At 42.4% G+C, this 288,358-nt stretch overlaps 8 protein-coding genes across 22 annotated transcripts; 2 read left to right on the top strand and 6 right to left on the bottom strand.

Annotated features, from left to right (window-relative positions):
- Positions 1-16,220: 16,220 nt before the first annotated feature.
- Positions 16,221-20,390, bottom strand: VGLL1 (vestigial like family member 1; the record flags this gene model as incomplete). The annotated part of the gene is made up of 4 exons (XM_084293969.1): positions 16,221-16,261; positions 17,107-17,172; positions 19,176-19,595; positions 20,180-20,390. 4 exons carry the CDS (start codon positions 20,388-20,390, stop codon positions 16,221-16,223), a joined length of 738 nt encoding a protein of 245 aa, XP_084150095.1.
- Positions 20,391-25,789: 5,399 nt separating this feature from the next.
- HTATSF1 (HIV-1 Tat specific factor 1) lies at positions 25,790-39,157 on the bottom strand. Its single transcript, XM_084293903.1, has 9 exons — positions 38,893-39,157; positions 36,048-36,252; positions 35,668-35,715; positions 34,793-34,947; positions 33,507-33,670; positions 31,774-31,873; positions 31,416-31,505; positions 30,768-30,905; positions 25,790-30,357 (listed from the first exon to the last, which is right to left on the bottom strand). The coding sequence occupies exons 1-9, from the start codon at positions 39,079-39,081 to the stop codon at positions 30,073-30,075; spliced, it is 1,374 nt and encodes a 457-aa protein (XP_084150029.1). The 5' UTR covers positions 39,082-39,157; the 3' UTR covers positions 25,790-30,072.
- Positions 39,158-45,484: 6,327 nt separating this feature from the next.
- Positions 45,485-49,967, bottom strand: BRS3 (bombesin receptor subtype 3; the record flags this gene model as incomplete). The annotated part of the gene is made up of 3 exons (XM_084294063.1): positions 45,485-45,892; positions 46,522-46,873; positions 49,537-49,967. 3 exons carry the CDS (start codon positions 49,965-49,967, stop codon positions 45,485-45,487), a joined length of 1,191 nt encoding a protein of 396 aa, XP_084150189.1.
- Positions 49,968-110,086: 60,119 nt separating this feature from the next.
- MAP7D3 (MAP7 domain containing 3) lies at positions 110,087-154,331 on the top strand. Of its 7 annotated transcripts, XM_084294131.1 has the most exons (21): positions 110,087-110,234; positions 123,477-123,578; positions 124,387-124,467; positions 125,874-126,037; positions 128,976-129,090; positions 129,584-129,616; positions 134,703-134,804; positions 137,268-137,366; positions 137,788-137,886; positions 138,973-139,098; positions 141,191-141,336; positions 141,698-141,828; positions 142,397-142,644; positions 147,327-147,462; positions 148,532-148,712; positions 149,903-150,007; positions 150,269-150,322; positions 150,746-150,839; positions 151,376-151,574; positions 152,528-152,823; positions 154,192-154,331. In XM_084294131.1, exons 1-21 carry the CDS (start codon positions 110,129-110,131, stop codon positions 154,197-154,199), a joined length of 2,625 nt encoding a protein of 874 aa, XP_084150257.1. In that variant the 5' UTR covers positions 110,087-110,128; the 3' UTR covers positions 154,200-154,331. The 7 variants fall into 7 exon arrangements, with proteins under 7 accessions (XP_084150257.1, XP_084150256.1, XP_084150258.1 ...); XM_084294130.1 differs by lacking the exon at positions 154,192-154,331 and having other exon boundaries at positions 142,400-142,644; positions 152,528-153,840; XM_084294132.1 differs by lacking the exon at positions 154,192-154,331 and having other exon boundaries at positions 141,215-141,336; positions 152,528-153,839.
- Positions 154,332-156,479: 2,148 nt separating this feature from the next.
- Positions 156,480-185,203, bottom strand: FHL1 (four and a half LIM domains 1). 4 transcript variants are annotated; one of them, XM_084294139.1, is made up of 6 exons: positions 185,073-185,203; positions 160,306-160,487; positions 159,708-159,885; positions 159,037-159,206; positions 158,270-158,456; positions 156,480-157,499 (listed from the first exon to the last, which is right to left on the bottom strand). In XM_084294139.1, the coding sequence occupies exons 2-6, from the start codon at positions 160,459-160,461 to the stop codon at positions 157,342-157,344; spliced, it is 849 nt and encodes a 282-aa protein (XP_084150265.1). In that variant the 5' UTR covers positions 160,462-160,487; positions 185,073-185,203; the 3' UTR covers positions 156,480-157,341. The 4 variants fall into 4 exon arrangements, with proteins under 4 accessions (XP_084150265.1, XP_084150263.1, XP_084150264.1 ...); XM_084294137.1 differs by lacking the exon at positions 185,073-185,203 and adding an exon at positions 167,324-167,420; XM_084294138.1 differs by lacking the exon at positions 185,073-185,203 and adding an exon at positions 167,324-167,420 and having other exon boundaries at positions 156,480-157,496.
- Positions 185,204-198,161: 12,958 nt separating this feature from the next.
- Positions 198,162-216,840, bottom strand: SLC9A6 (solute carrier family 9 member A6; the record flags this gene model as incomplete). The annotated part of the gene is made up of 16 exons (XM_084294275.1): positions 198,162-201,438; positions 201,631-201,736; positions 202,361-202,440; positions 203,618-203,648; positions 203,966-204,119; positions 204,363-204,474; positions 206,012-206,125; positions 206,343-206,431; positions 206,656-206,752; positions 206,963-207,128; positions 210,109-210,214; positions 210,372-210,484; positions 211,381-211,457; positions 212,097-212,174; positions 212,537-212,736; positions 216,462-216,840. Coding segments are annotated over 16 exons (2,178 nt in total), but the record flags the coding sequence as incomplete, so codon positions are not given.
- Positions 216,824-221,304, top strand: MMGT1 (membrane magnesium transporter 1). Its single transcript, XM_084294018.1, has 4 exons — positions 216,824-216,982; positions 217,111-217,163; positions 217,979-218,082; positions 219,050-221,304. Exons 1-4 carry the CDS (start codon positions 216,901-216,903, stop codon positions 219,210-219,212), a joined length of 402 nt encoding a protein of 133 aa, XP_084150144.1. The 5' UTR covers positions 216,824-216,900; the 3' UTR covers positions 219,213-221,304.
- Positions 221,305-230,031: 8,727 nt separating this feature from the next.
- Positions 230,032-267,363, bottom strand: LOC311214015 (integrator complex subunit 6-like). 6 transcript variants are annotated; one of them, XR_014618815.1, is made up of 19 exons: positions 267,027-267,363; positions 266,826-266,903; positions 250,441-250,590; positions 249,651-249,740; positions 249,153-249,336; positions 248,193-248,321; positions 246,155-246,318; positions 244,940-245,092; positions 243,020-243,152; positions 237,575-237,669; positions 236,716-236,826; positions 234,917-235,132; positions 234,318-234,441; positions 233,759-233,901; positions 233,400-233,631; positions 232,319-232,711; positions 231,430-231,523; positions 230,646-231,023; positions 230,032-230,279 (listed from the first exon to the last, which is right to left on the bottom strand). XR_014618815.1 is itself a non-coding variant. In XM_084294386.1 (18 exons), the coding sequence occupies exons 1-18, from the start codon at positions 267,135-267,137 to the stop codon at positions 230,924-230,926; spliced, it is 2,700 nt and encodes an 899-aa protein (XP_084150512.1). In that variant the 5' UTR covers positions 267,138-267,363; the 3' UTR covers positions 230,032-230,923. The 6 variants fall into 6 exon arrangements, 4 of the variants coding, with proteins under 4 accessions (XP_084150512.1, XP_084150513.1, XP_084150514.1 ...); XR_014618816.1 differs by having other exon boundaries at positions 230,722-231,023; XM_084294386.1 differs by having other exon boundaries at positions 230,032-231,023.
- Positions 267,364-288,358: the final 20,995 nt, after the last annotated feature.

The raw sequence follows: 288,358 nt of genomic DNA, 5'->3' as shown, positions 1-288,358 counted from the left end.
CCCTTACCTCTGCTGGGCAATGCCAGGAAGCCTGGTAGGTGCTCTGTCACTGTTTCACACAGATGGTAGGGATGGGGCAAGAGGCTCCGAATCCTCAAAGCTCATGTCATCTCTTGCCAGGGTCAGGTTGTGTCATGGCTGCACAACCTTGGCCACTTGGCTGCTGTAGGAGCTTGGGGGAGTGTTGCAGAGAGGTAAAAGAGGGTCATGGTCCAAAGGGCTGATAGGCAACAGAGGAGGACCCAGTGCTTGAGGGAAGAGCCTGCCTATGTGAGACTTCCCCAGGGCAGGTGAAGTTCACCCGCACCTGGTGACAAGCCCGGCACTGAGCAACCAAAAGGGTTTTCTTTCACCCCAAACTCTCCGAACATAACCATAACCATCTGCTTGCGCACCCAAACGGGCACGGTTCCTCCAGCCAGATAACGCCTGTGTGAGACGATGGGAAAATGTGATCCATCGCTTGCATTCCTATTGACCTAGTTGCGGTATTTCCGCTGATCAGCAAATTGTCTCCACTGCACTCGGCACTCGGCTTTGTTTACCGAGAAAATATCCGGTTGCCTGCCACAGTGATCTGTCAAAGGCTGGGAGCAGTTCTGAATGCAGTAAGGTGAAAGCTAACGAAAAGAGAGTGATTTTTTTGGGTGCCTGCTGTGGTTTCGTATAACTAGCTCTATAAATTGTGCTGCTCACCCCACATACTCTTTACAATTAACAAAAGCCAGGTGCTGTGAAGTACTAAGAACAATAGATTCAGAAAGAGGATTTTATTCTGAGTCACAAAAGGAGTTTGCTTGCAATGTCGTGGGAGGGATGCAAAAGGGAACCTGTAAGAGAAACCTGAATTTGTCCCTTCAGTGCAGGGCTATGGTTAGAAGGGAAATTTGAGCTTGTCCATGATTTGTTTTGCCATTTCTTTAGATTTTCCTTCTGCCATATCTCCCAAGTCTTCAGGATTACGCCTGTCACCAGAGAGACGGGACAGACGGGGCCAGAACGTCACAGAAAACATCACCAGCATCCGGAGAAAGAAAGGTTACATTGCAGTTTCCGTTCATTTCTTTAACTGTATGAATTAGAGAATGCTCCAGAGTGAAGAGCAGCAAGAGGCAGGCTCAAGGATAGGAGGCGAGGTCAATACTCGTGGTGGTCACATCTCCCTGTGGAAGGGAACAGCAGACGTTGGCTGTAGCCACTACTGCGATAATGGCAGGCTGCAGCCTGGTTGTTCGTGGTGTCCTTCACCCATGAAGTCCCATGTGGAGGTCAGCAACCTTGTGAGGCTCCAGCAGGTGTGAACACAAGCCGTCCTGGGCTGTGACACAGCCTGGCTGCTGGGGAGCACCTGGGCTAAGGAGCCAGGGGCCAATGCCCAGACAGGTGAGGGGACATCTGCCCCTTCTCTACCACCTTGCAGAGCAGCAAAGAGCAACAGGGAAAGGCTGCAGGGGACAGCACCAGGTGCTGCTCTCCCTCTGAGCAGCCCTGCTCCAAGGGCTGTCATCTCCTGTGCCCTTCCCACTGTCTGTCCTCTCCCCCAGCCCCTTGGATGCACTCCAAGCTGGTCTTTCCCAATGGGATCAGGGGGGTGCAGGGCCAGGTAAGGCAGAGGAGCCAGCCCCCCTGGAGGATGGAGAGCACGGAGGGGCAGGTGGCTCTCGCCACATCTGGGCAGTGATGCCAGCCCTGCCGTACTGAGCCACTGAGAGCGCGCATCTCCAAACTGCTGATGCAGAGCCTCGCTGCAGCCGTGAAACCACAAATGGCACTAGAAACTTCTTGCAGTGACAGCTGCACCTACCTCTCCTGGCTTCCTAAAAATAGAGCTTGGCACAGGGCAGGCTGCAGCCCTGGCCCTGCCAAACAAGCGTGAGTCACCACGGAAGCAGGCAGGAGCACCCCGCACATCCCGGGGTGCAGCTCTGCCCGGCACAGGGTGCAGAGACCCGGAGCCATCAAAGCCGAAGCGAAACGCGCTGGGGATGAGCAAAGCACACGGGAGGTTTTGCACCCAGCGGCCGCCTCCCACGGCAGGGTGCCATTGGGTGGGTGGGGGGGGGCCCAGCTTTATCTGTGCGTCGCCCCCGGCTCCCCAGCCCAGGACAGGACCAAAACAGCCACGGCATCTTCATCTGTGTGGGACTGGTGAGCAAAACAAAAGTCTCAGGGAGGAGAGGAGGAATGCGGCTGCTGTGGGGGTCAGCAGTGCCCACCAGGACAGGGCCACCCACCCTTCAGCTCCCACTTCCCCACAGGGGTCCCTGCCACCTGGGAGGGAAATGCCCCTAGGTCAGGGTCTCTACCTAAGGATGGGGTCACAGCCCGTGGCCAAATTTCAGGATGTGAAATTATCAGACAATGGGGAATCATCCAAAGCTGATTTGGCAGCCTTTAATTTAAACTTCTGCCTTGCTCTCCCACTCTGAGCATTCCTCCAGCGCCACCCCAACCCTCCAAAGCAGTACTTGTGCAGGGAAGGTGGCAGAGGTTCAGGCTTCTGGAGCCATTTGAGCTTCTGTCCACCTATGCCGCATGGTTTGTGTCACCAGGCAAGCTGGAAAGCAAAGGCACGTTGTGTTGTGCTCCTGTCTCATCACTCCATGTGAGATTGGCCACACTCTGAGTGGTGACAGCAGGGGCTGAAAAGGCTGGTTGCTAAATCTTATTAATGTTTCCTCTTGCATTAACGTAGGATTTAGACACTGTGGAGAAGATGGTGACCAAATCTACTTGAAGGGGTCCCCCTAGAAGTGCTGGACAGTGGGAGAAGTGGTGTCTGCTTGGGAGACACCCAGCGTGCATCCTCTTGGGTCACTGGGATCCTGCACAGCCCCTAGGTGAGAACGGGAGTCATGCTGCTGAAAATGACAGGAGGCAGGATGGCAAGGGTGAGCTGCCGAGTGGACAAGCCTTGAGAGTGGCAGACAAGGAGAAAAGCCTTAGCCCCTGGCTGGGACTGACCATACCTTGGAGAAGGCAGCACCTGCACATAAATCCACACACTGCCACGCTCCCTAATAGATGCTCAGTCTGAGAGCCCAAGCACCATGATGCACACATGTCCTGAGCCAGCAAAACCAATCCTGAATCTCTCACAGAGCAACACAAAGGCAGGGTAGCATTGCCTTCAGTCGTGTGCAACAGACGCCGCAATGGTAACCCACAGCGCTTCGGTCTCAGCGCTGGCAGCAGCGAAGCTTTGAGCTGGGCTCGTGGATGCTGCTGTGCCTGCCGGGAGCCCTCTGGCCATGCCCTGTCCTGGCCATGCTGCAGCACCACAGCCTTGGCTGGTTTGCAGCAGGCCTGGCCACAGCTCACTCCTTGGCCACGCTGCAATGGCCCGAGCCTTGGGACGCAATCTGGCTAACAAATCCAACACAAAATCCCTGTGAGCTTGCGAGAGATGCAGCAGAGAGTGGATGCTAAAACAACTCTGCCATCTACTGACTCCTCGGCTCCCCTCCCTCCCCTGCCCATCCCTGCTGCAGCCACGCTGAGGCTAAACCAAAGCATCTGGCCGGATCAGAGCACCATTGCCTCTCTAGTGAAATTAAAAGGAAATGACACAGGCAGAGGTTGAAATAGAAGAAAAACAGCCCTGACAGCCTCAGGCCTGGTGTCATGTACCCGTCACCCTGCCAGCATGGGAGGGCATCTCTCGGGCTGAGCCCTAGTTGCAGGGTCAGCTCTCTCCTTCCAGCACGGCAAGGCAAAGGAGCCACTGCTGCAGAAAGTATCAGTGGGAGGCACCAGCCACGAGGACGAGGACGTCACCTCAGGGTGCTTCTGCAGAGGAAAATGTCAGCAGCATGGTGACAAATGTCAGACCTGCATCTCAGGGGCCACGCACAGCCTCTCCCCGTAGCCCTCTGGGGCAGACGAGGACATTTCCACGGCCGTGTGGCAGCAGGATGATGCATTGATGTGAGGGTGTGTAGGATGTTTCTCTTTCTAAAGAGGAATGCACAGAGGAGCTGTGGCATGGCCATGGGCTCTCAGCTGGATGCACTGGAGGCTCTGGGTCCTGAGCTCTGTGCCACTGCAGGCTCTGAGGTCCCTTATGCCCTCTCTTAGGGCCTTGGGTGAGAGAAGCAAAGCTGAGCACCCTGCTGAGCTATCTGGGCTACGCATCCTTTCTGCAAAGGGTGCTTCACACTTGAAAATGAGTAATGAGGTCAACAGACGTGGCCTCACACAACACCATGCAAAGGCACGGCAGCAGGTAGCCCACCTCCACTGCTCCTTTCTGCCCTTTTCAGCCAGCCCCTGCACTTCTGATGGCACAGGCAGCTGCAGTGCCGAGATCCTGCTCCCACCCCCAGCCAAGCCCACCCCTCTCAGGCAGCTCCACTTCTCCTCGGGTGTCTGCCTTCAGCTAGAAGGCACAAGGCTCCAGGAAAAGCTTGGAGATGCTGGCTCTGCCCACCGAAATGCCTGTGCAATGGATGGGAGCTGGCACTGGCTCTGCAGACAGCAGGTTGGAGCCTGAGCCAGGGCAGTCAGTGGGTCCCTGCTGCACACCCATGTCTCTGGCTGGGCTTGAGAGAGGGCAGCTGGGTGAGCTGGGGGTCAGGATGCTGTGTGGAGGTGGCTTTGCAAGGATTCCGTGATGTCCCCAGCAACTTCCCTCCTAAGGGAAGTAGCTATTTTCAGAGCCATCAAGATCTCCTCCATCACCTGAGTTTTGTGACCAGAAGGGGCTCAGTGCAGGCAGTCTGTAGCTGATGGAAGCCTATCCCAGGCAGGCTTTAGACCATTTTAACACCCTGTTCTTTCTCCACCACTCAGCCCACACCATGGCCCTGGAGCATCCCCTCCATGGGCTGGGAGTCCAGGTTGGCAGATCTGCTGCAGCTGTCCCCAGGCATGACCAGTGCTTTGTGTGTGTACTGCTGCTGATCGCTATGAATGTCACTGTTGCAACATCAGCCTTCCCCAAGGTGCCAAAGGGAGGGAGCAGAGAGGGTTTAGGCAGGCCAGAGCTCCCCCAGAGCTCCCCAAGTCAGAGAAGAGGCATTTCCAAGAAGTGGCTGCAGCCCCTGTGAATCACAGCTCTGGTGGGGAGCCGGGCATCTCCCGTCCTTCCAGGAACGCAACAGCAGAAAATGCTGCAGCCTCACCCCAGGGCCCTCTGACACTGGGACCAAATTCACTGCAGTTTCTGGGTACAAGTCAGTCTTACCAGCAGATATGAAACACTTCTCGGAGCTTGCAGGCTGCTTGCAGAGGGCTGGGAGATGTCAGCTTGCCTCGTGTTCACCACAGGGGCCAGGCTCGCACCCAGGCAGCTGCTGCAGGGCGCTGCTGTGATGGGAGCCCAGCACCCGGCCCCGGTCATGGTCACATCCTGGCAAGAGCAGGGTGAAACGAGACAGTGCCTGGAGTCCCTTGGGACAGCAGGATGGGGCTAAAAACCCACATGAAAGGAAATGAGAGCTAGCCATATGCAGCCTCCCCAGGGTCACATCACACTGGAGGAGCAAAGCTGCATCTGGAAAAGGCTACTGCAAACTCACCCCACTCATCCTTAAATTGGACACAGAGCTCTGGGTGCATGTGCAGGGGCAGATCCTTACAGCAAACTGCAGAACCATGGGACTCAGCTTTCCTGCTAACATCCCAGTATCATGTTCCTACTGCCCCAGCAGATTTCTAAAAACCCTGAGAAATCCCTCTCTTGCTGCAAAACACCATGAAAGGAAAACCCATAGAACATGTTGAAGGAAAACACCCAAATGGCAAGAACCATAAGGAGAGAGAAAAGGATTGTGTTCAGGGAGGGGAAGAGGAACATGCTGCTCTCAAGAAACTGACACCATTTTGCTGAGCCATGAGAAAACCTACCCACATAAGTGCTGAGTGTGGTCAGCCCTGTGACTGTAACCTGGGGCAGCTGTGCTGGAAACGGGGCTGAGTGGTTTGAGAGAAATTAAAGCAAACCCCACAAACATCCCAGCTCCTTCCCTCAGACTCCTTCATGCCTGACATGGGCCATTGGGATGTGGCTCCTGTTGGGTTGTGCTGCTGCAGTCTGAGTCAGGATGCTCGCGATACCCTGGAGAAGTCAACTGGGATGTATTTCACCAGAGGTGGGGCATCTCTGCTGCTGGGGAAGATCCAGAGGTGGAAAAAAGCAAACCTACACAGTGGGTTTAGAAAAGAGTCACTGTGCTAGCTCTTGCCCGAAGAACAATAGGATTTCAGAGGGGAATTGGCTTCCATTGCTGCACTCAGCATCCCAAGAGATACAGCTGCTGAGGAGCATGAGTGAGCTTTTGGGTTTTCTGAGTGCAGAATTCCCCCTAATTATCAACAAACTAGGCAAACCCTCTGCAGTCAGCAGCAATATTGTAGCAGCTTGGTATTGCAGCACGATACTGAGCCCCAGTGTTGCTGCACACACACACGTCTCCTCCCCACCAGCCATCCCCCAAGACCAGCAAGGTCTCTGGCAGTGCCACGTGCCACAGCAGCTTCCAAGCAGAAGCCTACATTTGGTGCAGGAAGGCAAATTTCCCCCCATTCCCTCTTTCTGTGCATGAAATAACATCTGAGCACATGGTCTCTGAAGTGCCCGTCAGGACCTTCAGAAAGGGACCGCTTAGGTTTTTTTCTTTTATTTTGCACGGCAAGAACATCAATGGAACTGAAAGTAGGTTCACACCACAATGCCCACCCATGCAAAGCTATAACGAACCACAAAACCAGGCAATTACACAATCTTCTTTTAATATTTACCAGGCTCATTTTCCGAGTACTGGCTGATGCTGGAAACGGCCTCCGAAGAGTTTAGTGGTAGAAATGACCTCTTGGCCTGCTCTCGCTAGAAAAAACACTGAGCTTGTCCTTGAGGGCAGAAGCATGTGATTCAGGTCTCTAAGAATGAGCCCCAGTCTTCAAATAATCCTGCAAGTGCTTGGATTGATTCTGGTACAGTCCCAGGAAGGCTTATAATACTCTCCCTCACGTAGCTCAGCTCAAAGAGAGAAGATGTGAAGCATCTCCACCCAGCTGACCTTCCTCACCCTCAGGCCTCTTCACAGCCTGCCAAGGCTTCCTGAATCCCCACTGCCAGCAAAACCTCAGCTGATGGCTGTCAGGGGGGACACTGGGGTTTCCTTCCAGGCAGAAATCCAGTGGGGTATGTGGGCAGGACATGAGCTGCCATCACAGCATGCCAAAGCTTGCCAGGGCACCTCTTGCTGTCTCCTGGGGTCTCGTGCCCATCAGATGCAACCCAGGACCTCGGGGCAGAGGCAGGACAACCCTTCCACCAGCAGCAAGACAAGCACAGCTTTCCCTGCCGTGAAACCTCCACTTCCACTTAGGTAATGAGAATCCCACAGTAAAATCAAAGCACCCAGAACATCAGCTCATTTGTTGAATTAGCACATTTAGCCAATTAACCTCAAGCCAGACACAAAAGCAGTGGTGGATGCTGAGCAGCTGTTTACACAATGCAGCTCCTGCCAGGACATGCTGTGCAGGGCAGCCCATTAACCATGGAGATCAACAGCACGGTCCCACAGGGCTCTTTTTCACCCTGACACTTGGGGGATGTGATCCAAAGAGAAATAAAAGCCAAGCTCCCCTTGTCAAGCTCCAGAGACATCAGTGCAGGCTCAGGAGGGGCGAATGTTTTCCTTCAGAGATGTGAGTGGTAGAGTGTGCTGTGCACACCTGGCAGAGGAGATGTACCAAAGGAGTGTGGCCACATCCCGAAAACCTGCAATGCTTTCACAAAAGGCAGGCCGAGACCTATGTAGTAGGCTGGGGCAGCTGGGCTCTCACTAAAGTCCACAGATCAGGGTAGTGAGGATGAATTGCGGCCAGCATCTCTGAACAGGTTGAGAGCTGGGTTGTGATGCAGCCTGAACAACTCAGCCAGGCCAGCCCTGCTGGAGCTCAGGGGACACCATGAACACAAGACACCTTACACTGAGACCAAAGGTTTGGTGCTCACCTCCGACAGTAGCTGATAGTCAAGGAAATTAAAGTCCCACCAAAGTCTGTTTGCAATTACCTAAACTGGGGGTTGCATCAAGAGCACTGCCTTTAGGAGAGCCTTGTGTGTACCTCTGCCTCTCCAGCATCCCAGGGCTGGGAGCACCACAGTTTGCTTACGCACTGCAGCAGAAACACTTCCTTCCCCTTGTTGCGCCCTGCTGTCTGATCCTTGCTGAGCCACTCTCCAGTTTTCATTTCCTTAACAGCACGAATTCACTAGTCCTGCTGATGCAACACAGCAATGTAGCACTTATCAGGCTAAACCTGGTGGGAAGTCGGCTTCCCACGCTGCACCACTTGCTGGCAGCTCTGGGATGCAGTGCGGCTCCCGGGGAAGCAGCGGTCGCTGTGGGAGCCAGGACCTGGCTTGTGGTATGCAGTCTGCTGTTGCCTCCTTTTGAGGACTATGGCACATGCAGGCACCGGCAGCATGCACAAGTTTTGCATAACCTCTCTTCCACTGGGCTTTGCAGTTTGCTTTTCCAAATATCTTCTTGATTTATTATCAGGCAGGAGGACAGGATTTGCATTCCTTACCTCAAGCCATTCCTTATTCTTGCGTTTTGTTTTTTTTGTTCTTTTGCTGTCTGTTCAGCAAATGTAATGTTCAATGCAGCAGACCATGAAAAATGTTAAAGTCTTTGGGATCAGCAAGCATCTTTTCATTCTGTGCAGATGAGCCTTGTCCTGAAGGAGCCTCCTGGAATTACCACGCCAGCATCAGAACTTTGCATTTTTCACCCAGGCACCAGATATCCATCGCAGTCACTGGCAGCACGGTGAATCCACCCACAAACAAGTGGCAAACCTAACGGTGTGTGTGGCAGCACACTGCATGTCCTCAGGCATGCAAAGCACTGCTGTTAGCACTAGCAATATCAAGCAGCGATATAATACACACAAGCAGCCAGAGGTGACCCTTGCTGTTTTGACTGCAGGTCCAAGCCCTGAATCAGGCCCTTTAAAGAAACAAAGAATAATGAATCACATTTATCCAAGAAATAAATGGCAACATTGAGCACTCAGGAAATGCACAACCAGACTCACTTCCTACATGGGGAGTAACAACATCTTCTTTCATGCCATAATGGCTTTCTGCTCTCAGGACTTTTACTGTATGCCAGATGACTGAAATAGAGCTACTTGTGTTTAGAGCCCCCGCAGACAGAGTGGAGTTAATGAAACTGTTACTTTGGCTGAGGTTTCAGAGGAAGGGCTTGTAGAGACCTACAGCAACAAATCAAACCTAAACGCAGCCTTGAGAGAAGGGCTCTTAGATTTATATCCAACCACTGTGAAAACCTTAGAACTGACAGATTATCAGCTGCAAAATTTACCCAAACCTACTTCTAAATAATCATGAAAGTAGCTGTCAACCAAGAGCAGTCTCAAAAACACACATCAAGAGCCAACACAACAGCTTAAAAAATCCTTCAAACGCATAGACAAGGGAAGCTGTACGGCTTGACTCACTTAATTGCTTAAATCAAGCAAAATTCCAGTTTAATAACAGCCTTATATACAAGGAATATGTCACAAATAATGCGTCAACAGAAATACGTTTAACACAAAGAAGTTAAACTGGTTCTGTGGCAGATGCTCGTTTACATATGTATTGATTTAATTACAGATTTCTGTCCCTGCTTTCAAGATTGCTAAAAAAGATTCAGAACACAATTCCAGAACCTCTCAAGTTGAGCCAGGACGATGAGATGCACTAATTTTTCCTTTGGTTGTGCCGACAGAGATGTGCAACAATCCTGCTCTTATTGACGTAAACAAAGTCAGAGGCAAGGGCAGTCCTGGCACTGCCGAAGCTCCGGATGAACCACTGGATGTGCCGCTGTTTGTGGCTGCCTTCATACACATAAAAAGTGGAACCAGGCCAGAAGACCCTTGGGTTTTCAGTCGGATTAAAGTGAATTTCTGTGCATGCTTCAGCTGTGTACATGAAGGATGGGGGAAATGCGTGTGCAGAGGGGCATAAACCTGACTTTAGGTTCAAGCACTCCCCAGTTTGCAAACCACAGAAAGCATTGTTCCCAGGCAAGGAGGAGCAACAGAGAAGGCTCTTATTTCCCTGAAACCCCTCCCTTCCCAAGTGTTTCTGCATGGAGACAGGCAGCAGTTCTCATTAGTCACTGTGAGACAGTTGTTTTGTGCCCTCCGGCCTGTCAGTGTGGGAAAAATGCCTAAGAAAGCTTAGCCTGACAGCCTGCTGCAGAGCCGGCAGTGCGAGCGCCCCGCAGAGCTATTCCAGAGCTCGTTCCCAGACAGTTATTTCTCACCAGTGTTTCCAGGCTGCTTTCCTGTGTGAGGAACAAGAAGGAAGAACTATTTTTTGGGGTACCAATACAAGCCTGCAGGCAGACACTGGGTTTCTAAGCAGGGACTGCTGCAGCGAAGCAGAGATGGCACCAGGCACTTACCTATGTACCCAGTGATTGTGCCCAGATATAAGACATGTAAGAGATGGCAGAATTCACACCCCCATTAAGGGAGAGCCCCAGAATCAGACACCTGCATCTCAGGAATGCTCCTCACACACCCCAAAGCTAGCAAAGCATCCTGCTGGGATGCATGTGGTGACTGCTCACCCACGAACAGGGTACCTCTGCTTGCATCCACGCTTGGGCAGGACAACCCAAATCACCCAGGGCAGGCATTTGGCAATCGTTTCATGCTCCGTCAGCAAACAGGGAGATCAATGAGTGGGTGCTTGGAGTCTTCATACAGCAAACTGGAAACAGCCCCTGCCCCTCCTGCCCCAGCCCTTTTACTCAGTGTAAATCACGCACGGTCCTGCTACCTGCAACAACCTGTGCTCCTTGATGCTGTGCCTCTAGCAAGGACCTTTGTGATTCATGAGCAAAATCATGCCTAGCTGCTCTTTGCACGCTTCCAGTCAGCACCTATCGCCAACACCTTAGGAGGGGAAAAGAGTATTTGATGCTAAACTCTTCTTAAAATGTGGAGCTAAGCTAGCATCAACAGGTAATGCATGGTGGATGGAACTGTTAGTATAACATGGCTTAAATGCCTCAGTTATGCAGTAGCTTGACTGAAGTCAGGATTTTTTCCTTAAAATCTACTTATTCTATGTTTTAAAACCTTCTTTATGCATCAAAAAGTCCAGCTGGAGTACTAATCTAATTACCCATCATTTTTAATTAGCCCTGGTGTTTTTCTCTGGAGCGAGTTGAGCTCAGTACCCAGATTGCACACAACGTTCCTCACCCTGGTGAGCTGCACATGGTGACGTCTGTTAAATATCATTTATCCGGCACTCTCTTGAGAATTGATAATATCTAGGTAGTTCACAAGAAGCGATATTTGTCCTTCCTGCCTTCCTGAGAAGATCCAGACCTAATGTTTCTGGTTACACCATACTCCTACACAACACTGTAAAAATCCAGAGGTCCTGGTCTCCAGAGCCACCGCCAGAACCAGCTGGACATGGAGGCTGCTCTGTGGGACCAGGAGCTGGATAGAGTCTGTGAAGCCTGTGGATGAAGAGAGAGTTGCTCTGCCAAGATTGTGTCATGCTGCCTTTTGTTGTGCTTCCCCAAATTTTGTTCTCCTTCAAGTGTCTCTATCCAAGAGAAAAACCTTTTAGGGTCTCTTCATAATTACTGAAGAGGACAAGGGACTTTTAGGATGTGGTTTACCTGATCAGTTTTATACTTCAGGGTGGGATGTTCAGGCCTACAAACTCTTTTTGTCTGCACTGTCTGTAAAGAGACCTTAGAGAGATTCCACTGTCTGTCTACATGGCTAGATATGTATGGAGAAACAATCAAGACAAAGAGGAAGAAAGCAAAGCTTTCATAGGAACCAATCTTTAAAGAGCAAGAGAGAGTTAATCATGTGAAAGGCCAAAAAAAGGTGTTATCCCTTGACTGCATCTTCCAGTGGTATCTGCAATAGTGGGGACCAAATTAGCTTCAGCAAGGATACAAGACAGGTAGGCAAGGCAAAGGGACAGAACAACAAGGAACAGAAAAAGAAGGAGAAAAGTTGTTTAAGCAATTGGTGGAAAACTCCTTTGTAGCAATGCACTGTGGTGGAGGCTCTGGGCTGGACAGGGACCTGCTCCTTAACATAGAGGCAATGCCTTCTGAGCACAAGGACTCTGCTGAGCCCTGGGTGCAGCCACCACCAATGCACACCGAGTACTTCTCCCCAGCAGGGCCAGCACTCACAGACGGCCAGACACAGGAGGCAGCTTGCGACAGCTGCGACAGCCCAGGATTATTCTAGGCTGTGCTCAATTACAAGAGACACCCTTTGGGTGTTCAGTACATTCAGTTTCCTTCGATCCACTCAATTTGTTTTTCCAGCTGGCAGAGGGATTTACCTAGAGTAACATTTCTCTTTGGTAAATACATGGCTTTGTGAGCTAATGCAAGAGGTTTATAACGCTGAGCATAGAAACCTTTAATCCTGGTGGCTGGGAGAGGGTTGTTACTTTATGCCTCACCCAGGCAGAAAGGTAGTCTGTAGGAAGTGTACAAAGTATTGCTTGTTCCTGTTTATGTTACCTTGCCCATTACCTAGCACTTGCCAGGTGAATAAAGACATGAGGCAAACACAGCTCGCTCTGCTCAGGCTGAAACCCAGAGTCTGCAAAGCCCAGGCTGAGAGAGCCTGTGATGGAGATGCAAGAGCACAGGATGATGCAAACCTTTGCACTTTCCTGTGAGCATGAGCTGGGTGCTCTTCTGCACAACCAGGACAGGTCTGCACCACTTCCCCTGCGCCCTAGGACCCGAAAAACCCATGGAGTGATGGAACCTGACCACATGGAGACAGCTCAAAGACCTCAGGTCAGCTTGGGGACAGCAGCGCTGCAGGAAGCTGGCACGCTGAGGGGCACTGTGGCTGCTGACAAGCAATGCAGCAGGAGTCGCAGTGGCTCAGCAGGGATGGGGTGCGCTCTTCATGCCATGCTTTGGGGACCACCCCGTCTCAGCTGGCTCTTATCCAGCTCCAGCCAGCCAGGTCTGCCCCAGCTGCAGCCACGCAAAAGCCCCAGGAGCAGCAGGGCCCCACACTGCTGCCACCCCCCCACAATTGCACCTTTGCACCTCTTCAGCAAAGAAACCACGATATCTGGATGATGCGACCACAGCCGAGCTGCTTGCACAGCAGCACTGTCACTGAGGTGACACACAGCCCTCCGAAACGGCATGTGATACCAAAACAGGGAACAAGTCCCAGCACCCAGCCCCTGAGGCACTAAAACCAACAGCCTGCAGCGCTTCCCTGCTGAAACCCTCCAAGATAGAGGAGAAGGCAGGGGAGAGCTCTCTGGATCGCTTGGAAATGGCACGAGAGGAGGCAGCCCTTCAGAGCGCCACACACAGGGTTCGGCTCAGCCGCCATTTTCCTGGTAGCTTCTGGGCACAGGAGCTCACCTACCCCATATTTGCAAGTGAAGATGAAAGCCTCTGTTCACATAACAAGATTTTCCTACCCTTGCTTTCTCTCTCCATGCTGGGGGAGGGAGGATGCCATAAATTCACTGTTCTCTTCCCAAAACTGCTTGTTTTCTTTGATGCTTGGAGAGTTTTTTCTTAATAAAAAAAAATAATAATAATAAAAAAATGGAAACCTACCACCACTCGTTTCCTGACCTTTGTAGCACTGTAGCTGTCTGAACTAAAGGTGTGAGACATGCCAGGCCTGCTCTGGCCAGAGCTTGTCCTTCCCCCAAGACTCAGAGCTGCTCAACAGGAGCAGGGCTGCTTGGTGGAGAGCTTTAAAATCAATAAGATGGCTGTGGCCAAGTCACCTGGTAGCATTCCTGCCTTATTTTTCTTTTCTTTTTTTTTTTTTTTTTTTAACCTTTAGGTTTTTCTTTAATAGTGAAAGAATTGTTCCTGTTTGTCACCACAGTCCGTGACTATTTTTAACGCTGCTCACAAGTGACTAAAGCAGGGTGGAGCAGCTAAGCCAGTCACGCTGCTCCCAGCCACCCACAAAGTTTATCTGACCATCAGAGCAGGAGCTGGAATGTGGCCACCTGTCCCTGCAAATGTCTGTGTTCAGGGACATGCATGGTTAAAAGGTGCAACAGTTCTGCTGGCTTATTAAAAAAAAAATAAAAAAAAAATGGCCATACTCCCCACAGGATGTGTATCAAATATACTTGCATACTTGCAAGAGATAGATGATTTCTCTCAGTGTTCATACTCACAGAGCACATAGTTCTCATCTCAGCTGCCCCAATCATCACAAAAAGAAGGAAGGAAAGCCATCCATTCAAAGAAAATAATCCTGGGCTGGAGCAGAATGCTGTGAGCTTACACGCTACCCAAATGAAGGCAAATAGCTGTTTCCTACAGGGTCAGTAAATTACCAGAAAATGTAATGCCCAGGCCACATTTGTCCTTCTGTCCTTTGGAGCAATCTCTGCAGAGATGCATGAGCATGCAGGGAGGCGGAAGCTGCTGAAATGGGCACAGACCAAGCATCCCTTCTCCTCCCGTCACCACAGTGATTGCTGCATTCAGAGTGGGAACCGAAAATAAACGTGGGAAGCGCCAGATGGTAGCTGCTGAATGCAGGGCACTGCTTGCCAAACCCTTCTGAGCAAAAGAGCACCCATTCTGAATGGGAATGAAGATGCTGTCATCAGAGCATAACAGCAGTGTGAGAGCATCAGGGACACGTCGCAAGGCTGAGCAGAAAAGCAAGAAACAGTACATTCTGGACAAACAATATTGTTGAGGAAGAAATAATATATATTGTAGGCTTTTTATAAACAAGATACCCTCAGGCTGGCCAGGCACTTGCTCTCTTTTGCCAGGTCTGCTGCACAGGGGCAGGACGACAACATTGCCAGGCATTGCAGCAATAGCTTGAAGCATTCTAGTGTCAAGGCAGAACCACTGATGTCTCATGTCCTTACAATAAGAGACATGCATTTAAAAAAACATTTCCACCCCCAACTCCCTCCACACACACTTTGTCCGGCTCTAGGTGGTTGGCTCACCAGAAATACCGACTTAATAGTTCATCTTGAATATTTTTTATCTGCAACATGCACAGGACCAAATTGTTTCAAGAAGCATTAAACTTTAAAGGCATTTAAATATATCGTTATATGTCTTTACAGACCTTAGGGATAAATCATTTCAGCATTTTCTTTTAGGGGGGATGGCAGAGGCAGACAGAAATTTTAAAGAAATAACTTCAATGGAATTACAACACAAGAGTACAGTGCAGAAATCTTTGCTTTGACTCATAGAGAAAGCCAGATTATTTTACCATGTAGCCTTAAAAAAAAATGGGAAAGGTGGATGTAATAACAAAAGAACTAATTGGAAATGTATTAGTAAAGTTAAAAGAGAAGAAAGGCAATTTTGTAAAAAAAAAAAAAAGAAAAAAAAAAATCACCTTGTTCAGATGGCTGAACCCTGCAGTATAATTATTTAAAAAAAAAAATCAATCACTCAATTAATTTAGAAAAAAAGTTCCTTTTTACCTGCAGAGAGGCTGGGAAAATAAAACATTCCCAGCTCCAGCTTTTTGCTCATAGTAGGATTTTAATCACATCCAATGATTTCTAGATTTCTTTCCAGATCTACAGTTAAATTATTGTTTTCCAGAAAATTATACATTATGAGGGCAAAACAGAGCCTTTATGCATATGCTTATTATGTAGTTTCTGAAGAATGTCCCCGTGAATTGCATGCATGGCCACAAATTATCATATTTATATTTTGGGAAGTGCAGTAATGTAATTCTCTGGTGGCCTGTGGTTGTCTTGAAGTCTTGCAAAGGGATCCCACAGTCTAATACTATTTTAAACAATATGGAGATGTCAAATCAAGATACGAAGTTGCAGCAATGAATTTATATTAATTGCATCCCTCCAAGATAGAATTGTGCTTCTTATCAAGAATGAATAAAAAGTGCTGAAATTCCTTTCAGAGAGGTTTAAGTGTAAAAAGCTGTAAGTAGACAACATTTCTTCACAACAGTCTGTTAGGTTCAATACCTTCAATACCACAACCATCAGAAATTATTTACTGAATAGAGAAAGATTTTTCATTCCTAAAATAGTAAATAGTATGTGTATTCTTCCATCTGAAAGAAAAAGCATGGCATAGCTGCAGTTCATTTCTTCTTGATTCACAGTTGCAAATAATAAAAGTTCATGGCAAGAACTTTCTCTGTCAGAATAAAGTAGAAACATCCTGTTGCTAGAAGTACAAATCCCGTCTTCTGTCATGAATCTGAATACCTGAAAGACATAGCATTATCAGGACTGTCGAACAGCATAGCCCATGCAAACCCTTAGGATGTTGTGCAAACAAAATTGCACCTTTTTGTCTTCTCTGATGCAAGAGGGCACTTACTAGAATAACCAGAATGACCCATCCAAGGTCTCCCCAAAACATTGCACATCAAAGAACCATCATCAGGGTAACCTCCCAGATACAGGTTACAGACCAAAGAACAACACAGAAGCCCAAATACTTTGGGAATAATTTTGTAGAACTACCCTCCTAGCAGTGTTGTAGGTTTGCTGGTGAAAAATGGACCAGAGCTAGCACACAGGTCAAACAGGGAGCTCAGCATGACCTGGATGCTTGAGATACAAAGCAAAGAGCAGCCTGCTGCAAAGCCACAAACTCCACAGCTACACCTCAACACCCCTAGAGACACACAACAAACATAAGTCCTACAGAAAGATGTAGCATAAACTGTGCCTCACCAGCAGGGAAGACAGTACATTTCTTCAGCTAAGATTATGACAAATCCACCACCTTACATTTGGCATCTTTCTGGGATTTGAAACTTGGACAGGTAGTGAAAAATAGGCATGTTGTGAAGTGGCAGTCTGATGCTACAACAACAAAACCTAAGGTAGATGTGATTTTTCTAACTTCATCTCATTTTAACAGAATGTTTTCCCTCTTTCTGGTTAATGTAATTTTAGGAGGTAGTATCTCTGAGGGAAAGGCAAATTTTAAATACAGTCTGGAAGTAAACAAAACCAGCTTTAATCCTTTGTGCATAAGAAAGGCAACTATCCTTTACAAGCGAGCATTAATTTTTTCCAAACCTGCTAGCTTCATTACTCACCTGCAGTGGCATGGCTTGCACTTGTACCAGGATTTTCTGAGCCCTGGTAAGAGTTTGCTTTCCTGTCTTAAAAGAAGAAAAGAAAAATACTGGAGATGAGCAGAGATTCAGCATAGAGCTAAAAGTAGGAAGCAGTTCCTAAAGAAACCTTGTGCTTTTGCAGCCCAGCCTATAGCACAGGTGCTGGGGAGCTCTGTGCTGTCTGGCACAGAAATATACACTTCCATAAATATAAATATCAGCTGTTCTTAAACATGACACAGCGCAATGAGGAGTATATTTAACAGAGCCAAGAAACAGGGACTCTGACAGCCAGACTAGATGCATACATCCAAGGAACTTGCCAAAGGCTCCCTGTGAGCACAGGCCAGTTGCTTATCTATTCTTTTTGGTTTGCTCGATAAGCACATGTACAGCGTTACACAGGTGGTGTTATGAGGCTCCCCAAACATTCAGAAAGGCCTTGCGAACATGCCTAAAGAAAATACATTAATTGCAGGTGGTTGTGGGACATCACGCAGTTTCATTTCCTTTCTTTTAATTTTTCACTCAATTCCTTTCTGAAACATTGAACTCAAGTTGACCGTTGTTAGTGTTATTTCCCCTTATCGACCCATTTCATGAAACATCTCTTTTTTTTTTTTTTTTTTTTTTTTTTGGAGGAGTCAGTTCCTCAGGCTCGAAAACCTTGGTAGGCTCACATTGCCCCCTTGGGGAAGAGAGCACCTACCCGTGTTCTTAAATGAAGTCCTAGAAACCCAGACAGTGTCTTTAAAGCAATTAGACTGTCCCTTAATAGCTGAAAAAAGTCTAGTATGCATGCCTGTGAAACACATACGTATAGTTTCAGCTAAATCTATATAGGTACCTATCATGAGCAGAAAATTTGCGTTTTCCATGCATGGGTAGGCATGCATTAGGCACTCTAGTAGGAATAAGTTAGCAACACAACTACAGCTGGGGTCCTTATAACAACAAAGCTTTGGTGTAGCCTCAAAAGAGGAGCTGCGGACCAGACCACATGCAGATATAAACAATACTTCTAGCTCATGTCCTGCCAAATTCCTGCTGATGCAGATTAGAAACTGGGTAACCAGTAGGTGTTTTGCAGCTGGTTATTTTTCAAAACCAAAGGCTCGTGATCACTTCTTCACACGCCTGGTCCTTTTTATCTAGAAGCACCAGGTAGCACGTGCTGTTTTTTTCTAGCAGACTCCCTAAACAATTTCACAACCCACTTTCTGGGAAGCCAGTGCCAAGCTGCCATCCGGGAACGCCCAGGAGCAGCAATGCAGCTGTACCTTAGCTGAGCACCCAGGCTCCAGCCAGGAAGCTTGGTCACAGAAAACTTCTCAAATGCAGAAATTATTCACAAGAGAGCAATGCCATTCAGCAGCCCCAGGTGCTGTAGGTACGTAAGCTCCTAGGAAATGGACTTTAGTCCTGATGCACATCAGGATTGTGATTCCTATTAATTGTTAATAATAAATAAAACAACCTTTGCATCTCTGGTGTGAACTGCTTTAGGATTGGAAACTCTACTGCAGAGAGCAGTCTTAGCCTCTCTCTCTCTCACACACACACAGGGCAGCACAGCTTCATGGAAGAGAGCCATTAGCCATGAGGTGAGGCAGGGCTGGCCCACCAGCCCCCCTGCCCACATCCTTCCAGCTGCAGATTGAGACTAGGGAAGGGAGAGAAACACCCGGCCTTTCTGATAAGGGCTGCAATTTCACATCTCGTGTTCACAGCATCATTAATGCCATGAATAGTAAGTTAGTTGCTCAGGGCTCTTACCTAGGCACCCCTTTCTAATAATACGGGAGCATCAGTGCCACCATGCCTGTTACCTACAGGCTAGAGATCTTGATAGCATATGGGTAATATCTATATTCATTTAAGCGAAGTGCCACAGTACTCAGCAATGGTTATCTACTGAAAACTAATTCTATTTTCTTCAGCCAGGCTGAAGAAGTCTCAGATTTTAGCACTTTTGGGGCAGACTGTGTTATTTTGTCTCTTTGCATAAGTTGCCATCAAAGAATAAAGCGATAGTATTATTTCCTTACCTCCCCCAGGAACTGAACTTTGACTTATATTTTGTAATCCAGTAGGTCCAGTCATACAAGCAGGGCTTGAGTGTTGCTTCATGGTACATTCTTGCATGGATGTTAGGCACCTTTCCTGTTGCAGAAGACCAAGAAGAGAACCGTATTTCCTGTCAGAGATCGGTTCATCTACCACGTGCAGGTCAGGCAAGGCATGATGATACACCGAACTGGTAAGAGCGGGAGTACCGATCGAAGGGAAGGGCCACAGATCTGCAGGTTGAGTTGGATGACTCCGCAGAGCTGATGGCTGGTACTGGCCTGCCATACCAGCAGCAGAAAAATTCAGACCAGAGTTTGACATGCTTGTAGCAGAAGATGAAGGATATGGTTTGGAGCAATGTGAAGAGAAATTCCATTGATGGGGAGACATGCTATCTACTTAAAAAGAGAAAGAAAGCATCTGAAGTCTCATCAATTCCTGCTTTTTTTCCCCCCAAGGCAAATTCCAACGTATTTCTAAGGAAACACTCCTAGACTGCATATTCATTTTTACTGAAATTATATATTCAGTTTTAGTGCTGCCTATCTTAAAAATTAATAATAAATTAATACCAAAAGCAGGCTAAATCACAACCACTTATGCTTTCAAATTAATATTATACATTTTTTTTTTATTACAGGCCATTGGCATAGACCAAGTTTTAACACTTGCAAGCTTAGACAAATCTCTTTTTGCAAAAGACAACAAATTAAGCCATAACGCACTTACTGCATCTGACAGTGACAGAAGCTGGAAAATGAGGACCTGGTCTTGCCAACAAGCCCATGCAGAGTTTGGGAAGTATCCCAGCAAAGAGAGGGATTTATCCAGGAAGTCTCTGCTCCATAAACCAGTGCTTTCAAAGCATGATTTTGCTGCTATTTGCACACAGTTCCAAACTATTCATCGACAAGGTATGCATGAGAAAACACAGCACATTGCATCTTATATTTCTTAGTGAGAGCTAGTCACCCCGGCTCACCGTTCTTCAGGACAACAGTCTCGCTCTTGTGCTTCATGCTCAGGTCTTGTGGGTTCTTGGCACCGCTTAGAGCTCTAGAAAAATGTTCATCTACCACGCTGTTAATATCCCCTTGGAAATATGTAAACACGACACTCTGAGACCCCCATTCTGTTTTCACGGGTTCTTTGCTTTTACATGGCTTTGGAGAGAGCTTCCTTGTTTCCTCCATTTTCAATAACGAGCAGCTCCTGCCAAAAAAAATAGAGTGGTACAAGAAGTACTATTCAACTTACATCGCACAGCCAGCATGAGCCCATCTTCCTCCTGAAACTGGTAGTGCCAGAAGAACTGCTGCTGGTAAAATGAGATCCTTTATCTGGGTTTCTGCCCTTGTCACTCACCTTTTCTTTCTGATTTCCTTAATATACCCTCCTAATGCAAAATACTTCAGGAACATAACAAAAGGAGAAATCTTTTATTAAATATGCATTACTTTTTTCAGAATCATGATGGAATTGCATTTGTCCCAATCAGATAAATTGAGTTATACTTATCTAACTCACTCAAAACGGCATCTTTTGCTGCTGAGCTTTATGTTTGATATCACTATGCAATATATAACGTTATTAAGGGATAGTGCATCTTGAAAGCAGTAAATGGACCTAGTGGGTATCAGCATCGTATGAGTTACTGGTTAATGCCATAGCACAGGCTCTGTTGCAGAATAAAATGGACACTTCTGTCCACCAGCTGCTGTTTCTCACCCTGCCTTCATCTTCATAACCCTGGGCCTAGAATATGGTACTGTGCAAAAATACCCTGAGGATGGAACGATACTAAAGGAACTGTAGCACTCCAACAAGTAAATTAGACAAAATACAGAGGTGGCAGTAGCTGTGGATGACATTCAGGATGAGTGTATCAAAATGCTTTATTCAGTTCTGTTTTCTGCATTGTTCAAAAAGTATATTGATAAAGTGAAAAAAAAAAGAAAAAAGAAAAAAGACTAATTGAAGCTTAAAATAATAAGTTAAAATAAGGGAAAGTACCTTGATGACTTCTCAGCGCACACCTCCACAAGGAAAAGATTTTTGTGAGTAGTTGTTTGCTTCACCTGTTAGACAGACAGACACACTCAACTTCAAATTAAAATAAAAAAAAAGCCTTTTAAAACTTATTTACTTTTTTTTTTTTTTTTGGGGGGGGGGGTTGGGGAACAACTTACCTAGAAAGGCAGTGGGTCTGACAGTTGCTTTAAGCTTTGGTAGCAAGACTGATAAAATATGCTGTAGCTCAACCAGAAATTAAGGATTTAAGGCAGAAATTACTCTAAAATCGTTTGCAGGAAGTCAACAGAAGACTGTAAGACTCCTTTTTGTTCTCCTTAAAATCTTTGCTGCCAGATATGGTAAGAGTAGGGCAAGGAACATCTCCGCTTGCACTGGGAAAACCTCGTTTTTATGCATTTGTGCAGTTTCTGGCCGCAGGGGAGCTAGTTCTATAGCCAGACCTCGCAAATTCTGCTGTAATCAAAATCATATTTAGCAGTGCTCATACTATGAATGCAGTGAGAAATGCCTGCTGTTTCTATTCAGTTTTTCAGTCCCACTGTCAGTTCATCACATGGCATAGCATAATTGATTGACCTTGGTAGCAATAAGGAGGCTGCTATTTTTCAGACACCAGGGAAGCCTTTGGTCAATCATGCAAAACCTAAAGAATCATCGGATTTGTGTTTCAATCCACCTAACCCTGCAATGGGAAGCATTGATTAGCCCAATCCTATATATTTATGATATTTCTTTTCTAATAAACCCTCTCAATCCTCAGAGGTTTCCCAACAAACATTGGGTTCATCTGTGTGTCTGAAGTATCTGCAATGGCTGTCTCCAATTGTTTGTATTTTTTACACATGAAAAGACCATTCAGGCTGCAAAGTCAAGTACTCAGACATTAGGAAATGTGGGATTAACATTATCCAGCCATAATCCACCCCCCTTTTCATGACTAATCCTTACAATCCAATCCTTAATTATATATGTCATTTTAATCTAGTCACCCAACCCCCAAAGCTGAGGGGGAGCCTATTTCTTCCCCTTATCCTCTTTTTTTTTCTTTTTTTTCCTCTCTCCACTGCCCCCTCCCCAGACATTTAAACTCTCCCAACTCCTGCACTCCCTTCATCTATAGAATTCTCATCCACATTTACCGTTCGCTTTCACATCTGGTTTTGGGTGTTAACTCTTCCTCCCCCCTATACTCTGTTCAGTTCTCCCCCTCATCATGGTCCCTCCCACAGCTAGCCTTAATCCCCTCTCAACAGCTACCAATTTGTGTTAAAACTCAAGAGTTCCTCAGTCCTCATTTTAGGATTTCAGCTGCTTTGCCTTTCCTGCATCCTTTCCCCAGCACCAGCCTCCAGTCCACCTGAACACAGTGGTGAGGATGGGACACACACAGGTTGGGTACCAGTTAGGAAATGCAAGGAAATACTCCATAACAGTTATCTGATCAGGAAGACAATCTTTCAGAAATTTTAATACTGACCGAACTTTCCCAAATGCAGTGAAGTTAAGCCAAAAACGTTCCTCCTGATTTACAGCTACCTTCCCAAGGCATACGAGGGGAACAGGAACTAGCACACCTCAGCCAAACAACTAGTTTAAGCACAAGGACAGGCACTACTTTTCTTCAGCCTTGGTTTAGAAAGCAGCACACTATTTAGCTTATGAAACTTTCTGGTTGCTCAGCTGGAGGCTGATGCTTGCCATGGAAAATTCCAACCCGAGCGGTGAAAGTTTGGCAAAGTCATCAGCAACCATATGGCTCGAGAGAGGGTTGGGAAAGATCAGATGATCTCGACAGCAAGCTCCAAACCAGCTCCTCTTACACTGCTCCAACTACACATCAGCATACAATTTACAAGGCATTAGCTGTGGCCCAGAGGACCATTTCTCTTGTTCCTCACGCACTGCAAGCCAGCCATTGTGTCTTTATACCACTTTATTAACATGTTTAAGTTGCTCATGACATTAATTGTAAGCTCCTTTGGCACCATTTATTGGCACGTAGCAGCTGTTAACGCTTGTGTGAACTGAGACGACAGTACAGTTACAACACTAGGAAAAAAAATAGGCTGATAAAAGAAATAAATCACCAGTCTTGCTTTCACGTTCCTCTTAAAAATCTTCTGGGTTTTCTAACAAATAGTCATATGAATGCTGGATATAACCTGTTTCCTCAGTCCTCTCAGGGCACATGGAGTCCAATGACATGAGAGTCAGGACTTAGGTTTTGGAGCACTGTGGTCTCCATTACCTGAACATCTCACTCTTATCTTCTGGCAGGAAGACTGGAAAAAAGGCAGAACTCCTTCCAGTCTGCTTGCCACAAACTGCTGCCAAAATATAGTAGAAGTGGAGCTCAGGATGAACAGACTCAGCTAGCCTTATGTTGCTCTCAGAATGAGTGGATTATGGCAAAACAGTGCAAGTAATTGTCTAAGTTATTCGCTCTTCAGCAGACAAGGCTACATGGTAAACAGGCTTAAGAGATGTGGTTGTTGACTGCTCACCGCAAGTGACAACACTTTGTTTCTCACATTTCCAGCCCGTGTCTGTGCTACTGATTTCCCATCACTATAGCTTCAGATAGGGAACTCTTTGCTATTTCGCACTGCCTGAATCAGTCTTAAAAATAAAAACAAAAAAAAATTCCCACTTTCCAAGTGCTGAGCAATAATTCAGCAAGCAAACATTCTCCTTCATTAAGTGTCTTTCAAATAAAGGGGCATTTGAGAAAGCCAGTGAACATGCATTGAAGTTATCATTAAATTCTCATACCTTAACTCACTGTCATGAGCTCTGGCACACCGGTAAGATTTTCTCCTTGCGGGGTGGTCATACTGTGTCCAGCAGCTTGCGATCCTTCCCCTGTACAGCTATATACACAGGCAGCAACTGCAGGAGGAGACAAGCAACGTTCATGAACTCCCTACATGCTTTCTAGCCTCTAGCTGTGACTGAACTAGGCGTTTCCCTCAGCCTATCTACTAAGAATGCATGAAATGCACTCCAACAAGTCAACCAGGTTAGGAGGTTTCAGGAATGAGGAAAATAGGATTGTAAGCAGGGCTTTTTTCACGACAATGTACACAATCAAGACGACAGTGTCTGGACCTCAGAAGAGTTTAGAATAAAGTGATAAACAAGTTATAGTAAAGAGCCAAGCTGCTTGCTTGGCCAGGGTCAGAAAGGACTTTCCTGTTACAGGTTATATTACATTCAGCATTAAGTGTTTCACTAGAAATGTCTGCAAGGAGATCATCCATCTCCATTCCAGATAAGCTGGCTAACCAATTGTGGTTTATTTATTTATGGATCTCTTTAAATGACTACAGAAATCTTCAGAAAATGAAAATATCAATCTTGTTCTGTAAGTGCTATAGCAAGAAACCAGTGGGTTTGTTCCGTCTTTTGTTTTCATGGTAGGTTTACCAAAATTGCTGCCATTCCAAAAATGTTGCATCAAGGTCAAATTCACCAGTGTCAGCTAGAAAAATACACTGGTGAACTAGTCACCAGACTGGTGACAATACCTTCTCTCTTTTATTCAGTGGCTTAAGAGTTTGTTTACTCACCTAGGCAGAAAGTAGGGCAGCGCAAGACAATTCCCTCTGTAGAAACACGGCACAGAACGGATTCATACATCTCCCAGAACAAGTTAACTATCAGCCAAGTAAGATTTTCCAGGACTGTGCTTAAGTCTTTTGGTTGACACACTCTTCACGTAAACAAATTTCAACCACGAGACAGGCTGGATTTCCAGTGTATCAGCAGGGCCAGTGCCCTCAACATCTGAATCACTCTTGGATCCACCTTTCTAAATTCAGTTTTATATTGCAGAGATCATTTCTGCTAAAGCTTTTTTAGACGTTGCTCATGAACTTCCTCTGAGGTTTGTAGTTAAATCACAGTGGTGTTAGGTGGCATCAATTTATAGCCCCTCAGCAAACACCCTGAAAAATGGTCATGTAAAAGTGAGATTGCTATCCCTGTTTCTTTCCAGTGTATGAACTGAGACAACAGATTACATTTGGCTTTAGCATTCAGAATGTCAAGCTTTCAACAAAATAACAGTTTTGATTTGTGATAATAATTAAAATAAATCTGGTTGTCCTAACTTGGGGTGGGAGCGAGGTCGGGACATGACCATGGACATACACACCAGAAAAAAAATCTCAATTACAGCTCTGTGGTTTCTGCAGTTATTCCTCCTGATCATTCTATCTTCAAGCAAGGTCCATAATGCACCAAACCAGGATGAAGTCTGGGGCAAAACCCACAAAGAAGGAAGAAAAAATGTGACCCAGTGTAAGCATTAGCAACTCTAGCAACATCTATACTTGACTCCAGTTCAAAAGCTCTGGCATGTTAACACACATGCTTTATGAACTGAAATCACTGCCCACCAAATGATACGGTACTTTTTTACCGAGGAAAAAACAAAAGAAATACATTCTCTCAGAACTCATAAGGAAAGACTTTTTGTTCACGAGTTTGTTTATTAAAAAGGTAGTATAAAACACAACCCCTTTAAGAAACAAAATTGAAGACAAATCAAGGGATTTTCAGATGCTTTCACAGGTCTAGAAATTATTCAAATATAATATTTTGAAATGACTTTTTTCTAGAAGGTAACTGAAGATGATCAATTTAACTTATCAAAAGAAAATAACCTGTCAGAAAAATTCCATGTCAACTTAGTGAATTTTAATCTAACAATATACTTTGATATTACAGAATGAGCAAAAAAAAACAAAAACAATCTGCTGCAAAAGATTCCATACTCCTCTAAATATTTTACAGAGTATCATGACAGTAAGACTTCAAGCCCTGTATAATGAGCACTGAAATACACACAAGCCAAATCAACACAAGTACACAACTTACATAGTTATATTGCAGTATGTTTCCTCAAATCAGAGATTTAAAAATCCAATTAAAATCTATAGGTATCTTATCCCCCTCCCCCTTTTTATTTTTTCTTTTAAAGAATTCTGTTAGGTTATACAGTTCAAGAATTCAGGGTAATGATACTGATTTTTACTGGAAAGTTTAAAGGCAAGTCTGGGTTTCTATGAAGCATCCAATACCTTTAAGTGAATTAAGCTAAATAAACTTAAAATTATGACTAGATTAACCTTAACTGAATAATGACTAGGACATGGTTTAGTTAAAATGCACTGCATTTAACATACTAATGATTTTAAATGAACTGCAATCCCTATACGAAGTGTAAGTTGTATGAAGGACTGAAATTCAATTAAAAAAAGTAATAAAAAAGTCAGCAGGAGAAACAGGTAAACATTTTGATGCAAAATGAAACTAACTCTCTTTACAGCTGCATATGCACATTCGAGAACCTGTTGCAACTTCCATGTCTGTTCTTTTGGGGCTTTTTGTTTCTAGATGTCTACCTTGGCCACGCTCCTCAAACAATTTCTGATGAATACTTTTAATTCCATACAATTACCTTGCCAGCAAACCACTAAATAGTGTTTTGATTGTAAAGCAAACCACAATATGTCTTGAATCTAAGCAACTGATTTTGTACTACATGGTTAGGAAAGTGATCACCTATGCTGAATTACATGGCAGTAACCATTAGTTGATATTCTTTCCCCGTTGTTAGATTTAAATTTGCTTCACATCCAATTTGTCACACATTGCGAATTAGCAGAAACGTGTTTAGTCCAAAACTGAGCAACAATTATCCGCAAAGTGTTTCAACCTGCTGCTAGTTATTGTTTTCATAAAATATTGAGAGGAAGAGACAACTTTTCTTAAGATGAACGTCTCCCTAAAAGGCTAGGGATGAAGAAACATGCAGTACACTGGAACAGAACCCAAGGGCAATTAGAAACTGAGCAAGAAGTTTGATTTTGTTGCTATTGATGAGCAAAACAGATTATAAAGTCAACCCTGCATTCTCAGGAAAGATCCACTTTAGTGATTTTTTTATTTACGAAAAAAAATACAGTGAGAACTGGATTGGGGTTTTAACCCTTTACTAATCTATTTATGATAGTGCTCAGAGAAAAAATTAAAAGCAACTCAGCTTGTTCAGCTTCCAATTAGTTAAAATTTGGTACTAAACAATATTGCTCTACACCATGAAAATTTTTATAATCTTACTTTAAAAATAGTAATTTTAACTTTTGTGAAAAATGTAATTTATGTTCAGATTAATTTATAAAAGCTTGCATCATTTAGAAAAGGAAATCAGAAGAATTCGGTCTCAATGCTGAAAAGAAAGTCATGGCTGCATTAACCTCTCCATAAGCCATTAAATGCCTTGGTAATTCAATGAATAGTTTATAAAAATACATTTTTACATTTTACTAGGGAATAACAGAGGTAGACAAAAAGAAAATACCAGTTTGAGTGTAATGTCACTTCAGAACAACATTTTTGTGGAAAAACAGCTTTTATTTTCTTAAGAATCCTAGTTAATAGGAAAGCCAGTAAAGCATGTAGTCTCAGTCTTTGTCAGTGCTCTACTTCAGCATGAAGCCTAGAGGAAAAGGTGAAGCAACTAACATCACATTTTACTTTTGAAACAAGCCAATCAAATTTGTACATCAACCAGAGAGAGGAAGATGACTGCACAAGCAATGATTCTTTATTTTTCAAAAGTCTTTTTTCAAACACTAATACTAACCTTATTTTTCATATTTGATACCATGATAAGGCTTCATAGAACTGTACAATATTTATAACATTTGTCAAATAACTTCCCTATATCAATAGCAATTCCACTGTAAAACAGGTGATTTAACTGTGTAGAGCGTTGCATGACCAGGCTCTCTTAAAAAAAAAAAAAAAAAGCTAACAGAACACAATAGTTTAACAGATCTAAAACTTTGAGTCTAGAAGCTGGAAGAAAAAAAGAGCACTGAAAGCAGTACTCACCACATTAATTTACATTCTTTCTGTGCCAAAGCTCTTTCTGTGCCCTCAGAGGTCTGTGGTGTTGTTTACCAATAAAAATCCCAGGCTGAACAAACAACCCAGAGATGTAATCTGAATATGCCACCACATGCAGCTACGTACCAAGCATTATTTCAGATTCCCTGAACTGTTCAAACACTTGCTTTGCTTAAATGTACAATTCACACTCTTGTAAAGATGAGAAAGTGGTCTTAGACGGCAAGCGTTAAGAGTTCTCCTTTACAATACAGCTCATTAAAATTGGAATTTTGTCATGCCAAGTGAATTAGCCCCCAGAGTTTTAAACCTAGAATTCAAATATACTTGTTGTAAAACCATGTATTTTGTCACAAAAGGATGTAATTTGTAACCACAATGACAAGTGTTAACTTAGATGCTCTGGTTGCCATAACTACCCAAATATACTGATTACAAAAAAAAAAAAAAAAAAGAGTATGAGACAGACCACTAGAAAAAATATAGATGGCGATCTCAGAGCACAAAGTTTGAAAATACCAACTTTCAGAGTATTCTGAATACTTCAGGATTGAAATATACCCAAGAATTAGCATCTATGGTTTCTCACAATCCAATATGAATTAAAAAAAAATTAAAAGATCCTCCTTACAAACATGCACTAACAGCCATCCATATGAACAATGTGCTACGAATTTAGCACCAATATTATAAACAATTCCGTAAATCTTTACTCTTATATCCTTAGGTATCAAAATAATGGGATTATAAATGAAGAATGACCATGCCCAAAACAGCTCCCCCAGAGTCATTTTCAAAAGCCTGCTTATCTGAAGCTAGAATGTCTTCTAAATCTTTGTTCTGGGAAATATTTCTAAGAGAGCTAGCAATATATGGCTAGCTTTTGATTTTTTTCCCCCCATAGAAAAGAGTAATATTCTTTTAAAGCATGTGTTCAAGTATTCTAACATTTACACAACAAAATGTAGTTCAAGTTGCCAAAAGCCTTTAGGTTTTATGGAATACGGGAGATCTCCCCACTACCCATTGAAGGGCACATTAAGGCTAAACCAAAATGTTGAAGAGAACTCATACTCGCCATCCTAATTAAGTTAAACTAAAACCCTTATTCTAATACTAAAAAAAAAGTCAAACCATCAAAAGCATGTCTACTGCATACAGACCATAAGTTTAAGATCAGTCTTCTTTCATTATAGGCTAGAGTGTTTGCTCATGCATTTATAGTCTCCTTGACACAATTCCAGCCTCAAAAGAAGATCTAAACATCAATAAAGTTCTAAACAGGAGAATAAGAAAAATAATTTACTGAATGCTGTGATTTAACCATCTATCTTCACTCGGTTCTGTTATGTTAGCTATAGAAATCTTGTTTGTTTTCTACTTAACTTTAAAATTCGCAACTTAATATTATTCTATCATTTGCTACTTGATGTATACCAACATATCCAATGCATTCGCCCTATACATATCACAGCATCTGTTCCATAAAATGATCAAAAGTACTCAGGACAAGAGTAATTTTAAGGATGAGATACCAAGTTTTGAGGGCTACAGGAAAATTAATGGCAAAATCCACAAATCTTGTAATAGCTTTGCATTACTTAAGTTCTATTTAGTTACATAAACTTTAGTGTTGGAACATATTTTACACTTACATAATGAAACACAGACAAGCATAGAGAGAACAAAAGCCTGATGAGTTCTGCTGTATTCTTGGCAACTTGAGTTACTTTACCTGAACAGCCAATTAATACAAACGTTTAGAACCTCATTAAATACTGCTTTTAATGAAAACTTCAAAGCACACAGTTGATGACATTCTAGTAATGCATATCATATGAACATTGTCTGCAGTCACTCTGAAGAAAGGGATAAACTCAAACATCACCCTAAAAACCATGCTTTCATAAAGCATTGAAAATGTTATGTATCTGCTTCAGCATCACTGCCTGCGAGGCTGCTGTCTGTGGATGGAGCACCATCTTCATTAATGCCCTCACCATTATTCTCCCTCTTATGGGCTTCATCATTTACATCCTCCTTAGATGCGTCATTAACTTTTGAAGGTTGTCTGCCTTCAGGCATTTTAACACTACTTGTTGCGGAATCTGAATCAGACGTAGTTTGCTGCTCCTTTGCATCAGGATCCTCTAGAAATGATCCCCACACCTTCAGCCTTTCTTCCCTTTCTCTTGCAGTCTCCTCCACCTATTAAAGATACATTTATACAAGTCACTACAATATCATACTTGTAGAGTGAACACATTTACACAGATAAAAGTTATATGAACATTTATATTGCAATAATACCTCAAGACTTCAATAGGACTTGTTTGACTGCAAACTAATAATATTTATATCCAGTAACCAATCCTCTATGTTTACATATCTAATACACAGTTTTTAAGATGAAACAGGTCCTTTTTTTTTTCTCCTGAATTCAGTAATTAAGGATAATCCTGTCCTTCTGAAGGCATCCTAGCAGTTTTTGTGGAGAAGCAAGATAGGACAAGGGAGGAAATGGAGGGGTGTGGGAAGGGGGTCACCAAGCACTTCTCAAATGAATACATTTACAGTTCCGAGGGAGAATTTAGCGAAGTAGAACCATGAAAGACTACCTGATAATCTGTTACACCATCCCACGTTTCAGCACTGAGCTGACGGCCACCAAACCACCTTCCATTTAGAGTTAGTTTGCACAGATCAGCTTCTGTTGCTTCTTTAAAGGACACAGAAGCCACACCATCAGGATGTCGCTGTAAGGGGAGACAAGTTTATTTAATAGTATTCTAAATAGCATAACTATTCCATCATCTTATAGCTTGCCTTACAAAATCAGTCAGGATATAGCTCCATCCTGACAATACATAATCTTTTTTGAAAAATAAGTTGTAAGTTTACATGTTTTGTTCTACTGCTTAAGACTACTTTATATTTTTTTTTGTCACACCGAGCAGAATTTTTGAACACAGAAAACAAAACATTTCAGCTAGTTTAGCTATAAAGAAATTTATTTATAGACTTCAGACTCGTGGCATGTATCCAAGTTCCTAAGAAGTTACGATTTTATCTTTACATAGGCTAAAGTAGACAAGCGATTCAAAATTAATTTCTGAAACAGCTAGTTTTAAAATACTGAAAGATTAGGTCAGGTTTCCATCAAATAAATCCAAGAAAAGAAACACTTCTCTCATATTTAAAGATTCCTATTTTGCACACTTCCAGACTACATCAGATCTACCAACACAACATGTAAAAATACCTACATCAAATATGAGAACCTTCTTTACTTGACCAAACTTCTCACACTCTGTCCGTAGATCTTCTCTGATCTCATTTAGCACTAAGGGATCCTCCTGCAATGCAATCACACAAACATTTTTTGCTTAACCACCAATGGAATACATCTGCCAATCTATTAGGTGTTCACATATGAAGTGTTACGCTGTATTTTCAAAGCTGCATGGAGTTGACAGCCCTCACTTGAATAAATTTATTCAAAATAAACTACTTATTAAGGTTATTTTGTGCTAACTTCTCCACTCTAACTATGGACTCTTGGCAGGAAGTTCAATGTTACCTATAATAGCATATAATCTATAGTAGCAAATTGCATCTTCCTACCTCAAAGTCCTTTGGGTGAAACATATTCCTGATAATAACGATGCGTTCATGTCGCATTCGAGCTGCACCATCTTTCTTCTCAGGCCTCCAATCCAGCTGTCTAATGAAATGAAGCAACAGTAAGAAGATATTGTTGCGGCTCTCTTCTGTTTCTACAAGTATTTGTTGAAAAAAAATCATTAATTTTTTATTTCTTGCAATACATCAACTAAAACACATTTTGACAGATTTAAATTACTCTTAAAAATGCAATGAAAATAAAATTAACATTTCTACTACAAAGTAGTTGAGGTTTAAGTACTTAAATGCTCACAGAAATAAAAGCTACTTTAACAATTGAAGCATTCTTCTAAACAGTGAAAAATCTTCCAAGTTTCAATTCCTCCCTCATCAATTTAGATTAAACAGCTGCTGCCAAATACAATAAAAGTGTCAATATTCTAATAACCCTTCTAAATGAAGATTTATTTTGTAAAAGGAAATCCACTATTCCCTTTGGTAAAATTTTACTGCTTATGTTTATACAAACACGCAAGAACACCTCGGGTCTTACAAAGATTGCTACAAACACAGTGTACAGAGCCACTGCCACAAACTAGCAACGCAATTCAGGTTATCTGTCCTAGGACTTTGCTGTCTCATAAAAATGATACTTCTTGGAGAGAAGTCTACTTCATATCCTGTAACAAAATAAAAAGGGACAAATTCATTTACACTTCTAAATCTCAAAATCTTAGATTTAAGGGAAAAAAAAATCTTGTTTAAATTCCTCTTTGTATCTGCTACTTCAGCCGAAGAAAACCTGGATTCCCCATCAAGATAGTTTGAAAGTAAATTATGCTCTTCAACTCAAAAGGAACACCAACTGAAGTCAGTTTGTATAAGACAGGTTAAAAACAGCTAAATGACTTAGAGAAAAGCACAATTTCTTATTCACACAAATTGATGTCAAATGCAATTTCATTATTTACATACTTCACCCCCCTCCACACTAAAGACTTCTTAAAGCACTAGCAGTGTATCTTTGAGGCAGATACATTTCAAGCTATTTTAACTCTTAGACTTTGATCCCTTCAGCTACAGCAAAGTATATCTGCATTATTATTTAAAATGTTTAGTGGAATGTTGCTTTCATTAAAATGAGAGTCCTATACAAACTTTTTCTTCTTTTTAATCTTCATCTTCCTCCAAAATGCAAAAAATCAATTATTAAAAGTTAAAAACAATATATGCATATATAATTAAAAAAACACAACACAATATCACATACCAAAAGGCAGATGTCTGGGGAAATCTACAGAGATATTTTGATATTTGCTTCTAAGAAAGACAGCATCTCTTGCCATTTGTAGAAAGTAAAGTATGGTACAAACAGTACATAGACACCTAGGGTGTTACCACCTTATGCAAGTAAGCTTAAATATGACAGAATTCAGGCATTCTCACACACTGGGGGAAAAAGTCTTAACTCCCTCAAGTTGTAATATTTTCTTCTGTACCTGAAAGAAGATTACCTAGGGAGTGAAGATTCTTAATTTGGCAATTGTGAAGAAGTTCATTATGTCAACAGTTAACTTAGAAGCTCCTCCCCTCCAAACATGTATTATTTCCACTATTTCTCTCTCAGACTCTGGCTTTTGTGCAACTCTTAGCATTTCATCTAAAAGCAACATCTTACTAATAGCACTTAGAATTCAAGCAATATTCTACTGAAAGAAAAAAAGAATACGAACTTCTGCTGTTGAGATAATTTCTTCTTGTAGTCTTTACATTTCTTCTTCTTTTTGCTTGCATCATACTCCCCCTTCAGTTGGAACTTTGCAACTTCAACATGCAATTTATAGCCTCTAACTTCTGCCTCATCCAGAAGTCTCAAAGCAAGTTGAACTGATTCTCTCTATGTGAAGACAAAACAGAGTACAAGCTTTAAAAAACAGAAAAACAAAAAAAAACAGTGCAGTCAAATTATTCCAGTAAGATTTAACTATTATTCTGCTACAAATTAATTCCCTGACACTTCCCAGCCATAAGGCTGGATCTCCTCTGAGTCTCGACTAAAAAAACTTCACTGAAACACACACAGTTGGCCATGCGTTTCTTTTATGACTATCAAAATAAAACCAATATTTCTTTATCATTGTTTCAGCAGATTAATGCTCCCAAAAGCAATTGCTTACATATCAACCAAGTTGATCATAAAAACTAGTCTGCAATGCACAAGCTGGTGAACTTAAAGGAATAAAAAAAATCAGATGGTTGACTTATTTTCTGTTCTCTCCTAGAACAGCAGACAGTTAACACTCTTAAGCCATTTAAAAGTTTTTCCAATAAGATCTTCAGAGGGGAGACTGTCTTTATACTTGTGTGCTAAGCAGCCCTAACTTCTAAAATTATAAAGCCAGAATACAGAATGCAAGACAGCTGAGTTAGTACTACCCGTTGCTTCATGCAGAGTTAAAGCAGATTGCACTAGTGTACACTAACTTGCCAAATGATCCACAAGTGAAACACACAAAGGAAATACTACTGGAACACTAACTTTTATAGATTAACCAGTTCTAGCTGTTTTATTGAGAACAAGAACAGTTCTAAAATCAAAGTCTGAACTTAAAGCAGGTCTCAATTAAAAGCTATGAACACACAGCTACAGTATATGTTCCTTTCCATCTCATTATTTCTATGTTTTTGGCCACAGAGAAGTGTATTTTTTTTCCTAAGTAAAATGTGAAAAGGTCTCCCGTTCCACACCATAATTGCTGGCACCTAAGACAGGAACCTTTTTAGACATCTTTGGCAGGTATTAATGGATATTTTCAGTAGGGGGGGGGACTGGATAAAGGAAAAACAAATGAGATACACAGACAGTGATTCCAGAGCTGCCCACATGTCTGCTTAAAACAGACACCCATGTTCTGAGCTATACTTCAGATACATTAAGAATCTTCTTAACATGATTCTGAGGCAGTGGCCAAAAGGATCTTTACCAGAAAGGAATACCCCATTTCATTGCACCACTGACCTTTAGATAGCAACACAGGCCGTCTCCTTTAAGATTTCCTTCCTTATCTTTGTAAAGTTTGATTTTGTGTTCTTCTGTCTGAGGATCTCGCATAATGATACCACATTTTGACATGACTTGTACAAATTCATCTTTTGTAATGTCTGGTGGTAAACCTACAAAGTATGTTAAAACAGAAGGTTAACTATGTTTAGTTGGTTCATTTTTTTTTTTCCCCCCGTATCTCACTAGAGCAGAAAAACCACAGTGTTTCTTAAAATGAAAGATAGAAGACTTGGAAAATGTCTACATATAAAATAATAAATCACAGCCCTTAGAACTTTTTGTTATTACCTTTTAAATATTACTTCATACCAGTATTTTGAGAACATTTTTACTTCTAAATAGGTTTAACATAGTGATATTGCTGTGCTCCCCAATATACAGACCTAGAGTATTCCTGTTACAGATAATACCAACCTTCCAAGTGCTCGCAGTGATCTACATGAATGCTGCTATCCTGACCAAGTTTTAAGTCCCACTACACCTCTAAGCAACATAGAAAAAGCCTTATGAACAACCGTTTTCTCTACCAACAAATTCAGTAATTTTGCAACTGATAATTGCAAGTGATGCATACAAAACAAAGCATGTCAACTATAAACTTGTTCTCTTTAACCTATTCCTTACAAGTATGCAGGGACTGGAGAATGTCCCTTAGATTACTTTTCTACATATGCAGTTATAAAGGTGACAAAGATTTTATGTGGACAGAAACAACGTTAAGTAGTTTGCAAATGGCAGACTAAAAATGTAATATTAGAAGTCAGTGAGACAAGTCCAATTGTCTTTTGCCACTTTTAGGTCAAAGTAGGTAAATAAATGCTGTTACTTACCGGTCACATAAACATTTGTGTTTCTGTCCTCTTCAACATGAAACCATCCTAAAAAATAGAATTTTAATCCAGTTACATCAATATATTAAACATGGGAGCACACACCAATGCACTTCTGATGTTCACATTCCATCAGATTTCTAAGAAGTTTTTGCTTATTCACAGGAAAACCTCTGACCACGCTTGAATTTGCTTATTTTCCACCTCGTATACTGTCCTAGAAAGATGCCTATGAAATATCACACAATTTAAAATTTGTTTTGGAAGCTTTCAGAACGATATATGCCTTTACTGTTCATGGTAACACTGAACAACTGACAGTTTCCACTTGGTACTATGCAGGTTGAGGCCTACATGGAAAGAAACACTTCATCACTTACCTGGCTCAAGCTTCCGTTTTTCTGATTTTTGCTTTGGATCTGTTTGTTTTGGTCCTTTCTCATTTGCCGATGGTTGTGTGTCTGATGTCTTAGAACTTACTGGTAGCTTGCTGTCAGTTGCTGTGCCAGAAGCAGATGAACTGTCTGTGTCATCTGCATGGAAGCCATAGTTAGCATGATACGTTGCCAGAAAATCTTCCGTTATCTGAAAAAGAAATTGGGAAAATTAAAACAAAGGTTCAAAGAACTACAAATCCAGACTGGTGTTTTAGTGTTAATGTTCTGCAAATGACCTTAATTAATGATGGTCATTTTCTAATACAGCACCATAGAAAATAACAGTACTTTAAAACTTAAAAAAAAAAACAACTTTGTAAAAAGCCATACAGACAGCAAAAATTATTTCCTGACCTCAACTAACATATTAATTTCACACAGTACATGAAGTGTTTTAAACATTTCACAAGTTCTGCCTTTTTTTCATGCAAAGCTTTCTGCTTTCAATTTAAATGAGAACCGCCTGAAGGTCAGAAATGAAGAGCTCCTGACCACACTGAAGAGATAAAGTGACACTGAAGGTAAGCCAACAATTTATCCACAGATGATGAATGACGGACACTTGTAGGCATCTGCCTTTTCACAGAAACATTTTCAGAGATGAAATATATTTGTGGTGATAGACAATAAATATTGCACTTGAACAAAGTGATATTAACACGTTGTTTATGGCTGCATGTTGTACTTTATATTCTACCAATACATTCCATATGTTTTACTTTTTATTCTATGAACAATTAGCTTGCTCTTCTCTGGAGAGAGACAATATTTGGATAAAAGGTGAGATTAGCTAATTTCTATCTTTAGAGACTGAAAACAAACTACAAATTGCACCCAGTGCTGTCAGCCAAGTGCATTTTAGTACTAGATACTAACAGTAACTTGCAAAACGATAACATATCGTAGCTGATTTTACTATTATCACTGCACAAGAAAGTGCTTTCTTAAGTTACACACATTGAAATTATCCTTTCCCAAAGCTTAGTCTTAAGCTTTGACCTGTGCTGCACATGCTTTATCTGCATTCAAAAGGGAACAAACTCCGTTCCAGTATGCTATTGTAAGAATGACACAATGGACAGTAGCAAGAGACCATGATGCTCTCATACCTTCCACGGTGATTTGAAGCTCATTATTTCAACTCTAAACTTCTATTTTTGACGAATCAAATCAGCTATGCTGAGTTGACAGAGACAGGCTTGCCATGGAGCATAAGTGGCTGCTCTTACAGACATGGCATGACATTAACGCCAAAAGTAATGAAGAATAAAACAAACTCTGAAGGAAAAAAAGCTCTGAGATCCAATAACATTTAGAATGTTTGACACTAGCAATCTTAGCAAGTCCACAGTTTAACAGTTGATGAAATCAAGAGAATTAAAAAGCTTCTACACTTTCTGGTGAACAGTATTGTCATTAAGTTCTCTGACAAAAACAAGTAACTTAGTGATTAAACCTCCTATAACTAGCCACCATTCTCTAACAATATCATTTTCAACTTCACAGGAACCCTTTTATTATATAAAGTTGAATTTATTCTTAGCATATGACCTACTACAGACTGTCAAATTCTACCAGTCAAGATCAAAGATTTTACTTCCGATATATGTGATCAGAGCACCATTTCTACCATTACAACTACATAATTTTTTAAACACCTCTGTACAAGCATTAAGGAATGCATGCAAGCATAAGGGCTTTTACTGGAATTTAAGTGACTCCATGCTTGCATGGAAAACAAGTACCCACAGAGTTCCTTGATCAGGACTTCAAACTAGTTCTGGTGGCAGACATCATGGACAAGTAGTAAAATTTATCTCCGTACCCACTGTTGTACAGTTTGGTTCACTTAACCTTATAGGAAAGGAAACACAATACTTCAGGACATGCTAGCATATAATTAACTACTAATTACTCTGAAGTGGAAAGGAATCAATTAACCAAATGAAACACAGATACTCCAGGCTTACAGAAGAAAATCCCACGTGTTTTTTCCTAGTAAGCAAGGAAAAGCAGATGAATTCAACGTGTGATTTTGTTCTGTGTATAAAGGGCTATAAAATGGTGGCATCTATTGATATGGTACCTTTGAACAAAAAGTCATTAAACAATACACAAGGTTGCAATCACTTTTATTAAGTATTTGAACATCTTCAAATTTTTGAACAGTAAGGAACACTGGGAATGGAAGAACAGTTTTTTTTAAAAAAACTTCTGTGTTTACTGGATACAGCAACCCACAGGGAGCCAGGAATATTCAGTTCTCTGTTCTGCTTTGTGAGCCTGGACTTTGCACATGGTTTTAGCCCTCTGTGAGTCATCTGCTGCACGGACACCTTACTAGGACTACGAGATACAAACCTGGCTTCATTCTCACTCAGATTCTCTGAACTGCAGTGAATGCATGGCCACAAACACGAACTGACACAACAGATTTCCCTGATAGATGGTGTAAAGCACCTTCATAGCTGTAAACGAAGTAGCAGCCCCTCACTGTTGTATGGCAGCACGAGTATTTACATGCAGATCATCAGGCTGATTCACCACGTGAAGCTGGTGAGAGGCAGCATCGATTTCACCTTTTCTATTAAAAATACTCGAAGGAAACGCCGCAAAACGAGCATTTCCCACCTGCACCTCACGTACACTGCATTTCGACGCACAAAAACCCCAGGAAAGGGTGGCAAGACGTGTTTGGGAGCGCTGGGCACACGAGCCAGGCACTCCCCCCACCTCTCCGGGCCCTCCCCGCCCCCTGCCCGTGCCGTGCCCGCCCGGCCCGCAGCACCTTGGGGAACCAGGCCTTCTTCTCGCGGTCCCACTCGTAGGCCGCGCCGTCGGCCGGGTCCACGTAGGTAAACGGGTCGGGGGCGGCCTCGCCCTCGCCCTCTCCCTCGCCGCCGCCGCGCTCGGCGTCGTACTGCTGCTGGAGCTGCAGCTGCCGGTAGAACTCCTCGTTGCCGTCCTCGCCGCTCATCCTGAACCGCGACGGGACCGGGGGGGCACGGAGGAGGGGGGAGGCGCGCACCGGCAGAGGCCCGCCGCCGCCGCCGACCGAGCGGCCTGAGGCAGCGCGCAGCGCAGAAGCGGAAGCGACCTCCCCGCCCGCCCCGCCTCAGCCAGTGAGGAGCGGGCTGGGCGGTCACGTGAGGGCGGCGCAGCCAATCGGGAGGAGGGAAAGGGGCGGCGGGGTGCTTCCTGGTTGAGGGCGCCGCGCAGTGCCCTGCCCTGCCCTGCCTCCTGAGGCGGTGCCCGTTCACTCACCCGGAGGAACAAAAGCTCGGGGGGGGCGCCGGGCCTCGCAGCCCCCCTGTGCCTCAGGGAGCCGAGCAGCCGCCCTGCGGCCGTCTTGTCACTGAGCCCCTGTTCATGTCGTGCTGCAAGCAAACACAAAACACATTTCGGCGGTAGATGACGCCGAAACGGCGTGGAAAATGTCAAAACATCGGCTCCTGCCCCAACCCTGGCACAGGGGGGCAGCCCGACGCCTTCCAGAGCCCCCCTCGCTGCCTTCTGAGAGGGTTCTGGCAAGGCACCGAGCTTATCTTCGGATTTTTAAATACGTTTGAATTAATAAAGGTCGTCGTAATTAGGCACCCTCCGGTGCAGTTATCTGTAGGCGCTTAAATATTTTTAATAAAAAAAATATCTTGAATCAGTTCGTTTAAAAGAGCCTTACTTGGTGCCATCTAGTGGCTTTCACACTGCAGACTGGATAGATCTGCGTCCATAGCAAATTTACGTGGTAAAAGGTGTATTCAAAACTATTTTTATTTAGAGTAGGAGGAGGCAAACTATTTACGTGTCAGTATGTTTTACACCGAGCTATAAAATGTAGGTATTAAAACAGCGCAGGTGTTTTAAATGGAAATATAACAGCTCCACCAGAGATGGCAGGGGCAGGTTGCCAGGTGGCTTTAGTGGCGCAGCAATCGGTGCACTCAGAAATGAAAATGATATTCTGTACAGAAGCTTTCTGGAAATAAGCATTCCAAGGACAAATATATCTTTGCTGTCATATAGACTGGAACGATAATAAAATCAAAGACGCAGTCCTAAGCTTGTGAAGCTCTGTAGAGAGAGAAGACCAGTATCAGCTAGCTGTCTGGTCAACAGACCGTCAGATAAAATTGCTAAGGATATAAATATAGACTTTTAGTAACCTTTGGCTGTTACACAAAGAACACGCAGCCTAGTTAACAACATCTTTCATGCTTCAAGAATTTTCTCTTGGCAGGGCTATTCCAATAGTTATCAAAAGATTGTTTCATGTTCACTTACCAGCTGACAGCTTAGGAAACTCTTAATAGCTCCCAAATAGCTCATTTTGGTGGGGTGCATGTGAGGCTTAACATAGAATCACAGAATGGTTTAGGTTGGAAGGATTAAAGATCACCTAATTCCAACCCCCTTCCATGGGCAGGGACACCTCCCACCACACCAGGTTGCCCAAAGCCCCATCCACTCTGGCCTTGAACACTTCCAAGGAGGAGGCATCCACAGCTTCTTGGGGCAGCCTGTGCCAGTGCCTCACCACCCTTGTAGTAAAGAACTTCTTCCTTGCATCTAATCTAAATCTGCCTCCTTTTGGTTTCACATAAACTGTGCATATTTGAGAAGTAAAGTATATCTAACTGTAGGTTAGAAAAATTATTGTCCTTGCTGACACTAGTAAACTCAGAATAGCCTAAACTGATGTTTGAGGAGAAAAAAAATAATCAATGAATTAGTTACTGAGGTTTGATGCCCACTCCCTCAATTTCCATTGTTAGATGGTAAAATGCAGGTAGGCCAAGTCTAATTGTTCTAAGCATTTACGGGATATAGCTGTGATGGGAGGATTGGGGAGTGTTTCAACTGCATGACCTGCCTAAAATAAGTCATTAGGGCACTGTCCTGGGAAGTAAGACATCAAAGTTTAATCCCCGCCATTTGATGGAAGTGAGAGCATGGTTGCATGCAGCAGGGTTAACAAGCTGCCACACATCAGTTCCTGCACGGTAAATCTAATCTGTACACTTTTACTGCAGATATGAGGACAAACTACCTCAAATTCCTTCGCACTTCCCACAGATAACAGCATGCATGAAGGCAGCTACTGAGGAACAGCTGACATCCAGTAGCTTCCTACCTTGTCACCACCATCTGTTCTCTTCCTCTTCAGTAAAGACTGCACAGTGATCCAGCTCAGGGAGCTAATTCAGCTGAAAACCAGTAACTTTTTTTGGTTGAGATGGCATTCATCTCAATCATGTCCTTGAAACAATTGAATTAATGGCTGCACAAACACAGCTGCTGCAGCAGTGGAAGGATGAGCTGCAGGTTCTGGGGATGCGGCTAAGAGCTGGAACATCACAGCTCAGATCAGCCTGAACTGTCAGGAAACAGCATTTTAAATGACAAAATATCTCAAAGCAAACAGTAAAAGGAGGCATTAGCATGTTAGGTAATGATGATTTTGTATCTGTGTCTGACTTCTCTGAGTGATAAAAGGAAATCTTGATTCATCAGAGCTGATTGTTGTTCTGGAGATACCACCTACTAAAAGTACAAAATCTTGGCATAATAAAGTGTTTTGATTTCTATTAAAGCAGAACCAGCAATTCACTAGCTGATGCTGATCAGGTAAACATTTAACACTTTTTTTCTTAAGAAGATTCTTTGTTACGTTAAATCAAGGAGGCAGTAAATACTGATTAATTACAGAAAGGTTATTACTCTTTCTGTGCTTTCTGTGGGGCTAGAGCCGTAGCTGGTACACACACATGCTAGTGAGAGTGAAGTGGTGTCTTAACTGCGTGAAAAATGGCAGGACTGGATCCAGATGTGCTAAAAACTAAAACATCTTTCCTATGTTGACAATGGAAATTCCACAGAACAGTCAGCCTTTCACCGAGGGCATTGTTTGCAGCACAGCCTGTATATATTTTTTTAATTCTAAGTACCACTGATTGAAATGTACAAGTGGTGTAGCTGTGTGTAACTTTAGCTTATTCTTTAATTGCAATATTCTTAGCAGAAACACATGACCATCAGCAGGCTGACCATATTTAACTATGTAAAATAAAACAATGCTTTCTATGGAAACAAGAGGGTGGGCTTTAAAATGGCTGTAGTTTCACAAACTGATTTTAATGTTATTCTGTGCCATTTGCTGGAGATGCAGCCTGTTACACCATATCCATGCTTTGACATGATTTTATTAATTTTATGTGGAAAATATTTGTTTGAAACTAAACCAGTATCTTATACTGAGAGTGCAAATCAGAGCACCCATACTGAACCTGTTGCTGACTCAAACATTATTTGTTACATCTAAATCTATTAAAGCTGGCAGCGTGAACATATTCACAAAACAAATTATAAAAAGGCACATCTTAAAAATAGTATTTACTTACCCAATAAAATTCCACATGAACAAGTCCTTTGATAGAGTCTTGTCTTTCAGTATTTTGTACCTTTCTTCTACATAGTCTTTCATTGTGGATATGAATAGTAAAACCCTAATTCCTCATGCCAATTGTTTGCTAAATGACATTCAATATTTCTGTAAACACACATTATTCCTATATTTTGTATAGAATTACATGTATATTACTTAGGGCTGAAAGAACTGTTTTTAACACTCAGAAAAGGTACCGAAAGAAACGATTCCTTTCTCCTAAATCCAGTTGTGGTAACATGGAGATATTTTATGGATAGTTATATTGGACGAATAGATGGAATGAGTAACATCAGATCATTTAGATAAAAATAAATATTTACCAATGTATCACTCCAATTCAACATTTCATGAAGATTTGAAAATATAGAATTATTAACATAGAATAGTTAAATTATGACTTGAAATATTGCCAGTCTTTAACCAAAATATGTGTAGCATATAGCAAAAACATCACATTTCTAATACAATATATTAGCAATTGATAAACCATCCAGTTGGAGGAGTAGTTACACAAGAAAAAAGTAGCTGCATGCAAAGCAAAGAAAATGGTGAATTAGGAAACTGATTTTTAAGGGTCACTGGAAGGTATCGCCAAGGACTTTGTAATGAAAAATATGCCCTCCAGCAGAGACAAATTGTGAAGTCCAGAAACATGTGGCATATTTATTTTCTAAAAGTTTCAATAAACTAAAATAGAGAGTATTGTAAGGGACTATAATGTTTGTTGATCTTTCTTTTATTTAGAGTTCCCTATAGTAAGATCTAGGAAAAGAAAAGTAGGGTCTTAAGTGTGTAGGCTTATTTGCCCATTTCAGTCTCACCCTGCAGCTCCATTAAAGAGAATGAGAAGGGGAAAATATCAGTGTAATGTGTTCTTTTTGTACATTGCTCAGTACCAGGGAATGTGTTCTGTTAAGACAAAGAGAGTAAGATGAGGTCTCTGGAGTCTGCTTTCCCATAAATTGCATTTCTGTGCTGTTATATTTCTATTTACTTCAATGATCCTATCCTGGTATACAATTGGTACAATAAAATGGAGAAACCATTTGAAAATTAGTGCTTACAGTCTTGCAGCAAATAATGTGAAGAGCATAGTACAATAAAGCCAGGCCTGATGGGATTAAAATGGGCTATCATTAAACTGGTTTAAGATGACTACAGAGGTTGTATTCCAATGCCTTTGGGATTTGTAGATTAGTTTGATTATTCTGATTAGGACAGTCAGAAGAGAGAGACTGCAAATAGATTTCCTGCATCTTATAATGAACTCAAATAACAGTGCACGGATGGATGGATTTCCATCCATGTGTTGTTAAGGGCTCTGTGCAACTGGAGGAGTGTTATGTCTTCAAGGGTTAGTTAGCCTTTCAAATAAGAGATAAAATTCAAACTTCTGTGACTGACAGCAGTGGTTTGTATAATTCATATGTTGCAACCTCTCTTCAATAATTCAACGCACAACTTCTTTTTTGAGAAAGAAGTTCCTTATTTTAAGCAATAGAAAATCTATTGTGGATTTTTAACACCAACTCCCACAGAACAAAATTTTGGTTCAATGTACACAAGCCTAATAAAAATAGGTTTCATTCAACATTTCGGTAATATGGGGCTGGAAGATTTGCTTCTTCTATCTCCTGTTAGGAAGACAGTCCCTGCCAGCAGTGCTGCTTTGCTTTTTAGGCATAAACAGGCTGCCCATGATAGGCTATAGCTGACTTGTTTACACATGCAGAGTCATCAGAATCAGTGGATTTGAGATTAAAAGGCCGATTTCATAAAGACAGTCTATCATAATATGAAAAAGGGATGTTACTTGAATAACTCAAAAATAGAAAGCTGGTACAATAGAAAAATCCAGCTCTTCCAGCATGCTTGTAAAGGTGCAGATGATTTAGAAATGACCACGTTATCAAGCAATACATTACAGGTGCAGTGAATCTGTATAGGGAAATGGTTAGCCTGACACCCACCCTGTACACTTTTGGGGGCTCTACTTCACTCCAGCTCCAGTCTGGTTCCATGGACTGAACACAGTTTTATCTGAAAGAAAGGCAGGTTGTGCACTCTGGGAGGCAGACCAAAGTAAGGCAGATAGGGTTGTATGAGCAGTTTGCTTCAAAAGTGCACTACAAATCAAAACTACAGCTCTCATAAAGATCCAGACCAATTTCATGATGTAAAATCATTGTAACAATGAATAATTCTGCTCATTTGAGAAGTATCTATAGATCACAAAGAACTTTACAAATGTGGCTAAAGACAATTATCACAGCTTAGGAGAGATGATCACCTGCTGGTTCCCTTGACCTTCTTGGGATGTGAGAAGGCCATCCTTTTAAACTGCAATCAGCTCATACCCAAAATTTCAAAGTCACTGGCAGAGCAAAGCGTAGCATTGATCTGGCTCATAATGCTTTTCTTTTTTACTACACCAAACTACAAACTTTAGCATTTTTTTTCAACTTGCTTTCCAATGCATTTACTGATTTTCAACATCTGGGACAAGAAAAGAAATAAAAACCTGTCAGGTTGATGGTTTTATCAAGATGCATGGTTTTACTTGCTTGCTTTAGATGGAAGTACTTGACAGAAGGGAGCTCCCAGTCTCAAGTCACCAAGAACGAAACAATCCCCACAGCCAATTCTCACAGCAACTTTGCTGGCTCCAGTCCTGCTCAACACAAGGATCTCCACTAATGGCACATGTTGATGCTTGGGCAAATGAAAAACTCCTTTGAGCCTATGCTGAAAATTTCAGCTGCTTTATCTTCGTCTGCCGCACACTTTGATTTCTTTGTTGTATGCTTTAAAAAATGAGGAACTCCTGGTGAAAATCCTTTCAGAGGCAGGGCAGGGCATGGCATCTCTCCATGATGCAGACGGTAGTGACTCAGCTGCTGTTGGTCAGTTTCTGTCATTCTTCATCACAGATGGACTAAACACTTTCCTCTTCTTTTGTGATACTGTAATCTGTTAGCAGTGTAACACTGATTTCTGAGCCATGTGTGCTGCCTGTGATTGACAGGGCTCTGGTTGGTGAATTACTTTGGGTAGCACTGGGAGGCTTTGTACGAAGTTTTGCCTTGCAGCATGAGACTTGCTTTTTAAAATGTTGCCGGAAACTTTTACTCAGCCAATAAAGAGCAAAAGGATTGACACAAGAATTGCTGAAGGCCAATGCTCGGGAAAAAATAGTAGCTATCAGATGAAAGGTGGAAGCATCTACAGAAGAATGGTATGTAAAGGAGCGGTATAGGTAGAGGATGTGGTTAGGCAACCAGCAAAAGGCAAACAAAGCAACAAGTACCAGAACTGTTTTTGCAACTCTCTTGCGGGATTCAATCTACAAGAAAATAATGCATACCTGGTATTAATAGCAATTAGTAACACTTTCATGTACTTGGTGCTGATTTTCAAAGGAGTCTAAAAGTCTAAATGCATTAGTGACAAAAAAAAATAAATAAATAAAATAAAAATAAAACATAAAATGGCAAAGAAAAAAAAATAAATAAATCAAATAAATCAAACTCTTTTTGTTTAACAAAGTATTTCCAATGAAAAGCACATTCCCCTTCTATTATAAATCACATGGGAATCCCAGCTAGATTAGGATTTATAAGTAAGTACAAGTCAGCTAACATGGATGAGGTCTTACTGTTTAGAATTCAACTTCATAACTCCTGAGTTTCATAGGGTCATAATAAAGCAAAGCAAACTTTTAGGGAAAAAAAAAAAAAAAAAAAGTTTCTCTTTAGGAAAGCATGTACACTCACAATTAAGTTGATGAGACATAAGTATATGCGTAAGTGTACAGCTGCATTTGGATTGCTAACATGCCCTGAGTTGAAGGAGAATTTTATTCATCTGTTTGTGCATATTATTAGGAGAAGGTTTTGCACTCAAGAATGAAGACTTGAATCAGCTTGATAGATTATGGAAAATTGGACACTTTAGTCCTTGATCGTAACTTACCTGCTTACGGGCATGACCGTGTTCTTCTGCTGGCATGTTGAATGTACTTTTATATAAAGTTCTGGCAATGAGAAAATAATAGACAGAAATGACAGCTAATGGCACAATGTAGAACACTAAGAAGCAAACCAGGGAGTGAGCTTCCTGCAGTATCTTCTCAGATACAGGATAAGGGGCACATGCCTCAAAAGTTACATTTTTCTCAGGATTGCTGAAAGAATACAGATCTGAAAAAACGGCCTCCGGAATAGCAAGTATCATGGAGACAATCCAGACAGAGCCAGCTTTACAGCAGGTCTTCAGGAGTGCATCTGAGGTCTGCAGTTCCAAGGGCTTAACAATAGCTCTGTACCTAAAAGCAACCAACACCACTGTCAGAGTAAATACAGTAGTAGTGCAAGCGCTGACTATGTAAACTTTCTGAGGATAAAGCCACCCCTATTTGCACTAAACTAAATTTTGAAGAATCATCTTGTAAATGAAACATACACTAGTTCATTATAATTAACATGAAAATGCAAAAGTTAATTTCAAGCATGTATCGTTTTAATGAATTGGCTGGCCTGACTTGTGCTTGAAGCCTTCCTTAAAGCTTAAAGGCACTTTCTACTGTTTGGATTAGAATCAGTAAACTCTCCTAGTTTTGTGGAGGTGCACAGAAAGATAAATGAGAGAGTTAGTTGCAAAACTGGTAAAGGTATGAAGTAAAGGTATGAATTAAGTTAACAGGCTTATAAACACGTGAAACAATCTATGTGCACTCTTACTTTCCTCCTTGTTCCTAAGATCCTAGCTGAGTGCAGTGATCTTACTCAAACTAATGCTCAGGTGTTCATTCACATTCATAAAGTATGAGCTAACACTGCTGTTGATTCATGGCTGTGATTCTGCTGCATCCGGACTGAGTGAAACATATGAGAAAATCTGGGCAAATCTATGGATGAGTCAAAATCTCTGAGGAATGGGGACATGGAAAAGGAAGCAGCTCCCACAAAGGTGGGTAAGACACACAAATCAACATACCCTGCTCTCAAAACACCAGGGACACTTAACAATGTGAAAAGAAGAGGTCTTTCCAGGGGCGCACAAGACTGGTATGAAAGGAAACATAGTGAAAAAGGATCCAGAGAAGAAGACAGTTTAGGTGTAATATTTTGCACAAGCTGAGGATCTGCTCTTCTCTTTCTCCTCTAGTCAAGTTTAATCTGAAAACTGAAGTCTGGATTGTTGTTTATCAAATAAACACAATTTTTATTGACCTCAAGCTCTTCTAGTGTACTGGAACATGATTGTGCACATGACTTATGTTCTGAACTGTCTGAGTAAGTTTGCTATATAGTTATCCTGTGAAAACATGTTATGGAGTATTTATATAACAGCTACTATGAAGAATCAAATACAGAAACAAGTGTCTCAATGATGGATGCTGAATTGACTTAATGCAGGACCACAGTCTTGAAATTGTGATAAATATTTCAATGAAAATATTATCTTAATATTCAGCATTAGTAACAAATAAAATGCAAAATGTTAGGAATTATTAGGAAAGCAAAGGATTGAAAAGAGAGATTGTGCAATTATCTAGCTCTGGTTAAAGCAACTCATGAATACCATGTGCTGCTCTGCACGCATCTCAAAAAAAACATACTAAGGATGGAATATAACATGAGCAACCCGGAGAGGATGGATAGGGATTATTAAGTTTTCCAGCACAAGAGCCAGAGCCATCAAATGAAGCCATGTCAAAACAAAACAAAACAAAAATCAAAACACCAACAAAAAAAGAAAGAGGCAGTGAAATTCATTGCTAACCAAGTTCAAGAAGAGACTGGACAAGGATCTAAAAGAAAAATGCACTGAGATTATTAAGTAGACAGAAACCACATCTGCTCAGGAGATCGTATCAAGGCTTAAGTGTAGTGTTGTAACATCACTGCGTTCTTACCCTACCTATGTGTCTTTTCTTGTCTTTGTATTACCACTAGTGGAGTCTGGGTATCAGCCTGCATGCACCCCTTTACCTGACAAAGTATGTCTCGTTTTATGTTGGCCGAATTTTTTTAGGTTACAGTAACAGTAGCATTACTTGGGATTTAAAGTCTGGACACATGCTAATACATACAATCTACAACTGCTGATATCCAAGATGAAAATCTTTTTCTTTATTAGTACTAAAACTAATTTTGTCTTTTTCTGCTCCTTGCCATGCTCACGCTGATTGGTCTGGAATCTCATTGTAGTATTGTTCATTCAGAAAGGAGGTGCATTGAAAAATGGTTATTCAGCAGTTCCTTATGAAAAGAGTCAGATGGGAGCACTGATCCCTTTCAACAATGCTTCATTTGTAACCTGAGTTTAATTTCAGGACCTCTGGGTTAAGATATATATGGAAAAAATATAAGAACTGTAAACTCAAAGCAGAGAAAGTATTCCAGTTGTGCCACATTATCTCACACTAAGCACTTACTAACATGAAAACTACCATAAGTATTGCAGTAACCATCAAGTCATGAGAGTCATGAAAGTAGTTTGTCCCAAAGTCTGTTCTGAGTTTACTTTTGGCTCTTCATCCCACATGCCACTTGTTTTAGTTCTTAGATTTTAGAGCCTCACTGAGTGCACAGGAGTAAGACAAAAGATTTCCACTCAGTCATTTTTCACAGTTTTATTTTTCATCTTCATTGACTACTTTAGTGCACCACTAGATAGCACCAATATACTGTCTTTTCCCTGCCTTAAGCAATTTACCTTTTCTGTGCAATGGAGAAAAAAAAACGTACTGTACTTCAAACTAATAAAAGGTCAGAAGACTTAAAGAGTCTCACTTCACTCTATTAAAAAGAACTGTTCCAATTTTTCTAACACACATTTTAAAAATAAATGGGAGATATATTTTTTTTTCAGTTCATTAAAATGTGCCATTTACTGTTGTGAAAATTATCATTTATGCTCTTTTATTCATTTCTAATTTCACACCTGAGGTATTTCCTGGCAAACCAGTTGCATCAGACCCACCTGTCAGCACTGAGAACAGTCAGTGTGAACACTGATACTCCAACTGAGGTTAACTGGATGAAAGACAGCAGCTTGCACCCAATTCTTCCGAAGAGCCAGGTATCCACAATGTAACGTGTTGCATCTACAGGCACACAAGTTAATAAAAGCAGTAGGTCTCCAAATGCCAGGCTGGTGATGAAGATGTTTGGAACCGTCTGCATTGATTTAATCTTGAAAAAGACTTTGATGAGTATAGCATTTCCAAGGAGACCCACTGAAATGATCACAGCATATGTAACATAAATTGTGCACAGTATTTCTAATCCTGGAAAGGAGTCTTCAGTCCATTTTTCATTTGTGGTTTCATTATCAATGATTGATTTCAGTTCTGTACCATTTGTAGATGCACACAAAGTCTGATTAGATGAATGCAGGTATACTTGAGACATTTCTTTAACTGTTTCTTCTCCCCAGGCTGGACTTAAATTGATCCAAAAAATAAAAAAATAATTATAAAGTTTAATAATTAGCTTGCAGCATATCAGCAAGGTCAAGAGAGAGGTACAGATTAGTGTCTGAAGTTAAGATTCCCGTTGCACATTGACTACTTTCATCCCCTTCTGGGTCTCAAAGCATGCCTAGGATAAATGCACACAGATCTTATTCTGAACTGTGTAGGAGGTGGAGAATTTTTTTATTGGCTTTTCAGCTAGTGGAGCAGAGAGGGAGGAGGAAAAAGAGAAAAGGAGTTTCCTTAAAGACAGTAGCAGAAATGGTGTTTTTTTTTTTCTTTTTTCTTTTTTTTCTTTTTTTTCTTGGAGGTATCTGGCAAATAACTGTTGCATTGTATTTACTGTGCTATTACAGTTCATGTAGTACCTATCAAATGTTTGTTAATATTTTTTTTCAAAATACTCTAAAAAGGAAATAAAATTAAAACCTGAAATAGTTTTATAAAACATACAGGTAAGCATAGAATATACTAATTTAACATAAAACTGTAAAATATAACCTAATGACAGACAAAAATTCTCAAAATATAGATAGTATTCATTTAAAAAAAAAAAAAAAAAAAAAAAAAAGCCTTAGAGACAGCCTGTACTCATCTACATTCTAATTAGTATTTCCATAAATGAAATGCAGTGACGTTCCTGAAGGCAACATAAGATAGAAATTTATGGCTGTAACGCTGCTAACACTTACATTAACTTACATTAAAATTTGGGTCTCTCCTTTGAAACGGTCCCATTGACAACAAAGAAGTTTGCTGAAGTTTGGACAGGCTTACAGACAGTTGCGGTACAGAAGCCCACTATTTTGCAATAGTCCATGTATTTATAGGCTTTGAATGGTACAACTGATGATTCAAGTCTTCTGAGAGAAAAAAACAACTTTTCATGATGCTGTCTCAATCACATGTGTTAGTACTACGGGCTTTCTTATCTTTAGATTAGTCAACAGTCCGATCTGAAACTGTACTCTGTGATGAACCCCTGATTAACGTTAGTGGAAACTAAGGTATGAGGAACGTGACCTATAGGGCTAAATTTCCTGAAAGTAAGAAAGTCAAAATCTTATTTATAAATAATGAAAGAGGAAAGGATGTAAAAGGGCTGAGTTTTATGTCTTGATAATGAAGATCAGTAGCTGGAGTATTTTTTCCTCCAGATTGTTCTTCAGCTGTGATGTTGGAGTGAAGAAAGTAGTCTGCTCCAATCACAAAAACCATCTTATAGCCATGTCCATTATCTTTAGCTATACAGATACATAAACACACAAATCAAGCTCATTTCATTCAAATTACCTCATCTAAGTACTAAATATGAAAAATCCCAGCCCCAAGCCTAGAAAGCACAACTATGCCATGGTTACTAGGCAGTGATGCAAGTAGACCTATGCTATGGCCAGATAGAAGAAGTAATCACTGATACAGAAAGGGTGTAGGGGTTAAACATTTCAATTACATTTTTTGTAAGTGCTTTTAGAAGAAAGTTCTTGTCACGATCAACCATAATATGTCCTTTTATACAGGCACAGTATGTAGGTTGCTCACAGATTTAGGTGTCTTTGAGGATGCCCGATTATGTTGTCCACCCACACCAGTGTAGTACTGTGCATTATATTTAATATAGAGTTCGGCAACTGTAGCAGATTGTGACAGCTTAATGTCAGATACTTACATAAAATGTTTAGATTTCCTGTATAGGAGAAGTGAGGTATTAGCAAACATTAGGAACTAATTGTTATCCACCAAGTGTTGAATGCTCAAGGGCAACATCTGAATTAAATATCAGGTGTTTGACTAAAACTGCAATTTAGCTGAAAGAAGCTTGTTACTTACCTAGATTTGCACAAGAGGTTGGTTGATGTAGCAAAGTTCAGTTAGCAGCATAGATTCCCAGCCTTGTGCAGTCCCAGAGCTTTCAGACCCATCAGATTTAGGCTGACAACTTGAGATCATAACTCAGTTTAATCTGCCCCTTGATTTTGTACAGCAAGATAGAGGACCCAAACTGGTATCCTTCTGTGTAAGAGAGAACCCAGAGGACTGGAGACTTTTGAGTTATGAGGTGCTCCCAGTGTTTGGCTTTGGGGATGATTCAGGTATGAAAGGAAAGGTGACAGACCTCACAAGCTGTAGTTAAAATTCTTGAGGTTGCTAACATCTGTCACAGATTAAAGCAACCCCAGAAAGGTGCAAGGGCTTGAAATTCTGTTTGCTCCTGACATTTTGTGTACTGTTTATTCATAACAGAACCTAAATTTAACTACCTGAACCTGAATGTTCTGTCTGATGCTTCACACCGTGAGGCCTGCATTACCTGGAAGCACAAAAACGTTTTTCCCACTCTCTCTCTAATAGGGCACGGTACCTATGTCTAACCAACTTCACAGCAGCATGAAATTGTACTTGTTTCTCTCTTACTATTGAGAGAATATATTTTCCCCAACTTTCTGCCTCCTTAGTGGAATATGGCAGAAGGAAGCTCTTTTGTTTCTCACAATTCTTCCTACAGAGCTTGAATTACTGCAGGCTTTAGCTCATCAGAGAGGTCCTCTCCTTATAGAACATAAGATGTTCTTAGTTGACTGTCAGGAGGTGAAAAACATTATTTTGAAAAACCACACAGAATCATCTTCTATAGGAAAATCCAGGAAAATTCCAAGGAAATCCAGGAAAACTGACAGACAGATAGTAAACATCAGATACACAGTTTGTTAGTGATGGTAGAATTTCAGTGTTTCTGTTCATCACTTCTTGTGTGCTCTTCATTGGTTTCATGGGTAGAAACCAGGCAAGGTGAAACACACCACATTTTTAATACAGATTCCAATGACTTTAAATCTGAAAATCCAGCTTAAAAGGAAGATAATGACATATTTATTCTAAATAGTGAACAACTGTAAGATGTTATTTTACAGCTTTGTCTTCTGGTGTTAAGAGAAAAGCAAATTGGGTAATTCTGACTATTGTTTAAAGTACTGCGTTTCACAGAAAATGAATGTTCCTTTTGAACTCCATGCTGAAAAAAAGTGCAAATAAAACACTCAAGAGTATATCATGTAGCAGTATTTTTCATGCAAATTTTCTGTTTTAATGCAGTGTGACTGCTGACTTAAGTCATTTCCATGTGCTGTGTAGTGTCACCCACTCAGAAAAATCTCTTTTGGAACCATTTGCTCTGCACCAAACCAAAGTATGGAGAAAGCAGCCAAAATCTTATCGTGTGCAACACAATTTTTTTTTGTTTCAGTATACACTGGTCATACAGAGCTGATTGTTGTTTACACAAATGTGTCAAAATGCTTTGTAGCTAGAGTGGTAGGAATTCAGAACTGATGCACAGGGAACTACAGCTGTATTTGCAAACCTGTTCTTTTTAGGCTTATTTTAACTCACTTTCTTAGGTCATTATTTGTATCAGTGCTCCATAAAACTATTTAGTTGTCTTATTTTTTCTTCTATGTCTCAAACGCATTTTCGACCCTTGCTTTAATTGAATCTCCCAGCAGTGTTGCCATCTGTTTATTGCTGGCTGATGTATCTTTCAGTCTCTCTGCTGAGTGAACTGACGTTTATGTTCTTAGCGTGTTAACAACAGAGAGATACCGAACAGCTTGTCTGTCCTAGTAGGTGGAGTCAGTCTTGAATTTTGGTAGACTCTGTCATGGCATCCTCTCTTAAAAAGGTTTTTCTCTGATAAAGAGCTCTCCTACAGATGAGCCATTTGACCACCCTGAGCACTCCAAAAAAGCCCTAATGCTCAGTCTCAATAATAGCAGTGCCGTTGTATGCCTTGTGAGTACACCATCAAATAGCTGCCGTGAAGTGCCATGCTAAAAAAATGGATATGATGTACTAGATTAGCACCTCAGATTGTGAAAGAGGTGAAGGGAAAGCACCAAGGCAGAAGACAGACTGTGCAAACATGGTGGGAAATAGGGAGCTTCCCTGGGCAGCTGCTGTTGGCATTTGTGCCACAGAGGGCCAGCAGAGCAAAGCCCATCACACACCCTTTCCCAGCACGGTGGAGACCAGCAGACCCATTATTTTAGGCTGTTCACAACAGAGCAGAACTCTGCTGCACAACGGACAGTCCTCTTACTCCCCTCCTTTAAAACTTATTTGAAGCTTAGCAGTCTGCTGAGTTCCATGTAAATCTTTTCTTTCCAGGACAACAGTCCAGTGATTCTCAGCAGCCTTTATTTTTTTTTAGCTTATATTATTTTGACATAAAGGTGAAGAAGGAGGATTTTTTGTTCCTCCATCAAGTAGTCCTAATCTGGAGTTCTTTAACAGATCTAGCTATTAAGCCACAGTTTACAGTGATAACTACAGTTATATTATCTGAAATTAATTTTTCTTCCTGGCATTTTCTGAGCTGGCTCTGCTCATGGCAAATAATAATAATAATAATAATAATAATAATAATAATAATAATAATAATAATAATAATAATAATAATAATAATAATAACGGTAGGAAGATACACACTTCTGCTTTGTTTTCACCACCATTCTCTCCTCTCGTGCTAATCTCTATTATACTTGGACCTGAATTTAATTTCTCTATGCTCTTTACAAGCACACAGCACATCTTGCTGTTCCCCTTGTAAGGGAACTGTGCCCACATGACTGAAGAGCACTGCAGTATTTGCACAACCATAGCTCCTCATTTTTTCATTTTGAGCATGTCACTGTGTTGGGAGAGGAGTACCTGCTATAGAGACTGCAGGTTGGGAGTATGCAATTTGTTTCTGACTTGCATCTGAGTTGCACCTTTAGTATTTCCCCTTAAATTGAAATTCCCGTGAGCACGACAAATAACACCAAGATGAGGGATCAAAGAGTCTCATGTCTCGGGTCAATAGTATGAATGAAGCTTTTACTTGACACTTATTTCATAGGTTGTATGACACATATGACTTCTGAGTCCATTTTCTAGGGCCCAGGCAGGCAAGTATTAAATGGGAAAGAGTGAATGCACACCCAGAGTGAGTTTTGCTGTCAGAGACAGCAGTCCATGTTTAGAGCAAATTACCAGCAAATCCAAGGCTGTTTCCAGCTCTGCTCTGGATGGAATGAATCATTTCCGTGAACTGCATCTGAGTCCCTCCTTAAACAGAGGGAACATTTTCTCCCCATCTTGTCAGACATTCATTTTGGAGCTACCAAGCATCAGGAAATGGGAGGTTACATAAGGTACTGCCCATGCTGTATTTCTTCACTTGTGAATACAGGAGCTTGGTTTCCATGCCTGTCAATCTGGTGTTTTTCACCCGTATGTGGGAACTCTTCTCTATCCTGTATTTTGATTTTTACCATTGCCCAGTGTCCTTGGCAAAAACTGATGGAGGCAAAACATAGCTGGAGCTATTAAAAAGAAGAATATCTTTTCAGGACACTTTAGTGACAATTTGGTCATCTGTATCACATACTAGAGTCTAACCACTCATTGTCAAGACTACTTATTTGTGAGAAAAATGTATTGTTCTATTACTGGCTCTATCCCCTGTCACCTGTGCAGAGCTGATACTAAATGAAGACCAGGTGGAGCTGTACAGGCACCAAGACTGAGTAATGTTAGATTGGAACTGGTTTTTGGAACTGAAGATGAGTAGCCAAGTTACACTTCCAAATGCCTCAAGACTTACCAGCAGGATTAGGAGCAAAAAAAATATCATCCCATCCTGCAACATTATGAAGATGAGGTGGAAGGCCAGTTCAGATGAGCTGTCAAAAGCAGCCTTCAGTAACACAGCAACAAGACTTATATCTTGTTGGTTAAAACCTAAGAAAATATCTTCTTATTTTGTTGCTAAGTCTAAATCCGGACTGTGCAGAAGAGTTAGTGGGACTCAGTCTGCCTGTGACAAGATCTGAAAGGCACTTACTCATCAATGGTTCCAAATACCTTTCATCCTGTTTTCTCCACCCTTGCATCCCATTCCAGCCTCTCTTTCCAAGAGTTTCCTCAGCCAGCTTCAGTATGAGAATGGCAAGTGAAATACCAGTGTCAGAAAAGAGAGAAAAGTAAACATTAAAACATATCTTTGAATTTCTTCCCTCAAGGGAACAGTCGGGGAATGAAATAATATAGCAAGCATATTCTTTTGGGCATCCTTGAAACATTCAACGATTCATTTAATTTAAAACAATTAGAATGCCATTACATGTGAAATACTTTCTGATAGTTAAAAGCACAGAGTATTATGCAATAGGTAATTATCTTCCCAGTATTTTGATTTTCAATCTCAATTTTTTTCCCATAATGACATTTCTTTCTATGTCCCACTAATAACTGCCTTCTAAATTTAGAAAGAATTTTACATCTTGGGCGTAAGTACATACCTATATTGCTAACCATTACTGTAGATTCATAAACTGTCAGAAGGAAACTTAAAACAAAATTACTGACCTTTAACTGTCACACTATTTAATATCTATCTATCATATCATATCAATGTGCTGCAAATACAGGTGTCAGCTTTAGCCACCAGTCCATGCAAAGGAATAAAAAACCTCTATGGCCCTGTGGGTGAGCTACCAGACCTTGGGTCTGAATGCATGGGCTTAGCTGGTACAAAGGGTGGGAGGGCTTGGGGCTGGTCTAAGCAGCAGGATGGGAGTAGGGAGGGTTTTGTCCTTCTGAGTCACCACAGAGGCTGTGGGGATTTTACTATCATTTTTTATTTGTTTTGCCTGCAACTGGGTTGTCTAACCCATTGTTAACAACTCACTGAGATCTGACATCAAATAATTGCCTTCACAGATAAATACACTTTTAGAAATCCTTCTTTCATCAGTTTAAAATAGAGCATGCATTTTCTGGTGTATGTATGGCTAAAAATAAGCAATTTAGGAGTAACTGAGAACAACTTAAAAAATCAAAAGAGCTTTTAGATACTGTTTTTCCTGATAGTGAACAGAGACAAGTGATAGAATCAAAAGGGGGTACAGAGGACTCATTTGTACTGGTAACGCTCCTCAAGCCATCAGGTTCTATTCCATGCTAGAGCTGCAGGAGCTATTCCTGTCACTTGAAATTGTCAGGATGTGAATCAGAAGTGCATAGCAATTTTTTATTAGACTTGTCATTGTGCATGTCCTCTCCCTGTGAAAAACATCAATGCACAATTCTGTGACAGAATGTCAGCATAGATACATTGGAGAAGAGCAAATGTAATGGTGCCAGTGCGGAAGATATTATTTCAGCCCAAAGAAAATTACACATCTTCATTCTGGCTGACAACCTAAACAATGCCATGCTTGAAACATAAATGATATACTGTTTAGCTGGAAAAGCCATTAGGCATATGATGGAGAGTGGAAGTGAGCTAACTGCCTTCCTAGAACAAACAGTGCTTTGCATTTCACATAAGCATGTTGACAGGTTTTTAAAAATTTACTTCCAGATTTTGCTTTTCAGACAGAAGAAAAAAAATCAATAGCAACAATTGAGAAGTGACATAGCTACATGCCATGCTGCTTGCTCTTCTTCCCACTCCTACACCTCTGAAGCAGGAACCACACAGTGACCTGCCAGCATTTCCATCCATTTTTAGGCAGTCTGAAGTATTCTAGCATGTCTCACTTTTATCCAAAGCTTTGTTCCTCCTGGTCATTTAAGCATATTAGGGCATTTAGCAAAAGCTTTAGAAAATCAAGGTACATTTCATATTTTATCAGAAATGATACAAAGCAATTACAGTATGCAGACCAGGCCAATCTCATGTTGCTTCCGTATTGATTCTCTTTGGATGCCATTTTATTTTAAACCAGAGTAACCGAAAACAGAGTTAGCAGAACTTTCAGCAGGTCTTGCACTCCATTCTTTGCCCTAAGGCAAAATCAACCTTGCTTTTACCTGTTCTGGCAGGTATTTGTCTTAGCATCATAAGTGCTTTTTAAGACTTGCAATGATAGAAGTTCCATGTGCTCTCTAAACCACTTACTCCAGTGTTATTTGACCTTAAAATTAGAAATTAGAAGAATTAGAAAAAAGGAAACAGTGTCAAGCTGTCCATCCACCTAGATTTGGTGATCTCACCGCAGAGACAAACTGATGTGAACAGGGTTCAGGGAAGGACTGAAGCTCCTCTTCCCCCAAAGGCCTCCCACCATAGCCTCCATCCTTACCCTGGCAGGACACTCTGGTGGTGGCACAGCCAGGTTCAGTGCACAAGGGGAGTCAGGCACTATGGTCAGCAGCAGGCTGTGGAACAGAATTTTCATTCATGCTACTAGTGAAAATAAGGAACACAAGCAGAGGATTATAGTTCACGTGCCCAACATATTGAATGGTATTTCATTCCAAATTTCTTTTTTCTTTTTTTTTCCCCTCATTAAAAGCAATTTCAAATTACAAACAAGTGGGTACTAGGTGGAACTTGTTTGGCTGTTTTTAATGCTAACATTTCTCCCAGAAAGCGAAGGATCTGAAGGTGGTCTGTCTAATTTCAAGTAGGCTGGCTGTAGCTACTGTACATTGAAATATTCATCTTTTCCACTAATTGCTGTGTGGGAGTTATTCACAGAATGAAAGAACCTTTTGTATTTGCTGTCGTACATACCAGCTCTAAGACAACGTTCCATTACGTGTTTTTTTTCTTCTCTGCCATTTGTACCAGTTAGTATTTTACTATATTAGCAATCATCCAAAAAATCTTCACTTGAATGATATAGAGAAGGGAATTCAAAATTGAAACTACCATTTGGTTAAGCAGGCACATTACTGATTCAAGCACGCTTGTTGAAATAAATACCTTCTTCAGTAAGAGAGGAAAGCTACATCTCCCGGTAGCCAGGATGGTGCATTTCTTCTTACCACTACTGTGATCAAATTTCATCTTTTGCAACCACAAATCTCATCCATCTCTTGCTGCAGTTATTCAAGAGACTGCTGCAGACATTGAGTGTGAGCTGGTCACAAACAAAGGCAGAAGTGGTTGCTGATACCAGGAGCAAATGCCAAGCAGTTTCATTCCAACCTCTAATGCTCTACTGTTGTGATGTTTTGTGATGTTATGATTATCCATTACAGGTAGGAATTTCAATTTTTCTGAATTCTACATTCCATGTTAGGGTACTGGGCAAAGTTTTCCAACATTTAAATGACAGACTCTTCTTTAGAGTTCTAAATCTAAGGCAGAAGTGCCAATACATATGAAAACAAAAACATACAATTGACAGGAACATCTTGGAAAGCTGAGTCGAGTTTGCGTAAGTTGGTCAGAGTCCATTTTAAAAAACAAGGAAACATGGTCATTGAGGAACCTAGACATCTATGTCAGAGATTGCCAGCTAACAGGCTCAAAAATATGACTGAGGACAGACTGTGAGAAGTGAAATGACAAGGAAGAGAAAGTTTCCAGTCATTGTTTAATATGACAGCTAATCTAAGAAACACAGGGGGACCATATTCTTAAGTGGTCAGTAGTGTCATGCCACTGAAGCCTAGATAGTTGAATCATGGGAAAGTTTAGCTCTATAACTGTGTGCAGAGTGATAATTGTACATTAAAAGTAATTATTTAGATCAATGTTTATTTCTACATGCCACAAAAAAACAACCATCATTAGAGAATCAGAAGAAAACAAATTTAATATCAATGAAAAAATCTTGCTGTCTGTGGATAGCGGAGCTTCTTATCCATGGATGATATTCTTTGTGAATAAGGATGTTTGGCCTCATTATCTTCTGGAGTTATAGCAGTTGGGTTGTAATGAAGTTCAGCTAGGGAAAATAATGGGGGAAAATTTTCAGTGATGCTAATTTGTTTTTACTTATTTAGAAAGAAACCTGACTATGCACAACTCAGTAAATACAGCTATGCTTTAACTTCTTTGTGAAACTAACAGAAATCTGCATATTTCCAAAACCAGCTAGGAATGTTTGGTGCATAAGGTCAGAATTCCTATAAAAGAATTCTGTTTTCAGAATACATCTCTGTAACAATTTCTCCATCTTGAAAGGCAAAATATTCTGCTGGGATTCTTCTGAACTAAACAGGCTCACAGCAGGTCCTGTTCAGTTTCCTGTAATCCCCCAAATTTTTGGGAATGCATGAGATAGAATAGACTACAGTACTCCCTAACTGGAAGCAGGTGCCATGAGAATGACAGCCAGCTGGCACAGGGTAGAACATTTCTTAGGTGCCTAGGATGGAAGCTAAGCTGAGAGTTCCCCTCCTTTTGGAAAAAAGCCATACCAGGATCTTAAGGGTTTTCTTACTTTCCTTCATATAGCAAAAGCCATCTGTAACACAGCCATTAACCCCAAACTGAAGTCTGACATAGACAAAGCAGTGAAAGCTTTCCTATATATTTTTATTGGTTGGAATTTGACAGTCACCATATGGACCTTAGTATTTAGTCTATTTTCTTACCTATCCTAAAATTCATATCCGGAGAAGTCCTAGAGAGGAAATCTGAGCCACTCGAAGTTGAGCTTGTTCCATTGGAATTTAGATTCCACAAAGTTGGGGAAGGGTGTCGGTGGTTTAAATTCCTTGGTGTAGATGCACTTGATCCAATCCAGTCTGAAATCAGAGACCAGAAGGCACAGGAATAAAACTGTGTATGGGAAATTCTTCCTGGTGTGTCACATTTCAAACTACCAAAGACCAGGGAGGAGAAAGTTCCGGTCTTGTTTCTTGTACCATCCTTGTACCTGCCCTGTAGCACTGGTCTCTGTGTGGCATAACGCACAATTCCTGATGTTAAGTTTTACACTAGCTATGTCACACTTGTGCAGGTAAGGCTGGATACCAGCAATTCAGTCTTCTATTTCCCCTTTAGGGATCAAGTCCAGTAATACTCATTTAGATAAGGCCATGACAAAGAAGTCAGGAGATACACGGGCAGAGGAACAGCAGTCTTACCCTTATTGTATCATACAGTACAGAGCTGGCTGATGCTCAAGGGAAAGTACACCATGTGCTGCTTAGAGCATTCTTGCTGAATTCCCCCAGCACAAATGGAAAGCTACATATTCCTCAGCAGCACACAATGCACAGGACTGTATACACAATGCTCATGACACAGTACATTTGTGTTAATACAGGATAAGTTTCTGAATCTCAACTTTGTGAAAATTGGAAATCCACCAAACACATAGCTCACACACTGGAACAATGAACAGCACATATAGAATTAGTGACCAAGTTGGAATCTGTTTCAGAAAGCTGTATTTTTCACTGCATACTGACACCTCATGATCATATCATATAAGCAGTTAAATGAAGAGGAAAAAGTCCAAAAAAAACATCCAATGGAATGCAGAAATAACAGAAAACTATTAAGAAGAACACCATACTTCCTAAAGTAGAACAAATGTGACACAAGCCAAGCTAAACAAAACCCCTTCATGCTTACCAGAATAATTCTTCCGATTAAATCTCCTCCAACAAAAGTGCACCTGGCACTGCTTCATTACATCATCCTTCATTAGGCAATGAAACACAAAAATAAAGAATCCTAAAGAAGTAAGAAGAAAAAAATCACACTGTTGAAGTTGATTCTCCAACCTTCTGTCCCTTTTCTGATGTTTTTGTATGCCACCAGGTTAAAGTAAGTTATGTATAGGCAGAGAGGTGGCCTCTGGGCCAGTATCGCGTTGGTCCAGAATTACACTTGAAAGTCATTTATGCATATGAAAGGGTAATGGAGAGAGCTGCCTGCACATTTGGTACAAGAATAATCTCAAAATCACTGAAGATTCTCAGCAACCATTTTTATTCCCAGATGAAAAAGACTGTACCAGCTCCTGAAAAGATGCACTTATTGGGACCCATGTTCCTGAAGCAAGCATTTGTGTCTTTAACAGTAATATCTATCGCAGCAATGCTATCTAAACAATACTGTCATTTCACTTCAACAGAGCTTTCCTACTGAAACAGCTAAACAATATAACACAAAAGCTATATGAACTCTCTGCTTCCCCCATACTTGAATTATATAATATTACAAATGTATTTCTGTTCCACAGTCCTAAACTGTAGCATTTATACCCAGACTCCATTCAGAAATTACCTTGCAAGGTGTTAAAAATGCTGAAGAGATACAAGAAAAATATTCTTACTGCTCCCCAGGCAAAGAAGGCAAAGCCCCAAGTTAAGCCCAAAAGGAACATCAAACTGAAGGCACTTTTGACGTCCTGGAGAAAAACCTGCTTCCAGAATCTGTGTCTCTTTTGTGTCCTTGATGTCACAGAGTGGACTTGAAGGAGAACTGTGATAAACATGGCTGTATTCATCAAAAATGCTAACAAGATATAGGCCACAACGGAGATGTAAAATACTGTGTTATCTTGAATCCAGCAACTGCAAGAAAAGGAAGCATGCATTTGATAATGAATTCTGCAGACAGTGAAGCTAGCGAAGCCTGGTTTCCAAAATAATCCTCATGCATGGTTCTCTGATACCTAGCAATGAGCATTCCTTAACACACGTTACTTTCCCCCAGTAAGGACATTCAGAGAATCTCTCTAATTGGTTGCCTTTTTCATGGATGTTATAGAAATTTAATATCTTGGAGAATTTAATATTTTCCAAATTCAGATAAACTTGATAAATGTTTCATAAATTAATAATGTGCACACAAAAAGATACACTGCCTTAGGAAAACCAAGTTAAATATGACTTAATTAGGAGTTTAGAAAGACAAGCATTGGCTAGCTTTTCCTTGTACAGCAATTACTGAGTTTTGCTGACTTTTTTGCTAACAACTGGTAACAGTCTTCTCTCTGAGGTGTTATGGGTCTGTGTTGTCCCTCTGATGGTACAGTATTCAAATATTCCAGGTAATCTTCACCAAGTGATCAGATTGTGCTCAACAGAAAGCAGGAAAAAATAATTAAGCAGACACACTCTATGTTATAAAACCCCTTTAAAGGATAAAAGAAATTTCCAGTGTTTTCCCACTGGAAAAGAGAAGAGGTTGAGATGATTAAAATAAAAGAATTTGAAATCATGAAAGGTTTCTTAAAGATGAAAGAGACAGTGATGTGAACTGACATAAAAATAGATAAATAAATAAAATAAAATAAAATAATAATTAAAAAAAAAAAAAAAAGAAGAAGAAGCAAATGTGAAAAATACTAGAGCAATTATTCTGCCTTTAGGGTTTACCAGAAATCTAGAACATTCAGGAGCAGATACAAATGTCACAACAAACTGAGTAACTGTCATGTAAAGGAAGAGAGATTTTCTAGAGAGAAGAAGTGTAGCTATACAAATTGGGCATAAAACTGGAAGAATCCCTTCCTGTTCTCAATTCCAGTTCACTCAAGTGAAAGTTACTCCATATATTAGCCACATAGTCCAAAAAGATCCACTCAACCAGAACCACCAAAAGGAGAGGGTTAAGATGGCGGAGAAAAGATAAAAGCAAGAGAGCAGTTGTAGCCTTTTTTCTAGGTTATTTCTAGGTTTATAGGTTATTTTCTAGGCTATTTCTTCAGTCTTTAAGATACTTTGAAAACCATCAAAACAATTGCAATATTATACTTACAAATTGCTGAACGGATTGTTCTCAGACTGTGATCCACCACCATAGAAGTCTTTATTTATAATGAGTACAATAATAATTACAATAGCTGGTATTCCTAAAGTGGAAAGAAAGAGAATAGGAAATATTTCAATTAAAAAAAAAAAAAAAAAAGTAGAAGAAGAATATGGGAAGATGTCAGATAATTTCTGGTGAGTAATTACCACACACATGTACATCTTGGGATCAAACTGTACTCCTAAAGCTCCTTCTGAAATGAGTGTAATTAAATGTGTGGCATAGCAGGATTAATCTCCTTATTTATGTAAATTACAAATGAGTAGGCATAAAATATCTGTGTTTGCAAAATGTTTGTGAATGTTCAACCATCTCCAGAAGGGATCCAATCTGGTAAAATAAAACCAACTGATTATTACAAAAAAGCAGAGTGTTAAAAGATACGCAGACCACAGCATTTTGCATTAAGATCTGACAGAGACAGACATTTTCCAGCCAGTGTTTGATCAGTCTTTTCTTCCATTCACTTCCTATTTGCCACTTTTCTTTCAGTTCTGGCTCTTCTGTTCAGAATAACTGCTGCCACCAGCGCCATTACATATGGCTGCCCCTGAGAACAATTATGTGCAATATTAAATCTGAGGATAGAGATGATTATATGCTGCACACTGTTCAAAAACATAAAAAATGTTTTAAAACATTTGGCTAATGGCTACCCAAACAATGTGGGTCAAATTCTGCTCTAGGTCACTGCCTCTGATAACACCTTTTCTAATAACTGAGCCAGCACACTGGGTCCTTTTCATCATGTTTCTCCCTAACAAGTCTCTTGACGCCAAGTGCTTAGAGGAAAGGTGAATCAGTGAAGTCCCCATGAATGAAAGCCAAATCCATCCCCTGCAGGGGAATTATGCATAGATACCAGCAAAGAACACTAGGCCTGGTGAGGGAGATCAGAATTACCTCTGTGCATCGCCAACACAGGGGCACAGGCTGTGGTCAGCTCGTACTTCCTCAGGCACATGCACTGATATTAACTGGCATGATAAATCATTCCTGTACAGATCAGGATCAGTAGGGAAGGCATTTCTTTACATTAACCTTTGGCCCTCCTTGCATATAACTGTGCAACATGCACTTCCTGCTACTTTCTCCTTGAGCAGGAGAAACTTAAGATGAACCTGCCCGGGGGAAGAATACATCCTTAAGGCTTAGGGCAAGCACCACATTTCTACTAGCTCAGTGTCCTAACTTACTTTTGCAAACATTCCCCTATCTTAGAAAATGTAACGAGCAAGGAAGTTGAAAAGAAATTCACTTACTTACCCCATCCAGCAATGCAGCATTTTAGGATGTACTTTGGGATGTAAATATTGAAAACTTTAACAAGAGACAAGTAAAAGTGAACAGACTCCAGGCACATCCATGTGAAAGTTGCAAGCAGGAAATAGTGAAGGAACGCAGCTACGGTGATACAGAGACCTGGCTGGTTGAATGAGGACAGCCAGGGATTGACCAGGAAGACCAAGTTCAACATCAGCAGTGTGGCACAAAGATTTAGCAGGATTTTTGCAGGATTGTCTCTCCGCAGCTTTCTAAATGGAAGTGGAAAGTTAGAAGGTTATCATTGCACAAATTCTGCTGGGTACATTCTATAATACCAGGTAACATAAATGTGTGTTCGACACATTATAAACTGGCTTCCTGCAGTGTAATTTGTATCTACATTAACATTTTGAATCAAAACATTTGGTTATTTTTGAAGCACAACTTTCAGTCTGAAAAAAAAGAGCTTCTATATACATGAAAGACCTACTAGGCTATTCACACTCAGTAGAAGAGATATTTAACTTAATTTTTATTTTTATTACTACTGCATGAAATGTCAATTGTTTTTGCAATATTACTGTCTTAGAAAAACACCTACAGCTGCCTAAGGCTAAAGCCCCATTGTTCCAGGAGCTACTTGTGCATAAAGTTTGAAACAAAACCTATCCAAAAGGACAAAACACCAAAACAACCAACAGAAAGGGAACTGAAATATAATCTTTTCTATTTTACTGTTAGTGTCATCTAATGTACCGTCTATCTATAGAGAATATTCCAGTTTCTTGACATATCTTACCCATATCCACGAAATACCCATTTAGGAAATTACAAAAATTTAGGAACACAGAAGTTGTTGAACAGTTCAGACTAGTGCATGTCTCAACGTATAAGGATTTTAACCCTTCCTGTTTCACCACAGTCAGAGGTCAAAATAAAACAGTACTTATACTTTCAGATCTCACTCTTGCCTCCTGAGCATCACATTAACAAATATTACTGAACATTCTGCTAGTTACAGAAAAATCATTATTGCTAAAAGAATAAAGATGACACAAGACAAAGGATAAGACTTACTCAAAGGCTAGATATGTCACCATTGTTATACCCAAAAAAAGGGAAGAAACACCACATCCTGCATAGCTTATCAGAGTTAATACACGATCATTTTTGGCATCTATCTCTGTCCGGGATAAGTCCTGTGTTACAAGATAAAGAATCACAGTTGTTTGCCAGATAAAGAAAATTGCTTTCCATATTTTCACATGGATAAGAAAATAAACTTATACTCTGCCTACTGCTACTTTAAGAGGGTTTCCATTAATATTTTTACATGTTTCTTATTGTATAGCCTTACAGAATATCCACACTAGTATGGTCAGCTCCTATATTCAGTATTTAAAATATCTAATACTTAGTTGTGAAGCTAGAAAAATTGTACTTCAGAAGCCAGAAATTCAGGATTCCAATATCTCACCAACATTGTTCAACTTGCTTTGTAGGAGAAGCTCTGGTTTGCTTCACTGGCAGTTGCCATGCTGGGAAACTGCATAAACTTGCTAAATGTCTTGGAGTGTAGGAGGACTCTCCACATCCAGAAAGCATCACCCTGCAAAAGTCATCTGGGAGGCTGGGTCTTGCTTCTCCCAGCTGTTGCCAGGAGTGATATTGATGTGATTTTTGACGTTTCCTGCTACAGTTTCTCTCCTCTTTGGTGAAACTTTGAACTTCAGACAAGTAACCTAAATAGCTGGTGTATGATAGACTTAATGCTGTTAAATACTTGTATCCATGCTTATTTCTTAAATGGAAGTGAAAAAGAGGCGAGTTCTTAAAATCAGACTGATTTCTGTTTGCTTGAATAGCAGCTTCAGCAAGTTGTCTAAAATCTGTAACATTTAAATTTCCTCTTTCAGAAGTCACATTTTTAAAGCCTAGAGAGGGCTTTCGTGCCTCTTTTTGAGCAGGGCAATGCTGACCTCTAGGGGAGGCTGGGCAAGCATCTGACAGGGAAGGGACAGGACAGCCTTTATCCGGTAGGTTGGGTTCTACGGACATGAAACAATTCTCAACTATTTACTCAGTTTGCTTTGAACTTTCCTATTCCTATGCATTTGTTGCAATCCATTCTCAGGCAGCCACCTCTGCACTCTCATTTTTTTTGACATCTGACTTTCAGAGGCAGTTTTCTGTGTATTAAAATACTGACTGCCTTTCCTGCCAACATATGATTGTTAATGATATCTCCCATATTTATATTAAATTTACCTTCCTGAAGGAGTGTAGACAAAGCTACAGAAAAGATGTAATATCATTAGTTGCCAACTGGTAGGTAATAAATTTAACACAGTATTTCAAATGCAGCAAATAAGGCATTAATATGTATTAAGTTACATTTGCAAAGAAGTACAAAACACATCCATAAAATGAATTTGTCTTGAAGCAATTGACATTTAGAGGACTTTATACCATAAAAATTATTATAACTGTTTTGTTTGTTGTTATCAATTTTGGCAAAATTGCAGATACCTAACAGCTAGTATAGATATGAATCTCCCATCTCTCCCCAAAATTAGTGATGACTTTGTCTAGTGCCACGGGACTTTTTTGGAGATGATTCATGGAATACTTACCAGCAAGACTCCAAAATGGGTAAGATGGTTACAAAAACAGATTGTGTAATTCATATCTGTATATTCCATTTCACACCCTGATGTATTCCAACCACCCAGTCCATCTGTGTAATATAGAAAAAGAGATTTTTAAGTAGAGTTAGTCATGCTCAGTCATTTATAGCTCTGCAGCATGCAGAATGTGTGAAGATGAGCTCAAGTTAGTACAGATTGCAGGGTCATTTAGCAGCACACAAGTGACATTTCACACAGGAACACATCTTACATATTTGCCTGAGAATCTCAAAACTTGGATGAAAGCCTCTGGTGGAATGAAGAAATATTTAAAGTCATTTACATGCTTGCACACAGAGAAAGCAAGAAGGTAAGTCCATTTGACTAGATTGTACTGCAGGGTATGGAAATATAGAAGGCAAGAAATATTTATAGGGCAGGGAAGTTGTTTAGACAGCATGTAGCACTGAAAAAGCCACATCTTCCCTAGTAACATTAAATTTATGACCCTATTTACGTGGCATGCATGGCATATTCAGAAGCTAAACTTCTGTTAAATAAATAAATAAAATCTAACAATAACAATTGGGAATCCTCTCTCACATGAGCTGTTAACCCAATACATGGTTATCTTTCTGTGTCTGTTTACTCTCAGAGCCATATCCAAGGCTCGACCACAGCAAAGCCCCAAATGACTTCCCTGAAGTGACTGTGAGAAGTCATCTGATGTTTCCTAGCATTTTTACTTTTTTCTTAGACTAACTCTTCTCATCTGTGTGGATGCACCGTTGTATAATGGCAGAGACATAACCACTAGCAGTAATGTCGATTGTTCAGGTATCAGTGCCAGCGGAAAGGAGCAAAACAGAAGGGGCCACACTGAAGAGCACAGACTCAAAGTCTCAAACACCATGTCAAGGAGCCAAAGGCTCTGGTGACACAGCAGGTGTGACAGCTCTGTACACAGCACTTACTGTTCTTCTGAAAATCCCAAAAGGCACAGTGCACTGCTGCATTACCCTGAAAGCAGAGAAAAAAGAGGCTGTGACATTTATTCAGTACATCTGTGTATCGTCCGCACTTGCAGACAGTGCATCTTGCTTGTAATCCGGATTTATAACAATGGCACTTTGATTTATCTTCCCCTGTACTGCTTGACAAGAAAGCCCACTGAGGAATTAGGAGAGTTTGGTCTCTGATTAGTAGCACAGTAGTGCCTCAGAGGGTCTGTAGGTTACTGAAAATGCTGCGGTTCAGCAGCAGTGAGACAGCTGGTCCCTGGAAACCAGCTGGGATATGGTGCACTCACCCATGGCACTGAAAACCAGCAGAGGGTCCCCATTTTTGCCTTCCCCATTACTAAGTGAAATCGTAGCAGTCAGTGATTTTCCTGGTTTTACCAGTCTTTCTGCACCTTTCATTGTCTGTTTAGGCATAAAAGCTGACAAGTTGTCCAGTTTAGATTGTTTCCTGTGTCTGACCTCTTTGGCTTCCTGTGGTATCTGAGGTGTCATGCCTAATTACTGGTGACATTCAAAAGTTATGACTAAGACCTAGAATAACAACCTGAGATTTTACATGATAAAAAATAACAACAATAGTAATAACCTCAAGATAAGAAAACCTTTATTTCACAATTTCAGTGTTTCTGCTTTCTCTCTGAAATCAGTCAGGGAAGAGACCTAAGAGAAAATAAAGCTTGCCTGTAGGTCACAAGCAGATGAACAAATTTAAACGGATATTTAATGCAATGTTTGCTCTTGGGGACATTCTGTTTTATTACTCATAATGCTGCAGCAAACTTTCCCAAAGCACAGATTCCTTTTCCTTTATTATGAATAAAGTTTGGTAAGGCACAGAGTTTACAGGAAGCCACCCTAACAGATAAGCTGTTAAGACTTGTGATCTGTAGACTGCCAAATATAATTAGGAAGAGAGCCAAAGATGTAGGTTAGGATGATAGCTCATTAAATATTTAATTAGGATATTTTTAAAAGGTCAAGAAAAAAATCTGAGAGGTGCCAGATGGCCTGGTGGAGTAAAAATGACAGAAGAGAGAGGATATCTGGATGAAATTTTTGTTTTCTAGAACTGTATGTAAAGAGCATATTGCCAAAAAAGCAGCATTTTCAAGCTGTCATTAACTTGAACTTTAATCAAATTCATCTTATTGAGTAATTTTATTCTGCCCTCAGTTTGCAATGTGTTTGTGTGGAGACTGAGCCATAAACATTTGCAACACCAAAATGTTAAGGAGGAACTCATTCAACAAGTTGGACCCATGCCCACTAAAAAGCAATTTAAGATAGATTTTTATTTTTGAAACATCATTTTGAAAGAAAACAAAGCAAAGTAATTTTGAAAACATCTATGCAATGTTTTTGAATTTTTTGAAATTTGCCCCTCCTGGTGACTAAAACAATTGGCTGAATTAGGAGCAACCACATTTCAGTCAAACCCAAGCTGCCATTTTTTAGCAAATAAATTATTCCTTGAAAAGAATTGCTCAGAGAAAACAAGAAAAACGTCCCTTGCTTCTAGCATGGATATAGCATGGAGACACAAGTTTTACTAACCTGCAAGAAAGAAATAAGCCACTGAGATTTGTGCGGATTGTCAATCTTTTAGTTGGTAGATGTTGGAGAGGTCAGTCAGCAAAAATTTTTAAACTTATCTGACCAGTTGCCAGTTTATTTTAAGGATAAGTGAAATAGTTTCTATTTCAACAACTCTCTGATTAAATGAACATATCCTACCGTATTTTTGTCTATATGCTGAAGAGTTATATTCACAGGTTCATTAAGGTTCTGAATCAGTGAATTTTCAATGCTGGCACCCACAACATAAGTGTTCAGCCTCTCCTTCTGTAAACTGTCATCCTGCAGTGGAAAAATGCACAAATGCAAACAATTCCAAGTCATTTAAGTTACCAGCAATCGTGCCCTTTGCTGCTTCCGTTTTTTTAAACTGTCTTTCTTGGAAATTGTAATCAGCTAAACACCATGGGATGCCTGATATACTTTAGCTACTTTCTACTTAATTGGAAAATGTAGTTAGTAGCAAATTCAGGGAGAGTCTCCACATCAGCAGAAGCAGAACACAGTTTCAGATGCATCAGCTGGATTCAGAAAGCTGCATAGCCATTTCAGTACATCAAAACATTCAGTTGTACATCACTTAGCTCATTAGACAGTAGACACGATTGTGAATGCTTCTTCTGTGTGAAAAGCATTGCTCAGCATAACATATGTTTCATCATACCAAAAGAAACGTCTTCCTTTTTAGATTACATTCATGCCCCAGAGTTAGGAAAACACAGCAAATATTAGAACATTCCTAAATGCTGCATATTACTACTGCTATTATTTTGATGGAGAAAGAAATCCTGAAATTATTTTCATGACATTTGATGTGTACCATATCTGTTTTTTAAGCAAGAGTTTACTATTTCCTAGAGGAAGATTAGGGTATGTTCTTTTCCTTCAGAACAAAAGTATTGGAATAACATCAGCTACAGAAAATGAAGAAAAGACCTACAGTCTCCAGACACCTCTTAGAGCATTATCACAACTGAGAAGGTTTTGCTGCTTGGATGTATTTTCCCTGCACGTTTCTCAGTGCTCCATTAGTCTGATGCTAAAGTGCCTAAAACAGATTACACGGTTGGGATTTTCCTTTTGTACACATTAAGGACAGCTGAACCAATTCCTACCATGTTAGCATTTGTTAGAAATCACAGTTACCACAAAAAGTGAAGTTGTGCCAAAAAAATTAAACTGGATCTTTGGATGCTTTTCTGGGTCAGAGTACTCGTCCCCTAAGAATGTCTTCAGTGATTTTGGCAAAAACACTGAGGCCAATGCCTTTTTGAAGGAGTTTTCTTGAACATCGATCTGCAGGAAAGAAATGACATGCTCAGAGCTGCCTTCCTTTAGTCAAATACACAACAGTACAAAACAGCAACAGAAATTGCCTGGTTTAGTCAGTAGTCCATGAGCTTTCACTTATTCTCACCTTGAGATCCACTCCTTGGTCATATGAGGTGATACCAAAGGTCAGTCCTTCAAATACACTGGGATCTGGACGCATCACCAGCAAAGCCAAGGACGTGGTTATGACTGATGCATTTCTTTCTGTGTAAGCCATCTTATAGCCTATCTTCTCAGTTGTCTCCAGGATACTTTATCAGGAGCAACAGCAAGAAAAAAAAGAAAAAAAAAAAAAAAAAAAAAGACATCTCTTGAAATATTATCCTAGTTTTACAATACCCATTCAGGAGACAATCAGATAAAAACCTCTGCTCTGGTGTATGATCACAAAGAGCACTCACTAGAGCAGGATGGAACCAACTTAGGACAGGTGGCATTTTGTTTGGCACAGGGTCAGTTGACTGCAAGCAAATGAGTTATCATAGAATCATCCAGGCTGTGTCATGCGTGTCTCCATGCTGACCTGTAAAGACCTCCTCTGAGATGAGGTGCCAGCTAGTCAGTCTCCCTGATCTGCCTGCAGCATGAGATCTCACATACAACTCTGTGATGAGGACTTCTACAGAACTGGTTCTGGTAAAAGCACCTTGGACAACACACAGAAAACAATTTCTATCCCTAGGAACCACAAAAATATCTAAGATCCAAGTATGGAAAATTGCTAACTCTTGTGGTAATTGTTTAACAGACAAAAAGCATGAATTTCCCCATGTTTCCATTTTAGATTACGAAGCTACTTATGTGCAGTGACATTACTTACATATTGGTCATTTTTCTAATGTTCTTGTCTTCTATTTCTTGAAGTAAAATATAGTTCAATATAGTCAATACATCCTCTGCAAGTGTCACACTTATGTCTTCTAAATTCACAACATCAGAAATTTTATTTGCAATGATTTCTAATTCTTTCATATCCAGTGTTGCATCCAGCAAGAGATCTAAAATATGCTGTACAACATCTTGTGCATTCTCTGGAAAAAAAAAAAAAAAAAAAAAAAAAAAAAAAGAAACAGATGATTTATGCAGCACAGCCGTACTACAAGTCTCCATGTTAAAGCAGGGGGGCAGAGTGTGCTTTTCCTCTGTCTCCATATGGTCATAATGCTTCTGGTCTATTACAAAATTATGACCCCAAAATATGTCAATATGCCCTCCACATGAAATCGTCAAAAACTTCAAAGCAAAATCTGGATGTCTCAGGTTATATTTTAAAGGGGGAAAACAATGTAGTTTTCATAAGAATATTATCACCTGCTTTTGGGTAATTCAGATTATCTGTAAATACTATTTAGTTTTAACTTTGATCGTGTTTACAAGCATTTGTGAGCTCAAAATTAAACAAGACTCTCCCTCAACCCAAATACTGCTTAACTGGTACAGCAGCAAAATCAAATTATGAATAGTATAGTTCGAAAAATAAGTATTTGCCATTCATTATATCATCATTCTTCTGTAATTTTTTCCTAGAAAGAGAGCATTACCCCTGGGAATCAGAGAGACTATGCAACTGCAGATATCTTTCAATGATCTATTTATTGATGCCACTGCTGCGTAGGTGGATAAACTATGGTATTGGTTTTGTACATCATTCAAACAGCTTGCATAGTTTGGCATAGTTTTAAAAAGAGATATAACTGGGTGGTAATGGTCACCTTGTATATCACATGAATTAGTGCATACACTTTCAAATTCCACGTGCTAATTTGTGTTTACTTGCATGCGGTCTACAGAACATGAAGTCCTTTGACATGGTAACAGGGAATGTATAGACAGGCAAAACCTGTCATATTATTCTCTTGTTACTTATTTAGTTCTAAATCTAAATGTCTTCAGAGTAACAGCTAAAGAATTTTGAAGCAAATGCGAAATTCATTTACATTAAAAGCATTTTAGGATGACCAAGTGAGTAGGTTGCACGTAACATAACCTTGTAACTTCAGTTTTTCAGACATCCAACATACACATTATCTAAATATAAGCGTTCTACTTTGATTCACTGTGTCACTGAAATATCTGGTAGCTTACCGTCTGTTATAGTGATATCATGAAGATCTAAGATATTATTTGGAAGTTCTTCCAGTAATTTACATTCAGTCGTATTGGGTTTTTCCCAAAAAGCTTGCTCAAGATCAATGTTAATTCCACTGAAACATGAAAACACTGCACATTAAGTTACATGAAAAAATATGCATTTTTTTATGTTCCCCATATTTAAGTACCTAAAAATGTAATTAATTGGCCCAATTTTGAAAACTGACTTGCAAGTGAGACCTGACTTAGCAGTCATTTAGCACAGTAGGAGCAGAGCCCAAATGCCAGAGCAATTTGAAATGCATCTAGAGATAGTGACATTCTGCCATTGCAGGGCAATGTGCCATGAATGGAAGGCACAAATGCTACAGTGCATCTGTTTCCTCTCCCTGCTAAAGCAGAAAGTCAGCTTCCTACTATGCTGGCTTGCACTTGCTGCAGGTGATGGAAATGATGCAATACTCTCTTTTCCTGCATCCTACACTGGACTGGCCCTGTATACTTTCTGTTTTCCTTGGCATGTCACTGTCATGTGCCATTACAGATGACCATCTGGACTCTCATCACAGGAAGCCTTGCACACCCTCCTGTTTGCCCTGCAAGAGCCAAAATGAGATGATCTCGTCACTCACCAACTCCTTTGAGCAGACTCCAGAGGGTTTTTGCTGCAGCTGACCTCAGCTTTGGTAGCTGGACTTGTTAGCGGCCAGGAATAATTACCCTTGTATTTTGTCTGTGAAAAGCTCTCTGGACAGTCCATTAGTACTGAGAAAGAAATAGAAAAAGCTCTTTTAAAAAGGTTCATTAGTCAAAAGAAGAATTCCTTGGCACCCAGGGACCAGCTGTCCAGTTTTGGACTTCCACTCCTTCTGAGATTGAGCTGTAATTTTTACTTCTTTTGTAGGCTGGATGGGATTATTTTAACAAGTTTACTGGCTGAAATAAAACATTCTGCCTAAATATTTTGCCTGTTCTTCTGAGGCCTTTTTCTTTTTTGTTTGACAAGGTCAGTTCTCAGGTGAAATGCTACCTTCCCAATATCATAAATTATAATTTAACGACAGTACATCCTGCGGTCTTCTCTAATCTATCTGAAGCTATTTTCACACTGCCTCTCATTATCCCATCAACGTCTTTTCCTTCAGGCTTGCACTTTTATGCTTGACCTTTTGTAAGTTTTTGTACCAAAATATGTTTTTGAATTTCAGGTACAGTCTGTTATCTCTTATCTCTGCCTTATTTCTGTATTGTAAGGACTGATAAAGATTGTAACCAAACCAAAGAGGTTACTTACAATTTGAGGCTTGATCCAATAAGCATTAGCGTTAAAAGAATGCATGCAGTGGGTTTGGTTTCAGTGTTTGGCTCGTGTCTCCCTCAATAGCCAGAACCTGGGGCACCACCTATGAGCAGGGGCTCCCAGATATGCAGCCATATCAGTCTGCCCTTGCCTTCATTGCAAAGGTGCTCACACCTGCCTCAGTACCAGGAGTCATGGTTTAGCCTACCTTGTCATTGCATTGCATTCTATAGCTTGTGTATCAGATAAGGTCAGTTTGGATACTTGCAGGGACGTTTTCTAGCTCTAACATCTCCACAAAGTTTCAGTTTGATAAAACACTTGCAGCTAGAGTTACAAAGCATATGATTTCCAGCGAGGTTTTAACGAAGTATTACCTATTGGCCTGACAGCCACATCTTCAGGTTTCACATATAATGATAACAGTCCATCTTCATAAGTGTCATTCAATAAGAGCTTTATCTTGAGAATCAGCACGTCTTGTGTTTCAAGTGACATGGCCTTTATAATGGCCTTACAGACATAGCTAGAAGTATAGCACAAAATAAACAAAGCTACCATAGCAGTAATTTTCACAGTTATACCTTATAATTTTACTGGCTACAAAATTAAACAAAAACACAGAAAATTATTTTGAATTGAATAATTGATATATTTTGTTCACTATAAGTGTTGTCCTCCAGCAAACGTCACCAAATGCTATTTCTTATGTACTTTCGTACCTTATCACTTGAAATGCTTTACAAAGTACAAATTACTGGGAATGCAGGTACAAGAATCTATTTATAGTTTCACAGTAAATACCTCAAAAAGTTTCCTAATCATGTTATCTTGGCAAAGGAAAATCTCTGTGACAAGTAAGCATTTTTCAACCAAGTTTTAATGTTCAGAGTGAGCTAGTCATAAAACAATGAGGTATTTTTGTATCCCTGTGTCCAAACAGAAGCGGCAGACTCCAAGGCTCCCTGAAAAACAGAGATTTAACTAACTGTTGTCAGTGTCTCCATTAGTTTTCATCTTTTTCTCCTTGAAATGGCCAAGTATGTTTGCTGATTCAAACATATTTGGAAAGACTGTCTCTCTCTTTTGAGTGGCTTCAGACATGGCAGAAAGAACAAACAAGTTGCAAGCTCTCAGTTGTGGGTGGATTACCTCAATAGACCTCTAAGTTAACTGAGGGCTAACCTATGAGACTTTCTTAGGAGTGGGATGTTTCAAGTGTTTCCAACTCACTCCTGTTTCTACTTGGTTGTTCCCCACTCAGCATGGCCTTTGGGGTAACCATTTACAACCCTTTGAAGGTGATGGGAACTCAGTTCCCTCTGCTCTTCTGGCCTGAGGTCAGAAGGCAATTAGGATTTCCTCCAGAAGAGGTGCAGGATTCATCCTGGCAGACTTCTTGGGCACTGTCCAGCAATGCAGTCTTCCACTCACTGTTCTGGCCTCAATGAAGGACACTGCTCACAGCCAACTCTAATAGCGCAGCACAAACCTCTCAGCTTGCCATGGAATCAGTTCAAGACTTCCCAGATATGGGGTATGAGAGGGAAACCTTGGATGCTCAAATACATTTCCCCAAGTCAAGCATTACTGTGAATCTGACTCCACATGTGTTTTTCTGTTTTAGACAGCTAAAGGTTCCCACTTACTAAAAAACTAAAACTGAAACTAAATTAGCCAAGAAGGGGTATAATGTTTCCTCACCCTGTTTATGAGCAGGCTCATAGCAGGAGGCAGAATTTTCTTATTAAATTAGTATGAACTATGAAAATCCAGTTCATAACCATGTGTCTTACCTTTGTGACATCTGCTTTGCCTTCATATTCAGTTTTCATAGGACACAAAAAGTTAGAAGCTGGTTAGAATCAACAGTAGAAACTCCATGTGTTCATTAAAATAGAGCTGTATTGGTTTAAACGTTATTAGAACCTTATTATCTAGAGTAGCCTTCATTTCACAGTACTTCTGGATGTACATCAAGACAAAATAGAACGTCACAGTGCATGGACGCTAATTCATACAGAAAGCAGAGTAGATCTATATCTTGCAGTGTGCAGTAAGCTTGCTCATCAGAAGGCTATTCCAAGGTAGACTGCTTGAAAATAATGCTGAACACATCCTGCCTTGGTCTTATGAAGACCGTTTCAATATCTATTGAGACACAGTGATTCTTCAGCCCAATTACTTACGTGGGATACATTATATTTAATACTTTCTATGTAACACAATAGTATCAGCATTTAGACCATACAACTACTATATCCTCTGTAAAAAGATAAGAGAAAGTAAATTTTAATATTAGAAAATAACAAGTTACATACTTGAGTCATCTTATAGACACTGCTTTGTGGAGAATTAGCCCTGCAAGCAAACCAGAATAAAATAATTAGTTGATATTAAGCATATGGATATAACATGTTCCATTATGCTATCACCTAAAAATATCTTGTGACCACAATGAGACAGATCTTGCAGCAGAGAATTCATCTTGAATTCAGCATAGATGTATCTGCATAAATCTCCAACAACAAACACTGTAACAGATACGCACTCAGACAGAAACCTCCTCCTCTTCCAGAACTGGATGCACAACTGTGGGGTTACAACTCCCACCCTGCTCCCCATGCCACCAGACCATGGCATCTCTGACATTGTCCAACCAATCCTGTCCTGCACAGCAGAGACAGGAGGGATCCAGTTCAAGATCTACTTTCTGAAGCATCTTTGAAAGTATTCTAAGCCTATTCCATATGCCTACAACATCTTATCTTGAAAGGTCAATTATTCAATAATAAAAGCCTGTATCAGTGTACAAATTGATTGTATCATGTTTCATATTTCTTTAAGTTTAACTCTTCCACACACCTCACAAATAATTTCTCTGTTAATTCCTTGGAGATATTTAAGCAACATCCCTTCTACATGGGGGATGAAGATCCACAGGTAACCCCGTCTTTAGCTAGTCTATTTCATTTGATATTTCTTTTCTTACAGTTTTCAGACTCAGATTCACCTCACATAAATAGCACCATATGTTATTGTATTGTTGTCATTTGTAAAGCAAGCAGTAATTGCAGACGTCAGAGAAGAACGTAGGAAGACAAATATGCATAAAATGATAAAACTCAAAGACTATACAAATGACACTTTTATGAAACAGTTACTAACTATCCCTCTTAGTTGCTCACAGTTTGGCTATAAATACAGATTAATTGGTTTGAAAGGTGCATAATTAGAGTCTTGGGCAAAATGCCTTTGTTTCTGAGCAGGGTTTTGGAACTGTACTGTACTTTCATTAGACCCTGCCATGATAAGAACCAGTGTGTGCCTACTTATCCAACCTGGACAGCCCATACAGGTCTGTGATGCTTGCTCTATGAATGGATGTGACCCTCAACTTCTCTTGCACTCACATGTTATCACTGAAACAGGGGTTCAGCAGTACTAATGTGAATTCTGCAGACACCAGCACTCTGCCCTCCTTTCTGTCTCCCACAAATACCAATTTCTACACACTTTGAATTGCCATGATGGCACACGAGATACATCAGCCCACGTGACTCATTGCTCACATACCACAGAGGCAGTAAAGGCTTCATCTTCATCATGAGCCAATTTATATGGCCAAAGATGAGTTCTTAGTTTGGCAGCAGATACTTGCCTTGCATTAGGTAGCATATATATTTTCAGGTGAAGTGAGCCTCATAAATAAAATGTGGGTGCTACAAATGATCACAGTTGTATAGATCTGGGGGACTGATTTACACCACTGTCACAGGACTGGTAATATGTTATATGGGTATTTGGAACATGGCTGCTATTTCTCTCAAAGGACATAGTGTCAACGTGACATCACTATACAGCAAGAGGCTTACCTGATTTTAAAGTTCGTCACAAGAAATTCTCCTCCAGTGAATATGATATTAAACTGGAAAGAAAATGATAATTTTTTTATTAACTTGTTTATCAGTGTTTTATCTAAACCTGCTTGTAAATTTAAATTGTCATCAAAATTCTAAATTCCAATGAAAAGGTCTAAAAATATTTGCAAAATGTCAACACTTTTCCCTTCTTTCTGAATTTAATTTTATCCTGTTAAAAATGCGTTGGATAACATGATTATGAAACGCCACAATATTGTTACATGGATACTTATTTTTGTGTTCTTCCACAAATTTGCATTCTGTACCAGCTGTCCTCATCATCTGATACTTTCTAGAAATAAAAGAGAATAAGAAAAGAAAGCTACTCACCCAGTTTTCTATAAGCTTCCTTGCATCATAGTAATCAGGAGCTCTCTCAGTTTTGTAGAAAAGATAAAAGTTCATGTCAACGTTATAGAAGCTGACTGTAATAAGAGAACAGAAGTGAGATGAACCCTATAGTTTGCACAGAAGGATACCTGCACTGTCCCTCCCTTTAGCCATGGCTATGCTTTCCATTCCCAAATTCATGAAGACTCTTTAGGAAATTCTACCCTCCAAGAGTCTAAGTCTAGATTACTACTGTGTTGCTAGAAATTTAAGGACTCTACAGGCCCAAAGTCATGGCCAAGTTATCACAATTTAACAAGCAAAGGCACTTCAGCTGAGCTGATTTTAATACTTGAGGGTGCACTAGCTTTGCTTTTACCACATGCTAAGAATGCATAAGAAGAGATAGCAAGATTTGCTGACATACAACACCTTGCCAAGCAGCAATAGCTTAAACACGAGACCAAGTCTTAAACTGTCACGTGTATGGTGTCAGCCAGTGTCAGTGATGACCAGGTCAGCACTTAAAACAGTCTTGTTTAGGAAAATACTTACGTGCAATGGTAACATTGGCACTATTGGTCGGAGATAATGGTGGCAACATAGGAGCCGTTGTTGATGGTGCTTCACTTGAACCAGCTGAAAAAAATATTGAAAGGCCTAAGAATCCACAATGGCACAAAGAGCAAGAATTAACATAGTTCATAGGAGCGAGACAGTCTTTGGGCAAAGGTCATTGTCACGAACTGTTGTTATTCTGCAGACCTCTGAGGTGTAAAGCAAAGGCAAAGGGGGAAAATACATCTGTGCATGGTTTTGTTTTGTTTTTAATTTCTCCACTGTTTATGTTGAAGAGCAGCTCTCTTGCTCTTCCCTTCTTGTTTGAATAGTCTGTGCTGTTCTTCAGGAAAACCCATGTGCCAAACACAGAATGCTAAAGGGTTAACATAAAGTAATGAAATTGAAACAGACATTGACATTCATGGACTTTTATTTAATGATAACCTGGCATAAGGATTCCCATTATAAATGCCAGCCATCCTGCCTGTATATTTTCAAAGTAAAGAATTCTGAGAATTTGTTCCTAGCTAATTTTCCTTGAAGTGAATCACCTTGTCAAACCAGATAGGATTTTTGCATTTCACATGCAATCTGCCACATCATCAGACAGACAGGGACAAAATGGGTGATGTTTGCTCACACGTACTACAGAAAATTGCAATGAACCGAATCACCGTGTAACATTACAGGCCTCGGTGATGAAAGAAAGGCGTGATCACAACATTTTGCTCTAGAGATACAGTTTCCTTGCTATGCTGGTGATTTGTGTTTTTTCTTCATTCACATGACTGTCAGAGACATGACAATATAGTTCTGACTAAGAGAAATAAACTTAACACATGAATACAAAGCCAAATATGTATGAATAAGGAGTGCTTGGATATAAGTAGCATAAGGCTATGCTTCATCAAACATTGTTTTCTCTAATGGAGTTCAAGGTAAGAATCACCCCTGCTTAAAAAAATAACAGCCCATCTCTGACCTATTTAAATCAAGAGCAACACATCCATGGACAATAACAGAAACAGAGACTGTTAAGACCTTGAAGTAATAGTCTACTGTTTTTATCCTAAATAGCTCAAATTATTTTTTGAGGTTGAAAAGACACCTGAAGCCAAAACACCCCACTGAACAGGCACAATACACAAGCTATCTTCTCCCATGGTCCTTAACCCATTGGAAACAGGAGAATTAGTTCACTCCTCTGCTTCACTCTTCCAGCAAAATGCGAGTAAATCCAGGACCAAGCTGTCACATTGCCATTTCAAATCAGCAGCTTGCAGTCAGTCAGACACCTAATCCGAAATAATGGCTATCTGCTGATTCTTGATTTGGAAAAGATCTGCAGGCTTGAATCACTGAGCTGCAAGACAGACCTAGATATTCAACATACAGACCTCCTACCGATATCCACTAACACTGTTTGCATACATATGCAGAAAACAAGAAACCAGAAATTAAACAAACAAAAAACTAGAGGCAACAGAAAACAATTCTTTAAAGAAAACACAAGGACCTGAAACTGGAGACTTGTGCTTTATCCTCCAGCACCCATGCACACCAACCACTCCCTATTCTCACAGCACTCACTCCTGTGAGAGCACAGAGTAAAACTGCAGGTACCTGACCTGTGGGGCTGTGGAGGGCCTGGCATCCATGCATCCCATGTGACTCTAATCCCAGGGTTTAAACTTCTAGTGGAAACCTATATGCCTTCCTGTGACGTGAAGCTGCAGATGTGGGCTCCCTGAGCCCCAGTACGACACTACAAATAATTCGTCCCTGACTTCAAGCTGTCAGAAACAGTGGAAGAAAATGAGCGTCTTGCTATAAGAATTCCTGACAGATAGGAAGTGTGATGAGAATGCAGAAGGGATGGTGCTGTGCAGACATGCCCTATCCTTGGAAAAAAATCTTTTTTCTTTCCTTATAGGAATACAGACACGACATTAAGCTATGATTTATCAAGTCATAAGCCAAACTATTTGTAAACCTGAGGTTCAGCTTATCCTCCTGACTATCACAGTGCTGTAGATTCTCTCCAGACAGGAGCCTGCATAGAGCTGTGTGATTGCAGGCTCTGTTCTGTTTTCAAAAACCATTGCCTTAGGGGTGATGTATGATATCACCCAGTGTCAGTCAGGATGAATCAGAAAAAATCTGCTGGGGAAAAAAAATTAAAAAAATACAGAAATGGCCAAACAAAACCCAAATCCATTTTAATCAGGACTCACAAAGCAGTTTTCATCTCCTAACAAATGAAGCATAATTACAACTTCACAGATTCAAATTTCTTTCTTTCTCTCTTTCTCATTATCACCTGAAGAAAAAAAATCTGTTTATTCTCACATGTCAAGGATCATTACCAGCAGGCAGGTGTGGGACTAGCCACCTGCATCCTGTAACTTCATTTGCTTTAATTAACATGTATGTAATTCCCTTCACGAACTAAGGGCTAAGAAGTGATGACAGATGAGATTTAAAGCTAGAAAAATAGTGTACCACCACCATTCTTGAAGTTCCAGTTCTGGATTTTTATTTGATAATGTAATAAATGGTTTATTTGGTATCCTACAAATATGCTTTGTTTCCAGTAAAAGAAGCAGTAAAAATTAGATCAACGTATAAGCGAACTGTAATAAACATAATTTTGTATTACTAGCAGTAATTTTCATACATTGTATATTAATTCTTCTCCCAGATTATTTAAAATTAAGAAGAAAATTAGAAATCAGTGTGTGGGTGAGGTAGGGGGAGGAAAAGATGAAGACTGAGTCAGAGAATAAGAACGCACACTATTACTTCTACGCTTTTATTACTTAGCAAAGGCCCAGCTGAGCTGGAAAAGTAAAGAATCATCTTCAAGAACTCCGAGGGGGGGGAGAGGGAAAAAAAAAAGGAAGAAAATAACTTTACTCCTTGTACCAAGTAAAGCCAATGCAATTGCTACAATAATTATATCACTTAAAAAAGTCAACACACCCTTTCAAGGCTGTTTCCTTCTATATTTGTATGAACAGTTTCATTCATTTTGCTTAAATGTGCCTTGTCTTTCCAAAATTAATGTAGGATTCCCAAAACAGAGCAGGCTGCACAGCTTCTCAGCACAACTGCATGAACTGTCTATTGTTAAATCAAATCAAGCCCTGACAACTAAAGCAATTCCCAGGTATACAGAGTATATAAATGTGACAAAGAAATACAAACAAACAAACAAACAAAAAAACTTCACAGCTAGTAATTGTCATAGGACATAACTATTTGAGTCATGTCATTAGCACTGAAATGGCACTTCACCATGACATTTCATTACAAAGCAACACTTTGCCACAACTATTTTGTACATGTGTACTTCAGATGTTCTAGCATAGACTCAGTAGTTATGGTCCCATATGGACAAACTAGATCCAAGTGCAGCTTCCCCCATAAGACTGAAATCTTGGTATGTGTTTTATCACACAGGACTGTTTGTACCACTCACTGATATCTCTATCTATTATATCGCCAGTTAGTCTCTGTGAAACAGCTAGCTCATGAATTTCAGCTAATTAAAGTAAGCAGTAGATTTATAGTGGAAGCAAAGGTCTTGCCAAGAGCTGACACAAGACAGATTCTCATACACTACTGAATGTTATGAACACCTTTACAACTGGGACTTTATGATAGTCATCTAACTTTTGTTCCTTGGAAAAAGCCAGATTCTAGCATCCCTTGTCCCCACGTGAAACACCTACCCAGAGGCACATGGCACCATAGGCAAGACTAGCCTCGGTGCCTTTTAGCTTTCCTCTTGCTGATAACCTTTGAACATTTGGACTAACATTTTCCAGACTGAATGTGCCACTCAGGCTGCATTGGAGAATCCTAACTGGAGGAAATCACTTGGTTCTTGGGAGTACTTTAGAGGAAAACAATGCTCCGTCCACTGAAAGCCTCTCTCCAATATATCTTGTCTCACTAAAAATCTGCTCAAATTCATCCAAGTTACTGTTTTGAACAATCGAAGTCCAGGAACACTGAGGGGAGCCTTTGATTTTAGGTGCTACACTTCTTGAAGTTTTCATCGGCAAACATGACTAAACCTCTCACAGCTCCTTGCCAAATCAAGCACACACCTTTCTCACAGTGCAAATGGGCCCAAGGGCAAAGGCAACAGTGGTGTTAATTGGAAAAGGGAAATGTACTGAGCCTTCCTTCTCCCTCACGACCCCGCAGTCAGTGACAAGTGAGGAAATAGCTCAGGCAACAGGCAGTGCAGAAACAGGACCTCCTGGATAAAGGCAATGGGGCAAGGAGCCAAGAGACAGATGGGAAGGTTGTGATTTACAGCAGTTGTTATTTGTGCCTCTTTTCTTCGCTGCAGAGCAAAGGGGTGTGTAATGAGAGGTGGGGGAAATCCCTCTGAACAAATGTTTCAGAAGCAGTTGTTTGTTTCCTGTTCTACTCATTTCCTTGGGACCCAGTTTGATGTAACCTGGAGCAGGAGATGCAAAAGTGTACAGGGAGCTGAGGTGAAGTTTGCAGGTGCTGTGCTTGACAGAGAAGCACTCTCTGGTGGGAGGCTTCTCAGATTCTCAAACTGGGCACCAAAACTGAGCAATTACTTCTGACTGTGCCTCTGCACTCCCTGTGAAACCACCATCTTCAGAGAACTAGTAAAGATGCATATCCTGTTATTGTTGAGCCCCTAAGTATCATGGCATGTCATTAGCTTTACGTAAATTAGTCAGTCACAAGCTTTACGTAAATGAGTCGGTCAAGCAGTCAGTCTCAGCCCTCTAGTTCAATCCTGTGTAATTTAATTGCTGTTTAGTACACACAGACATCAGGACTGAATGGTGAGATAACACCAAACACTACTAAGAGTGTTTTTCAATGGAGCAATGCCCATCTAGGGCAGAGAACAGACAGAAGCCTTGTGGAAAAGTGATTGCTATCGTCTAACTAATGGCTGTAGTTAAATATCATTAAACATATTGGAAGAAAGCTTCTGAGTTCAACCTATATCACTCAGTGCCAGGCCAGCTGAGTAGCAGGTTGGTACCCCAGCAGAACAACAAACCACAAGAAGGTTCATCTAAATCATGCCACCTGCCAGCATCCTCCAAGGGACTCTGGTGGCAGAGCCTGGCTCTGCCAGCTTTCCCCCATCCACAACCTCTATATCTGCTCCAAGAAGAGCCTGTGCGGTGTGAGTGGGGAAAGCCATACAAGAGGCTAGCCCTGAGCACTCCTGGTCTCAGGCCCACAGCAGTAACGCAGGATATAAGACAACTCCTGCTTATTGTCCTGAGCAGTGGAGGGTTTCCCAGTCTCTGAATTGAATGATCCTCAGCAACACACAAGCCCCAAGGAAAGAAACTGTTGCAGAGACTCACCACAGCGCAGGCGATGGTCAGTAATTAGAGGAATGCGGAAGTCCCAGTACTCTTCCTTCCAGCTGACAATATTGCCCTCAGCACAGGCCTGTAACTCTTCCTGATGCATCACAGTGTCCCACATTTGGAAGTAGTACAAGCTTCCAATGAAACTGTTGCTTACTTGTACAATAAATCCATCCTTTTTTTTATGTAGGTGACCCAGCACCAGACTTCCACTGGGCTTCAGGCACTCAGTGCTGTCTATGCTTTCATTATGTATGAGATAACCATTACAGTAGACCTTCAGCAGTTGTGTTCTGTTGTCCCATAAGAAGCACACGCTATACCACTTGAAAAGGGCTAAATCAATCCCAATGTTTCGACTGGTGCCAAAAAGATATACTCTCAACTGCTTGTTTTCTCCAGAGAGACCAAGCTCTAAGTCATTTATGTCAGTGGATGTGTTGTTAGTGTCATAGGAAAATGCTGCCCAAGAGCTTGTGTTAGCAGTCCGGTTTAGATCAACGCACACAGTGAACTGACATAGCTTAGGAACACTGTGGTTGATCAGAGATGTGTACTTTTCATTCCTTCCCAGTAAATCCAGTCTTTCTCCACGCAGAGAACATGTTTCTGTAAGAAGAAAAAGCATCAGGAAAGAGGGTAATGAAGGAAAATGAAGTGTCACTTCAAAGAAAAAGCTGCAATATGACCTCATTCAGGTTATTTCACTGAAAGTCAATTAAACAAAAAAAGAAAATTAAAAGTTTAATCTATTTCTGGTTTCTGCTGGTTTTGAAATTTAATTTTGAAAACACCCACACTACCAGTAAAGAGAAGATGAGTTTAATTCTCCAAAGGAAATGCTGAGGCCCTCAAGACCTACCAAATACAGAATTCAGGTCCACATAGTCCAACAGCTGCATGGGTGTTCAATGTAAAGGCATTGGCCTGGCATGCTCCGGGAGAAGACCTGTTTGCATGTTTGGCTCCCAAGTGACATATCAGACCCCTGACTTTTAGCCTTTAGGTTAGGGTTTCTGCTAATAATAAAAATAATCAGAATGGTCCTTCTCTCAGGCTCTAGAAAGTTGGTCTGGACAGCTTTTTTTTTTTTTTTTTTTTTCTGGACTTGCTTATTTTTTAATTATCTAGTTATATCTTTACAACCTACTCATACAAGTTTTGCTGAGAAAGGCCAGAACCTCCCTGAGTAACACCAGCCACAGCCCCCCACTCACAGAGAGAAACTTGTCTGCATGTGACCCCACTGCACTTTAGTAATGCAGCTCTGCAGAGTAGCAGAGCAGCAGTTGTAACGGCCATAAAACAGCCACCTCAGATCAGGGATCAAAAGAGTAAGAAGCCAGGCCTCATGGGCTGGCCCAAGAGAAGGGAATCATTATGGGATGTATGACTGGCAGAGCTGGCACCCATCCCACAGTTGACCAGAGTACCATTGTACTCTACCGGAGACAGGCTGACAGATAGGCCTTTTAGGTGTCAGCCCTTCCGATGTCCTACAGCAGACATATTAGGAGCCTCTATCCAAAGCTGAGAGAAAGTGGGTACACTTGGCAAGATCTAAACATAAGTGCAGTCTTTTTATTATGGGGGCTTTATCTGGAAAGAGCTAATTTTTTTCCCCAGCTGCACTGTGTGCTGGAAGTGACCCCAGTGCAACAGGGTGCATTTTAGAAACACAAATTATCTGTGTGTTCTGCATTCTTCTCAAGTAAAATTAAAGAAGGGAAAAAAAAAAAAAAAAAAAAAAAAAAAAAACTAATTATTGGTCTTTGGAGATCTATGGTTGAGTGAGAGGGTGCTGAATGTGTGAAGCACAGCTTACCATGGTTGACTCAGCACCTGAATTATTATGGGGGAATTTGGTTCTGCCTGTAGCTTCATGTTTTTCCCAGAACACCAAGAAGCAACTAAATGCACAGTTCCTATTTTACAGGTGAATAATGACAAAACTTCAAGGCTTTTTACCTCCAAACATGAACAACTCTTGTGATGCAACAGAAACTTGACATTTCACACCTTTTCATATTTTCTCATTTGCACTGACTCATCTGTGGCCCAGACTGAACCAGAAGAGGGTATTGTATCTTGCCCAGACCTGTAAGTCTGCAGGCCAGCATGTACTTAGGGATGCATACTAGGCAAGGACCCCAGCCCCAGCTGGAGTTAGCAGCGAGAGGTCCAGGGCAAGGGTAACTCTTGCACTGGGGCAGAACAAGAAAAAAAAAGACAGACTTCTATATATGTACTGTGTTTGGACAAACCAAGGGAACAGCACACACTTCCTGGGCTGTGGGGTATGCTGTGAGCCTCTGCCAGCAGCAATGGGCACCTGACAGCACCATTCCTATGGCTAATCCTGAGGGGAATTACCTGCAAGAAGGAAAAATCCAGCAGCAACCGTCAAGATGCAAAAAGCCTTGTCAGAAGGGGGCTGTCCAGGTCTACACGTGAACATCTTCATTCTTTAGGCATGTTCTGAAAGAAAGATGTTAACACTTACACACTTACCACATGCTTGGCTGAGAAATTCAGTCTGCTTTCTGCAGGTTGCTGAAATGGCATTTGCAGCACATAAGCCCAGAAGGCCTCACTCCCTGTGACTGAGCAGAGTCACTACATCAGTAATCTCTGTGGGGGTAACAGCTATATAACCCTCTGGTTTCTGCTAGTTTCTTAAAGAGATGAGGTCTAGGCTATCATGCTGTCAGTGCATGTTTTGTCCAACCATAACAACTCTGCAAACCTGCTATCTGGTTTCAATCTGCTCTGACAAAGGGGTCAATGTCTGAATTGGTGAAGATCCTACAAGTGTTGGGACAACATGAAGAGAAAATCCTGCCAGCAAAGTAAAGCCTGAAGTGCTCGTCCATGGCTCTGTGCCACAGATTCTGGTGAGATGGGGGATCAGGGGGCAGCAGCCAGGGCAAGAGGCATGAAGAAAAGCAGGATGCAAGACTGCACACAGACAGCACAGTCAGACAAACTGTTTTCTCACTGTTGGCCTTTGTCTACAAAAAAGCTTTCATCAAATTAATTAAGCCCTGGGAACACACTGGTAATTGGGGAAAGACTTGCTCAAGAATATAAACATACACTGAGCACTTAAAGCAAAATGGAAAGATGCCTCTCTAAGCTGGATGAAGTTTGTCCTGTTTTGTACTTCAGTTTGACTGAAGTCAAAGACAACTCTAGTTAAACCAGAGCAAGTGAACGGACAAGCAGCCTAGATTTCTGAGCATCCCAGACTCAGTGCTGGCATCCTGCACTCTCCCCCATGGTGGTATGCTTTCTCTACTCACTTCACTGGGGTCAAATGCCAGGGCTTGTATTGGTTTAGGACTACACTGGATTAAATCTTCAACTCATATGTATAAAAAACATCTGTAAGGGAAGGACTTTGTCCTCAGATCGTCTAAATTGGCCAAGCTCCACCCAGAGAAGTCACCCGGCTTAACATCAAATGCAACCCATACCTGGGGCTTTCCACTAAGGGTTACTACAGTCTGACCACTGACAAAATGGAAATTGTTCTTTTGTGTCCCGATGTGCACAATAAACATTAGAAAATTATTATTTAAAAAAAAAAAACAAAAGAGAGAGAGAGAAAGAGTTAATAACCACTTTCTGAGTTTCCTTTTAAAGCTGCACTTTACAACATTTACAGAAAGTTAAGAAATTTCATCCAGCTTTCCATTTAGTGCTGTGATAGCGACTTTTGCAATAACATTTAAGAAATAAATCATTATGCTCCCAGCCTGTGGTAACTAAACAGAAGTTCCTACATATTTCAGGTGATTCATACTTTCTCCTAAAAACATCAGTCTTTAAAAAGGTGCTGCTCAAACACTCACCTCCCTGCGTAGCACAGAAATCAAGGTAGATTTTTACCAAGTCCTCCACACTGCTTCTTCTGGCAGATGCCAAAACATAGGTAAAGAGAAACATGAAGAGAAAATCAGATGGGACGTTGTGATGTTTTCAGTGGGTCAGGCAATGAAAAACAAGTGACTTCCATTCTGAAACTTCATTCCTTAGGTACTGGAAAACCTGCTGTGACAACAAATCTCTCCTCCCAACCTTCTCCATTATCATTCCAGCAATGATTTGCTTACTTTTGCAATAACGTTTAAGAAAAAAATCACTATGCTTCCAATACGTGATACTTCCCAGGTTGTATTCAGTTTAGTCCAGAGCAAAGTCCAGAACATGTAGCATTATAAAACACAAATTAGAAAGGAACAGATGAAGTGTTTCCCTTGTTCCTGGTTCAAGAGTGGCTGCAGTAAAGGGCATTAGTTTCAGTTTCCCTACAACAGCTCTCTAGCTGTTTGTAGTGGGTAACACTGTAATGTAAAGATCAACTTAACTGCTGCTTGCTACTGAGAAAGATTTCATGTGGTGAAAGTGAGGAGTGAGAAGCACCAGGAAAGGAGAGTCCCACATGGCTGTCACTTCAGCTACCTTGAGGTTGTCTTGAGTTCAGGGAGTTAGCTCTGGAGGAAGGAAATGGTTTGCTCAGGACCCTGGAGGGTTTGCCCCTGTCTCCTGCAGCACTGTGTGTGATCTTAAATGTTTTGGCAGTGGCTCCCAGCAGTTCAGCTCCCTAACTGGATCTGAGTAGGGAGATGAGAGGAACCAGAGAAAGCCTGAACTTCCCAAGGCTGCTTAATGCTGCAGTTCATCCTGCTCCTCTAGATAGTCTAGTCTCTAAACAGGATGGAAGTGTCCCTCTCTTCCGCTCTCCTAAACAATCCAGTCCTCTGTCTTCACCTTTTTCTTGACAAATCTGTCTCCTCCTCCTGTATACCCTTATATAAGCATCCCAGACTGGAAGTTTCTCCTCTAAAGACCACTACAGCACCACTTAGCCAAACTGTCCCATGGCCCAGGGACTCCCCTTCTGCACTGCCTTCTCCCTGCGCAGCAGCACAGACCTGCTCATGGTCAGCAGCTGCTGCAGAGCACCCACACACCTTTATCCACCAGCCTCAGTGGGAGGTTTTGCTCTGTTTCTTTTATGGGCAGAGCATAATCACTGAAATTACTAGGCACGAACTACTTGCCTCTTCAAATCCACATTGCAAATGTCTTTTTTTCAGGTATTTACATAAACTCTTGCATGGAAAGCCATTCTTCAAGCATGGGACAGAGCAGGACTGTTCAAGGATGGGTGCTTTAGAAGTCATCCTTTTTCTATACCTGTTAAACCAGCATTACAGTATCATGGTATGGAAGGAGTTCCTACTGCAACCCCAGAGCAATTATTGAGAAGGCCTCACTGTCCCCTTTCTCCCCTTTCTCCATCTTCTTCTTTCTGTTTCCTGTTTTGTCTTCAGTTTAGTGTTTTTAATTATTCAACACAAGTTGTTTATTAACTTTGCTAGAAATTATTGCAAGGGAACCAGAAAACCCAAGTGGGGGCACCTCCTCTTTAACACTAAGTCACAGGCAAAGCCTGATTTCATAATCAGCATCCCACATCAATTTCTGATCAAAACTGTCCTGGGAGTCTTTAGAAGAGAACACTCAGGACTCAGAGCAGAAAAAAATGCTCTCTGAATAAGAAGTACAATGACATGAACAGAAACAGAAAATGGCCATGAACACAGAACACTTTCAAACTCACTGTGGCCGTTCAGATAAAAAGGAGTTTTGCTTTACTTTGGATGTGCGAAGATTTTTGCCAGGAGGTTGCTATGGTGACTTTTCAGCTTTCCCAAACCTCTTCTTACTATAATTACATCTCATAGCCTTTGAGCTGGGAATCTTTGATTCTTTGGATGAAGAATGTGGGTGGATGACTCTTCAGGATGTTTTTCAACCAGCCATATTTATTATAAAGCAAAACAAAAAGATTCATATCCTTGTGCCTTTAACAGCTGCTTACAATTCCCGTCAAACCTTCTGGCCTCATTGGCTGCCATCCTTCTGAGACCTTCTTGAATATTTTTTAACTAAAAGGCTTCCTCTTCAGAACACCTCAATACTGCACTGACCATCAGTTAAGATTGTTTAGAGAATGCTTAGATCTCAGCTGGACTGAGTTTTCTTCACATCACTGTGCATTTACATTTGGTCCCTAAACTAAAATACGCAAAATGAGAGGTTATTTTTGCATTTCCTTAGCTTTTGTTATTTACATCAGTTGTCACTGATTGAAAGTTGAAGGCAAATATCCTCCTTATTTTCCTGTCAACAGACACCCCCATGTATGCACAGTTCCCCTGGGATAATGCACCACTAAACAAGAGTTAAGGCCAAAAATACATACCCATCAGTTGAGCCAGTGTTCATTCCTAGACCACAGACCTCCCTGTGCTGGCAATGGGGCTCTGGCATGCGTGAAGAAGCAGCTCAGCACCGTGCTGGATGGGGTTTGTTCACAGGGCAGCAGCTGACTGGGGCTGACCTCTGGACGCTGCCCTTCAGCACATGGCAACAGCAGAAATATAGTCTGTAAATAACACGCTTGGTCATAAACTGCAATCTTTCAAACTTTATTGTGAAGGATTAGATTAGATCACTAAATAAGGGTGGGAAGGAAAAGATTAGCAGTGTGTTAATCTTTCAAAAACTTTGAAGGATGTAAATATTACAGTTGGGTTTGTTTTTTTGGTGCTTTTTTGTTTTCGGAGGTAGCTAACAGCTGCTCTGTGCAAACTGTTAGGATAAAATTGGTTTTTAGCACAAAATGATTTTTTTTCCATTCCTTTTTTATTTCAAAGCTATGAGAAAAGCTTTTAGATCATGATTTATTAAATCCCATAGTAGGTACGTTAGAAGTCTGGGTAAAATCCTTATGAAGTTCTAGGCATTCAAGAAGTATTACTTTAATACAATCAAACTTTTGGAGTTATTCAGGTCCTTTGCTGCAGGCTGATTCAAGAATGACATATATTTTTGATTCTGTCAAAATATCCCAGGTATTTTTAGAAGAAAAAAATTCAAAATTTTTCTACATTTGTTTTTAATTTTTAAAAATACATATTTTAAAATTAAAAATGGGACAAATATTTTGTGACCCAAAATAACATGTTCTGAAACATGTTTTCCTCTTTCTTTCTTGGTTATGTTTCCATACAAGAAATAGTAAAATTTTTAATGAAGTGAAAATCCCACTCTCCCCTGGATGATTACCAATGAAAGAAACTAGCCATCAGCAAACATCTTGCACCTTGTTTATTGCAGTCTCCTCTGCCATCACCTCACATTGCCCTTCTATGTGATGAACTTCCAGAACATGACACTCAACAGGACCACTGTGACTTTCTTTTACTGCCACCATGAGACAGCACTACTGTTTTGGCAGACCTTCCTGGGCAAAATACACATCTGTGCATCCCCCACTGGGCAAAATACACACCAGGTGTTTGTTCACTTGCATCAATCTCATTGCGTGCAACTGCTAAGAGGTACAATCACTTTACTCACCACATGTTACAGCTGGAGCACTGGGCGCAGCTGTCTGCACTGAGTAAAGGGCTCATGTGAGGTTTCTGACAGCCAGAGTGGCTCAGCCTTGGCCTTTCACCTGCCACAAATGTTGTGTTAGCCCCAAGGATCAAGCCTCACCAGCATTTCTTCCAGCAACTTTAACAGAGAATCTTCTACACGACCCCTGAAGCTCTCAGCAGCACCTATGAGGTGGCTCATTGATCCAGTCCACTGCTATTGCTATTACAACCACAACACATAGTCTCTTAATGCTGGGATGGAAAATGCCACTTCTATGCAACACACCCATGCTCCACTCCCTTGCTTAACGGCCCTGGATGACTGCAGCATGAGGGCTTACATAAATTGCAGTGTTAATCTCATAACTGATTTTATTATCAGTACTGACTCTTAGTTCTCTGGAACTGTGGATTATGAAAATTGCCTTGAAAATCATTTGACATGATGAGAATTTAAAACAGGACCAGAATGGCCAGAGCAGTTAATATTGTGTTAGACTCACCTTGTGGGACATTTAAGCAATGAAAGAGAAGAAAAACAGAGGTAGATGTGAGTGGCTGTAGTGGGATTTTATAAGAGGAGAGACAGATCTGTAGCAAAACATAACTGAAATAAATAAATAAAATATTCCAGAAATGACCTGTTTAAACCATCCTGTCTCCACAACAGAGTATGATTGAAGACACCTGGTCTACTCTGAAAACAGTAACTCAGATGCCTTGCTCTGCACAAGCTAATTTACAACATTTATAAAACCCTAGACCGTGCAAAAGACTAGTGCAAGTCCCTCACGGGGACTCTGATAAAATCTTCCACATTTGTCACATCGGTCTGCACCACCCTGCGGTGCTTTAGTGCATTTAGCTGTCCTCAATGAAACCAGTTGTGCCTTAGCTGCCCCCTGCCCACCCAGACAAGTGGATGCTGCAGACACATGTGCACAGACTGAACCTAAGAGCAGACCACAGGGCTTTGGACTTGTTGAGGTAGAGGGGATGTTCCTCACTTCCCTTGGCTTCTTTGGTTTTCCCCACTAAAATCCCATTTCCAGCCTACCTCACTAGGGAAAAGCAGTGATTCTTTCTGCTGCAAGAGTAATTGCATTAAGGACATCCCAAGATGCCTTCCTGCAGAACTCTGTGACTTTAAACTTCACCTCGAGAAACGTGAAGAGTGGGGTCCTTAGACTAACGGTTCAGCCTCACTAGACCTCCCAGTAGGTGAGCCCAGTAAATACACACAATAAACAGCAGAAGGGCCAACAGTCACATACCATAATAGCTATGCAGGTAAACTGCAAATGCAGCTTTCATTTTATGAGGTATTTGTGACACACAGGAGGAAATAGTTTCATGGAATTGCACTTACGTTTTATTCTAACCAACTTCTCATCCTTCCCTTGTTAAAGCAGTAATCATGTTACAGCCATGCCAAGGCACGCAAGGTGCTAACAGCAGAGGGTGAAATCCTGACTCTGTGCCAGAAGTGACAGCCACTGACTTCAGTGGGGACCCAGTTCACTCGCCACAAGGAGCTGAACCCTGGCTGATTGATACTTGCAGATGTTTGCAGATTCTGGGCTGACTGGGGACCACTGGATGTCACTGTTGCCCCACGCAAGTTCTGCCGATGGGCCTTTTCCTGGGCTTACAGCAGGTGGCTCCTGCTAAGAAAATGCCGTCATTGAAGCAAGAGTGAAAGCAGCATAAAAAGGAGACGAACGCTGCTTATTTTTCCAAAACAGCATTTAAAAGAAAAGGTAGAATTGCAAGAAACAGAGTGTGAATTTTGCTCTCAATTCATTGCTTCCCCAAGAGTGACATGAGCTTGTTTCCTCGGGGCTCGCAGCAGCATGAGAGCAGCTGCCCTGTGGAAGGTGACTTGTGCCAAGCTGGCACATGCTGAACGAGGCGCAGGCTGCATCCCTGTCAGCTCCGTGTTGCTGCTTAATGTATGAGCCTGAGAGACTAAAAAGGTTGCTAAGCACGGCTTGCGGTACACTGTAACCCATCCGAGGAACAGCAGGGCTGATCTGCAGCAATAGGAGGAGAGAGCACTTTTGCAAGGGGTGCACCCCACTGCACCCGGCTGGGGAGCCAGAGCAGCCTGAGCTATGCAAGCTATTCTGCTAGGAAAGTGCAGATGACGCAGAAACTCAAATAGATAAGTGTCATAGCCAAGATTTTTTCCACAGCCTGAATTCAGTGTGTCACATCACTGCTGCTTTTCTCATTCCTGTGGCCGAGGAATGTCTTAAAGTGATCATAACATTTTCACTAAATGTTAACCAAAGCCCTGCAAAAGCTTTGCAATTAAACATATGAGGTGAGATTCATATCTCATGTCAGTGGGTATAAATTCCTGCTTACATTAGACCAGGATTTAGCCCTGGTTGTGCAGTCAGGGGCCCAACACATGAGGATGTGTAGCTGGCAGCACACCACACTGTCCCATCAGCACTTGGTTTTCCCAGGATGGCCTGACTTGCTAAGGGGCGATAGCCCTTCTCTTTAATGTGTCTTGCAGGCTATGATTTATTCCTAGTTTTGTTTTGTTTTGGTTTGGTTTTTGTTTGGTTGGCTGGTTGGTTGGTTTGGTTTGGTTTTGTTGTTGTTTTGTTTTGTTTTGTTTTTTTCCTATTACCGTGCAATGCCAGGAGTCTTCTTACTTAGTCTCTTACCAAAGAGAAATGCATTCTATCCATTAAATTTGCATATTAAATGTGAGCGGGAGGAAGAGTTAATGTTTCCTCTCTGTTCCAGCTAGTCAACTGCTTGCATCTGGTGACAAGGCAAAACACTCATGCAGAGGTTTAGCCTGATCGATGGAAACATTGCTCTGGGGCCTTCCCTGAAGAAGCTGGGGATTTTGGTGCACCTCTCATGTAGGCGGTGTGCACCACACAAACTGCTACCAGATCCCAGTTACTCCTCTGCTGAAAAATGAGCTACACCTATCTTTTCCCACCAGACATACCTCCAGACAAGTGATCTGCAAAGGGAGAAAAGGAAGATGGTGCCCTGTTTTAGGATGGGTGAAGGCCAGGACAGCTTGTTCTCAAACAGTACCTCAGCCCTCACTTGCCATCACACCCAGGGTCCAGGGGCTGGCCAGCAGGGGGGCTTCCTTCCCCTCCTGCAGCGGCCAGACCATGGATACAGCAGCGCTCACATGGCCAGTGTTTGCCCTGGGTACAAAGGGCTTTGTCCTGTGGCTTCTGCCTCCTGCCCATGCCTGCAGTTCGCTGTCCATTTTACCTCTGCTAGCACAAGGCATTCAGCCATGCTAGCCTCAAGGCATTCAGCGGTTTGAACCAGACCGGTTTATTCTCAGTGCACTCTCATGCCATCTGCACTTTGTGCAGAAAACTTTGATTGGGAATTTCATAAGGCACCCTTTTAACTCTTTTAATTCCTCTGTAAGTAAGCAACGGCCTTCACTTAGCAACTGCCTGACTCATTTCCTTTCTGAGCAATCCCCAGGGTTCATTTGACATTACTTCCTGTTCACATTTTCTGCATCTTCTGATATTTTTTCCTTTTACAGCTGAGACAGGCAGTTAAAAATAGCAACAGGATTGCAGTGTGTTTGTAAAATCAATACTATCACCCCAGAGATCTTCTCAAGCCCTTTCTCTGAATCATTCCATTTTCTGTTGCAAAATTACCATTAAGTCTTGAGAAAGGACACATTTTAGTAGTCCTGAAAAAAATTCTTTGTGAGCATGTTAACTTCTTCAGTACAATTCAGATTTATGTTTTGAAATACCTCTGAAATAATATTGACATTAACAATCTTGTCAGAGTAGAAAAAACAGACTGAAGGGATGAAAGCTTTTTGCCATCTTTGTATTTTCTCCAGATGCCTACAGGATTTATGGGCTTCTGATCCACTCTTCTGTACTAGTTTACATTATCATCTAAAACTGCCCTAACACAGAGTTAATTTTTTCCTGTACAGAGATACCAAAATTCCAATACACGGAAGCCCAAACTGAGTGGAATGAGCTACAGGTGATTATCTGCTCCCATTCCAGGTGATCCTGGTCCCATTCCAGAGCAAGGGGCTCACTGAGGTCACAAGAAATACAGCTTAAATCTGAGAACTCACTACCCATCCAGTAAAATGTCCTTTTGAAACCAAAAAGTTATGATCTACAGCTAGTGATACTTTTGTGACCGCCATTTGTGCTGGCAGAATCCCAGCTCGTGCTGCTCCCAGGTCAAACCCATCGTCTGGCAGCTGTCAAGGGCACATCTCTGCCAGGAGTACCAGGAGCCACAGCCGAAAGTGCATCTCCAAGCCCTGGGTGCAGGAGGTGCTCCCATCTAAGCCTAGGTTTGAATTCAGTGGGATGGATTTATCTTTGTAGAGACTGCAACACCCTCCCAGTTCCCACCCTGAACATTACATTTGTGCTGTTCAGGAAGTCTGGGAGCTGGAGAGAGCTTTTAATTGTGTTCTCCCAGCTCATTTCTAATTGAATTTTGCTTTAGCGTTTGTACATGAGAGGAGCAATAATTGAAGGGGTAGGGACTCTGCTTGAGTCAGAAGCATACACGTTGAGCTGATTTATAACAGGTAATAACTAGGGCCTTACTGCATTGTTCCCATCAGGAAGAGAGGCTAAAAACCCCAGCCAGATATTTACATTATTGCACATAGTCTTGTTTCCTTGAGCACAGTAGAAGAAAACCAAGCAAACTTTCTTCTGTTTCCAAATCAGGGTCATGAGCCTGGCCTACCCCCAAGACAGTCTGTCCTTCTGTTATTTCATGAGTCCATTAGAAGAGTCCTTTTCTCACTGACACACAAACCACCTGGCTTCCTTCAAATCCTCTAGCCTTTACAATTGCAGGTGCAAGCTTTGACATGTAGACCACTGCTTTGGCTAGGAAACCAAAGAGAAACATTGACTCTTAGCTGTCATTATAGAAATAGGTGGTAATTGCTCTTTCTATTCAGTTTCAAAGAGCAGAGTGGTAAGAGAACCACCAGCTTTAGCCATGTCTGCAATTGATGCACCCACCACCCCAAGAAACTTCCATAAATCCCAATTTATTCTGTTCTGCTACAGCTTGCTGGAGATAAATTTCAGATCAGATGCTACAGAGCACCCCTGTGTGCTAAATCCTACATTTAATCACTTCACGCAGGTATCCATGTTGTTTCATTTTCAGTATTAAACCACACAGTGTGTTCAAGTGAATGGTAACTTAACAGGCCCTACTGCATCAAAGGCTTTTAAGGAAAATTGTCCCATGGCAGCAAGATGAAATCCAAACGCAGAACACAGCTTTGTGCTTGTACCATTTCCCCCTGGAAATGAGCTATTTGTCAGAAAAAACAGCAAGCAGGCATGAGTAGTTCTTTCTTTATCTCTGCAGGTGGCACCAAGCATTTAGTTCTGAGACATACTTGCTCTTTTAAAGCTATTTTGAATATCTAAAAGTTGATCTCTGTGCTATCCTATAAACCCTTCCCAAATCAATATACATACTAGAATGATTCATAGCTAAGGCAATAGGTTCTGTTCTGATTCTTGTCCCTAGATGGCGGTGACATCAGATGCATCTCACTGAGGTAATGCAATGCTTATTCCACCAGCACCTGAGTAAAATCATGACATTTTCAGGAGCTTTCTCTCCCTCACATAGAACAGGAACTAAGCAATTCTGGCTAAAAAAGTACCTATCTTATAGAAGCCTGTATATGCATACTCCTTTAAATGTTCCTGCTAGGGGAAATGAAGCTGCTCCTTCCATCCTGACCACTGCAGAAGCCCTTACTCAGACAGGTCCTCCTGTGCACCATTTTCTTCCAAGGGTTCTCATGCTGTGGGTCAGCAGACAGCCTCACCTCACCCACCCTTCTCCTTTCCTACTGTGAAGCCCCTGGTCCTGTACTACTGGATGGAATGGGAATGTGTCTCTGAAACCCACAGAAGAAAGACAGTCCCATCTGTCTTCTGTGCCAGTCCCCATGCCTATCTGTAGGATGTTTTTGCAACCCCATATGCCTCATTTAATTTTAACTCTTCTTTAATTTAAAGAAGATTATTAATGAATTTAGCCTGGGTTCTTTAAGCTTTCAGGACTCAGCTAGGGATTATCAATCTTTGTCAGTTACCTTTTTGGGTGCTCCTTCACACAGATGGCCTGACTTACTGCATTGTGTCAGAATCACACCGCATTTCACTGCAGTGTTTTGGAGCTATTACTCTTTTCCCAGGCTAATGTATTTGCCACACTCATGTGCAAAGGAGAAAAAGACAGCTTCATGGTCTGAGCCAAAAAAAATGTTATGACTTATTAATTTAGCAACACATTTTATTCACCACTGGCACTACTGGCTGCTGAGCAAAATAAGGAAGTCAGATTCATCCTTGACTCCTGCATTTCAAAATAAACAAATCCATCTATAGTACTGCACAGTCACCCTCAGAACAACCATAAGATGCTGGGCTGGACATTGATGGAAATAACTGGAAATAGACATATTATACCTGTTCCATCCTCATCCTGTTCCACAAAGCACTCTGTTGTTAAACTGGATTGTACGCAGGTTTGGAACTATATCCGTCACATCTGACAGCTATCTGCATTATCCTTGATTTCTTAGTTGGGTTATCCATGTACTCAAGGTACATACACAATAAATTTAGAACTAATTAAGATTTTCTTTTATTTCCTTGTGTCTTTGGGACACAGGGTCACGTATTATTTCACTTACGTAGGGTCTTTGGGCTACAACTGAGTGTGCTGCTGTACTCATTAAAATATGTTACAGAAACATTATAATACTTAAAAGGTAGATAGTGTCTTATAGTTTCAAAGCACTGTATAACCGTGAACTAATTGAGGTTCATGGCATCACTTTTAAGCAGATAAGGAACTACCACTGAAAGGTAAATAGCAGCCAACATTTATTACCCTGAGGTCTCAACTACAGCAGTTATTTTTCCAAGTGTGGGATAGCAAAACAATTGAGTTTGCTCAGATGTCACTGTGCAGTAATAACTGGTAAATGTCAATATTCAGATGGAAATTTGAAATGGAAACCCCCCACTCCCCTATGTTGTTCCACCCACTCACCAGCAAAAGTTGCACAGCTACGGTGCTGTTATTGCAGAATTTGTCATAATTTCTTTTCACACAAGCTACGCAGCCTTGATTCTGCCCTGAGTCAGGGGGTAGAGGCTGTCTGAAAATCATGCCCCTGGGAATCCCCTGGGAGGAAACAAGCCTACAAACCTGGTAGGCCGAGCAGGTTGCTGTTGTACCAAGAAGAATAACCTGTATTGCTGGTGGATGAAAGCACCACACACTCAGATCTTCTGAAGCACTAGGCGCTTCTTTCTTTTCCATTTCCTGTAGCAGAGCAAGCTTCAAAGGGCCTCTGCATGAGCCTCCTGCTTTCATCCAGTGCTAAAATGCCTTGAAATTGGGACTCTCATATACCAAGGCAGGTGCTGCGTCACCCTGGTAAGGTAAGGGATACTCTTCGGGCCTTTTCAAATGTCTCTCCCTTTTGTTTTTGCACTGGACATACCATGCAACCTCAACCACTGATTTGCAGCTGAGTCTATATACACATGGGTATTATCGCACTGTGTTCACAGTAATTTGTATAGGCCACGTACCACAGGATTTCAAACCACTTAGCACTCACCACTGTTGACTTGAGCCAAACCTTCACATGTCAAAGCAGAAGTCCTTGCAAACAAGCTAGTAGAGACTCTATTAGCAACTCTATGACCTGTGCCTATTACCTGAGCAATCATACCAAAAGCCATGCCAGTCACAGCAAACAAGAGCCCTAAAGTTTTCCATTGGCAGGGACAGAGGGCTGAACAGTACCCAAACTAAAGAGTTTGTTCTGAAAAACTCACTAGAGCATGAGTTTGAGTGCTTTATGAAAGCTGTTTTTTGGCTACTGGGCATTTAGATGATTGGTGGCTGTTGGTCATGGCATGCTGTGCATGGGCATGGGACAGTGATGGTGGGTACACAGGAGGGTTCTGCTTAAATTAATGTCATTTATATGGTCAACAAGCATTGCCACAAAATGTATGCAAAGGATTCACACATGCTACTCCTATATCTCATTTACTGCAGAAATGTGTAAATGTCTTGCTAGTTTGGCACTCATATTCCTTGGGGGGAAAAAAAAATAAAAAAATCTAGCTGTCCTTGGTAAAGATATAAACAAATGCAAGGCTAGAAGGTAACAGACTGGAAAGAGTGGATTTCTTGGGGGGCTACAACCCTGCATTTTGCTGAATCCATTGCCCAGAGCATCAATTTACTCATCATGATGCACTTACCTTATACTCACAATTCTAATTACTGAGCCAGTGCTCATTACAGACAGATACACTGGAGACCTAATTGCAGAGTACATCACTGATTACATTAGAGGGATATGTGATAACTGATGGGCTATGCATGTAAAATGTAAGTGGCACACTTTTAGCATGTGCATGATTTGTACCTCTTATTTAGAAAACTCTAGTTACTATAGACAAACCTGACATATGCCACCTCTACACAGCAAAGTCTTGCTGCCGGCTTATTGAAAACTGATCATTTTATAGTCTTAGTTTTGATCAATTTTTTGGAAATGGAGCACATGTCCTTTCTCCGTGGTGGAAAGCCTACTTCTGTTGCAGCTCACAGTTGTATTTTGAAAATGAGTTCTGCTGGGAAAACTTTGCAAGCACATTCTCCAGCACTCAGTGATGCCCCAAATAGCAAAGCACAACTTTCTGCAGCTCCCTGAGGAGGGGAAGCACAGAGGGAGGTGTAGGTGTCTGTTCCCTGGTCACCAAGGACATGACATGCAGGAACGGCACAGAGCTGTGCCAGGGGAGGGTCACATTGGACATCAGGAAAAATCTCTTTAATGTGAGGTTGGTCAAAGACTGGCACAAGCTTCCTAGTGAGAAGGCTGATGCCCTGTGTCTCTTGGTGTTCAAGAGACATTTGGACAATGCCCTCAATACTACACTTTAAATTTTGGTTAGCCCTGAAGAGGTCAGGTAGCTGGACTTGATGATCTTTTCAAGTCCCTTTCAGCTGAACTATTCTATTCTGTTCTGTTCTGTTCTGTTCTGTTCAGTACTCCTTGCTGCTATTGCTTCAAAACCAAAATGCCTTCTTTAGATTACAATATCAAAGTCGTCCCAAAATTGAAGTTAGAAAACAGATGTGAAGCCAAAGGGATCATGGAATGGTTAGCTTTTGGGTGACAGATGATTAGAAAATGCTCAAGGAGAAACATCTGGCCTTTCGCTTCATACTCCATGCCACCATTCAGAGCTTTAAAAGAAGAGTAATCCAAATGGGAAAACACAAAACCTGTTTATGACAGATGCTAGATTTATTGCCTGTCCCTGCAATACAGTCCACAGTTTGAAGAGTAAATTGTACTGCTGTTATTCTGTCAATGAATTCTCTAAACAACCCCAAAAAACTCAAGCAGGAAAAACAGCCACAGATGAGCTGATGCTTGTGTTTTAAAGCTCTCAGCTCCAAATCTAGCCACTTATCGCTCCTTTCTGAAACTGAACTCCTGACTTTCCCAGTAGTACAGCTCTAGTTGGGTGACTGTTTACCAAGTGCCATCTAATGGGTTCAAAACTGACTTTGAGATTAAATTCAGAGGGGAAAAATGTGTTAAAAAAAAAAAAAAAAAAGAGTTTTATCTGTGTAAAATGAGCATAAGCCTGATCAGAATCTGATCCTGCATTTCTCACTATGTGTGTGCGTGGATGTGTGGGTGCAGGGAGGCAGAGGAAATATGTGACAGAAGTCATAAAAGCTCCTAGATAATGCCTCTAAAGTATTTCTAAGGCATTGCACAAGTAACAATATTCAGAGACATAAATTCAGACAGAAGGGATCTATTTTACGTGGACAGAAGAATACTCATGTGGAATACACGCACAAAGAAGCTTCTTTAGGCAAAACAAACAAACAAACACTGGAGTCATTTATCTCCTTGCCCTCTTTTTTTTGCTGGAATACAGGAACTCCACAGTGTTACAGCCTAAAACTGTGGAAGAGGCCTCCCTCTGTCCCTGCTGAGTTCATCTGCAGAATCCCACTTCAGCCTGTTCAGCTGGGCAGGGGTAGAGGGCCCATTTCATGGGCAGACAAGGTAGGGTCTATGGAAAAGCAGCCTGCGAGACCATGGCAGTCTTTCGAAATCACATAAGAAGCCAGTGGGAATTGCCAAAGCAGCAATCTCCATGCCAAAACAGGAAAGAACACCATAGATTACAGTAACAGCTACACTGCTGAAGCCTCTTTTCTAAATATTTTTCTTACAAAAAGGAACTACTCTGTTTGCTCAAGTGTTATTTCAGAATGAAATTGGTCTTTGAAAACTTATTAAAGTAAACCAAGAACTAAAATCTTTCTTGATATAGTTGAATAGAACTTTTACCCCTCATTGAACTTGATAAATTTGAATTAATTGCATAGGGAGAGGCAGATTCAACAGCAGAATTACCAGACTACAACTCCCAAACGAGAAATGGAAACACAGCTTCTTGACACTGCAAATGCAGCCAGTATCCATCTGTGCCAGGCACACAGACTGTCATTATTGCGTAGCCCTAGCAGTATCCTTCTCACACCAAAAGCATATTTGGCTTCTGACAGAGAGGAAAACAAACAGGATGTTTTCACCCTAAAGTACAAATTGTTAGTGCCCATTCCAGTGTGTGGTGGAAGGGTCCCCTTACAACCTGCTTGGAACTGCAGCTAGATGGCAGTGGGACAAAGGAGGGCTTTTCAATTAGGTACATCCCCAGATACTGCAAAAAATTGTAATTTGGATTACAGTAGTTCCAGCTATTAAATGAATTTGCAAAATCATTATTCATCTTTAGAGTTTTGGTGGGTTTTTGTTGTTGCTGCTGAAAAGCGTTTACTGCCTCCTCTCCACCTCTGTGAGCAGGGTAGTGTAGCCGTCACTGACATGTTCTCCTTGGCTCAACTTCACTCTCCTTCGGCATGGGAACAGCTGGGCAAAACGCTGCACATTGCCTATACTAAAACTGCGCAGGGAACAAAGATGATGCAAAGAGACCATTAAATCTAGGCCCGGCCATAAATCTGAGAAGAGCAAGCAGCAATATGAAGCAAAATGTCTACAAAGAGCTTAGAAAATAGGAGCTGTTCCTGACAAATATCACTGCTACTGCAGGTAAAGTCTCTATTCAAACTTCAAGCAAACAGCTTAAATCAGCTTAAGAAAGACAATAATTCAACTCTCCTCTGCTCTGCCAAGAAGCTCTGCACATAATGTAAGGTAGCGTGAACAACTGTTCTTTTTCATCTAAGGAGACTTACTTGAAAACTGATTTTTCAAAAGAACCCACCTTTAAGCTGATAGAGAGAAAAACATCTAAGCAGTCTTGAGTTACTGAAAAATATGTTAAATTCTCAAATAACTGAAAAATTATTCTTTAGTCTCAAAATTCCCATGAGTACTCAGTTCTACAGGGAGAACAAACAGAAGGATTTTCAGATCGTTACATAGATTTGAGGGGTCATATAAAAGTTTTCAAAAAACATCCTCTCAGTCAGATGCACAGCACTGTCAGCATAATACTGTAACTCTCCACAATGGTGTTTTATCACAACACCACTTTGAACAATACAATATTCATAAAAAGACACTGCTGGAATACATTATCTCACCAGTACATGATGATAAGATTAAGTTGTTTGGTATTAGAAGTGATAAGGATTAGTGTTATCAGTGTTTGGCTTGTTGGACTTGTTTTACATAGTGCCATTGACAATAATCACATCAAAATTTTGGATAATTTAGCAATAATTCAGTAATAATTACCAGATTAAGCTGTAAGGCAAAAAAACAGTGCAGCATTTGTACAATGACTCAGTGTGATAGCTTTGTACCTAAGAAAACTGATTCTGCTGATTCACCTTAGTCTTTTATTTGAAGAATGTATGCCCTCAAATGAGAGCAGGACAAGACAAGAAGGATATATAAGAAAACTATTTTCAGAACCAGTCGGCTACTCTTCGAATCCTGCAAAAAATTCTGGCCTAGATTTTGGCTCGTTGGGGCTGGGAGCAGCTTACTGTGGTTCAGCCACTATTGCTGCAGGCTCCCAGGCACTGTGACAATACAAATAGCTAGTGAAGACAGCACTAGATGTTTACACATGCTGTGAGCACTTGAACACAAGGCATCTCAGTTCAGATAACAGATGCAGTGTTCACATGTGTTGTTTAGGCAGTCACTTTAGCAAATCTCACCCAAGAGATTAACTTTTGTTATTTACCAGTATTTGCTTGCTATCTTCAGCATACTCAGCCTACCAAACACATGCATATAAAACACAAATACAGTGACTGTTAACCTCGGAGGGCTCTGCTTGAAGGAAAGCCGTAGAACAAATAAGTAGTTGTATGAACACTGAAAAGAAAATAGATGCTAAGAACAGGATTTTAAATTCCTATTTTGACCCCAGTTATAACTAAAATTCGGATGTCATGGGGAATACATATGCTAAGGCAACACCTAGATGTTATTCTGTTAAATGAGACCTGGCATGCACAGGATGACAGACAGGAAAGGAACGGACCTCTTTCCATATTTATCATGTTCTAGTGCACCTATCATACACCTAGCACTTGTTCATTCTCACTTTATTCCTTTTCATATATATTGGACTCCTGTGTTTACAAAACTATTATATAGCAAGGGATTTACATACAGAATTGGTATTACGCACATCAAACCATTTCTGCCAGCTACCCAAGGCAGCCACAGTATCACACTGCCTTCTCTTGAACTCATTTATCTTTTTTCACAGCTTAGTACATTCTATCTAAATTTAGAAGGCAGTTTTGCAACCATTGCATGGAATAACCCTTGTTCTGGCCAATAGACCCAAAACCCACAAGCAGGAATTGTAGAACCACAGAGCTAGAAGAGACCTCAAGAGGTCATAGAGTCCCTTCCCCTACCCTATGATCAGACCTCCCCTTCTGGGTTGATGCTCATCCACCTACAGATCTCCATTGTCAGAGATTTACCACTTCCCACAGAAATCCATGGTTCCCTATTTCTACCTGATAATGTTTTCCTTAAAATTAACCATTAATCTTCCTTAATTAAAATCAAGTCTGTTGTCTTTTATGCTTTCCACTGCAGTCACAGACAACAGATTATCACCTTTCATTTGTCTCTTCTTTAGGCTTAAAACAAATCATAATTCTTTAACTTTTTTCATCTCAACTCATTATTCTTTTTCACCTCCTCTAGATCTTCTCCAATTGGTTTATATTTGCAAATAAGCTGCCCTAACAGTTGTCCTGCTGGTTGGTGTCTTACCATTGATGAGCTGAGTGGGAGAGCTGCTGTATGTCTAAGAGCCTACCCTTCTGGTCATGCTTTCAGGAAGGGTGCTTCCCTTTTCACAATACTGTGACACTCTTGACTCACACTCAGCTTGTGACACCCCAGATTTTTTTCTGTTGAATTTGCTACTTAGCAAGCTCTCCCTTCTTGTCTTTCTGCAGCTATATATTTCCGTCCAAATGTTTCATCTTGCACTGGTCCCTATTTCTCTTCATTTTCCATGGTTTATGAAAATTTTTCAAGATCATCTTTAATTCTAAGTTTCTCCCTTCTATATCAGCATTCCTTACAAATGCAATAGGAATGCCTTTCTATTTATGCCATTCTATTATTCAGGTAACAAACATACTAGACCATGAACAAAGGGCTTGATTCTGTATCTCTTATATTAAGCAATGTTGTCTGCTAACTTTACATACAAAGGATTATTCATACAGCTAAACAGAAGTGAACTTGAGCTAAGACTGAAAAATGGGGTCCTTAGAGTGCAGATGTATTAGTAACACAGACTGTTACAGGTACTTGTCCCAGCAGGAGAGTAATAAACAAGAATGTGCAGTTAAAGTCCATTTGGAAAGAATGTTCAATAGGTACAGCAGTTTTCATGCCACCAATTTTCTTCCCATCAATGACAGCAGTTACATTCACCACAGGAAACCCACTATAATCTGCCACAATATATGCTTTATGATTCTGGATTTAGAACATTTTGGAATACTTTCTCCTGATTATTTATTTTTTTTTAATCCTGTGCACAGATATATAGATAGATCTAATGTCCCTTGTTTCTAGTTTTAGCCCGTATTCATTGAGATTCTTACATAAATGAAGCTGAACACACATGGACATTTTACTGTTAGATACTTCCGTGATCAAAGCAGTTAGGATCTGCATGCCTACAGAAAATTTGGGGGCTGTTTTGAACTAGAATGTAAAACCTGTTATAACAGATCTTAAACTGAAGTCCAGTCAAGCACCACATCTAACGGTGTGTAACACTAGATAACTGGGGAAAAAGGGTAAGAAATAAGAAACGGGTGGGTGCCTCTTCTAATACCTTCCCCACATCTAACAACGGCCTAAGTATTTTCTGAGCTAGCATTTTTAGCATCTGGGTCATTGTATGCACAAGCTTCTATTTAGTTAATTTCAACTGCTATTATTTTGATTAATTTTGGTATTGTTTAAACTGAAATAGAGAGCATAAAACCCCTAGAACCACAAATTGCATACAGTGCCATAGCTCTACTGACATTCATCTCATAATGCCAATATGCACCAATCAATTATTTGACCTAAAATATTTTGGAAAGAATTGTCTGAAACTATCGTGTGAAAACTAAAAGGACAAAAGAAATGATGGTAAAATTAAATTATTCACATTTCCACAGGGACAATGGGGAAAAAAAAAAAAAAAAAAAAGAAAAAAGAAAAAAAAAGGACGGTCTTTAAAGGATTAGAATAAATCAGCTACTGCAATCAAATCTGCAAATGCAGCAAAATCGAAAGATGATTGCCAGTGCTGCTGAAGCCATGCTAGGTCAAAATTTTAATGAAGTTCTTCTAAAAATGTATAAGCAGTAATTGCACGATTGAACTGAAAATCTGAGAAACAGGGTTAAACAGGAAATTAAGATGGAAGTTACAGTTATGATTGCTGAAACATTAGCTCAAACATTTCTAAGCTGCTCACTGAAGAAAAAGATATAATGCATTTTCCACTTTGGGGCAGATTTTCTCAGATCAGTTATTGTGTGTTTAAAGATGAAAGATAACGCGCATCAAGCAGTATGTATATGTAGGGAGATCAAGAAGGGACAATGCCCTACTTCTAACTCAAGAGCTCTTTTATCATTCATGAATTTGATGTGCTTGCCCTTTTAAATTGCCTCCACTGTCCCACCACAAACATACCAAGTGCAAAACACTCGGTTTATTGGCCTTACTATAATTTATACTCTGAAGCTTTGCATGTGCAGAGTATCAGACATTAAATTCCAAGGACTGAGGCCACTTGTATTCATGTCTATTGAAATGGAAAGAACATAAAATAATATCTCACTGGAAAACTCATTTTAGCTGGCCATTCCATTTGTAAATGTTATCTTCAAGCAGAGAGATTTCTCCCATGACAGTTATCCTATTTTTCTCAGAGGGAAAAAAAAAATAAAAAAATAGACATTTACCCCTTTTATTGCACAGTGTGTTAAACAAATTCTGTAACTTAAGGGACATACATGCAGCCTAATCAAACTTCAAAAGCACCCCAAACATTCACGAGCACCCTATGCAGATATGAAAAGTACAGCCTCAGAAAATGTCACTTATAGAACTTGCAAAAACATAAAAATTACATTTTTTTAGGTAGTCTGACCATTTTTTATACCATGACGATTGTAGTTTATGCTGTAGAGAATGAATATAAGCCATACTGGTGATATTTTGCAATAGCTATTGAAAGAAATAGGGGAAAAGATGAGGATACAGAACAAGGAATCAAGACACCTCAGCTGTTTTATTTGCTGTACTGCTTTGTACATGACATAAGTAGAGACTTTGATTTCAGTGACTCAGTTTTCCCACCTGTAAAATGAGGATAACATATCTACATGTCTCGCAGGGTAATGGAGCAATTTAATTTCACTGTGTATATAAAGCTTGTTTAGATTGCTAAGTGGCAAATGCTGTATAAATGCAAGGTATTATTATTACACATATTACAAACACAAATTTGGGAAATTTGGCACAGAATGTTTTGGTTTTATCTCCTTTAGCTGCCCTTTTGTTTTAAATAATAATCATCATTGGTATTCTATAACATTGAGAGGAAACAACAGACAAAGGATTCTCTGTACACACATGCTGAAGTGGGGGAAGCCAATATAACAAACAAGAAACAAAGAACAGGGCAAGTCTGTAGTCTGAAAAAGCAAGTTAAAATGGAGCCCTGCTCTAAATTTTTGTAAGGTTCCTTTTTACTCTCTTGAAATACCACATGCATGATCTTACAGCTACTTTTTCCACATTCTTCCCATTTATGGGATAATGCTGTGGCCCTCTGGCAGGTAAACTTTCCATTTGTGATTTCAAAGGGAGCTTTCAGCATAAGGTCCAAAGAAACTAACCTTTAATAGAGCCACTGATGTTGTTTTATCCTTGCTCTTCCAAGAGCATAAACCTAGAGGCAATTCAAGAAGGAACCGCTCCAGAATTCATTGATAACCAAGGCAGCAAAGTAACAAGAGACAAATTCAAATTGTCATAGAACAATAATGTCTGGGAATTTCATGTATGTATGTATGTATTTATTTACTTATTTTTGTGAAAGCCTTGACCACCTCTCCCTTAACCCCATTCTTCTTTTGGAAATGTGTAGAGAAACAGTGGTGCTTGAAATACAGGACTCAACCCCCAGCACAATCGCAAGCCATTGTGCGCTGAGTTACAAATGGGGTATAACCCAGCTCATACATTTGTGGCTGCTTGCTTCGTTTGTATTCAATGAATCTGAATTTCCATGGGACTGATAAATCCCAGGACGTGCTTCACCTTTACATCTGGGGACAACCATGTTTAGGGAATCAGCCACAGCATACAGCAGTGTCTGACAGCATTGGCAGCTACAGCCCCTCCTAGCTCATCCAGCTGTGTAAGTCTTCTAGAGCTCCAAGCCCACTCGGCATTTGTCACAGCAAGGTCACTCCACTTTACTATCTCAACTTCTCAGCCACCCAAGCTGAGACTAAAACTGGGTGCACCGCCTGAAAATTCACCTGCTTCTGCTTCCCCTGAGCCCCTCTACCAGACTATAGGAGTGTTTGTAATGAGTCATTATCCTGGACATCTGGACAGCCGGCCGAGTTTATTTCGAGTGCTATTTGCGGGCGATTTATCACCACTAATAGCAGGATAACTTTTACAGTTGCTACAGGGCCATGCGGGGCAGCGGCGTTCCCCCGGAGCGCGCCGGGGGTGAAGCCCCGGGGCTGGCCCTGGGGGAAGCACTGGGGGCGGCCATTTCTCGCCGGGCCTCGCCGTCCATTTCGGCTCGCTACGCCCCCGGCAGGGAAGCACCGCCCTGCCCGAGCGGCCGGAGGTGCGAGGGGCCGGCGCCGGGCGGCGTGGCGGCTCGGAGGAGCCCTGCCCGGCCCGTCCCAGCCCAGCCCAGCCCAGCCCCGCGGCGGCGCTGCCGGGCGGTGCGGAGCCTGCGCATTGCGCTGTGGCGGCCCCCTCCTGCCCGGCCGGCGGAGCCGCGAGTCCCGGCGCTGAAGATGGCGGAGGGCGGCGGTGGTGGTGGTGGAGCGGCGGCGGCGCCCCCCCCCTCCTGCTCTTCCTCCTCCTCCTCCTCCTCCTTGAAGGGGCTGCGGGAGCAGATGGGTGAGAGCGGCCGGGAGGGGAAGGGCGGCTGCGGATGGGTGTGTGGGGGGGTGAGGGCACGGGCAGCCGCCGCCACCGGGTTCCCCCCCCCCTCCAAGTCCCTTTCGGGGCCGGGGAGCGGAGCCTGGGGCCGCCGGGGCTTTGTGTCCGGGCTGCGCTCCCGGGGGCGGTCAGGCCTGCAGCCCCCGCAGGGCTTTGGTTGGGTCCCGGCGAGGCGCCCTGTGACTGCAGAGGGAAAGGGACAGGATGTGGCATTGCTTCCGAATCAAAGATTTGATAATAACTTTTTTTTTTTTTTAACTGGTGTCTTGAGACCCAAGGAAACTCTGCTTTACGTTTGTCCTCCAGTGCATTTATGTGCCTATTTGTGCAGAAGACCCCTGGTAATTCGCACTCTCTGCAATGTGTGTTGTGCACGCATGATGTATGTCCCAAGCGTAATTTCATGGCACAGCTGCACACATCAACTCTGTGGGTGAGCCATTGTAAAAGATAAATATTTTCTTAAAAAAAGTAAGGACACAGAATCATGGATTTTGATTTAATTTGATCTAAACTAACCTGGACTATGTACAAAAAAACTACTGCGGCAACCTACCACTTAATTGTTTTCAGTGCATCTGTGTAATTACATAAAGAAGAGCGCTGGCAAAAGGTCCTGAATGCTCAATTCATTTCTGGCAGTCTTTCTTCTTCACTGTGTTCTGTATCAGAAATATTTTTTTCTCTCTTTTGAAATTAAGACAATCTAATGTTTGAGAAAGATAACAGCCTGCCAAAAGATAGCACCTCTCACCTGCACAGGCCATGTCTATTTGATCCTTATCCTCACTGCTAGAACTGCAGAATTTCCTTTTGCGCATTGGATGCTCTTATACTGTAGATCCCACGTTTTTCTCTGGCAGAGGGCACCCATGTTTGCTGACAGCTGTCATGGCCTAGATTTAGTCCCCCAAAAAAAGAGGTGAAATGTTCCGTGAACCAGTCAGCTTCTTCTCTCTTTAACTACACACATGTTCTAATGTGCACATTGTGTTGAAAAAACAAAAACGCCTCACTAGATCCTAGAAAGGATAGACCTTGAGTTTTTTTTTCCCGAGGCAACAAAAGTCACTGAACCAGAATCTAAACTTCAGTTTATATAGAATGGATTTCTACCACTTACGTGTTGGAAGATGAGCTCATTGCTAATCTGAACTGAAGCAATGCTGTCTGTGAGTGTACAGTTCTGTTCCTAACTTCTCCTTCACTATCTGGAGAAAGCAAATAATGTTTAGAAATCATCCTCACAATCCAGTGTTTAACAGTGGAATTTGTGAGATAATTGCCACTGTATTTGCTGCTGTTTGGCAGAGTTGTGAGCAGTAACTAAGTGATAGAGCAGCTGTTTGGGGAAGATCTGTTTAAAAAAAAAAAAAAAAAAGACAGCATGAGGAACCTTGTTCTGTCCCACGCTGCTGTTTGTCAGGTTTGGAGATGTGGGGAGAAGGACATAACATTTTGCTTCTGTAAGGTCAGATGGCTGAGCGGGGACCTTCTCAATTCCAAAATACCTGCTAACCAGAATTCTAACAGCCAGACTCTGCTGGGCTGTGGACAATTACGTACTTTGCTGTCTTAATCTGCAGATCAAACATCTCTGCAAACAAATACAGTGCTGCAAGTACATTCAGTCCTTTGCCTTTGAACTTCTGGTTGGGAATCTCATGTTTAAGGCCAATAAATATAAGTGGGCAGCATCTTGCTGAGAAACAATGGTATATGTGTGTATATATACATCCATATCATATGTGGTATATGTGTGTATATATACATGCATATCATATCATATACGTGTATATATACACATACACCTTTTGTGAAGTTATCTTTTGTATAGGTTCCTTTTGTAGGTCTTTAATACGAGACACTGCCAGGTCCTTGTTCCCTGCCTCTGCTTTCTGCTACCAGCCTTTTGATACTGGTTTGATTTTCAGCTGATTGGTGCTGGTTAGTTACTTTAGTCCTTGAAAATGTAGAATCCCAGGGTGCCACTAACTTCCTTATCTATGTGGTAAGGTTAAAGAGAATCTTTTTCTTGCAATTCAAGCTGGTATTGAGATAAGGAAAAGGTGTTTCTTTTTCTTTGAGTATCAGTTGTAATTAAGAATCTGCGCGCCAAATCATGCTTGCTGTATCAATTCTACAACTCCTTTGCAATATTTTTCTGCCCTTCACACCTGTCCAGTCTTATTTCCTTTAAGAAGGTGACAAAAAGCAGAATTTGCTTCTACAACTAGAAGCTATTGAACGTTGCAATCAGTGATGCATGAACAGGCAACTTTCATTACATATGAATTGTGATTATACGCTATGAAACAGCAGCATGTAAATGGCAGATTGTTTCTCTGTTCTTGTGATCCACGCTGGCTGTTATCACCCGTCAGGGACAAAGAAGATATTTTGTTCAGATTCTAATACCGTAAGCACTGCTGAGGCTCATAAACACTGAAGAAGTGGGGGATAGTCAATTACTTCGTAGGTTACCCAGTAAGTGAGGGGTTTTGAGTGGTATGGGTAAGCAGAATTTTTAAAATACATTTTTAAGCTGTTGTAGTCTGCATTTATTTTATTGTTTAACCTTCATTTTCACTGAAATACAAAGATCTCATCTTTCGTAGCATCAGTGACAGGGGATGTGTCTTTACTTTTGCCAGAGCTTGGATACACGGTTGCTAGGATTTCCACTTGTATTTTGAGTCATTGTAGTGAAGGTGCTTCAAAACATGCACTTCGTATATTAAAATGCTATATGTAAATTTTCCCTTCCAAGGCCTACACAGTCTTTTTGGGAAACCTGTTGCATGACATGGGACAAAACTAAAGAGCCTTTTTTCTTTGGCCTTTTCGACAAATCTAGCTGCAGGCACAATTCCCATTGCCTACATGGCCAAGCCCAGTTTGGTCAGTTGTCTACTAAAGCAACAGCTTCAGTCAATCCAATTGTTTGTTCTGCTCTGCTTAAGTGACTGTCTACTGTCTACCTTTGTCCGTTTTTCCTGGAATGCAGCTCCTTTACCAAACACCTATATACAGAATTTACATTAAAAGAAGTCTAAATGGGTAACTAATAGGGAAAATTAATTGCTTAAGCACGTATTGAGGAACATGTGCAGATTTGTCTGGTCTCCAGGTAATAGACATCTAATAAAATGTGACTTTAGTGCACAAGTTCATAGGAACAGCTATGGAGGTACTAGAGAAATGATGTGTAGAGAAAATGCTTTGGAACCCAGCAGCTTCATCAGACAATTGATGATTTGATCTCTGCGTCAGAGTTTCTGGCTGGAAGAGAGGAAGAACTAACATTCAAATTTGGCTCTTCAAAAGCCTTTCAGTTTTACAGGGTGGTTGTGACTAGAGGCTGTCTTCATAATTTTTCTGGGAAACTGTAAGATGAAGAATCTGCCTTTGTCAAGTTCCTGATAGCATGGAGGGTGGTACAGTAAAAAGCATCTTCAGTATTCAGTTGTCTTACTTGGTAGTGTTTGTACAGATGGCTCACGTGTTTTCCATCTGTGGAGCAAAGGCGGCCTGGTGACTGGGGCATTAAAGTGGCATTTGGTAGATCTGAGTTCAGCTTCTTGTGTTCTCAAACTCCTCATGGCTTTGGAGAAGGCCTTTAAGGTTCTCCTGTACTTCGTCTTATTATGCTTATACATAAAGAAAAAAAAAAGTCTCAAAACTATATGCCTATACAACATATTTTGGGAAATTTCTTATTCACAATGTTCCATTTCCTGATTTCCCACTTGTTTTTTCATGCATTAACATTACAAAAGATACATTTGGATTCCATGCTTCAACTGAGATGAAAGTATTGAACAAATAATGACTTGCAAGGATCACAGCTGTAATGGTGGAAGCCCAGAGATTCAGTCATTTTTACTGTCCTTAACTGTATACATCCTTAAAACATGATTGGAATCAAGGACTGCTTTTTCTTTATACGTTTGTCTTTTAAAATAAGAAAATGGATAGGAATATTTAAATTACTGATATGTTGTTATTGATTCTCAGTTGTTAAAAGCAATAAGACAGTCAAGCAGAAAAATGAGGAAAATGGAAGAAATATTCTGGGATAGTCATAATTATAGAAGTACTGAATTCTGCTATCTTTATGTAAATATGATTAAATAATCAAAGATACTAGACTTACCAGATGACTTGGGACGCTTTAAAAACAAACTAGGGACAACAAATTCCTGTCAACCACAAATGAATTGGAACCATTTAGCTTCTAATTATGCAGCTTACAGCCAGGTCGTTCTTAATTGATGATATGCTTTTGATACATTTGCACATGCCTGTCCAATAATTAAAACTGTTTTAGATGTAAGTGATTAACTTGCTAGCGGTGTAGGATTCGTGGAAGAAGACCACATGTTGCTCGATTTGTTTTCATTTGAAGGAGAATCAGTAGCTGCCATGCCTAATTCCTCCGCAATCCACAGAACATGGCTGTTCACAGCCATGTTCATAAATGGACACAAGCATTTGTTCATAAGGAACGCTGCTCTAGATGCTTGACCTTTGATTTCTTTTAAAATATTTTCATTTTCTGGTCAGTTTTAAACTTCTGCCTTGCAGGTGAAGGAGTCCACAGTTATAGTTGCCTTTGACAAAAATCGTTACCATTGATAGTGTTCAGAATACCTCTTCCTTTCCTCTGTTTTCTGTCTTCATAATTCACAGGGGACTTCTAAAGTACTGTTTTATGAGTATTTAGCTGGCTCTTAATTCACTGACACCCTCTGCTGTTTAAATGCACCGACGCGAATCCTGGAAGGGAGAAAAGATACTGCTGTGGCTTTTGAATAGCCTTCTCTGAGCAAGAGTTTTAATGTTTTTTAGTGTTAAAATCCTCCCAAATCAGAGGGGGGTTGGCTACAAGAGTATAGAAATTCTATAGAGATCTTTATACTAAAAGAACATAAATGAATAAATGTGTTCTATGAAATTGAATGTTTACCGTCTTTTTAGTTTTCTCAAGATAATTGTGTAAAGAAACAGTTTGGTGGAACAGCGCTGATCGATGATACGTAAGTTGAGTTCTGGACATTCAAAGCCTAGGACAGCAGTCTCAAGGCCAGACCAGCAAGTGTCACCTTACATTCAGCTTTCTCTGAAAGGTTTTCTGTCACTAGGTAATGAATTAAGCAAACCCATAGTATCTTGATTGTTCTCTCATGCCCTTTTACCCTGCTTGTGGGTTTTGTGTTGTGTTTTTTAACACCCATTGGTCATTTTTAGCTTACCTTCCTTGTAGTGAAATGCCTCAGTACTTTTATTTTTTAATTGCTTAGGTTAAGCATGCAGTTTTAAGAAAATTTACAGTTTAGTTCCTTTTGCATTTTGTGCCGCCGTGTTCTCGCTGTTGACCTGTCAGCATCTGATAGCACTGAGCTGGTGCATGCTGTATGTGAGTGCTGTATGGGTCTGGAGGTTGGTCTCTTGGAGGTAAATGCCAGCGTAGTCTCCCTTCTTCTGAAGCAGAGAGAGTGTTGGAATGGGTTCTTAAGCAGCTATAAGAAATTCGTCAAGTGTAAAAGGCAAAAGCAGTAGTTTTCACTGCTTTCATGTAAAGGAGCTATTATCCTTTCATCTAAAGAAAGCTCAAAATTGTTTTCACAGGATTTGTCTCAAGTTAGTTGTGACTTGTCGTGCTAGGCTGTGTTCTGGCATTGTTTTGGCTGCGTGAATTAAACAATTGGCAGCCAGCAAATAAGAGGACAAAAGCATTTACAAGAAAATGCTTTGAGCAAGCAAAAGAAACCAAGCTACTCAGGAAAGGGGGAAGTAGGGGATAAGAGAAGTTAGCTAATTTCCAGTGTTAAGGGTAGTGCAATATAAAAGAAAGAAATCATAAAATAGATGTGAGAGAGGAAAAGAGGACAGAAGTTTGTCCTGAAGTTACTTTTCACAGTGGCTGTGCAGGTGTACGAAGAGGAGTCAATTTAAGGCAACCTCCATAGCTGGGGGAATACACCAGGTTTGGCTGACGTCTGTCTGTCTTCCTTTTGCTGGCTCCTGGGCTGGAGAAGTATAGGAGGAACTCAACTGTTCTGTGTGGGTTCGCAGCGGGACTGCTCTGACAGCTGTTAAGCTAGTCAGCATGAGGGACAAAACACATTAAAAATAATTTTTGAATTTATTTGATATTTGAATTTTATTTGAATTATATTAAAAATATAACATTTTAAATTTATTTTTATTTCATTTATTTTTGAATTTATATGCAAAGTGTTAGTAAAGAAATAAAATTATCTGTACCAAAGAGTGAGTATAGATAATCTTCTGCACCATGTATAAAATGTCACCATTTTACCTTTTTGTTCCTTCTGTGGCTGTTAAACCTGTCTCATTCTGGCACGTTTGCATACACCTATATATAAGCATATAACCTATGTCATGTAACACTTAAATTTCATAGTGAACCCACATAAAATGATGTAAGGGTATATTTATTATATAAATTACTTTTGTTTTAGGATAGTGTATCAGGATATTAGGATATTGAAATTTACACAACGCAGTAATAGGTAAATATTGATTTCTGCTACACTTGTGGATGTCCACAAGAGATTTTCAGTCATAGTTTATTTCAGCAGCTTTAAAGTCATTATTTAATAGCTCTTTAAAAGAAATCACTCAGAGTGGATGAAAGCATTTTTTGTTTGTCTTGCAGTTGGCAGACGGAGTTTGTGGCTGCCAACCCACAGAAACTTTGTGCAGAAATATTCTCTTTACATCTAAAATGCACCTACAACGTGTTCTGTTGGAGAATTTTATTGAGGCATTTTAGTGCCTTGCTCTTTCACTGAGAAACATAATGAGCATTCCAAACTTTCCAAATCTGTGGCCTCCCTGTACCTGTGTCTAAGTAGGACTCTGCTTCTAGACAGCAAGGAAACAGCAGCAATGCATGGCCATTTGCTAAGGAGTACAGCTGGGACTGTAAGCTTTGTGTATGCCTTATGTAGGAAGTGTCAGCTCTAAAGAGAGGTCATTGTGCAAATGAGCTTGGTAAGCACAATGCAATAAAGAGATTAATAACTAATACCACATAGAGCGCAGAAGTGATCTGAGTTGCATTAAACCTTTGCAGAGAGTTGGGAATACGTGAGCTGGGGAAGCATCCTCTTTGGCATGCCTTTTTGTACAAATCATATCAAAAGAGATTGGTGAAAGAGTACCTTCCTATTTAAAATTAAAAAGAAAAAAAAAAAAAAAGAAAAAAGGTGAAATCATGCTAAATGCAAAGCCTTTTCACTTTACTTTGGGAAGGCGAGGAAGAACTGTGGGGAAAAGAGAGTGGCAAAGGAGAAAATGAGGGATGCAGAAAGCCACTGAGTAATTGAGAATAGAGTACCTGCCATGACTCAGTTTCATTACTTTCAAGTGATGAGTAATAACATACCTTACTCGTAAAGAACCCCAAGCTGTGATGCCTGGTCTCTTTCCAGAAAACGGGGGTGAATGTAGCTACTCAACCCTATAGAAGTCCTCTGTGTACATGGTATAGGCAGCGCTCCTACCAACTCGATGATGGCTTCTCAAAGAGTTGGTGACATCTCTTTGTCCTCTTTAAGCCTTGTGCTGGAAGGTGCTTTCCCCATTAAGCAGAAAGAAGCATAACTCTGGTCTGAGTGGTGTGAGCAAGGTTAAAGTAACAGAATATGAGAGAGAGTAGGAATTAGGGAGACTCTCCATAGGAGGCAGGTTCACAGTAGGTATCGCTAGCTTTCGGACCAAGCATGGTACTCAGCTGATTCTGCTTGTGGACAATGGGATAGCTTCTCTGGCTAGAGAAAGTTTTTGCAGATGGCTGCCAATTCATTTAAGAACAAATTTTGATAATTTGGCCTGTGCTCTTACTACGTTCAAGTTTGGTTTAGATTGTGTGCTTCCCTTAGGGAAGTGTGTACAGAGATCAACCCACAAATTAACTAACAATCTTCCTGGTGCCTTGCTGAGCATGCCCTAGGCTGAAAAAGCACGTAACATCTTTTTGAGATTGCTTCAGCCATATCTTTGTAGATTTCCTAGTAAGAAGTAGTTTTTTTTTAATTATGTGGATTTTTTTTTGGATGTTTCCAGTTCTTAATCTAAGTATGGATATTTTAAGGATAATTGCAAACTTACTTTCTTGCAAATATATCTCAAGTATTTGTTTGTAGAGCTGCTAATTTGTATACTATAAATGCTTGTGTCAAGCAGTTTTCCAGTGGGAGCAGTACTTTTGATGAGCTGAACAAATCATCCTAAGATGCCTTGAGCATTGGGAAGAAAAACAGATTGTAGTAGAGAATTAGGTGCAGAAATAGACTTTAACACCACAGGACAAATGCTGGGGAGGAGAAAGCACATAAAGGTAATAAAATAGATATCCCACGTAGGGAATACGTCTGAAATGAAAGGCTGCAAATAGAAACTAGAAAAAGGGTAGGACAACAGGAAGCTCTTCTGGCCTGCTGAAGCTGAGAGACAGCGTGCACTGTTTTCGGAAGATCTGCATGCTTCCCATCTGGTGAGTGCCCAGACAAAACAGGAGAACCATCTGCTTCCCAGCTGGTCCGTCAGAAGGTGCCTGCTGGGCGGCACGCGTGCCGCTGGTGGAGCCCGTCGGCCCCCGCAGCCTGAAGGTGGGACGTGAGGAGCACCAGGGAAAACAGAGAAAAAGGGGAAAACAGGGAAAAGAGTGTGTAGGGAGGGGGCTGTTCCGTTCATCATTAAAAGCCTGGTTGTCCACCAGTTCGTGAGAGGGTGCGGTGCGTCCTGCTGCCCGGGAGTAATGCTGTAAAGACGGTATCCAGTTTTTCAAACTGACTGATGGTCTTGCATCTGTTTATCTTAACCTGTGGTAATTAATAGGTGGAAATCAGCTTAAAGGAAAATACGTGGAAATCTCAGCCTTGAATCCTAACTTCTTCCTGCTTTGGAAAAAAAGGTTAAAAGAAATAGGATCTGAGGAGTGTTACAGAAAGGGATTACTAGCAGCTAGGCAAAGAGTTACTGCTTGAGAAAAGAGCTAATGCAATACAAAAATGACATTTTGCAAATTTGACACAGTCTGCTATAAAATCAGAGATGTTTAGTGGGAAGTTCAAATTCATTTCAATAAAGTTCAATAAACGTTTGTGAAAATGTGTAGAGTGACAATGATGCTTAACATTGAAGAGATCCTCTAACTTCAGTTTGAAAGGCTTACCCTGGGGTTTTTTTTGTTTGGTTGCTTGGTTTACATGATGAGTCAGTAAATCATAAGAACCAGAAGGATTGCTGTGAAAGTCAGCATATTCTGCTCTCCCTTCTGGTTTGGCACAGGAGAGGAAAAGAGAGCGGGGCAGCGTCTGATCGGGTGAAAGACACCGTGAAAGACGATGCGATGGGAGCCCTCAACCTTGCTAGGTAAAGGGACGGAGCCGGTTCAGGTCCTAATGAGGCTTGCTAAGAACAGCAACTGTGTGGGTCCTCTGACAGTCTTGGCAGTGGCCAAGAGCATTAACTCGGCGCAAGGATAGAAATAGAAATAAAGCTTTATTTATAGCAGCGGGCTCTTCAGGGCAAATTGGAAACCTAATCAGAACGGGAAGCGTCGTCATGCTCGGTGCGAGGGAGGTGCCACCAGACCCGTGCTGTTAGCTGGGCTGCGGGCTGGAGGTGAACCAGGACGAGTCTGCCTTGTCCAGCTCGTGGCAGCTCCTGGTGCTCTGTTTGGCTTGGGTTGGGTTATCTTGTCCGAGATGTGCTGGGCCAGATGTGTAATGTTGGACGGTAGTGGCAGGGCAGAAGGAAAACTGCTGCCCAAGTTACCTCACCATTTTCCGTCCCAAATATCCCCATTTTATTATGCACAAATGCAGCTATTGGTACTGGCCGCATGGGTGTCTTGTGCCTTTATAAATTTTAGCTGAAGTATTTAGACTACTGTAAAATAAGCCCGCATATCATGCTGATAACAAATAATTGTTGTGAAAGCCTTTAGTGACTGCTGTGGGAGGGAAGCTCAGACTAGAAAGGAGATTTAGTTTGCCTCTTAGGGAATTTTTCTTCTCCAGGAAGTTTGCTGAATGTGTCCGTGAAGGCATCCCCCAGTACGACAGCACACAGTACAGGCTGTAGTGAAGTGGTTGTTAACTGGTTTCCTGTTCTGGGGTTTCCTGATTAATTACAGAAATACTAGGCTTATTTTACAAAAATAGGTAGGTTTTGTGGGAAATTCATTTCAGTGAAGCTTCGTTTCATAGCAGATTGCTGCATTCAGTATGAAAAAGTGTTCTAAAAAATCACAGGCATCTTATGCTAAAGAATATTTAAATCTAATTAAAAAGTCTTTTTACCATATTAAAGAAAAATAAGATCTGTGTTTTTTTTAAATTTGTACAGTACAACAGTGTGTAGTTAATCTCCCCATACAGTAGAATGCTGATGTTGAAAATTACAGATTTTATCGTAAATTGACCATAAAATTGACAAAGGCCATTAAACCTTTCTTCTGATGTGAGATTTGGTGAAGCTGAGCTCACACATTTTGAGGATGCATGTAATGTGATAGCTGTTTACCTTTTAATAATCTTGTGCTTAAATCTGTAGTTTGTTTTTAATTCTAATTTTGTTAGTTAAATGGATTGTTTTGGTGTGACATGAAGGTGCACTCCTAGTGCCTCCGAATCTTGCACTTCCAAATTTGTAAGCATGTTGTTTCTATTAAAATTACAGATCATTGAATCAGTGATCAAAAATGTTTTAACTGCCATGCAAAATCCTTTGGCTAAGTATTTCTGGACTTTTTCCTTCTCTGTGCCCTTTGCAAGTTGTACTGGTTTTGTAACCCACTTTTATGTTCTTCTATAGAATCTCAAATATTTTTTGCAACCTTAGTTATATTTTAAAAATGAACTAATTGCCTTGTAGATGGGACACATTTTTAAATGGTGCCTTCTAATCATAAACATTATTTTAAGTTTGGTGTGCTTTTTTTAATGAATAAATACATAATCCCATAAATCCATAATAACCAGTTTGTTCATCAAGATTTCTAATAGTAAAATACTTCTACAGGTAAAGTAAGATTAATTAGGTACCTTTTCACATTACAGCTTGCTTCTCTCTGTAACTTTGTTACAGAAATTTGGGTGTTTAAGTTTCTGGGAGTAGAGGCAAAATTCCAGTGTTGGTTTTGACTAGAACCTGTGTCAAGTCGGGTGAATTTATTCTGTTGTGCTCAGTTCCCAGCTGGGCTGGGGTGAATTTTCTCAGCCCACCTGTGTACCTCTTTCAATGGAGACTGAAGAAACAATGCAACTGGGTTTCTGTGTTTTTCGTAATTTAAAATTGTATTTGAAGATGCTTGTATTTTTTTAGTCTTTGTGGCCTACAGGGGTATAAATGTTCTGGCTGTGTGTTCCTCTGCTCAGAAAAACCTGCAGTAGGCTGTTCTTTCTCAGAGTGTTTTCACATCTTGTTGTGTGCAGCAGATACAACTTGTCTGGTGACCTGAGCCAGTTTCATGTCTATGTGACCTGCAGTACTCACAAAATCAGCTTTTTGACTGTCTTTTTGTCTATGTGGTGAAATTACAGTGTGCCTTGTTCTAGCTCTTCTCGTTGCAAATTGGTAATCTTACCATGTCGCATTATATCAGGTCTCTTATTTGTTTGAAAAGAGCCTCCAAGAAGCATTGGGTAGAATTGAGGAAGACTTTTGTTTGGGGCTGCAATGAAAAATTAATTCAAGACATGGCAACAGCTGCGGGTGACAATTTAGAGTTGCTGAATAAGTATTGTAATCAGCATTTATCACTGACATCACATGGGATTAAACACTTTGAGGTGATTGTTCTTGGGCACAGCCTTAGGGAGGATTATTACCATGACAGAGCTAGTTGTCATGGCAATACATGAAGAGGAGAGAGGCTCTTCCTTCCTCTTTTCCTCTTTTGCAGTTTGCACTCCTCTATTAAAGGAAAGCCTGAGATCATTGACAAAGCTTTTTATTTTTTTTTTTTTTTTAATGTAACACCAAAATTGCTATTCATCCTCCGTGTTATGGTTTAAATCATAATTACGAAGTGGATTACCCTTTCTGTTTAAAACAGGCGTTAACTTCTACTTTTTTATGTATAATTGATGGCAAATATGATGTGTCTGGTGCTGCCCGGTGCTTCCTCTTGCTTTTTCCAAAGTTAAGCATTTCTGAAAGACCCCAGTTTATCTCCCTGTATCTGTGAGCCAAGGTGACTTGATGCTGATGAAAATGCGTCCCTGGTGTAAAGATGCTGTCCCATTCAAAGCTGGGCAGGGAAGCGGGGTAGAGCTGTCTGTCCCACAGGCTGCCCTGCCTGCTCTCTGTGCAACGTTTTGCCTTCAGACCCTAAACATCACTAATTAAAGCGAAAAGGGATAGCAAAATAAAGCAGATTTGTGAAAAATGATACAGTAAATAGTCTCCCTGACTTCTTAAGGGCTCTTCTTAAGGGCTTTTGTCATTTAGTGAAATTAATATAGCCAGCATTCAATTTCTGTATGATTAACTGGGAGCCATAGTCCTGCAGTTCTCTGTGTTCACCTTGGGAGGACTCAGAGAAGGTGAATTGGTCTCTCCACAATTGCTCAAATTACTATTTTGGAATCTAATTTATAATTAAAATTTATTTTTGAAGATCCAATTTCAGAAGTACAATGTAAGCATTCCTAATGGTTTACTTTATACAGCTAACCCACTTTCTTTTTCATGTCATGAAATAATGAAAGATGCTCAGAAACTTTCCTGCTTGGGTCTCATTAAAATATTATTCGATCACTGCTAACAGTCTATTATGTTTGTTTAAGCCTGCAAATACAAGTGCATAGCAAAAAGTTTTTATTAAGTGTTTAAGTCAGACTTACAACTTTACTAAATATTGTTTCTCTTATAATAGTTCACTATTAAATGTTCGATTTTTCTGAAACCATGTATTCCTTTTCTATGCATTGTAAAACATAAGCTTTTGTCTCTGTTGCTTTTACAAATAAAACCTGTGTCACCTCTGAAATCTCATCTGAAAAATTGTTTCTTCTTAAAAAATGAACAGGCCCGAGTTAGTTATTAAATTAAAGAATCTGCAGCCTCAAATAGAACTTGATGCTTTTATTTTATGTGTTTATTTCATGAGTTAGGGTTGTAGAAATTCTCTTAATATGGAATGATTCTTTCTCACAGTTGCTGCAGCCCAAGCCATAGCAGAAGAAAGAAGAAGCCAAAGTGGTGTTAGCCCTATTGCAGTCCAGACCTCAATAAACATAAAGACAGCAACTAAACCAGGTATGATTATTGGTCATTGTTCTTAATGAAGTGTTGGGTTTACAGGGAGGTTCTTAAAAAGAAGTTTGATTCTCTTTCCTTAGTAGTGATTAGAGCATGAAGTGCTTGTTTAGATGGTTCACAGATTCATTGAAGGTCTAGTTCTGATGACAGGCTTTTTGTTCTCAGTGCTCTCAGTTCAGCTGCTGAAGTTGCCTATCATTTCAGCAGGACATAACAATGAAGATAAATGCATTCTTCATGTTCTGGTTTGCTTGCCAGTTCACTTCTGTCTGAAATTCAAGTTTTTATACCTACAAAGACTCAGGCAGTCTTGGTTCTGCTTAGCCTGAAAAGTAGGTATCCTGCAGCACTTTGAATTTGTCAAGATGCATAAACTATCTGTTCCCAGATGGAGTTTTCCTAGATTCCTGTATTTCTTGATCACGGGAATTAATATGTGCAGGAATAAGGATCAGAGTTGAATTTGGAATAAGTGTACGTTCTACAACGTCTGATGTTTCTCAGGCTTTCTTTTGACTGTACACAGTGGACTTTTTAATCTTGTGCATACTTTCAGCTGCACCCATTAAAAAAGGATCGGTTGTAGTGAGGGAGTGGAAAGGGGAAGGGGGAGGGTATTCTGCCTCTTCTTAGTTTTCCAGTTGAGATCCCTAATCTCTATATACAATGTGCAGTGCTTTGGTGGTATGCATCTCTCAGGATGTTCCATAATCCTGTCAGTAGGAAAGACTTTACGACTACTTTATTTAGATTTAAATGTTCAAAATAACTGACAATTACATGTCTTCAATTTTTCTTTTGACAGTGATAGATGGTTCTACTCTAAGAACAGAAGAAAGGCAAAGACTAGCCAGGGAGCGTAGAGAAGAGCGGGAAAAGCAACATGGTATTTTCTTGTTCCATTTGAAATATAATTTCTGAAAATCTTTGTGATAAAAGAATAACTTATGCTCTTACTCCTTGTTCAGTCACTTTTTTCAGCTTGCTGGAGACCACCAACCAGGTCTGCCCTTGGTCTTGCTTCAGTGACCATCTGTGAGCCTGGAGAAAAATTAGAGTTGAGAGGAAAATATTACAGAGATTTTTGGCTTCTTGAAACTGTGTATTGCTTCTGTCCTTCCAGTTCTGAGGGACCACCAGGCAAATATAGTCAACTTCTTGTTGGAAACCTCAGCAAAAACATTTCTGAAACGATAACCTTTATCTTAGAGCTTCTTCCTGTAGCCCTGAAGACTGAGGTTTGAGAAACACTGATTCAGAGAAAACCAAAAAGGACTTAGCTAGTTAAATGGCTTGATTGCCTCGAATACTGCTTCTCTTGTTTCCTAGCATGCTGAAAAAGCTCCTGGATCTAAGTGTCAGCAGTATATGCTTTATTTTAGCTAAGAAACTGAGACTTAAAGAAGAGTATAAAACTCTTGCCCAGCTTTATGCTGTTTGTGATGTGAATCTGAGTTTATATATGTGAAGCAAGAGATGAAAGGGTCACGGTATGCCCTGCAGTCCTTGTTCTCAGTCTCCCAGCTGGTGAGGAGCAGTGTCTTACTCTGGCCTGCATGTCTGTGTTGCTTAATGTGTGATCAAAGACACACAAAACAGGAATGATCGTCTCTTCCTAACATGAAGAGAGAACAGGACTGGGATGTACGTAAATTCAGAAGTATTTTTGGGGCTTTGTACGTAGATAATGCCAATGTGTTGTTAATATAATTATCTGGTCTCTAAGCTCATTTCATCTGTCTAGCCACAGAAACTACGTCTACTGTGTATTCAGGCACTAGATTTTTGTCAGAGGAGGTGAAGCTTGTTAAACTGCACAGCTGCATCTAGGTGGAGGCTGTGGAGAACAGTGACATAACTATTTGAACTCAGATGCAGTATCTACAGCGTTTTCCTGTGTTGTTGCCCAATGCTTTACATCTTTTCCATATATGTTTAATTCTAAAAAACTGAGAATTGCAACATAGAAAATTCCACCCTTTGATACGCAACTTACTACTTACTTATAAAGACTATTATGATGGCAAGGAAAGTGTGTATATACATATCCTGGCATTCCTGTCTAGACAGTGAAGTGTAATGGCAGAAAAGGTTCGAATTCATTGCCATCCTGGGGACAGAATTAGACATCTCAGTCGTCATGTGAAGTGTCATCCAGCACTGCTAGCTAATCTTGCTATGTGTTGTAGTTTGAAGGGGTGATAATTTTGCTTGGTAGTTTTGCCTGTAATCCGTGTTGTAATATCAATGAATAGTTAAGTTTGATTTCAGTTTTCTCTTAAAAATTTACAGCTGCCAAAGAAACACAAATCCTTGAAAAGGAGAGAAAAGCAAAACTTCAATATGAAAAACAGTTAGAAGAAAGGCAGAGAAAGCTAAAAGAACAAAAGCAGAAAGAGGAACAACGGAGGGCAGCAGTAGAGGAAAAAAGAAAACAGAAAATAGAAGAGGAAAAGGTACTGTGTCTTGAAGTTCTGTAGTTGTATAGGAGCTCCTACATTATGTTCTTACCATGCTCTGAATGATGAAAAATAGAAAGTATTGGGAATGCTGTGTGTGTTGGAACGTAAAAACATTTTACACATCTGTACACTGGGCACATGTCCTCCATCCCCATCCCTGGACTAGTTTTAACTATACTTGAGGAACTCTGGACTTTGGAAGCTGTGTTTGCTGTTTGGCCAGTGATTATTTTTGACTTTCACAAAAACAAACAAACCTCTATATTCCTAAATGTGTTGCTTCTTTTTGGTGCACTTAATAGATCCCATTTGTAAATTAGCATGGGTGACAGGTTTTAAACTTTTTTCGGCTCTGTGTCTTGCTTTCTGGGAGCCTAGCTGTGGCCAATGAGTCTCACATTCTTTTAAGTTCTCCTAAATCATAATTTGTTGCTATATGTTGTGCAATTGATGTTACCTGTGTACTTATCATTTACTGCTTTGCACTTTGTATCAGCTGTTCTTAATTGACTGTCCCTTTGCCTTTGCTTTGATTGCACATGGAGCAGCAGAGCAGTATTTGACTTGTGGAGCATGTTGCTGGCTTCATAGAAGCAGAACACAGAAATAAATACATTACTATGTGCCATCCCCTTTGACAAGTTGGTCTGCTGATGCATGTTAAATGTGTTGCAAGTTATGAAAGCGTGGATTTCCAGAAGCAGTGTCAGCAGTAAAAGCATAACACACACACGCTTTCATAAGCTAACTGTAAGAACTTGCTGTGGTCGTTGATGAGGAGGATGTAAGCCTGGCTGGATGTCCCCTTGGAGAGTCCAGCTATTGTCATACTATTCGAGGAATAGGTCTTTTTTTTTTTTTGACTGGCAGTATTCGACACTGGTGTTTTATTATCTATAATCAGCTTCTGGGTGTGTTCAGATGGATATTCCATTTGAACTTCATGGAATAATTTACATTGCTGAAGAACAAGCAGAAATGTTTGGGGTGGGCCTTGACTGGAGTCCAGTGTGGTATTATCTCTTCAGGCAACTACTTTAAGCATAAAACATCCCTTATGCTTCAAGAGGTGCTGCCCCTAAGCCTACAGTATGTTTATTCATGAAACTTAGAGGATGATAGGTATGTTTTCAGTAGCCACTGTGGTGAGTGGTGAAGGGACTAGCCGATGAGTTTTTGATTGATGTTAACCTTGTCTTTTAATTGGTCCCTGGAGGAAGACAATCTTGTACATAGAGAGAGAGAGATGTGAAGAATCAGGGAGGTAAGAAAATAGTGTGTACTTGACCTGTAAACCTTGCTTTCAACCAGAAAAGGAAAACAGATATCAACTTTTGGACTCTCATACCTGAAAAAAACTGCTTCTAAAGAAGCTATGTTAAGGCATTATTTGCCAGCAAGATATCATCTTCTCTTGTAATTTAGCAGATAGAAGTGCATCAAAAATACATAGTCTGCCACGTGCTTGTAAGGTTCTTTAGCCAAGTCTCATTTAGTTAATCGCCTTCCTTGGATAATGCAGAGGAAGAAACACAATAGCGAGCAATGTGGAAAAATAAGTGGTTCTCTGTAAGCCAGTCTTGAAGACAATTAGCAATGGTACCATTGAGATACCTGTCTTATAACAATTACTCAATTATTCTGTACAGCTGTGCAACTGATTATGTTGATGTATTGAGTTGATAACAGATTTTCCATTGTTTATAAAGTAAAGTCTTTAACTATGACTTTCAAGAATTACCACACTACAAATACCTTCTCATCTACAGATTACATAAAGACTAGATGCTTTGGCATGTTGGGTAAACTCTAATTCAGCTTTGTTTAACAAGGGGTGAGGGGCAAAAACTGAGCTTTATATTTCAAAAAAAAAAAACTTTTCATTTTATCTTTTGTCTTTTTTGTATATGGAATGCTGCTTTCCTTCCTTCCTTCCTTCCTTCCTTCCTTCCTTCCTTCCTTCCTTCCTTCCTTCCTTCCTTCCTTCCTTCCTTCCTTCCTTCCTTCCTTCCTTCCTTCCTTCCAAGTTTACTTTGTCTGTTTTACACTGTGACTGTGTCAGTTTGTATTGTGAAACAGTGTTGAAAGAAAGTGAAAGTCTTACGTCCTCAGGAGGGAGGAACATTTGGATAATAAGTCCCCTTGGCATCTTACTCTAATGTATCGGCAGTAAATACTGCATCAAGAGATCACTTGGGATCTGACTGTTCCAGAAAAGAAATCTGTTGTTGACACGTGGATAGAAACCTGGCTGATTGTGGAGAAGAAATGGTCTAGCATGATTACATTTTGTCTTTGTGCACAATAGATGAAGTTCCCATGTTAGCAGTTCTTAGTCCTGGATACAGAAGAAAGCTTTGTTCGGTACTCCTCATCCTGTCAGCAGCGATCGCTCTAGTCTAGAGCTGATTAATCTTTTTTGCAGATTTTTTGCTTTCATATCTTGCTATGTCTGGTTTCATTGTGTATCTATTGATGTCAGTATCTGTTAATACTTGGATCAGTGTTCATATAGTTCTCTGACAATACAAACAACCTTATAGTTACACTTGGTATTTTATAATGGAGAATTTCAAGCACCTCTTAGAAACAACTTGAGAATATAAATAGTGTAAAGAATAAGCAATTATTTTTGCTCAGTTTGGGCTTCATCCCTATTTAGAAAATAAGTAGTACTGTTTACTGAATAGGAAACCTGATGGCTATTTTAAGTAAAGAGTAACATGGATTACCTGTGCTGTCACTCAGTCTAATCATGTTTACAATTTCAAAACTATTAATTGTCATTAACATTTTTGTGTGATAGTTTTTGCAACAAAATAAAACATTTTAAATCTTGCTGGAAAAAAAAAAAAAACAATCTGTATTTTGCCTTCTAGCATAGCTGTGCTTTATAGTTACATACCTTCATAGTGGTGTTGTTTAATAATAGGAGCGATATGAAGCAGCTATGCATCGTACCTTGGAACGGAGTCAGCGACTGGAAACACGACAAAAGAGATGGTCCTGGGGAGGGTCTGTAACGCCAGATTCAGAGAGCAAAACAGGTAAGTAACACCTTTTCTAGCATGGCTAATATGCATGAACACTGGCAGGTGTAGTGCTATTCATAGAGACCTGGGCATCCTTTCCTATGTGGGATCTTATAACAGGATCCACAGGTAGGTTTGGGGGGAAAGATTCCTGTCTGTACTTGTCCTGAAATGGTGCACTGGGAGAGATCTTTTCATGTACTGCCCAGCTGGAAGGCCCCTGCCAATAAGTAACTTTAAATTAGTTATTGTCCAGCAATAAAGTAAAGCCAAAAACTCTTCAGTTCAGCTTATCTTCTGAATTGCTGGAATTGTACTGGGTGTATTTCGACTTTTGTTTTAGTAGTGTCTTTTTTTGCTAGCTTGAGTGTTAGTTTCTAAGTGTCTGTTTAAAGCGTGTTTAAAAGAGCTTATGATAGAAATAATCATGATAGTCCCCATTTTTTTTGCTTGACTTAACATTGTTTATTATTTGACCTTGTAACTTACAAACCTTCTTCTTCCACAGAGCAACAGACCACAGATGAAGTTGGAACTGGTGGTATTGATTTCTAAAATTTTCTTTTTCTTTTGTTTTACACTCACTACTAATCATTTAAACTTGAGTTCTTGTTTCTCTAAAACTAAGAAAAACCATCTCCATATAGATCTTCTCCTGGATCTTGGCCAGCTATGCAACAAACGTGATCCCTAAGTGGAAAGCAGTCCTCTATGTTTTTAACTATCCCTCCCAGCTAATTAAACTACAGCTTTGGTTGTGGCATCCTGAGGGAATTTTGAGGAAAAGGATATGTGCATTTGGGTTTTTAAAGATGATCAGATATAGCATGGGAAGAGGAGAAGAGAAATTCTTAGAGGATTGTATTTGAAAATAAATTAACTCGGTAGTCAGCTTTTTTTCAAAAATGGACATTTTGAAGCCTTTCATTGTCTCCTACTTTGCAAAAAGTGTGGGGTTGGTTTATTTTTTGTTTTGTGGTTTCTTTTTCTATTTTTTTTTTTAAGAGCAATTGAAAATACTTGTAAAAGCAAACGATTTTTGCTATTTTTTTTTTGTAAAAAGGAATGGCTCCTATGTGCAGTTTGATTCTTTTTCCACGTAGGGCTTTGCAAAACTAGATGTCTTATTGTCTAAATGTAATTCTATGTATTTAATGTATTTTGATTGTAGTTCTGGTATTTGCCAGTGTGCAGAGTGAGCCATTCATAGGAATGTTTTGGATCGCTGATATATTTGTGAAGTCTGTATGTTTAATAAGTAAAATTATTTCTTGTAGGTAGTTTAAGACAACAGCTCTCAGCTGAGACCCAGCTAAATCTGAATTCTGAGAATCTGTGCATGCTCACAGCATTACTAATTCAGCACAGCTGTCTTGTAATCCTGACAATATGAGACTTGAAAATGCAATGAAAGTCTGAGTGAGCGTGATTTAACTACTGTGCCTTATTCTGGCAACATAGCAGAAGCATATGTATTTTATTTAAACTTCTCTCCTCCCTTTCTATGCACAGCATGAATCCCTAATTTTCTTCAAAATTAGCCACTTCCACTGTATTCATTTACCTGTTAAACGTGTTCCTTAGATATATAAATATTTTTATATATATTATCTCTATGTATTATCTATATACAAATATAGATAAATCCAGATAGCATATTCCACATTACCAAATGTCTTGGAATGTAGGATATCACATTTGTTATGGGCGTTTAGGAAAGCATTATTTTTTTCTCCTGAATTCTTTTCTACCTTCTCTAATTTAAAAGCTAAGTTTTATAACCAACATAAAGTAATGCCTTTGCTCTCTTCTAATTTATGTGAGGAAAAGAGTCCTGTCTGTCCCTTTAATCATGAAGACTAGAATCACGGTACTGCTGAAGCATGTTACAAATAAACACTGTCTTCCAACAAACATGTTCCTAATGTGAAAATAAACACTTAAGCTGTACCTTATGCTTCATGAAGTAGCGACAGGAAGGGCATGTATGTTCTGCTACATTAGATCAATTTGAATAACTTGGTGCCAATTCTGAAAAAAATGACTGTAGAAATAAACAAATAATGCAGTGTTTGACCAAGACACTTTTATGCACGCTGTTTTAAATTTCTGTTAGTCTTTAGATTGAGATTTCAAACATACTTCTGTCTTTCCTGGGCTGGATAATATGAAATCGTGATTGGATTCATTCTTGTTGTATTTATTCCCATTTCAGGATTGTCCTTGGCTTCTTAACTTTCTGGAGCTCATTGCTTAATTGTTGTTAAAAATCTACAAAAAACATAGGATGCATAAATCCAGCCAGCCTTCGAGTAAAATAATCTTTATTTGATCCCTTTCACCTTATATTTATATAATTGGTGGAAAGAAAACAATTACTTTTAGAGTTTGGAATGAGCTCTGCTGCATTACATCATTGTGGCTGAGTAATGCACCTGCTCTGACAGCATGTCTAAAGCAAATTTCTATAGGGTATTTTTCCATCATCAATTTTTGTGGCAGATTTGGGATTAAAGTCTCCATCTCCATTTCTTGAAATAAAAAAAACACTGTGGGGCAGATTTCAAATATTCTTTATTGTATATGCTTTCTTGTCTTTCGCGTTGCTGTGCAACAAAAATAAGAAATCAGTCATGTCCTTCCATGAACCAGATATGCCAGTGGTAATATTTAGGAATGTTGACTGGTAAAGCAGTGTTTGTGGGTGATGGAGATAGCATGCTCTTGAAAGTAAACCCCATGTAACTGAACATTTCACCAGCCATCAGGCATTCCGTATTATGTACAGAATGTGATTAATTGAGACTGCACCAAATACCCTGCTGATGGTCTGAAATTTAAAAATTGATGAAAACCCTAGAGTCTAATGTTGCATTAATGACATTGCTGTCAGTGCTAAGATGAAACATGCAGGGTGTGGGTCTGCCAAGAAAAATGGCAAGGCTGTGTAGTAAAGCATCCCTGATGACAGAGTCCTTATAAATGAGGGAGGTTTAGTGATGACTGCTAAGCAAAAGTAGACATTCAGGTGCACTTGAAGTGGAGACTTGTGCTATTAGAATAAAAAGTGGGTTGCAAGATTTTCCCCTTTCTAAATAGATTCTGTGTCCCCGTACAAACTCGGAAGGAGCTACAAAACAGATAATTTTATTTTATTTAGCCTAATTTTATGTGACCCCAGATAGGCAGTGTGCCAGCACCCTCTGTCTCTCAGTGAAACTTGGCTGGAAGCTAGGGTTGAGAGCTGCTCTCTCAGTGATATTTGTAAGATACCATGTTCCATAGCTCCTTCCCACATTGCCAACCTTGATGCATAGTAATCATGTTCTTTCTTTGGCTTTGTTGCTGATTTTTTTTCCATACCATTAAAAAAAACAGATGTTTAGTACCTCATGAATTATACTATGCTTTTTCCAGTTCAAGTTCCTTGTTGCAAATAATTTAGCTTTCCCATCAAAGTACAGAAGTATTTACATATGTTACCAGGCTAACTTACTTGAGAAAATCATGTTTGTCTTCTAAAGTTGTTTTGTTTAATAGCGATCTGTCCAAAACTTTGAGGTTTTCAGAAGCAATCTTGTGCTTGAGGTAGGGGAAAATATGAGGCCATCTGATCATATATTTTCAAATGTAGTGATCAAAAAAGCATTGAGTTCTAACAATTTTAGGCAATTAGCACAAAGTAAACTTTTTTGTAAATAGGAAAATTCAAATATCTGTATGATATGCTTTACCAATTTGATTTTTTCCAGTCAAGGTGTCAACTGTTTTTTTATCTGAACAGTCGTGTATAGACTGTACATTTTTCTTTCTAGTCTTCTAGCAGCAATTTCAGCACTTGTCTCTACTAAACAGCACAGTCCACCTTCAGAACCTGTAAACTTGCTGAAAAAGAGGTATTTTGCATAGTGTAATTTTTCTCAAGGCAAGATTTAATTTTCAGCCCTCTAGGTCTCGGTAGGTGATTGACTAAAGCTCATAATTCATGTAGGTGCTGAAGTCTTAATTTGAACAAAGAGAAATTTATATAAAGTATCTCCATGATGTTAGGCATTTGACTCGCGTGTGCTTAAATTAAGGCAGGAACAGAGTGGTTTTTTGTTGTTGTTTGTTTGTTGTTTTTCAAATCAGCCACTAGAGGGGAGTGTTTCCCTTTGGAAAGACCCAAATACAAAAATTACAAGTTCCTGTTTTTTGTATATGAACTCTTGCAAGGCTGTTTTAGTTATCAGAGTACTCAGGCTTCATTCAAAAAATACCATTTTTGTTACGTTAGGAAAGTATCATCTAAGCTCAGATTTTGTTTCTTAACTAGATTGACTAAATTCCCCTTTCTCTTACCCCATGGAGACTTTCCTTTTAATTCACTGTGACAACAGCTTTCCATTTCTTTAGATTCAGCTTCAGAAGGTGTGTTCCACTTCACATGGGTTCGCATTTGCTGCTTTGAGAGGGAGACCCTTAGCTCCTCGTGGTGCTTTAGGAAGTCTGGGTTGGGTACATGAATCAAAAGTAGAGGTAGGGCTGTCCATAGGAATGCTTGTGCCCTGGCTCTTGCTGTAAGGAGCTGCTAGAGCACACTAGCCAAAGGGAAAAGAAGCTGCCCCTGTGGTGAGTAGTGCTGCTTTTTGCTTTGGCGTTTCGTATGTGCTGATGAGTTCGTATTAATCATCTTTGCAGTCCAATGTACCAGCACAATCAATTATTTGTGTTAGAAGTACAGAACTTTTGGTGTTTATTATGCTAGTCAGTAATGCTTTCCATACGTTATCGTATTCTACTTACTGAGTTTCCATAGCAGTAGATCCATGCTTTTTCAGGGCTTTCATGCTTTGGAGTAGTGTTCATCCTGAAAGAACATTATTTGAAATTAAAAAGCAGGTCTTTATCTGGCTTGTGGTAAACTTAAAATTTTGCAGTATGAGTTGTGATTTTGTGTGTTTGTGTGTTTGTATACTCATATAGAAGGATTAGTTAATGTCTCAAGGTGTAGTTGTTTCGGAAGAGTCGGAAAGCTGGTTGGAAACATGAACTTAAGGAATAGCTTTTAGGAAAAAAAAAAAAAAAAAAAAAGGAAACTTCTGAAATAAAACAGCCCTTCAGAAATAATCAGAAATAAGAATGCTTTCTTGACTTTCTTCAGGACTTGGTTTTATACTTCCAAAAGCATTTATTTTGGTTTGTTTTTCTTAACTAGTGAATGAATAACTGTTTTGACATACCTGAGTGGAAGTTACAAAGAAGGAAATTACTGTTATTCAGGTTTTGTTGTTACTTTCTCTGTCTTGCCAGTTTAGTAACAACACACAATCTCAGTAGCATTTGTCTTCATGTGTTAGGAGCAGAGGGTTTAAAAATCACTTGTTTGCATACACATGCTTAAAATCTATGCTTTATTGTACTAAAACTGAACGCCTTTCCTCTGCATGTTACAACTGGTATTAATTGTATCAAGTAAAATCAAAGGAAAACAAACAAACAACAACAATAACACTTCTGTTTCTCATTAAACAAAACTTGAGGTAGCTTTCAGGATGTAATACTTCCAAAGTTGTCTCCAAGGAAAATGTGAAAGGTTCCTCTGCAGGTATGAAGATGAATTCTAAAGTAACCACTTCTTTACACAGCCAGCAAGCGGTCCACCTCCACTGCAAACCTCAAACAAACAGAAGCTGTCATGAATAAACGTTTATCATCATCTGCAGCACTTTTAAATGCTTCTGATCGAAGTAAGTGTGTTTGTGTTCCTGCTGGTAGCAGGTATACTGCTTAACTGTTATTTGGGGAGGAGACATGAGGACAAATGATACTCCTCTTCCTCCCTTGATGTGTAATTCACTTCATATTTTGATCTCAAATGCATTTCATGCAATTTGTTAATCCAGCTTGACTGTTCAGGGCTTTGACCCAGTTGATGTGATCTCTGTTAGAGGAGAAGAGTAACGGTAAAGATTACTGTCTTTTTTATTATTATTATGTTTATTTCTGTAATCATTTTACTAAAGTCAAATCTTGGTGAATGATTGGTTCATAAATCATTTCCCATCATCTTCAGGGGGTTGCATGCCTTAAATCACATCCTAAAATTTCAGCAAACTAAAAATAGTACAAAAGTAAAGTTTAAATTTTGTTAGACAGCTTTAGTCATTTGCTTGCCTGTGGGGAGGAAAAAATCAACATAGTTTTGGCATCTTTCTTTTGTGCAGGTCCTGTACTCTATAGACACGCTTTCTTTTTAATCTTAGAATTCTGCCTTAACCAAATAGAAAAGAATGCATAAAAAACTCTTGACACTTCTGGGAGATTTTTGGATGGGAGGAGGTTGTTTTGTTTTGACCTGAGGTTCTAGTATGATTGTAGCTGTAGACTGCAGCACTGTCATTTTCTAGCCCAATAAAGACATGTAAGTTTGATTCTGATACACAAATTATGCATTTCTCAAACTGTTAGTACACACCACTGCTTCCAAGCATTCTGAAGTCTTACGGTGTTAATGATTGTCAAGAAATACAAGTGGACTACAAGATAGCTATTCCTTTACTTTAATTTTATTTTTAAAGGGTTTCTGAGTGTGTTTGTGCTCTTGAGATCCTCTATAATTTCTGTGGCTTCTCATTTTTGATTTCAAATGTAGGTTTGATAAAGTTACTAGCCGCAGTGTGTCACATTTAAAATGTGCATCACTTGACTAGTTTTAACAGAGATCTAGAGGGATGGGATAGATCTCTGTTTTTTTAATTCTGACAGGCTTAAATGTTACACTCTTCTCACTTCCTCCTCCCTTCTGCCCCATCCCAATATGTGTTCACTACCTGTATTGAGGAAACGTGAAACAGACCTTCCAGAATGTAACATCAAGGTCATTCTGTAAATCCTAATGATCTGCCTTCTTCAATTAAAAATAAAATAATTATTTAATTTGAAAAAAAAAAAAAAAGAATTGTACTAATCTACTTGTTAAGAAAAGTAAAGATTTGTATTAGCACATAGAAGCTTGTTTTAGCATGAGACTTCCTTGTGGGAATCTCTTCTGTGTTTCATAGGAGCCTGCCTGTAACAGAAATGTTTCTTCCCAAGGTAATGAAAAGTATTAATAAGCCAAGAGCTGTTTAATATGAGGTCTACACTGAAGTGTTCTGTCAGTCTTACAACATTTGATCAAATTAGCTGTGCTAGAAAAATCTCTAACATAGACATGGCTAACACTATTTTTGCTGGTTCAGGTTGGAAGGTGATGCAGCAGAAAAACTTGTATTCATGCACTGTTTGCTTGGTAGGGAAATTGGTGAATATATCTATGCTGGCATAGCTGCAGGGGCAGTCTGTCTGAGTCACTGGAGACTGCTTGTGATCTGAAATGATATTTATGTATAATGTGTCTGCAGGGTTCAGCCTGGGTATGAGTCAGAAACAGGGCTGTAGAGTAGAAATTAAGCATCTAACAAAGGAAGTCAGTAATTATCAGCTAATTGGGATTGCTTTCAAACTTACTGTCTACTGTGAAATCCTTTGTGAATCTTTGTATGCATTGGAGAATAAAATCTGGGGTGGTTTGAAATGGAAGAAATTTGGATAGGACTTGTGACTTCTTGGATTAGCTGGATGTAGAGGGTGACTTACTGACAGATTTAGATCACCACAGCAAGTTAGAACAATTGCTCCTGGTCTGGTGTTCAAGAAGAAATGCCTGTTTGGTGAATGATGACGAAATTCAAATCGTAGAGGAAAATACGGTCACAAAATTGACCAGATTGCTTCTGCTGCGTGTATGTGTCTGGGAAGGTGAAGGAGCAGAATGCATAAATGAGAGGAACTTGTTTCTGGATCAGTGGAGTATTTATTCAGCTGTGTTAATTCTGAGCTGTACACTTTGTTTCTGTCTCTTACTCATTCAGAATGTGAGCAGAGGCCTTTTAAAATTATTTATTCAGAAAGGCCTGCAAAGATGACATCAGTAGCTCAAACGAGGTCTGTTAAGATTGGCATGATGTCTCTGTGATAAGCAATGTACAGGAGTATAAGATATATGCATACACGGAGTGATTCTTCCCTATTCCAGTTTTCCTGCTTGTGAAGGATCTATACTAGGAAGTGACTTAATTGCAATTCTGTATATAAGGGAAGTGGGGCTGGTGTTGGAGGGGACCTTTTAGGCTTTTCAACAAAATTAATCCATGCACTTTCACTTCCAGGTACCACAAAGCGAAGTGCCTCATTAAACAGGCTGAATAACAAAGTTCCTGTACATTCTCAGCAGTCAGCACTCAAAGGTTCACAGGTGGAACAGAAAGGTGCTAGAAACGAGTTCATTTTGAGAATTGGGAGACGGTAGACGGGGTATTTGAAATTGACTTTAAACCACGTCCCAGGTTCATTATCTGGGTTTTTACTCATGCGTTCACTGCTGTAGATGTGGTCTATGCACTGTGGCGTAAATATTGTTAAGCACATTCCAGTGCCAGATATTAGGTGATTTCCTAAAAACCAGACTTTAAAAAGTGGAAGGGGTGGAGGAGGTGGGGGGCTGGAGGGGCAGAGTAGACAAATGCTAGCCAAACCATTTCACTTACAAGAAACTACTGGTTCATAGTTTTTAGATCAGTGTTTTCAGCTGATTTCTTGGCAAAAGCAAAGCATGAAAATGACAATTTAGAAAATCATATATATATAAATGCTATGTTAAAAATAATCTTCCTTACGCTTGGTCTCTAGGAGGAACAGAAAAGAAGAGGAGCACATCTTTGAATAGAATGAGTAGTAAACCCCATTCCTCTCCTGAACTAGAAAAAGTGAAAAAGGAAGAAAAAACAGGTGGTTGTTTCATAAAGCTGAATATTTCCTTTAAAAAACATTCACAGTAAAGTTTGGATAGGCTTACCTTCACTAGTTTCCTTTGGTTGTTAAATCTCCAGGACTTTTTAAGGGCTTTTTAGTTATTCAGTGGTAAAGATAAAATTGTAAATAGTAAAGATTAAATTTCTAACTTGGGGCAGAAAAAAAAAATGCTGTAAGAAGGATTTGACTCTGTTAGGTTGTGCTCTAAGTAGATTGCAGAAAGTCTCTGCTCAGGAGAGAGGTGTATTTGAAAGCTGGTAGGATTACGTGTAAGATACGGTAAAAATGTTAGTGATGTTTTCACTTCTTAGTTAAATCTTACTTTTGCTTTCTAAGCTCTCTTTCACTATTCAGTTTAATAGCAACTTCTCTGCTCCTGCTGCTCATCTAAACTTTCTGCATGTGAATGATGGAGGAAACTGGTTTCACTTCAGTCTCCTTTGTTCTGTGTATTCCCCACTAGGTTACAAATATCTTTTTTTTTTTTTTTTTCTAGGGATTCTTTCTAAAGCAGAAGACTAACAACTTTTCTAACTCTTTTTTTCCCTTTAACAATTCTGAAACTTTCCTTTTAGCAGCTGTTGCCAACAGTGGAAAAAACATTATTCTTTTTCAGAATCTTTCCTGTTCGAGAGATTGATGAGTGCTGTCCATTTGTCTGTGCAAATGATGCCTGATGATAACCATTCACTTTGGCTTGAAAGTCTTCTGTTTATACCAGAATAACCTTTCTTGCAATGTAGAGTGTATAGCTCTGAAGAGCTGTGTCAAAATTTTTCCTATTTTGACTGACTTCAGCATTCATCCCTGTTGTATGCATCTGTCTCCATGTATTAAATTGATTGCTATTAAGCAAGCCGAGGACAAGTGCAGCATAAGAGATGGCAGTGTTTAATCTTTCTGTGCTATTAGTTTGGATTTCTCTCTCCATGACTTGTATTTTTCTTCTAAAACTGCTATGATTTGCAACAATGCTCACAAACCTCCTTTGCTTTGTACTGCTTGTCTTTTTCATTATATGATTTCATGTTGGATCCTTTTTGATTTGTTCCCATCATTTAGCTCGCCGCTCCCAGGTCAGTCCTCTGGACAGTAGCGTTATCAGTCGCCTCCTCGCCCCTACACAGGCATCCTTAGCTAGGAGTAAAAGTGCTGCTACATTATCGGCTGATGGACAAGATCCCTCAGGTAACAGGAGGGCAGCAAAGTGAAAGTTTTTTGCAGTCGTTCTTCAAGCAAGAACTTAACATGATAGTTGCTAACTGCTGTGTTTCAGTCTGGATCAGACAGTTAATGTATGGTTATGTATAATATTACTTATCCAGTATTTTCTTTGGTCAGTGACAACTGATTCATATGCTATGTTGCGTGTTTATTTAGTAAAACCAGAGAAAAACACTGGCTTTTAAAACTTAAAGAGTGCCAGTTTACTTGGTTTGTGGAGAACCAAAATTCTGATACTTGTTTTGTTTTTTTTCCTTTTTTTTGTTTTTTTAACTGACTTGGAGATCTGCATTTCAGTGTATACTCAAATGAATCTGAGAAATACTGGTCAGAGAACAGTGCTAGGAAATTAACAAAAGGGAAGAATAAATATATATATCATTTCAAAGGAGGCTGAAAGAAGTAAGTTCAAGGCCTAAATTTCTTTAGGGGGAGAAACTCTTGTAGAAACATGGCAAAGGGGTTGTCTTAACTTAAGTGCAGGGAGCACTGAGCTGGCTGCACTCAGAACGACGAGGAGTAGTAGCATACCAGAAAGAGTACATAGTGGAGAAACCCTGTCTGGCCCAAGTAATTTTACACTGCTCCAGACTGAGCTGGTAAGCTCACACAGTGGCTCAGTGTAGTACTAGCAAAAGAATCTCTACATCATGTTCTGTTGCAAGGAAGGCCTAGCTGCATTCCACATGTCTTATTACTGGTGTTAAGTATGCCCCGGTAAATACTTGTGTGGAACCAATGTGGAGTCCTTTCTCCTCTTTTACTTCATAACTTGCATTCCCAGTTTTGCTCATTTCTTTAGTGTACTCTTCCATCTTTTTTTTTTTTAATCTTATGCCACTTAACTTGGTCCTTGTTAATGGTAACATTTCTGCACTGCTCCCCTTGTGTAATCAGGTTTTTGGTTCATAGTCAGTGGTCATGTTTTTGCGCAGCTATCTATGTGCCACTTTTATTTTATCATGAATATTTCAGATCATGTCATGTGGGGAAATACCATCTTTTTCACCATTACTGACAGCATGTGACTTATTCACTATTGCTGAATTAAAGATAACTTTTACATTCTTATCATTTTACTTAGAAGTACTTTCTTCTTTTTGGTAAAAACCTACCTGTGCTTTAGCACAAACTAAGCACAAACAGAATACAGTTCTCCTTCCACAAACGCTGCAAATATAAAAATAAAATGTATTTTCCATAAAGTTACAAAATTAAGTGCTGGCATCTGTCACAATTTATTCATACTCTAGAAAAATCGCTTGTCTCATTTCAGAAGTAGATTTTTACATATATGTATGCTTGTCCATCTATGATTATTTTAGTAAAAGTAGTAATTAGAAGATATAATTTCTTTCAATATTGTATTATTTGTGAAGAGATTGACGCCTAAGGTAGAAAAGCTATTTTAGTTTAGCAGTTGATTCGTCTCTCTTATATGTTTATTTTACACCACTTAACTTTGATTTGTTAACGTGGATAAAGGGTGCACATACATAGTAAGAAAGGGGTTAGAGAGGCAGAGTAGAATAAAATACTGTTGCATAAATGCTTATTTCACAAGAAATGTTTGTGAAGTAATGCTCAGATTCCTAGAGTAATTCTGCTTTGTAAGTACATTGTGAACAGAAGGAAATTTTCCTCCATGAGTATGGGGGGAATGTACTTAAAATTTGAATGAAGAATTTGTAAAGAATCATGCTAAGCCATTAAAACTGTTCTGAAGTATTTGTGATGAGATGCATCTTGACTGAAATGAAAGTAATACTGGTGTATTGCAAAATCAGGCAATGTTTGGAAAAGCATTTTATTTTTATCTACTTCAGACTCTGCTTTCAGAATGGTTTTATTCTTAGTGCTGTTGCTTCCAAAGTACTAATCGTGTGGTGGTGGTGTCTGTGTCCATGACCCATTGCAATGTGCACTTCCTGTGATGTTTCTCTGTATGGTTTCTAACACACACAATCTTTCTTTCTCTCTTTTTCCCTCTTTTCTCCTATTCCTATGCTGTGCACTTGGTTCTTGTTTTGTCTTGTCAAATTCCTAACTTTTATAGAATCTCACCTCTGTCCTCGTTCAGCTTCAGCCAGTTCCATCAGTTCTCCAGTCCCAACTCCTAAAGTGCCCGTGCGCAGTCGTAGCATCGACAGATTGAAGCCCTCTGTACCCTCATCTGATGCAAGTTCACCAGATTCAACCCAGGTTTGTTCAAAATCCACAGGAATTAGGTTTGTATTAATCTGGGGGTTTGGAACAGTTCAGGATTTGTTTGTGTGCTTTGTTATTGAGATGTCTGATAGTGCGTGCTTCAAAAACATAGTATTGAAATAGAATTGAAATTTTATGATCCTTGGTCTCTCTGGTAACTTAATGGCAAGCTGTTTTCTGCTTATGGTTCCTGAAGTTTCATTTAGGTAACATAATGACTGGGTCTGTATTTTGGAACATAAAGGAAATGTGAAGTTCATGTTTTTGAGGAGTTGTATGTTTGTTGTGGTAGCAGCTACCCTGTCTTTAATGTATCCTAGAGTGAGCATTATTTTATTATTACATACCTTCTTAGAAATCAGAGATGGAAAAACCATCCCCAGGTTCTGGGTTAAGATGTCCTCCGTCACCATCCGTGTCTGCCCGTAGAAGATCCCCTTCTCCTGCTAATTTGGTGAAGCGTCCTCCATCACCTTCTACAGTTAGGTATGTGTCCTGGTTAAATAGCTTATTCAGAACAAAATGAAGGCTGCTTCCTGTCTCAAAGAAAGCTGTGCTGTTAGAATTCAGATGACCTATGCTACACCGTGTTGATATACACAAGGATTTCACTTGTGGTCTGATTTCTCTTTTTTTGCACGTTGAGGAATGCAGCACTTTCTTAAGCCTTTGTCTCCTTTGTGCAGACAAACTACTCCTCTTTTTTTGTATGATCTTTGCACTGAAACCAATAGGAAGCATGCAAGCTTCTGAATAAGTCAATCTACCTGTATTATGGTAGGAATTCCTTAGACTGGAATCACAAGGTTTATCCTTGACATGGAGTAAAAGCAGAACTGATCTAAAAGATCTGCTTGGATGTTAGTCCATTAGTAGGGAGCCCAGGTGCCCAGGATATTTCAGAATCCTCTGTTTAAGGTTAATGAGGAAGGCAGCAGTATTTGTGTATGTATTTATTTTTAAAAGCAAGGTGCATAATACAAACTAGACCACTGTCCTCTGTTGTGTATTTGAGTTTTTTGCTGATATCCCTGAAAAATATTCTTTACTTCAGCAGACAAAAGACTCGCCCACCTTCACCTAGTATATCAAAACAAAGGCCACCATCTCCTACTCCGATCTCTAAACCAGCACCCATCCAACGTCCACCTCTCATACCAGGTGTTATAAACATTACCAAAAAGAAAAGTGAAGCAGAGAGCAAACCAAAGGAAAAGAGCACAGAAGGAATGGGACAAGAGCAAGGTGCTTCACCAGCCTTGGACAGGGATGCAGTAGCAGCTAGCACGAAGACCAAAGAAGGTGAGTGCATCTCCATGACTGAGACTCTTATTCAAGAGATCTCCAGCATATACTAGAACTGATAAAATAATTCATTCATGAGGCAGACCACTGGAGATTAGGATGCTATAAGGTGGAAGCTCATATAGTGATTACATGATTACTTATATAGTAGTTTTATGTGGTAGTGGATTTCAGTGCAATAGTTGGTTTATTCAGCTTGGTTATTGAAGACTTAAGTCAGGAGCTTTCAATATTATTGGTTGTACTATAACCTTAAGAAAAATAGAAATCCTGTTTGCCGTCTGGACTTCAGGTTGTTGAGAGATCTGTTAGCTTGAGGCTTGCAAAGTCAGTAGTTAAACTATACAAAGGTCTTTCAATGCATTCAATAGTTCTTATAATTGCTTGTGTAGAAGCTTGCTTCTGGGAATAAATCAACTATTGGTACATCTCTGTCTGAAAGCCAGTTCTCACAAAGCTAGAAGGCTGCCTCAGTCTGGATTTCAGTGAACATGCTGCCTCAGGGAAAAAGTGGTCAGTGAATGTGTCACGCTGAGAAATTACTGTGGTAGATTAAGGAGAGCCGTATACTGGATAAACAGTTAGTCTCCTAGTCCTTTTCATTTTGCCAAGTAAGCACAGCCTCTGTCCCTGTTACTGGAAGAACACCATGTGCCATCTCCAGAACAGAGTCTGGGAGAGCCTTCTGATGAGGTCTTGCAGGCATTACTCTGTGGAGAAGGACTTAGGGGAGACTTAAGAGGAAAATGTGGGATCTCTGGAGTTTAAACTACAGCCAATGGGCAGTACTGAGGGTGAAAATCCTTCAGAAATAGGTAAGTGGGAACATATGCTTGCTGCACGTTACTGCATGTACAGTTCCTGTTGTGCATTCCTCAGCTGCTACAGTTGTCTGTGATTTTTGAGACACTTCCTGACATTATGTGATGTTGGATGTGAAATACTATTAGTCATCTGAAGAACTCATTTATGGTATAGTTCTTTGAGCATATGTTCCTGGAGAAGGAAGCTCAGATATTGTAGTCAAATGTCAATGAGTTGCATATGCGTCTTCAGTGTCACGTCATTCATCTTTGCAGTCAGAATGTCCATCTCTCGATGCACATTGTGATAAGCGTCTTGCATGCCTCAGAGAGGGCATAATCAATTGTTAATAGTGTCAGCAGTTGGTTGAAACCTCTATAACATGTCCTATTCCTGTATCTTCCAGTTCTGGAATACAAACACCTGTCCTTGTTCCTTGGATGCTTCACCTGTCTCCTGTCTGCACTGATTTCTGGAGCTGCATTAGCCCAGTTTATCAGTTTCCATTTTATTTAATTGCTAATCTCGAAGCTAGCCATCTTTGTAGTGGTTCGTAATGGGGCTGGGTGAAGCTCTTCATCTTTGGCACATATGAGGAAATTGTGGCCATGTTCTTCAATCTAGAGATGATTTGGTTTATCTTTTTCAATGTCTTGGTACAATGCAATATTGCCAAGAGAGGCAAAATCTTCGCTCTTATTAAAAAAAAAAAAAAAAAAGTTGCTTTCACTTTTCACAGTGTGTGCAATAGATAATGAAGAAAAGGGACTAATGATGGACATCTGTGTAGACAGTTTACCTTGTGGGTTGGTGCAATACCATATTTCAGGCAGCTTCTGAAATCAAAGCACACCAATGGCATATGGCAAATCAGTCTCCAGGTCTTGTAGGTTCAACCTAATTTCAGCTTTGTGTACTTCTGGCTTCATACCATCTCTTCACCCTCAAACTAAGCTTGATTGCCTGTTGCTGACAGACAGCAATCAAGTCTTTGTCTTGCTCTTTGTGTCTTCATACTAAAATACACTGTTCTGCAGTAAAACACTTTCTTATTTTTCAGTGACTCGGAGCAGTTGTCATTTCTGGCAGCAGCCTTTCGCAGCTTCTTTGAGAGTTAAAAGGCTTGTTTCAACTTTAAGCATAAGTGCTCCTTCATGAGCTCTCACCTTATGCATGATGATAGGTAATAAACTATCATGGAGCCTCGCTTCTTTTCTATCTAAATAGTGAAGGCTTTGGAATATGATTCCTAGATTAACTGTGAATACATGACTTGCCTTGAAATGATCTGGAATCCTCCATGTCTCCAACTAATAGTACAACACAAACACATTTGTGCTCTTGTTGTCAGGCTAGAAAATAACAGTCCAGTAATGAACTGACACCAGTTTCTCCTCACATAGTAGATCTGTGTAGTACTCTTTTCATCTTGTTAAAAAAAAGTCCTGATTAATGGGAGAAGAGGAGGAGATTCAACTTCCACCTCTTCTTAAGTTACAGGTTTCCTGCATCCTTTCTACTTAGCTGGCAGGATAATACTGCTGGAGAGGAACTACTTAGAGCAGTCCATATTCCTAATGGCTGCAAGAATCTTGAAAGCACCTCTTTGCCCTTAAACCACAGGCTAGAACTAAGTAAGATCGGCAGATCAGCTATTAGTCCTTTAGAGGCATTTTACAAATGTTCTGAGACAGCTCTCTCACCTGTTTCCCTCTTCACCTTTCTATCATGAAAATGACAGAAAAGAGACAATAATGACAGGTGGGAGTACAATGAAAATGGAGCTGAGTATAAAACTGTAGAATAATATTGTTAAGGCATGTTAGCCATCATGTTGGGAAGTCCCATGTCCAGCCCTATGGAAACAGACTACAAAGGGCATGAAAGCACTATTGAAGTAACCATATGGGAATTGTCAGTAAAGTTTCAGCAGTTAAAATGCAATAGAAAGATCTTTCATAGACTTGAGGTCTCCTATACTTCTTGTTTTTATGCTCCCCCTGTTCTTTCCATATCTGTGGTATTCTGAATATTTTTTTGACTAATTTTCTATCATTTTTGATACCAGATATTCGTAGTATTTCAAACTCTTGTTACCATGTTATAATCCTAAAACCTATACCTGAAAAGCCTAAAGCTGTTAGGCTTCTTGCTGAGGACTAATTTATCTGTTTTAGATTCAGTTTTGATGGGGGAAAGAGTTAAATCAACCAATTTTGATATTGAGATTCCTGTAGTGTCAAAATGGGGGTGTTGTGCTGGTTGCTGTGCAAGTGCATAATGGAAGATGGTCTTTGATGTAAAACGTGTCTAGTTTAACCTGGCAAGACATTTGGGTGGCATAGGAGAAGAGAGCCATTTTGATTTTCTTTAGGGTTATATACTGGCAACATTAAGTGTTGCCTCCCCCTTTCAAATGAAAAATTTGCAGAATATAGAAAGAAGAACACTTAGTTCATGCAACTCTTGAGTAGGCAGATTCTGCTAATAGTTCTCACAGCTGCAAGGAGCCGATCTTTTGTACTTGAGGAGGAGGTGGAGGAGGTTCCCTTTTGGCAGAGCTCAGATTTAGAAGCATCGTGGTTGGATTCCTGTTTGTACCGACATAGCTGTATTTTTGCCCAAATAAGATGCAATGTGCATTCTGAGGAGGAGCTTCAGTTTCAACATTGGGTAAACCTAACTATCAGAAAACTTTTCTGTGACTGCTCTCTGTCAGTGCTGTAATCCTTTTTCTGGGACTGCAAGAACAATTTTTATGCACAAAGCACTACTATGATTCAGCAATTAAGAGTGTACTCAGTGAATTATGCCCTATAGCTGCAGGTAGTGATTACGTGTCCACAGGATTTAAACGGATTTTCAGGTATTAAAGTGCCTAATGATGGCATTGTGTTTTGAATGACTTTTCTTTAGGCTGGAAGCAAAATAACAGATGAAACCCTGATGTCAGTGTTCATGAAAATTAACTTGGCTTGAAGGCTTTCTAAAACTTAAGCAAACATATATGTGCTAATTTGTGAGATATTAAAAAGAAGAAAGACACATCCTGACCAATGTTACGGTTCTGTTGCTCTACTGACACCAAGAGTGAATATTCAGATGACCTCTAGTAATGGTAGAACAGCGTTAATTCTATAGAGTGGGATAAAAATCATAGTTATTTCAATATATATTGAGAGCAACTGGGTGGCAAGGGATTTTTATTTATTTATTTAAAATATAATTGTATTTATAATATATTTATTTATTTATAATAGTATCTCTGAGGTTCATAACACCAGGCAGGGTGAACAAACAAAAACTGCAGGGCTATATAAATGTCTACTAACCTGGTGGCTGGGGCTGTTTTGATCTCTATGTAAACCGGAGAATGATTTTTTGCTAAAATACGATATTGCTGAAGGCATTAGTATGTGCCTTCAAGGCCAAATTAAATAGGTGATTATTTGAAATGCATTCAATTTTATTAGAAGGAAGTTAAATATATTTCCTGAAGCAGTGTTTCTTCAGTTTTCTTTTAAGCGTTTCTAATTGTATTAGAATGAAAATATCTTATTAGAAATACACTTTAAGTTCCATGGTAATTGGAGAATACCATTAAACTGTATTGTCTGAAACATGGCTGGAATGCTGTAGTTGAAATGATCTGTTATCAGTGTTAGTGAGATGTTGGTGCGCTGCCACCTTCTCTTTAGGACTGCCCTTTGGCTCTTGTGGGCCTCTATACACTGAGTATACTTACTGAGTGATGAGTGCTGATCTAAAAATGTAGTGGGTTGGTTGGCCAAGAAAAAAATCTCACAGTTATAACGTCTTTCTTAATTTTAGGTTGCTAGGTCTTTTTAACAGCAATTTTCTTTTAAACGTTGCAGAATCAGGTAGCAAAGCAGTAGCAGGGACCACCACAGCTGAAGAAGCTGCTAAAATCTTGGCAGAGAAACGACGTCTGGCACGAGAGCAAAGAGAGCGGGAAGACCAAGAAAGAATTCAGAGAGAGGAAGAGGAAAGGTAACAGTTCAGGAGAAGGAAATGTTTTCTTTGGTGGGTGTGGTTGAAATGGACACTTCAGTTTTACATTTTCCTAAGCATTAAATTTGATGTAGGACAAATTGCTGTGTGTATCATTAATCTATACCTCAGTATATATGTAATGCATGGTCACAGTGCAAATCGCTGCTTCCTTTTCCTAACAGTCACCAGGACTGCTTTTACTTCAAATCTAAAATGTGTTTTTACGCCATTTATATTTGTTTTGTTGTCTTGAAATAGTCAGCCTCTCTGTATGAAACTTTAATTCAATGAACTCAGAAAGTGAGTACATTAAATCTCATTTTAGTGATCCTAAATCTGGATCAGAAACGTAGTAGCTAAATAATTCAAAGCAATAAATCAGTATACATTTGGTTCATCACAAAGAAGTTGTTAACAATAACAATTTTGTGCTGGCCATCTTTACTCCAGGTCATAGAGCAAAGTCTGCATAAGGTCCTGTCTAAGCTTCTCTGTACACTATGGAGTATCAGATTTTGTCTGTTTTCTGCTCACTGGGTATTAAGCTGTCATGAACTTTAACAGAGTCTGTTACAGATCAGAAATATATCACGCCCTTATTGGATTAGATCTGATGTGTACATCTGCGTGATCTTGCAGTGAAACACCTCTAGTATATCTCTGGAACTAGGACTATAGAAGAAAAACTGTTTTAGAAAATTTGACGAAATTTGTTTGTCAGTGATTGAGAGCTTCATTCATGTTTTGCATGCAGGTGGTATTTATTAAATAGTTCTCTCTTAATCCAGTTCTCAATCAGACATTCCATTATTGGAAAAGCTGGCTTTGGACTTGTCTTAATCAAGAACATTTAAGTGTATAGATAGTTTCTTTCAAGTTATTCTGCTTTTTCCTTTGACTGGTCTGGATGGTGGCATTTGTAATTCCACACCAGAAAGTATCATTATGCAATTATTCTATGATGGACAAACTGAAAACTTTCTTGCTTTCCTAGTCTGCCTCACATGCATGCACACTTTTAAAGAAGGAAATGTCCAGTCAGTAATCTGTATCTTGGAAACACTAGAATCAGAGAAGAAGAAATGGCCAAGAGAGCAGTTGAAGAAAAAGCACGACGGGAAGAGGAGCTCCGCAAACAGGAGGAAGAAAAGAGAGTGGCTTATGAAGAACAGCAAAGACAAGCTGAAGAGGAAAGAATCCGTCGAGAACAAGAAGAGCAGGAAAAACTTGCAGAGCTTCAACAGCAGGTCTGTTTATTTGTACGATTCTAACTGTGTTCCTTGTACAAAGCTGCTGACATGTTTTTGAGAGGGTTGTCTTTTATTTTCTTTCATAGAACAGTTTTGACAAATCTCTGTGAGGAATGATATGAAGTAGAGTTCATCTTGTCCGTGACAGGAGATTGGTTTAAAGAATATCTTGCAGTTCTTCCTTGTCCTAGTGTTGTATGTGTTTTCTTCCCACATTTGATGAATTCAAGTGTGGGACAGAGGCAGATATTTTGGAAGTTTTCAAAAAATTTTTTTAGCCATCTGGCATGTTACTTTGCACACACAAAAGTATTTGTACTGAGACCACTTTACCACTGTACTGCTGTGTATTATAAGAAAACGGTCTGTTTGGAAAGTCATCCAGCCTCCTCTGATTCCAGATGAGCAAAAAGAAAGATTGGTAGTGTTTCCAAGTCTGCTTTTCCAGTTGCTAGATAGTCTTCCACAGCTAATATATGTGTACCTTTCCAAAGGCGTCTTTCTAAGCAAAGGAAACTGTTTTGAAGAAAGTGGACTTTCTTTAAATGAGATTAATTTTGAAAATCAAGGCAGCTTTACAATGAAGTGATTTATGTTTAAAGAGTTGTATCTTATGGACAGCATTGAAATGTGTCTCTGAATGTATCTTTAAAATCTTGCTTAAGTGTAGTCAACACTCTAAGTAATTGTCATATGCTTTTATTTTCTTTCCAGTCATAGTGGAAAAGATTTTCCAGTGTAGAAGGAACAGAAAATGCTCAGCACAGAGTATCTTGCAGAGTATACCTCACTGCCAAGATTTTTAAATTAACCTTGAAACATACAGAATTCAGTTGCTGTCCTGTTACTTCATAAATTATCCTTCTTAGAAAAACTTCATCCTGAAGTATAGTTTGAACTCTGACTAGCTAAACAACATCCAGAAGATTTGCATAATCGTAATAAAGAATTGCAATTCTTTTCAAGTCAGTTTTTAAATGTCACAGTAATATAAATTTCATTTCAGTAACTGTATCATTGGCATTTAGCTGCAATGCATGGTACTATTAAATAGCGATTGTCTGCCACTCCTGTCTATCTTAAACCAGAATCTGTAATGGCTCTGCTTTTAGCTCTTGGAATTGAGTTGTGCATAAGATGCTCTTTTTCTTTCCCTTTTTTTTTTTTTGGCCTTGCTTTGTTTTCAGAGAGAAGAAGCTGAAGCAAAAGCTCAAGAAGAGGCTGAAAGACAGCGGCTGGAAAGGGAGAGAATTATGCAGCAAAATATGCAGGAAAGGCTTGAAAGAAAAAAGGTATGCTGTTTTGAAAGCAGAAAGGTTTCTCAGCCTAAAGTAGTTGTTGAAGTGTTAGTATTAAACTGAGCAGGCAGACTGTCTCAGGTGCATTTAAATAGAAGTAGTAGTTTTTTTAAAGCTAGCTCTGGCTTGTGAGCTTTAACAACAGTGAATAAAGTAGTAAATTTATTAAATATATAATTTATGTGGATGAACATTTAAACCAGAATGCTGAAACATAAAACTCTGTCATTGCAAATATTCTCCCCATTTTAACAGAGAATTGAAGAAATAATGAAAAGAACACGAAAATCGGATCAAAACGAATCCAAGGTACTTGTTTTCTTAGATCTGTAGAATGACCCTTCCCAGAGAAGGCCTTGTCTTGTACCCTATGTTCCTCTGTTATCTTTGAACAAACTGGCTTCCATATGAGGGTAAAAGTTCTGGCACACTAGAGTAACGTTCAGTAGCTTTCCATGGCATACATTCTTCTGCATTGCTTGTTCAGACCAAATGTCTTTGCATTTTTGTTCTAGGCATATAGAAACAATATGATCTGGCATTACCACTTGCAGATCAATTCCAAAACCTACTGATTGGTAATGATTTTTTTAAAAATTAACCATTCTTCTTGGGCTTTGGGCTAGCCTCTGGAATAGCATGAGAGCTAGGATTGAACCATTTGTGAAATGCTGTGAAATGCAAGCAATTGTGAATAAGCAAGCAATTATGAATAACACTTCCTGAATTCAGTTGCAGAATGAAGGGAAGTCTTCCTCCGAGGTTATCGAGGGAGAAGACATTGAAGAGGAGGAAGAGTTGGGACTTGAGAAGACCAATCAGTCAGGTAAGGAAATTTGATGAGAGATCTAAGTCGCTGCCAGTGTCTCAGTGTTGTTTTAGCAGTGTTAAAATGTCACTCAATTTATAGCATTGTGATGAACTGAGACACAAATTCCAGAAATGTCACAATCTCTGCTTAAATAGAGTACATAGTTGCCAGTTATAATAGAATAATCCTTATAATAATATATATCTTATAATATTATGATAATAATACCATAACATGTAATTAATATATTATATTATTAATATTATAATATTAATATAATAATCCTTATAATAGAAGCTATTCAGAATTATTAAATGCAAAATGATTTGTGTATGAAATGCAGGCAGCATGTTTTCTTTTTACAAATGTATTTTGAAAGTGAAAAACAAAAATCATGTTGTTATAGCTTGCCTTTAGATTAATTTCTCTACAGAAAGAGAGTGCATCAAATTTTGGCTAGGAAAGGTCATTTTGACACTTGTATTTTATTCATTTAGAACAGCATATCTGTTACTGAAGCTCTGTTTTTGTTTTTTCCTTCATACTTCCAGGAAAACTAAATGGCGTTGACTTACTCCAGGAAGTCAAGGGGGAGACAGAGGGCTGTTTACAGACTGCACATAGCTTGATCTCTACAGAATTTGAGCAACAAGACATGTCAGAGTTGAAGGCCAATGAAGTATTTATGAATGGGAGCGATTTGAAAAGCGATGATGGATCTCTACTCTTTACTGAATTAAAGGATTCCAGGTGAGTCTGTGTAGGTGGCTGTTTTATTGTCAAAGCAGTTATCTGTCACACAAGAAATCCCTCTGTTTAAATTCAATTTACTACTGTATGTAGCACTGGATCAAATTTTGCACCCCACTAGTTTTCTGGTATTTCTCTGGCTTGCTCTGGGCACATGGTATGTACCTGCTGTCAGTTTGCAGGTTCTTGCAAAGTCAGTTAGCTCAGGGTAACTGTTTGTTTAGATGACACCATGTTGACAGTACAGGCTTTGCTAAGTGATACGCATAGCCAGCAACATCGCAGTGTTACTTGTAAAGAATGGTATTGACTTGAAAACTTTTTCCATTGAAATAGCTAGCAGTTCTTTTCATTAACAAAATATTCAACAAGGAGAAGGGGGGATGAAACTGAAAAAGGAAGAATAACCTACAGGAAGTTCTAGAACAATTCTAGTTGTGCTGAAACAGCAGATAAAACACAGAAACCTCCCTTAATGGGATTTTTTTTTGGTATTTCAAATTTTATCTCTTTAAACATAAAGTTATTCCTATGTAATAGTGGAAAACGTGTCCTCTCATGCTAGTTCCATTTGCTCATCTAAATGCTAAAGGTTTAGAAATGACATTGCAAACTTTTATTTTTTTTAATTAAGAGGAGAAATGCACAGTGCTAAAATTAATAGAGGGAGGGCTTCTTTAAACTTGCTGGTTCTTCATATCATTTCTGGAGCCAGACCTTACCTGAAAGTTATTAGTATAGTAAAAAGTTGTTACATGCTGGTGGGTCATTCTTCGCCACTGGCTCTTGGATGGGAAATCCCATGTGGCACCTGGAGGAGCTCATCTAGGGATGCCCTTCAGAATATGCACTGCTTTGCAAGCTGTGTAGGCTTCTAATTCAGCTGGCCTGTAATGAATCTAAAGAGTAAATATCCAGAAATTGTAATACTAGTATCCATTTGCTTTTTCCAGCCATCCTGCAAAAGAAATGGTTATTGATGACTCAGTGAAGTTGGGTGTTAATGAAGCTGATCATACAAGTGGACTTATTCAGAATCTTAATGGAAAATCTGATTCATGGACTTTTGAGGAGTTTATTGACGTTGGAGTACATTCCAGGTCAACAAAACTGAGTTCAGACAGTCTCTCTGCTGATAACTGTAATCAAAACTTGAATGATGCTGCTACAATACCTTCTAGTCCCAAATTGGCTTATGAGGAAGATGGTGCAGTGAATTCTTTGACCAAACCTATAGATTCTTCATCAGGTAATCCAAGCTGATTTCCCTATCTATCCCCTCCTCTGGCTGGATAATTAACTTTGTTGCATTTTTATTCTCCTTGCCTTAACTTCAGCTTCTTATTTTCAAGGCACTTTTTCCAATGTGTAGACTGGAGGAAAAGCTCCTTCTTTAGTGCTTGTAACTTGAATTCTGTCAAAAGGAGTCACCAACTGATGCCTTTTTAGGGATTTGCTCTATACAGCAGCTCAGGCCTGACATCAAGGCTCTTCCAAAGACACAGCTGAGCCCCTGTGAAGCTCCTGTTTCTCCTATCAGCACTCAAGCCCATCTGTTGTATTTTAGGCTTCTTCTAAAACGTCTTAAATGGCACGTTACTTTTGAAGATACTAACAGTTTAAAAGGTGTCTGATGTAACTCTACAGACAAGACCTGGCTGCTTTCCCCTTTCCACTCCTAGGCATGTTCTGTAACTTTTTGATGCTGATCTGCATGGTCTTAAAAGGTCTTTCAGGCTCTGGCAAGATACTAGCTGTCCTCTATACTTACCATAGCATAGTCTTTCACTTCACTGATGGGTGTAACGCCAACCTTAAATTCCACCAACGGTTGTATTGCATTTTGGGAGGAGTAATAAAGCTACATGCACAATACTCAGAATTTTCTGAAAGAAACAGGGTTGCATCTGAAGCCAAACGTACTTGACAACCCAGGCCCTGATGCAGTACAGCACAGTGTGTCAGAGAGGCTTCAGCATGCTAGTTTTCATAAGACTAAACTGCTCTGTTGTCGTAGCTAAACCCCAAATGAGCGTACTCACAGCAGGAGATCTCTGTCCACGAGATAAATGACTGCGTGAAGAGTTGAAATAAATGACAGTGGGGAAAAAACAAGACTTGCTATCTACATTTTCTTTAAGTGATGTGTAGCACCTTTTTTGATTAAAGTATAGCACTTTTCTAGACTGAACTGTTTCCTGAGTCTCCTCTGTCACTCTGCGTCATCTGAGTTTTGGTCTTAAGGACATAGTTATATTGAGACTTTCCTCCAGGCCTCTACTGTGTAGGCTGTGGGAATAAAATGATTTAATGTGATATTGCTGATCACATTTTTTTTCTGATCATTCACTCCTTAGTGAGGAAAGAGTTGCCTTTAATTTTGAATGTAAATGTGTTTTGAGATAATCCATTCTAAGAATTGTGTATGCAACTCTGGAAACAAGTGCTCATATTTTAAAAAAAAAAAAAAAAGCTACTATGTTGATTTTGGACTGTGAGTTACTAAGTGGGTCTGTGCGCACCCCCTCACACGTAGACTCTGACAGTGATGATAGATGTATGTAGAATACATGCAGTATGATGGTTAAATATTTTCTTTTCTTTGCTCTCTGGACAGAACTGTGAACACTAGAGACCTGGAAATAATCTGATTGCACTGCAGTAATCCAGTGTTTTATCAAGTACCGAAGGCCTTGTTTTGAAAAGCTGCTTGTTTACCTTTATCCATCTTCAAGTTTGAAAAAAAAAAAACAAAAACACATCAGGGGAGGGATGACAAACCTCTAGATTTGCACCTTGAAACATTTCAGGGAGACTATTGTGCTGATGTTCCTTTTCCATTTGTTTAGTTAATTGTTGGATAGGATTTCCTTGTCTAAATATTACTTACTTCCCTCTGACAGACTTTACACTAACTTGTTTAAGTCTTTTTTGTTTTCATACCAGTAATGTACAGCAATGTGCCACTGCAGACTTTCCAGTTTGCTACTGGTCAGATTTTAGATACTCCTAAAATGGCACTTGATGAAATAAGACTTTTTCAGTGGGTGTTAAAGCTCAAGTTCATTTGTAATGTCCTAGAAAAAAGCTGTACGCTTTCATTCACATGCTATTTTTTAAATGCAAAATTGAGTATCTTCAGCTTTGAATTGAGAAGGAAAAATTTGTATTTTCCAACATCAAGTTTCAAAATATTTCAAAAATGTTGAAATTTCAAAAGTTTCAAAATGCAGCGTTGTATCATCACTAATATGTTTTAATCTACTGGAAAACATCAAAACATTTTACAGGATATGCACTAATATTACAAAAAATGTTGAATACCTAGATTTGTTTGTCATAGTGCAGTTTAACATGTCATGCTTTTAAAAATGTTTTCCTTCTGATTTATTTATCTACACTCATGTAAGTATTATTTTATTGTGTACATAACAGTATTAGACCATTGAAGTCATGTTTTGTTCATGTTACTGTTAATTATTCTAAGTGTTCCTGTTCTAGCTTTATAACAGACTGCAAGCTGCATATATATATATTTCCCTTCCCCTGAAGCCTGTATTAAGTAATCTATTTAACCTAAACTTGCCTGCTTTTTACAGCATGAAGAGATTAACTAAGCATCTTCTGAAAACTGCTACTAAAAGTAATACTGCAGTCTTGTTCTTATGTCTGCTGTAATAGATATACTAAATAAGTGATTAATTTAAAGAATAGCTGTCTCAAATCCTGCTATAAACCATTGGCTGATAGTTCAATTAAAGTGAATCATCCAAGTGGCAGCTGAATTTTAAGTGGTTAAATGCAAATGTTTTCGCTGGAACTGCATTCTTTCCTCAACATCTGCAATTGCAATAGGAAACCCTCAGCCTTCTTGCTCTCACTATTTGCTATTCAGAATATGTTAGAACTGTTTTAGACTTTAGAGCAGTGCCTTAGGTAAAAAGAAGAATGTATTTTTGTATGATAGTTATTTCAGGCAGAGACAATCACTCTAACAAAGATGCTGATATTTTTTTCTGTGCTGATATTATTTGTCGAATGGTCTGTTACAGCTCTATGTAAATATGTGCGCACTGTTAAATAAACTTTGCAGTTGAACAATGCTTTATTTCTGTAATGCTAAACATTACCTTACTAGGAGCCTCCAACCCCTTGCCATGTTGAGATGCGCTCTGGTACTGCTCTCTAACTACTCCACACTGCAGAGTCCCAGAATTAGTAGCCTCTTTGGCAGTTGCATTTATATGGTTGGAAAGGTATTTGTACTAACACCTTTAGGTTTTGCTGTGTTTGTACATGCCTATAAGATTTTTCATAACTGTTGAATTCTTTAACTTGCTTTTTACTGCAAGCCTTTGCCTTTTACTTGTAGCACCAGCATCTTTATGTTCTAACAGTGAGTCTAGAAGTGTTCTGTGGCCGTTGTGGAGCAGCAACCATCACAGAAACAGCAAGGTGCTGCTTTCTATTTATCCTGAGAGATTTCGCTGTTTCTGGTAGGTGTTTGTGAATGAATGGGAATGAGTGTAGTAGCGTCTGGTTTATAAATATTTCTTTTTGGTATTATCATTGCTATGGAGGAAAAAAACAACACTTTAAACCAGCATTCAGGTCACTGAAGGGTAGTAGACTGTGTATGGACTGTTGCTGTACATGTGTTCTCCAAAGGGGTTTTTTTCCACACAGGTTGTTCTTGGCAGATGGTCTAGAGTCAGTTCTGTATTTTTTTTTTAGTTTATGTAAATTTTTGCTTTGGTCCTCATGTATTTAAGGACAGTATGGCAGAAAAGCTGGCTCTCTACTTCACTGTATCAAAGTATAAGACTTGATTGCAGTAGCTCAGCCATAAACAATGTCAATCAGGTAAGATAGAAAAATAGAAAAAAAACAGTTTTGCAGACCGTAGGACTCCAAGCAGGCACTAGTCTCATTTTTATTAAATCATGAAACATATACTGACATGATAGGAGAGCTATGGTCATCGGAGCTATTTTTAAGGCACTTCTAAATGCATGTGTATTTTGCTGTAGTTGAAAGATTTCCTACTTATTAATGGATTAATAATTATATGTAGATGGCCTCATTTAAACAATAGTGTAAAAAAAGCTAGTGAGCAAAACTTTTGACAAACCATGCAAAAATCATAACCAAAACAAGTTTATGGAAACTTAACTAAAGCTAAGTTGTACTGCCAAAAGGTTGTTATATGTAAGAGAAAGCCACTCCATACACTTGTTGCAATTTGGTATGGTAAGATAAGCAAAGTTAATATTGAGTTTCTGTTAATGGTGTGATATACATGTACCTGTACTTGTAAAAAGCATAATAATGGATCTCTCTGATCCTGGGTGCAATGTTTGCATCTCTGTTCCAAGGTGCCGAGGCTTGTGCATGCCTTGTTAAAAACACTTCATTGTAAGTTCTGAGCTTAAATGTATACTAAAGTTTAAAATTAGCTTTTTTTTTTTTTTAGTTTAAGCCACACAGATTATAGTACTACTTGGAATTCTAATGCTAAATCTAAATGGCGTTTCAGGCCTTTACGCCAATAGTTACTTGAAAGCAAAGTTAGCTTTTTGCAACAGTACATGCTTTCTTGCTGCAGGAGCTTCAAAAGTTAAACCTGGTATATTTAGGCTATTTTAGTCTGTTTTATGCTCAAACAGAAAAAGGTAAAATTCTTAACATGCAAAACCTGCACCTTTACCAGGACTATTTTGAAAAGCAGGCCTTTAAAATCCATTTTATAGTAGTTGCTGTCTGCTCCTTACAGTCGTTTGGGACACTCAGCACAGTAAATTTTTCCATTATGGCAAACAAAGCGCTTGTTGGCCAGACCACGGGCACACTTTGTGCATTTGAAACAATAATCGTGCCAGGATTCATCTTCATAGTTAACCACACTGGTTCCTCTTCCAAATCCTGCTAGGAGAGAAAACAATTATAGGACGGCGATAGTAGCTTTTCCCGTGGCTGGGTTAGTCCATCAAGCAGCAGATCCCATTCTTTCTGCCTCCTGTGTGACCGTATTTGTAACATTTAGAATACTAGCCCAAAATGCAACTGAACTGCACTGTTTGCTGCTCTGTATTAGAGAGATCCAGGCAGTTTAGCATAGGTATGTGCGGCTTGTCTACAACTAGCTTTTCCCTTGGATCTTTTTCCCAGGGAACAGTCAAGTTAATGGAAAGGTCAAGACAGAGCAAGAAGAGGTTGGGCTAAACAGCCTACCTTGTTCTTACAAGCTCAGATCTATGCTCTGAAATGCTGAATCAAATGCAAGACTTACAGGACTAGCAGGATAATGCACACATTTCAGAGCCAAGTCCTGTGCAATTTTCATATGCAGTCACTAACTGGGGCATGTAAAATATATTAGAAGTTAAACAAATTGTCAGTTTAGGGCAATATGACACTGCTCTTTTTAGACTTCCAGTTCCAAGACTAAGATTGAAGTGGGAACAGTTCTACCTGGGACAGTTCTGGAGGTAAATTTGAGGAGTTCAAAAGGTTAAGAGCTCAGTTACTAATTCAGCCTCCATCCAACAGCACATGGGTTATATAAATTGTTGGAAAAGGGCTAGGGATATTTGAACTGCTTCTGGTGTTGGTGGCCTCTGAGCTGCATCTCTTTGGGGATCACAGTTCTGACCTTAAGCACCCAGCACCCTCAAGCTGCATTTATTGCAACATACCTGTAATAGGATTCTTGCAGCCAGCACACTTCTTGGCAACACATTCCTTGTAGCACTCAACACAGTAAAACTGATCCTCTACGGCTGTGAAGCGCTTCCCACCCAATTGCTTCTTGCAGTTGGAGCAAATGAAGCACTCTGAATGCCAAGGCTGTTCCTGGTAAGTGAGACCTCCAGAAGTGATGGGCTAGGAGGAAAAGAGCAGGGAAGAGGATTCAGAATCAGCACAGAAGAGAATAGGTGACACAGGTATGGGGTGTATGGTATAGGGGAGCTTTGTTATGGTGAAGATCATTTGAAAGTTTTCATTAAAATGAAATATTGCAACACTTAAGTTCCTTTGGACTGAAATCTTGCATGCCTGGAGCTTTCATAAGAGTTTATTTTACCTGCAATGACACTGCAATTCTACATTAATCTATTGCAAAAGTGTACAACAGCTGTTTTGCAAAACATTGTTTTGTAGCTTGAATACACAATACATGCTAGAGAGCTATAAACCTTCTTAGCCTTGCCCTCCCTAAAGCTAGCATATGGCTGTGCTCACTTTGTTTCAACAGATTTACACCCTACTCAAGTACTCATGTGCCACAGCCTCTAGCTCTCACATTATTACGTTACCAGCTGCTTGCACCAGTATCTCAAGGAAGAAACATAAGCAATGGTACAGCTACAAGATGATCTGTCTGGTGGTTTACTCTCCTAGCTTCTAACAGACATGTCAGGGCCAGTTCTGGCACCTGCCCCTGCAAAGTGGAAGGACTTACGTTCTTGCATTTAGCACAGGTCTTGGCAAATTTATGCTCGTGGCAGGAGACACAGTAGAAGTCATCACCCTTTGGGAAGAAACTCCCAGATCCAATCACTTGCTTGCACTGACTGCAAGTGAAACAGTCCTTATGCCAGACCATCTTCTTGTATTCAACGTTTTGGTCTCCTACAACAGACAGAAATAACTTGTTAGGTGGGATTTCAGGCCTGTGACAAGCTTCCCACCTCATGCAATGTAACATACCCGTAGGCAAGACCTGCCCATACAGGACTTTAATCATAACATGGACAAGGGAAGCACTGTTAATTTCTACATCCAACTTTAACTAGCCAGGGCCTTCCAGATTTTCTTAGATATTTAGTCAGTCAGGTACCAGATCCTTTCTGAGAAGAGGATCTTCATTTGCAGAGCAATGCTTTTGGTAGAATTTACCTAATACTGACTGTTAACGTGAACAATCCACATGAGGGTTAACTGCAATGCAGCCTTTGAATACTTGTCTACAAAGGACAGGTAAGAGCAGCAGTCAAAACGTGTACCACTTCAGTAGTTCTGCAGATTTTCACCGTGATGCTCCTAACTGCAGCCTGCACAGCTCTTTTAACCTCCATGGTTTTGCCCTAGAACAGCACTCAGCATTCATATCAGTATTGCTAGTACCAGTACCTGCAATAATAGGCTTGAAGCAGCCCTTACACCTGGGTGCGTCCTCAGTGGCAGTGCAGTTACTACACCAGACCTTGTTGTTCTCCCTTAGCATGAAGGGCTCGTTCACCAAGGATGTGTAGCACTTGAAGCAGCGGAAGCAGGTGTCATGCCAGTAACGGTTCTTGAAATGCAGCTCCTGCAACAAGCAGAAACAAAGTGAGCAATAAGCCCTTTTCTTTTGCTGAGCAGCTCTAAAACTAGTTCTTAAGCAGGGCTGCATTCAGTGTTTCAGGGTGCAACTCAGCTGCGAGCAGCTGGGGAAGGCCATTTAACCAAAAGCACTGGCACAAGGGCCTTACTTATAATCGCATTCAAATTGCTACAGATATGCGGGGTTTAAATTCACTTTGGACTTTCAAACTTCAAGCTTTGAGATTCAAGGTTCTATAAGTGTGGTATTTTCATGTCATCTTGTTCCTTCTAGCTTAGGTGTATGTTATTACTGCCATAAACATAAAGCAATAAACACTTGACAAACTAAAAAAAAAATATATAAAATCCTATGTCTCCAAGTGCTTTGCCCATAAGATGAGTTTTCTGGGAGTCCTCACCGTACCTTGGAGTCGGCACCGATGGGTTTCTTGCACTCAATGCAGGTGTTGGCACAGATCTTGTCAAAGCACTTGACACAGCAGTGGCGGCCCTCCTTCTGCACGTACTTCTTCCCCTGCAGCGGGTCACGGCAGTAATAGCAGTCAAAGCGCTCCGACATGGTGCCCACAGTGTAACTGCCGGGCCCTGCAAGAGGAAAAAGGGTAAAGTTAGAACACCGAAGCCCTGATAACTGCTCAAGCTTCTTCCCATTACTCCTCATCTGTCCAGACCCAAGATGGCTCAGCCACGAGCAGACAGTGGGGTTATGTGCCTCGAGGGCTTGTTGCTAGAGAAAGCAGCTTTTGGAAAACAGAAAAAATTGCCCCAACGGTGCTATCAGACAGCTCAATGGTTTACAAAACAAGACAGCTCTCTACCAGCTGCACAGGCATTTTCCAGGCATCTCCTGCTTTGCCTTTAGGGCCTAGAATAGGCTAACACACCATCGTGCTCAGAGAGGCTGGCTGCAGTAGACAACCTGTGTTCAATCACAGCAATCATGAACTCATACACCTAGCAAAGGATGTCACGTATTGACATGTCCCATGTCGTGTATTGCCACTTAGGACGTAGGGAGAGAAGTATCAGGAATTCAGAAAAACGTAGGCTAGAGCATTCAGCTCTGTGGGCTGGCTCCTGGCTGTGCTGCGGAGCTCAGCAAGGTCAGGGGCCGCCCTGCCTCCTGCAAGCACTGTGCTTGCTGCTGCATTTAGCATAAGCAATGTGTTAGTAACGCAAATATTTTCAGTTCCCTTAATAGCCATCCAAGATCCAAATGCTAAATTTCTGCCTACAGAGAGGCAGGATGGGCTCTGGCCAAACACAAAAATGCAGCTCTGCCTCCTGGAGTGCAAACTGCTGTGCTTGCAGCGCTGGCGAGCTTGCTTGCTCCATGGCTCCAGGAACACAGTTGCTGGAGAGGGGAGCAGAGTCACACAACAGTCTTCCCCCATCACCTTCTTAAGAGGAAGGATACTGAACTGTTTCAGTTACTCGTTTCACATCAAGCAAGGATAATGATACGTAATCACTCAGAGTGACTTGGTTCATTACGGCAGGCCCACTGCAGGGCTGGCAAGATCCCGTCTGAGGCACGGCATTATCTGAGCAGAAATCACCGCCAACCAAGAGCAGAATAGTTTCCATGTTTCCAGCCTAAGCCTGCAGCCAGCTGCAGCCCTCTGAGGCCTTTTGTGCAGCTTCCAGCTGCCTGTTTCACTAGGCTTTCACATATAAAGTCATGAGGAAAAACAAGAAAAGACCTTTTACATTCTTACATTTAAAGAAACTTCTTCAGTTCATGCCAGCAGGACTGGCCCAATGCATGACTGCTCCCCATGGCCAGCTGGCTAATGCTCCAGCTGCGAGCCCAGCTGGGTGTGGGGGTCTCTTGACCAGAGGATTTTCCACTTTGGCCAGAGATATAAGCTCACACTTTCCACAGATACTTGCCCCAGCCTGCACCCAGGCTCAGCCTTCCAGACCACCTCTGCTAAGGAACAGCTCTTCATTTCCCCACGCCCTTCCTCAGAGGAAGCCAGCAAAGCCCAGCCCAGGAGGCTGCAAAAGCCCTTGGAGGATATACGAGTCCCCGTGCATGTGTCTCCTGCATGCCTGTGGCCCCAGCTCAGCAGAGCTCTGCTTCCCCGTACTACAAGCAAGCTGGGATGCAACCTTAACCTTCATCAGTAACCGGACAGGAGCTGTGGCAGCAGTCTGGCAATGGGACGTCAAGAAGAAATTTAATTATTCTTTCCCGATGGAGCTGAAGCACTGGCACGGAGTGAAAGAGAGAAGGATGCAGCCAGGCAATATAAACTGCTCGTGCTTCCTCTTGTTAGGTGCAGGAGGCCTTTCACACTTCCCTGCATAGCTTCACCTTGGACCCTGTCAAGGCCTGGTTTCAGGATCAAAAAGTACTGAGACCAAAATCGCTCCCACTGTGGTTGGCTGCTTTGCTGTCTGTGACAGCAGAATCAGCATGAGGGTATAAATCAGAACCAATCTTGGGGTTTTGGGGTGTAGAGAAGATGCTCTAGGGTAGCTGTTATCCCCAGAAGGCCTGTGGGTCCCCTAGTGCTTGCCCTCGGCTGCTGGGTGTTGCGTGGGCAGGACTACCATGTTGTTACGGCATGAGGACCCGCTTACACAACTACTTGGACACCTGCCCAGCCCAGTAATTATAGATTTACCATCAACTGTGTAGCCCATCCTGATAGCCTGACCCTGGCACGAGAGCCCCAGCCCACAGGATCATTGCTGCTGCCTCTGCGAGCAGCAGGGCTCAGCAAACACAAATGCACATCAAAACAAACACGTCCTGACCCGGGCACTTGCTACCCTGCAAGCCCAGGCAGTGGAGCAAGCTGGAACGTTTCTGTTCCAGAAAACAGTACAGAGGATCCCAAGGAGAGAAACTTGACACAGGGAGGCAGCAGCAGAGGCAGGGGCTGGGTTCACACCCTTCCCTTCCCTTCAACTTACTGAAGCGGAGGCCGAGCTGGCCAGCATTGAGCTCTGTGGGGACCAGGGCTGGAAACGCCGCCTTGCCAAGGTCAGGAGACGGCCACGTCCTGCTGACAACTACGCCAAGGGTTGTGTTTGTGCCGGTTCAAGTAAATGAAACAAACAAACAGCTGGGAAACATGGAAACTATGTGAGCCACCGCCAGCCCTGCAGAGCTGTATCAAGCGAGTGGGTTTTATTTAGAAGAAACGCAGTTGTACAGAGTCCAGGGCAAATGGTATCGAAACGCTCCTGATATCAGGTTTAGGGTTGCTTTCAACCAGATGTAATTGTGAGCATATGGCTCAGGGAGTAACACGATCCAGTGTTCCCGTGCAACGCATCATCTGCTAACGTGAGACACACATTTATCACAGTAGCTTTAGAGCCCCACAGACAGCCCCAGGAGCTTCTGCCCACCTTGTGCCATCTTACGGACCCAAAAGCCCCTCTCATACCTAAGCTGTGGCATAAATTTGTTCCCAGCTCTTACAGGAGCTTTCTGCCCTCAGCAGAACCACCCCTGCCCTAATCTATACCTAGAAAGCCACCTCTGTCCTCTTGCCTGCCATGAGCACACAAACACTGACCATGTTGTCCCAGCAAATGTGTGTCTGCCCACCCCTGCCATGCTAAGAGCCCACACCAGCCACACCGTCCCCTACAACCCTCCCACAGGAGCAGCCCACCAGGGGCTGGTGACGAGAGCCCAAAAGTAGTGGTAGCAGCTGCACTGGGACCACAGGGACATTTCCCTGGGGTGGAACAAACGTCCATCATGGCTTCAGAACACGCTGCCCCAAGGAAGAAACGTTTGGCACCCTCCTGCTGCTCCCCCATGCTGTTGAGTCCCCTCTCACAGGAGGCAGACAGAACAGAATGGGCACTTGTTGTGTAACCAAAGAAATACGTTTTCTGAGTCTAGATTTTGGAAATGATTTATCATGATTTTGGAAATGTTTGTCTCCTTGATAACTTCAGGCTCCAGTTGCTCCATGTTCCCACCACTTAACTTTCCAAAGCTTAACCATGGCCTGTCTTTGTTGACTTGGAAAACAGACGAATCATGAAACTCAGGACACACCAGAAACTACCCCCAATTCAAGCAAGGTGTCCCTCTCCTACCAGCCTGGCAGAGTGCTGTCTAAATGTAGCTCCCTGATGAATTTGGCTACAGCTAAGGGGCGGCTGGCCAGACCAGTGGCCTTCTCAAGTATCAGGGTATTTGGCACAAAAGACCTGCTGGAATTCAACCCTAACATTTACCTGAACACAGAGGTACAAGTTAGCCACTTGTCCCAAAAGAGCATCTGCAGCTTTGCAAAACAGCCCCTCGGCCCACGGACAGACACCCGTGCCTTTCATCTTTCAAACAAGTCTCAAATATTTGGGCCCTACAGGTTTCCTGTGCACCTCAAGTCATGCTGATACCGTCCTGTAGAGCAGCCAGAGCTGTCCCAGCTAGTGGTCAGGGCTACACCACTGCAGCACAGCAAGCTTTGGGACTGGAAATGGTGCAGACCTGAGAAGCACAGCCCCACAAAAGCTATGGCATTAACACAAACCCTGCCGCTCCCTTCAGTTCCTGTCTCCCACGGCCCCGTGCTGGTTCATCCCAGTTCAGCCGGGCTGTGTACCACCACACAGCAGCACAGTGGTTTGCAGAACAAATGAAATCAAAGCGCTCAGCAAATGAAGCTGAAGCATAGCTGATAAGCAAAGCACTTACCACAGGATATGTGTTAATGTCTCTGGGGGATATGTTTAAATGTGATAAACCACCAAGGAAGAACTTCAAGTGCGGTCTCTGAAAACAACCAGGGAAACTGTACTTAAACCTTACGGACTATTCTGTCGCTTAGGAAGGAAGATGAGGCTGAAGCTGTTAACCCTCTGCTGGGGTACTGGGCACACAGGGAAAGAGCAACTGCTTTTTGGCTGTCAGCTTTGTTGTTCTGAGCAGACCGAGTACACAGCCCCCATGCCACCAAGCAGTGACAGCACCTGCCTATTTCAGCTCAGGACCTGGTATCTGCTGCTGTGTCACCCGAGTCGCTACTCTCAGCATTCTTCTATATGTTTTGTGGTTTGCTATAAATACCAGGGAATACCCTTAAAAGAAGCGTCCTGTTAATCAGAAAGGAGAAGCAATACTGAGAACTGCACCTCAAGGTCACAGGCACACTGCCCTGGACAACAAACATTTCTCTCTTTCCTTTGGCTTTGCAAATCACTTGCAGGTCATTTTCACTGGGAGGGCTGGCAGTAAAGAGCGGAGAGCTATGCTCTCCCATTGCCAGGCTGGGGCACGTGCAAGTCTCATACTCTATAATTCAAAAATTAGTCTGATGATAAAATAGAATCTTCTTTATTTAGAACAAGAATGGTTCCAAGTTCCTCAGGCAGTTGCCAAAATCATTCCCTATGGTCCTATTGCCACCATGTCTGAGCACATCCCAATCATTATTAAATCTTCACAGTTCCCCAGGGAGCAGGGACGTGCTATTAAAAACACCCTGCAAACACATCCCCCAGGGCTGACTTTCACACTTACTACAGAGCTCAGCTAAGGCTAGCAAAGCTCTCAGAGTGCACAGCACCACTGCCTAGAGTAGGCCTGAGCACCGAGGCAGAGTTTAAGCAATGAAGTCCAAACCTTTCCAAACAAGCTAAATCAGTCAAGGCCAAAAAAGTTCTGTTCAGTACCTGTGTGTTACCTTCTCCTCTCTTACACTCCCAGCTTTGCACGGACCTGCCCCATCTCAGTAGCTAGGTGCCCTTACCATGCCCAGGTGTCCCCAGGAGCCTGACACAAGGCTTTCTCTGGCTGCAGGGTTCCTGCCCCAGGGCAAGCGCTGTGGCACCCCCCAGGTGATGTGCCAGGGAAAGGGGCATCCTGCTGCTCTAAGAATGGACATGGAGCTAAAACTTGGTGGTGGCAGCACTCCAGCTGCAGCATCTGCTCAGCAGACACTTTAGTATTTTATATCAAGCACAGCAACAAATGCTGACAGGGCAGACCCTGCCCTCGGTTCAGGTGGCAGGACCAGCAGCCGGGCTGGACAAAGGCCTTCACACAGACCTGACGGCTGGTGCATTTCTGCACCCACTGAAAAGTGCACAGGATGTCAGGTTATCACTGCTGTCATTGCTTCAGTTTAAAACTGGCTACTCTGGCTTGTGTTCATTGCCGAGGAGCCAGAGATTTTGTGACCAGCCCCAGTCACTTGTCCAGGGAGTTTGGTAATGCAGGAATTCTGACTCGGCTCTCTCATAATCTCAGTGCAGTGCCTGAAATGCCAAGAAAAGCCCAGTCCTTGCCCCGGAGAACATCTCTCCACAGGAACATGAGAAAGAAAAGGAAGAAAGAGCTAGAAGTAGAATGAAGTGATGCTACAGTATCAGTCAGTCTGGTGGGCTGAAGTGAGCAAATAAATGTAATCTTACATCTGAATTGAATGAATTGCTCTTTTTAAACACCTTTGAGATGTTTAAAAAATGATACCATGGAAGTCAAATATCAATTGGAGAGAGATATCACGTAATGCGTATCTGCCTCACACAAGCAAATCCTAAGCGAGTTACATGCCATGCAAGAAGCCTCATGCTCATGCCTTGTCCCAGGTGGCTTAGCATGAAGCTGAGTTCCCTCCCTAATTTTTAAGAAGCTCTGTGCCCCCAGCCAGGTGTGGAGCACCACGGCCCCCTAGCTCTGAGTGTGCAGCAGCTTGGTCTGATGCCCACAGGAGCTGCAGCCCTGCACTCCAGGGCATGTCCACCCCTTGGGCTACGTCCCATTAAGAGATGCAATAGCACTGCAATTGGATGTTGTCACCTAGGGCTGTAAATACATGCTGGGCACACACAAAATCAGTTTTTAAGAATCAGTCAAGTTTTTCATGCAGAGCTGACATGCACTGTCAGTGTTAATGAGAAGGAAAAATTAGGTTTTTATATTATTACTACTGGAGAGAGTCGACCTCTTTGATCTACAAGATAAACACAGAAGAGGGAGCAAGCACACACCGCCCACTAGAGCAGAGCAAACCATCTGGGTTTACCCGCTGGGCTTCTGCTGCAGGTTTCCCCTGCCCCAGGCAGTAATGCCACAACAAACTAGCTGCGGGGAGAGGCGCCATCCCCCACCTTCACCCAGTCTTCCCCCAGTAACAGCTGAGCCCCAGCCCTCTCACCGCAGCAGATACGAAGCATACACCCAGTGCATTTTACAAACAAGTAAACATTTACAATATTTACAAGGCATACAGCCCATGCCACCATGCTCTTCCCAGCACCAGTCCCACACACTGGTTACAAGCCTGTTTGCCATCATTAGTTACAGCTGCAGACTGCAGAGACTTAAGACCACGTTTAAAAGAGTTATTTCTCTGTTAGCAAAACCTTCCTCCCTGTTCAGCAGTAATTTCACACACAGGGCTTCTCCCACAATGCAGACCGCAGCGTGTCCACTTTACCTGTGTGCCTGTGGAAAGCCATGATTAACAGCCCAAAGTCACAGGCAGCCCCTGAGGCAACAGGGTGCACGGTCTCTTGGCTGATTAGAAGCTGCCTCTTTTGATAACATACATTTAAACGGAGGCTATTAATACAGACGGGACTCCTACCAGATGTCCACTCCCCTCCCCAGAGATCACAACCTTAATCCCCCTGGAAAATTCTTACCATTTTAGGTGATCCGAGAGAGAAGAATAGGATCCAGAGACCTCTGTAGGCAACATTCAAATACCTGCCCAGCTACTCAGCACCCAAATTAGTCCCAAAGGCAGAGAGTGCCTTAGGAACTTGACCCCATGCTAGTACTATTTGGCCTTGGCTTTAGAGCTAGATTGTGTCTCATAACAGTCCTGAGCTAAATTACAGACCCAGCGTCAATTCTGCACCGCTGCTGCCGAAGGGAAGAGGAGAATCATGGTCCCCAGGGCCAAAGGGGCTGCGATCTAAGGAACCAGCTCTGGACCATACATGAGGGGCTGTCTCCTGGCTGTAGGGCCCAGAAAAACCAAGGGTTGCACGCCGGGGGACCCAGCAGAGATTATGGAGAAGCACCAGGAGCTACATTCCTGGGAGCTGGACTTGTATTCAGCATGAGAGGCAAGCTGAAGTTTTACTGCCAGTAAAACTACCGTACCTGGTCCTCCTCCAGCTTTTACCCTAAGGAACCTTAAGGCATTAATCATCCAGAGCGAATGAGTCCTTGAAGAGCAGCACTTTAAAAGCCAGGTTTCGTGATTATTGGGCTTCTCTAGCATCTAACAGTATGGTTGGGCTCATTCCATGATAGGATTACAGAGAGCAATGGCTCACAACTATGCCCTCTCTGCTCAGGTGTCCCCAAAGCTCTGTAGCACAATGGGAATTTTGGTGACCTACTTCTACCCAAGCTATGGCAGGGAGCAGGGGGAGCTCTGGTCCCAGGCTCACTCCTGCATGCAGACACAGGCTGCAGCAGCAGAGGCAGCTCCATGGCCACGCGTGTGCTGGGTCATGCAGTCAGCAGCAGCACGTGTGGTCGGGGCCGTGGCCAGGGACGCCCAGCTGCTAATCCTGCCTTGACACCAACTCACCGCATGGCCGTGGGAAAGGCAGTTAGCCTCCCTGACAGCCAATGTTTATCATTCCAGTCACAGCCCATCGCGGTGGTGTCTGGCCTCCAAACAGCCTGGCACTGGGCATGTCACTGCTGCCCACCACAGAGGTGCCAAGGAACTCCTCAGCTGCGTTTGTGGGGCGGGGAGTACAGAGCCTTCACCCCAGCACCAGGTTTGGTGACCGCCCCGGGCCTCTATGGCCATCATACAGCCCCCATGTAGCACATGAGAAAGGTCAGCATCATTCTGACATTCCCAAGTTTTCAGCATTGCCTGGAAAAGGCCACACTTGACAGTGTGCTGTCCCAAAACAGCATGGCATGGATCCACTTGTGTTGCACTATGAGGCTGGGAAATGTGCTAACATACTAGCGCACCAAAATACTTTGGCTAGAAAAAACCCTACGTTACTCTGCCCCAGCTCATCTATAAACTCAAGCAAATTGTTTGCATAATTCAGATGGTAACAGGAACCCTAACAACTGGTATTTTCCTGTGCTAATCTTGCTGAGTGCAGTGTAATATTTACAGACATGAGTTCATTTTTGGCAATGCATGTCGAGTTTGCACCATTAACCATTCTCATTCCTTTCTAGTTCCCTACACAAAGCGCTGGCGTGCTCCCACCTGGCCGTCATTTCCTGCTTCCCCAGGATACCCTCCGCTCCCAATCACAAACAGTAACCTTTTCTCCCCACCCTGAAAAGCAGCACAGCATTGCCATGCAACACCAGCAGCTGCCACGTCCCACCCAGAGGTGGCTGCAGTCCAGTTGCAGTGCGGCAGCATCTCAGAGTCATGCGGAAAGTAGGGATGGACACTTGGCCATCAAAGCGCTTCTCGTGCACAAATGCACGGGTGTTTGCAGCATGACAACAGGCACGAGCTGGAGGAGGTGGCAGGGAGGAAGCTTGACCCAGCAAGAGGAGCAGGACCCAGCCCCGCTGATGCCAGCGAAGCTTCAGCATGAGCCTCCCTGGAGCTGCATCTCATTGCACAGCTCAGAGGCCCTGGCAATCCCCCAGAGCCATCTGTACTAACAAGGCCATTTTTTGCTTGAATCTGTGGCCTCCTGGGCCAGCACAGCAGGAGATGGATGGGAACAACACTTGCTGAGAAGACAGGGCTGCTCTTGTTGTTTTGGCTTTTTTTAGCCACATGACCCTGAGCAACGTCCATATCCCCCTATAAACCTCCTTCTTCCCTGCAAGCCCAGCTCCCTCTGAAGAGGATTAAACGCACTGGTGATGCAAGGTACGGCACAAGCAACAAGGAGGGACATTGTTGCCCTGTGAAACATGGCATGAAACAGAAGCCACCAAGCAGGAAAGCCTGCCCCAGAAAGACAGCAAGCCAGCCCTGCCTGAGCACCTGCCAGTGCCTGCAGACAGTGTGTGCCACTCATGGGCACATCGCATGGCCTCGTGCAGTATCACCATGAAGTCTCTGCTCCCACCTCCTCCGTGCCTCTGTGCTCTGCCAGAGCTGGGCAGAGAGAAAAGCATACTGCAAACATATCAGCAAGTGCACAGCAGGACACACAGGATTAGGTTTTCAGGTCTTTATCATGAAACCTCATCTGTCCTGGAGGTTTTCAGCCCCACAGGGAGCTGGTCTGGACACAGTCACTCCACCATGCAGGTCTGCCTGCAGAGCAGCATGGCTGGTGCATAGTGTCATCCGCTTGGATAGACAAATGATTCACATTGTGGTTTCCAGAGTATTTTCTTGCCCTAACAATCCTGCCAGAAAAGGTCTGGGCGTCTCAGCTTGCCCACACATCCTACTGTCACTCAACAGGCTGCAAGTCCTAAATAGAGACAGTATAACCCAGGCATTGATGAACTATTAGTCACCATCATCAAAGAAAGAAGCAGGCAGCAGTAAATACGAGCAGGAGGGGGGCACCTGTCCACCTTAGGATTAACACTTTACTTTCTGCTTAGCAATGAACAGAAAACATGCACAGAAAAGCACAGCCACGGTTCAGTGGGCTCCCCACAAAAGCCAGGGCTGCAGGACATTCCCCAGCCTTTCCGTCCTGCAGGCTGTCGGGGCTGCTGTGATAGCACAGGACCTGCGTGGCCCCATCAGGCAGGGCTGCATCAGGCAGCATGGGCCTTAGCACCCCACATCCAGGTTTGCTCCCACCTTTTGCACAAACATTTCCTTCGTTTCAAGTAACTGCAGATTCAGGTGTGTTTGGTTTTTTTTTTTTGGTTTTGTTTTTTCTTCAAATCCACTCATAGCTTGCATGCAGTGTGCATTCTCCCACAGCAGGGAGCATGCTTCTGCCCAGCCTACTGCAGACCTGAAATTTCCCTTGGCTCTGCTGAGGCAGAAACTAAACAAATTTTATGAACAGCTCCACTAACAGCTCTCCACACCACACTTTTTTTTTTTTTTTATTCCCCTCTAATGACAGAGAAACACCAGCAGCATTAGGGTCCAGGACTGACACCGAGGGCTGATCCAGCTCTCCAAGCATTCAGTACACCCCTGATGCATCTTGCAGGTGAACTCACGTGAACACAAGACAGGCTGGTTCACAAGGGAGGCAGCCACATTGACAGCAAAGACATCACTGCAGTGTCAGAGGACAGACATACCAGCCATCAGGCAAGGCTCATGCTCTCAGGGAGACAGCTCAGCCCATCCTCCATGGGATCCCACTTCCCACAGGGAAGGTGGAAAAGGAAACGGGCAGCACACAACAAAAGCACCGCAGGTGTTTCCCTTCCTTCCATGCTGAACGGTCAGGTCCATGTGCTGAGCTTGTCAGTGCCAAGGGACGCTTTTAGGATCAGCTCTGGACATGTGGGGCAAAGGAATTGGGGATAAATTTATAAGAAGGTAGATACAGGCTGGGTAGCCCTCCACAAACTAAGATATAATGTAAGTACAAAAAAAAGAAAAAAAAAAAAAAAAAAAGAGAGAGAGAGAGAAAAGACAGATGGAGAAGAAAAAAGAAAAATAAGGATGAGGGTACAGTAACAGACAGAAAAGAATGGCCCAGAAATAATGGAGCTGGAAATAAAGGGATCTGAAAAATAGCAAAATTGGAAAGACACATAAACGGGGTTTTTCCCATCTGCCTCCATCCACAGTCTGGACTGTTTCCAGGATTATTCCCATGGCAGCTCCAAATTTATTTGCCTGCTGCCATCTGCTCTGCAGCTCCCCTCTACACACGCTCCCGACTGGCACTTGTTCCTGTCAGCTGTTGCTGACATGGCAGACCTCTGGTGGCTGCTGAAAGCCAAGTGACACCAAGGCTTGAGGAGAGCATGTGTATAAATCAAGAGCTGCTTTGTAGGCGCAAGGTTTTGTTCAGCTCCTGTCCTCCTGTCTTGTATCAGTGGAAGAAGTCTCCAGATTAGCATCTCAAAGCCACACTCTCACCCACACCGGCCAGGCCCCTTCATTCAAAACTCCATGAAGAGCTCTGGGGCTTCTGCTCACCGCAGTGCCCAGAGGTTTGGCTCCAAACCTCCAGCTAAGCAGTGCTGCTGCTTCAACAGTGCCGGGTGTGATGCCTCTCAGTTACCTCCAGCGCTCCCACCAGATGGATTCCACATGATCTCTGGGGAAACCCTCCCCGAGGCCAAGTGAGCTGCACCACAACCATCATTCCCCCAGCAATTACTTCAAAGCTTCGTGCTTAGGACAGCTGAGCTCTGTTAGGGCAGTCCTGGTTGACTGCAGATGTCTTTGTTCAAGTTTAGACGCAGTCACATGCAGGAGGAATGACCGGTGGAGTCAAAGACATGGCAGAGGTTTGCAAGCCATAGCCTTCCCCCATGGCTTAGCGCTGGCTTCACAACTGAAAGCATAACTGAAGTCCCTGTCAAATAAACACCATGCTGATGCCAGCCAGGCAGCATGGCAGTCTTGTCCAGGAGAGACGAAGTCTGATGAGCACTCACAGCAATATAACCTTACCATACCCATGCAATAAGTGCTCGTGTTGGGGCTTCACCGAGTAGTTAGCGAGCCTTCACTGAAATGGTATTTCACAACCTCCCTTATGCTCTCTGCACTGCTAATTGCTTTCAGTTACTTCTCATAGGCACAGCAGCTGGCTGAGTGGTGCTGTCCCCCCGTGAAGTTAAACAGCTCACTGTGGAGAGCACAGAAGGAAGTTCAACTATGTGCATCACTGCCTGAAAGCTGGGTCATTCACCCTCACTGGAGATCTACCCATTGCAGATCAGAAATTAGCAGCTACCCAGCCAGCAGCTCCCCGGCATCCACCATATGGGCCTCCAGCAGCCCTGCCACCCTGCTGCGTCCATTCAACGGGACCTGGCAGCCACAAGGACGAGGTGAGCACCGTAGGCTACGCCTGTGCTCTTCTTCCAAAGGCAGGGAACACACAGCATGCTGAGCCCAAACCCCACTTCTACTATTTTATTTTCAGGAGAGAAGAAGAAGGAGCTCTTTGTGGGTGGACCATGATCCTGGCAAAAGACCTTCCAGGGATTTAGCACGTGGGAGACACTGAGGACACAAAGCTTCAGCTGGGGTGGTCAGAGATGGGTAAAGCAGATGATTCTCGGAACAGGGCTAGGCAGAAGCACGCTGCCTGGCTATGGGTGAAGGTAGGCCACCACCTCGATGAGAAGGACGTGCCCTTCCAGGCATTGGCATGCCGGCTGGGAAGACTCCCTGGCATCCAGCACACCATCAAAGCACCGCCCGAACTCGGCACGAACACCAAGGCCATGTCCTGAGCGCTGATTTAGAGCTGGTGGGAGCCAGCCCTGGCATATGGGTTTAGTAGAACAACCAGCCCGTTACCTCAGGCACGGGACAGTCGCCTCCGGCAAGATTAGCGTTTGGCTATCTACGCTTTCTGTTGTTAGATGGCGCTGGTGGCTGAAAGGACCAAATCACCCTTGTTACACGGTTATTTTTAAAAATAACATTTCCCAAAGCCCCACAGTGCATAACCCTGTGTCCGTCTCAGATCCAAGAGCCAAAGGAGATCAGCTTGCAGGGCTGACGGGGTATTTTTGGGCACTCTGACTAATTGTCAGGACATATGCTGTGCATTCTTTACAAGGAAAAACAAAGCTGCAAAGTCCCCTCCAGTGAGGCCTATGGGGTTGGATTAGCCACAGAAGTTATTCTCAGTAATTCTCTGCTTTGGGAGGGTTTGATTACATTTCCAACTCCTGAAAAGAGTGTTTTAAAATGGAGGAAGGGGTCCGCTTCCTTGCAGCTTGACGCCAATAAAAAAAGGCTGAGCCATGTTGCACCACCAGCAAGGGCAGAAGTGAAAACCCTTCACCTTGGAGTGACTCCAAACTCACAACTGCTTTTTTTGCATCACACTACATCGGCATTCACTTGAACTGCCAAGGGACGTGCTCCAGGACAGCCTGGAGATGTGCTCCACGACAAGCCAAGGAAAGGACACTCATTTGAGGAGCATGAGGAGGCCCACAAGCACCCACACACTTGTAAGATGGAGATATGGTGCAACCTCCTGAGATGCCTTGCTCTGGTCCTGCATTGTCACCCATTTCCTCTGCTGAAACAAATGTCATTTAACTTTCCCCTTTTCCCAGGCATAGTGTGCGGCCAGAGTTCCTTTAAGCCAGTTCATGCTAATACTCTGCAAATCAGCACTTCAAGTCTCTCATGAAAGCCCTGTTCATTTAACAGCTGCACACCACCATGCTCAGCCAGGCTCTTTGCTCATCTCCTCTTTCATGGAAGTCTGAGACCTTGCTGGACTAGGAGACCACTCGCTCTGCTTCTACTGAACTTGCCTTGGCTGCTCCTTCCCAAACTGACTCCCAAATACAAAGACTCGGCAAAATCAGAGAAATCATCCAGACTTCAAGAAGAGCCTGAAGCTTAAATAAATACATGAGTACTTTGCCAGCTGTGTCCCTCTTCCTCCTTCAGACTCAGGAGTGAGGTTCTCCTCACTCAGCAGCTGCAGAGCCTTGATGCACAGCAGCCAGACACAAAGTTCTCCTCAGAGGCCATCTCCCCAGGAGGAGCACCTTTCACCAATCCCCTCAGCACCTCAAAAGCTCTTCACTCTCACACCAGTTTAAGGCAGTACTCACCCGGCTCTGTTTCTTTATACTTACTTATTAAGGCAACAAAGCTTCTGTGTGCAATATTGCCACAACACTCAGGGACACGCAAGCCCAGAGCAGCCCATTGTTTCCCCATCACTGTGTGAGATCTGAGCACACATTGCTCTTCAGTCTCAAAGCTGTTTTAATGCTTTAACCCTTGCTGCTGCCACCCCTGTGCTGCTGGCCCATGCATTTCTGCTTTCCCTTTCTGTGGCATACAAACATCAAACCTTGTTCTTTTTGTTCAGCAGAAACACTGCACCAAAAGCGCACACATCTCACAGTGACAAGAGCTCTCTGAAGTCTCCACCACTGCTTTCTGCATATTTTTCCCCTAAGCTGCACAGCAATTTCCACTGAGAATAAGTGTTGTCGATTCAATTTCTAATAGCAGCATTAAAATGTATGAGCCATTTCTCTGGAGTCAGGAATAATTTTTTCAAAGTGCCTGTGTGCTACACGAACATAATTCTCATTTTTCATAAAGCTATCAGGATCCCAGGTCTCCCTGGAAATCATGTCAGATCAGAGCTGGGCAAGGACTACACCAAAGAGTGTTCTCCCTGGGGTGGGTTGGAAAACACTCACTCAAATTAAAAAAAAAAAAAAAAAAAAAAAAAAAAAAAGTAAAAGTTTTTAACCCTAAAGTTTTCAGGGTTAGGATTATTCAGTTTCTGCCAAAACCAGGGGGACCCAGCCTAATCCTCAGCCCAGGCCAGAGCCCAGGCCTGGTTTGCAGCATTGCAGCTGAGTGCCTTGATGGCAGCTGTTTGGGTGTTGGCAGGGAGCGAGCAATTTGCCTCCCCATGGCATCCTCTTGCTCCAGTTCTAGGGGAACCTAGCAAAACTGCAGTCACTTTGGTGTCTTTGGAAATGTTAAGATCAGTAAACTAATACTTGACAAGACCTAGCAGAGACAGACCAGCCCAAAGCAGCATGGGGAGGTAAGGTTATTTATGCTGCTAAACTGAATTTGCTCTGCAATTGCTGAAGCAGCAAATGCTTTCATCCCTCACCTCCACAGGGACAGGCCAGGGACTGAGACTCCTCTCCCACGTTCCCACCGCAGCTCTCACAGCAACAAAGCATGCTACAGCATTACTATCAGTGCTCACTCTTGGAGAAATGGGCAAAGCCTACAGGCTGTTACATTTATCACCCAGAAACCCTGGAATAAGAAAAATAAGATACTTAGAAGTGTGCTTAAATTTATACACAGAAATAAACCAACTGGAGTTGGTACAACCACTTATGTGTTTCATTAAGCCATCCTCTGCCCTGTGGCTGGATCCAGGCCCAAAAAATGATTTTGTTTTCTTTTTCAAGTAGCAGTGAGACAATAAATTGAGGGACAACGAGTAACACAGTCTGCAAAGGGAAACAACCCTTCTCAGTACAATTGCTGCTGGCTGTCAAACTACTGTCCAAATCAAACTACCACAGGATCAGCTCCGTAAGACAAAAAAGCAGTGTTAATTGCACACAAGTGCCAGAGAAAACTGTCAAAAAGCTAAAGCAGATGTGAAGCAGTGGCTTGCTTTCTCTTAAAATGAGCTTGTGCAGCTGCATTACATGAGATCCCACAAGCGCCTGCATTCCCCTGGGAACAGGGCAGAGCCATGGGGAAAGAGAGAGGTTTCCAAATCCTCAGCAACTTCTCCAGCAATTATGAGGGACTCTGAGTGTGGGACTCTACTGTCACCTTGCTAAATTACATCTATTAGGCCAAATTCTCTTCTCAGCTGTGCTACAGCCAGCCCAGTAGCAAACCTTGCCTGCTTTATACCAGTGTTGAGCCATGTTAGACTTGGTCCTGGCCAAGCCCAGGATCTGAAAAGTATGGCAGTGATTTTAGCTGTGCAGAGACAGCCAAAAAAGCAAATATACTTTTGTACCAGTAGGTGAAACAGCAGGGTAAGGACAGGCTGATGGAGGAGAACACAGCCAGGAGAGACATTGCAGACCTGCAGGGATGCCTGTCCCACCTCCAAAACCCAACACCTACTGCTCTACACCACAGAAGAGAGGAGACAGAGAATGTCAAACCCTACATCGAATAACTCACATGCACGTTACACAAGCAGTGCCTCATCTCCAAAGGGCTACTGAAAGCAAAAGACAAAATGCCATGGAGCAGCCCGTTAGCTGCCTACCAGCTCGGTTATGGGCAGCACAGGGGATGTGGCAGCCAGGTCACAGGGCTCTGCCACCAGCAGAGTAACGCAGGCTCAAAGCCAGCTGCTTGGGTGGCACAGGCGCTCCTCTGAGAGTGCTCCCAGCAGATGCATGCAGGTGAACTCATGCTTCCTTCACCCAAATCTCACTCAGTTGTAACTCCTCACGTTAAAAATCACCTTTTTCAAATGCCACCCTACCCAACTGTTAGGTTCTCTTCCCTAGAGTTGATCACTGAACATACTGGCAGCTGTGATACAGAGCTGCCCGTGATGCTGAGGGACTTGGTTGTGTCACCAAAGCATTTTCCACATGGCCCCAGAGAGCAGCTAGAAGAAATCCACCCACAGGCCTGGAAGGGATTTGCAAGAACGCAGAGACCTGTCAGTCAGTGCTTGTAAAATTATAATAAAAGACTTCCAGAACATAAAAATACCTCTGCTGAAACCAATGTACTGTTTATAGACACAACCTTTGTCCCTTGCTCTAGAATACATTTGGATAAGCCATGCAGTTAATCCAAAAAAAGACTGAGTTTTTGTATCATGTGAATATGTTTGTGGATTATGTTTCAGGGGCTCAGCTTTTGTCTGCAATTGTGCTGTTGATAATTAGTATCTGCTTTCAATCACTACGTCTTAGAGGATTTGGTGAACTCCATCAATGGGCCTCAGGCTTATGTGCTGCTCCATCGAGACCTCCACCCCTAACCCCTAGCCCTACTTCTCTTCTGTGTCTCACCCCCAAAGGCAAGAGGAGAGCACGAGCAGGAGCATGGGGTGCTGCAGTGCAGCTCTGTAGGTGCCGCTGGGAAGGAAGGGGGAGAGTGGGTGCTTGGGGAGCACTGCAGGGATGGGCAAACACAGACAGGTGCCAGGTGCCATCACCAACATCAGCCCCTCAAACAGCAAGTCCTGGTCTTGATACTGTTCTGGTTATGTAAAGCAGTGGGTGCAATAAGGGCCAAATTTTTGAGGTCCTAATGGGGTACATTGCAGAAGGTGGGTCAGATTTTTTTTAGTCCTTGTTCCAGAGCCCGGAGCAGCAACAGGGGAGAGGCTCCACTGGTCAGATTCACCCATGTAACTTCAGATGCTTAAAAGCAGCCTTTACCTACAAGCCAGGCATCGCAGTTTACCCCACAGTCCTTGCACAGGGAGCGGTTTCCAAGATAGGGGAGAGAGCAGAGGAAGCAGTCACTAACCCCCTGGGGCTCTCTGACCCATGGTCCCCCCATGAACATCACTGCTGCATTTCCAGGAATTGTGAGGGCCTGGGCTCAGCAACAGCCCCACGCACTGTTCCCCGCACGAGCTCATTTGCAAGGCAAAAGCTTCCTGGCAAAGCAGCTCGCAGAGTGTCCAAATGTCGGCAGAGCAGACAGCGTTCCTGGCGCTGGCTCCCTTTCCATCCGGCTGCTCCAGCTCAGGCACCAGCATTGCTCAGAGGATGAGCTCATCGCTATTTCAGGTTGAATTTGCACTTGGCCATCTCCCTGGTAACCAAAACAAATTACTCATTGGTTTATAGTAGATTTATTGGTTGTTTGTTTCAGTGTCTAGTGAAGTGCACAGAGTTTCACCACACTACAGCAGCGATGTAGCCTGGTGTCCGAGAGCGCGTAGGACGGTATTTACAGCCACTGCCATGGAGATGAGCTGTGCTAGCACTGGAGGTCAAAGGGAAAGGTAACCGTGGGCTGATCCCAGAGACGTGGAACTGTAAAAAGCAGGTGTGCGGCACAGCCTGAGCTCACACATGGCACAGATGTTGCCGCACGGCAGCCTCCTGCCACCCCAGACACCAGGCAGGTGTTGGCTGCCTCCAGCACAGCAAAGCAGCCAAGGAGAGGCCGCTCACGATCCTCCTCACCCAGAAATCAAATAATCCTTCCCAAAACAGGTATCTGACACTAGTATATCCACTAACACCAGCTATCATCAGCTTCATTTCACAAGTCAGAACCATGAGGACACGAGCCAGTTATAGGACTCGCTGCCTGTTTATGCTCTTGGACAGGAATTTTCCCCCATTCATCATCACAGGCACCAGCACAAAGGGCACAGAGAAGCCAGGGAAGCAGGAATAACTCCACTGTATTTGCCCACAGAGTGCTTGAAAGGAAATCAGCAGTTCCCATTTTTCTGTCACACCTAGACCTGAGCCAAGATACAGCTCAGAAGTTGCCCAAATTACCATGTACATTTAACAGAGGGTTTAGGCTTTTGTTGTTTTTTGCTGAATGTGTTTTTGCAAGACAGAAAAACTCTATCCTGATGATCTCAATCCGGCAATCCAAAACGTTCAGAAGTCCTGCAGACACATAACCGGTGGCTAGGGCCCCAGCCCTGCCTTCCCCGACAAAAGCAGGCAGGTTGTGTCCCCTTCCTGCAGGAGACATGCTGCAATCAGCCCGTCCTGCCACACAGGCAGGTCCAAAGCTTCCACTTTTAGTTGAAAACGGAATAAAAGGGAAGATGTCAGCAGATGGCACACTCATGCATTAAATGAAGAAAATCAGGATAAAATAAAAGAGACTTCAGCCCCTGCCGAGCACCTCTGTGCCTCCATAGGGTAAGTGTGGGCTGCCTTCTGGTCCTGCTCTGATACTGCCAGCCGTGCCATCTCCAGAGGCAGCTCCAAAATACGTTACACATCAAGTGGCATTTACCTGGCAGGCTGTTCCCGGGTGGAAGCGTGACTGGCTTTCAGTCAGCAGAACAGGGGTAGACAGGAAACAGTATTTGCATGTGCTGAGTGAAATATATAGCTCTGTGTATTTTTAAAGTTAGATGAGACCAGAGAGAGAGAGAGAGAGAGGGATTCTTGCACTCTCGACTGCTCACTACTGGCTCTCCTTTGGTACTGTCAGAAGCAAGACCAGGTCAAGACAATGTGTAGAGATCACCAGGGAATTTTAAAGAGGAAACAAATCAGTAGGAATTACTTATATTTCTGCATCTGCTCTAAATTAGGACCACACAATCCACTGCTTCTGGAGGTGCTGTCTGCATTTGCATTCCCTCAAACCACTGATAACCCTGCAGCAAATGCTGTACAGAAGAGCAGGATGCAGTGCCTGGCCCACAGGATGCTAACAGGATCCTAACACTGCCTCAGCAGGTTGTTAATCTGAACGACTGGTCCAATGGATCAGGTAAATCATGCTAAAAAAAAAAATATCCATGTAGCGCCCAGCAGCAGCATGACTGCACAGAGCTGTCCCAGGGTAGCCCATCCCTCAGGATGCAGGTAGTCCTGGGAATGGCACATCTGTGGGATGTTTAAAAAAAGCTCTCTGCTATGCCAATAAGAGAAAGGGCAAAGCAAGAGGGCAGAGCACGGAGTGAAAAAGACTCAGGAGTTCAAAAATGAGAAGAGAAGACAGAAGCTGGAAAGGCAAGCAGGCAGTGCCTCAGAAGTGACTAATTCCATGCCTTTGCTCCAATGTTTATTTTAGAAAAGAAGAGATAAGAAAGGCAGCTGGTGGTAACAACTGCCAGGGGAAGCCAGTCCCAAACTAAACAAATTGCAAATGCCTTGCAAGTAGCCAGCCAACTCAGAACGATTCCCATTACTTGGGGCATTTCTTTAGAAGAAAGTACATTATTTTCTTCCACCCCACCTTGGCATTAGCAATAGGGAAGCTATATTTTGGGTGGTTTCATAGTTACTCTAAGGGGTACTCAGCCAGGTACCACTGGAAGCACACGAAAACTGAGTATTCCCCACTGAAGGCACTGTGGAAGAGCTGGGACAAAAGCCAACTAGCAGCCACTGTGGGCCAGACCAACTGTGGGTTTAGTACTGACCACTTATTTTTCTTAGCAAGGGAATAAAGGCACATCCAGCACACTGGTCCATAACACAACATTGTGGAAAATTGAGTGCTGGTGTTCTGTTTTTTCTTTGCTGTCTTCGGCCAAACAAAACAATGGAGACCAATTCTTGTTCTGCCAGAAGCTCTGAAATCCTCTTCTGCTTAGACACTGCTGTGATACAGGAACATTCACATACTGGTGCAGCCACTTTGTCACTAAAAGTAGCTTGCAAGAGTCAAAAGCAAAAATAAGTGGATCACTCATCCCTGTGCCAAGTGTGCCTCCAAAAAGAGTCCCTTGGCACTTCTAGCACATGTAAGTGCTTGTTAACAGTGGTCCCTTAAACCCTTCATGCCAGGACATGGACACCACTGGAACTAGCCATCATTTGATGAAGCTCCCGTCTCAAAGCATCAGGGTCTCTGATGTCTTGAAAAAAAGTGGGACAATTTTCCTGAAGGAAAAGCATTTTTCAGCTATTTATCCTGTTCTTCCTCTCATCTACATCACAGATGTAGAAATGTCAGAACTCGTTGAACTGTTGAGCTACAGTAAAATAAGAAGTAAATGGACTCTGGAAGATTTTATTCCAAGTTATTACACCTCGAGATACACCTGTCAGGCAGATTTTATTCTTTTCCACTCCAGTCTGGTGTCCCCTTTCCAGGAGTAGAAAGGCACCAAAAACCAGGAAGGCAAAAGAGCCACCCTGCACTGCTTATTCCCAGCAGGAAGAGCTTTTTCCTGTTCTTCCTTTGAGGTCAGGGTGACAATTTGTGCTTTGCACTTGATCCCAGCAGATCACAAACGTAGTCATGCCCCACCACTTTTAATCCCTCGCAGGTACTGGCTGTTCACTGCCTACTCACGCATCAAGCAGCCAGCTCTGCTGGGCAGGTGAAAGCGGAGGTTTCCATTTCCAGTTTTTTTCCACTACACAGGAGAGAGAGATCCCAAATTACATCAGTCTCTAGGCTCTGCTCAAGAAACAAAAAGACCAGGCACATCCGTGGAATGAGTGGATCTTCTGAAAACACCACTCTCTCCAAGCAATCTGAGGTCAAGAGGTTTTGAATTTCCTATTTGCAAAAATAATGCAGCTCTGTAATACCATCCAAACCAAAATTGTAACTTTGCCTTAAAGTTTCCAGTCAGGCGCACAGCAAAATACCACCACTTCCACCCTGGGCTGCAGTTCCCTTGCTGTCGGGAACCCTGTCATGACTGTCCAGCCTTTTCCAGGCCACTCTTTAATTTGGCTTTTTTTTTTTTTTTTTTTTTAAAAAAAAAGATTACTTCTATAGGACCCTTTTTATCCCACTCCAGCATGGCTATAGTACAATCCTTGCCCTGATTTTGAACAGGGCAAGGATTTTTTTTTGACATTTAGCTAAGTCCTAAATGTCATTTTAACCCTCTTCTCTCATCGGATATGAGCCCTATTTCCACAAGGGACAAACTGGTTCCTGAGAGGGAGAAGCACAAGAGCATCCACCCATCATCGGTTCCCCAGACAACACTGCTCTGTCTTGCTCCAACAGCAGGAATTTGCTCTGGCAGCACTCTTGCCACCACACACACTGAGGTGATGTCCCAGAGCTGCCCATCTACAAGGGTCCCAGTCACAGCACGTCGGGGAGCTGAAACGCACCGGGCTGCACCCTGTGTCTGAACCCAAGGGAAACCCCAGTGCCTTGGCTCGTACACGCTGCCAAGTGCTGCAGACGGTTTTGCCGGAGCACAGGGATTACAAGACAGAATATATAGCACAGTCCTTCTAAAACTACGTTGCAGAAGTGGAAACAGGCATTTATCTAAATAGCGTTTAATCCTTTACAGTTCTAGAGTCTCAAGAGCCATCTGGTTAAAATTCCTCTCCAAATCAGGATATCTAAATGAAACATGAGGTCTCTTTCTTCCTCCCACACTTGCTCTGCCAAAATGAGACTTAAAATGACTGATCTCAGACACTTTTGTTTTGTTATTATCCCTGAATCTTCCATAATAAAGAAATGGAAGGAAAAAAAAAAAAAAAAAAAAAAAAGGAAAGAAAGAAACCACAGTGAATCAAGCTGAAGTACCTTGACTAAAGCTGACAACGTGTTTTTCATAACAAAAATCACAGGTCAGGTCTGGGAAGGTTCCTTATATACACATTATTTGCATTACGTTTTCAAGCAAAAGTTATTCTGCCTAACCAAAGTTACAGAACTGCATCTGAAACCTCAGCTTTGCTACCTAAATTCCCCAGCATGCCCCCCAGAAGGGGGTTAAGCTCAAAAGGGCATCATTTACATAGGCTACTGCTGATGGGGCAATATTATTCCTGACTCACATCAATATTATCCCCACTGAAGCACATTTCCCAGCTCCCCCATGCTAGGAGTTGTGGGTTCATAGCACTAGAAGCAAGTAGGTTTCCAAAATGGAATAGGGAAGGCAATCACACAGGTGTGGTGCTCAGGAACAGTGGGGTATCCTGCAACACTGAACAACCCTATTTTCACATATGTATTACACAAAAAGAATTGTTTCCCGGGGGTAAGGAAGGCAGTTATGTAAAGCTTGTGTTATATCCTAGTACAACGGACATGGACTGCAAGTCGTAGTTAGGGGATATGGGCCCAGATCAGAAATAAAGCACGTCCTACAGCATCATTCCCTCATTCGAGAGCAGGGATCTGACAGAACTCCCAGGAGCTGCTTCGTGCCATATGTCTAGATTTTCCATTCATGGTGCAGTCCGATGGAGAGGCTGTTTCCGAAATAAAGGCCAGCCAAGATGGGCTGAAGAGTGTTTATATTCAAGTGTTTGAGTACCATAAACGATGCCTCCTTTTGAACAGCTGCCTTTATTTACATCCAGGCAGAGAATTATACCAGCATACGTGGAGGCAAGCCATCATTCACAGCAGGGAATAACTTCTCCTGTTAGAAACACTTCAAGAGACCAATCCTACAGACCTCTCCTGGCCAAAATTCCCCAAGAGCAGTGCAACTCAGAAAGCAGCTATAAACCCCAGTCCTGAACTGGTTCCTTAGAGCTCCAGTACAAAATCAGAACAGTTAAATTTCTATTGTGCTGAGCTCTTGTGGTGCTAGCTCTGAAACACCCCCGTTTTTCTACCAGGTATTAGTCAAAAATGAATTTTTATATACTGCATTCTTTACCAAAAAATTAGGAACTAGTTTGTATTCAAGAATGCTGTACTGGGGGGGGGGGGAATAATATATAAAAGAAAGAGGGCGTTGTCACGGAAATGAAGTATGTGGGTGCTTTTATAATTTAAAAAGAAAGTTTAAATTTTAAAGCCATATTTGGTTGCTTGATCAGCTATTTACTTTGTACATCATAGCTTAAGAATTTAATGAGTTTCCTTTTTGAAAGTTAAAAAAAAAAGAAAAAAAAACTTTTCCTCTCAAAACAAGGTAAGAAACTAATTGGTAGATAGATTGTTTTAATCATTTTTCCCATTCATGTGCTAGAGTACAGTGATTTAAAAAGCAGCTACATCCATTTCTAGACCACAGACTAGCTCCTGCTTATACAAGGTGAACTGAACCAGTCATACGCATTAACTTATCTTTTGAACAGTTGATAAGGATTAGTGACAGAAACACCCATCTTGCAAATACGTAGGTGAATAGTTTCACTCATACAAGTAACTCCACAAACACAGATAGATACAAGGCGCAGTATTTGCGTAAAGTTAAAGGTGTTTGCATTCACATGGGGACAGCTGCAAGCGAGGCTTGTTAGAAAATCACAACTGTCCAATACTCCATAATACAGAAAGCTGAAGATGCGATAATTATTAGCTGAAAGCTTGCATTTCCACCTTCCCCAATTCTGTTACAGCCAGCATGCTCCTACAGTTCAGTGGGTATCGTTCCCTGCTTTCCAAGAACATCACATCACCTGAGGAGCTGACAAAACAGCCACTAGTTTAGTTATTTCCTCCTCAGCTGTCATTAAAAACTTCCAACAGGCACATCTGATCCCCCGCCTAGGAAAACAGGCTGCTGACAGCTCACACACGGCTCTGTACCACTGCAAACACTCCCGAAACGCCCACTCGGCTAGGAAGCAAAGAGAAAAAGCTATATTTATACCCCAGTGGCTGCCTGTACTTTCAAAGCCATCACCTTCCAGGAGGGAATGCGTGCATCAGAGAAAGGATGCGAGAGAAATCAGAAGCAAGAATTCAGATAAATCCCACACCCAAAACTCCCCCTAAAACAGAGGCAGTCTCTGAGGTTAACTTGGTAATCCATGAAAAAATCGTTTGCTAAGAGTGTTTCAGAAGTACATTACAGACTCACAGACTTCCCGTTTCCCCCAGCCCTGCTCTCACAAACCCTTCCCCAGCCGATTCCCCAAGCCGAGCAGCCTCAAGGCAGAGGACGCCCAGCAGGAGCCCTGAAATCCCGAAGCCCCGCAAAGTGCGGGATGCTGAAAGCCTCCCTGCGCTGCTCGGCAAGATGATGCTCGAGAAGGGAGAGAGGGAGGCATGTGCTTACTGGCTGCCGGAGAGCCTGGGAGCTGCTGCGAGGTGGCTGCTGCCCGGAGCAGGAGCAGGAAGGGATGGAGCACACCCGGCACAGCTGGGAGCGACGTGGGAGCGCCTCTGGCCAGGGCTGTGCCTCCAGCCCCTGGCCGGACAGCCGCTGCTTAGACACTTATAGCAGGGAGGCGCGTTGCAAAAAAAAATTAATCCAGCCAATAGCACCGGTCCTGCCTGGGGAGCAGCTGGAGGGGGGGGAACAGCCTGCTCCTCCCAGGGCCTCTGCACCAGCCCTTTGGGGGGAAAACCCAACCAGTAATGGCATTTTGCTGGCAGGGCTGCTCTCCCGCTCCCCTCCAGTTGTTGCTGGGACCCGTGGGATTCAGCAGGCTGGGCAAAGCAGTGCTACCCCTAGGGTGTCCGCCCAGAGCATTTCACACATGGAGAACGCAGAACAAAAACTTTATCTGGGGAGTCAGGGGGAGAATATGTCGTCGGTCTCCCATCCTGCCCAGAACACAGTTTAAGTGATACCAAAAGACGAATATTTTCTTCAAAGCAAATATAGAAAAAGTACTATCAGGTGGCAAATCATTCCCACATTTAAACAAATCTGCCTGTTTGTGCCGCACACCAGGTAAATCTGGCAACATTCACTTCTGTTTTTTCCCCATCCCTTATCCCATTTGTTTTCTGCTCATGTATCTTCCAACATTGTCCTGCTTTCTTCCATGCTCCTCCTATTGAATACATGGCCCAGCAAGTTTATTTTCCACAGGAGGTGCTTGGGTTGGATCTCTTGCATTACAAATAGGTTTTTGTGGTGCCTTAGAGAACCACAGAGCTTCTGAGTAAAGACAGGAGAAGCAGGGTGAGTATGCTGGGTATACCACTCGTATTCTTGGAAAGCAGATCACAAAACTGGGGCCAAGGGATTTCTGCTTGTTTAGTAAAAAGAAACAAACACTGCACTAGAGTAAACACACCCTTTCCAGAAGCATTTGCATTTCTGTGTCTGTTTCTCCATGCAAACAGGTGAGTACCACATTCTTCCAACATCCCCATCTTACACATTAACAACGTTCCTTGCAGCTACAAGAAAGCTGGGCTGTCCTGAAGTTCAAGGCTCAGACTGTCACCACTTGCCAAGAAAAACTTCAGGCATACATGAAATACAGATATGAAATGCCCATATTATTTAGCATTATAGACTGAACTGATCCATTTTCATATGAATCTAAGTACTTGTAGGAAATCTAAAAGCTGTCTAGAATCTAAGCTAACTTTTTTCTTTTTCCCTCCCCCAGCAGCTCTCTCAATCCACATAAAAATTTAGTTACCATCGGAAATAGGTTTTCCCTAGTGGCCCTCTCAACAGGAATGTTAGCAAAAGCCTCCTGACCAGAGATGGGTCATTACCCCTGCCACCACAGGGGTATTTGGGGACTGCCCCTGCATCTTTGCTGATGCATCTTGGAGGAGCACAATCACTCTACCAAGCAAGCAAGCCCAATAGCAGGTACTTGCAGCCCACCAGCAGTGCAACAAGTGCAGGGAACAGCACCTGGCTTCCACCAAGACCCTCTGCCTCTTATTTAAAATGTTAGATGCCATCTACAAACAACACAAACCAGAGATTTTACTGTCAAATCCCAAACACCATTCACCATCAAAAACAGATCTAAGGTACAACATCTATCAGCCTAATGGCATAGCAGCTAAACAACAAAACGACCTGTTTAATGTGTTCCATGTCACTATTACAAGTCCCCCCATGATTACAGCAAAGTGTTATTTAAGCAACTCGTTGCTCTCCTCAGGCTTCAGCTAAAAGCCTGGTCCCGCACACACTGCTTGCTCCAGACCCCACTGGCTTTCCTGGCCAGCCTCATAGGCACAACATCACATCCAAAGAAGCAGCAGAATAAAGGGCCATGAAGGCGTGTGGCACAGAGAATTGCTCTGCCCCACTTTCAATATTGCTGCTCCTGACAGCAAGTGAGTGTTTGCAGTACCAGACCTTAAATCTGCAGACTTAAGATGACCGATATACCTGACGCAAAAAAATTTAAGCACTCTTAACCTCACGCATATCAAAATAGCAACTTAATTCTGTTTGGGGAAAAAAAAATATTTAGAAAATAAAGACAGTATGCAACTAAAGTCAAAGAAAAGGCACTCAGGCATTGTTGTATTACAGATACAACATGGCACTATAAAAGTCTCTGCCAAAGTGCTGTATTAAACAAGAATAAACTGCAAGAATGACACAACTCATTTCACAGGGCTGAGACAACTCTGAGTCAACCCCATGCTATCACCATTGCTTGCTAAAGAATATACCCAGTTATTGCACACACTGATTTTTGGCAAACACAGTAAAACTTTTTTTTTTGTTAAAAAAAAAAAAAAATAATAAAAAATGAGGGTTCTAATGTATCCTTGACTGGCTATCCAAACAAAATGAACTATGGGCAGAAGCACTTAAAACTAGGTCGGTTGAATTACTCACCCAAAAGCTAACTGCTAGGAAACTTTATTTGGAAATAGCAGAGCTCGTACAGTTGGGCAAGGAAGCTGCTTCACAGCAGAGCGCCATGCAAGAAACCTCACAGAGCAGGGCAGAACCCCTACAAAAGCACAGATCTTACCTGGGGGCAGGAGATCTCGTCCACACTGCAAGGAAGAAGGCATCAAATATTTCATCATCTTTGAGACGTCCGGCCTGTTTTAATTCCGTCACTCTGCATCCACAGAGGAGGTCTTCTGCACTGTCTGGCCCGTTTTTGTAAGTCGATGCTCTTCAGAAGGAAGCCATTTTGGGGTGCATCCATGCAGAAGGAGGCTCGTGCACCACTTGGGAGGGCTTGGCTGTCCTCCTGGCTTCCACACACCACGCTGGGAGTGACATGCCCCCACAGTGCTCCCAGGTCAAGGCTAACAGCAGTTACAACCATCCAGTGTAGAGAGAACAGGGCCACTGCACTCACCTGTCTCTGTGGGACATCACGGCCATACAGAGCCACAACAGCTCTCCAGGCCAGCATGGTTAGCCTGTCCACACACGCTGGTCTCTTCTCCTGGCATGCAGGACATGAGGAGACATGGACTGTGCCTCAGCCACACCAGCTGCCTCAGCTCTTACTTCACATCACAGCTCATCCCACAGCTGCCCCACTCCAGGTGGGGGTAATTACCAGTTCCCTCCATTAGCTCTCTGCAGGCAAACCTCCTTTCTCACAAGCTGCATTTCTCCTTCCTACAAAACCACCTGAAAGGGCCCTTTTCTTCTCCCAAGTTGCAGCCTGAGGGAGGCAGCCATGTGGGGGCTTCAGTTGTGCAACCACCACCACCACCTCCTACCAGTGCATGAGCATGGGAAACCTTCCTGGAGGTGTTTCAAGGGGTACAAAAAGAGAGGAAAGAAAGGGGAGAAAAAAATTATAAAATAAAATAAAATAAAATAAAATAAAATAAAATAAAATAAAATAAAATAAAATAAAATAAAATAAAATAAAATAAAATAAAATAAAATAAAAACAGGGAAGTAGATGCAGCAGTCTCCATGCCCTGTGCTCCCCACCATTTTGCTGCTCTGGGGACAGCTCGTGGCCAAGCTGCGCCCCCACCCTGCAGGCAGCTGGGCCTCACCTGCAACGCACTAATTACCGTGCAGGCCGTTAGCAAAACGTCTCTAGGCAGGCAAAGTAATGGAAAAGCTGAACTATTTCAGAGTCATTCCTCTTGGGGAGTAAGGGAGGGTGGGGCTTTGGGGGTTTTATAACGGTGTGGTTAAAACATCAGTGATGTAAACCCTTTTTCCACAGTTTAATGTGCTGGAGGGGCTGGGCTGCCTCAGCCATGGCTCTGGGCCAGGTGCACCTCTGCAAAACACAGGCATCAGTCAGCTCTCTGAAATGGGGAGTGGAAAGCAAAGCCTGAAGAGCAATGGCCAGCTCTTCTTTCAACCAGTGAACCTCAGTAGGAGATGCGTGCTCCACCATTTCCACCTCACTGTTGTGGAGCCCAGTGAAGGGCTGTGTGCATGCACATGTTCAAAGAAAAAAATACTGGAGTATTGGTATGACCTTGCTAGCTGGAAAAGATGCTAGAGCAATGCACCACAGACAGCAAACCCATCCAGGTCCAAGTGGGATTTGCTTAGATTTTGCTCAGCTTCTTTGTCTCCAATACCAGGTGGTAAATAAAACTGCGAAACAGAGAGCACCACTGACAGAATAAGTCTTCTGCAGTAAAACCAGTCTTTGCTTACAATGTAATTCTTCCTATCAAAGTAGTTTGGACACTGCACACATGCATATGTGTGTAGTAAAAGAGAGGGATTAAATTGCTGCTGAGGGGTATCTGTGGATCCTTCTCCATCAGTGGCTGCACAAACTAGCCAAGGATGAAGCAGGAAGTTCTCCTCAATTTAGGGGGCTGACAGTAAGGCACTAAACAGGGGGTTGGTTGCTGCTAACCTACTCATCTTTCCACCACTTAATGTCAAAATATATCTGTAGCATAGCCCTATAATGCCATCAGCAAACCCGGATCAACAGATCAAAAGAGATTTTCAAGAACTGGAAAATCACCTGCTGAAAGACCAGTGGCGAATGTGCCTGTGAGTAATTACAGTGACTGCGTTATTCAAGGCATCACCACTACTCAGATTTTCCTGAGTGACACCAGAACATGCACTTTGAGAGAGTATCTAGCTAGAGATCCTTCCCACCTTTAAAAAGCAACTGCGGGGAGGGCTCAGCTATCAGGTTAAGAGGAGCGGCTGTGTCAGCCTGCCTGTTATCCTTTGGCAGAGGCCAAAATGCTTCTCCCGGTACAAACTGCTCCTCCTGTCCATGGAAAATTATGAAGGTGACTCCCATTTATAAAGGATGATGCACCCTGCAAAATGGACGCATCTGTTGGCTCTGTGGGTACATTTTGAAAAGGCAACACAAAGGAAGGTTTCCACCTCTCTTTCCAGCAACAATATAAGTTTTCAAAGAATGTTGGCAGCACTGGCAGGCATTTATCTGCAGCCTGCAGGGGGCTGTTCAAACACAAGGTTTTCGGCCAAGTGTAGGACTTGAGGTTTTCTGCTGCGTGGTTATTTGAAGCTCAGCATTTCCAGCCACGTTCACACACATGGTCCTTGTGTTGTTTCGTTTCCTCTGCTGCTGGATGCGGAAGCCACAGGGTACCCTGTATGGAGCCGTGCTCCAGCTGGGCAAACACCCATGGGATACGCTAGCCCTGCGAGCGTGCACACTTCTGCTTTGTCCTCCCCATGTACAAGCTTCTTTTGGTCTTATGGTTTGTATAAACCTCGTCTAATTGCCTTGCAGAGCCCACAGACTACAGCACGGGGAATAGCCTGGGCAAAAAAATAACTTTGCTCATGCAGAACTACTGCTATGACTAAAATTCTTCGGCCACCATCCACTGAAGTCAAGTAAGTTTCCATTGACTTCAACAGCTGCTGGGTCACAATTTGTTTAAGCGTTTCCAGACTTTGGCCCTTCCAGCAAACACCTTGGCCAACCCTTTAACAATAACTGAAATCCATCAAATATTTGAGTATTTGCATAAGCAAACCAAATAAAATTTGAGACAAGGTTTGGTTCTTCTTAGTCTTTATCTATTACCAGTTCTGGGTGGATACATATCCAGAGAGATTTATCAAACAAAGGATACTAATAGCAATGAGGTGAAGTGATGGCAATATAATATTAGGTTTTACTTTTAACATACCAAGGGGATTTGTGAAGGTATCTGTTATCACCACCAAAAACATGCTTATTTTTATCTTACTATGCATAATTACCCTAACAGTGTTTTTTTTCCTTGGTGTCAGGCTCACCACAAGTTTCATGTTCCAGATTTGAAAAATAGCTTCCAGGCATCAGATCAAAATTAGGCTCCTTTATTAATTTTAGCTTTAGATTTTAGTCTCGGGAAAGAAAAAATAATAATAATAATAATAAAAAAATTCAAGGTACCCACAGGCTAACATAAGTAAAATTAGTGTTTTAATGGCAGAGGAGTTTTTCAAAGCATGACAAATTTAATTTTACTTGAGTCTGCAGCTAAAATCAAATCAATTAGAAAGCTGAGGACCATGAAAAAAACACACACAACTGGATTAGATCATTGAAACGAACATGAGAAATGATAGGCACAGCATGGGCTGAAACTTAGAGAGTTAGCCTACAGCTCAGGGAACCAAAATTGAATTCCTCATCCTGCTACAAATGTCTTGCTTGACTTTGGCTGAGTCATGTAACATCTGTCCCTCAGGCGCTACCTGCCTGGCTCTGAGGCTGTGGTGTAGACATAACCCAGAAAGGAGTAGTTGTGCTCAGCGCCTGCAGTCCCTCACATTCCTGGCTTGTGGCTGCCTTCACCCTGTCTGCATGCCCAGGCTGGAGGGGTTCACCTGATCTCACTTGGGTTCCTGCTTGTACAAAAGGACATAACAGGACTTTTTGTTTCCCTAGGGATGGATGCCTCAAAGAATGAACTGCTTGGCTTCTGTTTAAAATGCAGACTTTGCAAATACAACTGATAGGTAGAAAGAGAGAGGAAGCAGTAGGGAGAGGTCGAGATACCAGCTGTAAAAGCAAGTGCCCATGGAAAAGAAAAAGGTTCACAAAGCAGAGCTGGAGACAGCAGCAGCACTGCAAGGGGCTCACACAAACCTCCTCCGCTACCATGGCCTCTTCCAGACCACTCTGCTCAGATGTGGGACAGGACATGAGAGTCACACGCCAGTCCCCTCCACTGTCAATGTCATTGTGGCTGTCTGAATGAAAGCCTTGAGCTGCCGAGTCTTAGTATGTGCTCTGCTGGCTTTTCACAGTTTTATATGACTCACAGTTAATGCCAGTGAAAGTCTTATTTAGTAAGAGAAAGGCATCTGAAGTGATGGAGAAACTTGAATTTGCTGTGCTCCCAGGTACCAACCTAAGCTCATCATGTGGAACCTGTGCCACATCAGGGTGCAAAGTGGGGAACAAGGCTGCTTGTCCCAGGACAGGGATGGGATCAGCCCAGGGGCTGGAGCTGACACGGGTCTCCAGCTGAAGAGCCCAGCATCAAGTCCTTCTAGCCAAATCAGAGTCAAGTCCTTTTCTTGTACATAAGGGTTCTGGGAATCATATTTACTACACAGCCCTGCGCTGATGGTAATAAGAGAAGCCAGGTGACACCTTTCTGCCTATTCTGCTTGTTGCTTGTGCCCAACAGTACTGGCCATGTGAGTATTCTTACCTTCTCTCTCAATTCAATCTCTCCTTACATGAAAAAGCTTTTATTAAAATTATAAGGCTATTTATAGAAGGTTTAGTCTCTAATAAGGTTGGGGGAAGAGGGTTATTCCCTATGTCAAACAAGGTAAGAGTATCCCCTTAAACTGTGTGCTTCATGTTGGCTTCATAGTTAGGCAAAAAGAAAATCTGTGAGTGCTTTTCAAAGGCTTTGTGTCACAAACAACAACAACAAAAAGAAATAGTCATGGGAAAATTACAAACTGTTTGGCACTAAGGAAATTATGAATGCAATTTCCTGAGTTCTGTGCTAAAAGAGCTGCAGTAAATAGCTGTCAGGCAGCTTTCTCTACCAAAAGATTTTCGACATGATACCACTCTGTGAAGGAGATTTGTCTGTGCTGGACTTTTGCTTTCCTTCCATTTCAGAACAGATTTTCAGCTGATTTAGTTCAGCTGCACAAAGGGAGCATGGGTGTGTTTTCTATGGTTTAAACCAAGTTTTCTGGGAGTCAGCTTTTATGTGAAAATGAGGAAGCTCCCTTTTTAGCTGAATTCTGCTGAAGAAAAGTGATTTAAAGATGGGCTGCAGTCAAAGCTGAAAAAGACCCAAGAGAAAGATCTCAGATATATGCATGGATATAGAGAAACTGTCTTTCTGCCACTTCCATACTGAAATAAATACCTTCAGTAAAAACAGATTGTGAGGTTTTTTTTTCCCTCGGCAGCACCAGTGAGGGTTGGGAACAGATGAAGGAACTGAACCAACAGCAGGGAAAAATATTTGGCAGTAGAGACTTTGGATCTGGGGAAGAACGTGAGAGGTATGCCGAGGCTGGTTAGATTTTGACAAATGAGCAGCACGCTGCAGCGCAGGGTGGCGGAGCCCGTCTGCACAGGCTGGAGGCGAATGCACACGTTGACCTCGGAGTAGTACCAAAAGCATTTCTGTGCAGCATCCACACACTCACAGTAGGGCCTGGGGGGAGGATATGGTCCTGAAAGGATGTGCTCCAACAGAGTGTCATTAGAGACATCTTACTGAGGTGGCCTTGTCCTCCTGACCCCAAGAGGAGAAGGCCACTGGGTGCTGTGTATTCAATTCCCACCTCCCTCATGCACATCAAGGCCAGTCTGTGAAAAACACTGCTAGGCTGACTTTTAGGGACTCAGCAGTGCCTCCTGCCCCCTTCACAGGGCTTCTGGTTAGGATGTGGGAGCTGGTGCCTGGTGGGTGCAGGGGGTTATGCTGTGCTGTGGCACCGCAGCTGGAGCCAGCCCGTGCCCTAGGCACTGCTGCCTCGGAGAAGTGCTGCAGCAATGCCCCTGGCTCCTTCACAGAGGTTTCTGCCCCTTGAGCAAGCCTATGAGTGTCCCTGGCAACTCAGAGCCACAAACATCAAGTGGTAGGAGCCAAGAGGGACCAGCCAAACACGAAACCTGGTAACTGGGATATAAATATTTACACCGCGCCTTGGCTCTACTCACTCAGCTGCATCAGGAGCACGGCCAGACACAGAAGGCCAGGTATTAACTGTCCCACTTGTTGTGGTCCAGGACTTCCAGACGGACCATAATCCCCACCGCCTCGATGTCCTGGGTCAGATCCATGCCCCAGAAAGCTGCAGGTGCTCCTCGTGCTCCTCTTCCTAGCCTGAGGGTGCCAATGCATCATCTTCCAGCCTCAGCTTATCTACAGCATTAGATTTGCCCAAATGTTCCCCAAATCAGCCAGTCCTTGCAGCCCAGCCTGCTCTGTGCTGCTGCTAGCACAGCTGCTCCAGTGCCCTCTGGCACAGCTGCCTGACCCCGGCTGTTCTCTCCTCCCTGGGGCGATGCAATTCAGCCTTGTGAGCACTGCTGCGGCTTGGTGCTTGCTCTGAAATCTCTGGGATGATCACTTTTTTTCCGGGGAATGTTTTACTCAGCCCCTACACCCTTGTCACGAGTGCCATCAGTCTATTATCAGCTCTGTCATCGGAGCACAGGCTGGTTCCAGCTGAAGCAACAAGTCGCTGATGTTGAGGCGTGTAACGGTGCCAGACGGCGCTGGCATCTCTCTAGCGGGACAATAGCACTGAGCCCTTTAAGGCATCTGGCCCAGTGCTAAGGCATTTTATCGACAGCAAATATCTCTGCAACAAAGCTCCTGCTGGTGAACCAGCCCATGCTAAGCAGAAATGAGGTCACAGGGGAAATTCATTTGCCTTTTGTAACAATTTGGGCATTCTCATGTAAGCAGCAGACACAGCTCTGAAATCCCAGGGTGGAAAACATGACCCGGACATATCTTGTGTATTTGCAGCGTTTATCACTTGCTTCACCAGGTAGTCATGCCTGCTCTGTCAGAGGAATCCAGTCTCCAGCTATTGCCTTGGTCTTGTACCTTGAAAAAATGGACAGCAATGCAAATAGTGACCTTAGACAACTCAACCAGACATACCTTAGATAAATAGCTTTAGGTTTTTCCAGATCTAAAAAATATGGTGGAGTATCTGGAGAAGGGAATAAGATTCTGTTAATTCTGTCATCGAGAAAGAGGGTCGTTTCCAATTCTCTCTTATTACAGATCTCAAAAGCTTCAGAGGCCAGGAGAATTCACACAACGCATCCTGAAGCACCAGTGATTAATATTAACTGCCTGGGAAAAGGGAGAAGTCAGCAACACTGCATCTGTTGTTCCCCTTCCTCTTGTACCTCTGGGAGATTTAGGAGCAAGCTGCATCACAGAAGAGCAGATTCAGCCATCCATTACAGTGTGCAGAGGAGCTACTTCAAGGTGCTGAATGAGGACACAGCGGGGAGGTGGGAGACAGACACCCTGGCAGAGAGGTGGCAATAGCTTCTTCTGCTGTGTTTGGAGTATGAGTAGGTCAGGAGCTTGTCACGGACCATGGACACCAGGCCATGGAGGGAGGAGGAGGAGAGGAGGTGTCCTTGGCAGAAAGATCCAGCCGAATTCGGGGTGCAGAAGTCCCTCATAGACAAAAAGTGCTCAGGAGTAGCTGCTGGGTACCTGCAGCTCTCGGCCATAGTTTAGCTTGTGCCTGCAGGAGGAGGAAGGGTAAGGGAAATGTTCTTGCTGCTGTCTCAGCCTGAGCACATTTACAGTACAAAATGCTCTGCTGCCCCGTGGGTTGGTATTTTCCTATTCACAAAGCATCCTTTGCACCACGGTGCCTTGCCAGCTCAGCGCAGCCTGTGTGGGTAGGCTGGGATAACTAACCTTGCTGCTGCTGGGAGCAGAGCTGACACGCTGCATACAGCCGATGGCTTTAATTTATACACTTTTTATCTTTGTCTGCATTCCTGGGAGCTTATGCATACGGGAAGGGGAGCGATGCTCACACGTGTCCTTAGAAGCAGCTGTGACCACACTATTCTGCGAAACACGCCGGGTTAGGAGATTGCAGCCATATAAGGACTCCTGGGGCCAGAGCATCGCTGGCACCCCTCGCAGGAGGACAGATGGTGGAATTTCCTACAAAAGGCCAATTAAGAAAGATCAAATCCTTTTGTATATATATATGTCCAAATATTTGACAACAAGTTCGACGCTCTGCTACCTTGGAGCCCTGAACCTTACAGAGTCTCCTTCAGCCCTTGTAGCCCCTCATGCTGCCTCTGAGTGCCCATCATGGACTGTAATGGCTGGATTAAGCAAAAGCACCAAGATGGCCTGCGTAAGGGCTGCACGACCCCACAGTGACATGCTCCAGAGCCCCTGGTTCCCAAATCCATTCTGAGAGCAGACCTTTGCACACCCCTGGTGCTGTCCTACAACCCTGAGGAGTGGCAGACTCGACCTCTGCTTTCCCCAGCTTTGGGCTCTCCAGCCTCCCCACCACATCTCACTCCGCAGCAGCCAACCCACCAGGGCTTTGCCTCGCTTGTTTTGGGGCTGCTCCAGGCATTAAGTGCCCGATTGCTCCCAGCGAGCAGGGGAACACAGGGTGCTCTGCTGGGCAGCGCCGGGAGATGTTGCTACACGGGACACGGAGTACACAAACACTGCGCTGCCTCTGGGCTCTCTCAGCGCCTGGCAGGTTTCGCTGTGACTGTCAGCAAGGACACCAGCTCTTCATCAACTCCTCATCTTCCAGTTATTCTCCAGTCACAGACACAGGTGGCCCAAGGATGTTTGCAGCTTAGTACTGGAAGGCTACAGCTGGGTCTGCGAGTGAACATGTTCCTAGCTATCCCTACGGGATTTCCTCCAGCACACAGCCCTTGGCTGGTGGCACACGCAGCGCTGGGGCTGTGACGAGCAGGAGCCAAGCCGAGAGAAGAGGCTGGCACCACTGCCAACAGCCATCCCAGCCGCAGACTGGGGGCAGGGGGCAGTCACCCCACAAAGCCCACAGCTCGTTAGAGTCCTGCAGGCTGGGTGTCGCATGTGGGGCTTGAAGCAGCTCTGACGCTTGGCAGCAGCTGCAGAAAGGCTGCACCCCGGCTCTGGAGGGCCACAACTGATCCTGCAACAAGCTGGAGACCACCAGCCTTAAACTGCAGCTGGGTGCTGGTAAGGTGCAGGGAGCACAGCAGGGGATGGAGGGGCTCTGGAGCAGGGGTGGACTGCAGCCTCTGCACCTGCAGGGACACTGGTGGCAGACAATCAGTGGCCTTTCCAATATTGCCATCTAGAGGACCCAGCAAGGACAGGAGATCCTTGCAGGATATGATAAGGAAGATTCAACAGCTTGCTTTTTTTTTTTTTTTTTTTTTAATTTTGCCTCACATAAAGATTTTGTCAGCGTGGCACAGATGGAGAGCCAAGTGCACAGCACCTGAGCATGAGAACACAGGATTGCTCTGAAAACAGCCAAACAGCCCTGTGGTTCTTCTGAGGCTGTAGGTACCTTTGGGAAGGAAGGCAGAGCTGATGTCCTTTTGGCTGGCCTTGGGACAGTGGTGGAAGAAAAGTTCTTGGTTTTCTCAGTGCCAACTCATTACAAAGGAACTACTTTAAACCAAAATGCCACGGACATTTTCACAGCAAGCGTAGCTGTTTAGCAACAGAGTTCCTCTGTTTTGCTAGCACAACAGAGCAGCTTTGCTCTCTTTTTTGTGGTGGGGGATGGCTCAACACAGGCTTGGTGCAGTATGCCCATGAGCCAGCGCTGAATTGCCCACCTGGACCTGCAGGGTGGGGGACACCTGTGTACAGGCACAGCTGTGTGGTGGCGTGGTCCTTCCCTCTGCTTGCCAAAATCAAACTCACAGCTACGTAAAGAAGGAAGGTAACAGACCTCTGCACTGCTATGGATGGAAGACAAGGGTTTATGAGGTTTCAGAGGCTGCCCTCCCGCAGTGAAGCGGAGCTACAAGGTATTGTAATACCCTTAGAAAAGCGAAGGTTGCCCTTTTTGAAACAAAGCCCTCAAAAGCAGATTCCTGAAGTTTCCCAAATGACCTCAGTATTGAAAGATTGTAAAGCATTCGAACAACAAACCTCTTCTGCTGCTCCCACAGCACTCACAAAACCAACGTAGAGGAGAGATGGAGGGCGGAATCACCTCCAGAGGACAGCAGATCTGCTGCAATGATCCCAGCTGCAAAATCAACAAAAACACTGGGCATAAAAGTCCAGGAAAGCTCGAGACTCGGTTTTGCAAATGCCCCTTGTAATGCACAGGTCCATGGAGCTCTGCAGGGCGGCTGCAAGCAGCAGCACTGCCCCATGGGTTTTGCTGTCCATGGATGAGCGTGGGGTCAGCAGCTGCTGCCTTCCCTGGCTGCCAACAGCCGTGAGCAAAGCAGTCCAAGAATGTAAAGCAGCACGTCTTCACTTTGCTACAGATTTATTTCCATGTGAATTAATGAAACAGTACACACAATTCCAGAAAAAAAAATCTTTTATAGGCCCATAATCCTTCTTTCACAGTACAACGCAACAGTAAAGGATTTAGTCAGTGTAAACAGAAGGTCCAATAGTGATCATCAGCTATCACAGATCAGCTGCACAAACACCACAACTACAGGGTTAATGCCATTACCACACAAATTGACAGTACTAGTACAAACCATAACTTTACCTACAATGCTTTTTCATGTGCAAAAACCATGAAAATTCAATTTACAGAAGGAGGGCACCTTCTCTAAATCTCCATGTGAGCTGTAAACTGCCTCCTTGGGGCCGTCCTATCTACTTGGCAAAGGGTCTCAAGGGCCTGATTCTCTACAGTAACCCTTAAAACCAACTGCAGCATACAAACCATCAGGGCTCTGCATCTGAAACCCAGGCAATCATGTGTTCTCTGCTGCAGCAGAACAGAGAAAGTAATCAGCTGAGGATGAATCTGAGTCATTTATTAAAATGCTCACGAACTGCAGCGTACATTCATTCTTTCACCAACACTACTTGAAATAGTCCTGCTTATATGACGTATGGATCATAGCAGAGTTCACAGGTACCCCATAAAATCATCTCTTGTTAACTGTTTTTTCTTAAATATACTAATTGAACTGGCATCAAAAGCCGAGGCTTTTGGTAACGTGCTGGCAAACTTTCAGGACGTGGACACATTATTCAACTGGGAGGGTCAGAGAAAGAGGAATGCCGCTAAGGCTATGGGGAGACCTTAGGCTGTGGCCATCACGCAGCGCTCGGCTGCAAGCTTGCACCTCGGTTGGGATTGCCTGGGCTGGAGCCCCGCGATGCCCGCACGCTGCTCTCCTGCCTGGAGCCTGGCAGCTGGAGCAAGGGAGCTGCCGGCGGGAGCAGGATGCGGCGGCTGCACCAGCGTCAGCTTCGTAAATTGAATTCATAGTCTGACCATACAGGAAAAAACAAGAGGTAGTTATTTATCATACCTCTTCAAAAAGGCAAAACAAAACACAAAAATAAAGGATGTAGAAATGATGCAGTAAACCTAAAGTCAACATGTACCTACTTTTTTTTTTTTTTTCCTTTTTTAAACACGTGAAGTTAAGTTACAGATGTCATATAAAATGCACACTTTATGGAATTCCTGCATAGCAGGAAACAAAGAGGCTAGCGCTAATCCAACAGCTACATTAACAGCGAGACTGCCATTTATTGGTGCAAGGAAGATTTCCTATCTAAATATAAACAGAGCGTACCCCCCTTCTAGAGGAGACCTATGGCAACACCTATACATTTTTTGTTCAGAAGGGAAAAGAAAGGATTTTCTTGGGGATAAACTGCCAAAATAATTAGTTTCACATCCGTAAATTTAAGGCAATGTTACTTAGACCTGAGAAAATGAAAAAAAAAATCGATTTTCTCAACTATAAATATACACACAAACTTTCGGTATTTCCTGTCTTCTCCAGCTCTCAGGTGGTGCTGGGGAAAACAGCTGTAGGGAAACTGCTCTGCGGTCTCAGGATCGGATCCTAAGAGATGCAGAGTTTGTTGCAAGGAAAGCTAATGGGAGCTGGGAGAGCTCACCCTCACCTGGCTCTTTTTCAAATATTCTCTTTTTAAAACACTTCTGTTTAAGCCTTTCGGAGTGGGTTAACTCCAGAACAGGCTATAGTGCACCAGTAACCCTGAAAGGTTTGTATAGCAAAACTGCAGCTAAAACAGACAATAAAATTACATACAGTAAATTTCTGTGCTCCCCCCTTTTCAGGAGGAAAAGAAGGATGTCAGGGTTAACAATTTCACTGCACCTTTAGCCATTCCTGTAGCTACAGAGTAAATCCTGTAACACTAGTGTGAAATCACAAATTGTTCTGTGCTCTTCCTTGGGAAAAAAATAAAATAAAATCAACTTGCAAACACAGTTCATTAAATGGTAAGAGACATGAGAGAGATCAGGTGGGTATTACAGACACACAGCATGCTAATGCTAAGGAATTATTAAACAAAGTGCAATGATTTTGACTATACAGGAGGACGGACAGATGGACAACTCCCCTTCAGTACTACCTAGATGCTAAATGCCTCACCTCTGGAGAAGCCTGGAGGTACCGTGTCAGTCTGTAGCCATCAAGGACTCTGCGGTCCAGCATGGGCAGTGGCAGCACTGCAGCTCAGCTACATCCATGGCTTCAGCAGAGGAGCTTCACTTGCACAAAGACACGGTCGCTTCCCAAATGTGAATTTGGTCACCAATTCAGGATTTGATGGCTGCTTCTACAAAGCTGCTTGTGCTACAACTGAAAGACAGACTCAGCCCTAAAATCTGTGCACGCCCTGGGCAGCTTCTGCAGGACCAGCTCCTTCTCCCAGGAGTGACTACAGCACGACCCATGCCTCCATCCCACTCTGGGGGCTCCCCCACTCACAGCTAGCAGCGTGACTGATGTCTGACATTAGCCTGCTAAAGCAGTGGCTTGGGCAGAGCTGACGGTCACTAAAAAGCAGAAAATCTCTGGATCCCCAGTTCAGGTTCCCACACAGCGAACAAGAGTCTGCAGTCTGACTTTCTGCTGACATTTCAAACGCAACTATCCAAAGATCAGAGGCAAAAAAACAATCCTCATCTGAACAGAAAGCAACTCCCACTGTTCACCAGCACCTCCCTACCCCACTCTCCCACGTTCAAAGGATGAACAGGGAGACAGCTCCTTTACTTACCCAGCTGGGAACTAAACCCCTCATCAAATCACACATTAAAGAAGCTCACTGTGTGCAAAAGACTCTTACGCTAAAACAGTTCCACCCTACACAGTGCAGTCAACACAGTTTTTAACTTAAAATCGCAGCTTGTTCTTTACAAGTGCTTGGCAGAGAATATTTATATTCTTCTGACACCATATAAATAATATTTATACAGCTTAGACATTTTGAGACATGCATTAAACTTTAGGTAGTACACATTTCTTGATCATATATGCAAATATTACTGTCAATTAAACCGAGCAACCTTATGCTGGACCATGTCTTGCGCTATCCAGGACGTTTGAGGGTGGCTCCGAATCGTCCATGGGAAGGACCAGGCGTGTTCCCCGGATCACGAGTTCATGGTCCCCAAAAGCCAGCTCCCGATCGAGTGCATCTTCGGAGCTGTTTCCGACGAACCGCCGCGACGTGCCGCTGGACGCAACCGAATCGGTGTTGACGGTGGAGTCCCCGTAGGTCAGACTGATGTCCCCATCGTTCAAAATGAGGTCAGAGTCATCGTCCTTCAGCTGCTCTTGATTCTGGGCAACAAACAGGAGGGAAGTGCTGTTTAACCCTTCCTGAAAGGCTGTGTTTGTTTGTCAGCCTGAGCATCTGACCTCCCCACAGGCTCCCAGCTCGATGCAGCACCCAAAGGCTACACAGAACTGTAAACACATCAAACCCCACTGACACCACGACACAAAGGACACCACAGGTGGCATCGGACTTACTTCGTATGCCTGTGGACTTGTCAGGCATCGGGCAATCGGCCCGCAGCAGCCGGGGAGCGTGGTCGTGAGAGGAGGGCCGCTGTGTGTCAGGAGAGGCTTCAGATAGCTGCAGAGAGGGTTAAGGAAGAAAAAGGAAGGCGGCAATGTCGGGGAGTCGAGGGGTGGGATGCAGAGGCAACAGCAAGGAACTGTCTTGAGGAAAGAAACACAAAACCCTGGAAGCACAAAAATGAAAGGGATGAGCAAACCGAATTACACGAGCAAGAGGGACACAAGTGGACCAGGACACAATCCTGTTAAGAGGTTTTCCAGCATCACTTGTCCTGTCATCCTGCACCCTCCGCCTGGCAAATTACTCCCCTGCCAGCTCGTAACAAAGCTTTTGAAAGGGAGGAGAGACACTGATCCAGCAAGAGGGCTATAAATTGAATGTCCCTCTGCCTCCCTGTCCTCCTGCCATGGGGAACTGGGACCAGAGACCTTTGGAGACCCTTGGAGACCCTTCCAGCCTGAGAGACCAGCTTTGAACTTAGCCACTGCAGCACTTCCAGTAAGTGCAGGTGGAAACAGCCACAGACACGAGGAAGTGCAAGTCAGGAAACAACTGTGAGATGGGGAAGCAAATGCTGGCTCATCCGCAAAGCAGGGAGGGAGTCGTGCTCTGAGTCAACAGAGCCCCTCGGGCACAGGGGACCTGTCACGGCAGGCACTGACTGCAGTTCAAGGATACTTGTGATCGAAGTTGTACCACATGCGGAAGAGCCAGGCGCTTTCTGCCTTTGTGCTCCTCCTCTCGCTCTCCGGGACACCCTGTGAGAAAACAAAATGTTAACAGCGGCAGAGCAATGTACTGAGAGCGGGTTACCCAGGGGAACGTAGGAAAATGCCTTCCCACCACCTCTTTGGAAGAAACCTTTGGGCTGCAGCGAGCATAAGGACATCACTCACACCGCGGCAGGCTAACAGTGCTCGCAGCACCAGGCTCTGCATTTAGCAGCATCAAAACAGGGCAAGCACAGAGCAACTGCTTTCCTGCTAGAGCCTTCGAGTTTCTGGCCCCAAGGTTTTAAGTGCCTCAGAACCAACAACTGCATCCAGACATCACGCTTAATAGCGCCTGGCAGGTCCAGCCTCCATCAAATCACCCTTGAGATGTAATATGCAAATAATCTTGTGCCATGGGCATTCGTGGCTTCCTTTTAGCTGGAGAAAAACACAAAGCTGTTTGGAGGGCACTGTGTATGTAATACAATTACATATTTCACAGGAATTTGACTTTCAGATTTATGGCTCCGGGCTGCCTCCTGTATTTGGCACTTTCCTTCCAAGAGCCCAATCAACATCTCTGCACAAAACGAACCTCCGAGGTGCAGACCCCACACTGAAATCGATTAGAGGCACAGCCACAGCACTGCCAGGCTGCAAACACACAGCTGGGGGCTACCAGGCAGGTGGTGCCCGATGCCACAGGGCTGCAGCACGTATCCCACCACGGTCAGTGGTCCCCGCTCAGCCACGTAGCTGCTTGCAGCAAGCAGGAGGGCGCAACAGAGGTGACAGCAAGCCTGAAGATGCTGCATAAAATGGGGCAGTGAGTAGCATTTCTGTCCTGCACAGGACACTGGGATGAGGCAGAGAGCTTCTGTGTCATGCATGTTTTGATATTAACTTCAAAACCAGTGAGAGACCAAATGTTCTGTGGCAATAACGTGGACTGACTAAGCACTGCAACATTACTTCGAAGGCCTTCTTTCAAACGGAATAAAGGAAGCCTCATTATAACTACAGAGGGCACAGAAAAGAGATGATTCCTATGGACTTCAACTTTCACCAGAGGAGCTAAAAAGCCTTCCTCCCCCAGCTGGAAGGGAGCAGAGCACAGAGGAGCATTCACACAGTGCCTGACACAACCCCTGTGCCAAAGGGCACAGCACAAAATTCCCCTACCAGGACCATCCGATGGCAAGTAGCAAAGCCCTGCACTCACCACGTTCTCCTGATCCGCATCCACACCAACTCTGTGGAGGAGAAAACACACAGTGAGCACAGGGTGAGCACAGGCAATGCCAGGCAGGTACCTGCCGCATGTCTTGGGGAAGGACAGGATCTTCCCATTGCCTTTGGGGCAAGCACAGCGCTTTCAGCAGCTGCTCCCCCTGCACAGGGGGATGCCCCGGGGCACAGGCAGGAGCTCTGCAGGGCCATGCAGCCGGTCCCATTTGCCCACCTGGTGGCATCCCTCACACCGCCTCGTGTCACGCAGCCGCGGGCGCCGTGCGACCCGCAGCAGCGGGGCGGGGTGGTGGTGGCCAGGAGCGCCCCACGCCACCCTCACCTGATGTTCAGGCAGGACAGCATGGCCGTGGTTCCCCCGCCGAAAACCCAGACCGTGAAGAAGACGATGAGGAGCGTTGTGCTGAACATCATCTGCCGGGCATAGGTGGCCGTGTCGCGGATGGCCAGGGCGAACGCCATGGCTCCTCGCAGCCCTGCAAGGGGAAGGGATGGCAGAAGAGCAATGTGAGCCTGCAGGAGCAGAGACCATATTCACTGTGGGCTTCCCATATTCACTGGATCAGAGATTATATTCACTGCCCAGCCTCCCCTGCCCCGTGTGGCTGAACACCAGGGAGCCCCGGGGAGCCCTGTCCTGCCCAGCCTCTCCTCCAGACGTTGCCCTAAGAAGTCGCTCAGGGTGAGGAATGTTTGGAGGCCAGGATGCATCAACGTACCAGCAAACATCATCATATGCTGTAAATTTGTACCAATCTTATTTCTCCTCCCCAAATTCAGTAAAAATGATAGCGGATAAATATTGGCAGCTCTTCCTAGGAAGATAGCAAGCTGGATTTGTACTTGTTAAGGAAACTGTTCTTCCTGCGTCTCCCACTGTATCCCACCTCTGCATGCTGAGCCAGCAGAAGCACGAGGAGCTTCACGGGCACCAGTCCCTAGGATGCAAAGACAATAACCCAGCTCTGAGTACTACAGCAGTGTGGGAAGAGCATGCTCCTGCCTCACCAAAGCAAAGCACAGATTGCAATTCAGGAATATCACAGAGGACAAACGCAAACATATAAACAAGGGAAATGATGAGAGGACGGGTTAGACAAGAGAGAAAAACCACCAGTTCCCACTGTATGCTCTCCCCTGCTGTGCTCATTTTTCACCACAAGAATTACTTTGCAAAGCCCAGGTTTCACAGCTTCCACAACCTCTCTGACATTCCCCAGCACACCACACTTCACAGTTTGGCTTGAAGCTATAAGCCAGGTCCCATTCCCAAAGATTATTCAGCAAAATGAAAGCAGCAGCAGTTGAGAGGAAAAAAAAATCTAATACTCTTTCTGTTTTCATAGCCTGCGAGACACAAGAATCAGCAGCCCCTTCATATTGCTTTTATCTTTGAAGCTGTGTCTTTTAATACCAGCACCCAGATGGCAAAAATAATCTTGCAGCCAGTATTCAGTGCAGCCTAGAATAATATGCAAAATGCTTCCAGCTTTTATGTTCTTTCCTGAACATCACGAATTTGCATAAGAGATGTATTTCATGATCTTTCTCATGAATGAGCTATTTCATCAGCAAGCTAGCCGGTTCCTACTGAAAAGGCACAGCACACAATCTCAGTCTAAGTACCCAAATGCATTTCTAGGCTCTTCACTCCCTTTACCCTACTGCAGCCCTGCAAAAGCTAATCAGGGAAATTCATCAAACCCTGCTGGAAACCCATGCATCAGCACCGGTGAAGATAACATTTTGTTTATCTGTATAAACCTGCTTCAGTGCAGGCAAAGGGTGAAAATAATTCCGCACGTCAGAACTGGCATCCCTCTGAAACAAAACAAAAAAATCCTTCACGTCCTCACTCTTCTGAGATGTATTAGGGCTGACAGCGTCTCCGCTAGCATCAGCAGAAAGGGAAATCCCTTCTCGTCTCATCATTGAGAGGTAACTACTGTAGCTCTAACTGTTATTTTGAAAAAAATGAAGTGTTTTTTTTTGGTGGGTTAGCCAAATGGAATAGCACAGAAAAGAGGAAACAAGGAGGTATCAGCAGGTCCCCATTTGCAAAGCTGCTCCTGTACCACGCTGCCACGGGATGAAGCTTGGTGCTCCAGCACCATGTTCACATCCAGCACTGAGCATCTCAAAAGCTGACAAGACAGAGAAAACACAACAAAACAAAACAGAAAAGCTGGGAAAAGAATCTCCATCTTCTTAAAACAACCAAAGGCACCACTACACAGGAGAAACTCCCTTTTAAAAATAAAGCTAGACTGAGTGGGAAAAAAATCACATTTGAATGAAAAACACACGCTAGGAATGAGGCAGCTCTCCCTTTCTCTTCTTGTTTTACAAAACGAACTCCAAAGGATACAAAAGCTCCCACCACAAAGGTAGGGTTGAAGACGTGGTTCTGGAAGGTGAACAGTGCAAGTCCCATGTAGGAGAAGATGAAGTTTTCTGCCAAGAAATTCAGCAGTTCGAACAACTGAAAGAGGAAAACAAATTAAAAATGAATTAAACATAACTCAGATTTAACAAGAAAAACATGTTAGCCCATCCACCATACAATGAATACTTCTGCAGGAGCGACTCCAGCAAAATCCAGCTGTAGACTGGCAGATGCACCTAATTCTGGCTAGAGGGAACAAAAGAATACTAAACTGCAACTCTGGAGAGGATTAAGGGGACTGAGGTGCTCTCACCTGCTTTGTTCTGTGTTGGGATTCTGTAGATAAGTTGTTATAGGTATAATGAGCCTGTGTGATCCCACAGAAGAGTACAGCCACCACACCTGGGGAGCAAAGCATCACGTTAGACTCGTGGCCACGAAAAGGGAGCAGAGCTGCACCCAGCACTGTAGGGTTTTTGACACAATAACCCCAAACCCCCAGATAACTGAACTTCTAGAAGCAGAGGGTCAGTCCCATCTGCAGCCAATACTTAGAGAAGCAAAATTCAATAGCACCATCATCCCTGCAGATTTCCATTCAAATGCAGGGCAGTGCTGGAGCTTGCCTGTAAAGCCACACGCCTCAGCCAGCAGGAACGTGCTCCAGGACATCAGGAAGAACAAGCCAGTCTCCAGCAAGGGGAACTCCCGCAGTTTGGTGAACTTGGTGACGTTGCAGATTGTTAAGGACAACTTGGAGAGAAACTGCAGGCTGAGGGAACGTCTAATCCTGCTGTGTGTCATAGCAGTACTGCACAGCCTGCCCCTAAAAAGGCTGTGGCATTGCCTCTCGTTAATTTAGGCATAAAATCATGAAACACTGGGTCTGGCAGAAATGCCGCATAGCAAAAGAAGAAGCTGTTATGTAAACACTTGGAAAAACAACAAAAAGGATATTAAAGCTGTCACAACTCCAGTAGCTGCTCCCATTGCAAAAGACCCACTGAATATCCCCAGGAAGATCCCAATAGACTTGAACATCGCTGTGACATCAAACGTGTGGCTGTTGTCGCCCGCTGGCTGGTACGCAACAATTGAACTGAAAGAGGGAGAAAAAGCACACATGGGAGCAAAACACTCCTTAGTCTGGGGAGAGGGAGATTTTCACAGTGCTGTGTGAGCTTTGCAAGGTGCTACTAGTGCTGCAAACCCTGAGCGTGAGAAACCCTGAGCTCAACCAGCCTAGGCAAGGCTCTGCATTTGCTCCTTCCAGATGCTATAAAGCATCAGACTAAAACCCATCTCTTGCACGATCCCCTACAAATGAGTTTGCCAGGCAACAGTTCTTCATTTACGATGGCATTTTGGGGGCTTGGCATCAGGACTCTGGAAAGCCAGGCACTCTGGGAGCACAATGCATCCAAGCAGGCAGCCTACACTTCTCTGCTGACGCCACCTGATGTGAATATCCCCTGGAGAACTGCAAGTTCCTCAGTTTTACTGCGTTTAACGTGTGCTACCTTCCTTTTGCACTGCTCTGGGTTCTGAGGGGAAATCTTGCAGGGCAGCGAGGCAAACGGCACAGTGCCAGTTCACAACAGCAGCGCTGCTGTCTTCATCCACCAAACCTTAATGTTTCTTTTTGACAAGAAAACCAAGAAGATTTTCCATGGTTGGTGGATCAGCCAGCCACGCTGGTGTCCCCCGGCCTGTGCTGAACGTGCTCCCTCCGAACCCCTGAGCAGGTACCCAGAAAGGCCTCGATACAGGCGGGCCCCTATCCATCTCCACAATCCTGTGTTAATATTGACTCCTTGTTAGCTTTCTTTGATGTAAACTTGCTGAGAACATTAACTTCCTTGTCAGCAGTCCCTCAGCTGGCTCTGTTAAACCTCTCAGGCTTGAACTTTAACTAGCTGCCGTTTCTGTTTAACCTCCTGAGTTATGCTGGAACGGAAAGTTACCGTCTCACGAACACATCCTGCCACTTTCCTCCCTAATAACAGACCAACATTCTTCTGCAACATGAGTGATAACCCTACCCTTGCCAACACGTAACGGGTCACTTCCCTTGCTAAACTTCCCTGCTTGTAATAAATTGTATTTTTTCTCCATTGTCTTTTATGCCACAGCCCTCAGACTTCTCCCTGAGATTTAAGTTCTTTTGTCAGTTCCATCTCCTACTTCCCATTCGCCAACGTGGTCTCAGTCTGGGGTTTTGTTGTTTTGTGTTCGTTTGGTTTTCAATCCAAAGTTTCATTTCCCCTCCATAACTGACTGTGTGGATGGATGTCAGTTGTGCACTTTAACTTATTGCAGCCTTCCTTCTGGTTTTGCTTTTTGCCCGGCTAATAAGAAACTCAAGAGGGAGAAACTAAATGGGGAGGAGCAAGTAGGAACCCTGGGGCCACAAGCTGCAGCCTGGCCCCGCACTGCTCGCTGCTTTTGGTTCTGGGTTCGATTCCTCTTTACACGGCCAAATCCTGAATCAGGTTCCCTGCCACTAACCCCACCGGAAAGCACCTCCTCACAGGATGGGGAGTGGCAAAGCCCACGGCTTTGTGTGTGTTGCTTCCTCCCAACACCAAACCCCTGTGCTTGGCTGGACACAGCTGGGGCCCCTCTTCACCCCAGGGCAATGCTGGCACCCACCCACGCCAGTCCAGGTGTTCCCCCAAAACCCCCAAATCCTCCACATTTCCGATCCACTCCTCCCAGCCACCAAGCTGTGCAAGCAGAACTGCCCCTGCCGCTCCCCGCTTACGCCTCTTCCATGCAACAGGCAAGTGCCAAGCTAAATTTAATAAAGGGGAACCACAAATAAGAGCTGCAGCGGGTCTCTTTTGCTGCTTGGAAGCCCTTGAGAATTAAACACGCTGCTGGACCGGTCTGCACACAAACCTTGCATTAAAACAACGGCTGGCTGCAGCTCAGGGCTGCTGGGTTTGGTGCAGATTATCTTATTCCAGAGGAGGGGGGCTGAACTCAGCTCGTGCAACAAGGAAGGGAGGAAATCAGAGCTACAAAGCTGGGAGCAAAACAGTGCAAGAGGCAGATCAGAGCACATGGTGCAGGCACAGATGCATGCACAGACCCACCACAAACTCCACGGCCCTGCTGCTGAGCCCACTGACTCCTGGCAGGCTCCAAGCCCCCGTCTCCTCCTTGCTCTGTGTCACTTCTCAAACATGACCTGGCTGCGCAGAGTTTACTCTCGCAGCAGTGGTGACACATCCAGCATAAAAACCAGAGTGAGCAATACAAACAGTTCTAGAAACGTTCAATTTAGTAAATACAACTCAGGCGGGTGCTGATACGAAGCTCACAATATGTTACTTGCTGCCTCCACATCAGTAAAACCCACGCAATCAGCACGCCGGCTTGACAAGTATTCCAGAAATATTTTCTGCATTAGTCTTAGTTATAAGTTAACCTGTCATGACTGCAGATACTATATATTCCCAAACAAACTCCCATGATGGCAACACAACGGAAATGCAGATAAAATATGTCCTACGTGCAGAGGACATAAAATATTAAAGAATGTTATAAAACACTCTTTAGAAAGGCACCCGCTTTCCAGTTCAGGATGCTAGCTCCAGAAATACCATCTTCTTGAGGCACAGAAAGTGGGCAGAGAAAGGAGACAGCTGCTTTACCAACTGTCTCCACCAAAATAAAAGCGGGGTACTTGTGGATGGGAAGGCAGGCAGGTAGGAGCAAAGCCATCAGCGAGGGGTTTCGGTAGGATCCTGTGGCTGAAAAGCAGACGTGGTGCTTTTCACATTGCAGAGAGACATGAAAACTTCCTTCTGGCTGGGTCAACAGGCCATAAAAGAAAAGCACAGCTATCCATCATGCAACAGGAAGCTGTAGCTACAATCCATGCTCCCAAACAGTGGTCTTCAAGGAGGAGGCTGATCAGAAGGTCACTACAGCTTCTGGGGACACTTAATAGGGAAATCTGCTCTGGCCAACACCAGTGCTTCTATTTTTACAGGAGCAAGGCCAGGTGGCTCCCCCCAATGCCCGACACAGAACATACATAACAATTAAAAATAAAAACAGAACACACTTACGAAGACAGCACTATGGCAACGGCATCATTGAGAACGCTTTCGCCAAAGAGAAGGGCATACAGCTCAACATCAACCTGGAGTTCATGGAATATGGCAAGAACAGTCACTGACAAATAGAAAAATAGAGAGACATTCAAGAAGGTGCCGTTATTGTGGTGTAATCAAAGACAAAACATCCCTTTTAGAAAGCTGCCTTCCTTCCTTTCTTCCCCTCTTCATCAAATGTAGGTAAAACAAGGGAAAAAAAAAAACATCTAACATACCTGGGTCAGTAGCTGATACGATGGCACCAAAGAGGAGGCAGTCAGTGAAGTAGAAGTCTCCCCCAAGCTGCCCAGTGACCTTCATCAGCGCCACACAGCCGTACATGACGGAGCTGTGGAAGCAGAAGAGACAACAACTCGTACCTGCAGTGTAAGGAGTTCCCCAGGATCTGCCAATTTAACCCCTAAAGTTGTCCAAACATAGGAGAAGAATACCCTGAGAAGTTGCATTGCATGAGCTGAGCCTGGTGAAACACCAGGGTTTCAGACCAGAGAGCAGGACCGTGAAATTCAAAGCACTGACAGCACAGGAGCAAAGCACGGTGCTGGGGAGGAGCTGGTACCACGACTGCTCCTCTGCCAGCACAACACGGACAAAAAAAAGCAGCAGCTTGTGGGACAGACCATGACAATGACCTTGCAATTGCTTCACAATGCTTGATGTTAACACGTTTCAATGGAATTGCCTTTTCAGTTGGCCTGACTTTCAGATGTCCTAAACTTGCAGCTAGGAGCAGATAATGCAGGCGCTGAGTTTGCTTGAATCCCCCTGGATCTCCAGTGGAAAACACCCTACGCAAGCCTGCACGTTGCTATTCAGAACGGGAATTATCTAGCTCCCTCTGTGCACACAGATAAATAATTTGAAACACAATCTGTGTTTGCTAGGCATCTGCTTCCAGCAAGTAAGGACAGGACATGCATTTACGATCCTGCCCTCTACTCGTGTGTCTCACACTTGTTTGGGCTCCGCTTTCAATAATTTCAAGTCAGTGCCTGTTTATTCTCAGGGATCTGCAGAACTTGCCTTGCCGTGCGTATAAGCAGCCTGTACGGGATACAGGAAAGCACTGTGCAACGAGGCAGCAGGCACGCTGTGCGGCCAGCAAAAGCAACGTTAGCTGCCCTGCTGAGTAGCCCGGGGAGCCCCCCTGGCCCTCGCTGCAGGACAGAGCTCTGTGTCCACACACAGCCCTGCCAAAAAGCCCGTCTGGCCACAACCTCTCACCCGATCATCAGGCAGGAAATCGCAGTGCCAAGAAAAGCGTAGGCCAGGATTGATCCCAAGTTTCTGAAGAAGTGCCTCTAGAAGGAAAAAAAAAAAAATCTGAATTACACTTTACTATTTATTTCAAGCCGTGCCAACAGATAGGTACCTGCACAGCACCCACAGCAACTTGTGCCTGGCTTGAACACTGCGAGCTGTGTAAGCTTGGCTGAATAATGCCTCACACAATGGCACATGCAGCCAGAACAGCACAGCAAATGCAGCACTAATAAACATCATTTTCCTGTACTGGTGTATTGAACAAGGTGCAGCTCCGAGTCCTGGGGACTAATTCCTAACACAGCACAGGACCTCCTTCCTTCTCCCAGAGACAAACAGGATCATTTTCCTTTCCCTCCAAATCAGTACTTCAAAGAGCTGCTGCTTCCTAAAACCTTCCCACCTTCTGAAGTGTTTCAGCATTCCAGATGGCTCAGCTGGCCTAAAATACCTCTGCACAAACCCATGCTGGAAATGGTCACAGTTGCTGACCCTTCCTGGGATAAGGGATGGGTGAGACCTACAGGGGCACTCCTACCATCCTGCGTGTACTGGGAACACCGTACCCAATTCTGCAGCCTTGGCCTGCTGCTGAGCAAGCATTAAAACACTCTCAAGTATTAAAAATGCTCTGGGGGCAGAGGAACTGAAAGTGTAGGCACTGTAAAGGCACGTACCCTTTTTAAGCTGTAGCCTGCATAAAATATAATTGGAGGAAGCAATATGTTGAAAAACACCTCAGGATCAAAAGTCACCTGTAAATAAATTTAAAAAAAAAAAAAAAAAAAAACAGTTAATCGGTTTGTTAAGATTTTACAGGACAAAACACAAAGAATGACATAAGAAATACCCTGTACTCCCACCAGATGAAGGGCTGTTAGGCGAGCATGGAGGAATCAGGGCTCTTTCAGACGCACAACCCAGAGTTTAAACAGCTCACGTTACGATCAGCTGAACCTAGAGCTTCATTACGTTGTGTATTCAGCTTACAATTTATGGGACCAAAGTAAAAACATAAAAATGCAATAAAAAAAAAAATCACAATGCAGCAGATACAGGATTTCTGCATTAGCATGCACCTCACGGAGCGTCCCTCACCACAAAATCGCTCCCTTACCTTTCTCAGCATCTCATTATCCTGGACATTGTTGAGCTCCTGGGCGCTGATTTCCCCCTTCAGGGTGTACTCGTAGAACTTCCCGCTGACGTTCACCAGCAGCGTGGCCGGACTGGTCTGCACCTGGCAGCTCAGCGTCACGTTGTTCACATCGCTGGGGACGTGGATGCCGTAGCGCAGCACCACACCAACCAGGACGCCTGGGGAGAGAGGGATGCGGGGTGAGACGAGCAAACTGCTGGGGTGGTCACCGTGAGCATCTGCAGCTGGAAACCTGACAAGATCACGTGTCGCCAGTACAGAAATGCACGAAACCTTTGCTTTTGGTAGGGGTTAAAAAGGTACCAGCAACTCATGAATGCTTTGAGGACGGTGAGCATCCTTCATACGATGCTGTCTCAAGCTGGGGAGAAGAGATGCACTCAGGCATTGGCCAGCACAGCAGAGATGGTTTTAGGTCACTTTTCTGCTGGTTTTCTGATTTTTTTTTTGGGTCACTTAATCCCATTTCTGAACCATATGTTTATGAAAAAGCTTGCAAACATGTGGAGACCGCAACACTCCGAAGGCTACTCTATTTGCCTCCGAGGATGCTCAGGCTCTTCACTGCTGCATTAATTAAAATCTCGCTCTGCGTTTTCCTAGGGGCAGGGCACAACCCAGACCAACACCAAACTCCTTCCCCATCACAGTCCTACAGGAGCAGAGAATGGGCACAAGCTCTGCAGCAGCAGGGATGGAGACCATGGGACTCACCCAGCACCTCCTGCAGCCAGTCCCCACGTGCCACCAGGCTTTCACCTGCTCTTCCCTTGACAGCACCTTTCCAGGATGACATTTGCTTATTTTGCTGACTGCCAGAAGAAAAGCCCCCACCTCCCCTGCCAGGGGATGTGATGTGCAGCACAGAACACCCAGAAGATGATGAATGAGCTCTGAGATTCTATGGGAGACGACCAAAGCTCTTCACTGGGATAAAGTGAGCTTCAGAGGGTCCTTACATCTGCTTAGGACTATGAAGAAGCTGAAAACAGTTGCAGTGAGAGCACAGCATAAAGTCACAGCCCCAAAAAAGCAGAAACCTCTTACCCTTGCAACGCTGTTCCTACAGCCTTCTAGAGCTACCCCTTTCAAAAAAAAGTTGATTTTGGAGCTTTAGGGAAGAGTCAGAAACCTCCTGCAGCAGCTGCCTGTCTTTTCTCAGCTGGAAACCCACTCCGAGACACCTTTCAACGCCGGGGCTCACCGCTTTGAAATGAGATGCCCGGCAAGGAGGAAGGAGGGAGAGGCTTTGGTTGTGGTTGGAAATTTAGAAGGGATCCTGACTCACCCACCTCCTGGCTCTTAATCCTTGTCCCACAGCAGGGCTACATCTGATAGCAGCCGTGGTCGGCCTCGCCGTCTCGCCGCCCCACGCAGCTGTTCCCGGCCCCGCGTGCCAGCCGTGCTCCGGCCAGAGCTGAATTTCCAGCAATGGGAGAAGGGAAAGGGGACGGGCAAACCTGCAATAACCGCCGAGACCACTGGGCTTGGGGCTGCTAAAGTTTGTCTTGCCCTGCAGCACACGCAGAGCTGTCTGCACGAAACAGAGCTGGGTGGGAAGAGACATCTGTGTGCACAACCACATCCACGAGCACGCAGAGCGCTCAGGCACCCAGTCCAAGCCAGCCTCGCACCATCAGTTCCTAATGTTGAGACAAAACCAGAATCACCTGGAGGGAAAGCTGCAGGGTGCCGTGCCCAAAGCCAAGAGCTCTGGTGTAGAAACAGCCCGACCGTGGGCCTCGCACCGACCTTCCCCACGCACCTCCCGCATCAGGGAGCTGGCTGGCAGCACCTGGCACACACCCGAGCTGCTGGCAGGGTTTTTCAGCCCCCCAAACCAGTCCTGTGCTAACGGGACCAAGGCCAGAGCTGGAGTACGTCCTCTTGTTGCTGACGGCCTCTTAGGAAGTGGTTGGAACGCTCCTGGCACTCGGAGGGCTGCCCTAGCTGCAAGCCGTGAGCCGCCCCACCGGTATCAAAATGGTTTTGCTGCCAAAAGTTTTACAAAAGTGAGCCCTGGGAGGGAGCTGAGCGGGGGAACCTGACACCGGGAAGCTGACAGCTGAAAGCTGCAAGGAGTGAGGAGCTAAAGGCAAAGCTGGAAAATTAACCGAGTTCTTCTATGCAAAGCGCAGAAGATTATTTTCATTGCATTTATCCCAAAGAACAAAAACCCATGGGCTTTTTTTTTTTTTTTGGTGCTACGGAACGCTTCTGAGCTAAGATTTAAAATGAAGACTACTATATTACCATCCAGGCACTTAACAATGGCAGCACGCAGGAACCCCCAGGCAAGCATTAATCCGGACACCAAAAGGGAAGAAAAACACAGCGAGCACCTGAAAGCATCAGGCCAGCAGACAATCGGGATGTCTGCAACCCAGGGGCCAACCGGGAACCACTACAAGGAAACTAAACTTCTAGAGAAGCTCCTGCCACATCCACCACCAGACTCCGGGAAGAAATGAAACAAGACTGCTCATTTAATTGTCCTAAATGTTGAGTACCCAGGGTATGGGAACCTAATTTTAAACACTGAAATGAAGCCCAGGGGCTGCTGAACACGTATTGCCTATCACTCTGAAACAACTCCGGCTCTTGAACAACAGCTCTGAGCCAACAGTGTAATTTGTAAGGTAAAATGCCACCCGAAGCAACAGCTGGTAACTTGGGGTAAAAGCACAGACTCCGTGGAAACCCTGATGGATTTCAGCAGGAAGAGATGCAGAAGTTTTGACTTAGTTGCTGAGGTTTCTTTAATTAGAAAAAGGACGAGCTTTTACCAATTGCTTCTTTGCCCAGATGTAAAGGTTTGTTTTGCAGGCTGCCTGCTGCAGCACTTCCACATTTTCCACCGACTTCCCCTGGGCTGAGAGCATCAGAGGGGACCAGGCATGGCAAAGCAGAAGTCGCACTTGCTTTGCTCCCGGCGGCTTGCAGGCTGCTGCTGTAAAACAAGAGCTCTCGCCAACCTCTGGGAACTAACACATCCCTCTGCCTATGGTGGCTGCCTGACCTGAGAGGGCGATGCCAAAAGCCTTGACAGCAGAGAAAAAGTCAGGGTTTTCCGCCTGACCAGGCGGGTGAGGTTCCTTATTTTGCCAGCAATTCCCTCAGTGCAGTCTGCAAAAGAGCAGACGGAAAAGATGTGTTTTAGGGATCATCGGGAGACCGAAATGTCACGGGCTGGGCTCTGGGACCAAGAGGGGCGCTCACATGGGCAAGGGACAACAAGGGGAAGACAAGTGCAGCAGCCTCACCGAGGGCTTGCAGGAATTTGTACACGCAGCCCAGTATTTTGGTTATATTTTGTGCCCCCGGGCTGCAGCAAGCTTCTCCACCCCTTCGTTCTGAAAGCCGCCTCCAATTAACTGAGAGTTAGGATGACAAAAGCCAAGGGCCCAAACGCACCAAGCCGCAGCCTTCAGAGCCGAGCTTTCCGCTGCGTGGGGAGCTCAGCCTCGTTTCTGCTCCCACCGAGCTTGGTGGCACATCACCTGCGACCAGACTGGGGGAGAGAAGAAAGCAAGAAGAGATGGGGACTGCAGAAAACACCTTGTCAACCCCATACTCCATTGATCTCGCCTCGATAGGCGTCTGTGGCCACGTTAATCATTCCCCCAGCACAACTCCCAGCCCTGCTCTGGTCGAACTCCAAGGGTGACCCTGGGCGAGCCCCGTGCGTTATCTGCTGGCCATGGCCAGGGCACCTCGGGAGGCCACTCCCGAGCACCTCAGGCGACAGCAGCCCAGCATTAAAACCCAACCCTCGATCCACAGCCCCGCTGCGGGGCAACACGAGCACCTCGCAGGGTGGGAGGAGGGACCGGGAGCCCCAAAAGGAGCTCAGGGGACCCCCCGGCCCCTTCCGAGCCCTCACCGTAGATCATGGCGAGCCCGGTCTCGTGGAGGAAGCGGGCGCGGCGGTGCTTGAAGAGCCAGATGGTGAGGATGGTGAGGGTGAGCAGCAGGATGAAGACCAGCAGGTTGGCGCTGTCCTGCCGGTGGCTCTCCTCCGCCGCCTTCTCGGACACGATCTCCTCCTCCAGCGCCCCGGGACGAACCTCGCCGCCCGCTGCCGCCACCCCCACCCGTGCCCACAGCCCCACCGCCAGCACCGGCACCGGGCTCAGCCCCGGGCCCCGCCGCGGCCCCGCCATCGCCCCGGCCCCGGCCCCGGCTCCGCCGCCACCAGGAAGCGGCGCTGGGCGCAGGCGCCGCCGCCTCCCGGTGCCGGCCCCGTCCCCGGTGCCGCTGCCGGCCCCCTGACGCCATCAGGCGGCGCCTCGGCGGCGGGCAGGGCGGGCAGGGCGGCCGGGATGGCGGCGGCCTCGCTGTGGAAGGGGCTGGTGGGGCTCGGGCTCTTCGCCCTGGCTCACGCCGCCTTCTCGGCGGCGCAGCGTGAGTGAGGGCGGCGGGGAGGGCACCGGGAGGTGTTGGAGGGAGGGGATTTGGGGGGGAAGCGGGGCCCGGTGCCCGGCATCGGGGGCGCTTGGGGCCGTCCGCAGCCGTGCGCTTGTCTCCCGCAGATCGCTCCTACATGAGGCTGACGGAGAAGGAGGACGAGACGCTGCCCATCGACGTGAGTGTGGGGCCGCGGAGGCGGTGTGGGGACGGGAGGGGATGAGGCGGCTCGGCCCGAGCTGCCCCCGGCCCACAGAGCCCGGCTGCCCCCGTCAGAGCCAGCACAGGGCAGGGCCAGGCCTCCAGCCCCTTCCCCAGCACCACCCGGGGACATCTCGCCCCAAGCCCCGAGCACGGCTCCTTCCTCACCCCCTGCAGCATAAACATCCTCCTCCCTCTGGCTTCTGCTGCCTGACATTTGTTTATCCGGCGTGGCTGTGCGCCCGTTTGAGCCCAGCACAACCTGCTTCTGCAAGGGTTTCTTGCTTTCTTTTTTTTTTTCTTTTTTTTTTTTTTTTTTTTTGTGGTGGTTTAATTCCACTTCAATTATTATCCATCGTGTTTTTGCTTAATCTGAAAGTTAAGGAGGTGAAACACCCACCATAACCAGGACGTTTGGACAGAGCAGCAGCTGTCACCTCTGCGCAGCACAGGCTGGCCGCTGACCCCTTTCTCAGAACGAGTATTAGATCCTAAAGTGCGCAAGAGCAGGGTGTGCTGTCCCCCCGATCGCGGTGAGGAGCTGTGTGGATCGATGCAGTGCCCGTAGTACAGCCTGTCTGCCCGGTGCCAGGAGCTCTTGGCTCTGCCACCATCTCATGGTGCCATCTTTCCATGCCTCACTTTCCCTGCTGTTGAACTGCCCACCTCTGTAAAGCACTTTCTGTCACTGGATAAAGAGTGAAAGAGATGCTGTTTGACAGATGAGATTATTTTTTAAAAAAGTAATTATATTTAGTAATCTGTATGTTGCATTGTTCTCCTCTCCTACAGATAGTTCTTCAGACTCTGCTAGCCTTTGCAGTTACCTGCTATGGGATAGTACATATCGCAGGAGAATTTAAAGATATGGATGCCACTTCAGAACTAAAAAATAAGTATGTTTTATTTCTTCTCTTCATAAACACATGTATCCGTTACGCTCTATGCAAACAGCACGTCTGCACAATAGCAGGTCTCTCTTTAGCTCAGCTCTTCTACGCGTGTTGTAGACGTAACACAGGAACAGTCACATCTGGGAAAGCCAACAATGTGTGGGACATAAGACAGAGTTAGATAACCGGAAGAAATTAAATAAACTTTTTGCTTTTCCCCATCCAAAATCCTGCTGAGCAAATTTAGTAGAGGAATTAAATGTTTGCCTAGGAAGTAAGAGCTTAGCAGTCACAAACTGCTGTCACGAGATGGTCTCAGATCTCAGGGCAGTACGCCTGGCTCACCCTCTGTTGCACATTGCTTCTTCACAAGAGCCTGAACTATTGGAATCTCACAGTCTCAGTCAAGGCAAAATGTCAGATGCCTGAAAGATTTTAAGAAAATAAAGAATTTTGAATTGAGATTTTGGAAAGGATATGAAGTGGGGTTGGTAGAGGTAATCCTTCTGGCCATTCCCAAAAGCCTAGGAAAATATGGAAACTGAACAAGTTGGCATCGCTGTATTTAGTGCTTACCTAAAACCCTTAGCTTCAGGCGTGGAAAGGGCTGGGAAGCTGACAGTGTCAAGTTATTAACACAAGTGATGTCTGAAATAAGGCCGTCACGTTTGGTGTGTATGTAGTTAGTAATTCTCAGAGCTGCCCTTAAGCTCAGGGAAGGAAAGGAAAGTTTGTCTGCAGCATGGGGCAGCTTCTGTGTATTGAGCAGTCAGTATTTGTCAGGCATCTTGGCTTTGTATCTCTTCTGTGACTTGGTTTAGGAGACTTACAAAGTGAGCATCTCTCCCTAAGCTTTGGATTCAAAACTTGTATTTCTGCATACGTAAAAGCTGGTATACCCTAGACTGACTCTTTCCAAGCCCCTATTCTGAAGTAGTATTAACGTTGACTTTTTACCTTTATTTTGAAGGACGTTTGACACATTAAGGAACCATCCATCATTTTATGTATTTAATCATCGCGGTAGAGTATTGTTCCAGTCCCCAGACACAGTGAATTCTTCTTCAAACCAAGATGCTTTGTCATCCAGCTCGTCACTGAAATTTCGAAAACTTGAACCTCTGCGCCGCTAAGACTTTTACAGAGTATAATAATAATACAGGACACTGGGATGTAATATTCAAGTCGGGGATGTAAACACTTTTTTTAATTTCTGGAGCAGTATTTATATTGATCTTCCAGACTTTATAAAGTATATATATATAAACTAAGGACCTTCTTTGTACACTGTTAATGGAAATGAATTGTGAATTGGCAATGCAGTGTAAATTATTCTACAATTATGCTGTGAAACACATCTTCAAATTTTCATATATTAAAAAAAAGAGTTGCAGGTGACCTAACTTCAGATAAACAAAAAACAAGCTAGTTTTTACTGTGGTTACTGTTCTTTGATAAGAGGGAATGTTTGAGTGCTATTTATTTTCTCAGTTTGCTTGCACTACAGTTTATGGAACTCCTTCAGAAATACTGTGGGCACTGCATCACTTAACAGCAGAAAAAGGGCAGCGTCTCCTGTTCCTAAAATGCCTTGGAGACCTGCATGGTGTAGGCACAGGAAGTCAAAAGGTTGCTTTTATTTTTTTTTTAACAATACTGGAAAATAGTTGTGTGAAGGTTGTTGTTTTTTTTCTTAGTTTTTCATTATCACATCTAATTTCTTTGTTGCTCTCCTCTGTTTAAGCTGTCCTATGTTGCCCCAAGTTGCCTGGGATGTAGCTGTACAGTTGGTGGCTGTGTGGGGAGGGCAGCTCACTTCGGATCACACAGATCATCTTCTATGCTCAGCTTGTTTACCCACGCTATTTATGTTCTGTTTGGTTGTTCATATAGGAATGTTCCTCAGATGGCTGAATGGTGTGTTAGTACCTCAAAATGGCACTGGATACTAGTTCCCAAGTCATCTTCTACGAGATGTATTTAAGTATCAATAAGAAATGTCCCTTCTGTAAATGTTACAGGGGTAGGGTCCAGCAGCTGTATCTGTTTACTGTCATTAGTACAGTACAGGTAAACAACAAGTCATGGTACTAGCCCCTTTTCTGTCAACAGAGCCTTTAAAATTGATTTCATTTTCCAGCTGAGCCCTGCGTTGATTTAAGTTGACTGTCTTTGATTGTCTTAGGACAGATGATACGCTCCTTAGCTCTACTGGCTTCTCAATTCTGACCTCCACTTAGGGGCTGAATGAATGCTAAATTTTTTCTTGCTCTGGCATTTCAGTCCAGAAATGGAACGCTCTTCTCCCACCTACCTGCTATAGCAGAAGAGATGGTAATGATGGGGCCAACTAGAATTTTGCGTAGTCTGAGGATGTCCCACTGCCTCCGAGCAAATTCAGCCTTTTGTCCTAGCATCTGTTTTTTTAAACTGCTAAGAACCGTTCCAGGCAAAAAGCTTAGCAAAAATACTGTGTTAAATGAAGCCTCTTTTTTCTAGCTCTGCCCATCCTATGGAGTGGGTGCCCCAATGCTAGAGCAATATCCATAGCTGCTGCTCTTCAATCACTCTTAAGCAACTGGGTTTGGTTAGAAAGGGTTACTCTGCCAGCTGAAACCTGAAGTGTTCTGGTTCCCTCCTCCTAGCTGGTGTCACAAATCAGCTCTTGACAACTGCTGTCACCAAAGGCCTCTGAAATCGTGTCAGGTCAGCTCTCTATTACAAAAAACTTTCCTTGGGGAATTGGGCTGCTGTGGTAGCAGTCGCTGCATGGAGAAAATGGCTGAACATCAGCCAGCTGTCCTTGCAAGGCCCGGAGGAAACTGCAGAGAAAAGTAGTGGAGAGAGGGAGAGGCAAGGCAGGAGGTCAGTAACCACCGTACCAGACTGATCCTACAACCGTGGTTGGCAGGGAGCCATTTGGAGAGGGTCTCTTAGAGCAGGGCTGCTCACCCGTAATGTCTAAGAAGCCCCATTTGTGCTATGGTAAGGCTGTGTGGACCTGCTCACGGTGGGTGGTGCTGCTGTGTGACAGCTCTAAGTCATTCTTGGTGAAAAACATTGCTTTTTCAGACTGTCGTGCTAGGAGCACCCTGTTGGCTGCATCAGGTCTCTCTTGTGTCAGGTAGCCTTACTCTTCAGCAGCAATGGTTATATCACAGAGCTGTACAAATTATTTTTTCTTATTGATCTTGCAATGTCCAATAAAAACTGATATCCTAAAAGTGTTTGGGAGTGGTCTGTTTATTTCTGACCTGGAGCCTGCTGCAGCAGGTCCCTGATGAGTGCATATTGAACAGTGCCTGCCTAGTATTGACAAGCGGGCTTGCCTTCCTTGTGGCAGCTCTGCATGAAAATGTGCGCCTGGCCTGGCATTCGGTACTAGAGATAAGATCAGTACAGGGAATGAAAATAACGTGCTACAAGTGGCTGAACAAGACGCTCAGGCTGAAAATGTTACTGGCCTGGGGTTCTCTGCCTTTGCAATTCTTAGTCAACATACCTAGTGGTGCTGACATGGCTTCTGCCTTCCATTTAACCATAGCGAAGGCTTTTCTACCGTGCGCTAATAATCCCTGGCCTACCCACAAGGACAGGCTGGAGCAAGGCCGGGTATTGCAACAGTTGCTGGGGAAACTGGCAGCAACCCCATAGGGCTGGAGATAGTTACCATCACGGCCTTGGGCGAGCTCATTTTTCACTGGCTGTTCTGCTTTTCTTTGGGGGGATGTTGGAAAGTTATCAAAGAAGGAGCTTGCTTAACTACGGCATCCATCATGATTGCACCACGAAGAAAGCAGCAGTCACCCTTCAACCACTTGCTGTGCTGCCACGGTTGTCTGCATCCAGCACTGAAGACGAGCGTGTAAAAACCAGTAACCAGCATCTTAGAAAAGGAGCACCTTAACCAGCCCCCAGAGGTGCACTGAGCTTACCTTGCAAAGCGTGAGCAGCGCAGCTCCTCACAGATAAGCTGCCCTTCTAAAGCAAACCAAAAGTTGTGCCAACAGCTTCTTGGGTCAGCCCAACTAGGAAGAGTTTCCAAGCCTGCCCAGCACACTTTTGCTGCCATCATACCTTCAGCTGATTTGGCTGCAGGATGTTTCTACTATGTTAAATAGGAAAAAACCATGCTGATAATTTGCATTTGTTGCTGACGTAGCAGGCTTGATCTGCCTTAGTTTTGCTGGTTTCTCCAATCCTCCTCTCCAGCCAGCATCACTTTCAGTGGGGAATTTGTTTCTTTAGAGGGGGCAGGAGAAGTTCAGCCCCCAACCAGGCTCAGCGCCTCTGCTTTGGGGCAGAGGTCGGCGAGGGCTGAGCTGCAGCCCCTCCTTTGCCAATAACTTCAATTACACACGTTAGTTTCCAAGCCTGGCAGTCATCGAGGCACTTACCATCTGTGCAGCTCCAGAGATGGAGCGCACTGGAGCTGCCTGCAGTACAGGGAAGCAAAATACAGCCGTGAGCTCAGTCAGTGCTGCTCTGAAGGCCCAGGTGTGCCTTCTCCCTGCTGCTGCAGAGCTCTGGCTGAAGCCTTCTGGTGAAAGCTGGAGGCCAACCACCCCTTCCCAGAAGCTCACAAGCACAGGCACAGCTCTGGCCCTGGAGAACACAGGAAATGGCAAGCACTTTCTGCTCTGAAATGATTTTTGGCCTCCTGCTCTCACTTCCCATGCTTTGGGAAGCCCCTCTGGCCCCAGGGGGACAAGGAGCCTGCAGCGCTTCCCTGCTGTCCCCAGCCCATGCCTGCGTGGAGGGGAAGGGCCCCAGAGAACCTATTTTGAACCTTTAAACAATCAGAAAACTTCGGTACCAGCTTTCCTCAGCCAGAGCTGGTAGTGAAGGCAAAAGTCCCCTTGGCTGGCTTGGCCTTGAGGTTCACCTTGAAGCTGTAATCACCTGGGGGAGAACCACAGCGTGAATAAATGCGGTGCTCGAGCAGGTAAAAGCCTTTTAATCAGTCCCACATTGGTCTCAGTGACACGATGTCATTTCGAAACACTTTGGACTGCAACAAAAAGCTATATCCTTAAAATGGCAGCTAATTAATTTTCCCGTCCTGCTCACTTAATCCTTTTTCCAGCCAAGGAAAGGCAAGTGGGCGTTCACGAAGCAGCGAGGCGGCCAGGAGCCTGGCAGGGCAAGCAGGAACGTCTGTCAGGACACAGCCCCAGGGCGCCTTGGCAGGGGCCCAGGCTTTGCGGTGTCACAGCTTATCAGGCCATTTTCAAGGGAAGGAGGGGAAGAAAGGGTGAAATCTGGATGAACACAGCAGGGGTTTGTCCCAGGCCAGCGGGCCAAGGGAACCCCCAGCCCCCCCACGGGGACCCAGCTCACTTTTCCCTCACGTTTCGGGGCCGGACGGAGCGCCTGGTGCTGGCAGTGCCCTCCCTGCCCTTGCTGCTGCTGCTGCACCAGTTTCCCGGGGATTAGCCGGAGGCACAGCACGCTGCGGGAGGACTTCGCTCCAGCTTTAAAAGAAAAAATTCCCCCTTCCCCCTCCAAGGTTTTTCATCCGCGTGTTTTAGAGAAGCTGAGGGCCAGCCCCACAAGGCCAGCCTGGACATCCTGCAAGGCCCAGGCCAGCATTCTCTGTGCCTCGGGGGGTCCCTGCTGCAGTGCAGGAACTAACGAGTGCCCAGCCAGCCGAAAGTGCTGAGGTGGTGATTTATTCCCTTGTCCTGCGCACGCAAGTGCAGAAAACAGACGCTTGCCTCAAAGAGCGGTTTTGGAGGAGACAGGTCAGCAGACATGCCAAAAATCAGCTCGCAAAACCCCCTCGAGGCTTCCTCGCTTCCCCACAGCAGCCGTGTGGGCTCAGCCGCATTGAGGGCAGCCCTGCAGGAAGGCAGCAGCTCCCTGCGCAGCACAGAGGGCAGGGAGGGGAGAGAAAAAAGGCCACACAACCTCCCCTCCAATGCAAACAGAGCTCATTTCTTCCAGCATACCTGATCAGGAACAGCCTGCAAGGCTTTCTCCTCTCTGCCCTTGCTTCTCACACGCAAGAGGTAACTGCGGAGCTTCGAAGGGCTAAAAATGAGCCTCAACACCACGATGTGCCCAGCAGCCCTGGGACACTCAGCAGGGATCAGCTACCACACAAGTTAAGACAGGAGCACTGAGAAAAACGAGGTGAGTCATTGCAGATGTGGCTACAGAGGCGCAGAGAGGAGGCCGGGTGCCCAGCACCACACACACCCCGCTCGCCAAGCACTGACCCCAGCCCCAAGCTGAGATCGTGCCAAGGGCCTCCCCCAAGATGCAGCCTGGGCTCAGGTTTCTGCCTCCTGAGGAGCTCCCGTTCCGCACATTCGTATCCAAGGATGAACAGGGCAAAGCTTTAAGGGGCATTTTCAACCCCCTACCGGTTTCCTACCGTGACAAGAGCAGTCCCGTGAAGTCAGAGCCTCCTCGGGGCCCTGTTGCATGCACTTCTGGAAGAAGCCATCCCCCAACCTACCCAGCAGCAGTTTCCTTTCACAGCCCGGCCGGGACTCACCAGCTTTACCTCAGGGGAACACTGCCCGTCCCCAGGAAGGAGGCAGCCTGGTTTCCCTCGCCCCATCTCACCCGCTCCGGGGGCAGGCCCCCACCTCCTCTGCCACTAATGACTTCCACACCCGGCCCACTTGTTGGCAGAGGGAAGAGCCCTGAATCTGGGCACGCCAGAGGAATTTAAAACACACTTCTGCGACAGCTGAGAAAGACAAGGTGCAGAGCAGCTCAGGTCAGAAACCAGAACTCCAGTTTGAAGAGGCGGCAGTAACATCCCCAGCACCTATGGGCTTTGGCGACATCTCCACAGCCTCCTCCCGGCCTCTTTTTGAGCTCCCACTGTTCTCCAGCTCCTGAAGCACACGGCCAGCACACAGCAAGGCTGTGGGGAGGAGCCCACCGACAACACGAGCCCAGCAGCCAGCAGGCTGCTTTGTGGTGGGATTTCCAACACCAGAGAAAGTTCAGCGTACAAGACCAAATTAGGGCATGGATTTTATAACCATCTTTGCTAGTGAGACACTGTGTGACTTTGGGTAAGTCCCTCCATCCATCTTTAAAGACACTCTCAGAGGAGTGCCACAACACTAATTAGCAGCCCTACAAGTGCTCGAGATAGTTTGTCCAAAATACCCAACCGCAGATGAATTGGAACAATCCCATTTCCAAATTCTGCAAGCAACTGGGATCCAGGCTGCTCTCAGACCAGCCACTTAAACAACATAATCAAAGCTAAACGTGCCAGCTGTGCGTGAAGGATTTTAATACGCTGCATGGACCAGAAATTAGCCTGAAGAACTAATGTTATTTTTCCATGTCTGGGATGCCACAGTCAAGCAGCTGCATTATAACCATCTGCAATCAGCAAAAAATTTATCGCTTGCTAGTCTTGGGGAGGAACGCTCATTTTATTTCCATCCAACTTACAAAAGCACCCTGGAATCCTGAGGCACCCATTACCAAGAGATCAGGCAGCTACTACGGCAATGAAAACCGCTAGGTCTTCTGCGTTCTGCTGTCAAAACCCAATTATACCGACCGACAAGTTCCTAAGCTTCCCAAGTTGTGCACACAGTAACGGCTCACGCCACCACCACCTCAGGAAACAGTCCGTGCGTTTCCACAAACCCAGCCAAAACCTAGCTCTGGTTGCCTGTCACATACCCAAAGCTCCCCGCGCTCAGCGGGATGGCTCCGAGCTGTCCCTCCCTGCAGAAGACCTGAGCGCAGCCTCGCTTCCTTCTCCGCACAGCTGCGAGATGAAGCAAGAGGGGAAGCTTTCCAAATCCGCCCTTTCCAAAGGACTGCACATCTCTTTGATATGTTCTACGTATTAAATATTTACAAATAAAATATAACATTAAAATATGCACGTACTTTGACAGAGTGACAAGAAACAGGCGGACCACACGGAACAAGCTGTGCCCTTTTAACGACCAAACTGCTTTACAAAACCCTCCTCCCTTCCACTGTCCTGTGAGGCAGTGAGTATTTTACAAGCGGGGCACGCTCCTAGCAGCTGCTCATCACTGGTGAGTGGGGCACCAGTACACAGAACACTGCCAGAGGTGCTCAGCATTTTTGGGGACGTCTCGCAAGTCTGCTTGCATCAGAGGAATGATGGGGATCAAAATGACAGCAAGCATGTATAAACACCAGGGATCCGGCTACTTCCACTGCTGTTGGAGCAGATCCAGGAAATCAAAAATATCCATGAAACTTCCATTGCAAATGTAGACATGAAATTTCCCCAAGCTCTCAGAAAACAGATAAATCTGCAGCGAAAATCTGATTGGGGGTTTCCGTTCCACTGCGCTTCCCAGATCAAACTATTCAACTTCACCATGAATTGTGTATCAGCTTCAATTCAGGTGCAAAAGCTTAGAAAAGGCACCTTCTTTAGTAGCTTTCCAGCTCACGTTGAAGGCTCATACTGTTTCCTTTACATGGTATCACACAGTCCCCGTTCCAGGCAAACCCACATGGCTGTCTACCCAGGGCAGGCATATGCAGCTCTTCTTTTACCACATCTGAAAACATTCTCCACCGAGCTGACCACAAGGCTGTACGAACAGTGCAACTTCTTCCGTGGCATGTTCTTTTTCTGAACTCTGAATAACCGGCTGCTGACGGTACCAGATTTGCACTCCCGGCCTGAGAACTGCCTCACAGGCTTCTTAAGCAAAAGCTCTGAAGTGCAAAACCAGATCAAATGGAAGCAGCTTTCACAGCACGCAAGGCACGCTGCCTGTCCCACTGACTCCACCAGAACCCCCTACCCACGGCTCTCTACTTGGTGGGTAACAACAGAGCTCTTGCAAAACTGCGGTGCTGGTTAGCCACTACTAAGAAACAGTCGCAAGCATTGTCAACACAGAGCGAGAAAAGAAAAACATCACTACTAAAGCCAAGCCAGCAGTCTCCTTTCAAGGATGCAACCATATGCCAAGTTGCAGCTGAATTGGAAACATGGGGAAAATCAGATTCATCCGGTCTCTTTGGTTTAGTCTTCCCTACCTGAAATGCCAGTCTAAAACAGTTAAAAACACTGATCACAAGGTTCAGATTTAATAGTCCAAGTTAACAATTCCTGCAGACCACAAGTTTTTCCTAAATCCCAAAGCATTATCCTTCTCCAATTTCTTCCTTTTCCAGTTAGGGCAGACTTCAGCTCGTTTTTGCAGTCGTGAAAGCAGCAGCTCCTTTTAAATCCAGCGACTACCATCCTTCCTTCAGTTCTCTGCCAACCATCGCTTCTGCCAGATCATTTCTGAGGTGTCTTTGGCCTTGTTTTCAGCTTACTGAGGTTGCAATATCTTCAAGAGGAGTGCTGCATTTGCTAAAGGTGTGGTATTGCCATGCTGGCTGGTACGAAGCAGTATAGTTCAGCTTTACAGTTTGCTTCCGTTACCCAATCCATATCTAGTCTTATTTTTCTATCTAAAGTTTCCTAATAGGTATCAAAGAACAGACAAAACCAAATGCAGCACCCTACCTCACTGCAATTACAGCCAGTTTAGAGGCAAGACCTTGAGAAAATTACCAGGGGGGAAAAAAAAAAAAATCTTTTCCACCCCTTGCAGGAGCAGACACAGGAAGAGAAAAGAAGATAGGAAATTGCTCGGCAACTGCAAACACAAACAGCAGAGTTACAGCCCCCCTGGCATTTATTTTGGAAGATGACAATCATTTTCTGATGCTGGCTAGGCAAAAATACACTCCTGCACATCATAAACGTACAGCACGTGAATTAGGAACAGCAGCACCTAACAGAGATCTTCCAACCGACTGGACCCTAGGAGCTACAAGGCTATGGGCTCACTTTAGGAAAGAGGAAAACTCCTTCAGTTTACAAGAGAAAACTAAAGATAATAAGCACTGAGGATGCCCAGTTAGAGTCAAAAGAGACAGAAAAAGCAGAATACACACTGCTATCTGGACAGTTTAACTGTGCTGTATTATTTTAACTTTGCATAAGGGCTCAAAAAAATTTCAGTTTGAGCAAAACACATACAGCATCCCATATTCCATCTACACGTACATATGTATTTGCCAGTCTGTGCCATTCCCTGACCCTGTGCAGAAACACTCCTGGTGCTCAGACTGCTCTGTCTTACAAACACGCTCTCAGTAATGCAGCTCTTGCTTCATGGGTCATGGTCTCCACCCACAAGAGGAAAGGCCTGACAGCAGGATAACACCTAGTGAACTGTGCCATTCAAAACTTGTGGCTGTACCTTTTCCAATGCATTTGCTACCCACACCAAGCACGGCCACTTGTCTTACAAAGAATTGTATCTGTTAATATTCTCCTTAACACAGGCACGAAGCATCCATTGGCTTTCTAATCAAGCAACGTTCCTTCTATGCTCCATTTGGGATGCAGGACTACATGCACTCAGATTTATTCCACTCATTTTTCTTCATCTTTTCATTGGCAGTCTGCAAAGATGTCTTGCTTTCTTCCCACGAAGACTCACATCCAGTTCAGTGTAAGGCATCTTTTCCCTCCGCTGTTCTAATCCAAATTCAATTTATCCAGATAAAACAATAGTGAGGTAAGAGAGAACTGAGTTGAACAGATTGTTTTGCAGTTCCTGTTCATTTTCTGATGTATAAGCTTCCAAACAAGTGAATAAAAGTCCCCATCTTCCTGTAGCTAATTTAGCAGACAGCTGTACTACGTCAGATGAGTAGGTTTAGATACTAACAAGGTCACAGCCCCTGCTCAGGCACACCATGATCAAGTGAGTGCCTCTGGAATCAGGAAAGAAACTTAAGTAAGAATCAACTGGAAGAAAGCTGTCTCCTCTTACCACCACCTATTTAAAAAATAGTGTATTACAGGCAATTCTATGCACATAACCTGGCATTTCAAAACCACGTACACACAGTATACCTGACCTACTGTAAATAAATTCCCTCTTACAAGTCCACCATTAGGCAAGAGAGGTGTATTGTGGTGACATACAGCTGCCGTGTAATGATCCTGACGGGATGAATCGTCCTTTGTATCACTGTATTCCAAGGGATTACTGTGTTTTTAAGTATGTTCAGCTGTACAGATGAGTACATTACTGCTAAGAGAAGAGTTCAGAAATGTTTATAACAACTTCTTTCCGTGTGTCACTTTTTCACTTAACATCATAACAAAGATATGCTGCTTTTGGATTTTATTTCCTTCTTGAATCTCACTGGTGTAATTCCAATGGTCAAACTACCTCTTCCAGAAAGACAAGGCCACTGCTTCACAGGAGAAGGAAAAGACATCTCACAGGCTGGCTAGTACTAAAAATACTAATAGGAACAGAAGTTCAGGCCATCAACTTAAATCTGTTTTCCTGCCTCTTCTGCTGGCTGGTCAAGTGGAATCCTTAGGATATTCGCAGTACTTTGTAAAGAGCTTGTTAACACGAGCACAACTTCAACCTGTCTTTTAAAACAAAGCTGTTAAAGGAACAGGAGGATGTTTTTAAATGATAACAACTGAAAATAAAATTATCTGAAGAGCCACTTACTACTGGCATATTACTGTTTAAAAAGAAAAAAATTAATTACGTGCAGGTGCTTCAGTCTTCGTTGCATGTTCTGTGATACACAACATTACCTTTGAACAAAAGAGTAAGAGGAACGGAGGAGAGGATATTAACTCAGGTAACCAAGGATTTGGTAAGCTGGAACTTGGTGCCTTTAATACTTTCGCCTTGGAGCAAAAATGTACACCCTGCACAGGCTGAGCTGACTGATGAGGCAGGTGCTCCAGGGTGCATGCTACTAGGAGGTAAGTACAAACATATTCTGCAGCTATTACCATAAGTGGAGTTTGAGGGTATGCAGACTGGTTTCACAAAAAATATTAGCGGTCTGTTGGTACCAGACAATTCGAGGACTTCAACGCTGCCCGCTACAGACTCCTCAGATTAGCACTTATTAAAAATTAATAAAATGGTTTATTTTATATATACATATGTTCCAAAAAATTTATACAGTTAAAATATCAAATTAGTGATCTGGTAACAATACTGTTCAAAATAATCTCTTTTGTATGAACATTAAAATACACGTTTTTAAAAGCGTTTCCTTTTAGTGCTTCCAAAGCACAGCGTGTGCCAAGGCCACCTGAAGAATCTCCGTCCTCCTCACAGGATGAAAGAGAACTGAAGTCGGGGACCTGGGAAGCCTCAGGTGCACTTTCATAATGTCTGTAGACAAAACAGAAGAGAGTCTGAGGTAGATTGTTTAGTGACCATCAGGTGGTAACAGTCACAGGGCTGTCTTTAGCTTTCATTAACACAATAGCAGTTTCTTTACTCTCAATCTACACTGAATCTCAAGTTTAAAGGCATGGCTAGCAGTTCTCGGGAACAAGACCCTTGTCTCTGTGGTGGCAACATGCAATATTACCAGTGCAGGTGTTTCTGGGAGGTTTTATTTGGGGGGGAACACACGGGATCTCTCCACGATGCAGACAGTGTGTGCATTTGACAGTGCCCCATTTTAGTGCAATCTGCTGCCTATAGCACGTAAAATGTCTAATGACAGTGTTCAAATGAGTAAATTCTCATCACCTGCAGGAGGGGCAGCAATGGTTATTTTCTTCAGCCTGTTGAGCAAATAGCACCCTCCACAGGAAAAAAGCCACACCTTTCATAGCAAATCCTTAAGGTTATAGCCCAGCTTCTGCCGATAGAGGTTCGTAAAGTTAAAGCTCCACTGCTTCTTCTCAGACTCTGACAGTAAAATCACTTGACTGCCAAGATGGTGAGGGCAACAGCTACATCCTCTTCCACTCTTCTGTGGCACAGCAAACTCATTCCTGGTCCGTATTCCTCTGGCTGGTACACTATTATCTACTGTTGACATGATTAACTCTGTTGGGTAGGCTGTTGAACTCTAGTTCCTCTAGTATTCTCTCTAAGTGTTGTATTAAGACACGTTTTTTAAACCTAGGGAAGAGAAGGGAAGTAATTTCATTTTTTCTTCCAAAAATAACAGTTAAATAACTCAGTATTATTTTGCCATGACAAACAGTATTACCAGAGGCTCTCTGTTTCCAGCATGGAAGAGCTTCCTTCATTTCTGACATCAGAATGGCAAATTTAATTTGATAGAGCCATCTTTCCCCAACCCAGGCAAATTCTGGCTCTTTCTTCCATAACCACCCATCTTTCTAATTCACATTTCAACTCTAGGTAACGACCATTTACTCCAGAAAATACAATGGCAGTTTGACCACTAGAACTGTAATAATTTAAGTATGTCAAAACAACGTATTTGTTTTGGAAAAGATTAAGATTTACTATCATGAACAAAGTTAGCATTTAACTCTGAATCACTTATTTCTATACAAACCTTGCTGCTTCCTTTATAGCAAATTCAATGAAATACTTCTGAATTTCCATAGGTCCTTGTACCTCCTCAAGAAGAGAGAAGATTTTTTCATAATCTTGAAGAAAAAATCCAAACAGATATTAGAAACAGATCTTGCAAATGCATTTTCAATAAATCTTAACAAAGGAAAAATAACAAAACCTAGAGTTTCCCATTTCTGTATACAGTAATGCACGTAAGACAAGAAAAAAGCCAGCATACCAATAATTTGAAGTGATATTGATTAGCTGGTATTCAAATGCAGCACTGAAGGATTTTGTTCTCTTAAAAGAGCAGTATCTAGAAACACCTGCCCTAGAAAATGCAGTCTAGGTTTAATCAGCAGAGAAGCCTTGTACCTCCACAAACACACTGCCATGATTAGCAGTTAATACAAACAAAGGGATACCATGCCATGTTTCAACCTAGAGCTGTCATTTCTGAAAGCAGAGGTTTAAGATAATTACTCTTTGTAAGATGATTAATCTATGTGGAGCATGAGCACAATTAATATGATTGTCTTGTATAAAGTTAAAAAAAAAAAAAAAAAGTAGTGCAAAAGAAGAAACTGGACACATTAGATCTGAAACTGGTATTTTTTCATTGATTTCTGTATTTTCTTATCTGAACCAACTATGAAAACATGAATGGCACTGTGACTAAGCCTGCTTAAGAGTGCTGCAGTAAGTACAGTAAGGATATGAAGTCGGACTGTGAATACATGTATTTACTTGCTTGTTCTTCCACTACTCATACACAAGTAATCAAAAATCATTCAAAATCTGCAGTTTTATTTTCAAAATAGATCCTCATTTCAAGAACAGTCTTCTATATCCCTAGCCTATTTTTAATATACTAATAAAGAACTTACTTCTTCCAGGTTTGCGAACCTCTTTCATCACTCTAATTTTGATATCAGCATTGCTTCCCTCCAACATCGTAGGTGTTATTTTAAATGAATTTGGCACGGATTCAGAAGTAGACTCCATCACCCGTTTTTGGTCATCTCCGGCCACACTGTAATTTAGAGGCCCTCGAACAAGTGCATTGGTACCAGGTTTATGATCCAAGCCATCTTCATTTAAGCAATTGAACTCATCAGGTAGGGAGTCTAAGTCATTGGGTAACATTTCATCTTCTCCCATAACAGCTGGAACTGAAGAAGCCATTTGCACAGACAAGCCATCAATTTGCTTTTCCAGCAACTGACAATTTTCTGCTTTCTTCTCTCCATTACCATCTTGGACAATACTGTTACCAGTGTCTGAAAATGAAGAAGATGTATCTTAGTAGTGCATAACGGTAGTGTCAAAAACACAGAAGGGAATTATTCTGCATCCGTTCTTGTTTAAAGCACTGTGTAGAGAGTTACTCAGCACTGTCAGATCACTTCAGTAGTTTTATTCACCCTTTGATACAACCAAAGGAATACCTCCTTTTGGACTGCTACTGTTTCATATGACTGTTGTGAAGTTATTTTCTGTATTCCCATTTCAGTGTTATGACTTCCAAGTAAACTAAAGTTTCCCCTCCTTCCCCCAGTTTTTCCCCAAATTTTTCTTTTGACTCTGCTGCAACAGGTGGGTAACTTTTTTTTTTTTTTTTTTTTTTTTTTTTTTTTTTACACTTTCCTTCCCACTTCTCCCTTCCCCACTATAGAACACACAGGTGAGAACTAAAAGCTGAAATGAAATCCTTGCTACCTCCAAACCATCGTGGTGAAAGGTTTCAGCACTTTTTAAAAACAGTTCAAAATTACTGCTCATTCAGGACTTCGTTAGCTATAGCACCAGCCTGTTTGCCTAAGCCGACCAAAGAAATTCAGTCCTAATTAACTCTAAAACTTATGTGTCCTTTTGAATTAATACAGAAAGCACAGAGACCTTTTATTTTTTGCACACATTTCCACTTATGACCACACAAGCTCCTGTACTACAACAACTCCAACATACCTTTGTTTGTTGGCATGCCTTTGAGGTTCAGATATGATGGAGATCCAGCAGCACAGGGTGGCCCTTTCCCACCAACATGGTTTGTCACAACAGGTGGTGACTGTGGCCGTCGCAATAGCGGTGACATGCTGCGCCTTCTCTTTAGTGATGCTGGAGTGTTGGGCTCTCCAGGACGCTTGATCTTATTCTGAGGCCCAGCAACAAATTCATCTGCTTCATCTATCATCATACCCTGAAAAGACATTTTTTTTAAGTAAAAAATAATTACTTCATCAATCCACTACTAGAGTAATTACCTCTGTGTTACAATTCAGTTAGTTTTCAAATAATGATACAGCAGACAGCAAGACTTCTCCTACCTTCTTATCCTGTTTGAATGGATTGCCAAATGTATGAAGCCTTTTTGGTTGATCTGGATCAATCTCCCGAAGGGGTGAAGGCATCATTTTCAAGTACTCCTGATAATTTCCCATTTGAGCAACAGGAACGCTGTGAAGGCAGTCTGCAGCAGAACAAGGTATCTAAATTTAGTCTACCTTAAAACTAAGGAAATACAAGCCTCATATGCTTCCATTTCAAGCGTTAGCATTTCAAAACTAGAAATCACTATTTCTTCCCTCTACAAAGGAAAAGCAAAAGGCAAATAAAAGCCCTCTTTGCTTTCACCATCACTATAAAAATATGTACTGCATCCTGTTGTACAGGAAAGCTCACCCATTAAATTTATTTTTTAAATTCCAAGCATGTTTTGTGACAGAAGACAGAAGTTTCATTCTTTTCCTTTAGAATCTAGGAAAGGACAACTGACCCAACAAAGGATGCAAAGTCTACTTCCTCTCCCACACCGAGGACAGAAACACTACTTAGGTGAATTAAGTAGCTGTACCAGACTGTTAATAAATAATTGTGGCAATTTACCTTCATCCTGCCCCACGATATGCCTGTGTGTTTTCAGAAGATTGGTTCTCATTCTAGTTAGCTGATCTAGAAGACTGCGACGAGGAATATCATATGCATTTCTGAATGCCTGTGGCTTCAAATCCTAATTTTATAATAAAACAAGTAACTTTCAGTTAACCCATGAGTTCTCATGCACGAAGAAATTGCTCTATGAACTGTAATAACGTTAACTGCTAAAAAAATATTCTGAAACAACTTCATATCTTCCTAATTGGTACAGGAGACTCAACCCTTTTTAACAAGATTTAATTCAGCATTATCTCTTTCAGCTTTATTAAAACTAACCAGGTTAATTCCTGGACTAACAATTTTAGCTGTCTTTTGCAGAGGTTGTCACTTTCATCACAGTTGTCTTTGACTACTACTGTGGGATTTTCAAACTGTCCCAAAAACATGTGCAAAAAATTGCATTTGCTCCTCTCACTACTTATGTCTATGGCACATTCTTCACAATTCAGCAAAAAGTACTTACTTCCTTCTTCTATGTTAAGTCCATAAAAGTTACCCATTTAAAACAGATCAGCTGTTTAATCATGCAAGATCTCTATCATGTTTACCTTGTTTAAGAGTCCTATGTGGAAGCCAGCAAATTCTTTAACATTCATTTCCGCCAGTCTCAGTGGAGATTCCCCAGTGATCCCTTGCAGCAGTTGCTTAAAATCCCTACTGTGTACCAAGGAGAGGCCACTGGAGTGATTTTTCACTTTTATTCCAATTTCTTGTGGAACTTTCTTACCCACTGAACCTATTATTCGTTCCGACTCTATTTTTGTCTAAAATGGAATCACATCGTGAGTTAAAGAATCAGCATGCATTGCAGATTTCCAGTATAAAACACATAGTACATGAACAGAATAAAACTACAATTTAGTTCCCAACCACTCAACTACCTGCCCAGGGATATACTGGATATAAAGTAGAATAAAATTCTTGTGCTTGCATACAGAAAAAATATTTAGCCAGTGTATCTAAATTTATATGCCAGTAGGTGGTCTGTGAACATCCCTGATTTTGCTGCAAGTCTGTGACTTTATATGCTCCTGAAAAATCATCTTTAAAAGGAAAGAAATAATGAAAAGGGTGATACCTTAGGTTACTGTCAAGCTACACCTAAAACCGTATTCAAATACAGTAACATCAGATTTCATTTTGGAAACAATCTATGTGCTCAGGTTTGCAACAAGATGAACAGTAGTAGAACCTGCATGTAATTTGCTTCATCAGTAAGTTTCTAAAAAGATGTTACTTCTCTAATTAACACAGGTTTCTTATTAATAGCTACAGATAATTCTACTGTATTAAGCTTTAAGTGAATTCAAAGCAAGATTTTTTTTAAACCACTTGCAATACCTCAGAAACACCAGTGATTGCAACCCACTTCCCCCACATCTCATCCTCTACAGGATTTGCTTTATTATCTGCGGGAAACTCTGAATTTAAGGACAGCAGGAGCACTACATAATTCTGGCACTGCTTGCCCCTGCATAGGAGCCTATAATGCATGCAACACATTTAAGCTCTTTCACAGGTTGAGAAAGTCTGTGAAAACCACAGTAGCCATATCAAGCCATTCCAACTCCATATTGCAGATAATAGAATTTGCATGTCATTACTGAAATACCACAGGAAGCTTTATATCTAATAGATGCTCAGTCATTCTGAAGCTTTTGGAACGTAGTTTGTGCATTCTTTAAGGAGGAGGATCTTTTCTTTGTCATTTCTAAAGGCTGCACTGCTTTGCTGCTGACTTCTAGATAGTGAAATACTGTTATAGGAACTGTTCATGCTAAGGAGGCACGGCTTTCAGAGTTACACCTGAAAGGGCATTCTTGACAAAGACAAAAAGACATGCAAGACTATTTCCCACCAGGTCACACAACACACATAATGGATTTGACCTGAAGGAAACAGGAAGCTCAGATATAAACCATGAATTATGATCTTATTCCCCATGGCCAGGAATGTATACGTTTTGGAATGTACACACTGCCAAGGCATCCGTGGAAATAAATACAAAACTGAGAGCAAGCCTCTGACTTCGGCTGTGATGAATAATAGCAAGAGCAGTCATAAATCCAATTAGTGATAATCTTTGCAATTTAAAGGTCTAGCAGACACTTAAAATGTAGCTAAAGTTCTCCTCACTCCCCTCCACCACTTACAGAAGGCACAATCACTGGCTATATAGTCACTCTGAATTCATCTGCATTTGTCATGGAAATGTTCACCCATCTTTGATTATAATGTATACTGCACACCCAAATGAACTCCCACAGGGAATAACTGTGTTATAATGAGATTACCACAAACTAAATAATCAACGCACTTCTAATTGCAAAGGTTTTATCAATACTACCTGTTGGCTGAGTTTTTTAAGGTAAGAGATAACACTGTAACTAAGTCCACAATCTAAATTATCTGATATCAGATTTGGAGCTCCCATCATCCTTAGGGCTTTCTTTAATGGCTATAAGGAAAACAAAATACACAATAGTAAGAGAGTAAGTCTTTAAAAAAATTGTAAAAGATCAATTACAGGAAGCTAAGGCACATGGATTAGTGCTCTAGCTTTTCCACTTTTGGCAACTAAAATTCAAGTCTATTCAGATAACATGTGACATGAGTTTGGTAGACTAACTAGCTTGCAATGGACATGATGCCACATTACCAAGACACCGCACAGCATGGTGCCACTGGCAATTTCCACTCAGAGGCTCAGTACCAGAATAGCCGGGATGATGCAAGTCCGTATTGAGGTGCATTGTCCAAGCTACATGTAAAAGGTGACATGGTTCCTCCCCCCCACCCTTTATCTGGCCCAGCCAGTTCTCTCAGTGTGAGTTTTTCAAGTTCTAGCAGTTCACCCACATTAATAAACAAAGCAATCTGTATCTTCCTTACCAAGTTACAAAAATAATGCCAAATTTGGTTACAATCTAAAGTGCACTAGATCAAAGCTCATTTAATATTTAACGAACTGAAAACATTTAATATTGTAATATCATTATTATTGCTCAATATTATTAGAAATGTATTTATTTATTTTAGACAAGATAGACCTGATCTACATACCTCTGCAAAACAGAATGTTTACTACCAAAAATTGCATCAAATTTACATAAAAAAAATTTACTAGGAAGAGGTATGATGCACAGGACTCTGGTCACACCAGCCATCATTATACCCAGGAGCACAAAATGAGAGAAGGAACATACCAGTAAGTAGTAAGGAGGCATTGTTTTTAAGTAGTTGTCAAAAGCCTGTCGCCACTTCAGATTTGGCTTAAGTTTGTGAACCTTAAACAAGTCATCTGCAACAAGGAAAACAACAAAAGAAGGTTTTGTTTATAGAGTCCCAGACTGTTAGAATTACCCAAAATTCAACTGCCAGGTAAGTTTCCTCCCATTTTTCTTCTCCCTCCCCCCAACTCCCAATGGGGCTTCCCCACAAAAACTGGTCTTAACCTTAGGATTGAAGGGTTTTGAATCCCCAGTCCTAGCTGTAGGATATACTCCAGAACAATTCCTCATCACAGGTGAACTTACAAGGACACCAGACTTAAAAACTGCACACAACTACTAGTAACATGGTAGATGCAACGGATTCGCCTCTCGCGATAATTCGCATCATCAAAGACTCTCTGTATTAGCCAAACAACATTCACTTAGTTCAATTTCCATTTTCAGCTCAGCTGTCTTTTGTTCAACCTGTATGATGAATTCTGGTCTTCAATAAATAAATAAATAAATAAATAAATCAGAGCAGGGAATCCTTATGGGCAGCTTTGCTGGACTCCACTAGCAACAGTGAGCAGCTACCCCCAGCAGGCAAGGGGTGCACCTTCAGTACCACTGCCTGCCTCTTGCCAGAGCAGCAAACTCCCACAGATGCAGCCGAGTGAAGGTAATTAGCTACAAAAACTGCTGCCTGTTAAGACGGGGGCAACCAGACAGACTATTTCCTTTGCAAAGTGTTTTAGAAATACCTTGTTCACTCAAGAGGTGTGTATATTGCCATTTAGAAATCACTGAGTTGAAGCACGTACTCATTTGCTGTGCATGCTATAGCAGTGATTTCTAAACATCAGAAGGGAACACATTATCCTGCAATTAATCATTTGAAATTATAAATTATCAGCTGAGATCAAGCTTCTCCTTAGTAGGGCAATACCATGCTGGCAGAGTGAGGCTAGTGGAAGTAAATACAGAACTGGAGAAAGGGCTGTCCAAAAATTAACTGCGGAGAGCTGCAGGAGATGGAGATGCACACAGAGGAGGGTGCGAGAAAGACAGATGCAGCAAGGAAATTGTTTTCTCCAGACTGAGCTTTCAGGAAGATATATTTGGAGAAGAAAATTTGACTTGCATAGTATTCTGCACAAATGGAACAGATGTTAAGATACACTTTTCCAAGTTCTCATAGTCAAACCACACTTAATTACAGGTATTTTCTAATCTAAATTAATTCTGTAGCACATAAAAACCACACTACAGATGCTCTAGTTCTCTTTCCTGGCCTGAAGGAAGTGGGGTGCAGTTTGAGAGGACAAATTAGAACTCAATTTTACATCTCAATATGCTTAGCACTATTATCCAAAAGAACCCATGGTAGTACCATGAAGCAAGTGGCAAATAGAAAATAATTGTTCTTATCTTGTAAGCCCGTTAGCTCTTTGCTGCAGAAAGGAAGCTGAACTATACCTGCCTCACTAAATTAAAAATTAAAAATATCAGTCCTGTAAAATATTCAGTGTTAGAGCGTCTCAATATTTTAAAGCCTATGAGTTGGTTCTAAGTCCAGCTTGAACCTTCAACTCCTTAACAACAGTTTACTCCTTTCTCAGTTCTTCCTCGGCGAAGGCTGTTCCAGCATATAGCCCCTTAGGTCTGACTGCACAGCCACTCTCAAATGGCACAGATTTTCATAATACATACTGGTTCAACTACCTGTAATTCTTAATCTGCAGCATGGCTGCAGTCTGAGAAATCAAATGCAGAAGCACCTCCCTGATCTTCGCTATCCAAATACAAAGTTCTCAAATCTAAGTAGAGCTTCACCTAAGATTTGTCTGTCTTATCTACAGAGACCCTCCCCACCGCATAAGATTCCTTTAAAAGGAATAAAGTCACAGTGATAAACGTGGCCACAAGTCAAGAACACCACCATCAACATCTTACCTGCCTCTATAGCAAGAGTTTGAGACATGCACTGTCAATAGATTGCAACACAGGCACTTGAAACGCACTCTTTCCACCGTGCCCTGGGCTGCATATAACCATTTATATAAACAAGGAAACAAACAGCAACTTAGTTAACTACTTAATTCACGGATTAAATCCAAACCTTTGGTAAATAAAATCCAAAAGCACTGAAATCATCTTTTCATAGTTTTAATCCAACCTGCTGATTTTCAGATACTGCTCTGTATAGTCCAGAAATCGATACAATATTCTTTTCACTTCTAAACTCAGAGGGAGCCAAAAGCACTGGATAATTGGGAAGATGGCAACAGAAATAACCAGTAAAGGGCCACAAGTTGTAGCAATTCCAAGAGAACAGGTAAACCTACAGATCACTTAATTCAAGTTGTGCTCCAAATGCTCTTTATCCACTTCCAGACTAACATAAAAAACAACCAAATCATGCCAAACCGAGATACCAACACACATCTTCAGTAACCAGTACCACATAAGGGGGCTTGACGCACCTTCAAACTCAGTGAACAAAAGGGAGAGAAAAAGTGTGCAGGAAAGAAGGGTCAGCAGGCAATTTCAGTAGTTTGGCAAGAGCCTAATTACCTGAACAGATCATTTGCATGCTAGTTTTGACTGTTTATACCATGGAACGAAAAAAAAGTTTTAATTTTTATTTTATTATCACTACCCATGCTAAATTTCACCTGAACAAGTATACCACCATTCCCTGAGCTTTCTGATGTCTCTGCACTAATAGATATGCTCATTTGTTTTAAGCAGTGGGAGACTAATGCTTTTACATTCAAGAAAAGCAATATTCTTCCCTGCAAAAAATCTAGCCTACATATAAGGAGCTACAATGTAAGATAGTATCCAACACCAAAAAAGGTATCGTACTTTTTCCATTGGTACAAAATGTTTGGCTCTCCCTCCTAGTGCAAGAGCATCCCACGTTCACATTTGTGAGAAAGGCAACTCTTGGTTTCCAAAATATAAAATCATTACTTGCAGGTTCACTCAAGCAGCCTGTAAAATCATCAAAGGTAACGATCGATATTGCAGTCCTTCACAGGCAGCCATCTTCTAAATGCTCATCCTTCTGCATGTTTAGATCCACACAGCAAGGCTATTCACCACCTTCTCATGGTATTTCCATCACAGCCGTTTCAATGCTACTTCTGCAGACCCTCCCAGTGAATAATCACTCCTGTTACCCAGCAGTACCTGCCCTTCTATGAAAATCAATCATGAAAGCATCTTAGCAGAGATGAGACGCAGCGTTGCCCATCTCTATCCCCTCGTTTGACTTTTACTTGATGAAGTTGGCTGTGCAGTTGTTTTTAAACAGTAGAATATCTCCAGTACATGAGCTATGCTAGTATCAAAGGCAACAATCCTTGAACAGGAAATCTCTGTAACGCATAAGCCAAACATACGTATAAGCACATCCCTCTACCTGTGAAAAGTTCTGTCTTCAAAAGCATCTCACACTGAACACACTAAAATCCACTCTTGCAGAAACTGAGATATAAATCATCAAATCTATCGAATGTGATACACAGTTTGCCTCCTTCCATCATGGACCACAACTTGCTTCAGTTGGCTTAAGCATCACCTGCAAGCTCCTTCATGCATACCTCTCCTATCTTTTAGGACTGTCTCCTATACTCTTTACCAAAAATAGGACTAAGGCTTGCCCTGCTCAAGAACACAGAAAAACAAATGCAAGAAAAAAAAATCTTCAGCATCTTGTAATCTGTTTTAATGCTTGAACACATACAGGTCACTCGATAAGACAGCACGAATGTTGTAAGGCGTTTTTGACTTGTCTGAAAGAGACAATGAAAGGAAGGGAGAGATATTATCCATGGCACTATACCAGGACAAGTCCCACTTCTCCAACACAGTACAGGCAGTAGCCACTAGAACCTCAACTGGTGGACCAACATTGGTGGGCTGGATACACTAAGTTTCTCCTGGGTTTGGAAGTTCTCACATCCTTTTTCATCTGGGTGAGAGTAACAGAAGGGGCCAGAACCGCTTTCAGCTTTAGGTATATTCCACAGAACTTCATTCCACCATGCCTTATACACCAAGGATAAACAAAGTTCTGGAACAAGATCTGAAGGTAACACTTCATGTACGCTTTTTTGTTAACAACAGAGAATGCTGTGCATTCACATTCTAGAGAAAACATCCATTTTACAACTTGCACAACATGGAAGTTTCACATTCTCCTTTAAACAGCCTTTGCAAACTTAAGATGTGGGATACCAGGTGGATGTGAGTGACCTGAAGAATAGCATTACACATATGGAAAAGGTGCTTTTTTTCCAAAAAAGCAGGAAGAGCTTTATAACCCTGCAAAAAAGGCAGGAGGAAGACATGAGCTCCCAGGGAAGACATAGCAGAACTGCAAACAAACATCAAAAGAACATCAAAACAAACAGGGAAATTCTTTTAGTATCAGTAATGACTTTTCAGCAAGTGGACCTGCAACAGTAATGCATTAGCCACCAGCTTACAGAAAATGCTAAATTAGTCTTGAAGGATCCTGCTTGCATACTTTAATACAACTGTTAGGCTACAAGCATGATTATGGAAGGCAGCCACCTTACCCAGCAAGCACAAATTTCTTTTTTTGATTATGACCAGGATTAGGAAAAAGCAATCCCAAGTTGTTTTCCAGAACTAAATGCACAATCTTGTGCGAGAAAGTAATAATCAAGTTTGTGTTCATTCTCTCCAATTTCCACTTCTATTTTCTATCTATATAAATTTTATTTTCTATCTATATAAACAGAACAAAAAAGTCCTACAGCATCTGCAACTAAAAGGTTTGGCAACACCCAAGAAACTCTCCTCTCTGCCATTACCTTTATGGCAAAACCCTAATAGACATAATTATTATGGCAGTTACTCACACAGCACCTTTTCATACTGTTTTTCCTGTAGAAAGTACTTTATTGTGAGAATGAAAAACATTGGTTCTTTGGGCAGGGAAGAATTGTAGGCTGTTTCACTACTCTATTCCTTCTTACTGCTCTCAACAGCATCTGGGAATTCCCTCTTCCCAACACCCATAACACTGAATCTGATCTTCCAGAAAAAAAAAATTAGCTGCTACAAGAGCAACGGCAAAACCTGGATACACCACACCCTAAATGAGGGAAAAGAATGGAGGTTGAAGCTTACTCCAGGTTAAGGAAGAGGCTACGTGTCTAGGAGGTGAACAGCATCAAACATGCACTGGAAGCAGGTAGCTCTCCTCCTCTGCTGGAGAGAAAAAAAGGGAGAGGGGGTATGAAAATCCTCTCCTCCCAAATTATATTAAAGAGTTTGCAACATTCTCTACACTCCATTCTCCATTATTTTATAATGTCTCAAACTAAGGCAGCACACTAACCACTTTGTTTTTATTCTCAAGTAGCTGCATCGGCAGTCCAATGTAAATTTATTACCTACCTAACAATGGAAGTAAAACAGGATAGTTGTAAGGCATCACAAAGAGGTTTACACAGGTTAGAGTAGTGCTTGCTTTTAAATACCCAAATGGATGGCCAAGTTCACTGTATTTTCCACTGCTACTCACAAATACCTGATAAAGAAAAAAAAAATATATCACTATTGGAAGAACATGAGGAATACTAAGCATAGAGCATTTTAAAAACAATCTGAATCTTATTTTAAAAACAATCTGAATCTTACTGCATTAAGGCAACTCGTTACCAAGAACAGCCAAGTTTGAGGTTGCACACATCAGGATGAGCATGCACTTACGCTTCCCAGTCACAAAATGTAAACATGCAACATTTAGCATACTCCCAGTCAGTGCGGAAATGCTCTTCACAATATAATCTTTAGTGCTTTAGTGAGCCTACTTAAGTGATGCTCTGAAAAGATTTTGAAATTATTTGAAATTGGTTAAGGGACATCTGTGACAGTTATGTTAATAAACAATGCATTTGAAATCACTCTTCTGACCTGTAAAATAGCAGGACTAGAATTTACAGTGGAAAAGGAAATCTAAAACTTCTTACACATACATATCAAGCATAACAAACAGGAATATTCAGGAAACATCTTTCAATCACACCAAGTGCCCACACTCTTAATGTTGAGCCCATTTCCCTGGTATGCATGGGTCTGTTAAGGAGGTGGGAGAAGAAAAGCAGTTCTTGGAAAAATTAACAATGGGATTCTCTGGAGGACTTAGGCAAATAATTTATCTATGAACGCTTTAAGGCCATTTTTGAAGTAAGTTTATTAGAAATAACTTCAATTTTTCAATTAAAACTAAATTTAAAAAATACATCTTATGCTTTCAGTTAAGTTTTAATATTTATTAGGCAAACAGAAATAGAAGATAGACTTCTTGTCCCATCCTTCCAGGTAAGATCCCAAACCAACCAAACTCCTCTTGTACCTATTAAGCTACCCTTTACAAGAACACCATTTAGAAGGGATTTACAAGCCGTATTTTATAGAGGATGCAGGAACACATCACTTACCCAAAGATCACAAAAGAGCATGTGCCAAAGGATTTCAACATCAGAACTTTGGCTTCTGCTAGGCCAATCTCATCAACAAGATCAACAGTTTCCATTCAATTCCCACTAGCAGTTTCAATCAATTAGCGGAATTGTTACCTAATCAACATCTGCAGCTATGATAGAAACTAGCATAGTTTCCCCAAAAGCAAATGAAAGCCTACAGAGAATTTCAATTTAGCCAAGAACGGAACCTGTGGGACACATTTCTTAAGAACATGAAATGGACCTAGAAACAGAATTAAATGAGATTACAAAGCCTGGAGAGGGATCACTCATTCTGACCTTGTTGCAGGAAGAACGGCCGAAAACACAACAGCCACTGGTATGGTCAGATCATGCTGCCTCTTTATGACCCAAATAGCCTGACTTTTATAGTGAACTTAACAGGGGCAGATAGTGTCTCACACAAGATTATTGGTCAAAAGCACTCAGACAAACAACTGCACGAAAACAACCCCACGTGCAAGAAAACAACCCCCTTGTGATTAGCAGTCACATAGACCTTGTCCTTGAAGCCAGCTGCTGGCAACAATATTTTTCTAAATTCCTCAATTGGGCCATGTGGGAACACTGTCATGGGAACTTCTTATAGCCGTCCTGGTAGCTTGGTTTGCTCAGCTGCAGCAAGCGATGGGATCTTTGCTGTTTCAAAAATCCCTCAACAACTCCTGATAATTCTACTACAAAGAAGGTAACTGAAACCTTGACACGTTTCTTCCCATCAACTGCAGACTCTCACACCAGACCCCAACTCTTCAAGGCTTACAAAAACTAAGGCACTACCACTTCAGGATACCCGTTTATTTGATTGTAGAAACATAAGGGCAAATACCTGCCAGCAGGTATGGGGAGACTTTCGTTCCAAGATGTACTGTGTTAAGGGCGAAGGCTCAAGCTCATACTTGTCAAAAGGAAGCTTGTCTATTACCATTGGCTCACAATCAACACAGGAGAATCTCACAACAGGGTGAGCTGTGCGCGGAGGCTAAAAGGAAGTGGAGAAACACATCAATTACCTGGTATTTATGGTAAACAAATCAACACTCAGAAAACAGATTATTCATAAATATACGTTTTACTATCTTGTAAGCTTAAACTTTCAATTTCCAATTTATTTCCAAAAAGAAAGTGACAAGCTCCTACAACAGAATATAAATTAACGTAGTATTTCTCTAACCTAAAAAACATACATGTGCACACACATTCTTCCCACCAAGAGAAAAATATGGTTAGCATTCCACTATTTATCTTGATATTTAGAAGCCTCCATGCCAGTCCATCACAGATGGGTTTAAAGAAAACTTCCAACTCTGCTTCTTAGGTTGATGTTAGCAGAATTAAAGATGTGAAACTGCTCACTTCACAAAGAATATCCTCAAGATATTCCCTGTTGAGTTTCAGTATTTTTTCCTCTTGAATTATGTGTGGGAGGGGAGGGAGCTCTTGAGCTCTTGCAAAGTTTAGAAAGAGAACATGCCTAACAAGAGAGATACCTAGAAAGCCTAGCAAGATAAGCCAAATGCATGATTGTTTCATTAAGAAAGGATGAATGAAGTTAATGATCTTTTTATCTCATTTTCTGAATGGGTAACTCTTCTATTTCGGTTTTAATTCCTTCTGCTGTGAAAGAAGTGAAAGAAGAGTCCACATCTGAAGTATTAAGAAAAAATATGGTTGATCTATCCTCCTTATCAAAAACAAATACTCCGTGTTCCATCCAAAATGGATTTTATATCACAAATTTTTGTCAGAAGCTTTATATGAAGTAATTCGGAGTTTAACTTTATAATCTTTTGAAGATTTTTTTAAACCAAACTAATCAACCATACATGTGGAAGTACTGCTTCCAGATTTAAAAAAAAAAAGTAAAATAAAAATCACAGCATACAGTATCTACATTATACTACTCTGTGTTAGAAAGTTTTAACTATTCTTTTCAAGCAAAGACAGATTGCATTAGCAAACACAGAAAGTCAAAAATTACTTAATTATTAATTTTCAGCCTGTTTAATTAGGTGTAGAATCCTTTTTTCAGTTCTTGACTTACCAGTGTTGGTGAATTCTGATCAGGCCAAAAAGATTCTGGGATTGGCCAATGCCCAACAGGAACACCAGTTTTAGGGTTAGGCCGTACATAAATGAGTTTATGACAACTATGCCACGGTTGAGAAGCAAATGAATTGATGGGTCTGGATGAATCAACAAGTCCATCTAAAATTTAAACAAAGCAAAATAAAAATAAAATAAAAAGCTACATGGCATGCATTTGTCTCCCAGCAAAATTTTTCTATTAGCAACCAATAAGATGTTTCACTACAACTGTTTCAAAGACACAGGATCTTCACATCAGTGGCTGAAAAAACTACGTATCAAAGCGTAGAACAGCGTCATCTGAGAAAAAACATAAACATTTGCCCACATCCACCCTTCTGCTCCTGTGGCACAGCCATTAGCTAATTAGTGCAGCAGGGTACTTTCATATTATGGAAAATGTTCTCTGGGTCTGCATATTCACCCAAGTTCAGTACTTTGACGTACATCTGATACACAACAGCAAGTCTGTCATTTTCAGTTCTGCTGCACCTGTAAAAACTGATAATTTGCATTTACAGTCTTTCTATATGGGATGCAAAGCTCACTGACTGATGTTGCCACTCATGGAAACTGAAAGTGAAGAAAAGTTTCATGGGGAAGTCAGATGCATCTGGCAGGAGCAGCTTTTGTCACATTTTTAATTAGTAAGAAGTCACAAATCACTTAAACCCCACCGTCTACTGGGAAGAGCAGTGTTCTGTCAGTCCATTGTAACGTACCAGCACAGACTTCTTCCACACTGAGCACAAAGAAGTCTGTAGCAGCACAGAATCTCAGAATTATTTTTCAAAGACTGCTCTTCAAGGCAAGTGACACAGAAGAGATCACGTATTTCAAGAATCTTTTTCATCTGAAGAACATTTTACTCTACTGAATTGCCCTGCTTTAAACAGCTGGCCAATAATAATGTGCATAACACCTTTCAGACCTTTCAGTTACATACCTGTTTTATTTCTCTGCATTGTATGTGTACTCTGTATTGTACAGTGATTTTTAAAACTTTGGTGAACAGCATCACATTTCTCTTTAGTTGAGGATTTCCACAATTTATGTAAAGACAGAAGCTCTCAATCTTTTTGTGCATATGTATTCACATTACCATTTAAAATGTGACAAAAGAAAAAAAAAAAAATTCACCAGCTGTTTTGCCACATAGGAGAACATTTGTGCCAACAGAGACCCAAGAATCTGCTGAAGTGCTATCCTGCGAGGCCTTACAGGAAAGCCTTAAGCATACTTACAATAGAATGGTATTATTAAGCAAAAAGAGAAAGAAATATATATAAAGCAAGAAAAAGGTGACTAAAAAAAGAAAGGAAAGTAGGGGTAAAACTGGCTGTGCTACGATGCTCAGGAGACCCTAAAAGCTATTAAGCTCCTGACATTCCAGAAACATCCTAATTTCCTAGGTATAAACTAGTCAGCTCTCTCCTTCCTTTCAGCCATGAAGTTCTGCAAATCCTTTGTCCACATTAAGAATGCATTTTTCTATTCTGCTATGTACTTTACTTGCAGCTATCAAAATAATTCCTTGTTCTCTGCACCAAGTTTTTCACTTGCAGCTACAAACACTCAATTGAAGTTTACTGTGTGTGTGATCAATTAACAGAATGAAAATGTCCAGTGAATTCAGCGCTGAAATTACTTCAGAAATGATTAAGGACTCAAATACACTAGCCCCAAACTTAGTTCATTTCAAACAAAGTTTTGACAGCAGTAATTCAAACTTTACCACTTCCTACAAATATTCACTTTCCTCTGTTACTTCCATTGTGATCTGGGGTAATTAAAGAGAAATCAGAACTCTATCACTGAAGCACATAAGCTCTATAGCTTATTCACTTTTTTAGATTAGGCATCTGATAAATCCTGTGTACTACAGTGAAAAGCTAAAAGGAAGGAAACTGAAGACACCAAAGGGCATTTGCATGCATATAAAACATTTTAAAAAAATAAATTAATTAATTAACAGGAACAAATGATTACTGTACCTTCTCCAATAGGAGCTGGATCTGGTCCTGATTTTTCAAAGTTTATAACAACTCCACTTTGGACTTTCTGAACTAGAGATTCTAAACATTGATTCAACATTCTTTGTGTTCGAACACAGTAGGAACGACCTATACAAGAGATCATTAAGGTTACTCAGAGCTTGCTTTCATATTTTCCCTCTGTAATTTAAGGAAGACATTTTGTTTTGTAAGCCATACTGCCAAGACTTTCAGCTTTATCTAAAATAATAGCAACAAGATTAGTAGTAGTTGATGTTAAATGCTTTCAAACACAATGAAATCAAGGAAGAAAGAAAACCAACCTGCTTATATTTTACTATTTGCTTAAAAAATAAAAAAGCCATGACAGCTACATCAGGCTGGACCAAGGCCAAGTTTATAAAGGTACTTAACAACCTCCAATTTCACCAAGTCTGCATGCCCTATCTGCTTTTGTCTACCCAAACTTAATCAACTCCAATACAACCCCAAACTTCTTCTCCCATGCAACACTTTCAAGCACCAATTTAACAAAAATTCTGATGAAGATCTTGAGGAACAGACACCAAAATTAATTATTTTAAGATTAAATTTAGCTTAATAGCCTTTTAGCAGAATTAAAATCTCTGTAATACATCTCCACCTCAACTCAACATTTAAATAACAAATCTCGTGAGTGAGCAAAAAACTTCTGGAAGGACAATCCAAGAAATTTTCAAATCCTTCCTAGTACTGCTTGAGAAAATTCTCTTAGAGCCACAAGATCTAACATACGAATATGGTTTTATTTTAAAGTTCTCCTGTGCTACAGGAAACCAAGCTCAAGAAGCACCACACAGATTCAGACGGACACTGAGTAATTCATATGAAGAAAAGCTAGAGGTAAAGATTAATCAAAGAGAAATAAATGCTTTAAGGCAAACAACAAACATAAGCCAAAGCAAAGTAATATCCAGTTACCTCCTGTAACTTCACACATCTGTGTGATAGCAGATTCATCAGTAGGCACACTCCCAAGCTGCTCTGGCTCAGCAGATGCAGCTCCGGGCAAACGCAGCACTAGAGCAAACAGTCTTTGATCCCAACGAAATGGTTCTTTGGTTAGTTCACTTCCAGGCAAAGGAGAATTCAAAGGAAGATGAAGCTGTTAAAGAAAGATTTAGGAGTATTTTCAAGTATTTGACAAGCCATCTAAAAACAGAGTATCAAAATTTAACCATTACTCTGAAAGGGATCCCATTTCTCTTCTATCCACTAGTTTATCTGGCACTACAGTTTGGAAATCCACACGGAGTATGAATTTAGGGGTTGGGCAAAAACACCATTGCTAGCTGCTTTTCTCCGTAGAATAGGCTGATGGAACAGAGGTACTCTTTGCAGAATAAAAACATTAGCATTCATCTCAGCATAGTGCCATCTTGCAAGATCATAATTTATAAGAATTTAATACAAGTTTACCTCCTCTTGAACTCCAGCTGTATTTGTCAGTTTGTTTCCATCTGTGATGGTAATCAAAATAGATGGCTCCAAAAAGAATGGATTCCTTCCCTAGAGAAAAAAGCAGAGGAATGCTAGGAGTAACCTTAACACTCAGTTGTAGATTATTGTCACTATAAAGTAAGCAGTAAGATGAGCAATTTTTCGGAACAACCCTGAAGTTTTCTTTCAACAGGTGTGGAACCACACAGAACTATATAAGAAGAGCTACTCTGCACGTGCACACACAGGCATTCTGAACACATTTTTGGAATTACTAGTCTTCTTCCTACAGGAAGGGCTACAAATCCTTCTATTCCACAAAAGGAATAAATAAGTTAACACATAGCAACTCAGTGAACTCAGTAATTTATGGTGTCAGTGTGGCAAAAACAGAGTAATTTGAACTGGAACTTCCAAATGTGAGAAAAGGGAAAGGCAGGACAAACTACAGACAGAATAAAACTGAAAAGCAGATGTGCTGCCATCCAGTGTACACGCTCCAACGCAGCAACTGTACATCTATACTCTGGGTTATTTACATTACTGCTTTGTTGTTCAACAAGAAAAAAAGTGCTATTGTATTTCCTTGTATGCTCAGAAAATGTAAAAAGAAAAACAATTTACTTTCAAGATTTAACACACAAGCTATCCAAAAGAACAATTACAAAACAGAAAAAGCAAAAAGATATACTTGAACCACCCAAATCTCTCCCTACTGTAATTGAGAAGCATACACAAATAAAAAGGAAGACTAGAAAGAGATTGTTACCTGTCCATAGTTGTCTATTCCAGACACTAATCTATTGAGATTTAACAAGTCAAATGAAGATCTGAGTGCCTGACCAAGGGTTGTTAGTCCTGATGCCTGCAGATTTTTCAGTTCGTTCATAAACGTTGCATGGTTTTCTTTCCACCCAGCCTGTTACATAAAACAAAAAAGCTTTTCAGTTTTGCAACAACTAGAATCAACTGTGAGTTGTCATTAACCTCCCTTCCCACCAAAAAAAAAGGGACATCCCTCATTATTCAATCTACTGCATCACTTACATGTTGCACACACCTAATCCATGTCTGCAGAACTTGATGTGAAATATACAGTATATATACAATGGGAGACTGATGAAATACACACATTAAAGTGCTTGAAGAGCACAAAAAAGCAATGATAAAAGATAAAAGCAGCAGTGTCTTTGCTTCTTCTGTCTTATGCCCACCTCCCTTCCATCCTTTCCTCCACAAATCAAGACTAGAAGAAAGGACGCATATGCTGTGTGCATATGTATATACAGGAGTTACAAATCTAACAGTAACAGTTTAAAAACAAAAAAAAAAAAAGAAAGAAAAGCAGCAGCAATAACAACTGTCACCTTTGCTCCTCAGTGACATATTCTCCCTCCCACAAATTCTCCAAGTATATAAGCATATGAGTTTAGTTCATATGCTTATTTTTAATATACTATCTGACTCTTGCTTAACTTTACTGTTTTTCTTGTTTTTCTTCCCCATGGGTTCATTTCACGCCGTTTGATGTACTGAGGTTACGTAAGTTACCTTTTACCATTTTTACCATTCAAGTTACCATCAGGAGAATTAACAGAAACGGGTTTGGGTCAGGTTTGCTTTCCTGAACCAAGTCAAGAGTCCTATCAGTGCAGGAGTGCAGGGGGAGAAGAAAAACGCTGCACTGGGCAAAGGAAGAACAGGACTGGCTTAGCTTCATCACCAAACTGCACTCGAAGTTCAAAGGCACTGGGTTCCATCAGACAGGTCAGTGTCAGTAAAACACCATCCGTTCCCTCACCACCGTGGCTTAACAAAACATGGCATCTCATCAGCTGGGCCTCTGCAACTGCCCGCACATGCTCTTAGCCCAAGGCAAGCAACAATCCTTCCATACGTTTGGTCTGGTACAAAACAGCTACGAAACGAGTCACGTTTCTTGGGAACAGCCAGGTTGCAGCTCAAAAGGTGTTTTTCCACCAGACTGCTATTTGAGTTACCTTATAGCAAAGACGCATCAGGGAGTAAAACATTTACAAAGGAAACACTATGCCTAGCCCACAACTCTAGATGGGACCTCTAATGAATTTAAGAGTTTATTTTTTAAATAAACAGTAACAGGCTTCACCGATATTTCAGGATTCTGCTATTTTCCCATTCTGAAAACATTTGCTCGGCTTCCAACTCCCACCACGTTTGATCCAGCTGCGGTCAGCTAACTGCCTGCAGAGCAACCAAGCAAGCTGGATGTACCAGGAGGAGCTCATCACCAGTGGCTTGTCTTCGAAGGAAACTACTTTTTGTTGTACAACCTCTCAGAGGTTCTTCGAAGATAAACCAGAGGAGACCTGTGCCTTTCGAATAAACAGGATAATACCAAAGAATTTTTAATTAAGTGAAGAATGACAGCAAACGCGACACTTCCCAATTTCATACACAGATTTAAAATGAAGACAGGTGTTTTTTTCCATTTTGTTTTGTTTTTCAATTTTTAGGCTTACTTCTGTTTAATGTGTCTCCCAAAAAGACTCTGGTCAGTGTGGGTAATTACACATGTTTCAGAGACAGAAACTAGAGCCCAAGAAACTGTTTTCTCTTCTCCATACATGCAGTAGAATCATTCTTAGGGCAAAATAAAGAGTCAAGTATGTAACACAGAGCATATGGATAATGAGTTCAACAAAGCACTCTAAAGTGATTAAATAATCCTTCCTAAATTCAAAATACTACCACTAATGCTGCTTAGAAAAAAAAAAAATCTTTTATAAAACACTACTTCCACTTGCCAGCAGAAATGCTAAGCAGCAATTTAAAAACAAACAAATAAAATCCACCACACACAAATGCTAAGACCACCAAACTCAAACATACCCAAAACATGTATCCTCTACAGGTCAGTAATTTTTAAGTCAAAACTAAATATCAGTTATTTCAGTTGTTTACGAACCAATTCTAGCATGGAGTAATTTCACATTATCTTCAACATTACACTCCCACTTAGCTTTACGCCCTGAGTTCTTTAATAGCAATTTGAGCAGCCTCTATCTTGCTACCATGTTACTACATTATCTTTTGGTAGTTTAGATGAACAAAGTAATTTTACCCTCTATGTAAACACCAAAAAACTTTCAAAGGCGGTTGCGGGGGGAGTAAGACAACAAACCACTTCAAGTCCTATAAGCTGAAATCTCACCCTATTTGCTTATGTCAAAAGAAGAGGCAAAGATGTGGTGTCACCGAGCCTTCTGTGCTGCCAAGAGCAAGTTGTGGGTGCCACCTCCGAGGCCCTAAGACCTGGAAGCTACGGCACCAGCAGCAGCACGCTGCCTCCAGCTCCCAGCTTTGGCCTTTGCAAGCCATCATACCAAGAACTAACATACCTGAGAAGCAGCTCTTTTTGTTGTGGCTTAGTTTTCAGACAAATCTATGCCCTGCTCTGTCTCACCGTACCACTCCAGCAGTGCTTCAGCAGCTTCAAAAAGCAGGTAACGTCAACTGGCCTCTTTTGTCAGTAGATAGCCCCACACTATCTAGGATTCAGGCAAACACCAAGGTGAAAAACCTAGCAAAGAGGAGGTTTTATTAACCAGGACTAACAACATCAGAAGGAATAGAGCTGAGCTGCGAAAAAGAATCTCATTCATAAACAGCGACTTAAAGAGACCTTCAAAACACAGAAGAAATGACAGAAGAGTATTTCAATTGCAAGGGACAGGAAATAACATCTTATAAAATGCTTTAGCAAAGCAAAGCAAACTGCCTCCAAAGAATGGCCGCCTCCAACCACCTGACATTAGACCCCAAGAAGCCCAGGTCCAAAGCTCCCTCTCCTGATTTCTCCAGCTCCATGAAACCTGGGGAGCTGCTGCTTGGGAGCCTTCAGGCCTTCCTCCTCACTGCTTTCATAGGAGGTGCCACACCACAGAGCTGCAGAGTTTATCATTCGTTCACGGGACTGCTTTCAGATCTCATTCAAAAATTGTAACATTACCAAAAATAATATTCCAAGTTAGCAGAAAATTTGCAATCTAGCATGCCAATCACAACAGCCTGTGTTATAGTAACTCCTCAGTATTTATTTCAACATACAGATATTTGTAGTTCTGCTCATGTTTCCCCAATAAGAAACTGATTTTAGATACTACAACACGTTTTAACTAAGTTTTGCAGTAATTCAAAGTATTGATTGCATCCATCTCAGGAAAACAGAGGCTAGTTCAGCATACCAAACCTGAGGCATGCTAGGCCGTCAGTGGCATCCATTTGGAAAAAGTAAGGTAAGAAACTGGTGCAATCTGAAACCACTCCTGCTACAGCATTTCTAAGTACCATGTAAAGAAGGTGAAAGCAGCTGAATATTTTGCCTCCCAAGTCACTGAAATTATTAAGTTTCAAGTTTACCTTTCTGTTAACTCGGTAACTTTGTGATCACCACTCAGATTTGTTCGTGTCTGTGTAAGAACCAAGTATTTCTGTCCTAGGGAAAATAATTATTCTTTTTGATTTCCTATAATGTCAGAGGTTGCTTCTCCGATTTCCCCTCTGTAATCTCCTGAAGGCAGCCCCAGCGCTGCTTTGTATGCTCTGCACTAAGGAAGACCCTCTCCTATATAATCTAAAGCTTTCCTGCCCCAGCTTCCCCTTGGAATGGGATTTCTCGTGAACACAATATTCATTTTTCACAACAGCAACACTGAGAGCTGGCCAACCCAGTTTGGCTATGACAGAACTTGCCAAAGGGGGAGAGGAAAAGAGGTTCTGGTCCCATTCGTCTCCCTTCTGCACAAGGGGCAGGGTAACACTGCCCGGAGGTACAGAAAACAGCCAGTGCCTACACTACACCCCCTTTTTTTGGTTGGTGTTCAGAGCTTTACCAGCTAGAAATAGCTCACAGTGGAAGAGAGGTGCTCTGAAACATCCCGTACTGTTTTAACTTTTAAAATTCCTAAAATCAGCCACTCTCACACAACCTCATCACCTACCCATTTCATTCTCTCAAATGTTTCTTTGCACTGAGCAAACGGGTCAGGAGAAGCAGGAGCCCCAGCTCACAGCCAGCAGACTCCCCTCCCACCAGGCAGGAATGCCACTGGAGGCAGCAGAGCTCCCCGGGTCTGTCTGCACCTCCTCTCCAGTTTCAGGACCTGCGTGCTCCAGTTACTTCTGTGCAACCCAGCAGTCCTGTCACTGCTCAGTACCCAACAGCCCTCAGCGAAGAGGCTCGGAAGATCAATTCTTTTTCATTCTTGGCACAGACAGCATGCCAACGCCTGTCTCAGAGCAGAACACCTCCGCACCAAATGCCCGCAGCACGCAGGACTGAACTCAGCTGATTGCCGCGTGGCACCTCAGGTGAGGGTCTGAAACACCAGCAGCTGTTTCCCCGCTCCTTCTCAGCAACAACCTAAGATCACAGGGCAAGGAGGGGCATAAAGACACATATGTTTTGGTTATCGAGCCAAGGCAGCTCATCTTTAGGTTTTCACATAAAAATCTGGTTTTGCAAAGCAGAACGTGGAACAGAGTGTCAGGGTAAGTATTAGACGTGACCCTACTGCAGACACAGGAGAAACAAGCTCTGGCCACCCAGGTCACTGTTTGCTGCAAGCCCAGCCTAGAAAAAACATCTTTTCACAACTTCTCATTGGAGGAGTATCTTAACTGATGGCAAATTCACAATTTTAACTCTCCTTCCGTAAGCCCAAACAGCATTCAATTACAGTAAGTGTACAGAAACGTCACTTGGTCCTTCTTGTGTTAGAGCTACTGAGAAGCAGCTTAGTTTTAACGCCACTGTTGTGTACAGTAAGCAAGTTTTTTCTTCCTGTCAAGTTATTTCTGGTTTTGTAAGGCACTCAGACTGAAACTTAGTGGTCAGGTGCTTCTTTAAATACAGAGCAGACTTTTGACAGGCACCAGTAGTCAACAGAATAAATCTATATAACATATATCTATATAACATATATATATATATATAAAATGTACCTTAGATGTCTCCAAGAGAACAGAGAAGTATGAACTGTATTAATACATCTTTATGAAAACAAGTTACTCCCATAGAGGATTCATTTAATCCCACACAGTTGACACATTGTGACTTTTTTTTTTTTTTAAATCAATGCTGTCCTTTGTCCTCTACCTCCATCCATTTCCAGGCACTACAATTGTTCACTATTTACTTTGATATCACACACACTTTGATATCCTTCCTCCCCTCCCCAGGTTTTTGTTTTGGTTTGTTTTCTCCCTTCACAATTCGAAACAGTTTAAATGTCAGAAAAAACACGTTACTCACTGGCCACATTTGGGCCAGCAGGCAATGCAGCACAAACAACAGGTGGCTTGCAGACCAACGGAGTTGTCTCTAATGAGATGACATCCACATTCCTGCATTTCAGGGTTTTACTTCTGTATATATACACTTCAGCTATCCTATAGCGTTGTCCCGTGGACCTGTCATCACTCAATAACTGGAGCATATCTTCCAGTTTTGTTTCATCCCAAAGCAATCCCATTCTTACACTCCAAGGCAGGTCTTCCATGAGAAGCAGAAGATCCTCTTCAATTACACTTTTCAAATCTGAGCTCTCCTGTAGGTGCACCCACTGAAGACCAACTCATTTACAAAGACAGACTGCACCAGCTTGTTTTCTAAAATATACAATATTAGTGAATGCAAACAAGACCTAAACTGAACTTTAGTGCAGTACTGTCAGGCAGTCAACTACACAGATATAATTTTCATTTTATACAGAAAAAAGTATTTATCTATGATACTTAAAAACACACTCACACACACCCCTTAGGAAATCAGCTCAAACTATGTATTGTTCACTGCCCTTTACAGATGAATTCAATATTGAAGATATAGAAACGCTCTCTCATCAAGAAAAAAATCAAGATGATTATATAAAAATGACTCATTAATCTTTAAGCATGATATCCATGAAAAATACTAGCAGGCTCTTAAGGTCCATTAACAAAGCAAGAGCACTGCAGCCTTCTGTTAATGCAGGAATTCGAAGCAAAGCAGCATCTTCTCCTGTTAGAAGTGTCAGAGATGCTGTATGATCACTTAAAGCTGTACGCTATGCTTAGAATCAAGTGATAATAATAATCAATGCTAAGGGGAAAAAAAGCCTACATTACCTTTCTATTCATTACCTGCTGCTCCTGCTTTAACCCATCTCTGGATTTGAGCTTTTTGGTCAACAATATTTCATGTATTTTTGACAGGAACACTTGCTACACTTTTTGCTGCACAAGGATGAAAAGACTACACACGAAGAAAGGGAAGCATAAAAAGCAAAGGGATCATGGTGCCACCCCATTTCTACAAGCATTCTTACCTAAATGAAAAAACACTATCCTGACATTAAAGAGGCATTTTTTCTGAGAAATGCTCAACAAGCTCGGATATTTCAGTACAGCACTGAACCAGAGCAAGATACCTTCCATGCAACAGCTTAATGAAAATGGAACAGATTTAATCATACAATCTGCAGCTCTCATATAGTAAGCAAAACAAGATGCTGTTCAGTAGCATAGCAGTCATTTTAAAAAAGCCATTATAGGTGTATTTAAAAAACACTACCGGGTGGAATAGCTGAAACATGGCTGTTTCCATCAAGAATTCCCACTGACTCGTAGCGCCCACTGCTCTTCCAGACCACCAAACCCGCCTTCAATGCCAGTCAGCCCCTCACTCTGTCCTCCTGGCCCCTTCCTACTCCCAGCATTGCTCGAAAAGTCACAAGGAAAAAAGCTAGGAGGTTACAGAGCGTGCTATCATCGCAAGGGATTCTTCATGGCACGCTGCTGGAACTAGAAGAATTACTCATGATCCTCTAGCTTTACAGCACAGAGCTGAGATGACACAGCATGATCCATGTTCATTTTGAAAATCTCACATTCCTCCCCCTCCTTCCAAAAGCACATCGCAGAACCAGTGCAGCTCACCCAAATGTTACGTGTACTGCAAGCTCTTTCTGAACCTCAAGAAAGAACCGTATCTAAAAGAGGTCATCTAGCCAACAAATTTCCCCAATTTGCATCAGAAATATTATCTAAGGCACTGCTACAATAAAATAAAAAAGACTTCACAATTAAATACGAGGCGCCCACCCTCTCTCTTGCCCTCACGGTGCAGGCTGTGTCCCTCCATGCGCCGCCAGCCTGCAGCACGGGGCCAGGGCTCTGTGGGGCTGCTGCCAGCTGCAGGACACCAGGCCCTGTCCCCGGCCCAGGGCTGAAGGAACCGAGTCCCGGCTCAACAGATGCAGATGTTCCCACAAGCTTTTTTTTTTTTAATTAAAAAATCCACCAGCTCTACCACGAACACGCTCCGAACACCGGTACTAATGCATTCTTCCCACTTACAAACCCAGCACAGCAACGCCAGCCCAGGCACACTGTAATCTTTGTTTGCAGCTAAGTTAGGCTCTTGACAACATCAAGATTTGTACTTTTAAACCCTATTTCACACTTTCAAGAGTTAAGAACATCCCAGAAACCAAAGCCAAATTAACAACTGTCTTCAGCTTTCAAAAGTAAAATGCAGGAGCTCTGAAGCACTGCCTTTAACATTTAACATTTCCTACGCTGCTTTCCTAGAAAGTTCTCATAGGAGCCTGAGCACAGAAACACAGTAACTGGGTAAAAAGTGAGACTGGCCTTTTAGTTAAAAAAAATAATAATAATTTAGAAGAAAACAAGGCTCTGGCTGACTTACCTGGTATGAAGTAGCTTAAATTTCAGAGATACTTGTAAGTGCCAGATCTTACACCACAAGAAACTCTAGTCTTTGAAACGCTGCAGGTTGAGGACACAGCCCCACACAGCTTTATGGAGAACCACAGATTCTGATCTGCACAGGAACCAAGTTTCATCACAAGAATGTACTTTTTCTCTTGGCACTTCACTAAAACCTTAACCCCAGAAGAACATGCTGTTATATTATATTTAAGATGGATTACTACATAATCATTTTCCGACAACTCTAAAATTAACAAGAAGAATGCAAAGCAAAAGGTATTTTAATTACTCCCTACTATACTTTTTCAGTGGTGGTAAAAGCCTAAGAGTTATGTATTAACTGCTACATTGTAAGAATAAGGTTTATGAAGGAAGAAAAGCTTCCAAGACTAAATCACAGGAATGAATTTCATGAATTTATTAAATAATAATCTGCATTTAAAATTCAAAACAGCAATTGCCCTCTCCCTTTTGTGCTTTTGGTAGCCTACATCATTAAGTAAAGCCAGGAACACAGGCATTCAAAATATTGGAAGAGAAGAAGAGAATCACTGACTGGAGACATCCAGAATCTTCTCAAAGAGCCCTTACACTTGCACTGCTCCCCCCTCTGAAGGCACTCATCTTCCAGAAGACAACGAGCTGCCTTTCAAAGTCACACGGTACAGAAATGACTTTTTCCTCCACTAGATTGCAACTATCTGAAGTATTAAAATACTGTAGGGGATATATTAACTTTTGTCTTGTCCATAACAGGCTCGGAACATCACTCTTGCACCACTGCTGCAAATCACTGTTCCTTCTGGCAAGCTTTGTCAACGAACTGTGAAAGGATGAACACTGTACAAGTGTCAGCATCCTTAATTACCTTTTCCATTGCTGCACTAAGCAAGATTCAGCATTTAGAACTGTATTGGCTAGCTTTTCCTGAAGGTTAAAAATAAACTCCCATTCTGAAGACATCACGTAAGTATTTTGTGCCTATTCTTAGTTATACCACAAAGCCAGGCTGCAAGGCCCAGAACTTCCACCGTAAATATCAACAAAAATTAGAAGATGCACATGCAAAACCAGAATACAAGCAGCATGAACGAGAAGGAGGCAGCCAATGAAGATTTCACTGGGCAGAAATCGATTTCACAAAGTACCTTCCTTCTTGCAGCTCTCACCACAAGAACACAACTAGGGGGATCCAACTTAACTGTTTGATTACACATTTTAAGCTTCTATTTTTAAAATAAAAGCGACCTTTGCACTGAGGATGAGTTAAGCCTCTTACTGCAAACATATCTACTTTTGTCTAGTTTATCCTGTAGTCTTAAGGGCTTACATCTTTGAATGTGTCCAAGATCAAATAAAGAACCAAATAAAAAGATGAAAAAATAAATTGCTACTGTGTCTATGAACAACAGATGTTGGTTTCCATTCAAATTCTTTGGCATCTCCCCCACAGCGCGGGGGAACAACCTGCTTCAGATGAAAAAGCAAGGTTTTACTTTACAAACTCCAAGAGGAACAGAACTGGTTGAAATATTTTCATTAACAATTAACTTTGCAGCACAGACTCTCCCTTCCCAGAAAGGCAGGTAGCTGGAGAAAGCACATGTTCAAGTATTTAACTGATTTCCAAAACTAAGGGTGAAAGTGACAGCCAAGCAGAGTTCGGTCTGTCACATCTATCAAGAAAAAGTTCATTTCTGAACTGCCCTCCCATTGAAAATCACTTTCCTTGAAAAACGATCACCTTATTGCCTGAACTTGAATTTTTACAACAGACCTCGATTTCAGAATGTACCAAACCGCTTCTTTCTTTTAGAAGCTTCTCTCTTTTAGAACGAATCACTCAGAATTTTCCTGTCATTAAAAAGGATATGGTACATTACCATACACAAAACTCCTCACTACAGTCTTTCTCCTTGCCATACCAGTTCCTGCATGAGCATGTTGACCCTAAGTCACACACAAAGGCAGATAGCACGAAGCAGTCACTCAGGACAAGAAGAACAGCATGTTTATACGTGCTTAATAGCATGTCTGAGCTTTACCCAATACATTAATTCTCAAGAAAGGGAACGTGCTTTTCAAAGGATGCTGTCTACTGAAACCCACTTAGTGCGACCATAAGCTAAGAGGGGCTGCAATACTTTATTGCATGCTTGCTACAAGGATGCCAACTGATACTAGCGTTTTTAGTAAAATAATTTCAGAATTTTGATTCCTTTCACCAAGAAAGTTTTATCTGTCTTTGGCCTTCCTTGTTCAATTCTGAGATAGAGGCTTAATTTTTTTTTTTTTTAAAGGCCTTTTTGCATGCATACACAGTGCACGCATCCTGCATTCAAAGACTTACATGATAAAGCAGTTAAACAGAAAGGAGAAGGTAAAAACTGGTGGGGGATTCTCAAACAGCATTGTGGATTTTGTTTTGTCCTCCAAAAGAACTAGACAATCAGGATTTGCCTGAGTGCTACTTAAGTACATGACACGTGTTTGTTTCTCTTCTTAAATCCATTGTGTCTAACAGATAAGTGCAATTGTTGGTTTTAAGCTACCCGTCATTTATGCTGAAAGTCAGTCCAGTGAAAATAGACAAACTCCATGGCAAAAAACAAACCAAGCGCAGTAGAACCTGTATCAGAAGACTGGAGGAGAGGTCTGCTTAGTACGTCACAGGCAGTGAAAGATGTGTTGAGACACGTGAGCAGATTAAACATTGCTAGGAATGACTCAAAATGTGTATGGAGGAATTGCTGATGTGAGAGGACTGGTTGCGTATCTCCAATAAACAAGTACAGAACGTGTGCTCCTGAATTAGTTACCAGTAACACTGGGTAGCCTACCAAGATGTCATCTAGTCCTTCAGTATTCTATTCTGTGTGTTTTTTTCTCTTTCAAGTAGCTCTTGACTGGTAGATTCACCAAGTTTGTACGGTATTTACAGCATATGTGGAGAGAAAAATAGGCCTCTCCCACTTACCTCAGCCTTCTTTCCCTTTTACATCTATCCAAATAGAAACTTTCCTCTTGTTCCTGTAGCTGCCAACCTGCCCTGCACCAAACACTTCTGCCTGCACACCTCACTAGCAACTTGTACCCTTCCAGTCGTACACACCTCCTTTGCCACATAGGTCAGGCCTCTGTGTGCTCACATGTGCAAGAAGCCAGACTTTTTAATATATAAAACTAATGATTTCTGCTATCTCAGAATTCATGTAAAAGCTTATCAATTTAAGATTATGCTATGCATTGCTACATTCTTCTGGTTGTCTTCCTTGACAGAAGTTACAACACATACAAATGCACTTCCTATCACTTCAGGCAGCCTTCCTAAAGATCTCTGCCTCAAACCCAACAGGTTTCACAGTCGGGTTTCTCTTTCTCCCTGCATCTCAGAAAATTAGATAAAGTTAGTCTCCTGGAGCCTGACCTTATGAACTTCCACTTTTGAAGCACTATTTCAGTATCCTAAATGAACAGGTTATCTACACATGCCAAGCACTCTTTGACAGACTCTTACAGCCCTGCACAAACTTCCTACTCCAGCCTCTAGCATACCCCAATCTGGCATCAAAATCTACTGTCATCAAGCTCAACCTGTTAGGAGAATTTCAGGGAGACAGGAGAGGTTCCCCAGACAGTACGTCATGAAGGCTGCTCCCACACATTGCTCCTTAGCTTTGGAGCACACGTTCAGAGTAGCAGGATCACTAACAGACACGGAAGGCGCCCCATTAATTCCTGTTTGCACCTCAGCCACCTCTCTTTCACTTTCTTTCTCCTGCCTACGTGGCACATAGTTTCAGGTTAAGGCTATCAATCTTTCTGCCTTCCCACAGTATATAGATACAGCTTCCAAAAGCATCCGTCACTTCTAGTCACAAGAGGTGGTCACCCAAAAATTTCTTAACACATATTCTCCCCATCACTTACCGGTGCATACCAAAAAAGCCTAATACCTCCCCAACATGGCTCACAGTGATCGTTCTTCCCTCAATAATGCCTTAGTGTTCTCTTCAAAGTCACAGTGGACACTAATCCAAAGCTATCACCTGCAGGCATTTCTCAAACAATGAAGTTTCAAAGAGCAGTCTCACACTATTAAGACTTCAGAGCTAGTTCTCAGACAGCTACATACATAGTTCAGGGAATCTATTTATAGTGCAGTTACAACTGAGTCCTGAATTCAGCCTAAGACAGAAACAGAAAAAATGCATATAATTTCAGATTCAGCAGAATAAATGTAACTTAAGTTCTCCCAGTCCCCAGACTTGTGACCAAATCGTTTATGAAAGTCATTACAGAGTCTCACAAGAACGTTAAACAAAAGTTGTAATTCTATGACCCTGCCATAAATAATACTCCTCAAGCACTGAGGAAAGGCCGTGTCACTATCAGCAGCCAGATATCAGTCACATGGGAACAGGGCAGCCCAGTTAATCAATAACTTCACATAAGACCACCATTGTTTTTTTCCTGGACTGAAGTAGCCATTTGCAACACAAATCCACAAGCAGACCACAAACCACAAGATGGGAGGTTTAACAAAATCAAGACTGGAGAAAAAAAAAAGAGCTAAATCTTGCTTTCATTTTCAAAATCTCTTTTTAGGCAGAGATTTGGGCACAAGCTCCATCTACAGTGAAATCTAGATAGATCTTGCTGAAATCTCCCTCCCTCTTTTCTGAATTGCTGGAAGACAGCAAAAGCTTGGGTTAACTAGAGCAGGTGAGAAGACACTCCCCTCCTCCCCATGCTTTTATTCTAGCACCCCTAATACAGGAAAACCCGAAGAAACTGGCTTAAGATCTTTCCCACTTAAATCACGACATGCATTCAGCTATAGAGAAAATATCTGAGGATGCTAAAAGTTCACGCAGCTTCAAAAAAAATCAACTGAGCAAATGCAAAGAAGAAAACGCTAGAGAAGACCATTCCTGATACACCAACCCTTAGCGTGTCTCTGACCTGCACATGTGGGGAAAGCAGAACTGCAAGTAATGCCCTCGGCTTGTTTTCACTCTCCTCCCCACTCATTTGGTGTCCAGCATTTTTTTGCAGAAAGGGGTAGGGCTGCCACACCCGGGAGGTACAGCGGTATCTGGTTGATGCATGGATGGGATGGAGCACCCAACACCCCATTAATACAGACATCGTACTTCCTCTCACAAATCATCTCTGCGTGATGCAGCCAACAAAAGCAATGCACCTGAGCTGGCTTCTGAGGCCTTTGCACTGAGTGGAAGTTGTTTAAGACTCCCATCTCCTCCATCTTACTGTGCCCACCTGTCTAAGACAGTACCCAGTTGCCTCTTTAGAGGGGTGCCACCCCAATCCTTCGCAGAGCCATGCTGCAAACTCAGTGACTACGTAATCCCATTTTAAAAAGTGACACAGAGCCATGAGCAGTCATGTAACAACAAGAACGACTGGGAGAAGAGCCACACGTCTCAAATCATTTCAGACACTTTTCACTGAAGACGGTTCCAAACACATCATCTTAGCCAATCTTTGTGCCACGGAAGGACCCTTTCACATAGAAAAACACCATTATTTGTGTGACGTGTTCGAGAGATGTTCTTTTCCACCAAAACCAAAATCTGCATTGTTGATTTAAAATACTTTAAGGCTACAGGTAAATGAACTCTGAAACATACAGTTCATCTCTCAGATAACCCACATAATTATTTCCCTCGGTTAGTTCCCTCCTAACCTTAAGAACTATCTGGGAGATTATGATTTACACTAATTAAATTACATAAAGAAAAAAAGAGGATAAAGCAGACATTTGACAAAAAACAGTTGCTAATACTTGTATTTGGAAAGCAGACTTGCAAAATATGTTCACTTGCCAAGTTTGCTTACTCCTTTTCTAAATAAAAAAAGCCAATAAGGTACCTAACTCCAGCAGTGCTTGCAGAGAAACTGTATTTTATTTCTTTTACAAGCACATTTTCTAAGACATAGGGAATCTGGACTACACTAGAATGTTTTCCTGGTATTAATAAGGTAATTAGGATACACTAGAGAAGGACACCATAAATACCAGTAAAAAGTCTTGAGAACACATCTTCAGCTCGGAGACGAGTCATGCTGTTGCTGTAAAGCTCTCTGCTTGAATAAGAGACAGGGCAACAGCCTAACCGCGCTAATTTATGTGGTGCCATGAAGTAGTTGTGTAATAGTTAAACTGAAGTTGTGATCTGTTAACTATTATGAGCATGTATTTTTTGATTTGCAGCCTGTTCCCACTGATTACTGAGTTTTGAAAAAGTATTTTCACATTCTTTAAGGTCTAATTTGAAAATCAGCAAAGTAAAAGGAGAAAGAATTTCTAAAAGAGATAGACATGGCATGTTACAAGAACCAAAACATCTGTTTCCTTGGTCATTTACTGTATTTCAAATCTGATTTAATCTTAAAATGGGTATCACATAGTCCCATTTATTTCAGACATTATCTACTAGAATTGAGAACACAGATGCTCATTAGGACCTGGCGCTTAGGGACATGGTTTAGTGGGTGATATTGGTAGGAGGGTGATGGTTGGACCAGATGATCTTGCTGGTCTCTTCCAACCTTAATGATTTTGTATTTATTTAAAGCGTAAGAATTTTCTTCAGCAGATCTGGAGTACAGCATGTGATAACAACCTGTAGCATTATCACACAGATCTCCAACCAGAAGAGTCACTTTTAATAATAAATCACCAGGATCCTTTCTAGCACCGCAGTGGAAAGGTTTCTTCCTCAAACAAAAAAAAAAATGCCCTTCTTGTAAAATACTTGACACAGAACTTAAAGGAAAAACCCTTAACACAGGAAATTTATGGTTAACAGTGAGGTAACAGAGACTTGGTTTTCACATCTAGCCACAACCAGGGATAGGGAAAAAGGATGTGTTATGTCTTCAAAAAATGTAAGAAATTAAAAAAAAAAAAAAAAACACAACACTCTCCCTGAGGCAGACCAAGGTCTTTTGACAAACTGTAAGTTTCTGTAACTGAAATATGATGGTTCCAAGTCACAGAAATATGAGTACTTCTGACACCCTCTTCTAAGGGAACAGAAGGGAAAGATGTAATAACAGGACGTAAAAATAATGTTAAGTCCTAACAGCAAATGACTCACAAAAGCCACCTATTCCTTCAGAAATCAGGCCGCACTTTGAGTTGTGTGAATATATTGCTGATGAAAAGACCCAAGATTCATGGGTCTTGATAATTAAGTTTCCCTATTACCAAAAGATGTGGACAGACATCATCAGCAAGCACAACTGCTCTTCACAACTTTTCTTCCAAGTTTTACAGGGGGATCTAGGCAGGGCCATCTCTTCTTCCCTGGGATAACCAACAGGTTTTATGTGGGCTTGTCGCACACTGGAACAGGCTCCCCAGGGAAGTAGTCACTGCACCAAGCCTATTGGAGTTTAAGAAGCGTTTGGACTGTGGACTTAGTCACGTGGTCTGATTTTTTTGGGAGACCTGTGTGGTGCCAGGAGTTGGACTCGATGATCCTTATGGGTCCCTTCCAACTCGGGATATTCTGTGGCCTTCATAATATGTGCCTAAGGCCCCAACAATTCCCATAAAACTCCTATATTGTTCAGGGCAAATATACCAATCCAGTGTTCCTCGAGAGGATACTAAAGCTTGGGCAACAACCATGTGTTCTGTAGAATGCTTTGAACACTGTAAACGTCAGCTGAAGGTCCGTGTGTGTGATTTGGAGGCTGCAATTTAAGCGTGTCACCATTTTCTCCTCGTGGTGCCCTCGCCGTGACCAACGCCAGGCCCCACGTGCCTCAGCGCTGAGGAACGAGGAGAGGGCCAGGAGCCAGCGCCAGGCGGCTCGGCTGGGCAGGAGGCTGCCCACCCAGCCACAACCACGAGGGCGTAGAGCTGGTGCGGGTTGTGAAAAGCAGCAGGAAGAAATAAGGAGATGGAGAGAACGAAAAAAATAAAAAAAAAATAAAAAATAAATAAAAAAAAAGGCTGGAGGCCGAGGAGAGGAGACGAGAGGCGAGGATGAGGCGCGGCCCCTCGGAGCCGCCTCACGGGGGGCGGGCGGGCAACGGCCGCTGAGGGGAGGGGCGGGGCGGGGAGGGGGGGGCGGGGCGCGGCGCCATCCCGCCTCCCCGGCGCGGCCCGGCCCGGCGGGGCGGTGAATCACGCTGCCGCCCGTCTCCTCCCCCCCCCTCCTCCATCTCAGCAGCGCCCTCAGCCTCTCTCCTCCATACAAAAGCAAAATGTCCGCCATCTTCAGCGGCCGCTGCCGCCGCCGCCGCCGGGCCGGCCGGGGGCTGCGCCGCCTCCCCGCAGCGGGCGGGCGGGCAAAGGAGGAGGAGGAGGAGGAGAAGGGGGGGGGGGCACACCGCGTTGTGCGGGGAGGGGGGCGCCGTTACCTTGATGCAGTAGGGCGGCTCGTCGAAGGTGACCAGCATGTACCTGTCGCCGCGGCTGGCCGGGTCCCGGGCCCGCAGCTGCGGAGAGAGCGGAGAGAGGCGGCGTGAGCGGGCCGGGGGTGGAAGGGAAAGGCGCAGGAGGGGGGGGGGGGGGGGGGGGTTGGTGTCGGCGGCGGCGGCTGCCCCCAGCCCCGCACTCACCTTCATGAAGATCTCCACGGCGCCCTTGGCGATGTCCAGGTAGCTGGTGCCCAGATACGCCCGCTGGTTCATGGAGGCGGACGTGTCTATGAGGAAGAGGAGGATCGGCATGGTCCAGGCGGAGCGCCGGGCACCCTGCGGGGAGGAGGGGGGCGGCTCGCTCCCCCGGCCGGCCGCTCCGCTCCGCTGGGCTCCGCTCGGCTCCGCTGGGCTCGGCTCGGCTGCGCCCTGCCCTGCCCTGCCCTGCCCGGCGCTGCGCGGCTCAGGCTGTGTCCGTGCGCGGCGGCTGCGGCTCGTTACTGAGCTGCTGCCTGTGTTCGCCCAGCCTCAACTTCTCTCCCCTCAGCTTCCACCAGCACCATGTGACCAGCGCGCACGCCATTGGCTGCCAATTATACCCGCATTTGCATATTCATGGCGGAGGGGAGCGGGGAGGCGGCGGGATGACGGGGAAAGGAAGGGAGGGAGGGGGGGGGAGGCGCTGACGAGAGGCTGCCTGCGCGCGCGCGCCGCCGCACCTGTCAGCACGCCCCGCCCCGCCCCGCCGCGGGGCTCCCCGCCCCTCGCCACAGGGGCCGCCCGCCCCTCACGGCCCCCCGCGGCCCGGCCCGGCCCGGCCCCGCCGCCCTGCGGCCGGGAGCTGCGGGGAAGGGGCCGGAGGGGGCCGCGCCCCGCGTTAACACGGGCAGGGCCCGGCCGCGGGGCAGGCCCCAACCGCCCCCCCCCCCCACCTCAGCCGTGAGGGGATGAGAGGGGCTGAGGAGCTCGGAGCGCTGCGGCTGCCTCCGGGACCGCATCCAAAGCACACAAAAGCAGCACTGTCAACACGAATCTTAGTTAACAATAATAATTAAGGAGCTCATAGCATTCTCCACTGCTTTTACATTCGAAGGCTCTTTCCACACTTCCCCACCCGCCCCCCAATTTGAACAATAGGCCCAGAGGCAGCTTTCGCTCCCGTACTTAGAATTATTGGGGCAATGCTGTTGCTTCACAACGCCACAGGTAAATTCCCAAATCCCTGTAACAAACCATTGCAAAATGCAAACGTTTGTAAAGACCATTACCTACCTTGACCAAAATAACCAGAAATGTAAATCCATTTAATTCAGGGACATACTTGTCCCTTTTGTCATTTAAAAAAAAAAAAATCCAAATACAGGACAGTGGCAAGTCTCCATATTGTTTTTAGAAAGACATTTGTGGTAGGTTTTTGGTTTTTTTAAGCCTCTGCAAATATTTAATATACTATTATGAACTTATTTAATTGCAGTGCACCGTAAGTGGAGAAATTACTAGTTGAGAAGCAGCTCGTTTTGAAAACAAATACTATCAAACTTGGAGACTCTCCATGCCATTTTCTAGGCCCGCTCTCTGAGTTGTGTATCTGTAAATGCAACTGCGATTAAAGTTTTTGAATGTTAGAAATCATAGCAGAAACTCCAAAAGGGATAAATAATTTTATGTATTAGTGCACACCGATGGAACCAGACTCTAAGAATCGGGGTTTCAATCTCTACACATAAGACAAAAAACACAGATACCATGTGGTTTTGGTTTGTTTGTTTTGTTTTTGTACTGCTGCATGTCAGTCTGTAAAGACAGTTCCTAGATATGAATAGATTTGCTAAGGACTGAATGGAAAATAAACTATTGGTACAAGGTGCCAGCTAATACCGCTAGGTCCCTGCGCTGAGAACTTGATGAGGCCACCTATGCATTACTCTCACATCAACGAGATGAGGTCAGAGACTAACTTTTGATTCCAGCTGACCTCAGCCAATTCAAACTGGCAACCTAGAGGCCCCACGTCCTACAGTGTCCTCAAGTCAGGCTGTATGAAATGCTAAACAATTAAAAGCTCATACTTTCACCATTTTTTTTTATTTTAACTCCAGACTGCAAGAAACCTAAAAGCCAGTTCTCTCCCATCCAAACATAATATTTAAAGGTCAAGACAAAACTCTCTTGTTTCCAGTTTCAGAGGCTGACCTTTCCAAGGGCAGCAGCAGGCAATGTTCACATACTCTCCTCTGTTGAGAGTTTTAGCTTTTGGAGCTTGCTCCTGCTGGACACCACAAGAGCTGAAGTCTAGCAATTTTCTGGGCACAACACAAGACATCTACTTAATTTAACGAGACTTTCTTTATTCCTGAAAATAATGGACACCATGGTTGCTAATGTGCATGAATGCAGTTAGAGTGGTTCTTTACAGCTACTCTATACAAGCTGTGTTTGCACTGCTGACTACCTGGCAGCTATGGTGACAGACATTTGCTACATCTATAAAGTTCAAACTATTCTTGATTTTCAATTGAAATTACACTCATCTTAATTTCTTCAGCTGTGATAGTTAAAGAAATTTTCTCTATGGGGAAATTAATCAGAACAACTACTGCAGATTAAGCTCTCCTACAATTAAGTATTTTGAAATCACTCCTGCCTCAATGTTCTATCCCACAGTAAATAGGAATGTTATTCTATAAGAATGTTTTCCGTCAATTTCTGACCAAACAGATGAGTTGTATTTTTCCCTGTTGTGCTGATAAGTTATTATTTTTCTGTTCCTTGTCCTAGACAGCTTAACATCTAAGCTGTTGGCACTAACAGGATTTTAGCTCTAACAATCTTACTTCTTAACACTTTTGTATTCCTTCATCTGTTACTTTTTTTCTCACTTAGCTATTTTCTGCCTTGAACAAGTAATATACCTGTGAGACTCTAGGCATGCTCCTTTAGGCACTAAAGGACGTCAGCTTCAGCACCAATTAGCCATCTGAATTTGGGACATGCTTGATACCTTAGTCAGAAAATATCTACTGGAAATCTGGATCAACAGCTAAATCCTGCACTCCTCCCTCCACATCTGTGGCTCCCTATCTCGGCCTTGTAATACAGCTGCCCTGATGACTTTCCTGCTTGATTTAAAAAGCTTCAAGCCAGAGCAGAAGCAGCAACCATTCCATCACGGTAAAAATACTGATTAATTCACTTAGCGAGGTGAGAAGTATAAGCCCTATTATACAGGAAAGCAGTTGCCACCAGGGCTAAGGGACTTACTCACTACCACGCGAGATAAAAGTTTCAGTACCACAGTGAGATTTCACAGGTGCTTAGCTCTTAGCCAGCCATAAGTCTATACTGTCCCTGTCAGAAAGATGAAATCTCTCATTTCCATTAAGAATTTATGTGCAGTATGAAAGGTAAAAAAAATGTACTAGGTAACTTCCTCTTTCCACAGCTCCAGTAACTACACAGCAGAGTGAGAATACAGAATTATATTTGAGATGGCAGAAGCTGAGCAAATTCAAGCCCTTTGATATTTTGTGCTGTATCAGGGCTAAATATTCTCACCCATCAGCAGTTAGCCATTCTTAAGCCAGACAGTAGAACAGGACAGGCTGCTTCTGCCAGTCTCACAGGGCCCCTTCTGAAAAGAGGAAAAAACAAACAAACAACAAAACAAATAAACAAGCCAGCCACAACAAAAGCAGACCAGTATGTTCCAGGATATTGCTCAGCAGCCACCATTGTGTGTGTGATTTTGTAACTACACTACAAACTTCCACAGGACTGTAACTCAGCCCTTATAGATTTCTGCCCCCTTCACCTGCTCCATACCCTTTCTGTAATCATTCCACTAAAGACAACAAAGAGTTTGAGAGTCTGAACCAAAACTTGCCTTAATAGCAGCCAACTCCTCTCTGCCTTCCAGGAGTTTGGGTTTGCAAGTTAGAGGAACGTAACTGTAACTAAGGTGCAAATCCCATATTGCTGTGGGCCTCCCAGCTTTGCACGAATTTCACATTTTCACAGACTTCTGTGAATTCAAAAATTCCATTTTCAGTGTAAGGAATAGACAACAAATACATGCCCTGACTGCAGCACATTTTCTGCTGATTTACTGACTGTACATAAATACGACAGTGTAATTGTCATTTTTAACCACAAAAAGAGAAAGCTGTATGCTTAGGAAAATAATTCAAGGAACATCTGAGAATTTCATTAAGTCTTGTCATCTCTTCCACGTACTTCAGCAAATGAGGCCTATTACTGAAGGGGTGAAGTGCAGCCAACATCGTTTTCTCTCCTCTCCCCACCACATGGGTTAGGCCTTTGCCATGCCTGACAGAGCCTGAGGAGGTGGGGTGAGCGTGCACATCAGTCCAGCTGGTACCATGCTAAGGAGAGATGTGAATCTCCAGTTCCTAGAAAGCTGCTGCCAGTAGGGTACAACGTGAGGGCAGCGACAACGCACAAGCACAGCTCCACAAAACAGACTGTAAGTGCCCCGTTCTTGGCTCTTTCAAAGCCAGGAAAGAAACCACAACCTCCAGGCCCTTGCAGGGCTGCCAGATGCTTCCACCAAAGCGTATCACAGCCCAAAGGGCTCCCAAGTACCTTTGAAAGGCTTTCATGTGAGCACAGCTAATAGTGCCCACGGTCCAAAGGTGAAAGACAGATCACCACAGCCTGCGTAACAGCAGGCATGGTTTAATTTCTATTTTGCTTTAAAAAAATAACACAAAGACTATGAGGAAGTGATTGGTTGCCTAAGATGGTGGATCATTTTGCAATAATGGTAGATAAGCAAAATTCTAACAAAATGTCTGCGAGAAGACATAAAATAAATCCATGAAGCAGCACTTTGAACAGCAAAACAAGCTGGAACAAATTTCCAGACAGGCAAAGCTTTCCATGCGAGAGCTGGTTTCAAAGTCCAAGAGTCTCTCTAGGGAAGAAACAACACTCAAAGTTTGAAAAAACAAAACAATACCAACAAATGTTCTGACTACTGCAAAAAGTAGTAAAAACTTGGTTAAACTTAGTAGTCAAAATGCAGTAAATTTAGGAAGCTGGAGAAATGAGTTGCTATAAATTTGAAGATGAGAAAAAGAAATTAAAATACTGGGCATACCTATACATATGCAGAGAGATACAAAACCAAATGCATGTTCTTTAGCTCGGTACATCTTTGGGATCAAATTGCAAATAGCATCTGAATAAGACCCTGTATCTCTCACTGTGTTTTCCCCACAAAACTATTCTCTCTCTCTCATACATGCTGGGAGACAACAGAGCTTATTCTGGGGAGGAGAAAGGAATGGGAGAAGGATTTCTGGCTGTCTGAGGCAGGAGCTATGTGTGCCAGGCAGTCACAGTCACAGAAAATGGGGGCTCAGAGGCTGGAGTACAGGAGCCCTGGGGATGCTCTAACCTGTAGGTGCATTTGAGTTGACAGCCAGCCAAGAACTGCGTGAAATTCCCTGTTACTTCCTTTTACTGGTCTTATGCTAAGTGTTGCTAAGCTGTACCTGGGAACTGGGCCAAATCAGCTTGGGATCTTTGGATGAAAGGCATTATAAAAAAATCCAGAGTATTACCCATGTGGAAAGCAACAATATGAATTAAATGAATGTGCAAAGTAGCAGGATTTGTTTTTTATTACATTTTACTAGGCAAAATATAAAGACAGACTAAAGAATTGCTCCATGTGAGGAAAACTACATCTTTCTGCCTGGGTTTCTAAGAGGAAGAGTCATTAACGCAGTGTATCATTACCAAAACTGACACCTGAAAACACACATTTTTTAATAGACTAGAGCCAACAGGGAATGGCTCTGAAAGTCGTTTTCCTCAGATAGCATACACAGATCTGTGCTACCAAGAAGTGAACACCACTTCATCTATTATCAGTCGGCATTTATGACAAAGAGCACCCATGTAGGTTAGAGATCTGCTCTGAACCAACAGCTCTCATCATGAAGGTAGAGTCCAGCCTGACTGTTTCATTTCTGGACACAGTTACGACTTTCCACTACATACATGGCTTGCCTGCAACAGAAGTTCTCCCTTACAGAGTTCAAAGTATCTCCCGCAGAGAAAGTTTACCTAACCTGACCGTGCACTCCACATCCTGCTTGCGCCTGATCCAAAGCGGACCAGACCCTACTGTGAGTCAGGGAGTCTCAAACCTCATCCAGGCCCATGATTCTCCAGTTTGGGCTCTGTAAGTCACCCTTCAGCCCTCAGCATCATTTCAGTCCATGGGGGAACACCCACTGTCTCCAGGTAGCATGGTGTCATGGCAAGAGGGTAGTGTCTTAGAAAAAAAAGATAGGGACATTCTCCAAAATACGTAGGAACACTACAGCATGGGATGTTAACTCTGTACTTAGTGCGTCTTGACTCGAGAATTACTGTTCTTGAACTGGAAATCTGATATATTAACACTTCCAACATTACTTTAATAGGTCATTATTATCACCTTGCTGGAACTGAACTCTTTCAGGCAATCAATAAATACATTTATCATCAGAAAACATCCTGCAATGAAAAATGCTTACAGTTAAATATAACACCTTTGCAAAATTATTTTTCCCCCCCTGAAAAATTCAAAGCTTAATACTAATGGCCATTCTTTACTGAAGACAGTTACAGAAGCGGAAAGAATCATCTACTTGGAACCCAAGCTTCAGTGCCATGTGAGCTCTCACCATCCCTGCTACAGACCTTCACCAGCATCATCTATATTCACCTGGCCTTCCTGCCTTGGTTTCCCCAAGCTGCGCAAGGGCTTATTTTGTTGTTGTCATTCCTCCCCCCACCCCCAGTCCCAAAGCCAGTCAAAACTGTGCCAAGCCCTCACTAAGGAGGCAAGAGAAATCAACCCTGCCCTGTAGTTCTCTCAAGCTAATTTCAGACATGATGTAATGAGTGGGTGGTAACAATACAGCAAGGCAGGACAGGAGAGAAAGGCCCAAGCAGTGCTGTTGCTATTAGAAGGAAACTGAGCAAAGAGCAAGTGCAAGAGAGAATAAAACAAAGATCCTTTCATTCTTCAATACCATGGTATTTTGTTTACACACATACAAGACAAGGAAGGGGAAGCAAACACTTAGGTATCTGGTAGGTGTTTGGAAGAAACGAGTTTCCAGAAAGAACTTACTAGGCAGGGATACAACCTTTGTCTTGCTAGACCAGCTAGCTCTGTGCAGTGTTACATGAAAAAAGGAGACGGCAGGAACAGACAGTGCAGTGCAGCAGAATTGCCAGCAGGACAGACCGGATGGGAAATTCAAAGAACTGAGACACAGCAGCAAGCAAGAAATAGGTCTGCAGAGTCTTGAAGAGTCAGCTTGAATCTGATGGAGTAAGGAACAAAAAAAAGGGCACAAGGTGGAAAGCCTGTGTGACTGAAAGGGCAGCAAGGTGTTTCCCAGCAGGTGCTTGCCCCTGGGTCTGAAGATAATTGCATTTGCCTCTGTCAAATTGGGTGTTTATGCCAGATAGGAATATAGATGAGATACCGATTCTTTATGTAATTTCTCTTTTCTGTCTTTTAAGATTTATCCATGACAGAAGATACTGTACTTATTCTGGACTAAGTGGAGGAAAACCAAACCAAAATAAATAAATAAATATTCTGCCCTCTCTGTTCCTGTTCAGCCCTGCTGACCTTGCTCAGTACAGCCTGAATTGCTGCACTTCCTGATCTCTCAGGTCCCGATTTTGTCACTTCCTTGCACTCGCGCAATTTGTGTGTGTGTTAAGTCTGAAGGTTTGCTGGCAGCAAAGGAGAACTTCAAATCCAGACACCTCTCCTGTTTACTTGCTGTGTGCTCTTATCTACTTTTGGATATGAATGCAACCTGAAACTGGAGAGGCTTACAAGAACGGAGTTTTCACTTCCTTTCAGAAGCTTTTGGCAAATTCTAAGAGCTGAAAGCTAATTATTTTGGCACAAAGAGGCACCAAAGAATCTTTTAACTATGGCATTCCTGTATAAGGTTTCCTTGACACTTTTGTCTGAGAGAAAGAAGAAAGAGGAGTAATAAAAAGCCCACATTTATCTTTTTGAGATACAGAACAGCTTCACTACAAGAAGAAATTAAATAGGCAAGAGTTCTTCAGGTTGGGAAAAAAAAAAAAAAAAAAAAAAAAGATGACCGCAGAGGGAAACGATAGCTATAAAATCCTGAATGGAGAAGGTATATACAAAATAATTGTTCACATTCTCTTACAGTATAAAAGCTGAGGGGGCATCCAACAAAGTCATTAAGCAGCAGGTTTAAAACAAACACCCAAAAGGAAGTATTCTTTCATCCCGCCCATAATTGCATAGTGGCAGTCATTGCCTTAAGAGACTGTGGAGACTGAAAATGGATTTTAAAAGACATTACGTAAATTCATGGGGGACAGTGTGATCAATAGGAAATAAAATAGCTAAGATGAAATGTTGGGGTTTTCAAATCCTTACCCTGCTGATTTCTGAAAGCCAAGAGGATACACCAAGCCAAGATTATTTTACATGTATACTTTTTCCTCACCTCTAACCATCTGCCACTGGCTGATCCTGGAAACAGCGTGGCAGTTCCTGTTACTCAGCGCAGAGCTACAAGGACGAGTGTTGCACATCAGTAATGAGCAGTGAACGGTTCTCTGCATTCTCCTGCTTGGCTCTTCTTTATCTTCTGGCAGGCTTCCTCCTAGGGTAGGAAATACTTTTGGCAGAGCTTCACAATCCAACCCTCCTCCCATTTTCCCTGCTGCAACCATACTAATAATTGTGCAGAGAGAGAATATTGCACTCACTCTTTCTAGTGAAGTGCAAATTTCAGATTAAAAAAAAATGAAAAATGTAATTCTATGTTTTCATATTTAATTGTAGCCTCTGTAGCTCATATTGAGTTTTCAAAGGGTAGAAAACGCAGCTGTCCTCCATTGTTGGTCAAAAAGCTCCCCAGTCCCCAGTAATGATTTGATACTCTCCACAAAACAGTAGAGACAAATTAAGGCCATCAAACAACAGCTCTCCATAATCAAGTGAAAGTAACAATTTACCTCAGACAGCAAAAAGACGAGGAAAAATACAAACAAAAGAAAAAAAGAAATTACCACGCTGAAGTTACTCAGTTTCATTTTTAAAAAGTAACTTTAATAAAAGATTTTATATTCGCTATTTATGAGACAAGAATTTACAATTATGATTATGCCCAGCTTTTTTTAAAAAGCTGTAATAATGCCAATTCTCTTCCAAACAACTTCAGAACAGTCAGAAACATTTTCAAACTTTAATTATTCCCTATTCAGCTAAATCTATTGTGTTTGCAAGGAAAGTCCGACTGAACTGCGACTTTGTGCCAGCTATTTCCCATGTCACAACATGCTCATTTGTCACCCCAACACTTCTCCAGCTTTGCGCAACACTTACTCTACAGCCTGCCCATGCCAAGGGCAGGCAGCTTGTCCCTTACCCCCCAGCTGCCCTACTGCTGCCCCCTTCAATCTCCCCTTCCTCCCAACCCATATTCCTCCTGCTCCCTCATTTTATCATCCAGCAGCAGGGCAGAAAGGAAATAGAGAAGAAAGCAGCAGAGAAAGGGGGAGGGAACAGGACATGGTGGGTGATCGGTGCTGGGCACAGACTTTACGCATACACAAGAGAGGATTGAAAATTCAAGGGGGAGACCACAAAAGCCTAGTGATGGTCCAGCACAGCAGAAATACCCGATGAGCCGATGATGACTCAAGGTTTCCATAGCACTTGTATTCTCAGCTTTGGAGCACACTAAACAAAAAGTACAAAGCAAGTGGTACTTGCACTAAGGCAGGGGGGTCCTAAGTAGTTGCCCAGTGCTACTACAAACTTGGTTCCCCTGGGAAGAAAATTGCCAGTACTGGACTGGGCCTTTTATGGGTTAGTATCTCAGTGCCAATGACTTGGATATTCCTACCAGGACCACGCAGCCCTTTTGTCCCTCTCCTCAGTTCCTGCTTGCATTAAGCAACACAGACAGAAGAGAAAGTAAAACTGCAGGAAAACAGAACTAAGTGAAAAGTAAAACAGGGGAAAACACTTGAAAAAGTAGTTCTGAAAAACATAGATCAGAAGGTAAACAAGCACAGAAAGAAGCACAGTTCTAATGAGACTCCTATTTTTTAGAGAGACAGAACTACACAAAATATATAAATTATTCAACTGAAACCATAAATTACCCTTTGATACTCACGCTTCAGGTAAGTTCCTGTTATGCAGCAAGCACCCACAGTCACCTTATAAATCTAAAACGAGCATAAAGGTAGAAGGTAACATTCTTAACTTAATAACTTTCTTAATTTAAGAATTATCACCAATATATATATTTTTAGCTATCAGATTACTTAACACAAAAATTAATAACATATTAAAGAGTATTAAAGCACACCACTTCAGACCTACAGCAACTAAGGAAAAAGTAACCTCAGTCTCCCAAAAAGAATTTCAGTGAAATAGATACTTCAGTTAATGGGCTTTGACTGGGGGCATTTTTGCTCTAGGCAGTTTAGCCTGGTGCACTTTGAGCTTAATTCTCAGAGGTATCAGTCACTTGAAGCTCCAGATGAACCCAACAGGATCAGGACCAGCTGCCCTGAAATGGTTAATCAGAGGCATACAAAAATGTGAATCCACCAAAGCTTTGACAGCTGGAGATTCATCTGTAGTAAGGCTAAAAGAGCAGCAACAGCAGGACCCTAAGATCCAAGGACACCCTCTGTACCTCTGGCAGAGTAATAAATAGCAAGGCTATTGCTCTGACAGTGATACCCACCACTGAGCATATTATTTTCCAAATGTGGCACAAGTTGCAACACACAGCACTCCAGCACGAAGAAGAGCAGTCCCTGGGCCTGAAGAGAGAGCAGGACAGCACCTGTAGCTATGTGGGTTGTGGCTCCTGCAAGGAATGCTGCTATGGCTGGGGCATTCCTCATTAATTAAATACAATCCCTAGGCTGCCAGCCAATTATCCCTATAACCCTCCTGTGGCTATGTTTGAAAACCTATGGTCAAACAAGGGATACACAGAGAGCTTAGAAGGTGAGTAAACTCAGATTTAAAGTCTTGCTGCGTACCAGATAAAATGATAATATTTTTCTTGCTCATTTACTATTTCCAAAACAAAAGCAGCAGAGGGTATCTGTTATCAAGCTGAACTCTTACTTCCTGTCTCACAAAGCTGCAGCTCACTTGCAGAGACTCAGAAGGCTGTCCCTTGGCCCTGCACCCAGGCTCTGGTACCAGCACACCCACAGCACCCCAGGATACCAGCAGCCGGTGATGTGGCAAACAGGGAGGGCAGTAAAACGAGGAAGGGCAGCGCTAGAGCAACATTACGGAAAACTGCTGTGCTCAGTGCAAGTATAACATAAACTTTTGCAGTCAGCACACCTCTTTCCTGAAGTACAAAATGAGAATCTTATCTTTTACAAAGCTTTTCTTGAAACACTATACAGAGCTGTCTGTGTACAAGCATTATATTCAGCTGTTCCTTTTCCCAGTAGATAGTCAAAAGAGTGCTATCTAATTTCATAGACCAGGGCTACACTATGGCTTCTGTCTCAAAATGGAATTTTCCCCTAACTTCATTAAAATGAAAAAAGTCCATCTAAGAAATGAGACTGAGGTTAATGAATGACTTACAAGCTTTAGGTTTTTGCTAGCTGTTCTTTCCTACTGAGATCTATTTTTTCATCATAGCCTAATCATTAGTTTCACAGAGGTATAGAACATACATGTGCTCAACTGGCAGCTGGCAGTGGCCACATCCTGCCTCCTGCCAAAATCCACTTCTGGGGATCTAAACAGGCTCAGTAAAAATCCTCACTTTGCGACTGCTCTCCAACCAAGAAAGCAGGCAGAAACAATTCTGTCACAGCCAGGTCTTTCCACAGACCCTGCTTTCATGTTAATTTTTATTTATTGGCACAGAGGAGTTTCCTGCATCATGGGCTGGAAATTGCCTCTGTTGCATTTCCAAAAGACATCGAAGGATTTCGGTATCAGTCACTGTGTCAGGCGGGCCATAAACCAAATTTTAACAGACAATAGCGAAAAAAATCCTGAATCATGAACTAGCATGACAGAAACTCAGTCCTCCCTCTGAAAACACTATTGTTTATTGCTGCCAAGGTTGATGAAACTATAAGCGAACTGCTTTAGCAGACCCCATAAATTTACATGTGTCAATACTCTGCATTGTTAGTTCTGAAGATACCTGAAAAAAGATTAAGATCAAAAGTAGATGAGCCTCAAATATAGCAGCTGAACAAAAATTCAGTGATCTGTGTTGCATTGAGGCTAACCTGTGGCTTCTCCAACAGGTTCCCTAGCTATTTGAAACTTGGACGGGGGAAATAAACATGACCATTTTCAGGGATCTCAGTGGAGAAAGTGTAAGAATTTCTGGTTTCAAGGTCTAGGGGCTATTTGCTACTCCCTCAAGAGGACCAGACCTTTATCCAGTGGCTCAAGCCATGCCAGATGTCCACGCCAAAATCCTGGGAAAATGTCAAACACCTAGCCTGGGTTTGACATTATCCCATTCCCATTATGGGCAGACTGGAAGAAGCTCTCTGGATGAGCTCAGATTTGGTTTGGGATTTTAACAAAGTGAAACTCTTCTGCCCAACCATGGTTACAGGCATGTCATAGAGCTCTAGTTGACAAATTACTAATTTGCGTGAAAGTCAAGCATTCGGTATCTTATCAAAAACAAAAGAGGTAAACATAAATGACCAGCAAGACTGAGAATCAATGATACTTTTGTATTACTTGTGTTCTTGCCAATAATTTGGCTTAGTGCCAAATATTAATCCCAACTGTTAACAGTCATACAAACTAACTCACATCCAATGTACTTCAAATGGTTTAAGTGTTTTATTCTCAATCACTGAGGGAGAAATTAAAGTCAAATTAGTATGAGTCAAAGGCATTTTTGTCACTGAAAATCACAGTTGACTGCTGTGTGCCTCATTTTCTTCACCAGTAAAGAAGGCATAATTTTGACTATTGGTTATGTTTGATTTTTTTTTTTTTTTTCAGAACTTTTACACTTACTGCCTTTTTAAGTTGAATTAAGTGACAATTGCAGTCTGGTCTTAAATGACTTATGCAGGGCCAGACATTGAGTATACGGCAGAAATGAGAACAGAACCTCTATTTTCTTACTTATAGATCATGAGCTCTAACCACTGTTCAGTGCTGCCTCCCTTACTGAAATAAGAAACCATAAATGCAGGCAGTTCCAGTTTTCAGATTATATGATCCCAGCCTTCCTCTTTTGTTGTTGCTCATTCATCCTTTTTATGTAACTGTTCCCTTAGCTGTGAAAAAAACATAAAGGTCAACTTGACACTGAACTGTATCATTTGGAAGAATTATCAAAATTGTGGAAAAAGCTTAACAGATCATCACCCATTCTCTTGATTTTGGGGAGACAAGATGTTTTAACATTATTCTAAACACAGTTGTTCCAGTGAACTACACTCAAAACACTTTTGCTATCAAATTTTCTGCCTACGATTGTGTGTGCTACAGGGGGAAGCTGTAGATAAACAGCAGAGCCTTGCTAATGATTGTACATAGGGTAAAAGTAGGGTCAGATAGCAGTGCTGTTGTATTCAGTAAATTCAATGGATCCACTTTATATCTCGCCTTGCTGTAATTTCAGTCGTATTACTTTATTGACTTTTATGCTAATATAATCCAAAATATCCCCACTTATAGACTGTTTCTCCTAGTCAAAAATCTCTTTTGAGTATAGTAAAACTACATTGAATGTATCATTATTACTACAAGAAGCACAAAGAAACTAAAATAGAAGACATACCAAGAATACACCAAGTGCTGTATCTATGTTGTCTGTATTGAACTGTGTTGTTATTTGGGAAAGGAGCAACCCAAATGCTGCACTAGACCAGAAGTTTCACGAGGATCTGTGCATCAGTTATGCTGAAAACACCTTTCTCATCATAAGCCCTCTTTTACTGTAATTAAATGCTTCAAGAAAACAGTAACTTTGTGAAAAATTAATTTTAGGGGAATAGCAAAAATTCTGAGACCACCTGGTATCATTTCAATGTTTTCCCTTCAAAATAATTTTTCAGTACTGGACCAGGCAGCATAGTGCCTACAAATACTACAGTGCAATACATCATATTACAGTACAATAGAGACTAAATTAAAACAGAAGTTTAAATCTATCCATAACGCATATATTTTCTGAAAGCTTCAATTTCGCTGCAAATAACAAACTAAATTTCACAAAACTCGGACGAGATCTCTTCTTCCAGTATGCATCACGGAATTTCCTGTTTTTCCTTTTCTCTGTGCTGAGCCGGGAGTTGGGTGGGCGCAGTCCTGCAAGGAGAACATGGCAGGAAGACTGCTTGTGGGCTCGCTGCGATGGGAGACATTTGCAGCTCAGGCTAGAGCTCAAGTCACCTAACTTTCACCACGCTCGCTCTCGAGCTGGCACGCTCTCGTCCTTCTCAGCTGCCGTCAGCGTGCTCATCGGGCAAAACTGAGGAGGAGGAGGTGAAAAGCAGCATGTGGCAATGCCAGGCTGCGCGGCTGCAGTGGGAGAGCTGCCGAGGCCTCAGCTCTGCAGTGGCACAGCGGGCAGTTCCCACAGCAACCCGCAGCTCCCGGCCGCCTCTGCGCAGGCAGCACCGAGCTGGCAGGCTGCTGCTGAGCATGTCGGAAATTCTGCAAGAAAGGTTACCAACTTCAAACAGATGGAGATTACGCTCCAACAGGGCTGCAGCTAGTCCTAATGCGGCCAACCTCTGCCTCCCCACAAAAAAAAAAAGAAAACATCTCAGTGCAGAACCGTCCCCTACGTTGCACTCAAACTGTGCAGACGCTGCAGGTCCGTGATTAAACCCCAGGGTACACCGCAATTCTCCTGCCACTCCCAGCGGGGACATGGGAGCTTTGCTGCTTTGCAAGCTTTTCCTTGTCCCCACTGACATTTGCATGCGTTTCCAAAAGGTTATTCTATCTGAGTGGCAGCTGGTCATCACACACATACACAAATTAAATTAATTTAATATCAGATTTTGTTAGGTTTGCATTTCAGAATAAACATAATTTTGCACCAGAACAACAAGCAATGTGAAATGAGATTTACAAATGTGCTGGTACAAGCTTGCACATGAGCCAGTTGCAGATGATTGATATGATGACTGACACTATAATTTAGCTTTTTATGCAGCTTAAATGAGCACTCAATTCCATGCCCTTTAATCACAAGGTGGCATTTCATCTCATAAGTAGTCAGCTTTAGTTCAATAAAAGAAAGAGTGCCCAACAGGAACAGGCAAAGTAGGATGAGGCCTCAAAAAAACACAAACAAAAAAAAAAAAAACAGATCAAAAGCATTATTTGAAAAATGAAATATTAATACGGGCAAGGCTTCCAACTAAATGTTTCCTTTGGTATTTGCTCAAGTGAATGTTATACCTCTAGTGGCAGTAGAAGTGAATTACTTAGTATAATGACTGGAAAATTCGGACTACAGTTAAGTAGTTTCTACGTCTTGGATATAGGTATGTACACACAAAAACGTACGTCACTTTTGAAAAATGAAATCTTAAATCCCCATGTCGGTAATTCACACAGCTCAAAGCCTGACAGTCAAGCAAGAGACATGAGTAGGCCTTTCCAAGTTAAATACTGTAATTTGTCCAAATAAAATGACAGAACACAGACTCACACCCTATTTGGATGTGCCTATGGCTTCTGCTTAAGTTACCAGATATGTCCATTACCTACTCTCAAAAGAAAGTTTGTTATAAAAATGCTAATGTACAGTTTGTCCCTTCAGGCACAGGGGAGGGCAAACTGGACGCTACAGCAGTGCTGGAAGACACATTACACTTGAGAGGGAGGTGTAAAGCAAGACTGATTTGCACCGTGACAGTGCCGGGAGTCTGTCTGTGGACACCAATCTCCTCCCAAATCCAGCTGTGTTGACACAAGAGTCCTCCCCCAGTCTGCCCAGGGGCTTGTGAGCATTGCCCTGCAACAGGTTACCACCCCTCTGATCCGGATATACTCGTTCTAACACTCCCTAACCTATTTCAGTGATTATCAGCTGGGCCTTATTACTTCAAATGTTAGGCCACGGTTGCACAGACATTTTTGCTTCCCTGCAAAGCAAGCTCCAGCTATTTCTACTCCCCAGTCTTTGGCTATGCTTTTCAACCTCTGCATCTCCCCCCCACACCCGCCTCCCCCCTTGATCTATGCACTATTTCCTGGATTTTTATAAACTTAAATTGCTTTTTTTTGTTTGCTTTTATTTTGTTTTGTTTCTAAGTTGGATTCACACCATGCCCGATTTGCTTAACTGAATGTTAAGGTCTGTGCTGACACAATGGAGGTGATGGCAAGTGGCTGGAAAAAATGGCCATGAGGTTCCTATGTCAAATTTGTCTCCAGAAGAAATGTTTGTAGAACCATGGCCTGATACCCTGTAATCCCCTTCTGAATTTGTCCTCTGGAAACTATGTGACTTGTTTTACAATCACCTCATTTACAATCTCAATCTCTTATTAGCATCATGCTCTCCAGATCCACCACTCAGTCTGATCTCCACAAAGTTTTTTTCAGGCCTGGGCCTTCATCTAAGTAATTCAGGATGTGGCTATTGCTGAGTTGTACCCTCCCATACACAGTTCAGAATATGTCAAAGGCAGCTTGCTTCTAATGCCTTGGAGTCAAAGGAATCAGTAATACCAGATGGAGAAATAAACTCTAACCTCTGTGTATGTAATCCAGGTACTGGTAGTACCTGTGCTGATGGTGTCATGTTCAAGTCAGTGCCTGCAGATTACCTACACTGTAAACTCTTCAATTACTGGAGGCAGTAAAGCCCAAATCCAAAGCTTTTTGAATTGCCAGGTCAGAGATCAACTCTGGCCCACATGCCTCCCAGATTTCTTTTTTACTGCAATGTGTTTGCAAAGTACCAAAGGCTGCACAAAGAAAATCTGCCAGCAGCAATAACACCTGCTTGTTCTCAGCTCCTGGTTTTTTGAAAATCCTTTGTCGTTGTCCTGCTGGCCATAATAAGGAACGAGTACAACAGGAAGGACGAGTGGCTTCCAGAGTAATTCCCAGCAGAATTCCATGAGGGAGCCTAGAGCAGGTCTTGGCGCCATGCTCAAGAAACAGAGCATGCAATGTAAAGAGTCCTTCAGAGAGGAGGCAGGATCAGAAAGAGAAGGACAAATGGTACTTGTGGTCAACTTTTAAAGTCAAATCTAAACATAGGTATTGGCTAGCAAAGTAGCAAAGCCCTCAGTAAGGCTGCCCTGTCTCCCCTCTGTATAGCTGCACAAAGACTTAATAATTTGCACATGTAGAACGCTTGAGCAGCAGAGGTGCAAAATGGATTGTACTGAGTGAAGCCTTTAATAAGATTTTGATAACAATAATTTTTATGTTAATCTCTGAAGAGTTTGCTTTTGTAACATTTAACTGATAAGCGTATAATCTAGTTTTAATTTAATCTCTGCAGGTGTTTCCCAATGGTAAATGTTAAAGTTTTATTGCTTCCTTAGGCAGTAATAATAGGGAAAATCACTGTGAGGCTCCTACTTGTCCATTTGTCTGCAGATAGCATCGTATTTTATAATAGCTGTAAATCTGTCAGGCTGACCTCTTACTTTTGAGATGACATTATTAATAAGTGTCAAAACTGAAGTAAACATGTTTGGAAGGAAAATGAAATAGAGATGTTATTAGAGGTCTAATGAAACAACCGTTAACTGCCTATTTCCGAGAGATGTGTGCGCACATCCTCGAAAGAAGCAGAGACCATGCTGAGTTTGCAGCTTTTCGATGAGCAGGACAATGAAGATTCTCAGCAGGGTCCTACAGACAACGCAGAAATAGATCCTACACTTCATAAAGATGATGACTGTCTATAAAACTCTAAACGTTTGCTCTCTCTGAGGTTTCTAAATGATTATAAATACTGTGATGTCTAAGACCCAATTATGGCTTCTTTTATACAGCTTCACAGAACAAAGCATATGTCAAGAACTCCTACATGAATAACCATAAGCCCAGACACAAAGTAGAAAGAAGTGAACCCTGGTACCTGTCTGAAGTACAATACAAGTATACTTTGTGCAAAATTCACTCAGTATAAGACATGAGCCAGACAAACGAATGCTTAGATCTCACACTGGCCTTATTCTCAAGAAATGAGCGTGCATGAAACCTGCCCTTGTTTAGTATTTTAAACTGAGCTATGCTTTAGGCTATACTTTTCCAAATCATTTTATCTATTCTGCAGCAAATATGGTTTTCTGGCATGCTGTACTCACAATAGGCATGTCTCAGGGGCCATTAGTAGGGGCACAGAGCTAAGGTAAAGGACTTCTAAGCTGGAACTGGCTTGCTTCCAGACAGTCTGCAGCATGGGCAGTGAGAGCTTTGAGTTGTCTTTACTCTCTTGTATAGACACGTCCTGAAAGGGATTACACTTTAACAGAGGTTTAGATATTTCCTCAATGGCACTTAGATATCTGGCTCCCAAGGTCCACATTATTAGTCATAAAAACAAACAGTCTAACCCCTGACACAAAAAAATACACGCTAGTATGTTGAAGTCCCAAGTGACGTAAAATGGGAATGCAACATGCTGCCACTGGGGGGTGGAAATTTGAAAAGTTGCCACAGAAGCAAGGCGAAAAACAAACCGCAAGTTTTAATAGGTGAATTGAAGGCAAGAGAACTGCTTGGACAGTTAGGCTGAACAATTCTTGCTTCTATTGTAAATCACAATGTGTACGCTGCTTTAAGGTGGTAGGTTGAATACAGTATTTTCTTTATTTGATAGTCTTTTAAAAGGAAAAAAAAATTATGAAGTTTTGTTTGTTTGTTTTAATAAATAGGTATTAATTATAAAAAAAAATCAAATCATTTTCTACAGAAAGACAAGATAAAAACATAACATGGGTGTGAATGGAAATAATACAGATACGTCACCTCATTTCCTGAGGTATTTGAAAGGCGAAGTGGATTTTCACTGCTGTGCCATGGCGAAGGCAACTGTCAAGAAAAACAAAATTCACTAGGGTTATACCAATTATTTCAAAAACAGAGGTATTACAGTTTGCTTGGAGGAAGCACGATCCTTTAAAAACAAAACTATTCATTATTAAGAATTAAATGTATTACAAGCTATGGGTAAGACAAAGATACATTAAATGTGCTGCACTCCTGTCTGCACACCAGTTCTTTTCCTATCAGACTTCGTAAAAATACAATTTATTTAGTGTAACTGCTTCAGACTGAGAATTCATTAAAGGAGGCCCCCTCATAAACTGTATTCAGTGAGCCTGTCCAACTGCACAACAGAAACACATTTGCCAGTGTTACAGGCATACCAGACTAGCAGTAAATACAATTATCTTTCTGCCATGACAGTTAACGTAGAGTTTTTTGCTACACAAGTGTGAAAACTGCAGGAATCAGGCATAATGCTGTGTTTCTCACAACTTAAGAAAACCTTCTCCTCGATAAATGAGTTGAGAATCTCCCATATAAAGTATTTAAACAGATGGATAATCACCACAGCAACCAAAAACACTTCCACAGAAGTAATTCAGGAGCATTCTGCATTTGCAGACTCCAGTCTCAGGTTTCTGGCTGCAAGTAGGCCATATTTTATGTAACAGAAGGCTAGCCAATGATTTTAGGTAACTCACACTGGTTTCCACGGTAGGTAAAAAATTAAGAGGCCAAACATAAGCTACAGAAACTGAATCTTTTTACTCAGATTAAGCTTAAAGTGACCTGACAAACTTGTCACAGATTCTCTCCTGCATTTTATGTCTCTACTCCTTTGGGACTGTCTTTCTGATTTCCTCCTCATCCACATTTTTTTCTTCTCTTTTCCCTGCCTTACCAACATTGTCACAAGGACTGCATCCTCAGCCTGCCTCTGATCCCAGAAATAATTATTCAGGCAAAATAAAGTAATGTGGGGAGAAAGTAAAAGAAATAATAGCCTAATGATAAAGAGAACTTCCCACACATCTGACATAATTCTAGTTACTGCCACGCATGGCAGTAGTCTCCATCTTCCACATGTCAGATGAGCAGTCTACCACAGCACATGGCCTATGGGCACAGCTGTATACTCACTTCAATATTTTTTCATCCATCTGAAGTACTGGGTGTTGCTGGCAAGGCAGCGAGGAGAGCGTCAGGACTGTACCAATCCGGGCTTTGTGCATGCTCCATGCCAAGAAGCTCAGCATCAGCGAGTTTATCAAGCAGCTCCATAATATTTTTGCATATGTCAGTGCTGGTTAAATGGTGATGGCACACACATCCCTTTAATAATGCCTGGTATGGGGCACAATCTCTCTCAAGGCAAAATTGTCAATGATGTGGAGTTTGTGCTGATGCATCAGGCATAAGAAACCAGGACAGAAGAACATGGCTGCTGCTCAGATATATACAATAGTTTCCACATTGCACTGGAGTCAACACAGGGCTTTTAAAATACCCAAATAAGCCAGAAAGAAACCACTGTGATAGGTGGGTGGAAGAGAAAGGAGTCCAGCGTGATTCCTGATTTTCAACAAGTGGTCAGTAAATGTGAACGTTCTTATATGTGTTAGATAAAAAAAAGCGAGAAACCAACGTTGAATCCTAGGAAACTTACAAATGGAGATCTAAAGTACTCTTACAGATTCTGAACTTTCTTTGTAAATGAGCTGGACAAACTGGAAAATATCATTTTGGCTAACTAATGTGCTTCCCATTCTAGCTATTTTAAATTATGGTGTGTTATTTTTTTTTTCTAATTTGATCATTTTGTTTATTATTGATTTGAATATCTCTGAAGCATGTTTATGTCTGCTGCACTAGGAGCCTTTCCTGAGACAGGTTTCCAAAATCAGCAACACCCTTTTAATACTCAGTAAAAACATTGTAATTTTCTAACTGTATCCTGAAGACTCAAGTCTGCAAGTCTGTTTGAGACAGTAATTCCAGTTTATTTATTAACATTCAGAAATACTACTATTAGCCAATTGAAACTAGTCAAGAAACAAACAAATTACCAGTTTTTACTGAATAAATTTTCAGAAACTGACAGGATTATAATTCCTCTATATTTTAACTGTAGTATTGAATAATTTGTAGCCATAAAACTAAAACTGCTCATGAACTCCCAGCAACTCGAAGACCTTCAGAGGGAAGTATTTGGAAGATCAGCGCTAACACACACACACATCCTGGCTAAGTTGCAAAATGAGTAATTTTGTTAAGCATCTTCCATGATTTTAAATAGACAAAATATGTGACTTCCTGTCCTGGATTGTTTCATGATGCTGTTGTGAAATACTAATGGCCGCTGTGTTTGTTTCCCCACAGACGTGTGCTCGTTCCACTGCTGGGGCAAGTCTGGTAATGGCTAAAAGGCTTTTGCAATCCTGCTGGCTGGAAGGCTTAATATAAATCTTAATTATTCACCTGGCTT

Source organism: Netta rufina, assembly GCF_964035555.1.
Source record: "Netta rufina genome assembly, chromosome: 12".
Lineage (NCBI taxonomy): Eukaryota > Metazoa > Chordata > Aves > Anseriformes > Anatidae > Netta > Netta rufina.
The sequence above is the reverse complement of the archived record's forward strand: the minus strand, read 5'-3'. Positions and strand labels throughout refer to the sequence as shown.

Coding starts and splice junctions, on each gene's coding strand:
- LOC311214015 (XM_084294386.1), bottom strand. CDS start 267,137: ATGCCGATCCTCCTCTTCCTCATAGACACGTCCGCCTCCATGAACCAG. Junction 243,153..244,939: donor CTCCCCATACCTGCTGGCAG/GTATTTGCCCTT, acceptor TTTCTTTATCAG/GTATTTGTGAGTAGCAGTGG. Junction 235,133..236,715: donor TTAAAAAACTCAGCCAACAG/GTAGTATTGATA, acceptor ATTCCATTTTAG/ACAAAAATAGAGTCGGAACG.
- HTATSF1 (XM_084293903.1), bottom strand. CDS start 39,081: ATGAGCGGCGAGGACGGCAACGAGGAGTTCTACCGGCAGCTGCAGCTC. Junction 34,948..35,667: donor CACAAATGTTTATGTGACCG/GTAAGTAACAGC, acceptor CATACTTTGTAG/GTTTACCACCAGACATTACA. Junction 30,358..30,767: donor ATGGTGTAACAGATTATCAG/GTAGTCTTTCAT, acceptor TATCTTTAATAG/GTGGAGGAGACTGCAAGAGA.
- FHL1 (XM_084294137.1), bottom strand. CDS start 167,345: ATGGCTTTCCACAGGCACACAG. Junction 160,488..167,323: donor GGCTTTCCACAGGCACACAG/GTAAAGTGGACA, acceptor TTCCTCTTGCAG/GGCCCGGCAGTTACACTGTG. Junction 157,500..158,269: donor CTGCAAGAATCCTATTACAG/GTATGTTGCAAT, acceptor TTTCTCTCCTAG/CAGGATTTGGAAGAGGAACC.
- MAP7D3 (XM_084294129.1), top strand. CDS start 110,129: ATGGCGGAGGGCGGCGGTGGTGGTGGTGGAGCGGCGGCGGCGCCCCCC. Junction 137,367..137,787: donor TTCACAGGTGGAACAGAAAG/GTGCTAGAAACG, acceptor CTTGGTCTCTAG/GAGGAACAGAAAAGAAGAGG. Junction 137,887..138,972: donor GAAAAAGGAAGAAAAAACAG/GTGGTTGTTTCA, acceptor CCCATCATTTAG/CTCGCCGCTCCCAGGTCAGT.
- MMGT1 (XM_084294018.1), top strand. CDS start 216,901: ATGGCGGCGGCCTCGCTGTGGAAGGGGCTGGTGGGGCTCGGGCTCTTC. Junction 216,983..217,110: donor CGCCTTCTCGGCGGCGCAGC/GTGAGTGAGGGC, acceptor TGTCTCCCGCAG/ATCGCTCCTACATGAGGCTG. Junction 218,083..219,049: donor ACTTCAGAACTAAAAAATAA/GTATGTTTTATT, acceptor TTTATTTTGAAG/GACGTTTGACACATTAAGGA.